The sequence below is a fragment of the Cylas formicarius genome, unplaced genomic scaffold (genome assembly GCF_029955315.1).
Source record: "Cylas formicarius isolate icCylForm1 unplaced genomic scaffold, icCylForm1.1 PGA_scaffold_4__25_contigs__length_36172078, whole genome shotgun sequence".
In the NCBI taxonomy this organism is placed as follows: domain Eukaryota; kingdom Metazoa; phylum Arthropoda; class Insecta; order Coleoptera; family Brentidae; genus Cylas; species Cylas formicarius.
The window spans coordinates 14,703,982-14,992,339 of record NW_026844334.1 but is presented as its reverse complement, the minus strand read 5'-3'; the positions used below and the strand labels follow the sequence as shown (position 1 = coordinate 14,992,339).

Sequence of the window (288,358 nt, the reverse complement as noted above, 5' to 3'; positions counted from 1 at the left end):
TATTTAATTTTTGGGCCCTAGCAACCAGATGCTGTCTTAATATATCTAAATACACATATTCGTTCATATTTATTTCAATGAAATGCATATTACCTACTCCTACAGATGACATACAGCCCCATAACATCACTCCACCTCCACCGGGCTTTACCGTAGCTTTTAAATTTTTCAATTTTATTTCTTTCGTAGGCTTTCTCCGTGCTGATCTTTTTCCATCGGATCGAAATAAGTTTATTTTCGTCTCATCAGCAAATATTACTGAATTTTAGAAGATCAAATCTTTTTTGATATGCTTTCTAGCGAATGCCAATTTCACGCTTCGGCTAATGAATGGCTTAGTTCTGGCAGTTCGTCCATGTAAATTATTTTTTCGAAGGATTCGTAGAATTGTTTCGGGGTTACACCTTTTTCCAAACTGTCTTTCCACTTCGACACACATCTTTGGAGCACATTTTTTGAATTATTCGATACCTCTCTTACAATCCATCTTCTCTCACGTTCATTGAACATCTTATTGGGAGCTAACCTTGAGTTATTCTCCACCGTATTTTCGTTACAGTAACCCTCAATGATGTGCTGAACAGTTATAGTACACTTATTTAATATTTTGGCTATGTCTCTTTGTCTGTATCTATTTCTGTGCTGAGTAATAATTAAATTTCGCTAAGAAATTGTAGTTTGACGACCCATTTAAAAAAAAATTCATTTTGCTGAAGGAAAACGTGTAAGACAAAAAGGAATTAGTTAGATTAAGCTGTGAGTCACTGTATTTCATGAAATTTGCTAGTATTTAAGTTTATGTTCGTCGCATTCTTAATGAAACAACCCGTGGAGTTTATATTGTGTTTCTAGGTATATCTAAATGCACAACTTTTGAGCAAATATCCATAATGTTTTCTTAACTGTAGTATGGCTAAGTTGGTAACCATTATTCTTACTTGTTCCTATTGATGACGTAGCGTGAACCATCACAATTTGACAATAGGCAATTGCCCGATTGTCAGATATCTCGTTATTCATCCACGTTTATTATGCCCGAAATATGTTTTGCGATAGTATGGATGGACGCAGTTTTCTGATAATACGGTCTTTTTTACACGCCGCTCGACCGAACAGTTGTCATTGACGTGCGGTGTACACTCGATGCGTCGGCGTCAATTCAGCAGAAATGATAAATCGGGGGACATCATTTATCTGGAGGACACTTAAGGAAGAATAGATTCGGTGGGCCTTGTTGCGACGTTTAAAACAGTATCGGGGGATGCGTGGATGGCAGGGGGAATCGGCTTTTGAGAATATTAATTATCAAACGCGGTAAGAAACTTTTTACCGAAGGATTGTCGTAGTAAAGTAGTTGCGGTTTTGTTTAACTTAGGAACCAGTAAAAATAACTTCTAATGCTTATTCTTTTCAAAGCGAGTTTTCACGTTTTCATGTAATCATTCTGAGTCCAAAAATATAGACGTATAGCTTGGCCCGTTGCGTTTACGGAGATCAACACTTGGTACCAGGTCAAAAACAAACACCGATAGTGCAAAAGCTGCACCAAAAATAATTTAGGTACCATATTTATCTGTAGATAGTCGGAGAACACGGATTCATAGATCACGAATTCATATTTATCAAGGGGTCCTTGTTTGCCGTTGTTTCCGACGGTTTAAAATAATTCGCCCGGAATTATTCTGTACCCAAAAGATTACAACGAAATTTTAACAATGGAAGAAAGAATTTACATGAAAAGAACAGTAACTGTGGCATAGATTAAGTTTTGAGTAGACGGCACACATTCTAGGCAGTTTCATCCAGACGGATTGTTTTCACGTTTTGTGAATTTGTTAGTCTTAGGATCTAATTGATACGAATCTTATACTGTGACGCTTTTATATAATACGTCAGATATTTGATTTTTAAGAAAACTAATAAATTACCTTTAATTAAAGCATAGAAAATAAAACTGATATGATAATTTTTATGTTTAATCACCTTGTTTTGCTGATTAAATATTTGGTGAAAATCCCGACTATCTAACTAACTAACCAAAACTTGATTTCAAAGTGACAACTTTTTAATTTTAGTTTCAGTTTGCGTAATCTCCCAGGGTAATATTAATATTACTTTTATTTAAAACAGAAAAAAAGGGGGGATTTTTAGTTTAATTTGATTCCCTGAATAACTTTATTATTTAAATAAATAGTTTTTTTGTATTTGCACGGTTCGTTATACAAATCTTGTCTTTCTCCCCTTGTTAACTCAACTGGGGCAAACTTCCTTTAGATTCAGATAAAGTACAGGCCTCTGCCTTGTTATCGCGGGCCCCCAAAACAAACCGAAACGTCTTTGGCATGATGAAACATGTAGATTAAGCACCGATAATTTGGACTCGTTTGCCAATAGTAATATCGCGTTAAATACCGTTTTTTTCTTTCGGAAAAACCGGCCCGAAATTAAAATGTAATGTCAGCCGTTTGAAAATTTTTAAATAACCGCTAGCAAATGTCAAGGCGATAACAAATTATTAATAAATTAGCGTCTACACTCTGTAACTAGAGTGCGTTTTTTTCATGCTTGCATCAGCCTCGAAAGCTACTTTAAACCAACTTTGCCATGCTTTTTAACTACATGTAAAAAATGTTTTGTAGATACCAACAAAACCTTTCTGAGACGTCAAGGAGGCCGCCAAAACTATTCCGAAGAGAATTCAAAGAGTATGTTACTGATGAAATGGAATGCCAGTTTAAGCAAGTTACTTGGGAGAGATCTAAACATCAATTGACAGTGATTTCCATTACCAAATGTAATGTTCGGGTTGTCAACAACATAAAAGTTTTATTTTGTAGTGGCAAATTTAAATATCTAATAAAATATTTAACGAAAAGCTTTCCTTTAATATATTTATGATCATATTGCCAAACGTATAGTTACATTATGAATAGGCTCCCTTCTTTGTAAAAAAAAATAATTTTAATGAAATTTAATTTTGAATGGATGTTGGGAAAACCCCTTCAAATATTTTAATTGTAAATAAACATTAATTAAGTACTTAAAAATATTCACAAATGGCAATCCCGTCGACTGACGCATTTGTTGGTGTGTGATTTGTTCCTTGTTTTAAATCTTACTAAATTGTGAATTGCTATTTCCATTACTGCATTAAGTAAAATTACGTAAAGTTTTGGGTTTTTCACGAAGCCTGAAATATTGTGTTTTGCACTTTGTACGTTTTGTGAAGTAAAACTTATTTAAAAAGAGTTGAATTAAACTGATTAAAACTGGCCCGACTACCTGCGTACTCCTGAACTAGCGACAACAAGCCGTCTCAAGTGTCGAAGTGTTTAGAGAGCTTCGATAGCTACGCTAGTATTTTTTATTGTTTCTAAAATTAGATATGCTAAATATTTAATAACTTTGTGTTCCTATTTTTGCACGCATGTGTTACAAACATTTTTTCGACATTTAACCGCAAAATACAGATTACATCATTACAGCAATAAAACGCCGTAGGTTAGCCATGTAGATGTTCCTCCCCGTGCACTCAAAACTTCATCGAGAGAGTCACTCCCTACGATGTAACACAATAAAAGTTCATAAAAAACTCTAACAATGCCTTTTTTGACCCCCCGTCACAATGGCGTGTGGTATATGTTGATGGCGCTTGCGATACTATCGCAATAATTTATTGCTTTGATACGCTTTACTGGACTGGACTGTATAAATGATTTAGTTCAGTTTTGATAATTTCGGTTGGCTATTTATTATTGGCCGTATTACCAAACCAACGAAGAAACTAGTTAAATTTTAGAACTATGAGGGCTGAAATGAAGTGTAATTGTTCCGTTCATTTCGAGGGTAAATAAATAAAAAATAACGTTAGTTTTGTTAATAAATAGGTGTCCTAATACTTCTTAATTTCAATTTGCTTTTTCAAAAAAAGTACAAATGAAATGACGTCAAAAACAGACCACGATTAATTAATATAATTAACCAAAATATTCGTCAAGTGTATATGGTTCTAAGCTTATAAACATTTCCCTAATACTTTTCTTAAAATTTCTAATAGTGCTTATACATTTCACCGAGTTCGGTAGATGGTCAAATATCTTCATGCACATATAATAAGGTCATCTTTCTGTTATTGACAGTCTATGATTAGGTACCATAATATTCTGGGTTCGAGTGTTATAATTGTGTATTATGTTTGCCTCAAATTCATTTCCATTTTTAAATATAAATATTAGACATTCGTAAATATAGATTCCACACACGGTCATTATTTGTAGGTGCTTAAAACATCCTCTGCAAGAGTCAGTGTACTGCATTTTTCTCATCGATCTTATGGATCTCTTTTTAATAATAAACACTTTTTTTAGTTCAGAGCTAACAACCCCAGAATATTATACCATACCTTACAATAGATTCAAAATAAACACAATAAACAGTTCTTAAGATGTCTGTTCTCATATACCTTCCGATAACTCTAATTGCGAAACCTATTTAATTTTGTACATATTGTCCGTATATGCGTTTCCCATTCTAAATGTTCGTTTATGTGAACACCTAAAAACTTTGTATTCTCCGTGAACTCTACATTTATGTTATTAATTTCTAGATAGTCAGGAATCTGGGCTATTTGATTTTGTTTTGTTCTAATAGGATTGACTATTAGTTTGTTTTGTATGAACCATGAATTGAATGCATTTTTCGTTTTATTTGTTACAGCCAATAGATTTTCTCCTGGTGCTAAAATATTTATATCGTCCGCATAATTGGTTATCAAAACTCGTTTATATAAAAAATAAAAAGAATTGGTCCTAGAATGCTACCCTATGGTATACCTGTACTATTTTGTAAGATTTCAGATTTTGTAATATTGTTTTTACTTTGGACGACGCCGTGCTGTTTTCTGTTTGAAAGGTATAATTCTATCCAATTGAGTGTTTTACCATCTCTCCATTTTGTCCAATAAAATGTTATGGTCTAGGCAATCGAATGCCTTACTGAGATCTAAGAATAAAACTCTGGCTAAGTTTTTTTCCTCAAACTGCACCAAGATGGTTTTTGTGAATTGAAAAATGGCGGAACTGGTTGATCTGTTTTTTAAGTAGGCATGTTGAGAGCTAGAAAACAATTGTCATTCATTCATAAATTCAACTAATCTGGCGCATATTACCATTTCAAACAGTTTAGAAAATTGGTCGATAGTTATCTAGATCTTTTAAGTCTCCTTTTTTGTATACTGGTTTAATTAGAGCTAATTTTAGTTGCACTGGAAAGACCGATTGCTTCCTTGAGTTATTTATTAAGTACCACAAAACTTGTGGTATTACTGGAATCGAAACTTTCACTATACTAGCCGGAATTTGGTCATAGCCGCTGCTATATTTGTTTTTTAATTTTACTGAAATTTCCAGTATTTCATTTTGTGTCACAGGAATTAGATGTACTGACTTCAGAATATACGACTCTGAAAGAGTCTAAAAATCCACTTTTTTATTTCGTAAACGATTTCAGGTGCTTAAGTGTGATTTTAGACCACGATTATATTTGATTTGGCCATAAAACAGTGAACTATACTCCAATGGGGCCGATAATGCACCGATCTCAATTTTGTGAGGCACATTTCATTTAGAGGAAGACCGGTAATGGATTTTCTTGTGATATGTATGTGGTTTTATGTATTTTGTGTATAGAATACGTATTAATATATAATAATACACTTTTAACAAACCAATTATCCGGTTGGCTTCTTGGCTTCTTCAGAACTTGACTGAAACTGACTCAGTGATAGTTAATTTTCACCACCTAAACTGTATAATAACCCATTGAGTTATATAAATTGTTATGTAAGTAAAATAAAATATTGCATTAATGCATATTAATCTAAAGTGTTGATTTGATTTATATATATATATATATATATATATATATATATATATATATATATATATATATATATATATATATATATATATATATATATATATATATATATATCAAAATCTCACTTGGCATCTTCAATGCTCGCGCTCCGAAAATTGTGTTCGAAGTGTTTATATATATATATATATATATATATACATATATATATATATATATATATATATATATATATATATATATATATATATATATATATATATATATATATATATATATATATATATATATATATATATATATATATATATATATATATATATATATATATATATATATATATATATATATATATATATATATATATATATATATATATATTTATTTATTTATTTATTGCTATTTTCAAACGAACTAATGACCTGTTAAAACCATAATTAGTTAGTGGAAATGGAATATAAAGTATATATTCAGTGTCCTTTGATTAATTCCAAAACTCAATTTTGAAAGAGCAAAACTATAACTCGCATGTAAACTTCGCGTTTCTAGAGAAATTCAATATAAAGAATAACTTTGTGCATATTACTTAGAAAGAAAACAATAAATAATTTCTTTCTTCTGTTGTCACAAACATGTCATGAAACATGAAATAAAAGGGGTTGGTTAAATGTATTGTTGAAATTGATATTCAGAAATAATAAAAAAAAGCAATTTTTTGGGGACCAGCATCTTCTGAACGAAACTGTTTTGTTTATACTATTTACCCTGGAAATCAGTGCAACTTTTTTTGAAATGCTTAGTATACGGTCCAAAAAAGTTTGTTTTATTTATTAAAACTTTTAATTAAAATAATTCTAATTAAAATATAAAATATTTTTAATAAATAATGAATTTTATAACTATAATTATTTCTAATAAATTTTTCTATCCTAAAAAATCGAGTGCTCCCATAACAACTTAATAAACACCCTGTAAAGCATATCGGTTGGAATGGTTGTAGCAAATTGCCTTCAACGGCCCACAAAACACGCAATCCTAGGAAATGCGAAATCAGTTCAAAAAATCGGCTACATCGACGACCATCAGCTATAAAGGAGAATGCCCTTAGGTCCCAATAAAAGGAACCGAACAAATAAGCCTCTAAGGTTGTACAAAAGCGGGCCGTTTTTCAATAAAAACACTGACCGTTTCCCCGATCGCTCCTCTTTTTGAATAATATATATAATCTATACAATCTTTCGGCAACAGTTTCGGACCTATTTTTAATCTCCTCGATTTTTTGTGACCGTCGTAGATGACCGGTGGCGCGCAAGCTGCCAACAATCAATCCGAGTATGTAGGCACCATTATTAAAAAACATACAAAAATATTTTTCACGGTTTGAAGGGCACGTTCCCTTTCGGCAACAACTGCGAAAAAAAATGACAGATGCTCTTGCACGCAGCACGTGACATGTATGTCTTGTCGGTCCACTGGAATGCATGTCAAAATCCTCTGAAGAGTTTGAAACTTTTGTTCCGCCAGATTATACTTGGTATTTGTAATCGCTATTTCTAATTCAAAAATGTCCTGCAGCGCGGTTGCAAAATAATTTAGTAAATATTAACAATAATAATTGTTATATTACCTTGAAATTACTGCCAAGTATCTTGCAGCAGATATTAATAAAAATATTTATTTATAATTTAGTGTATTAATTAAAACATTTGTGGTTACCTACTAGTTATGTTTATTTTTTTAAATAAAAAAATAATTTCAGTTTTAAATAAAACACGCTTCGTATATTGAGAGTCATATAAACTTATTTTTCTACTCCCGTCTGTAAAATACCTGATTACACACTGATCTAGAGTGCGGGAAGCGTCAGTTTATCACGTCAGTTTCATTTCCCATGAACCCGAGCCACTTCGGACATTTCCGGGATTTTACCGCACGGATTTCGAAGCAATCGGATTTTTTCGGAGATATTTCCCACGCTTTGAATTTTGACATTTGTCAATTCTGACGGTCATGTCAGTGAATGTATTCGTCTTTTGCGAAAATGTACCCAAAAATTAACGGTCGTAGAAAAAGTATAGTATGCAATACGTTTGGTAAACTCTTTAAGTCACTCGTTTATTAAACACTTGTTGCATAATATACTATTTGCTTGACAGTGCGTCATAAACAGAATAAATGTTGTCTTATTCATTTGTAATATCATACATTCAAAAATATAGTAAAAGATAAAATATTTACCAAAATTAGTTAATATTGACAACCTAATGAACAACGTATTCATACATGAATTATTTAAATATTTTTAAATTAGATTTTTTCGGAACTTGAATTTCACGCTTGCCTCATATTTGCGATGATCTGACGATATGTTGAACGTATAAATTACATTACATACCCTTAGTTATGTCTGTTAAATTTTCCTAGTTATATTGTTATCCTCGCTTGGGATTCTTTTAGAATATTTTTTTTTTCGCATAATTTCTATAGAAAATCATGTGTGGTGGTAGTCAGTAGTCGTGAGACAGGATTAGTCTGTAAATTCTACATTAAGGAGCTCAAATAAAATAATAATAAAATTCGATATCTTAGAAAAATTGTTTAAATTTTTGTTGTTCATTCTCGTACTTAACTCTAACGTTAATTTTCAAAAATTAATTAATTAATTCCACTGTTTTTTCTTCTGGCACATTTTTCAGTTCTTTCTGTTCTGAGATTTTTTTCTTCTCGATGCGCACCATCAAGAGGCTAGGGGGTTAGAAAAATAAATATTAAATTGTAATTATTAATAATAAATAATAATTGCAATAATACAACATTTTAATTTAATGGTGATTTTAAATTAAAATATTGTATCTTGAGAATTATTCCTTAAATCTCATTTGTTAACCTATTTAGTAGTTTAATTTTAACAAAGAGCTAGAGTCTCAATATTTTGTAATTCTGGTGACAACTGGCCAGAATATAGGTTCGTTAGTTTTTTCATATTTGGTTCTTGATTTTAAGATTTTAGACTCCCTTGCGATTTGTTTTTTTTTTTTCATTTAATTGTGCAATATACATATTAAATTTAAAAATATAGAACAAGCCAGAAAAACTCGCCTAGAACGGTAACCAAAAGCATCTAAATGATTTTGATTGGATTACATATCAAAGAGGCTTTTAAAGTTCAACACGTGATCGACCGTGAAACTTCATTCTGATATTTCTATAGATCTTTGCACTCACTTAATATCATATTCTGCAATTTCCATCATCCATGTGTTTCGTATCTTATCAACTTTTCTTTTAGTTTATTGATAAACTACGATTTATGGCTCTGGTATGGACAACGTTGCGCTCCAACAAATTTGGCGGGAAACAGCGACAGATAGGGCGCGAATAATTAACCAGGTCGATTTTTAATTAATGTTAAATAGCTGGTCGGATAAGATTCGGTTGCGATTTGGGTGCAATCGCCCATATTCGCCATAAACGTAATTTTATAAACAATATACGTATGCAAAACAACCCTTATCGCCATATTTGCATTACATTATTTAACCAGTGTTATGGAAGGACTTGGCGTAGTCTTCAGAGTGATTTTTTAAGAAATGGGTTGCGAAGCCATTTGGCCGATTCTCGGATACGTTGGCGTTACAGTAAGTCAACTAGCGTATAGCGACCAAATTGCGGTAAATTTTGGTAACACTTGAAGAGCACGTTTTGCGATGAAAATTGCTGACGCGTGACGCATTACCATATCGTTTTGTTCTGATATATATAAATCCCAAAAACCCCGCCGTTTTGCGACAATAAAAGTTTCGTTTGCGGCGGCGTTTGGAAAATAATTTTATCTAAAACCAGCAAATTGACAACGTACAATGCTGCTACCTTACCCAAGTAACATTTTAACAGCGTTTACTATTCTATCGAGTCTACAACTGGCTGTCGGTATAGTTTAATACCTCTTCATTATAGTTAACGATACCTCTTTTTAGCTCGCCGTACAAGTTACCATCAGCAACGGCCCAATCATTGGACGAGAGGCCGTTACTGTCAACCAAAACAAAACTTTCTATGCATTTCAAGGGATTCCTTATGCTTCTGCACCCGTGGGTTCTTTGAGATTTGCGGTAAGTCCTATAAATATATCGAATAATGACCGCTGAAGTAAGTCAGTTGTCGAATTTCAGGCACCCGTTCCACCCCAGGATTGGACGGAGCCCAGAAACGCAACAACGAACGGAAGCATATGTTTACAATTACAAAATAATGAAGTCCAAGGCAGTGAAGATTGCTTATTTATTAACGTATATACGCCAAAGGTATGTATTACATTCAACCCCTCATTGCTTTATCTGTACAAAGTTAAACTTTAAAACAATCGATGACAAAATGCTTCTACAAAGAAACAAAAAATTAACCAAAACAACAAAGATAGAGTTATTTCATAGGTGTATATCGTTTAAATATTTTTAATTTTCTCAAATGCATACTGAATTTGAGGAATTGAGGAAAAGCATTAATATTCTTTTTTTTTAGTTAGATTTTTCAATTTTTACATATTTGTCAAACTTAAATATAAATAAGTGTTATTTTGAGAACTTAATTTCCCTCCTTCCGGTCGTCCGCATGCATGAATCTTAGTATGTCTTGCTATTGCCTAATTGACAAATTAAAAATGTGCTGTGTCCTATTTGGTAGGTTATCAAATACACTATTAAAAATTAAATTGGATTTAAAAAAAAACGGGAGTGATATTCACGAATATGAAAATATTGTAATTGCTATACTAAATAAAATCGACAATCATCTTTTTGTTGGATACCAATTTCGGAATTGTAATAAGGCTCATTAAAAATGATGTTAGCACTCAAAAAATATCTATAATGTTAACTAAATTTCTACTGTTCCAAACAATATATGAAGCCCAAAATTGGAATTGTATTTCAAAGAGTATTCAGCTCATCCCCAGTACTTTTTTAGCAGCATAAAACCCAATTGAACGTATTTCATTCTATTTGTTAAAATGTAAAGATCTATTTATTCATCCATTTGAATTTATTCTAAAGACAAATACAATGAATCCAAGGTTAGAAGGACCATTATTGTGATATACGGTTTTCGGTTAAAGTAAAAACATTTTTCAAAAATAAATTGACATCGTAGATTAAAATGCAAATTTGTTTAAATGATTGGAAATGTGCGTGACCATTGGCACGATAATATTTTTTAATGCAATTTGATAATACTGAATTTTTGAATTTTACGTATTAGTTGTATTGTTAATTTTGCTCCCAAACTAACCCCGTCACTTCTCTACAGAAACGGATCATGCCTCTTATAGGCCGTTGATGTCTTTTTACTGCGGCGTTGCATTTTGCCGATCCCCAAACAATTCCATCATTCCACCATTAATACGACCGTAAGAGATAAGAGATTTTTAAATCCCTTTTTATTCTAAATTAAACGATTTTTAATCAAGACAAATACTGCCATTGACCTGTAGATATATATTTTTTTCAAAACAGATTTAATTTGTCTGAGAGTTGGTTTTTTTTTGAATGACTTAGTACCTACCTCAATTATTAATTAATCCACCAAATGTTTTATAAGTTGGTAAATTATATTTACTGTTGATTAGCAATGGTTTTTAGTTATTTAAATTATCTTTCTTTTGAGAGTATTTGTTTGTTTGCATTTAACCTACCTAATAAGATTTTTTCTATACCCTATACCACCTATTTTTCAATAGCTGGACTCGACTGCAAATTTACCCGTAATGGCCTGGATCCACGGAGGCTACTTCATGTTCGGTGACTCGAATTACGAAACCTATGGTCCAGATTATTTCATAGAGCAAGACGACGTCGTTATAGTTACTTTTAATTACAGATTAGGAATATTCGGTAATAAAATCTGAATAACTTTACTTCACACATATTCATGTTCATGTTTAGGATTTTTGAGTACCGAAGATGACGCAGCTTTAGGCAACTGGGCATTGAAGGACCAAATCATGGCCTTACAATGGGTTCAAACCAATATAAAATTATTCGGAGGCGACCCTGGGTCGATAACCCTCTTTGGACAAAGTGCTGGGTCAGCTTCAGTTTCCTATCTCTGTCAGACATCGAAAGCCACAGGTATATCCCGAATATCTATAGTGACTTTTACTCATATAGTTTTTCAACCTTTCAGGACTTTTTCACAGGGCTATTTTAGAAAGCGGGTCATCACTAGATTTGTGGTCTCTGGCCAGAAAACCCAAGGAAACGGCATTTGCCGTAGGCTCTTTGTTAGGGTTGACGGCATTTAGAACTTCTGATTTAATATCCCGACTCAGACAAGTAGATGCGGTGACGTTATTGACAAAATCCATTACTCAAAACTTAGGTGTATGTATTACGCAGGCAATTTGAATTCTTATTGCAACATTTTTTTTGCAGCAAACACTTTTTACTAACCCCAGAGATGGTTTGGTTTTCGCTCCTTCTACGGAACCTGATGTGGACGAAGCTGTAGTAGTGGGCAAGAGTCACGAAAAGCTTTCTGAAGGCTCTTTTCTTCAAATCCCTTACATGATGGGCTTTACTTCACAAGAGGCCATAGCTCTGGAGACGTGTACGTAAGAAATTTTCTAAGTTGCTCTATCTATGTTAATGGGTTTCCAGTCATCAACCAACTTAGAATTTATCTGTTGACGTATGACGCATTTCCCAGGCGGCTCATACCCATCGATATGAATATTATTCCTGTCGACGTCGTAACTCTAGCCATAGTTGCCACATCGGTAAAAGATCACTATTTGGGTTTTATTCCAGCCGTTCTATCCACTACTCAAATAACCCAAGTAAGTATGTTTGGATTCAAAAATAAATTGCAATATAGTTTGTCTTAGTACGTCACTGACGATCAATTTGTGCGAGGAATTTACGAAATGGCACGCCTCATGTCTGCAAGGGTTCCCGTATATCTATACAGGTTCTCTTACGAAGGGTTATTGGGTAACCCATCCAGAAATGGACCAGGTACAAATAGTATATTATTTGCTAACTAACTTTTATTAACATCATATACATATGCATAAACCACAGATGTCAATTAAGACAACTAAGAAACTTATGGACATGATTGGTTTTGCGATTTGCAACTTACTTAACATATTAAATAAGTTAAATACTTATTTCATGTGTCTCAAACTCTTGACTGGAACCTTCAGCACTGCACTAACACACATTAACGCGTTTTACCACAAACCGACACTCAATTTTACGTAGTCGACGCGCTTTTCGCCAACCAAGTTGGCATCTTCAGTTTTAATCTTCTCCTGAAGATGCCAAATTGAGTTTCGGTTTATGGTAAAACGCGTTATTGTGTCATGTGTCTTTCTCAATGAAAATGTTAATTTTGTTCGTTTTTATTCTTTTTTAAGAATATATTTCATTATTTACTATTTTAGTTTGAGTAACGATTGTGGCACTCTAAGGTTTGGGTTAAACAATATTGAAAAATACAATTTTTTTCCATCTTTTGTTAACGCCAGTCATTATTTTGAACTTATATATCTTGGACCACCTTCATACCAGTGCAATTATTCGAAGATTAAATTTAGTCTATGTTAGAAGCAAAGTATGTAAATAATTACTGGGCAAATAGATACGTAGCTTTTAGAGTCTCAAATTTCAAAAAGTACTGAAATAACGAAATCAATCTCTATTATTCTTTTAGGGGTGTCTCACGCGGAAGAGTTAAACTATTTATGGCGTCGAGAAGACTCCTTGCAGTCACCTCCAGAGGAGGACATAGTGATTAGAAATAAGCTAGTCAGATTGTGGATCAATTTCGCGAAATTCTCGTAAGAAAGCAGATTCGGGTAAAACCGTTATTGTGAAAACATTAATTATTATTTTCAGTAATCCGACACCAGAAGCCGACAGCCTTCTAGACAACGCAATATGGCCCGTGGCGTTATCGAATAACGTTAGTTATTTCGACATCGGGGCGAATTTTCAAATATCGAGCAATTTCAACAATTACAGCATACCATTCTGGACCTCACTTTACGACAGATATGGCAGACCGCCGTACGATACTTATTGAGTTATAAAATTGACATTTATTTAAAACGAAAATATAACGGTCAAAAACTGAAAATTCGATTTTTTTTAATTTCATGTCATGATCGAAAGGAAAAACTAAACAAATCTTTTTTCCTAGTTCAGTACACATTGTGCTTAAGACTAGAGCGGACATTACTCGTTTTGGTTTCACACTAAACTTGTCGAAAAAAATAAGTTTGCCCTACAGAAACTTCAGATTAAACATCCAGTGTGAAGAAAATAAAAAAATATTATAAATTCGCTAAAAAAAGTTCAATATTTCATAAATTTCGAGGATCAATTATATAAAATCTAAACTCTCTCCCAGTTCAAATGGATCATACGAGCATATAATGAAATCACATAACATTAAACTTATTTTTTTTTTTTAAATTGTACTTAGACATTATGTTCACTTACTGAAATTCAAATTTTAATATATTACTATTTCCAATGCGAATATTGCCTGGTTAGAAATTAAAATTTTTCAAAAATTGTCTGCTTCCGTTAGGCTCTAGTATACGAGGTGTGTTCAAAACGTAAGGTGATTTTTGTAATTGGGTGGGTTACGTACATCCGTCTTCCATACATATTTTTTAACATGTGTTCACAGTTTCAGCCAGTTTGGAATAAATGGAACAAAAAAATATCATAAATCATACTGTTTTATTTTGATTATTAAGAATATTACCTTGAAATTATCCGCCGTTTGCAATACGTCCGGAATTGTAGGAAAACAATTCATGGATTTTGCATCATGATAATGCACCTGCTCACTCATCGTTGCTTGTGTCTAACTTTTTGGCCAAAAACAAAACCACAATCAGCCTCAGCCACCATATTCCTCGGATATGGCCCCCTGCGACTCTTCCCTGTTCCCAAAACTCAAGAAACCCATGAAAGGTTTGGAACGATTGAGGAGCTAAAGAAAAAATCGCTGGAAGAACTCAAGGCTATATCAGAAAGTATTTACCAGAAGTGCTTCGAGGATTGGAAAAAACGTTGACGCAACTGGGCAAGTGGGGGATTACTTTGAAGGGCATAACATTACTTTTGATGAATAAATGAATACTTTTTGATAAAACCCAAACGGGTTTTTAGGTTTTATTTGAAAAGCAAACCTAGAATCTCAAATGTAATAATAAAAAAAGGAAAGAAAACTCGGAGCTGTACATTTCTTTTGTGCAAAAGTGTTTTTGACTTAAACATCCTGGAACTAAGACAAAGTTTGGCAACACACTTGGAAAAAATTGATCGTTCAGTTCCACATCCAGATTTGTTCATTATTAAAACATCGATTGCACAAATAACATTGCACTTAAATTCTGGGCTTGGGATCTTTGAAGAAAAATACGAGTGGTCCATTCTGCGCCGGACATATGGTGAATAAACAAGTTAATCGGATACCGAAATTGAAAAAACATCGAAAAGCGACCGGGGTTTTATTCATTGTCAATTGAAAAAATATGCCCGCGTGTGGGGTGGCGAATCGAAAGCTGTCAGAGACCATTGGTCTCTTGTCAATAATTCCTATGCGTTTGATATGTCGATTATGACGAAATGGTCTTTCGTATACTTTTACCTGAATGGCGGCAAAGCGACCCTAGTGGCCCGTTGGAAAAAAAGCGCCAAAGTAATGTTACGCAGTGGAGAGAGTTCTTAACAACAACCCATGTTATTTGGTTTGTTCTAAATATGTATATTTCGTATTAGTATTATTATTTAAGTATTATTAACATTATGCGATTTATTATTATTAATTATTATTATTATACAAAAAGTTTTATTATTTCGTTGAATTTATATTTTATCCTGAAATTCGCAATTTTAAATTTTATTTTCATTAACTTGCTTTGCCTCTTGTTTTTTTATGACAAAATTCTCATTTTTAGGGTTCTAAATTCAGAGACTTTTGACGTTGATGAGGTTCTTCCATTATTCATATTTTGGCACTTTTTTCCGGTACAACAAAATAAAAATTTTTAGTAAGAACCCGGCTTCTTCTTACTAATTTTATATTCGCAAAATCCTTGAAAAAAGTTTCTTGCTGACTAGAAAAAGGAATATAATCCTCCCTTAATAGAAAATTTGAGCATGAAAAGGAGATATTTAACCAAGGATAAAAAACGGATTCCATAAGTTTGATAAACGAAAAGTTATGCGTTTTGTTAAGTTATACTATATTTTTGATACGACCGCAACTTTTTCAGTACAATTGTCAATCGTCGAAATACGGTATTTTTGGATATTTTAGAGTAGGGGGTACAAAAATATCTTTAAAATAAAAATAATAAAAAATCGTGTTAATTTATCATAACTAAAAAGCAAAAAATTGAAAAATCTAAAACTGTGGGATAGGCAAAACCATTCATGCTCAAATTCACACTCAAATGATTATTTGATTTTGGCTAATGCTTCTGTCTTTCGCTTAGCTCTTTTTCAAGTTACAGATTTTAATAAGGAGTATCAATTCTAATGTAATAAAAAGGGAAATAATTAAAATTGAGGAATAATTAAAAATAGTAATTCCAGGTGGTGATGATGATCCTCTTCCTCGATTTTTTCATGTCAACCCCTAAATTCCATGAGAGGTCTTTGGATTACTAGAAATCCTATTCTATCTTACCTATAAACTTATCACAACGCATATTCACACTTATCGAAAGAAAAAAAAATTGATGGTCAGCGTCATATCGGCACCCAAGAAGAGGCGCCAACACCCAATTTCTTTCATTTCGCCACCTCCCGCGTTGAATTAAAATCGCCGCTTCTGGAACCAATCTGAAGACAACAAACTCGTCGAATTTGCGGTTTTTAAAGCGAAAATTCGAATTGTATGGTTTTGCGCGCCCCCCAGGTGACCGCAAAAAATGCGGAAGCTCTTGAAAATCCCACCCTCGCCGGGACGAAAAAAGAAACCATCAGCATAAGGACCCGACCGAACATGTGCAATCCATCAATAACCGAAAAAATCGAAAAGGCTCGTATTTGCACAAAACTAGGAAGGTCAACGTACGTACCTACTTCGAAGGAAAAAAAAAACATAATTTGATATCGGCATCTTTGTTCCTTTTTTCTCACAATGGCCGAATTTCATGCGAGAGGATACGATACTTTTTCAAAATCCGATTCATTATGCGAAATAAGGGTCTGGAAATGCCCTTTTGTTGGTCACCCACTACACGCTGTAACCGAAAGTGAAAAATGAATCCCTTTAATTTAGAAATTCTCGGAATGAGGTATGCACCCGAAGGGAATTAGGTAAAAAAAATATATCGTGAGTTTTGCAAAAATAGAGAATACATTATATTTACGTAAATGACTTTAATTAATCGGCTCTAAGAAACGGAGATGTTTAATTTTGAATTATTAATTTGCTATGTTAAAATACAATATAATTTCAAAATATGCCGATGAAACTGAGAATTGAGAATGTTATTATAAGTAAGCGAATAAAAACATTTGATTATGAATACAAAATTTTGTAAATACTTGATAAGCGACTATTAGTCACAAGTTAGTTTTGACACTAACAGAGTACTACAGAGCGAGTCACTGTAGAAGTTTTTGGCTATATTTTTGTAAAACAGCACATATATTTTCTAAGTGACGTGTGACATGAACGTCAGAATGTACAAATGTCTTATTACCATCCGAAAACATCCGATCGCACCTAAATCCGTGCCCAAAGTACAAGAAAACCCTGAAATGGTTACTTTTGGTTGGACGCTGACGTCTTAAATCAGAGCATAATTGGGTATTTTAGAATATATATAAGAATAACAATTAAACAACAGCCTCATGGCAAAATTTCATAGAAACAATTTATCTAGATGAATTAAAATTTGAACGTGTCTAGTTTTTACATACGTTTAAAAAATAGTTTCATTAATACAGGATGTTTATGTGCCAACGTATTTTAATTTGAATTGTGAACTTCTTGCGAAAAGATGAAAAATATTTTTTAAATAAGCATCTTTTCTAATGGTGTGATAATCTTCCAGTCCACACTCCTAAAAATAAATAGACAGGGTTTGGTGAAATGCCTAATCTTACACCCAATCTTCTAAAGTCTTGGCAAATTTTTAAAGTAATTGTCTGATTTTTTAAATGCTGGCTGGCTGGCCCTTTATTTTACAGCATAAAACATCAGGCCGTCCGTTTCTGATTCATTTTAAGTGCATATGTCAATAGCTATCGTTCATTATCCGTACTTTTGGCATATATCAGAAGATTAGCAATTTCTTAATATAATCAATCAGTGTGTAGAAATTATTAACAAATATTGATTGAATATTTTATATATTTATTTTGATATTTTAATAAATTAAATCAAATTATAGTTTTGTTGTTTTTGTGGAGATTTTTAATATATTTCTATTATGTGTCAGTTTCGTTTATTTGACTCGAGAGTACATCTTTATATTGACTTTTGCTTCGTTTGTGTAAGTGGAAAAAGGTGTAAAAAGAAATTACAGAAAACGATCTCATTGATGTTGCATTCTGTTTATTTTTAATTGATTTTTATTTATTCATTCATTTAAGTTAAGTAAGTAAGTTTGTAAATTAAACACAATATGTAGGCATTGTAGGCATCTATATTACATCCAGTGTACACAATCTGATGTCCGCTGAACGTCCGTTCAAATGTTCGCATTCATGAAGGTCCTTATGGACATCTGTATGTGCTGGTACGGATTCATGTAACACATACTATTCCTAACACAATTCCAAAATATAAGAGTTATTTAAAAAAACACTGTCGATTTTAAGTTGCAGTATTATTGCATTGTTCTTGCGAAGTTGTACTAATTAAATTAGAAGTGGACAATTTCTGTATTCTTTAAAAAACATTGAATTTATAACCGCCAAGTTAGGCATTATAAGCAGATGATGTAAAATTGCCTGTTAAAGTTTTCTCTCTGGACTGAATATGAACGGTAACAAACCTACGAATCCTCTCCCATTGCGACATTCAAATTACCTATTAAAGTTCAATCTATTTGCGCGTTTATCTCGCAGGAATTAAAGTTTCGCCAAAGCGGATAACCGTCCATTAGGAATGACGTCAGCAAATCTAACAAATCAATTATTGACGATCGCAAGGGGTTGAAGCAGCAGCGGCAACAGAATCGAACCGAGCGAGAGAGACACCCTTCCGAAATCCACCCCAGGCGGGGCATTAAAACAATGTGCAAAAACGAGTTCAGAAATTACACAATCCACCCCATTTTTGGAGCGGCTACGGCGGCGGCGGCGGCCCGATAAAAGCCCTCCATTCAGGTTTCCAATAAAGACGTATTAAAAGCGAACAGAGAGACGAACCCTTCGATTCCAAATTGTTGTCGAACTGGACCTACGGACTGCCTGCAATACAGGGGGATGTAAAACTCGATATTCCCCAAAATCTCGCAAAAATGAAGGGTGCTGCCGTAGCCGGAAAGGGAAGTCGTACAGTCTGATCTAATGTTGTATCATCGTCAGTGGCGGAGCGCATTCGCTTAACTTAACATAAAGTTTTCCTTAATTTAATATTCCCTCTGATAAATACGTTTGGCCAATAAAAAATGTTTCAAAAAACCTTTTTATGTTAGCGAACTAAAGACAAAGTGCTAATTGATATCAAGTGTATTTTTTTCAAACTGCAGTGTGTGAAAATCACTTACAGGCAAGAACCATTAATGTGAAAATTTTCAGTAAATTGTGGGCAAAAGTGAAATAATCGACTGTATCCCTGAAACCACGAATTGCAAATATTTTCGGTAAAAAAATTGTAACTAGCTTTAATTTCTCATAAAAAACTAATTCAATAGTACCAAAGTTACACATGTGTAATTTTAATGATTCTCAGCGCGACAACGAATATGGGATGGCTCTGTTCATATTTCAGTTTACTTGTAAATTTATAATTAGAAAATTGAATTCACAATTACTGTAACCAATTTTGCTTACGCTATATACAGTATTTAAATTTCACTTATATAAGCCTGGCTTTTATGAAATCTACTAATAATAATTAAGTTAACACTGAAATATTTAAAAATTGAATATGTATGGAAAATATTAAAAAATGAAACTAATTTGACAAAACCAATAGATGTTTAATACGTAAAATGTTTTTCTTCATCGTATATTTTAGAATGATCTCTGACTATATGCTTTAGTAAAATGTCATTCATTAATGAGATAGAGTGTATAAAAATTTAGTTTTTGAAATTGTTATTTTCTGTAGCTCCAGCTAAAATATCAACGTGGAAACTTGGATTTGGGTTCATTTCGAGGTGGGGATTAAGATTACGAGTGATGAAAAAAAAAAGATGAAAAAAGTATACCAGATTTTTTTCGATTTCCATTGTTGCATATTTTATTCAAACTCTAATCTCTGGCTTAAAAATAGTTCATTAAGAATGGGTAGGCTATGGATTAGAAATGAACACATTCACATTGACTTTAGCGTTGATATTATTAATCTAAATAAAATATTTTTCAATGTTATTTTAAAAATAACTTCAAGTACTAAATAGGTTAGGCATAATGAACATTCAAAGAATCAATCTTGCAATGCTCAAATCAAATTCTGAATAAAAGTTTGTGACAGCATTGTTGCCGACGAATTAATCAAAAAAAGATCACCAAAATCAAGAAGACGGTTTGCGAGGAAATTGGCACCAATTTTTTGTGATGTTGAATATGTATAAAAATCCAATTATCTCATAAACATAATATCAAAATCATAATCTTCAAAAAAAAGTAACGGAACGGTAGAAACAAAGTTATGGAATCAAATAAAGAGATTATAGGGTATAATTAGCGCCCTCTACTTATTATGTGAAAAAATTTAATAACATCATGAACAGCCTATAGGTCTAATTATTAATTTAATCAATTCAATCAATCATATCGACTTCTAGTGAGGCTAGAACGCATTTTTCTATGGGTCATAAAAACTGTGAATACAATATACAATACAAAACAAATGATTTATTGTTCGAAAATAGTACATAGTACACAAAAGAAAAAGATTAGACTATCTTACATCTTCCATATAGTTTCACAATTGTTGGTGGTTAGTTGACTTGATCCCTTAAACATTTTTTAAATCTACAAATAAAAAAGACAGATAAGGTAATATTTTATTCAATAGAGAAGGCGCTAAGTAAGATAATGATACCTTAAGTTAAATGTCGAGGTATTTCAAAAGTACTTAAAAATATTACACGCTATGATGCTTTTAAGCAGATTATTTGGAGTTATTATTTTTAATTATTTGATAAAGAAGCATCAAAGAGAAATATACCGTGCAATCATTAACCGTTTAAGCAGTCCCGGAATGGGGTTGGTGTTTGTTCTCTATATGGCACATTACAAATTGGAATTATTACGAGGATGCAGTAAATCGCCATCTGCGGCATCAATTAAACCAGTATTAAAAAGCAGCACAATAGAAAATAAATATAAAACAAAAATATAGCGCAAAATAAAGGCACCGTGTAAAAAGCAGCAACTAATGAACGAAACGAAGCTCTATATGTAGCATCATACATAAAAATTGTTTCCGGTATTTAGGGTAACATTTATGCACTCGCAGAAGCGAAAGTCGCTCATGCACTGAAAGTATTCGAACGGGAGGAGAAAAAGGCCATTGGCTGGTTTGATCTCCAGTAATATTATGATTAATCAGTAAGTGATTTTTTTTAAGGACAAAACGTAGTGCACGTGTGTCCATCCAACTATCAGTCGATTTAAGATGGATCGAATTTTTCTTTAACAACGGATTAAATCCTACACGAAAAAGGAATAATTGTGTAACCCGAACAACAAAAGTGTTTTTGAAATATTATTCGTGGATCCTTTCGAACGTTAGACTTGCAAATCGTCGGCCGTTCTCAGGTAAAATATCTCCTTTGACCGTCAGGTAAATACGTGAAAAGCGAATTTTTGCTTCTAGCTGTCTCTTTCTGGTGTGGGGGTTCAAGGGACGCAAGAAAAGGGCGAATAATGGTCATATTGGGACCTGCATTGAAAGCTCCAGATTTGTATAAGATTTGGGTACGCAATAATACGTGGGAACATAACACTCCAGGAAACGGATTGGTGGTGGCCCAAGAAATGTTTACGTCTAGAAAGGTAATTTGTGCAATTAAGGCGGGAAATAAAAAAAAACTAAATGGAACAACATTGAAGAACGTTTGTTTTTCTTTTCAATGAAGATACATATCCATGTTGTTATTTTATAAAGAATTCGAGGAAAAGCAAAAACCAGCGGAGTAGTTCTAGGAGAAACTAAATATTATAAATATATAAATTATAAAAAACCCGAATTTTTTATTCGAGCTTGTTCAACAATTTCATTAATCATATATTAATATATAAATAAATATTATATTCCCTCCTCTAACTGCCACATTTTGAATGTATACCAGAAACAAAAGCCTGCAGAAAATTGTTTGTGGATTTAAAATATTACTTTTAATTTTACCTATTTTAACAAATATTTTTATAAAAAATACAAAGTAGGGTTCAATAGGTTGCGACTTACTGAAAGCGAGAACCGCATCTAATAAGAATAATAATAGTCTTTATTAAAAATTGAGATACATGATATATAATACTAAATTCCCAAATGGCGTCTGACCAAGTCAGCTAGTCAACATTAACCCAACAATATTAATCTATATATGATACACAATTATGACAATACAATTTGTAACAAAAGAACCCGTAGCAAAGAAAAATATAAACAAAAGAAAAAAAAATTAAGTAATTATAGAAATAATTTTGTGATTTATTAAAAGACCAAAAACCAAATCACCACTTTATTTATCTAATAACACGCCTTTAATGTTGCTTTTTACAAAACTTCTGGATTCCTCCTGCGTCGGTTTTTGCTGAGTCGAAATTGCTGACGTTTCGCCAATCATACTGTTGAATAGGATAAAAGGTTAACGTTAAAAGTCAATGCGAGTCGCGTATAAATCGCATTTTGATCCCTACGGACGAAATTTTACGTTGCAAGGTTTTCTCGCCCTTCTAAATAAACTTTTTGGTAAATTCACGTCAAAACACTAAAGCAGTAAAGAAATGTATTAACTCAAAAATGTTGTTATCTACTTAATAACTAAATAAATAAATCAAAATATTACAAGCACTAATGTTTACTTATTAAATAGAAGGAAAGGAATAATATAACGAAAACAGTTAATTAGATTGAAAAATGAAGTACACATTACACATTACGAATTCTAATTGTCTCTCTGAATCTCGCGAGATTTGAAAGATGCAGCTATATTGACTGTTATAATAATTAATGAGCCCACAAAAGTTACTGCAACCACAGTGAATCTTCTGGATCCTATTTCCATAAGTGATATATTGTATGTGAAAGATCATGGCGTGTTGAATATGGATTTAATTTCTGATCACAATTTGGTGTTTTGTGAGCTCTCACTTACAGTTAAAAAACCAAAAATGATGTATACTTACAGATGCTACAAGCATTTCGACAACCCAGCTTTCTATTATGACATGAACAAAATTAAACGAGATGAACTCTAATTATATGAATGAGTGAATATGAATGTGAATTTGAATGAAAATTGAGTTTCTTACTATGAATTTGGTTCAAATATTCCATAGTCATGCCCCTGTACGTGAGACTGAGTAAGCTTCATGCCCCTTGGCTTACAGATACTCTTAGGGAAATATTTTAGAGTGGGATAGAGCACTTCAAAAGCATAAACTGATTAAATCAGTGTCCAATTGGAATACCTATAAGCACGTTGAGGTGTGAAAAAGCGGCGTATCTGCAGGATGCGTCAGTCAATCGCTTTCAGACTACGCGACATAACTCGTCTGAGTTTCATTTTCGCTTCCCTACAGCTAACGAAACAAAGTGAATTTTCACTTTTAATGTTAAAACACCTAGTAAATTCATGCCTCGAGAATGGTTACTTTCCAGCCTGCTGGAAGATGGCTGTTGTGTGTCCCATTCCTAAAATAAGTTCTCCTGAATCGTTTAATAATCTAAGGCCGATTAGCTTACTACCTGTGTTGAGCAAGGTTCTGGAGAGGGTTGTCTACTTACAGCTCTATGAATTGGTTATGAAACAGTTTCAGTCAAGTTCTGAAGAAACCGACAGGATGATTGGCGAAACGTCAGCAATTTCGACTAAGCAAAAGCCGACGCAGGAGGAATCCAGAAGTTTTGTAAAAAGCATTAAGTAACCTGTGGAAGTTTCTTTGAACAAGCCTTTAATGTTCTTCCGAAATAGTTTTAAAGATGATAAGCCAAAGAAGTGTCTATGCCGATTTATAGGTAAACCCCCGCTCGTAAAGAGCAGATCAGTATTGAGGCACAGTTGACGTATTCCACCTAATATTTACTTTATGGGTTTCACAGCGAAAAACTAGCTTATCTAGCTTAACTAGCTTAGCTAGAAGACTTTAAGATCTTGTATATTGACACAGCGAATATGTACACTGCAGCAGTTTAATTTTAGGGGACACGTAGTCATATTTCCTTAAGCCATATACAAACTTACAACAGTTGTTTAGTATGTTTTGAAGGGGTCGACGATCAAGTGGTGTTAAACAATTTACTTTAATTTGAAATGTGCTCACTAAATCGGAATGATACGTCCATCGTTACTCCCAAATTTTTGGCCTTGGAGTTTTAGCCGTATTTTACCTTAAAACATGTCTCTCACTATAAGTAAAAACCTGATCAAAATTAATATCTGCTTCGACCTCATCGTAATGAAACGGGTCAAAAAAAGTAAGCAAGCTGGGTATCGTCAGCATATGATTGAGATTGGCAAAACTGCGGCGCGGTACCCAAATATATACAGCAAAAATAATAGCACCCCTGATACCACTTCACGAACTTTCGACACACACCGTCGTCCTGACAACTTGCAAGTAGTTGCCAAAGAAGGCCAGTGGACCGTGAGATAGTCCAAAGTATTGCAATTTAGCGCATAAAAATGAATGATCCACACAATCCAAAGCTCAAGAAAAGTCGAGTAGAATTTGTATGGTCGCCAGTTTGTTATCTAAACTCTGAAAAATTTGATCTGTCGCATTTAACAAAACTATTGCAGTATTGTGTCCCGGACGGAAACCCGATTGATAAACAGATAGGTTGTCATTATTTTTAACCAATTCATAGAGCTGTAAGTAAATAACCGTAGAGAACCTTGCTCAACACAGGTAGTAAGCTAATCGGCCTTAGATTATTCAACGATTCAGGAGAACTTATTTTAGGAATGGGACACACAATAGCTATCTTCCAGCAGGCTGGAAAGTAACCATTCTCGAGGCATGAATTTACTAGGTGTTTTAACATTAAAAGTGAAAATTCACTTTGTTTCGTTAGCTGTAGGGAAGCGAAAATGAAACTCAGACGAGATATGTCGCGTAGTCTGAAAGCGATTGGCTGACGCATCCTGCAGATACGCCGCTTTTTCACACCTCAACGTGCTTATAGGTATTCCAATTGGACACTGATTTAATCAGTTTATGCTTTTGAAATGCTCTATCCCACTCTAAAATATTTCCCTAAGAGTATCTGTAAGCCAAGGGGCATGAAGCTTACTCAGTCTCACGTACAAGGGCATGGTTATCGAATATTTGAACCAAATTCGTAGTAAGAAACTCAATTTTGCGATCAATATCGTTCATATAATAGAGTTCGTCTCGTTTAATTTTGTTCATGTCATAATAGAAAGCTGGGTTGTCGAAATGATTGTAGCATCTGCAAGTATACATCATTTTTGGTTTTCGGCTTTTAACTGTAAGTGAGAGCTCACAAAACACCACCTTGTGATCAGAAATTAAATCCATATTCAACACGCCATGATCTTTCACATACAATATATCACTTATGGAAATAGGATCCAGAAGATTCACTGTGGTTGCAGTGACTCTCGTGGGCTCATTAATTATTATAACAGTCAATACAGCTGCATCTTTCAAATCTTGCGAGATTCAGAGAGACAATTAGAATTCGTAATGTGTAATGTGTACTTCATTTTTCTATCTAATTAACTGTTATCGTTATATTATTCCTTTTTTTCTATTTAATAAGTAAACATTAGTGCTCGTAATATTTTGATTAGTTATTAAGTGGATAACAACATTTTTGAGTTAATACATTTCTTTACTGCTTTAGTGTTTTGACGTGAATTTTCCAAAAAGTTTACTTAGAAGGACGAGAAAACCTTACAACATAAAATTTCGTCAGTAAGGATCAAAATGCGATTTATATGCGACTCGCATTGACTTTTAACGTTAACCTTTTATCCTATTCTATAATGAAAATAAGACCCGCGAAACTGAATAGAGAGCTGAAAACACAATTTCAAAGATTTCGTCTGCGTATACAAATCCGATTGCACGAAAATGTGCAACACTCCCACGAATTACGTGTTAATGTGCTGAGCGTGAGGGTTAGCTTTTTTAGAGGATTTTCGAACCTCCATTTACAATTATTGGATTTTTTTGAATATACGAAATGCTATTGATCGATACCGAACGCGGATACCTTTTTAAATCAATTAATAGGCTATTTTCTCATTCTTCCTCATGGATTACGGGGCCTTGCCACTAATTCGCAGAGAAACTTTTAGAAAATTAAACTTTTGTTTAGCTATCATCACATGACCTACCATTGATTAATCTTTGGCCAGTGCTTCTTGGCGATAATATAGCAGTCAATTTAGAAATCGTCAAAAAAACAAGACAGTAATAATAAAATCGAAAATAAATAAGTATTTCAGGCAAAAGTTTGAACATATTATAGGCAAATACATATTCCGACATGTACTTAGCCTCAATCGAGTAGCGTTCGTCTGTTTAACTGATTGGTAAATTGGTTCAATTATTAAGAGAAACTACTTAACCTCATATCGATGGGTGATTGATCTTCACGTCAAGAGCGAATAGTACCTACCTAACCATTTTTTATTTATCCAGTTGTGGCTAGTTGATGAAATGTTGTCCTGATTGGGGTCTAAAAGCCGTAGTCGGTTGGAATTGCTTCCTAACGTTTCGCTAGCACTAGTGGATTGACTTCTTCTCCAGTCTTTGGTTGAATGGCCAAATCTTGTTATTTAGGTGCCTATTTCTGACTTCACTAAAGAAAGATAACGGTTTTACGTCATTTTCAAATAAAGCTTTTTTATTTTTTTTTTCTCTCAAATTCATATAGGAATTAACGGTATCTTATGTTTCTTTTCCAAGCAGATTTTCATTTTACAGGTTTATAAAGTTTCCCACGAACGGTTAGCCACTTTTATCGAAACCCGTACAAAAGGCGACGCGTAAACTTTACATAACACATTCGATGTAATAACTCGAATTCTCACGGAACTGATTTTCGAAGGGTTCGTCCGAAAATACCGTCCCCTTGACAAAAGGTTAAAGGATCATCTGCATCAACCTGACGTAAAGTTACCTACGCAGATTTCTTCCCACGCATTAGCGTTACACAAATTTGGAAAACAACATCCCTCGAGAGACCGAAAATTCCCATACATTATATTTACTTTCGACGGCCCTCGAGGGGGCGAAAAGGGTTCGTATACGGTCCACGGTCAGTCGCAGATGTTTATCTCGTTATCTAAGGTTCGGTTACGAAATTTTTGCAAAATTTCACACTCATTTTGTCACTATCAAAAGTATTAGCTTCATAACTTACATGAACGCCAATTATTTAATTGCTATATAATACGGAAAATGTAAACATTCAGATTTTTACAAAAACATGTGTCCATAACTGACGTCTTTCTTGGACAGTTTTCATAAAATTAAATAAAAATAATAATCTTGAAAAATATTTAGCTTTCTTAGTTTACCACGATATTATTAAACTAAAAAAGCCATTTTTGCCATCAAATGGAAGTAACTAAGAAAAAAAATATTATTTATTATTTTATTTTTAACAAAAAGAACTATGAATGAAAGCAATTCAAACTACAGCATTTTCAATTGTTTAATCAGAAATCGGGTTTTCTCCAATTATTATACACTTTGTATATTATCATTAATTATCTCATGAGTGCATAAAGTGATTTCCCTCCTTTATTTCTTGAACTGTTGGAGACATCAAGTTGAAATTTTGTGAGTGACTGAGAACTGATCAACGTCTCGTGCTTTTTTTTATAGTCGTCTCGTAATGAATGGGTGGAATTAATTGGTAGCGATCATTGGGAGGTAATCGTTTCGTTGTGATGTTAACAACCCGTGCCGCTTTTTTTTATCGGCTAATGGAAATAGTATATTATGCAACAAGTGCGGTAAACGTCATTTGACTCACGAGTTTATTTGACACGAGCGGAGCGCAGCGGAGCGAATTTTTAATAAACGAGTAACTTAAGAAGTTTACCGAACCCATGAGTGCGTAAAGTGATTTCCCTCCTTTATTTCTTGAACTGTGTGAATCGAAATATCCCATCGCTCAAAAACCCGTGACCAAAGTATCAGAAACATTCTCAATTGCCGTTTACCAAGATTGTTGCATAATATACTATTAATTATTAAAATATAGTATAGTATGCAACAGGTGCGGTAAGCGGCATTTGACTCACGAGTTTATTTGACACGAGCGGAGCGAGTGTTTAATAAACGAGTCACTTAAAAAGTTTACCGAACGTGATGCATACTATACTTTTTCGACGACCGTTAGTTTTTGAGTACATTTTCGCAAAACAACACGAATACATTCACTGACATGACTGTCAGAATTGACAAACGTCACAATTCAAGGAGTGAGAAATATCTCGGAAAACATCCGATTGCTCCCAGACAAGTGTGGTAATGTCCGAAGCAGCTCGGATCCGTGGGAAACGAAACTGACGTGGTAAAGTGACGCTTTTCGCACGCTAGATTGGTGTGTAATAAGGCATTTTACAGACGGGAGTAAAGAAAAGTTTTTATATAAATCACAATTATTTTGTTTTAATGTTTTAAAAATTAAAACATATTTTATCTAATTTTTGAATTACAATAACCAAAAATATACTAAACAGAGACAGACGGAAAATAATGAAAAGTGAACCACTTGGACCATTAAAGTTAACACACACCATTGCCCAAGGGGGGCAAACCTGTAACCACGCAAGCATTACAGAGCCGTAACCCCTTTTCCGCTAAAAAGTACCGCAGGGTTGAACGACCAATGAAACTGCGCAGGTAGAAATTCCATTTTGAAAGAGAAAGGGTTGGCGTAATTTGGGAACGACAGCAGGTTGTATTGAGTGGATAAATGGCGTGAAAAGGGGTAAAGTGAAGGGGAAAAGCGCTGTGGAAGGGTTATTAGAGTTGGGGCGCCGACCTCCATCCAATCGCGGCCAATTAAAACGGACCGTGGCGTTAAATACGACGAATCCTATATCGGACCTGCGTTATTAAATAAATTAAACAGGTATCTCTATAGTAATGTACTAATAGTTGTAATCTAAGGTCTTTGCGTAGAGAAGATAAGAGTAAAACAGTAATTTAGTTTAATTTTTGCACTCTAAAATACCCAATTATCAAGCTTAACCATTGTGGCGAGCTACTTAGGATGGTATTTTGTCACCTGTCAGTTCTGATGTTCAAGTCACACGTCACTCAGTTACCGAAAAACGAATGGTAGTACAAAAAGTACACTTTTTAATAAACTTCTTCAGTAGCTAGTTTCAAATTTAATAATATCAAACGTTAAGGTAATTTTTCCTAAATAAACCAACAATATTTTGTAAATTTTCGATTCGGTGCTCTATGTTTTTAACAGTATTTTCAGCTTTTACTCCAACATCGACAACGAAACGGTGGTCGTAAATATTTATCTTGCTCCGCAAAATATCAAGGCAGCAGTTTTATTTTGTTCCGTAAGAATTTTATTGAAGAATTTTAGGTATTAAATAAAAATAGTTTTTGCATTTGACCTCTGGATAATGTTAGTTGTTATGTAATGTATTGGTATTACTAAAAATGGTATACCCACAACACTGCATAAAAATCTTCCATTGTATTAGTACCCAAATGGAACAGACTTATATCAGAATCCATTCCTTTCATATTGGTTCCTTCTGTTGAATGTCGAAGACAACATTCCCTAATTGTTTAACAATATTAACTTTTTATTCCATGTTCGAAGATATCGTCAACTTTTAAATGAAAATCCTTAAATTTGAGAGTCTAGAGTCTAGAGTTATTTCACAGTAAATACCAAACTTATAGGTAAAAAGCATAATATAATGTCTAAATGTTTTCGAAACTGAATTGAAATTACTAGTGGAATTTTAAAAACAAACGGATTTCAAACTGTTACGACAATTCTGCCACAAATTTGTATAACACCTTGAAGTTAGTGACGTCTGAGATTATAAGAGAACAAGAATTAGAACAACTATTAATAAGAGCTCATCTCCTGATTTTTTTCGCACATACACTTCTGAACAAAATACATATGCTTTTATTTAATATAATGGTGTTATAGAATATTATAGGAATCTCATACAAGGCTTGGAGATGACTTTGGATGTTTTTTTTAATTGCTATTTTTTTTTCATAATATAAACTATCATAAAATAAGGAGAATTTTAAACATTCTTAGCCATGCAAATGACGCACTATTTTCGTACATATTCGAATTCGTTTATCTATTTATTTACGCAAAATTTGCCTATAAATTCCCCTAGCAATATTCCGCTAACACTACAATTTTTATTCCATTAGCAACAACACTAATAAAACAGTAACACTGAATACCTTATAATATACGGTTTTTAATGTATAGTAAAATAGTGTCAGATCAAATGCCATCGTCTAGTATGAGAAAAATTGCTTAAAGATTTATCACCGCGTTATCGTTGTCGCGTCACACATCACCGCCAGCCGATCACGAGGCTGGATATTTTCCCAAAAAAAAACTCCCATTAATCAAACGAGACTAGTAACTATCGATTGCAACCGGATCCCTCATTGCAGCGACTCCAACATTATTGGTCAGTTTTTCGCAAACTTTTAGGGGAGAATTCAACCCCATTGTCCATGGGGACTGACCCTTCCATGTTCGGCGCGACGGTTTCTACTCTCTATTACGCCGTTGTCGCTGTTTTTCTTAGCGCGAGAATAGAACAGGACGGAAAACCTTTTATGTAAAACAGGCCCAGGCGGAAGAATGGCCGTAAATAAATATGGTTAAAAAAGATGGGGTGATCAAGGGTAACTCGGCATATATTATGTGAAAGAATGGACCCACACGCGGTATTCCGAAAAGTACCATATGCACATAATGGTCAGTTACAAAATACTAGAATTGGTTCACTATTACGCTTTATCGAATGCGATTGCGTTTCTTTTGTTCGGAGGCTGTAACAAAAATGGACCCCTAGACTTGACGTATTTATATTAATAACGATTCGTTTGTTGAGGAAGCAGTGGGAAATGTCGCACGTTCTGTGTTTAAAGTCGACTTTGATTATGACGCAACTGTGAATGACTTTTTAACACTCGCCTTTTATTCTACTGAGTATTAAAAAAATGTTTAATTAATTGCCTGCAAAGTTTTGATGACATTTAGTTAATAAGCAGCATTGCGACACCTATCAAGAAAAAACCAGAAGAAGAGGTAATTATTTAAACTTGTGGAGAGCATTTGATTTTGCTCCACTGGAGCTGCAAGTAGTAGATATTTTAAGATATTATTTAAATACAGTTTAAACAATCTACAGAGAAATCGAACATCATACTTAATCAAACTTTCTGTCAACAAAGTTGTAAATTCATTTAAGCAAGACCCTAACCCTGAAATTGAAAAGACACTTCATTGTGAATATATGTCATACACCCTATATACCAACTAGAAACAACAATTAACAGTTCACCTATTAATATAACAACTTCTGGAGAGATGTATGACCTTTAGGTAAGAGAAAAACTTAAACTATATAACACTTACAAACTAGCCGTATAATACAGTGTGTCCAAGATAAGGATGCACAGCATGGGGATCTCGGAAACTATAAGAGATACAGTGTCGGTTAAATTAGACAAAAGTTGCGCATTTTGATACCGAACAAGATCCCGTTTTACAAATTTGAAAATTCCAAGCCGTTTCGGAAATATCCGAGAAAAACCGAAATATTGCGATTTCGTTTTTATTATTTTTTAAAGCTATTTGAAAAGATATGAAAAAACGGAAAACACTTTTCCATTGGCACTTTTTAATCTCTCCAAATTGACGTTAACAAATTTTCATTACAGCGTTTCGATTCCATGGAACCACCATCAACTTTGATTTTTCCTATGGGACGGAAAAAAAGTACACACGGTATTAGGTTGTGCTTTTCATTGCGAATTCAACGATGTACGATACAATACGGTTACTTATGTTTTTATCCAGAAAAATGGCTTTTTAATACATTTCTAGTATTTTATTGTAGTAGGCCATGAGATCCGAACGATGAAAGGCAAAAGAAAATGGTTGACAAGTTCGAGTTAATGTGTTTATTTATTTACTAACTCTAACTGTTCATTTAACATGACAACTAAATCCAACAAGTTAATGAAAAACAAATTCTATAACAAATGTTCGAATAAATGACCTCCATTTTCTAGGCATAAGTACGCCCGTCTCACGGTAGACTCCAAAACACGACTTAACGTTTCAGGAGTAATTTTATTAAACGCTGCTCGTACTGATTGACGTAATTGTTCCTCGTTGTCAAAACATTCTTTGAATACCTCATTTTTTATGTAGCCCCATAAGAAAAAGTCCAAGGGAGTTAAGTCCGGGGACCTTGGAGGCCAAGGTGTTTCACTGTAAGTCCCAATGTATTTTCCATCAAACCGTTCAGTTAAATATTGGCGAACTTCTCTGGAGTTATGGGCTGGGGCACCATCTTGTTGGAACCAGCAGCCTTGCACAGCGCCTAGCGGTAAATCATCTAAGGCATCTTCTAAATCGTGCCTCAAGATGTCAAGGTACCGCTCGGAAGTTAAGGAATTATTATAGAAAATAGGGCCTATAATCTTGCTACCAAAAATCCCACACCAAATATTAAACCCAAAGCGAACTTGATGTCTGGATAGTCTATTAACACGTGGATTTTGTTGCGACCAATAGTGTGTATTGCGCCTGTTATAAATACCGTTATTGGTCACCATACTTTCATCAGACCAAATCACTTTATATGGAAAATTAAAACTCTCATCACACATCCTGGTATACCACTCACAAAAATGTCTACGTCGTTCGTCGTCACCCGGTTTTAATCCTTGACATATTCTGAATTTGTAAGGCTTAAATTCATTTTTCCTTAAAATAAACTGAGCTGTAGATTTAGCTACCCCATTCTGGTCTTCAATTTCTCTGGTAGAAGTTTGTGGATTTTCGATAACAGATTGTAGAACAATGTATTGGTTTTCTTCATTGCAAGGTTTTTGTCGGGATAATGCAGGCTTCTTAAATGATCCATATTCTTTCAGATTAAATAACAAACGCCGAAAAATACTCTTGTCAGGTTGTCTCCGCTCTGGGTATTTGTTAGAATACATACGCTCGGCTTCCACACAATTTCTTTGGCATCAGATGTAGCAAGACAGCATATCACATTTTTCTTCGTTTGTAAAATTACCTCCCTCCATTGTAGAACAAAATAAATTAGAAAAAGACAACAACAATAAAAATACAAAAACAATAACTAAAGGAATAAACTTATGATCGACTGATAACAAAGACAAATAACATTAATGTGTCATTGAAATTGACTGGATGTCATTTTGTCATGGCCTACTCCATTTAAATGCTGAAATGTATTAAAAATCCATTTTTCTGGATAAAAACATAAGTAACCATATTGTATCGTACATCGTTGAATTCGCAATGAAAAGTACAACCTAATACTGTGTGTACTTTTTTTCCGTCCCATAAGAAAAATCAAAGTTGATGGTGGTTCCATGGAATCGAAACGCTGTAATGAAAATTTGTTAACGTCAATTTGGAGAGATTAAAAAGTGCCAATGGAAAAGTGTTTTCCGTTTTTTCATATCTTTTCAAATAGCTTTAAAAAATAATAAAAACGAAATCGCAATATTTCGGTTTTTCTCGGATATTTCCGGAACGGCTTGGAATTTTCAAATTTGTAAAACGGGATCTTGTTCGGTATCAAAATGCGCAACTTTTGTCTAGTTTAACCGACACTGTATCTCTTATAGTTTCCGAGATCCCCATGCTGTGCATCCTTATCTTGGACACACTGTATAAGAACAAGAAACGTTTGATGTCTTCTTAATAGAACAAAAAAGATGATAACTTTTAAAAATGAAAATTTATATAAGAACAATAAACATTCGACATCTTTTTAAGCAAAAAAAAAAGAATTCATTACCTTTAAAAATGAAATCAAATTTTTTTAACCTGATGTAACACTTTCTCTCTCTGCATTGCCAAATTTTACATAAAAAATCGCCAATATGATATATTAAAAACAATATAAAATATCACTTGTAGAGACACGTACGAGTAACATGGACGCGCAGCCTCTGAAGATGCCAAATAAAATACTAGCAACCGATTCTACTCTGGGATTAAACAACTAACGGATAATACCCTGATCACCACCGGTACACATACTTCTATCCGTCAAGACCTACACACAAACAATAATAATATAATATATATCTAATAATAAAAACAATAAATTACTATTTAAGATTCCAAAGGCGAACTTGAGGTAAATAATATTTGGTCTCAGTTGGCTATAAAAAATCTAAACACCAAATTCATGCATCCTATATGCCAACTGGAAACAACAATTAACATTACAATCATTACTAATAACAACTTCAAGAAACAAATATGGATCATTCAGCAAAAGAAAAAAACCTAATTAGGTAATAATTTCAAACAAGCAATTTAATATAAAAGCAAAATTGTTCGATGCCTTTTTAAACAAAAAAAATAATATAAAAATAATATAATAGATATATACTATTAATAATAACAACAATAATTGACTTTATTATTAAAAATTGCAAAATAAAAGGATAATGAGGATTCGCGATAAAAAATCTAAACTCCAATATCATATTCCTAATATACCAACTGGAAACAACAATGAACATTTCAACTATTGCTATAACTTCAGAAGGTAACTATGAACTCTGAACCTTTCCATAAAGGAAAAAAAATATAACTACATTAGAAAAAAAATAAAACGATTATTCTTAAAAATATAAAAGGCGGATTTTTACTGAGATGAAAGTAGACACACTGCAGAAGCCGACTGATATCATTGTTCTAGCTCAACAGCGTTTTCAAACTAATGTAACACATTCATATCGTTGTGACAAACATTTTAGGTCGCCATTTGTAACGTTGTCGATAAACAAGTTTTTCTACTCCCGTCTATAAAATACCTAATACCTAAGCGTCACTTTACCACGTCAATTTCGTTTCCCATGAAGCCGAGCCACTTCGGATATTTCCGGAATTTTATAGCACGGATTTGGCAGCAATCGAATGTTTTCGGAGATATTTCCTACGCTGTGAATTTTGACGTTTGTCAATTCTGACGGTCATGTCAGTGAATGTATTCGTGTTTTGCGAAAACGTACCCAAAAACGAACGGTCGTAGAAAAAGTATAGTATGCAACGCGTTCGGTAAACTTTTTAAGTCACTCGTTTATTAGCTCCGCTCGTGCCAAATAAACTTGTGAGTCAAATGCCGTTTACCGCACTTGTGGCATAATATACTATATTTTAATAATTAATAGTATATTATGCAACAAGCTTGGTAAATGGCATTTCGGGACATTTCTGATACTTTGGTCACGGGTTTTTGAGCGGTGGGATATTTCGATTTTAGTCGCAGATGGTATTTAGACTTTTATCAATTCTCAGTGACTCACAAACACACAAACAGTTCAAGAAATAAAGGAGGGAAATCACTTTACGCACTCATGGGTGCAGTAAATTTCTTAACTCACTCGTTTATTAAAAATTCGCTCCGCTGCGCTCCGCTCGTGTCAAATAAACTCGTGAGTCAAATGACGTTTACCGCACTTGTTGCATAATATACTATTTCCACTCGCCGATAAAAAAAAAGCGGCACGGGTTGTTAACATCACAACGAAACGATTACCTCCCAATGATCGCTACCAATTAATTCCACCCATTCATTACGAGACGACTATAAAAAAAAGCACCAGGCGCACGGGCATAAAAAACCGTACCTCTTTTTATACCTGGTCGCGTGCCCGCCATTAAACAGTCATAATAAGCGGTTCACCTCTAATAACTTAATAAAAAAGACTACCTTCGACATATCTTCATGCCCGACTGTTACACCAGCCAACCCTTGCGGCCGTTTTTTGGGACTTTTTTACCTACCTGGCCACGCGCTACTTCTTCCTCGCGGCCCGGGGATTTATAACCAGCACTGTAAATAAAGGGTAAACGCCGTTTAGGGGTTAACCCTATAACGGTGCGGTTTCGAGTGTTTGTTATTTGTGGAAATTTGTTTGGGTGCTCTTCGGACATGTTTTGCAGAACACCCATCAATAAATAACACCCGGTTTACTTTCCTTGCTTATTTTTTTTTTGTTACTAGAGAGAATTATAAAAAGCAGAAAAACAAACAAACTTCGGTTGCTATCGACCTGCATTTAATTGTTTTTTGGCTAGAATGTACTTTCGTTCTTTAAAAATATGATATGGGCCCCCTTTTATAAATCTATTTTAATGTTTAAATAAAAAAATTGGGTTTTCAAAAAATCTCTTATACCAAAAAAGCAAAGAGGTATTTATTCAAAAGATCTAATAGTAATTGAATTTTGAATAATACTCTTAGACCAACATGCTCTAAGATTTAATCTTATAATAATATGATATGAGAAAACCTTATGTAAAAAAACTGCAAAAATTTTAAAATTAAAAGAATTTGTTTACCCCCCCCCCCCCAGTTTCCCACCCCAACTATCATTAGAGAAACAAGTATCTAAGAAACAGTGTCCCAATTCTGGCATTTATATTAAAAGATAAGGTCAGTGGAGCTTTCGTTATCTAAGATTCTGTCATTTCGTTAAACAACGAAGAAGAAGAGAAAGTAATTCCCAATTTTTCTTTTTTTGAATTGTATCTTTGATCACATTGATCTGCTAGTTCAGCTCTTCAAAGAACTTCTTCGTGTGTTACATCATCGACCCAGTTTATTTTAAGCATTCGGCGTAGGTTCCACATTTCAAAAGCCCACGCCGCCCCTGGTAATGATGATTTTAAAAAATGCCAAACCAAACATATTTATTTATTTTAATTAAATCTTTGATTGATTATATGTGAGACACAATATCTTGGAATTTTCATTTTTTTAGAGATATGTTCCACCAAAACCAAAATTAACATAGTAGACAAATCGAAAAGAATTTCACATGTCAAAAAATCTACCAAGATGGGATAGAACTACTTAATGACATATTTCATCACATTCATCAGCGTTTATGATGGTTGTAGATTTCTGAAATGATTTGATGAGTCTCTCTAAAATTACCGATTGAAGTTATGCGTCATCCGATAGGTCCATATTGCAGAAACAATTTGCTAAATACGACACAATCGTGTAAACGCTGCTGACGAGGATGGACTAGATAAATCATATTTCTGATACACCCTGGGTGCCGCTAAAGACAAACTCTGACATTTTTTGCACAATAAAGGGGTGACATAATCCCGACTTCACACATCATTATGTTTATACCACAAAATCATTTAGCTGCAATACCATAAAACGGCATTAAATGCATCGATCATTTTTGTCGGGGAACATTTAGGGTTAACAATAACCCTTTCAGGTAGTCGTATCCTTCCCGCACGTCCAACGAAAAAAACTGCAGCTATTCGCAGATTAACAGCAGGTTACATAATGGGATACGGATCGTTAAATTATTTTTCAGGTAAAAAAATATTTCGGCAAAAGTGCCTATAACAGAAAACTTTACATATTTTACCAGTTTTTTATGTTTACAGACGGGAAGAGAAAACACTATAGATCGGTTGCCGTTTAATGAACGGATCGAGCAAAGTACGCGCCTCTTAAGAGATATTAACGAACACTTTTAAGATCACTTTAAAAAATGTTCTCAAAAGGGATCATGAATAATTCGGGAACTTCGAAACGAGGGTTCGACGCTTTTTCGCGAACCAGGGAACGTAATTTAGCCCGTGCATCTTGTTTGGTAAATAATTTAGAGATTTTTACTTTTACTTTACTTCACCCGATTTTCGATGCCATATATTATTTACGCGAAACGTATTTAAAAATCAAAGAATCGTGTGTCGTTTGTCGAACGCGTCCACATAAAATAAAAAAAAAACTTAATTATTCCATTCGCAATTTGACTAAAATCTCCAAAACAAAATAAACCAAAATTTCGGACTCGATAATCCTCCAACCTATTCACCCTTTTCTTTAGAGAATACAGGTATAGCGAAAATAAACAAACATTGGCGAAAAAAAATTTCCTACAGTACCTACCACTGAATAAACCATGTTTTAAATAACTATCTATTCAATAATTTACAGGCAAATCACTTCACAAAACCAAAAATTCATAGTCGATCCAACGCTGCTTCATATCATAATTCCAAATCAACATAGAATATTAACACATTTCTCCAAGCCTCATATAATATGGATTTAGAATAATTTTGGCCTATAAAATATTGAGTTGTTATCGACTCGTCTTTAGATATAATTTGAGGAGGATGTATGAGTGTATGTACTTCTTTTTATCCGGCAAAGCAATAATTGTATTTTATGCAACAAGTTGACTAATGCCACTTTTGTTCGGTAAAATAAACAACAATATGTTATATCCAACAAGTTTGCTAAAAAAAATTTGTCACCAGTTTGATTTGACACGAGCGGAGCGGAGTGACTGAAGAAGTTTATAAACATGTTCCATGCTATACTTTTTTACGCGACGACGTGTGAACTAAGCATCAGAACTGACAAATGTCCAAATCCCATCAGTATTTTGATTAGGGAGTTAAAAGAAATGTTTTGCAAAACTCTTATATTAATATATTTTCACTGTGGAAATGGTATTCATATGCGTTTGGGATGTGATGGTGTTATCGGATATACATAGATAGATACCAGAGATCTAGAGGCCCTGCTTATGCCGATAATACAGTAACTTATGAAGCAACTATGAATTTTTTTTAAGAAGTCTATTCAACATGCGCATGCGCATCTCGCTTTTCATCATTCAACGACCAACATGGTCGCTGGCAGATCGTCAATAGGTTTAGATGCGGCGTTTTTGCGGCAGTGTTTTCTCAAAATATGCCTGGATCTCGTTAAATGTTCTTGGAAGACGAGTTAGATGTGTGGAAATCGCTGTTTAGAAATAAAATCAAGTAAAGTGCTGGGTTAGTGGGGTGAAATGCACGGAAAATCATTCTTTTCTCTATGAAATTATCATATCTATATGGACATACCTAATTACATTATCGCATTCACACGAAGTTGACATTTCTCTCCCTTGTCTAATTTCAGTCACTGAAACTTCGATATAATTCTTTTTCTATATGGTTACGCATTTGCGTTTGTGCATTCAATTCCACAAAATTGGAACGATATTTATTTTAAGAACGATTTACATTGGAATAATGACAATAATAAAGCCTATTAATGGGTGTCAGAAACTGATCTGGTTGATATTAGTATATAGTATAAAGTGACCACAAATAACCATTGCTATGTCTTGGTGTTTTCCAATGGCCGTGTTTTTTCTTGTTCGGTTTACCGCCGTCACCCAAATCAGCGAAAAATACCGACCACAAAATTGCATACCTCCTAGGAAGACATCAGAGTGTCCTTTATCCCCAGCCGCGTTCAGAATTCGCTTAAATTGCACCGACCACGCCCAGTTCCGGTAAAAAAAATTGCCGGTTTTATTTTACCTTCTCCCGAAGAAAAGCAAATAATAGACATTTACGTAAGCTATTAACTAAAAATATTCGATTTTCGTTATGCTTATGGGTATCTAGTTTCTTTTACCTATTGATTACGGAGCCAATCGACAGATGCTACTACCTCGATTTTTGGCTTTCTGCCGTCTCGATGATGGCCGGTTTCGCAATGAGTGATCCTTTAGTTTTAATAAGTAGTCAAATTTTGAATGGGTTTTCGGAAAATAAAGAAAAATGTCACCAGTGAGTTTTTGTGTTTTTTGATAAACTAGTTTAGTAAGTTCCCAACTTCGTTGAAATAGAAAACTCCCCAAAGAGAAGAGATTTTGAGATTTACAAAATAGATTTTCCGAGTTTCTAATGACGAATGTATTAAATAAATGGTCCTATAATCATCTGTCAGGCAACTAATCGAATGGACAATCGAAACGGGTAGATGAATAAAAAACTCAGATCTGCAATTAAAAAAGATATGTGGCTAGCGATTTCGATGTATTGAGGCTCGTTTTATTTGTTATTGATGGGTTTTTACAGGAGTTTTTTTGTTATATATAAACCTATGAACTTTTGACTTCAATTTCATTTTTTTTAGAAGCTACTGATCAGATTAAAAAAATGTGCTGTTTGAAAGACAATATGCCTTAATACGAGTTTAAATTGATTAAAATTTATATCTGCTTTTTGGGTTTAGCATAGTAAAATAACAGAACGAGTGAAATTAACATTTTTCGATTATTAAAAACAAATAGGGTTATTAACAATTAGCAACGCAACACTAATTTTTTAATAATGGGTATGACGCCCTCTTGCCCTAATAACGTATCTTACTCGATTAGGCATAATCTAATGTGTCGAATGTTAAGCCACTGTTCCTCTACTGCAACAATAAGCTCTGGGATCAAGGTTGGGGTACAAAGTCTAGCCCGAATTCTCCGCTTTAGCTCATCCCATAAATGTTTGATCGGATTGAGGTCGGGACTGCATGCTGACCACTCCATAACTCGAAAACCGACTTCTGTGATATAATCTTGCACGATCCTTGAGGTGCATAAAAACGAATTCTTCTGCAATGTAGTCGACTACGAGATCTGATAAAATATGCTCGATGTACCTATCACCTGTTAAACCTCATGACCCTTGACCACGGCCGTACGGATGAAAACCCCCTCCATAAGGGCTCAGCTCTTCATTGCAGCATTCTGCAAATCGCTCTCCTGGTCTTCGGTACCCTTTCTTTTGTTGGTCACTAACAAAAAGGCATATTCTGATTGCATCTGATAACAGCACAGACCCTCATTGGTCCAATGTCCATTTCAGATATTCAGATGATCCCGTGCAAAGCGTAGGTGTGCTTGTCGATGAGCTGGAGTAAGTTTTGGACCAATTGCAGTTGTTTTTGGGGTCAGATTATTTTGTTCCGGTCTTCTTCTCACTGTCCACTGACTAATAGCCACTCTTCGAACTTCGTGGAGCTGTTGTTGCACTTGAACTGCATGAAGCTCGCTGGCGAAATCAACTTTCGATTAAAGCGCTAACTTGACCGCCTTTTTGCAATGTAGTATGCATCAAGCTAACACAATTAAACGCTATCCGAATGATTAAAAACGAATAATGTGAAAATTCCAGTTGCAAAGGCGATTAATTTAAGTCTATAACAAGTTCGTTACTATAACTACTGAATGAACACGTTTCATTTGTTTAACGGTAGCTACGCATATAAAAGATCAGCACTCTCGTCAAATTTAAAGTCATACTAAAGCATATTAAATTGTCTTCCAGATAGCATATTTATTTTTTCCGTCAGATGAACAGTTTCCAGAAAAGCAATATACTAATACAGTGGGCCGATTTTTATGCACGCAAGTTTATATAGTTTATTATTATTATTAATTATTTGCTAGATGTTTATTATACAAACAATTTCTTTGTAAATTTCAACTAAATGGCAATTTGTTTATTATCCTCTACACTAAATTAAGCATTGATTAGGTTTCTGCAACGTGTCACTTCAAGATGTCAGCTTCATTAAACACTGTTGCGAATCACTTCGGGGATTTCCGGTACATTTTGTCGCGGAAGTGGTATATTTGAACCACTGATGGTATTTTGACATTTTCCACTTCCGACAGTTCCAAAATTGTACCCAAAAACTAATTATCGTAGAAAAAGTATAGTATGCCCGACTCGTTGATAAACTTTTGTCGTTCCCCTGCGCTCCACTCGTGCCTAAATAAATTCCTGACGAAAGTGTCGTATCTATAATATACTATTTTAAATTTAAATAGTTAAGCAGATTGTTTTCAATTGATGCTAAGTGGTTAAAAATTAGCTGTCATTTGTGAAAAATATCACAGCTCTCCCGTCGAGGTTTAAGATAAAAAAGAGAACATTTGGTTAAAGTTTAAAAAGTAAATGTAAAATTTATAAAACCAAATCCCAAGTAAATTCAGTACTTTTAGTCCATAGGCATTATCCCGGTAAGTGATAATGCATTGTCGCCATTTTTATTTCAACTTGAATAATTCAAGGTACTTTATTTCATATTGCATTTTGATTCTCTCCAACACGATATTGAGAATAAGCATTCCAAATCCGGACCATTTAGTTTTATGCACCCCATGCGATTTCGTCAGGGGTGGGAGTGGCCTGCGAATGTCCAGTGTCCTTTGAGAATTGAGCCGCCATCTGCGTTAATGTTTTTCCCCCGAATATAGGGGTTGCAATCGTGTTACTCACCGTTCCATTTTTTTTGGGAATTTTGCTCAAACGTTCTTGCACAAGTAGACTGGCTGTGAGTTTATGCATTTCGGAAAATTGACGAATGACTACTTCGTAAACGCTTGGGGTTTTAATTTCTTCTAGTTAAAATTTTGGTTTTGTCCTACTACCGCAAAGAAAAGCTTGAAAATTTGCATTATTATTTTCTAACACATAAAATGTATATTGCCGAATAAAATCCTTGACAAATTGAGGCTATTTGCTATTTCATTGTCGATGTTTGACTAATTCCGAACTTTCTGTGTCCGTTACCGACATCGCTTCTTAAAGATGTTTTTTAGATTGAAAACTAAGCGAAAAATTCTCCCGACTGTTGAAACGAGTAACTTCATACCCCTCCCTATACGTCGTGTTTGGTAAAAATAGTTCCAAACAAAAACGCTCCGCGCTGTTATTCACAAGCTGCGCTTCTATTGATAGGTATTCGATTACAGAATTTGCGGAAGCGTCTTGTGTTTTCTTGACTGCGCCGCTTGTCTCTTGCAGGGGTTTTCAGCGTGACATCATAAATGAACGATAGTAGATGAAGACGCTTTCGGTTCAAATAATATCAATTTACTCGCAAATTTTTAATAGCCGAAGAAAATCGTTTTTTCTGCCTGCCCGAAGTCACTTTATCCTATATTTACTTACTCCATTCAATATGTTCAAGTTGTCGAAAAAATTTACCTGTAACCGTACATTTTGGAAATTTTAAAATTCTAGTGATAATTTTGGGAACCAATACAAACGAAAAACTAATTTCTTTATCTGAGACTACAAAATATCTTACATTTTTTTATAGAATTAAAAATATGTATATATGTTTGTATCAACTGAAATATAACAAATAAATAATTCGCTTGTTTCATTTTTTTTTTTGAACAGCATGCATTCAAAAGGAAACAAATTTATTCTTAAATTTAAAAGGATATACAAATTAAATTTCAAGCTTCCCCAAGAGAAAAAACTTTGCTAACTTATTGGTAACCAGACCTAGAGAACTCAGATTCAAAAATAATGCAAATTTTTATGAACTTATAAATAAATGAACGTACTGTTTTTTTAATTTTACAACAGAAGAAACATTTTTAAATTAAAACACGGAATATCGATCACATGCGGATATTAAAAGTTGTTACGGACATAATTGAAAATGGCGGTCCCCTCTAATCTACTACAACAAGTTGGTTGTTATTTACCTCTCTCTTATTTTACCCAAATCATTTTTATAAAGATTTATTGCCTACTCGTCAGCAATACTAAAAAGCAACTGCAAAATGTCGGCAAAAGCTATCTAGAAGACAACTTTGTGAATTAATTGCTTGAGCACATTTTCGAAAAAATAAATTACAATTTTTTCCCTGATATTTTAGGAAAAATGTTTATTCAATTCCCTTAAAACATTGAACACGCAAGGTGTCCAAATAGCGTGTCAAAGTTATATCTCGTTTGCTATGTTATTATCATATATAAATTATTCTCAAATATACGGAGTGTCTATTATAACATTAATAGATACTCTCTTTTATTCTAAATCGCCCAATGTAGAGTTGTTATGGCCAATACTCAGTGAATTTATGGCCATTTTTTCGTAAAAAGGGCTGCAGTCATTTATCCCATACTTAATTCGACTTAATTCGAATCGTTTATATAGGGTGAGTCAAAATGAAAAATATTAATTTTCCTGAAAGAATTAAATGTAGATAATTGTATATTATATTATGCTTCTATTAATTACTCCTATTAATGCTAATTTTATTAAGCGTTCCCTATAATTAAACTTACTATCATTTGAGCTATACACATTTTTACGAACAAAAAGCTGAAAATTTTCAAAAAGTGCGAAAAATAAAAGATTGAGGACAAAACAAATATTACCTCAACGTGAAAATTCTTTCAGATAACAGCAGATTACATAAAAAAATGAATACAAAAATCATGAACTGCCCAACTTTGCCAAATCAATTTAAATAGTATTTTACGCTAGGGACAAAAAATTTGTTAATAATAATAAACACTTGCATGGCAAACTTATATTTACATAGCCAACTTAACATTTGCACTAAGAAAGGCAGATGTTCTAAATTAATGGAACGAATGGATTTTTTTTTTGATCAAATGAATAATTTGGCTCATTGACAAATCTTCAGAGTTTTTGGTCGTAAAAATGTGTATACCTCAAAAAAAAAGTGAGTTTAGGCAATGCTGATAAATTAAAAGAGCATTAATATTAGTAATTAATATTTTTCATTTTTAGTGACCCTGTATAAATGATTCGAACTAACTTCATAAATGGCTACCACAATAAAATTGTTGACATAATAAAATTAGAGCAGTCGGAAACGGCGTTAAAAATATTGGGCATTAAACACATTTTGATTGGCATTATTGCTGAAGAAATAGCCATAAATCCGAAAACCATACCCTACATTGGGCGATTGAGTATCTACCAAAAGGGAGTATCTACCAATTCAATAATATACAGGGTGTTCCATTTAAAAATATATATGTTTGGTTTCCCACATATTTTTGAACCGCCCTGTACATTCGAAAATAGTTTGGATTTGTTTCTTTTAGTTTTATGTATAACCTTAACAATAATAATATATAACTGTGACACAACTTTTTTGATTTCAATTCTCCTTAGTACCGTTCCTACCTATTTTTTTAAAAGGCACAGAATATTGTGTTTTGGCAGGAACAAAGATGCAATGTTCGATCCTTTCGTGTTCGGCACCAATGGTCGGTGTTAATAAATCATCCCGTTGACGTAGCTCTTATTAAATATTTTTCAAATTATTTAATATATCTCGCACTGGCCTTTGTCCAGTCCTTAAGTGAGAACCGTCGGAATGCCCCCTCATTTTGCCGAAAAGAGAATCCGAAATGAGGCGCCACCTCCTATAGCGCGGAAGAAGAACCGACAAATTTCACACCTTTTCTTATACCTCGGTCGATAATGACTTTTTACCGAAGGACGTTAATTGTTTTTTTTTGCAATAATAATAATAATTAGTATTATTATTATTTTCTTGCTATATTTACCTAGTACCCACTTCTAAACCATTAAAAGTTTTCCATTTAGATGCGCAAAAAGCTACTAAAGTTTTATGAAAGTTGTAGAGTTCAAAATGAGAGTCTTCGGGATTGACATAATAACTAAATGTCTCAAGGAAACCCACACCGAATTAAATATTGCCACAATGTGATATCGCTGCTGCATGTATGTGTTTAATAGTCCATAAAAAGCAATGAAAAGTATATACCGCATCTAAAACTTTTTCCAGAGTGATTGTCTATAATAATAAATTATAAATAAATAAACTTGATGTACTAATTATAAAATTATCTTAGTTCTATATAAAGAATCTAAAAGTGCACAAAATGTTCATAGTTGGAAACCCTTAACATGCGGCTGCTGCATGTGTTTGTCTATGATACGTTCAGATGAGTACATAAATTTAGACAATATGGAGACTCGCTTACGAATAACGGAAAAATCAATGTTTTCAACATTTTGATCTGATGAATGTGTCTCAAAAGTGAGATTACATAGGCCTGTTCAACTTACTGCAAAAGGAGGTTCGCGTGCGCTGTGTAATGCCAAAAAGTACGGATCCCAAGGGTACGCACGCGTACTCTTATGAACTTGTGCGTATACTCTTACAGTATTCGTTTTCATCTATGATTCTATTCCAGGTCAGTCCTCTAGTGTAATGCTTGCTGGAGAAGAACCATTGGCAGCCAGCACTGAAGACCTGTGTGATACTTAGAATGTCACACCACAGATGATCTTGCCTATGCCTAAAGCCACTCACGTTCCACAATGTAAAAAAGTGGACAAGGAAGACAGAATTGATTGGGTGTGAAATTTGTGGTGACTGGTGGCAGGAAGACTGTTCCAATTATCTTCACTTGTTTACGTGTCATCAATGCTCAGTGTCTATAGTTTCAGATTACTATAAAACACCATTCATTTCTTGACTTATAAGACAACATATGTTTATTTTATGTTTTTGGAAGGCTTTTTTATATTTATTGTTCACAATAAATTTATTTTTGTTGGCTCAAACTGTTAGTTGTCATAAAAATGTTACTACCTTTAAAAGTTTGCTCTAACCACTGCGTAAGTTCAAGATACAGATTATGCACTTTTAGGAACTAGGTAGGGTGAGAATACGCATGTACCGACATTTTTTAAAAATATTACACATTAGCGACTTCCAGACGCTCATTAGGTATACTGGCCTGTCCCTAAAAGAACACAAACATTATATGGGGTTGCTAAATTAAGACTCCGGCATCTTGAGGCATCGACTTCGGAGTTTTAATTGATTGACTATAGCTTCAAGAGTAATTTTTGGTAACCGTTTTCAGTATTTTGCACAAGCGTTATGAATATTCATATCATATAGGTCTAATATGCTGGATCGAGATGACAATATCAAATACAGTCTTCACATTTATAACCTGGAGCAGTTAATAACGAATCGTGGCCACAAAAAATATTTTTTTACTCCCTATCCTAAAATACCCAATCACTACTTTTCTGAGTCAAACTAGTAACTACTAATGGTATTTATAAAACTTATTTCATTTTGTATTAACGAATTGGTAGTATAACTAACAATCAAAACACGCTGAAGTGGTGTTCAAAAGATAAAAAAAAAACTTTTTGTTCCCACTTAAAAAATCTAATGTAAATAAGTCCAGTGATCGACATCAGCCACTTAATCTAGTCGTCCAATTACAAATTCAAACTCGATTAAAAAGATTGGACCTAATTAACATGAGTTGCCACCCCCTATTAACCAAGCTGTTGGCGTTTGAACTAAGCCATAACGTATTACTTTCAACCCTTAACCACCACTGAATACATCGGGAGTCGATTAAGGCATCATCGAGGGTGTCCGACGTATAAAAAACTTATTTACGGTCTACTTTAGTATGGGACACCCCTTCGTTTACCCCTTTTTTGGAAGTGTCATACCGGGCGCGATGAATCGATCACCTGCCTCGCGGAATTAACCTTAAATGGAAAATTGAGTCACCTGGCACGGGGGTTGAAACTCCGTTGCATTATAAAAAAATTAAGCGCCTTTGTTTTTGTGGATAAAATTTCTAAAGTCTAAAGTGATTTAAATTTCATTGTTTGAATCATATGCACCTTAAATATCCCACTAGAAGTATGCAACCCATTATACGCTTACGAATTTTTTGTATTTTTGCTCACTACTTTGAACTAAATTTTAATCAATTTCACTCACGATTGGGAACAAAACACATTCTTATATAATTATGCGTCCATTTTGTTTTACTAAAGAACATGAAAAATTGCTTATTATGATACCCTTTTTCCCTTCTAAAAAGCCAGAACCAGCACGTACTTAGACAAATTGATTTTTAATATACCATCCTAGCGTTTTTTTTAATAATATGAAAAAACGTCATAATTCAAATATGTAAATTCAAAACTTAAATTTACCTAAAATATTTTACCATTTGCTTTTTACTGAGATTTTGCATATGGAGGTTGTGAAGGTTTTTGGTTAAATTTGAAGCGTTGTCATATTTTATATATAAAAAAAAATCGCAGAGGCCTAGATGTGCATACGAATAATTATACTATAAAATAATATTATTATAAAGTTGCCAAATTTAGTTCTGACGACACGCAAATAAAAAAGAAATTTGCCGATTTTGTTTTTATTTTTTCTTGCTGTTATTTAAAAATATTTAAAAAAATAAAAAATTAAAAAAAGAATTTTTTATTACAATTTGAACGATGTACGACACTATTGTTTTAATTAGAAAAAATGGTCTTTATTAAATGCTTTATATTTTGCTGATATGATAAATAAAATAATAAATATAAATATAATAAAATAAATATAAAATCAAAAATAATACAAAAAAAGATAAAATGATAGGCAAATAGGTAGATCAGATCAAATGTTAATTATTAAGCAATTACTTAAAAAGAACTACTAGACTACAAAAAAAAACAAGTGAGAGTTATTTTCCAATGACAGATAACACCTTCGAACTGTCGAAATTAAAACATTTCTTAATATATCAGTTGAAATTATTTGAAAGACTCCAAAAACTAATCTTCTCAGTTGACCCCAAATCTCAAAAACTTACTGGAAAATATAAATTTTTGCAAAATTCCCATACAAAAAAATTGAGTGGAATGAAGTCCGGCGAACGAGGGGCCCAGAAACAAATCCATTTTTCCGGAAATCTGCCTGATAAGTACTCGCGCACGATTAGGGTATGGTGCGCGGGTGCACTGTTCTGATGCACAGTTTCTAACATTTCCAAGCAGTAAGTTGTCCAAAGTTTCTTCAACTTGTTACTCCAGGAGGCTGAGGCAACGCTCAGAGTTAAGAGAACCGTTATAAGAAATATTATACTATGCAACAAGTGCAGTAAACGGCATTTGACTCACGAGTTTATTTGACACGAGCGGAGCGAGTTTTTAATAAACGAGTGAGCTAAAAAGTTTACCGAACGTGTTGCATTCTATACTTTCTGTACGACCGTTAGTTTTTGGGTACATTTTCGCAAAACAACGCGAATACATTCACTGTCAGAATTGACAAACGTCAAAATTCAAAGCGTGGGAAATATCTCCGAAAATATCCGATTGCTCCCAAATCCGTGCGGTAAAATCTCGGAAATGTCCGAAGTGGCTCGGATTCATGGGAAACGAAACTGACGTGATAAAGTTGCTAGATCGGTGGGCAATTAGGTATTTTACAGACGGGAGTAGGAAAAAGATTATATTGAATGTTTTTCAAAAATCTCAGAACAATTTTTTTTTATTATTAACTCCAAAATAAGAATTAACCATCTGTTTTCAATATAAAGACAATAACTAAATGTTATTGTGCAAAAATCGTGACATGTAGAATATATTTCAATTGAAGTATCTCCTCTCAACCCACATATTAAACCCAAAATGATGTTGATGCCTGATATCCGGTATACTTTGCTCAATAATGAGCATTCCACCATAACGAAACGTCGTATTTATAATCTCTCAACTCTATCTTGTAGACCTCAAAAATTGGCAACGAGAAAGTGACTTTATTTACCATTTTCAAAACTTCTGAATGCCTCCTGTGTCGATTGTTGTTAAATCGAACTTGCTGAGGTTTATCGGGGCGGCGCTAGACGAGAAGCATGTTGTTCCATATCACAGATTCCCATATTGGTGACGGGTAAAGGTAAGATTGTTTGGTTGCTTATAGATTTCTATAGATTCTCAGATTTTTCGTTGGTAGAAGAATTGATTACAAGCAAAAATTTTAGTTTTATGCCATAAAATTTTATGTCCGGTTTCGTGAACATAAACACGTATGTTCTTTTAGCCTAGTTGATATTTTTCTTCCGATCCCTCCGATGTATTATTTGCCGCATATGCATGAAATGCTGTAAACTGCTGTTATCTCAAGTGGAGTTTTGTCTTTGACGGGTCGAAAATATTAAGAGTTTTTTGGACAAATGGTAAATCCAGTTTTGACGTTATATTTCTTGAGGACTTTTGAATGTAAGGAAGGACAACAGTGGCAAGTGTGGGGTTTCTTTCGGAATCTTTGTGTTTGGAAGGAAGTGTGCAAGTGTTTCTTGAGATGGAACGCTTAATATCTCAAATATGGAAATTATTAGAGAGAAGAGCAGATGTAAGATGGTTTAATTCTGTGTTCAGTGACTCAGGCTGAGATAGTTTTTCGACTCCATATCCATTTTACTGCTGATATCCGATGATTTTTGAACCGGATGGTGATGTGACCATGCATTAAGGTATGGGTCTGTGTGTGTAGCTTTTCTGTAAACAGAATGACCCAATGTTAGGTCTGATTTTCTAATGATAAGAATATCTAAGAATGCGAGGTTATTATTAGTTTCTAATTCAATGGTAAAATGTATGACTATGAAGTCAAATAACAAAGATATCAATAAAGCAGCGTTTCCATAATTTTGGTTTTAGATGGAAGGTCGAGGGCTTTCTTCTCAAAGGCTCCATAAATATATTCGCGATGACTGGTGAAAGGAATTAAGTACGAAACTATCAGTTTTCCCCCTAAAGCTAATTATTTTGCTAAAGAATATGTTGGAGAACAATAGCTCGAGGGGGTAATCCTGGTTTGTGAATCTTAGTTAGTCCGTAGAGTAGAGAAATTTTAGAGTCAAAAGGAATAACAGACCTTTATATGGATTCTGATAGAGAAGAAGCCTTAATAACAGATTTAAGGTTACCGTTCAAAGATGACGATTAGATTAGATATTAGAAATTTTAAAGCAATACCTTCAAGCTTTGGAAGTTTTGATTTTTTAAGGATTTTCGCAGTTTCAAATCGAATTTCATTAGACGCCTGAGATGGCAGTTTGTTTAGAATAGGCTCGACATTTGAAATGATTTCGCCTTTTGCAACTGATTTTTCCTTGTCAGAAAGTTGGTGCGATGATACATTTACCACATTGTTTGGTAGTTGATGGTTTTACTAATGTTGACGTTAGTTTTTCAAATTTTTGAATGTGATAAAATGTAAGCAATTTCAATATGTAGAGACATAAAAACCGACGCAGGAGGTATCCAGAAGTTTTGTAAATAGTGTTGCACAGTAGCCTGTGGAAGTCTCTTTGAAAAATTGAATATTGAATTGAATATATATATATATATATATATATATATATATATATATATATATATATATATATATATATATATATATATATATATATATATATATATATATATATATATATATATATATATATATATATATATATATATATATATATATATATATATATATATACATATATAAATATCACCAGAAAAAAAATAAAAACGAAATCGGCGTATCTTCAGAAGTGATGGGATTTTTTTTAGTTTCCTCAACAACACCAAATTTTGCAACTTTTTTATAAATTAAACATCTTCGTCTCTCTTATGGTTTTTCAAAAGTTTAACGTAATATACAATTAAAAAATTGCCATGCTGACAAAATTTAACAAAAACAACTAAACTTTCCCTGAAAGTAGAGTGTAAAAATATACGCTACGCACTAATCTCGAAATATAATTTCAAATTTTATCTTTCCAAGTCCTTTCTTGCAATTTCATAACTATTTTGATGAACTTAAAGAATGAAATGTTTCACTTTTTAAAAATATTATGAATGGGTGCCCCTATAGTTAGGGTAGAAAAATGAACCACGTACGATGGTATTAGCTGTCATTTTCTGGGTGGCTCGTGCCATTAATACCCCAAAAATCATTTAAAAAGCGTACGTTTCATCTGGGGGGCGCAAAGTATAGATACAAAAAAACCGCCAGGAATTTTTTTAGGGCCATGTGATTTGAATAAGTCCGGGAGGCCGTCATCAAAATATCCTCTTCTATAGAGCTCCCTTCTTTCGAAATCGATTTACAATAGATCTGTTAAACCTGGGGCCAATGTTATCATCTGTTTGGTTTTTTTATAATAATCGATAAATTTTCGAGTGGCACACGTCACACAAAATTGGCGTTTCGGCGTTGGCGAACGCGTTTCCGAGATTGATCTTGAACGAGGGATAAGCAGTAACCGAGATTTTTCAGATAATTCTGCCACGTTTATTAGTTTAAAATCACCGGTCTGCTTACGTAACGCACCACGTTGTATAAAAATAAGTTTGTGGAAAGTAAAAGCATTACAGTCATCTATTCATGTCGTGAAAGTAAAAGTATTAATACCGCATATTACATTATTAACCAAAAGTTTTAACATTAATACGACAAGAACTAGAAATCTCTAGACGGATATCAAATTTCATATTTTTCTTCGAAACTTTTACCAGTCTTCTTAGCAATATAATTTATGGAAATAATTATAATTAACCAAAACCATTTCCAAAATAAGTATTAATTAAATAATGAATATTGATGACTTAACCAATTGAAGCAAAGAAGAAGAAGCCATAGGTATAGAATTTGTTTATTTCACAAACGGATAAAAAATATGGTTACTATATCCATTTCCTTAAACAGAAATAAATAAACAACTGTTGCCAGGAATGTAGCTGAAAAATCTTTGGGATTTAAGAAAAATTGTTTTAAAATGGTGTACTATATGACAAATTATAGAGTTCTAACACAATTTTGCATTGGTTTCTAACTAGTGTGCAAATCACATAAGAAGATTCCAGGGCAATCATACTTGATATAATCCTCAAAAAATAATAAGAGCAGCAGACTTAGTTAAGCGTCAGTACGTCCTGAGATCGGATGTAGTAGATTATGAAACAAGGTTTATAAACATTTTAGTAACGAGTTGTTTCGGCAAAAGGAGCGCGCTCCCTTGGCAAGGACGATTCTTACGTTTCCAAGTTAAAAATGTTCGAATAAAATTTTTAAATTAATCACGATATCTAAGAAAATTTTGTAAGTAACCCACGATTTTCTCAGAAATCCAAAAATTTAATATTTATTGTATATGTATATTAACTCTTTTCGTTGCATGGATCATATTGCAACCTGCAACTTATGTATTTTAAATTTTTGGACAAAATAAATATAAAAGAATAACTCGACAGTGGGCACCCCTGTATAATTTTTTAACTACAATATTTGTGTATGGTTAATATTTCGGTATGGATATCCGTGTGTAACAAGGAATATTTAATAACCAATAAAGTCAAAATTAAATCATGATATAAAGGCCCCAAGTTTAAAAATCTTCTCTCTCGTTTCTCTCGTTGAATAAATTAAAAATTGGGGAAAAAAACTTTTCTTTGTTTTTTCCGTGTGGTTTTAGTTGCAACTTTTTCCTCTACTGTTTAATTTTTTACTCTAATAGAGAGCTTCTGGCGTATCCCTTCAGGATAAGTTTTACTAGCAAGTTTTAATATATTAACATCTACAGTTCGAATGATATAGGCACATTCTATTTACTAATTGATATTTTATGAATCCAGTGTGAGTTATTGAAATTGAATTTCCAATATTCCAATTTTTTTCAAAATTTTGGAGGTTTACTACTAGTTGGCCCCAACGGGCCCAACTGCCAGACCATGAAAATAAAAATAATGTCCTTACACAACGGTTGCCGACCAGGAAACAACTTTGTGCAACTTTATTGACGCTGAAATAAGTTTTTCGGGTTTTTAGGGTTCCTATAAACAACTGGGATATGCAAAATTTAAAATTTATTGCGAAATGGATCGGCTTCTTGGAATCGGTTCAATTTGGCAAAATGATGGTTCCTGAAAGAGGGTGAACTAAATTATATTGGGTAGAGGGCGACCTTCCGCAACCGGGCCTTTGAAAGTTACCGGTCTGACCGTTGATAATTACAGTCATTTATATTGTCGGATCAATTTTGGAAAATTGAAAGGATTTGCCCTTTATTTCGAGTCGTTCGAAAATCGCCACTCTGCGTGTATTTTACTAAATTACTGCGCTTTTTCGACTATAAGTAAAAATTTTTACGCCCATGTAAACGTAAAATAAGAGTGCTATACAGGATGTTACCTAAAACTAACCAAAACTAACAAAAAGAAGGAGAATTCTTACCTATTTTTAAGGCGAAAATGTGTAATAAAATATTTGGAAAGTCGCTTTGCTTTCGAAATGCAGGGTGTTGAAAAAATAAAATTCGTTGCGTTGACTAAAATTGAAAATTGATATTTCTTTACCACTGTAGCTTCGGTTACACCTTCCCAAAACAATAATTCGTGATTGAAATTATTTCTCAACGCTCTTACTTATCTCTTTAAAGGTTTAAACTTAATCAAGTGTTTTGTTTTGAAATTTGAGAAAAACACTGTACGAAGCTGCAATAAATCTTACTTATTGTAGAAACTTTTTGTTCGATTAATTAAACCTTAATGCCGTAATATCCTAATTAACCAAAACTGTTCCCTCAAATGTGAATTTTCGAATAGAACCGGGAGGGAACTTATTCAAAGTTGAAATCGGCAAAATAAATTAGTATATCACAACCCGGAATATTGTCTAAAGGACTACTCTTCCCTACTACATTATTCGCAAATCCTTGTCAGACTAACTAAAATTTTGATGAAAGTGGTAAATCTTTTTTAAATCGTTTTTTTGTTTTTATATCCTTTACTACTTCTAAATTGTTTAATCTAAATCTACTAATATTTGCAAAAACAAAAATTCGATAGGTGAGAGTACAAAAGAAGATTTGGTATTAAATGTTACTAATGGTGGTTTGAATAAATCCACCATTGCTGAGGAAGATGAAAGTAAAAGTTTCAATTCGGAGAGTGGAACTCCGAACTTCGAAGGTAGATTAAATACCGTACTTAACACTATCATCTGCTTCTAAACGCAATATTTAATAAATAAAATATGTTCTCAAAGTATTTTGATATTAATATTTTCTTCCTTCAATATTTGTTATAATGATATAATATCATACCATATTGTTTCTGCATATTCGCGGTGCAATCTAGATAGGAAGAAATTTATAACAGGCTTCAAGTGCCAAATTCTAAAACGTGATTCAAAACTGTAATAATATGGGCAAGATTGACTTTAATTTTCTTTAAAGCCTATCGGAGTCTACTTAAACCGTTTATGGACAACAAATGTTTGTAGGCAACGCAAATTGGAAATATGCCGTAAAAAGTAAAAGTGCGTGCAATAAAAAATCTTAGATATGCAAATCCTCTTTTGCGCAATTGTTGCACAATTTCTTTTTACAACCGTTGTAAATTTGTCAGTCATTCGTTTACAGTCAGTTTGTATTGTTTGCCGTTTTAAAATATTGACACAAGTCTATTTACATTTACCCGGCGGAGTTTTCGGGGTACAGATATTCGACCTTTTGTTACTGGAACCATTTGGCGAAATAAACGTAAATAGACCGCCCCCAAAATTGTTTTTCCCGGTTTTACCTGAGAATGTAATGTTGGCGTCGTCGCAGACCGAAATTTACAATAACTTCAACCAAGTATTTAGTAATTTTTGGCACCGCACTAACATCCAATAAACAAATAAATAGCCCCTCCACTTGTCGCCAGATAGGAAGGAACACATTAAAATGTTTAGAAAACATTGCCAAATTTATCGGTTCATATTTGCTTGTCAGAAAAATGGGAACCTCCACACTAAATTATGGGTTCCATTTCCTGGTGACGCAAATATATCGATGTCACACACACATGTGCATTTCCTGTCGAAGGGGTGTCCTTTAAGTAGCCTAACCTTTTCCCTTTTTACCTACTTCGCCAAAGTTAAAAAGATAACATGTGCCACATTTCTCGCGCAAGGTCAAATGTCACTAGGCGGCTGGCTGATGCTCTTCAGTTCATTCAGATAGAGTCAATGAATTTTTATCTGAAAGACAAGGCCTAATAAGATGACTAAAACTATTGTATTTGACTTAGAATAGAATAGAATATTATGAAGAAAATACGTCTAAAAAAAGCTTAAGCTTAAGGCTAAACTTTTGTTTGGTTTAACACTTGATGTAAGTGTTTTAGAAACAATTTTCACTAAATTTCGGTTCTCACAGAAAGTAGAACAAATATTGAAATAACGAAGACTGTGAGGAAAATTGTTCGGTATTCAGTATAGAATGTATAAACCTACGAATTATGCATACCCACAGAAATAAAAACAAAAAGACTTGTAGAAGTAAAATTAACCCGGTACCAGAATTGTATATGAGTCAAACATCGAGTCAAAAGAATAATATTTCTTATCAATTAAAATATTATTAATTTCAGTTTTAAAGACTTGTCAAATTTAGCAGAATTTTATTATTGGTTTTTATATTAGCCTAAGAATATGTCGAAATATTTCGAACATTTCTTGTGGGGTGGTGATTCCTAGTGAACGCTAGTTGCAAATATAAATATAAAAAATTATTCTATCTTTTGATGGTAGTATGCTAGCCATATTTAGAATTTGTTGTTGGTACGTATATATCAAAAGTACCTACTCCTTAGCGAAATAGTGTATTCAAATTTCCTTTTTTTACGTCTTATTTATCATTTTGCCATACATGAAAACTAATCATTATTTAAACGTATTAAATAGAACCAACGATATAATTATACATAACAAAATAATAAATAATAATATAATTCATTGAAGTAGATTTCATCCATTATTTGTTTTTTATGGCGGAGTTGACCATTTGTTCATATCGGTTTTCCTTTGAGTGTATCATTGGCTGTGAATATGACAAAATATTTTTCAACCTCCCCAACAAATATCACGTAAGATAAATAGCTGGCTCATCAACATTAAAACTCTCTGCGGAAAGTATAACCAAGCAGAAAATTGCAATAATACCCAATTTCTGAACGGCAAAATTGCGTTGAGGGTGCACGAGATATACACGAAACAACCAGTGAAAGACAAAGTAACTAAAAGGGGGAAAGCTATGTAAAGGATAAATAATTAATGTGCCGCGGCAGCCATCTTGGAAACATTGATCAACATTACCCCGGGGGAAAATAAGTTTCTTATCTTTCGGAGCTATCTGAGGGGCAAACGAAGTTTGAAATTAAAAATTTCCTCGTTTATTCGAAGCCACTTTAATCGATTTGAGAAAGTTGCCTCTGATGTTTTTGAATATCGGTGGCCCTTTTAATGGTAATTTAAATACATTTGCGTTACAAATAAAACGCAGCAAAAAGTGAAAATTATAACTACAACGAGCATTACCCAAAATTGATATAGATAAGAATTTGCAGATAATATATATTTAACTTTTTTATAGTTTTTAAACAGGAGAAAACAATATTTTTAATACAGAGAGAAGCAAATTAAGAATGTCATTTTGCATTTCATTTATCTACCTTACTCCCAAAATTAGAAATGGGTAATTCAGTACATTCAAAATCAAAATTCAATATTTACATTTGCATTAATCAAAAATTGAGATCAATTGGTTACTTACTTATTTATTCCTTGTCAAATGCAAACATCGCAAGTTAGGTTTTCCCTAAATATTACTGCAATTATAATTTAAATGCAAATTTTTGGCTGGTATTAGCTTGAACACAGTTCTCAATCACCTAATTGGGACGGCCATCAATAAACCGCCACCTATAAGATGTTGGCAAGTCACCTGCCGCAAAAAGAAACCGTTTTCTGCCCAAAATACATTCCGCTATCAATTCCACTTACAGGTGCCACCAATAAGGTAAAATAGGTGATGTCAGACTTTGCTTTCAATCCTAACGGAAAGTGCCAATCGTAGATGTTAATCTTCGCCAGAACACATATCGTCTATACCATTTTATGATAAATTTATTGGGCTGAAATAAAAAAAAAATACACACCTACAGCCAGACACCGGGCCTGCCTGTAAAAGCCAAAAATAAAAAATCGGAGAAGCGAAGATTTTCAATTCAATGTCGATAGGATAGCGGTCAAAAATTTCATAGTACCCAAAAGCAACCTCGTGTTTACGGACAATGGCGTTGCGTTTTGCCGCAATTTTAACCATGTAATGCGGAATAATAGAAAAAGGGGTAGAAGCCGCAAATTGCGACCCTACGGATGACCGTAATTATCAGACGAGGGAAAGGGCTGAGAGCAAAGGGTTCATACGCCATTATTTGTAAAGTTTAATAGGCGGAAAAATATTTAGGCGCGTTTGAATGGAGACCACCACTTGTCCCTACAATAATGAACATTTCGTGCTTGTTAAAATGAATGACGGCAAATTCTCTATAACAATGACGATTTATTCGATTATTTTCAGAGTTTTTTTTTAATCCGTCTCTGTACATTTTTGCATCTGATTAATTATTTTATCTCCTTTTGTATACAATATTTTTTTAAATTTATTTTTGTAAGTAAACTTCACATTTTATGGAGAGTTGCTATGATCGCAACTTAACGAAAAAAAAACACATTTGCAAAAATGCCATTGATGTTCATTTCACGTTGCTTCAAACTTGCGTCATTAATTGCCTTACCAATTTAATAAATCCAAATTCACAAATAGACTAAAATGACTGCAGTTAAAGAGCTGTTTTAGCAAAAGGACAATTATTTGATATGTAAGAAAAATATACGCCCCAATCCTCATAAAACGAACTTTAACAATCTGACATTAAATAATAAAAAATTTGACAAACTAACCAATCCGGATCATTGTTGAATACTGCTGAAGTTAATGCTTCTGTGCGTTTCTAACTCACTCAAAGTACGGGAATCCAGTCCATATGGATTTTGTGAGACAAATTTTGTTTAGAGAGAGTTATGGGTATTTTTTGAACTAAATGATAGTGACATATTTGAACTATTTTTGATTTGATTTGATTAATGATTTCATGCTTTTTCGTTGGCATTTGGTTGCGGGGAGGGTACATTCTGCAAAGGAAATTTTTTTGGCCAAGTAAGGCGTTTGCAGTTATAAACCGTATTATTCTATAAGTACAATATATTATGATTATTTATTATATCATTATTTATTATTTATATCATTTGTATAATATGATAACTTATATTCGTTATTTAGAAAATAGAAAATAAATCAGTATCTTGGTATTCTTTTCCTATTGATTTAGTGTTTCTTTTTCCAAGAAATAAATAATAATTTTTTACAGATTTGTAAAGAATATATCGCTTAATCATCAATATGTGAATATTTCCGATATCAGAACTATATATAAGTAGACAAGACAAAGAACAGGACTCCACACTGCAAGCTGTATTTTTCTTTTGCAAAATTTGCCTCACTTTTGTATCACGCCGGTGCTATTTCAATTTAGATCGAGTTCGCTTGTTCCTGAGGATTAAACTCCTCATTGAATTAGTTTTATGCACAGACGCCAATTTTGACCAGATTCTTTCGATTATTTCATAGACAATTTAGCAATCCTCTTGCAAAACTCGATCTACTCATGATAAAAAATATCAACTACTACCAAAGATGATTGATTACTTACTGACTCGCTTTAAATTCAAAACAATTTGTACAACATACGTCAAGAATATAATTAATTTTAAATTTAAATTTAATTGAAAATTAAACTGCTAACCACTCATATCAGAGTAGCACCCTTCCGAAACTGTTATAAGCATGGTTGGAGCAAACCTAAAATATGTTTTCAATGAAAACGATATGCATTTAGATAGGATATAAATTTGCAATTTAAATTACCTTAGGATATAAGGTATAATATAATATGATGTTTTATGAATTAGGAAACCTAACCAAAACTAACCAATTAAATAACGTAATGAAATTGAAGATTAGCAGGCTTGTTTTCTTTGATTTTTTATTAGATTCTGCAAACTTTAGGCCAGAAATAATACTTAAACCCTAATGAAATCCAATTAAATATTACCGTTATGTCAAAAAGGTCTTCTTCGGTGAAAGTGGTGGCCGAGGTGACGGGATATTTTTTTTCTACTACAGGCACGCTCGCAACTACGTCACTTCCCTTCGTGACCTGGGCCAACAAGTCTCCCTTCGCACCGCATCACATATCGGTTCCTATCCGTATAGCTTTTAAAACACCCGCACACATGTGTTCCGCATTCAATTGGCTTTTTGAGCCGTCTTCCTATTTTAACGTTCGGTGTCGTCATTTTTAAAGGGGCATGTGACGGAGATGACGCTCAAGCTTTGTCGCTGATGACGTATTGAATTAGTTAAAGAAACTCCTTATAAGTAATAATGACACTTTTGCGTTATTTGAAGATAAAGTTTTCCTAAGGCTCTTAAGATATAGGAGGGCCAAAGTAATTTTTTTTTATCATATTTTAGTTCAATCATACTTTTAATTGATTAATTTGAAGTGATATCATTAAACCTTAAAAATGAAAAATAAATTGCAACAAATACCGATGTAATAAAATCTTTCTTCATTTTTTTAGGCTAGGGATAAGATATCACTAGACTACATTTGATGAAAAAAAGAAAACTTGTTGCATTTAATTGTTTACCAAATTTTGTACAGAAAAGATGAGTTTGATGGAACAATAAATGCATTATCCAACGAGACCAACTTTGTTCAAGTCAGCACATTCTTTTAGGATCAACAACTGTTATTTAAAATTACCCTCCACTTTATTTTAATAAATAATTGTTAAATAAAACTCACTCGAATAAAGCTTAGCTATAAAACCATATATTTTCTTGGTATACTAGATGGATTTCAGAAAAAAATCACCTAAAACAGTTAAGATGGACGTTACGCCCCATGGTGACCATCTTGGAAATCTGAAAATATTTTCTACAGTCTCCTTTTGACCACTTTAGTAATAAAAATTGTTACTACAAGCCTCGGACTAATAATTTCCGAGATATAGTACTTTGCAAACTTACTAGGCCACCCTGTTTAAGACTTACATCCCGCATATTAATCGCAACCCCAAAAACATTCACAAAGTTCGAAAGGCACGCATAGTAGTGGACCCCATAAAATTCGAAAATCCATTATCTGCAAAAAAATATCATTGCGATTTTAACCCTCGGCAACCCTCTGGACAGCAGTTGCATCAGAGCAACGCACCCTCTTCTCTCGGGGTTGTCCACTCGTTCGTAATTTATTGCTATCGGCTGGACCAGGTCCATGCATAAAGGGTGACTGATGCGTGCAGCCGGCCCCATAAAAAATCGTCCCTTGCGCCGCGCAACGATCGCCATTTTCTGGGTAAAACTACCCTCGTGCATAATCACTAAGCTTTTGTTCGAAGTAATACAAGCGATGACCAGTTAGCAAAGAAACCCTTAACGCATGTACAAATCATATTGGGTGAAAGCCTTTTTTTGTCAAAGAAATGGGTCGGCGTGTTTGCGGTTTAGGTTTTAAGGAATTCATATTAAGGGCTGTTTTTTTTCGATGTATAGAACTTTAAGTTGCAATAAAACAACGATAGATTATTCGATTGACAGGAATTTTATTTATTTATAATATGATTTCTGGCATATGACCGCCACGGCTGGCGCAGATGTAGTCCAATCAGGACGTCCCATTTTCGATGACTTTTTCCAACATTTGTTGGCAGTATATAGACAATAACACGGCGAATGTTGTCTTCCAAATGGTCAAGCGCTTGTGACTTATTCGCATAGACCAATGACTTTACATAGCCCCACAGAAAGTAGTCTAGCGGTGTTAAATCACAAGATTTTGGAGGCCAATTCACAGGTCCAAAACGTGAAATTAAGCGGTCACCGAACGTTTCTTTCAATAAATCGATTGTGGCACGAGCTGTGTGACATGTTTGTTGAAACCACATCTCCTGGACATCATGGTTATTCAATTCAGGAATGACGTAGCCATTCAACCAGAAGTGCGCTTCATCGCTAAACAAAATTCGCTTATGAAAATCGGGAACAACGGCAATCTCGTTTTGGGCCCATTCGACGTAGCTACGCCTTACTTGATGATCGTTTGGCTTCAGTTCTTGCACGAGTTGGATTTTGTAAGCACGTAAACCAAGATCCTTCCGCAAAATCTTCCATAAAGTGGATGGACACAGATCCAATTCCTGTGCTCGATGGCGGATGGACTCATTCGGGTCTTCCTCAATGCTACGCTCTACAGCAGCAATAGCTTCTTCTGTACGCACCGTACGGCGTCTCTGGGGATGCGAGTTATCAATAAGACTAAACGTGGTGCGAAAACGTTTCATGGTTAATCGAATTAATTGCTCTGATGGACGATTTTGTCGAAGATAAAATGGACGGAGTGCGCGATACGTATTCCGCACAGAACCATTATTTTCGAAATAAAATTGCACTATTTGCAAGCGTTGTTAAGGCGTGAGTCTATTCATGATGAATGGCCAAATAAAACTGAAAATAAATCACTTGACAGCTGTTAAATCGGTCTCCATCTTGAACAGTAATGCCAACTTAAATTTCCATACATCGAAAAAAAACACCCATTATATACTAAAAAAAACTGACTTTTTGGCTCAGCATAAATGCATGCTGAAAATAGTGAATCATCTAAAAAAATTGATAAACGCCCCTTTGGTCGCGAGTTTTAAAGAATATTTGAGAAAGTTTATTGTGTTGCATGTTATATTTTTTTAGGTTCTACTTTTTTTTGGGTATATTTTTGCAAAACAGAACGAATCCATTCATTCAGCCATGTACCGGAGTACAGTACCGGAAACACTCGCCTGATCGGTACATAGGTATTTTAGAGTAGGGAGTACAAAAGAAATAAGTTCAGAAAGGTGGTTCCTGCAGGTGAAGAACATTAAATTTGTATTTTCAAAAATTATTGGTCAGTTGGTGCGAAGTGACCTTTATGTAGACTTCTTCAAAAATATGAGACTTATTGAGACTTGTTGCTACACCCGGGGTAATTAGAATTTGTGGAGCAAGTTATCATTTTTTCTATATTTTTATTAAATTATAAGATCATGTCTTATTTCGAGGTACCTATTACACAAATCCACTATCACAGTTTTCGTTTTCCACTGTTACCAATTTAGCCATATTAACTGCACAGAAAAATATGAGAGTGAAGTGAAGCGTCGTTCGATACAATACAAAATGGCACGAGTGGAGCGACTGTTTAATATACAAGTAACACGCGAAGTTACTACACTTTGATCATAGCCATAAGCAAAGCAATGTTTATCGAAGTTTATAAACATGTTGCATAATATACTTTTTCTACAACCATTAGTTTTTGAGTACATTTTGTACTGACAAACGTCAAAATACCAGAGTGGCTCTAAGTAGGTAATGTCCTAAAGTGACACTTTGCGCAGCATATAGCGTATGTTAGAAGATCTGTGAGCGAAAATACCTATATTAAAACAAAATCCTAAGCTGTATGGACTTATACGTTTTTTTCTATAGCCTTGCACTTTGATGATTTCCACATGCGCAGTATCCATTTCAAAGCAATAAATTCCCAAGGCGCATCTGCGGATAGTCCCAAAACAGTTCAAAAATGTATGTTTTAACCGATTAAAGATACGTGCGCACATATGATCGTTCTATTTTTATGTGACTTTGTGGAGTGAAAAGCACAAACTAGAACGATTTTTAAGTCTTTACTTTATTAAAATTTCCTTTTCATTTGCACCACAGTACTTTTAATAGCCCTCCAAAAATCATTAATAACCGCAGTCATTTAGGAGGCTTGTTCTATTTGTGCGACGTCCTTCATTGTACACGTTCTTTTGACGTTTACATCTCTTAACTCTAAGACCATCAATTCGCGTCAGTCTGGAAACACAGCGAACATCATTAACGAGATCTAAAATTGCATCTATTCAAGAAAATCCATGCAGATTTAACCAAGGGATCTTTAAATCGGTGCAAAACCAACATAGAGAACGGGTAAAGAGAGTGTCACTAGGAACGTTATTAATAGTGTCCGTTGGTACAGAAGTTCGTACCAGTGCCGTGCCAATGACACATGTTTTTCTGTTGATGTATGCGAATTGGAATTATGTAAGACAAATTTAAAATGTGTCAATTACAATATTTACCTAAAAAGACGTATTTGTTGCTTAGTCTCTATCGATCAGGTGAGATTGTACCCAAGATATAACAAATAAACATTTTTAATAGTTTTTGAACTAATTATTTAAAATAGTAATGTTTGGAACATGCATTTTCTTATGGTCCGTTTCAAATATTAGCGATTGTATTGTATTTTTATTTCCTGCTACTCGAAACAGCCCAGTAGTTGTTTAGGAGGAGAATTTTCTCAGTTTCTGAAGCCACGAGCGGCTCATTCATCCAGGATCCTGCTTTCCATGGGCTTCTCGTCACACATTTCGAAAACCGTTAGTTACCTCACGGATGCTTCAGACAGATTTCGTAAAGTATTGTGTACACGAATATTAGTCATCAGTTTTAGATCGTTCTTATTCAATATGGTCGACATTCTGATGAAGACCGATATTGGATTTCTCTATTATACGCTTTACCTCGATTGAGCTGTCTCATTGGTTATTAAGGTTGAGTTCCAGGTACACGTAATTGCCGACTTCTGGTTTATCTCTCACCATCAATTGACCGGAAGTGCTTATTGATCACCACATACTTTGTTTTCTTTGAGTTAAGGTTTAAACCGTGCTCTGGTCTGGTCTCTATTATTCGTGAAACCAAATATTGGAGGCCTTCCAAGCTGTAAGCAAAAACAATAGTATCACCTGCATTTCTTAATATGGAAGCCCTTGTCGAGGTCCTCCAATGCTTGAAAATATTGCAGATTCAAGCTTAGGTTGGAGAGCTTCACTTATACAATTATATGAAACTATATTAACTTCGGACTTCCATCTAATCAGTTTAATCTTACTTTATACTATCTGTTGTTGTGCACTGTGACTTTCGTTTTAGTTAATGTTGGAGTTCTAGATTCTTCATTTTATGGCAGAGAATGAGACATATACCTGATAAAGCGTGGTCCTGATGTAGACTGATGGCCAAAACCGTATTCAAAAATATCGATTTTGAACAATTTGACTGATTTAATGTAATGTATCTGCTATTTATTTTCTCTTAAAAACTTTGCTTATTCGACCTCTTGGTTCTAGTGCTTCCAAAAATTTTTTTAAGCTCGCTATTACCAAAGATAACAGCTACGCCGCTGGATCAAGAAGACATAAATTTTTACTGGTAGGTAAAAGGCAAAAGATGACAGTAGCGAAAGCGTTTTGCTGGACAATGGTCGGTAATAAATGTCTAGTATTATTTAACCTTTTGTAATGCGCAGTCCAGTTAAAGGAATTTCGTGCACATGTCTTTCGATTTTGTAGGCAATAGATTTATATTCCGGTTGGTGTAATTCTTCTTTTTTTCGCATCCCTTACCCCGTATGTGAGTTATTGCCTAGAACAGAAAGTTTGAGGTCTAAAGGGTAAAGCTAACGCGGTGATTTATATGGGTATTTGAAGTCCCTAGAGACGGTTCTCTCCATTTGTTTGGAATTTTTAATTGGCAGCGTTATTCTCCCAAAATGTTCATTAAATGTTCATGACTATGTGAGTTAAGACTATGTTTTAGTACCTGGAGTGCAGTATTGCAGAACTGAAGTTCCCCAATATTTCATTTTCATATTTGCCAATCCCACATAACGCGGGCGCTTATACGGAGTTTCTCAACAAAGTTGTCATACAGTGATAATTGGGAAATGATAACCAAACGGAAAATTTACTCCTCCATATTAGCTTTTTCTATAAATATCTCAATCCAATTTGATTAAAAATGTTATTTGTTAAAACAGTCATTTCATCTCGCGGCTTTGAGAAAAACATTTGCCATTACTTAGCTAACCAAGGTAATTCATATTCCTTTGGTTTTAGTATAATTTTTTTTTCGGTACTTAAAAAAAATGTTTCACACAGTTCTGTAAGGGGAGTCTCGTATTAAAGGATTGCAATTCTAAATTCCACAAGCCAAGGCCCAAAAAAGGTGGGCAGAGGCAAATATATCGCAATTGAACTGAAAAGTGCAGAATTTTTTTATTTGTTAAGATTTTTTTTTTCAATTCATGAGAGAAAATGGTATACTAGTTTTAAACTTAATTTGATTGTAAATTAACTGATGGGAATAAAAATTACAAAATCTATAAGGCAGTTGATGTATTTGCGGTTAACCTAAAAGTGAGAGGTTGAAAATATTTTTAATAGTTAACATTCGTCTAAGTCTAAATTTTTAATTAACAGTTTACATAAGAAACCTATACAGAGTGGTCCATAATAAATGTGCTAAAAACTAACTCTAACTCGAGCCTGTGAGTAAATAAAATTCTGGTTAATAATGAAAAACAGGATGTTAAAACTAGTTGAAAATGAAATCGTTATTCCTCTATAGCGCAAATCTGTTTTGAAATAATCGACAAGACGACTTCGGAATGGTGCTTTTTGGATATGGGGAAGACCTAGGGGGCGCTACTTACACTATAACGTCGATATTTCATGTCGTATTGATATTAGACAAATAACAATTTCAAGAACTGCTTCTTATTATTAAACGGTGTTACAATATTTCGTTATTAAAATTCCCCAAGATCAAAGCACTGCCATTTTGAAAGACGCAGCTCGAATACACACGTGTGACAAAATCTTGCCAGGTATTCTATTGACATCAAAACGTAGATAGTTTTGCACAAAACTAAACCAGCGTACGAATAAGTGACACGTAGAGGAACCGACACACAATGGAAAAGGATTTTTGACAGGGTTGTGACTGATATTTAGCCGCTTGACTTGCGACGAAAGGACGATGTGGCCCTGCGTTGTATTCAAAGGATTATTCCAGCCTTTGATAATGGTGTACAGGCCGAACATCAATAATTTTTTCATTGTGGCGGACTCTGTTGTAATCCGGTGTGTAAATATGTGCAACCCGATCCGTGAGGCCGATAAAGATAAATACTTTTTAACACATCTTTTGATGTGGATGGATGTAAGGAAGCAACAAAAACCGGTTTAAGGCTAGAGAGTTCGTCTTATTTAGTATTTAAAGTAATATTAATTTACGTATGTTCTATTTTATTAAACCAGTTTACTAATCCCTTAAAAGGGTGTTACGTACAATAGGTTCATATACAGGGTATTCATTTTTCGAAACTTTGTTAGTGCATTTTACTTATTTTAACTAAAGGGAGATACTGTTTTCACAAACCAGTGGTATACTTTTAGGAAAGATGGCTTAAACGAAAATTCCCCTTCCCTGTTGTTTATGAAAAATAATAAGTACATTTTAGTACACCTGCCGTATCTTTTCTACTTATTGCAAAGTAAACGAGTCAAGGTAAAAAAATAACATCTCGCACATTAGTTTTTTTTAAATACATGTTTGTATTTAACAGTAAAACAAATGCCATAAAATTGGAAAACTTGAATATTATAAAAAGATATCTAAGTAATTAATTTAACCCTCCGTTCAAAAAAGACCAATGATTTATTGGGTATTCTAGAAAATGCCAAATTTTTGACAATCACGAATCTCACGTCGCACTTGTCAATTTTTTTTTTTTGGTTTGCCAAATTTTAATATTATAAAATTAAAATACCTAATTTTTATTTGTTTTAAGCAAAGCAAAGCAAAGCAATTTTGATGCCCCCTATTCCAAACCATCGAAAAGAGATTTGGAACATTAATTTCACTATTTCGACTTTTAATGATTTTAACTCTTTTCCTACTGATTAATTAGCGAAAATATTCAATTATGCACTGGCCAGGCGAGGGCAAGTATCACTGTAAAATATCAGCTTCATTAAACATTATCGCATGCGATGCGAATCTTTTTATTTGTGACGATTTCTTTTTTTCAATTCATGAGAGATAATGGAATACTCCTTTCAAACTCAATTTTATTGTAACTTATGGGATTAAAAGGTAATCTAGAAGTAAGAGAATATCTTTAAGAATTTACAATTGTGCCTAAGTCTAAATTTTTAATAAACTGTTTACACCAGGAACGCTATACAGAGTGGCTCGTAATAAATGGGCTAAAAAGCAACCTAACTCAAGCTTGTGAATAAAATGAAAAAGAGGATGTTAAAATTCAGTAGTTGAAAATGAAATCGTTATTCCTCTATAGCTTAATTTGGTTATGAAATCATCATCATCACGCTGCCTATCCACTTAATGGATGTTGGCGACCACACGCTGAAATTGGTCTCTATCTCTTGGCGCGTTGACAAGTTCCCCAATTGTTTTTAGACCTGTCCATTGTCTAATGTTCCTTGCCCATGACATCTGTTTCCTTCCTATTCCTCTCTTGCCATCTATTTTACCCTCTAATATGAGTTGTAACACCTGATACCTATCATGTCTAAAAATGTGTCCGAGGTAGGCCGTTTTCCTGCGTTTTACGGCTGTAAGTAGTTCTCTGTTCTTATGAACTCTTCTTAGTACTTCGTCGTTAGTTACTCTGTCCGTCCACGGGACTCTCAGAAGACGTCGGTAGGTCCACATTTCGAAGGCTTCCACTCTGTTGATCATTTTTGCATTCACAGTCCATGCCTCCACTCCGTACAAAAGTACCGACCAAACATAGCATTTTGCATATCGGACTCGAAGAGACAGGTGCAGGTCTCGATTTCTAAGAATTTTTTCATATCTCATGAATGCCGCACGTGCCATCTCTGTTCTGCACCTAATCTCTTTTTCCGAGTTCCATCCTGCATGGAGCCAACATCCTAAGTATTGAAGTTATGAAATAATCGACAGGAAATCTTGGTATTGGTGTTTTTCGGTATATTTTAAAAATTTTAAATATTATTATGTGTTGTAAAAATGTACCCAAAAACGAATAGTCGTAGAAAAAATTTATAAAGTTCTTCAGACACTGGTGACTAAAGTGTATTTTTATAAAACTTGTTACGTAATATACTGTTATTGAAATCAAATTGTTGCGGTTTAATTGAAATCTAAAATATTAAAAATCTAATATAATGATTAGTAATGCTTAAGATAGTTCAAAAGTAGGTCATTCTATAGAAATAAAAAATTATATATTAATACAATATAATTATAATGCTTATTTACTGCAGAGAAAATAAAATAAAGTTTTTATATCAAGAAATAAGGTAAGATACCGCACAGAAACGCTTAATTGCTTAATTCAATTATGAATTATGAGGTATTAAATAAAAAAAATTCAAATTCGGAACCTGCTACGCAGATTTCAGACTTTTTTCGACTAAAGCGGCTTTTGCTGTTTCTGTCGCACATCACACTTAACCTAACTTAACGACTATGCTACGAGTTTGCAAACTCTGTAAAGTGAATTTCAAATAGGAAATCTAATTTGATCTAAAATTTCATTGAAAGTCTCACGCACCCTGTACATAAAAGCCAATGTAACCAGCATTGTTAAATGTCAAATGGAGCATCTAATATGACCACTATACCGCGACAATTCAAAATTAGTTTTAGGCACTGCTGGGGCGAACCTAGTGAATATCAAAATTATAACACCAACTACGACGTACACCACTATTGGAATGAAATTGCTTCGTTTACCAGGGTATTATGTTTTATATTTAAATGAAAATTTCCAACCGGTTTAAAAAAACACTCACTAATCCGGTATAAATGTGAATGCCATAAATACAAAAATCCGAGCCACTTCCGACAATTCCGGGATTTTACCGCATGGGTTTGGGATAATTAATGAATAATTAACATAAGGTTTTATAATTGCGTTTATTCTGTTGTTTACATGGCATATCCAATGAATACATCTCTCTCTCTCTCTCTCTCTCTCTCTCTCTCTCTCTCTCTGTCTAACGTACACAGTTAAAAAAAGAGAACAATAGCAAAACCGACCAGAAAGTTAACGAATAGGTTTAATGGCAACTAGTAAATATTTTGTTTGAATGGCACGAAATTTATTAATCCCATAATCGGTTATTATTTTTAATCTATTAAATTGTGATTTTTTCGTGATGGTGGTAGAAAAAGTATACTATGCAACACGTTTGGTAAACTCTTTATCCCACTCGTTTATTAAGCACTCGCTCCGCTCGTGCCAAATAAATTTGCGTGTCTAATGCCGTTTACCGCATTTGTTGCATAATATGCTATAATTTAATAATTAATAGTATATAGTATAACATACTATTGTGCACGTGTGAGACTTCACAGGATTGGAAATTTTACGCTCTTTCCAAAAATCAAAAAATGGTGAATATAAGAAAAATGAAAGTTAGAGCGGGTTGTGAGATAACAAAAAATGATTGAGACATGTCATACACGCTATCTCCCTCGTCTTAAACAAAGTGTCTTAACAATGTCACATTTTGGTAGCGGTTTTTCGTCGATATTTCCCAAACCATTTGACCGATCGTAAATCTGAAGCAGCCTATCAAATGCACTAAGTTTCCGTAAAAAAAAATCATTTAACATTTGCTGTAGGGATAATAAGAACGGAGATCTCTGTATAGAGAAACGAATCTGGGACACATTGTATATAATATACAAGACATTAGTCGTTCATAAAATTCTGTACTGTACTATAGAACGCAATTTTTTAGTTATTTTAGTTGATTGTTACCTAGTTAGTGTTGCGTTTCTTTACAGTTGGGTGCAACACCCAAAAATATTTATGTTGATTATTTACTTTATAATAATATAAGTACCAACTATTTGTAAACATGTAGGTTAAACCTGAAATAGATTTGCACTTTTAAATAACCTTCGTGCATCAGTTTTGAAAAGGAAAAACAAAAATGAAAAACTATATGGCCTTGCACGTTCACCATAAATTAGAAATTCTATTATAATTTTTTAAAATATTTATTTAGTATAGCCATGTGGTGAAACACCCACTATTCATCAAGTAGATTTATTTGAAGTATTTTCTTAAAATTTTTCTCCTTCACTAAAGTCTTAAAGACATTTTCCAATCAGATACGTTTTCCTAAATAGAGGACTGCTAGAAAAATTTACTCCAAAACAATAATTATTATTCAATGCAATAAAAAAATAAGTCACACCTAGTAATATTTCTCTCTAAAAGCAAAAATATAAATTGATTTTCATTTTAAACCTCGTGTGTATGTTTTTATTGAATTATTAGTTTAAATTTACACTGTCGAAATAAATTTCATGTTATTTGAGTTTTTATGAACAAAAAATTAAAAAAAAACGTCACCACTGCTGTTAAAAACTGGTGCCGACTCCTTTCGAGAACATTAAGAAATTTGGAAGTCACGCGTTAAGTTGTTGCCGATTTGGGTAAGTAGGTAGCCGGAAAAATTGGCAATTGAGAATTATTTAATTTTCTCTGTTACTTTAATTGTTTTGATATTTTGCATTGTTCAAACGATATGTAATTCTTTTTTTTTATGTAGATAGTAAATCAGACAAATTTTTATAGATATTATCGATTAAATTTATTCAACACCAACATGCCCCGTGGATGTGGACCTTCTGGCTCTTGCGGGCCATGTCGGCCTTCAAGAAAGTCCGTCCCGCCCAAAAAGAAAACTGCTAAAAAAACCTCCGACAAGAAGGCCGTTAAAGGAACGTCCAAAACTGCAAAAAGTACAAGAGGAAAGGTAAATGTTTTTCAATAATTATGTTTTTCTTTTGCGAACTATCGAAAATTATTTTATTATAGGTTTCAACAAAAAAAAATGTGTGTAAAAGTGGAGGTTGCGACTATTCCAGTTACAGTTCTGACTATTCGAGCGACTGCAGCGACTGTTGCGATTCGTACACAGACAGTACTAGCTACACCGATTCTAGCGACGATTGTTGCCCTCCTAAAAGGAATGTTAAATCCGGTGGCTGTTGCAGACGCTAAACAACCGCAAAATTCGATGGACCAACACTTGCTATGTTTATATTTTTTGTTTTTATATTGTGTTTATTCTGTATGGTTTCGCGCTAAGCTTTTTTAAAAATTTGTTTACATTGTCTTGAACATTAAATTAAATACATTTTTTAATACATTTTACGAGGGTAGATTTTTTATTGGTAAGGTATGCTTTGACGTATCTTCCATAGCTCCCTGCAAATCAAAGACGCAAAAGATATATAACTGACAAAAATTAGGAAAATTAAATAGTAGAACACCTTGAAACAAAATATTATTCAGTAAAAAAATAATTTTCATTTTTCACGTTTCGTATTGAGTCTGCAAGCATCTTCATTATGCTCTCTAGTATTCTGTGCTATGAAAGCAGGAACTATTTTAATCTTCTTTATTTCGTTTCAGGAAATGGTCAAACTCCATGCCATATTTTGAAGGTCTTTTTTTTTCTTTACGCTTTTTTTGGCTACTGTTTCATGAGGCAATTCGTCCACCTTATAACCAAGGCACCCGGTGGGAATCGAACCCACAACCTTTTGTCGAGTTCGTTATTCATCCTTACTTTTACGACGTTGATATAAACCTCCTCTGCACCTAACTAGTGTTGTGTCAATCGTTCATTTTACGAGAACCCAAACAAACAGTGAATGATTTCGAAAAGGACCGAACATTTCAATCAATCGTTCATTTCAATACATTTTGTTGCCAACATAAGCGGCAATAGTCACTAAATTCGAATAGTCCGAACGACCGATTCAGATTCATTTGAATTTCAATTATTGTTGTGTCTAGATGCTCTGTTTGCTGTTTTAGTTAGTATAATGTTTATTGTTCTGCTTTTTATTTCATCATGATTTTATTAAAATAGGTGCTACGTATTGGGTTGTACGAGTAATACATTAATTTGTTTGAATTAAATACCTTTGTGGAAATACATATTTCATTCAATATTCAAGTCAACACATAAGCAAATCTACCGAATAATTATAACAATACTCCCATTCCTTACTCCTTTTCCGTGGCCTGACTCATTCATGCATTTAAATCTTAAACTAGTCAAATAATCGTATTCCACAAGGCGAATTCGATTTGTTTTGGTACGGTCGGTCGATCGGTTATTCTGTAATCCGTCACTTCAAACTTTAGATCGGTCAGGGCGGCAGCGAGAGCGAACAAGGTGATCGAATCGTTACGAAAAAGCAGGATTCGTCGCTCGATGCTCTGAAGTCATTGAATCAAAGTTACCGAATCAATCGCGTTTGACACAACTCTGCTCCTAACCTTACCACATGCAAATAGCCAAACAGAACAAAAAGAAAAAGTTTTAAGTTATTCAAAAATACGCGGCTGAAAAATTTTTACACTGTTAATTCACAATGTCTAGACTCGGTAGAATTCTAAAACTTTCCGCCCAAAGTGTTCTTTTTAAAAGTGGACGAGATTGTATGGTCAGAAATAATCTTAAAATAATTCAAGCAGGTTAATTAACTGTTCCTTTGTCTTTACTGAAATCTGCAGATATTTTTGTAGGTAAAACATTTCCCGTACGGTTTCAGCATTCTGAAGCCACCAAAGAAGAAGATTATCATTCAATAATTAAAGATACAGAAAAGCCGATAGGTAGATAGGGATACTTTTGACATTGGTTAATTTGTTGCATTCCTAAATATTTTTAGGTGAAAGCACAAAGCACGAGTTTCAAGCGGAAACTCGAATGCTCCTAGATATTGTAGCGAGGTCTTTGTATTCAGAAAAAGAAGTTTTTATTAGGGAGTTAATTTCTAATGCAAGTGATGCATTAGAGAAATTTAGATATATATCATTGTCAGATACAGAGAGTGGAAACATAAAAGATAAAGATAGAGCTTTAGAAATTCACATATCAACTGACAAAAATAATAGAACATTTACAATTCAGGACACAGGTATTGGTATGACTAAAGATGAGCTTATCTCAAATTTGGGAGTGATAGCTAAATCTGGTTCTAAGGTATGCAATATCTACAAATGAATCAACAGATTTATAGCCTTTCTTTCTCAGGCATTTTTGGAGCAGCTTAAAGCCAAACAAACTGCTGAAGAAAGTATAATTGGGCAATTTGGAGTTGGTTTTTATAGTTCCTTTATGGTTGCTGATAAGGTTGAGGTTTACACTAGGTCACCTAATGAACCAAATGGTTGGAAATGGACATCAGATGGGTATCTTATTTTCAATTTTTTTTTATATGGCAACATGTTGATTAACTCAAACATTCTAATGTGTGTATTTTAGGATGGGAAATTATGAAATTCAAAATGCCGAAGGAGTACAACCTGGAACAAAAATAGTCCTGCACTTGAAAGCGGATTGTCGCGAATTTTCTGATGAAGACACCATCAAGCAAATCATCACAAAATATAGTAATTTTATTGGAAGCTCCATTTATTTAAATGGAAAAAAGGCGAATATAATACAGCCTGTGTGGCTAGCTGATCCCAAAAGTGTTACAACCCAGCAGCATATAGACTTTTACAAGTTTATCTCCGGAAGTTATGATGTACCAAGGTACACCTTGCATTACAAAACTGATGTTCCAATGTCCATAGCCGCACTGTTATATTTTCCTGAGGGAAAACCAGGTGTGATTTTGTGTATTCAACTAAAGTAGAATTTTCTGGATTTTTTTTAAGGTTTATTTGAAATGTCCAGAGAAACAGGCTCAGGGGTTGCCTTATATACAAAAAGAGTACTTATAAAAAGTCATACAGACAATATTCTACCCAAATGGCTTAGATTTGTTAAAGGTGTTGTGGATTCTGAAGATATTCCTTTAAATCTCAGCAGGGAATTATTGCAGGATAGTAATCTGATTAGGTAAAGGGCTCATTATAAATTTTTTGCCCAATTGATGTTTATAATATTTTCGAAATTTTTTGGTTTTCATTGATTTTTCTTTAAAAGTTTATTAAGTTATATAGTATTATAATTTGTTTATAGAAAGCTAAGAGATGTGTTAACTTCAAGAGTCATTAAATTTCTTCATGATCAGTTAAAGAAAAACCAAGAGCAATATGAAAAATTTTATCAGGATTATGGATTATTTATTAAGGAAGGCATAATCACTACCCCAATACAAGCGGAAAAGGTGGCTGTTATTCTTTATTAATATATTTATGTAAAAGTTATTTTGTAGGAAAATGCAGCGAAATTGTTGCTTTTTGAGTCATCCCACTTAGAATCTGATAAAAAGATTACTTTAACAGACTATATTTCACGTGCTAAAGATTCTAGGGACATATTTTATTTGGCGGCACCGAGGTGAGCAGTAATAAAAATATATAAGTGTGGTGGTGTTAAGTTTTCAATTTTCTTCTTAGTCGGACTTTAGCAGAAGCTTCTCCTTATTATGAGTCACTGAAAAAGAGATCGCAAGAAGTTTTGTTCTGCTATGAGCCTTACGACGAGCTAGTGTTAATGCAACTTCAACAGTTTCAAGGCCATAAGTTGATATCTGTAGAAAAAGACATGAGGGACGATAAAGCTGCCAGTGATTTAACAAATTTGAGTAATGTGGTAAGAATTTTGGAGATGTTTCCAATTCACCTTGTTTTTGAGCAGGCGATGACAGTTTGAAACGTAGCGAAATTAATGAGTTGTCCGACTGGTTAAAGAGCAAGTTGAGTGGAAAAGTAGTGACTGTAAACGCGACGACCAGATTAGAAAATCACCCTTGTGTGATTACAGTTGAAGAAATGGCGGCCGCCAGACATTTTATCAAGACCCAAAGTCATAGTTTGTCCGAAGACAGACGTTATGCTATTTTGCAGCCGCAACTCGAAATAAACCCAAGGTAATATTTATATTTACAGAGTGGTCCGCATTATAATGAAGAAGCTTTAACTGCATATTGAGCACATACAAATCAGTAAAAAACTTCAAATATCCTAAGCTGCTCCATTTTGAAGATACAAAAGATGTGTGGAAATATTGGAAAAAAAAGTTTTTTGCTTCGTGAGACTCGTTTAATTAATTGAAATAATAAAAAAAGTAGGTAGGTATGTCTACTTAATTAGACATGCAAACAAAAATAAATATTTTTTCTCAAAAAGGTTTTTTTTTAGCTAAATAACTGATGAGATCATTTTTATTGGATCAGAGTATCTAAAATAATTAATAAAATCGCGATAAACCATTGTGGCACCACTTTTTTAATTATTTAAATCGGTCTCATGAATGCCACTGGTTAAACAAAAACAAATTTATCTATGCTAAGTTTGAAAGGCAAATCCGTATCTCTGAAACGAAGCGTTCCAGGACATAGGTTTTTTATGAACTTTTTCACTTGCTTCATTTGCTGAATATGCTGTTTCTCGATTATAATTCGGTCTACCCTGTATTTATTCGTTGTTTTGTTTGGTAGGCACCCAATAATAAAAAAGTTACATAAATTGAAAAACAGCGATCCACAGTTGGCTGAGCTGCTTGCAAATCAGGTAAGCTCCATGGTATTTATTTAAATTCAAACGAAAGACTAACAAATTCGGATATAATTAAACTTAATTTTAATTTAATTCAATTAAACTTTTTTTTTAATTTTGTAATCATCAAATTACTACTACGTTCACAGGTGATGTTTCTTTTTTACAGCTGTTTGCCAATTCCATGGTAAGTGCAGGTTTAGTTGAAGATCCCAGGGTGTTGTTGACTAGTATGAACGATTTGCTTGTAAAGGCATTGGATAAACATTAAATTGTATTAAAAATTATATTGTTTTATATTAGTTTTATGTAAATAATTCCAAGTGTAAGTTTAAGACTACATTTATATTAAAATTTTTCTTGGTGTATTGTTTCTTTGGCAGTAAATAGTTTACTGCACCTCCTATGTTTTGCAGAACTAAAAGAAGGGAACTTTGCCAAAGGGTCATATAACATGATAAACTAACTATATGTCAGATCAACCCGAAGTTAATGGCAACCATAGATTTTGAAAGGAAATATTTTAAAAGATTTAATTAAATTTTTAATAAATGTAATTAAAAATTATTGTCGTGTAAGTTTGATTTCTTTATTCAGATAGACAATGTATGTGCCTACATGAATGTGAGGGGATTCTTAAAAAGGCGCACTTTTACGAATAATAAAATTTAATATAAAACCACTGTTTTTTGATTATAAGTGCACTATAAATAAATATTTCTCTATTTTCATAAATCATATCATATAAGTTGTCCAATAGTAAATTCCTTCCACTTATTTTCCAGTGATCTATTTTAATATTTTTGAATAACATTAAAATTTAAAATGGCTTCTTCCCAATAACTGATAAAGTGATCGGTTTCAATCAAGTGGTATTGTCACACGTTCGGTACAAGTACATAAGTTGAAACCGGCTCCAAAACTTTATATCAATATTTAAAATTCCCGCTCAAAAAGGGTGCCCGGATGTGAAGAAATTTGCTTGTCATGTGATTTAAAAGATGTAGAATAATTAACGAAAACCGCCCGCTTGAGCAAATACGTCAGAATCGCATTATGTAAGAAGTTTTATTACCGCATTTTGACCTAAAAATTGTTTGTTTAATCCCGTTTTTGACAATTACGTAGACGTCCCCAGCTCTGAAACGTCACGAACTCACGCTCATCACCGATACCATTGGCCCGCTGCCGTTGCTAATCTCGAAACCGGCCAATAGCAATCAAGCGATTGCCCGCACTCCACCTGAAATTTTCATACCGTCATATGACCCATTCTTGCTGGTGGCAGTCGTGTAGGCCATATTTGTCAGTGAGTTCGCTGGTTCCGTCGAGTGTTGTGCGCTTTACAGATTGTCCTGACCTGTAAATACTCTCTAAATACCTGCAACAATGGCTGAGCTTCCAGAAACTAACCCTGTATATGGACCCTTCTTTGGAGTCATGGGAGCAGCGTCGGCAATCATATTTAGTTGTAAGTAAAAATTCCGTGCTACTGGCGGTATCGATTAGTCGAGGACTCCTTGCTTTCGAAATTTTTGATTTACGTTTTCTCACTTCTATTTCAATCTAACTGCTTAATTACGCATTTTAATAATATAGGTTAATCCCTGGATGTGGAATTTTGGGGGTTTACGGTCGTTATAGGGTTATTATTTGTATCTTTCATGGGCGTAGCGCGGAGTCATATGCTAAGAGTTCACATTCACGAGTTCCTTTGACGGGAGCAAAATCAATGTTGTCTCTCATGATTTTGATGACTCCCATTTCATGAATTATGTTCCTGGCGTTTTGTTGATTAACAGAATTATCATTTTTAATTAGTTATGTGGTCGGTCACATGCTTTTTGTTTGACCCACCCGCATTTTGTTTTTCGTATTTCGATCTGATGATTACTGCCTATTTATTAAAAAAACCAATTATAAGTACTACGATTGGATATAATGCAGTTTTCTTTGTCTAAAACTTAGGCGATGTTCAATTCAAGTGCGTTTACTATTAGTATTTTTAATTGTATGGCAAATGTCCAAAATGCAATTTAGTATGGCTTTTGTATACATTTTTTTCCAAAGATATTCCGGAAATACTTATACCGAGAAACAGGTGGGTGTTTTCCTCTGTTGAGTACCTGTGCCGAATCATGTGACCAAGAATCCTTCGCCAGTCACATGAATTATTGTTGCCGGTTATAACATTTTCGCTTGTTAAACATTGCATAAGTGCCGAACGCTAATCTGTGAATTTGTCAGTTTTTAGCATTACAAGCTTTGCGGTTTAATTATTAAGAATTTTTAGCAAATCTCAACGTAATTAGTATAAATGGAGAAATTGCTGGAACTATTTTATCTCATTTTAATGAATTTCAAGATTATAACTGATAAGGCCAAGCATGTGATTTGTTGAATTTATCATGTGCTACGCGAGAAATTTTATTTGTCCCAAGTTAAACACGTAAATAAATAATTCTAATTCTTAAAATAGTAAAGTATACTTGCAGAAATATACTTCGCACACATTCCACGCCAGTCGTTCCGCCACTGGTAATATCTCGATGAGGTGAAACTATTTAGGGCGTTGAAAATAAAGGGTGTAATTTTTCATAGGAAACTTTCTTAAAAAAGTACTTATCAAGTCTTTGCAGCACTTCTCTTTGAGATTAAATGTGGTGGAGGTGCACTCAAATCTTATTAGAATTTACACACCTCAAAATAAGTAAGAAAAAAATAATGAAGAATATATATACTTATCAGAAGAATGTACATCAAAATATGCACTACATTTCCTATAATAATAATGAATCCGTATTTATAATGAAAATAAAGTAAAAGTGCGAAAAGTAGTAAAAAATCAAGTCAATGGCTTCTTAGTTAATAAAACAATTTTAAAAGTTGAAGTTCAAGGTAGTCACTTAGAGGAAATGTCAGATTGCAATAATTTGCCACTATTGCTTACAGGCCCAAAAAGTTACAATTATACAAAATTATAATCGTTTTTGAATAAAAACTGCAAAAAAAACGTTTCTCGTAAATTCCAGATATGTCCGGAAAAAACTGATAATTTAACTCGGTTTTAAATTTTATTATATTAAATTGTTGTAAATTTTAAAAGTTGTCTTTATTTATTATTTATGGTATTTTTTGCAACTATATATTTATCAAATTTCTTTAATTTTTAATTTAAGATAGTAATGTTTTGTAAATCGTCTAGCTTTTGAAATAACTTGTCATTGGTAAAAACGTTCCAAAAAGAGTCGTAGCTTTAGATGTTAACCTAAGTTTAAACGGTAAAATTAAACCATACAACATTCGTTTACCTTTTAATATTTTCAGGTAGATATTTACTTCAAAGCAACATTTGACGGCGAGGAGAACTTTATTTTTAACTTGTAACAACTGTTTGTTTATATATGAAACAGATAACTTACAGTTTCCAGGACCAATTAATTTGGCCAGAGTTTCTGAATTACTCGACTATCTATATACACGCACTGCTGTTGATTTCGCACTATTTTTTTCATAATCAATGTTCAATTGGGGAACTTTTAAATGGAATATCGAGTTGGGTAAAACTCATCCTTTATTTTTCAAGCGTTGGGAGCCGCTTATGGAACTGCCAAGTCGGGGACCGGTATTGCCGCCATGTCGGTAATGCGACCAGAGCTGATTATGAAATGCATCATTCCCGTCGTCATGGCGGGTATTATTGCCATTTACGGCCTGGTCATAGCTGTACTTATCGCCGGTAACATCGAAAATCCGACCAACTACAGTTTATTCAAGTAAGTAAAATGAAAATAAAATACACAGCAGAATATACTACAGAGAGGGAGATTTCTTATTTGTGGGCTTTAACGACACAGTTAAATTTTACCTACAAACTAAATGTGTTATGGTTTTGAGAAAAACGTTTAAATTAAAAAAATGGAACGTATACTAGCACCCACACCTTGGTTTTTAAAGGAAGATAGTGAACTAATGTTATTACCCTCAGTTGGTTAACATATATGTTCACTTACACAACAGACTGCCCATCATCTGACTAACCAGGGTTGTGTGAATACTCTAACTTTACACTCTTCCCATGGTACCACCATATTGGGTGTCTAATAAACTGTGTAAATAATTATATATAGCAAAAATAATAATCATTGTTAATTTGCCAATAGCATTGTGTAAAGCAAAAGAACATGGAAAAATCAACTCATGCCGATCCTAAATAGTATTAAAAAAATCTTAAAAATCTGTTTTTTTCGGTTTTTATTGAAATGCGGATTCTGTTTATCAATTGTTTTTCTTTTTTCAGAGGTTTTGTGCACTTAGGCGCAGGTCTGTCGGTAGGTTTCTCCGGTTTAGCGGCCGGTTTCGCCATCGGTATTGTGGGAGATGCAGGGGTACGGGGCACTGCGCAACAGCCCAGACTCTTCGTAGGAATGATCCTTATCCTCATTTTTGCCGAAGTACTAGGTCTTTATGGTCTCATCGTCGCCATTTTCCTCTACACCAAAAATTAAAATCGTCATTTGTGGTTATATTAAAAGTTTTTTCGAAATTCCTCAGTCCTCGTCCTGTATCTCTCCTTGTCGTTGGACCGTTGTCGTGCAACCGCCCTTGGTCATTTTAGTTATTAATGTTTCCATGTGTAAAAAAATTATGTAAAAATAAACCACAAACCGTAGCGAACATGGTGGCCGGTACCGAAACCAACGGTATCCATTCTATCTCCGTGTAAATACGTGTAACCACCAAGTAAAGTTTTGTCAGCTCGCGAAGGTCTACTTCTTAAATTACTGTATAGTTGTAGTCGTTAGGTTACTTTATTTCACTATAAAATATATTTAAGGTGGCTCTATTGAGTCACATGTTGATTAGATTTGAAAAGAGTAGCACAATTTATTTTTAATTTCATATCAAAGACATCTTGTTCATAAGATAAGTTGAATACCTAGGTGACTGTAAGGTTCAATTATTTTAATTTTTTCTTTGATTTCACACATCAATCTCAATTTTTTTGTTTTCAGATTGTGCTATGTTTTACACACAAACACGAGTAGAAATAAATTTAGACTTTGACAGTGTAGTATACCATCTTCTCCTTTTTTCTTTTTCAAGATTCGTGCCCCGCGCGACCCTAAACTATATTGCTTTAGATGGGGCTCTTTAATTTCTTATTGTATCCAGCCTATAAAGCATCCACAATATACTAAAATCATGTAAATAACAGCGTATCGATGTATCAGTGGTTTTGTGTCTGTGTTAGCCCGTCTTTTGCGGAAAACAGGGTTGCCGCATTGTCGATCAGTTACGTGCAAGTCGCAATCTTGTTGTCCCTATCAGTAAACCATGATGGTATATTCTTGGTTTGTTTTCGATCATCCGCAGTCATTGTAAAATTCAACGGTTAAAATAGCTTTGGCAATGTCTCTTGTCATACAATAGTATATTATTTGAGATCGATAGAAGTGTGTCATGTTTCTTGAGTGGTCATAGACGACAGGGGCATTTGAACCATTGTAGAGTATTATTATAACATAAAACGGTTTCTGTAATGAAGGGAACAGCAAAATTATTGTGTTGAAAATAAATAATTTGTACATTCCATTACAATTTTTGTTTTATCGATTTTTGTTTTTCATTTTGTCTCGCTTTCGTGCGTTTCGATTATGTACATACGATATAATACATTGTAGTAAGTATGAGAGAGGCTTTGTTGTTTTTGTTGAAAGGTTTTAGCTGAAAAAAAATTATGAGCTTGATTTCCCGCCATATAAGGATGTTGTAATTTTTCCAAACACAGTTAAGAAGAGAAACAACAGTTGTGATGTAACCGAAGTAATATTCTATCGCTAATATTACCCGCTAGCCTAGTATTACTTCGTATTTTTGTTTTTAATCAATACAACATATTTTGTTAATGTTACTCACCGTGTGTTTTAATCTACAACCTTGATTTGACTATAGGATTTCCCCGTATTTGATGTCATAGTCATTTTGCTTAACTGTTCTTTCCAGAATTATTTTAATCACATAGTTTAACCAAAGTTTTGTTTTTTGTTACATTTGACTGCCTTTAGGGACTACAGATTGAACAAATAGGCTACTTGACAAGTTTCTGGAAGTGATAGGAACTTCTAATTCTTTTAGGTATTGAAAAAGTGTCATGTGACATTTAAATTTGAGGAAAATAGTTCCTTGATATCTTAATGTATGATGAATAATTGATTTCTTCTAAAAATGTACGTTTACATCTTTTTAATTAGCTGTTTGAAAAGGTATAGGGTTACTTAAAACTCTTTATGTTAATATTCATGGTAAAAGTCCTAGTAATACCGAGTGAACTTACTTAAGATTGGAAGAAGTAGCTGCAGCTAAAGAAAAAATAAATTTTTGTTGAGTTCCTGGATAAATAGGTAATTATAGGATGATATTAATATTCAACGCAATATATGGAGAGCCTATTGTATGCTTTTAAGCCAAAATTTTGAAAAGCCTCACTTGTGAAAGCTGAAGGATGCTTCCGAATGGATCGTTCGTTATTTTGTTGCTTTATTTTTTTTAAATACTGTTATGCTGTGCTGTGAATTCTCTTGATTCAAAGTAACGGCAAAAACGCTAAAATGTTTTTAGAGTTATGAAAAGCGTGCGAAATACTACTAGCCAATATCATATAAATAATAAAAATAGTGCTAAGCGAATGAATAATTCTCTTATTTAAGTTTAATTGGCACAGAACGGTAGTTTGGGCTCAAGAATAGAGATGTCGCTATAGGATATCAACAAATTTATACAGCAACGGTGTTATTAACTCTGTGTAAATGCTTTCTCTAACCAGCAAAAAGCCTAATTGTAGACTAATATACCAATAAAATATAATATTGAGCAACCAAGGTGCGCCAAGGTCTATAGTTTCAACAGAACAAAGATAAGGACAGAGTCACATAGCTGACTAGCAACTTTGTCTCATTACTTTTTTTTCATGAAAAGTAGCATGGACATCGTTTTTTACTGTATAATAAAAGCGCGTAGGAAGTATAAATGTTTGATATGATGCTTCATCATTAATGATTTTTTTTTATTTTAGTCTTCATTTTCAGGTATTTCATTAGAACATGGAAATTGTTTAAGAGAATGATTCGCGAATTGCCCTCTTTAATCAAAAGTCTCAATATGGTTTGAAGGTTATGAGTGTACTTAGTGATTCTTCGAGTAATAAGCCAAATTTTATTTTATATTTCCATATTTTTACAAATACTTAAATCAATTTTTTGTTATCAATACCTAATCCGTCAGCAGACTTTTAACTTGACTTTTTTGTGTATCAACCGAAAAATTTAAAACTATCAAGAACTGGCAATGCTTGAAAAACTCTGTTCCCACACTTTTTTGTCAAAAAGACAACGCTTACCTTTATGAGGAAAAATATCTTTTTTATATCATTCCTGAGAGGAATTATTTACATGAATTTAATCTGTAATTGTTAAGCTATATTTTGATCTAATATGTGGGTGTAGGATGAAAATCAATACCCAAGTGACATGCGCTAACATGACATGCATTTACCCGCCGCTGTCTCGGGTTTCAGATATTGAACTACCGGTAAACCATATTTTACAAAAATGTAGGTAAAACTTGTTAATAAGCGTATGCCAAAAGCAATAAAAAATTGTTATTTTTTTACGATTTTTTTTAGAGCTATGAGTGGTTACTGGTTGTTTCCCGCTTGAGTATGCGTCAGGTAAGTAAAAACATATTCATTTTAAAGCTTTCACTAACTTTTAAAAAATAACTTAGCCATGGCAAGAATGTTAGTTAAAATTGACTTTAAACAATAAGCCACTGGGAATTACTGATGACTCAGTTTCTGATTATTGGGTCAAGTCGAACAGGTACACATATCTTTATCGCCAATTCAGCGAATTCTTAACGCCACAATTGTGAAATAGAGGTTATACCTATTGTTGTTAATGACGTATACATTATTGATTAACCTTAAATTCTAACTTAGCTGCAAATGGAATGGTGTTAGTGTGGTTATCCATACACTAAATGACTGTTTATTTACTAGAGGATATTTAGTATTATCTATCAGAGCGAATGAAGTTTTATCTCAAACCTGTTCAAGAATTGCTGTGTTGCTAATCATACATACAGGGTGTCTACTTTTATAAGTTAAGTTTTTTTTAAGTTACATCTTAAGATGCATTTTTTTTATATCCCTCACCTTCACCTTTCAAAATCTCCAAAAGGTGTGCTTGGAATTGGAATCTAAATAAATAATAATATAAATTTTTGCAAAAAGTGTAAGTTCTCGGAATACGTTATCATTGGGGGGACACGTACTTATATATGGCTTCAAGTTTCAACACGAGAAAAATCTGGCACTCGAGAGTCTGTCATAATATTATAATCTCACACATTTGCAAACTTCGATTAAAAAGTATCAATACTAATACGATATCAAAGTTGGTCAAAAAGGCAATTTCAAGGTTGCTCTGTGCGCCTTAGTATTGTGTCAATTAAATAAGTAAATTTGTAACCAAAAACCTGCACCAATTCGTTACCAAATAAAATATATACACAGTGCTCCGATCCCTCAGACGAGTCGCATTGTTTGCCATGCCATAGGTTTTAATATTTGCACTATAATGCAAAAATCTACTTTGATATTTCGTTTCAGTTACACGCTTGCAACTCTTGACGCTGACTACATAACAGTGGGAATTTCTTCATTTGGAAAAAAAATCAGTAAATTAAAGAAAATGTTTTTTTGGTAAATATGCATCGTATTTTAAACTGAGCTCTTTGATGTAAGAAAATCTTATATAGGGTGTCCGAAAATTCATATATGACAACCTCATCTACTATTTTTTTAAAAAGCAACCCAATTTTTTTTTATAACTATATATTTTTGAATAATATATTAAGTTACGTAAGCGTGCGAAAATAAAATTTTTTGTTTCTTTTCGTTTAAATGATTTTAATCAAATATATAATTCAGTGTAGTGCAGTGTGAAGTTATTCATTTATTCAGAGAGAAGATTTTCAGTTAAGGATATTGTCTATGAGAAAATGGACATTTTGAGCATTTGAGGAAATTCGGGACACGCTGTATATTTTTTTACCAAAAGAGGGTGCAGTTCAAAATATTAATCAACGAGCAAATTTCTGGAAAAAATTCTTCGATTTACCGAATTTACTTCACACTGTAGATAGTTTGTTATTATATATTAGATGCTCGAGCTCATTAGACGTTTAAGCAAAATATTACATCGTGTATTAAAGTACTGAAGCATAAATAAATATTATGAATTAAAAAAGAAAATAACTAATAATAATCAGTCACGTAATGGTGCTTCGCGTAACGCTTTAGTAAATAATTCATGTATTCTTGATAATAATCGACGTAAATTGCCAGAACACACAAACGGAACTGTAAAGGTCGTGAATATTTCGAATTAAATTCCATTAAATTCCGCTTCGTTTATCTCCGTTTGAAGATATCCATTTGTAAACAGTCTTGTTAGCGATGCTTTATTCTAATATAATATGATTATTTCAATTCCCCTGTGGTCATTCATATGAATGGTGTATTGAGTGCTGCATCGCGTACCGACCATCGTCTCGATATCATCTACGTTGGATTATTGTGATTGTGTTCTTAAATATTTACCTATAAACAGAGTCGAAGGGTATGGAACAAAACGCTTCGCGAGTGCCTCACATCGGTGTAACGGTCAAACAAACTGACGTTTACAGCGACTCATTAAAAGTACTGAAAGTGATACGTCCACAATGGAAGCCTGAGGCTATAAAATTTAAGGTAAGTTATTAACATTTGGGGTATAAATTGTTTTAAAATCCTTTTGATTGTTGCAATATAAATTTTATTTTATAAGAGTATAATGACATGGTTTACAATGTGATGCAATTATTACAAAAGAGCGACGCAGAAACTTCTTATACATTTATGTATCCGTGGTGGACGAGCTTTCCATGAGTGCGTCAATACCCTATGAGAATAATTTTTTAAATTTTTTCCGTTCATAAGACCCGCACAAACGAATGAGTAGACACAAGATTTTACAGTTTCAAAGATACATACCCATTTTTTAAACATTTTTTGTTTTTTGCAACTTTATTAAATAAATTAACTCAATAAACGATAATTAATAAATTGTAACCTATTTAATGAAGTTTTTTAAAAAATAAGATTTTTATTGTTATTGATGTTAACGCAATTTCATTATCGCCGCAGAGTAAATTCTAAATCTATAAGCAAATATAAATTAATCAGTAGACCTATTTTTACCAGCTTTCGTGCTTAATTTTACAGTTAAAATTAATTCGTAATAATATTTGATTTAAAAAAAACATGTAGTAGCCTACTTGTAAACTGCAAAGAAGGCTTTAACAATGTGTGAAAATAGAAATAATAGTTACGCCCAATTTACCCGTCATTGTTAATTTGAAAATATTACTTCTCCTTCTTCTTCTTGTTACGTTAGGGCTAAGGCCTGCGTTTCCATTAATATTTTTTCAGGAGGAGTTGGGATGCAGAAAACCAGCTTACCACCTGGACGACCACCTAGTCGTCCAGGTAGTCGAGGGATAAAGGGTTTTTCCTCTTCTAATTTTAACTAACCAATCATATGGCACGGCTACGTGGTCTCTATATTCCCTTCTGGTTTCTTACCCACCTTACTGCATCTTTCATACATCCCTTATTTGTTCACTTTCATAATGAATTTTGAACTTTCATATGAATGATTAAATTGTAAGAAGAAAATAAACTTTTTGATGGATACAAATTTCGAATTGATAATTGGATGAATGGATAATTGAAGCCTTAATTTTAATCTTTTATTTCAAACGTTCAGAATTTGCAATTTTTAAATATGATCTAATATAAGAGAACAAAGCAAATTAATACAATAAATTGAAAACTCTTAGAAATCATTTAAAATTGCCAGTATTTACTGTCATTATTATTGGCTAGGAAAATTTTATTAAATAAATAAATCTAAGTTTGCAAGATACAGGTAATGGTGTCAAAAATACTGTAGGCCCACTATATTACGTTCGGCAGAAAAGAATTTGTTCTGTTAAAGCGGTTGTCAAAATATATTTGTCCAAAGTTCTCAAGCTCTCAAAGGGTTACATTTTTGGATTCGGAATTAAAAACTCTGTTCAGGGTAATAATAAATAGGGGCTTCTTGTCAAGAGGGGTTGTTGAAGATGGCTACAACAAAAATAAACGGGATGCACGTGCAATTTTTCGTCTTTGCTAAAATCTCCAAGAGAGAAAACGGTTCTAAAACGGATTTCTCTTGAGGAGTAATATATCTTGATTAAACGTGTTTAATGTAGAAGGGATGAATGTGTGTAGCTGTTGACAGATGGAATTACGAACAACCTGGTGGCATGTCTTCCCGAGCTCTATGAAGAAGACGATACTGTGTTAATCAGAATTTACGGGAACAAGACTGACCTATTGATAGATCGGCAGGCTGAGAATAGGTAGTATAACTCCATTCGCAGTAGTATTGAACGAAAGGATTATATCAAATTTAAGGAACATATTGTTGCTCAACAAATATGGGTTGGCGCCGAGTCTGTATGCGACATTCGTCAACGGGTTGGCTTATCAATTCGTGCCTGGTTGTACTCTCAATACGGAAAACGTGAGGAGGCCAGAAATCTATCACTTGGTGGCTACGAATATGGCGAAATTGCACAAGGTCAAGGTGGACGGTGTAGAACATCCCAAGGCCAATATATGGAAAAAAGCCCGAAAGTTTCTGGATACTGTGCCGGACGCATTTTCTAAAGAAGAAACTCGAAAACGGTAAAAATCATTTGAAATAAGATTAATTTAACAAAAATTAGGAGTTCCAATTAAGACTAAAATGCATGGTTGTTACCACTTTCGTTCGAATTTTTCGTTTTGCATCGAACCATTTCTGAGTAAAAAAATAACTTCCACATATAAAATATTTAATTTGATTAATTCCGGATATATCCAGTTTCTTATGATTTGTGCCGTCAATTTTGGTGGAAAATTTTATAACTTTATTACTTGCTTTTCGATTAAATAAATAAGATTAACTATTTATAGCGGATATAAAATTAAATTCCTAGCTTTTTATTTAATAGAAATTAGTTAAAACAAAAATAATAACGTGACTGGTTGCCAGATACCTTTTCTTGCAATTTTGAAAAGATTGATTTTTTCAGAATATCGGATAAAATTTTAATGGATTAAAAAAATATTTATATAAATATTTAAAAATCTATAATTATATTTGCCAAATTTTATTAAAGAAAAACTTGGTGCAAAGCAAAAAGTTAATATTTAGAACATTAATTTTTTTCCACGACTACTGGACCAGAATTGTACTATGAATGCCCACCAAATGAAAGAAATGATTTTTAAGAAAGTTCTGGAAAGTTACGAATTTTTTTAAAAATTTTATAGCACCCTAATCCTGGAAACTGTTATAAATAAATGATTTGCGTCATGAACATTTCCAATTTTAGAAATAATGGACTAATTAGATTTAGACTTTTCACAAATCAACCTGTATTTTAAAAATTAAAAAGGAATTTGGCAACAATGTATAAATAAGGATTGAATAGTCGTCAAAAAAGGTAACTTTTTTCTAATTTAACTCGTAAAAGGGACACCTTGCTTTTTTTGATCAGATATAAAACTGTATAACTATCAAACTTGTAGAATGCTGTGATCCCATTGCAGATTTTTGGAGTTGCCTTCAAAGTCTCGAATTAACCAAGAACTCGAGCTGCTCAGAAGGGAATTGGACCGGTTTAACAATGACGTCGTATTTTGCCATAATGATTTGCTGTTGGGTAACATAATTTGGAATGAAAGTTCGAACCACGTGACGTTTATTGATTACGAATACGCTGGTTTCAATTACCAGGCTTTTGACATCGCAAATCACTTTGCCGAATTTGCGGGTGAGTAATTTGACAGCGCTAAAATATATACTTCTGATCGCAGCGTCAAATTTACGCCGCTCATAAAACACAGGCTTTTCGTTTGTTCTTTTCTGCGAATAGATCATAATATTTTTAACCCGTAAAATTTTTATTTTAAAAATTTAAATTCTAATCAAAAGCCTTTACAACCACACCATATCCAAACCATAAATATATAATAATAAATTATTTTAAAAAACTTTCTAGATTTCGGCTATTGCACATCACCTCATGCAGAATCCTATGGTTTTTGGATCAAATTTTTGCAGATCGGGGGTTTGCAGATTGCTAACTGCTAATAAATATAAAAAAAAATCGCAGTATACACAAATTTTTGTTCTCATTTAAAATTTAAAAAATCATACACTACAAGCTTCATTCGATTAAGACAAGGTTGTTTAGTTTATATTCCCAGTTTTTTAAATAGCGGCACCTCTGAACGCACGTGAACGGTCAAAAGCTTTCATCTTTGTTTTATTTTTCACGGTTTTAGATTTTTTAGAGAATTTGAGAAATTCGTTTATTAAATATGTAATGTTGCATTTGTCAACAAAATTGAATTTTACTATGTAATAATAAAAGAAGTGAAAGACCTTGAACCGTGAATGAAAATTTTAAATTAGAAATTACGAGAAACGCTGTCATTCCTTTAAGAGAACTTAAAAACAAAATTAGGAACATTTAAAATATCTGAAATTATTTTAGAATTAATACAAAGAAACATATTTGATTGAAACTTTTCTAAAATAATTTTCTGGTTTATGGTTGCATTGATTTTTTTCAATTTTGCTCTAAATTTTTGTTCATTTGGAAGAGGACAAATAAAACGTATTGAATAAACGGACGAATAAAAAAAGCACTTTGATATTTCTAGCATAATTTTCTTTCAATAAAACGCTCAGCGCACAAAAGAACTTAGAGAATATCGCTCTAATATTTTTCACTGCAAACTTTAGTTCTCATCGTTTCCTGTATTTCGTAACGGCAGGAGTCGACGAGGTCGATTATTCCAGATATCCGAGTAAAACTCTTCAAATGGACTGGCTCAGCACATATCTCGTGGAATTTACAGGCAACATCCCGACGAAGGCGGAGCTTGATTCGCTTTATGTCATAGTAAATAAATTCGTGCTTCTGACCCACTTGTTCTGGGGCATATGGGGTCTCATCCAAGCTGAACATTCCTACATCGATTTTGATTTCATTAAGTAAGTATTAACCTGTCCCAGAAATATGTACCATTCATTCTGGTAGGCTGCGAAGTTTTTATGGTTAGAAAACGAAAAAAAGGCAATTTTTAATTTTGTTTTCAGGTACGCTAAGACAAGGTTTGACGAGTACTTTAGCAGGAAGGAGCATCTGATTGCGACATGATAAAAATCGAATACTACTTTAATTTTATTAGAAACAAATAGACAATAATTTTTCAAATGTTTTTAAAATCGAATAATTTTGAAGGGGCTCTAAAAAGTACACGATTCCGCGATTCAGTCGATAAGTTTTATTTTGTTCTTGTATTCTTTTTGAGAACACGCACCAATAATGAATACACCTTAAAACTTTAGAAGAAAAGTGCGGATGCTCAAATATTTGCTTCTGTTGAGCAGATTTATCTGAAATGTGGTTTTTAAGCAGTTAAGCGGCAAGCTTTCAACAAATATTTTTAATTTTTTTATCTTCTCCTTGAAGTGTACAAGGGAAAAGTAAAGTATGTTAATTAAATGCAGAAAATATATAAGGCTTACTAAATATTCGGCGTGAACTTCAAAATTTATTAAAAACATATCGAACTTTTCAAAAGTTTGGCGAATGTTTTTTTCCCGTTACTATTCGACAACGTTTTAATTTTATGGCGAGTTGAATTTGATATTTTTTTAGAAGAAGAAATTGTTGGCATTTTGGATCAATATTTTATTTTATAGTTCCAATAAAGTTATTTTAAAACGGCTATATTTTTCGATTAATATCCTTGCCGGTGCTGGTTTTCGTTATGGTTGTAACAATTTTGTTACCCAATTTTTTCGACTTCATCTTCACTTTTCCCACGACCTTTCCTATTTTCTTTACACGCGGTGGTACATTTTCGGTATATACTGACGCCAGTTGTGCAATTTGGTCCGTCGTCAATTTGTTCGACATATTTTCGGACGTTGACTCGGACGGATCGTGTAGGAATAATTCAATTTCCTTAATTGAATCATCCGAGCTTTCTGTACTTTCGTCGCCGCTGGTGACACCATCTGACAACGTTTGGGCACTACTATCTGCCGTCTAGAACGTTTAATTTATTTTAACATTAAAAAGTTCCACATATTCCATGGTCCCAAATCTAAAGAGACAATGAAAATATATTCAGAAAGAAGTGGCAACGTCGATATTTTAAATCGTCTTTTCATCTTTGAATTTCGATTATGTTTAGGTGTTGCCTCCACTGATTTGTTGAATAAACTTCCACCAGTGAAATTTTTATTATTGCGTGTTTGAATTTGTACAGAGGCAGGTCATGGGTTTAAAAGTTATAATTTTATCCATTGATACAAAAATGACAAATACTTTTCAAAACTGGAAACCTTTATTTTATCCACTACCCCGCGAGGCAGATAAAAAATTCTTTCCTATGTTACGAGAATATGCTACTAACCGGTGACACCAAAGAATTAATAAGGAACTTAAAAATCTTCAAGAATAAGTAACTGAATAGGGAACATTTTTTATGTATAGAAATAACGCATACCAAATATCAAAACTCAAAATCCAATATTTAAGTTGCTATAAATAATTCAAGTTGTGACACCCGGCTATTCCCTTTAAACGACGGTCGTGTAAAGGTGTGTTTGGATTTAATCTACCCCAGTTTGTATTTGTGCTTAGTGTGCTTTACATGATCATAATGAAAGCAACATAAAACAATATAACAAATCGTGCCATCGTGTTTGAGTACAACCCGTAAAATACCAGATGGATAAACTTTTTTTATTCGTTTACCAGAAAATAAAAGCCGTTATTTTATGTTAACATTATGCTCAGGTGTAGCTTTAGCCTTAACCGTGCAAACATTGTTAACTCTTCGACCTTACACCCATCCTATTGCAGCCTCCATAGGAATGGCATCCTGATCTATATAAAACGAAATGTGTTTTCTTTTTTGATCTTTTGTTGAATGTCTAAATCGTATTAACTAATATATTAATCGAAAAGGACGGTAAAAATTGATGCGCCTCGGGAGATTGTGACAGGTTCATTCGGAACGACAAATCTTATTCAATGAAAACCAGATTTGAAGTGGCCGCGCATGCGTATATTGAATGGCACTTTTCAACATATTTTGTTGCATGGTGGCTTCAAAAGTTCCTGTAAAGGGCTTCTATAAATTTATACCCTATATGGTTGCTAGAGTATTTTTTGTTGTCCAAGCCAACATTTCTGCTATTATTTATACCGCAACTAAAATGTTATTCTTGAGACTCAACTCTGTGGGTAGAATTCTTTAAGTTATCAGTATTTAGGTTTCCACTAGTTTAAAAAAATCCTTTTTGTTTTTTCTTTGTTTAATGATTTACATTTTCTTTCATGTACCATTTGAATTTTAAAAACTAGAAAACTTTAAGGTGATTTCAATATTATATCGGCTTACAACTAGTGAACATACCTTTTAGCTTTAATACCGCGAGCCTCAGCAAAAGAAAAACTTTCGGTGTTTTGTATGTAATATGTCACCATAAACTAATACTAAAGACTAGATAACAAGAAGATAACAAAAGCAAGCGACAGAATCAAGACTAAAATTCAAATTGAAACCACCAAGACGAACGCGTTATCATTTTTTAATACCTTCTCTATGCTAGCGTCCAGCTGGCGCGAATCTTACGAGCGAATTGACGTCACAACCAATCACAGCGCTTTTCAAAGAGGATTTAAATTTTATAATTTTTAATTGCTTATATTTGTTATATGGAACTACAAAATTATTTTTTTGTGAACTGTGGTTCTTTTAATTGTATAAACTTACTTTTACAAGCAACATTTTTCAAATTTTGTTCAAGTTCTCTATTATATGTTTAAAACCCCTCGTATTACTTGCGGCGAAATTATCAAAGAGTTATTAAATACATTTAAAACAAACAGAAACGTTTTTAAATTTTTTATATTTTATAAATTTTTTATATGAAAATGCATTATTTCAGTTTTGACGAGCATTTAAAACAGTCAAAGATGATGCCAGTTTTTTGAAGTGTTGAGCGAAGACTTGAATCAATATACTTCTTTTTATATGAATATATAACGATGCGTTTAATTTGGAAGGATGTCACACCAGGCCAAGCCCTGAGTACGCATGACCTCGAACTGAATCAATCTTCCGCCATGTTGACCTTGAACATATGAAAACGGCCGAAATTGTTTACTTGTTTTATTCAATGAAAAAATCCGAAAACAAGCCTATACTACTCCGCCGCCGCAAAAATGAATGAAAACCATTTCTCTCCCCATTGGATAGAAATGTCTTATACAAGGTGGCCCCAGAATTATAAAAACGTAATTATTGGCGGATATAACAATATAAAAAAAAGACACTCTGTGGTCCAGTGCATTTCACCTTAGACACATATTTCATAATTGCATGTTCAAGTTACTAAAAAATAAAACAACATTTTTGGCGAAGTAATCTATTTTACTTAAAACAAAACGTAGTGTGGAAAATCGAGATCGACAACAGTCACCGGCACACGAATTTTCACACAGTTGTTTTCTCTGTTCAGTCTCAGCTTTGGAAAGACCGGAAACCGAGAAGCGTTATTCATTTCTAGAGCTATTTCGTCTACATTATTCGTGGGCACCACGAAGCTGTTCAGAATATTCTTTTGGGTCACTTGTCTGATTTTCTCCGACGACATAATCTTCTGTTTAACGAGGCACTTTTTGAGGTCCAAGATGTGACGGGTGGTCTCCAACCACCACCGTTTGTACCTCGATGATCGCAACTTGGTTTCTTCTTCCAAGTTACATCTGCGACATTCGTTAATCTCGTGTGTTCGCTTGGTGTGACACAGGAACGTGTGCGTGGGTGCAGTGATTCGATCGATCTAAAAGGAACAATTAGGATGTATCTACCAAGATGTATTATTCTATTAACTTTTATTCAATAGATTTCTGTTCATGGTCGTCAATGTTTAAGTAATGTGAGATGTGGAATTATGTGTACAGTGACGCGAACAAAACGGTCTTACATTTGACACTGAAAAAATTAACTTTATGGATGTTGAAATAGAGAATTGCTTTAACAAGCGAAAGGGTTAGGGAAGAGAGGAGAACATTGTGGCTGAATAATTTAAGAGGTTCGATGATGAAATTTAATGTTTTCAGAATATTGCTTAAGTTGATTTTATACAAGGTGAGTATGGATTATTTGGTTAATTATTTTTGTTTTAAATTTTTCAGATTTTTTAACTATATGGTTTTCTAATGTTAAAGGCGGATTACCAACTATAAACTGTGTTGTGTAATTGAAATTTGTCTGTTGCCTTTAATATTTTAATTATATATTGTTTATTTTAATATAGCAATATTTGGATATTTCCACTTAATAAACCTGACATTATCTTGCTGCAAAGAAATCTGATAATTAATTCAATAAATGCATAAAATACGAATTTATAAATACAAATTTATATACTTACGTTTGATATGCTCCGATACATCACATAAACAAAACAAGCTAATATCATGCACGTAAAAGAAGTCACTTAAACACTTAATAAATAAGACCATAGTTACCTCGATTTCGGTACGTTTCTTTGACGGTTTGGATTTGCTCTCCTTTTCTAGTTTCTTTCTCGAAACCCGACGTGTTTTTGATTTCGATGTGCTTGTCGTCGTGTTGCTACCGAAAAGTCCCCTGTTTTCCGCCATTTTTATCATGTATTTATTATCCAAGCGGATGACTTCCTGAAACCGCATATAGGGTTTTATCGTTTTTTTTAATCAATTTTCAAAGTCTACAGAGGAATATGTTAAAATTTTAAAATATATAATTCACAGACCTTTCTCTGGAGCAGAGCCAAGTAGCAGCCTTCCTTTTTGAAGTTGATGCACGAATTCTCGCCCGAGCATAAACTTGGAACTTCAGGTTGTTCAAATAGATCGGAATCCGGCATTTTGAGGCTGTCTAACAACTTTTGCTTTGTGTCCTGAGTTAATTGCGATTCTGGATTAACATGTTTAATTGTTTCATCGTCTCTGTCCGCCCCGTTCTTATTTGCCTTGTCGTTATTGTTAATTTCCTTACCCTAAAAATGGATGGTGTCTTTCACGCCAACAAAAATTACTATTATTATTACCGTAGGTTCATCGATTGTCGTCTCGCAACTTATCGCAGTGCCCTGTAAAGTCGCGTGCTGAACTCTTGCCAGCCTATTGACCTCTCGAATTGCTCTGTTGACCATTTCGCCATTTTCTGCGTCGATCTCTGAGTGGGTTTCGTAGAGCACAAACTGTATCTAAAAGCGACCAACATTCTGATAATTTTTTCGTCGCTATGTGGCGAGTTTTCAATATTAACGTAAATACCTGCGGTCTGGACATCGCAAATCGTAGAGTTTTTCTTTGCTCCTCTAGTATATTAATGACCCGCTCTTTGGCTTCTTTCGTTTCCTCGTATTCTGTTAGAATTTCTAGCATCGAAAGATCTCCACCCCTACTGCAAACCTGACAAAAATGAAAAGGAAAATGAATTAGTCATTGGTATTCGCTGAAATGATTGGTAACGAACACCTGTGTACTGCTAAACTTCGTAAAACGCAATTTCGGGTTATTCAAATTGAAAGATACGGAAATAACTTGCGTCGCTCCACGATAATGGCAAAAATGAATTTTTTAAAATAATACAAAACAATTAAAATCGAACTTATCTTTTGCAGTGGGGTCTAGTGGACATATTGTTTTTTCGATTGACAGTCGAACAAAATATCTATACGAGGTGTGTTCACAAAGTAAAAAGACTCTTAAGTTTCATCAAAAAGTACTTGTTTATTTATTAAAATTAATGTTGTTCCCTTCAAAGTATTCCCCCAAATATAATACACTTGTGCCAACGTTTTTTCCAATCCTCGAAGCACTTCAGGTAAGTTATTTTCTGGTATAGCTTTGAGTTCTACCAGCGATTTTTTGCAATCATTCCAAAGCTCCTTCCTCTCATGTGTTTCTTGAGTTTTGGGAATAGGTTAATCCGGTTAATATGTCGGCTGAAGCATGATTGTCGTTTTGTTTTTGGCCAAAAAGTTAGACACAAGCAACGATGAGTGAGCAGGTGCATTATCGTGATGCAAAATCCATGAATTCTGTTCCCACAATTCCGCACGTTTTCTTCGTATTGCTTCCCGCGAACGGTGTATAAATTCACTATTTCTTTAAGGTACGTAACCGTGGTAAGAACTCTTGACGTACAACTCCAAAGAAAACAGTAAGCAAAACTTTGATATTTGATCATTATTGACGTCGTGGTCGGGCATCCACAGCGACATTCGTCATCGGCTTCTTCTCGGCCCTCTTTGTACCGCTTATAAACATTTTTCTTGCTCAAAGTAGATTCACCATACGCCATTGTCAATATTTCAAGTGTTTTGCAGGACTGTATTCCATTGTTTACACAAAATTTTATGCAAATTGTTTGTTCCATTTTTTTTGACAGTAGAAAATCGACGAGCGCATAAAACACTCCTAACGCTTCTGTCTCACAAAAAAAAGAAACGTACAAACTGTTAAGGACATATGTACCAACATAATAACAACAATTACAAAAGTCACCTTACTTTTTCAACGCACCTCGTACACTAAATGTTGTTTGATAGCAGTCAATTTTAGTGAGTATTAATTAAAAATTAATAATAATAATAAATAATATTTATATTCAATAACTTATTCTATATTAAGTAAATATGCAGCATCTCCAACTTACAACAACATATTAGTTAATAATTGAAGAAAATTATATTAAAAAAAGTCTCTATATCATTATTTTAATAGTGTCACATTTAGTGGTTTATTAGTAGGTAGGCTTATTTTCCCTGTCAACCATTTTTACAAAACAAATGAAAATCTCCATTCGTCATTTTAATTTAAATCGTTGTTTGCGTAACGAATTTTCTTAAAAGTGAAAGAAATCGTGAAATTCTAGTTTTTCAAAGAAACTTCTACAAGCTACTGCAATACTATTTATAAATCTGCTAGATTTTCCCTTCGTCCGTTAATGTCGAATAAAACTAACGTTTCGCCATCATGTTGGCTTCTTCAAAGCTTAACTGCAACTGGTTTGCAATTTACAGGGTGTCCCGTTTAAAAGAGGCCTTATCTCTAAACCTACGGGGGTTACAAAAAAAATGAAATAAAAAAGTTGTTTCTAATAAAATTACCTTTTTTTTTATTTTCCTAATCGTCACTTTTTTATATACAGGGAAAACAGTTTCATTTTTTTAAATAGAACACCCTACATTTTATTGCATTTTTGGATAGTCCTTTCAAAGACAAATTCAACGATATATATGAGTATGGGTCTGTGATGCACTGTTTCGGACTTATTAGCGATCATCTTCAGAATTTTTTCAAATTTGATCATTGCCTAAAGAAAAGCATTATTTTCGTAAAAATATTAGATGGAAAAAAGTTTAAGAAGTTAATAAGCAACCCAACCATGATTGTTTAAACATAACCCGAATTCTGAAGATGATGTCTAATAAGTTCGAAACGATGCATTACAGAACCATACTCATAAATTTTACATATTTAAAAAAATGTAACTTTGTTTTACCACCCTGTATATAAAAACGTGACGATTAGGAAAAAAAAAATAAAGGTCATTTTAATAGGAACAACTTTTGTATTTATTTTTTTTTTTGTAACTCCGGTAGGTTTCAAGATAAGGTATAGGAAACTTTTTTTGTAGACCGCATTTACCAAATCTATGGGGTCAGTCACTGCAGAGTAACTATTCGGAGGAGTCGCGAATACTGCTATCACTTCTTCCATGTAATTCGCGTCTTGAGGCAAATCTATTAGACGGTCAGCGAAGATCGTAATATTGTTCACTCCCAAGTCCATAAAGTAAGCCTCGTACTCGTTTTTTCTGAAAACGATCCGTCACTTTGGTGTTGACAATCCCGGGCGGTAGGACTTGTAGTACCTCTTACCCGCGCTAAAAGCAATGAGCCTGTTAATTCTCTGGTTTTGTATCAGTAACGTTGCGAGGTAAGCGGTAGTTCTTGGCGAATTGACGTGAGTTTGAATAACACTGCCCGTCAATCCCAGATCCAGCAAAATTTTACCGAACGTTGCAGCCCCACGGCAAAACGACCTGTCCTGAAGCAAGAACCACCTGTGGATACAGCTCTCGCATTCGCATTCATTTCATTTCCAGTAGTAAATACAACAAAGTTTATTATGCTGTTAAATTTGCGTGAGACATGGCAAAATGCTCTAGGTCTTAAAATAATCCAATGAAAAATAAGTTTCGATCCTATTCTATATTCTATATTATTCGATCCTATTCTTGACTATAAATGTTTTTTGATCGGCCCTCGTATACGTCATTCTCGATCGAGAAATTTCGATATTGACATTTCTGGACTCTTCTAGACGTCATCATTTCGCCTATACAGAGTGACCTATTAATAATTGAAAATAAATACTTTACTGACTTTATATGATTTAGATAAAATATGATTACAGTCCAGTACATTAAAACTATTTGACGTCTCCTTGTCACACCGCGCGGAAGTCTAGGTATTGTACACCCTACGCCAATTTCTACGCTACTGGCGCAATATTTATTTGTGTACAAAGAATCCGTTCAACATTTTAGAACAATTGTAAAGACCATTTTGTAATAATTTGTTAAATGAACGAGCAATTCTTCAAACTGAGATACATCAAAAAAGATTTATATAGCTGCTTTTTAGCTCAGGATTCTAGAGTTAAAATATTTCACATTATTAATGAATCGCCCTGTATAGAGAACAGGAGTTAGCATTGTGAAAGTAATCGGAGTAACAAGACCGAACGAAGTAAAATGCGAATCTAAGTGATATAATAGTGTTCTCAAGTCCCACTTGAAAGTCGAAGCTAAGCTAATCATATTTAAACAAAAATAATGTACGCAGTGTATACAAACCTTCAAACACTCTTCACAATATACAAATTGTTTTTTGACGTCATTATACAGAGTGTTATTTTAAACAAACTTCAACTTCTGCTTAGTTTTTTCAATGGTGTCAAGCTTTTATATTTTTCTTTTTCATTGTTTTTTTTTGTTTATTAAAATAAAAATAATGTATAAATCCATTGGCGTTTCGAGAGTCACCTTATTCAATGTTGTTAACAAAAATTTAGTGCCATTTTGCAGGGTTTTTTTTATATTAAGCAAGAAAAAAAATGCTTTTCTGTAATGTTTTTTGTGATGCTGCCGCTTCGAGAAATTAAATAATTTGTCAGTTCAGTTGCAAGTGACCAAATCTACACAATGGAAAAAGCGAAAAGCTTATCGCTGTTATACTTGAACGATCAACAAATGATCCCGTATGAATCGACTTCTGGCCAATTCTCCTCTCATTGTAGCGTGAAAGGTGATTATCTGCGGGCAATGTTTGTCCCATTTAAAGTTGTTGGCGTTCAAATGTTCCACGCTGTCGACCATGGTCAAGTTGAGCGTCTGTGCGATATTTTCGCAGAGCGTTTTCCTGTCCCTGAAACGCCTTGTTGAACCTACAGAGATATTTGAAACGTTTCACATTCATATCATTACCCAACTTTTAAGCAGTTCACCCAACAACTGACTGGCTTTGAATTCGCGAGCTCTGTCACTTTTTCGTCTCTGAGATGATCGGGAAGAAGATCGCTCAGCGACAGAGCGTTGTGTTTAATCCTGATGGAGGTCGACATACCTAAGTCTTATGTGGTGAAGGCGAATCAATGACATATGCAAAGGAAGCCTTCTGTATTTAGCGGGACATCTATAAAGCTGTTGTCATTGTGACAAAATATTGGAATCGTCGAAATGTGTATCTTTTGATAAGGTCTAAAGATTTCCAAACATTGAATTACACCGGATGGCAGAGAAAGTTGTTTTTCAAAATACCCTATAGCAATTATTTGACTCTAACAGACAATTTACCATAGTCATCTTAAGCTAGGTGTTCATATTATAGTATACGGACATGTATATGTATGGAAAACTGGATTGTATAGGTCAAACGTTCAGTGACTAAAAGACACTCCAGTCAAATAAAGACCAGAAATTATATGCTATTGTCCTATTAATCAAAGATTTGTCTTACTTCAGATTTTTCTATGAACCAATACTGTACATGTACATGTACTTATTTGTGATCTATTCGAAGGTATAATAAAATACAGTAATTGAATTTTGTGGTTTCAAATTTCGTTAAAAATGAAATTTTACACAGGCGTATTGTCTAACCCAAGCCGAAATGTTTACATTTTGTTAAAATTACATATTGATTTTCAAAAATCGTACCAGATTATAGACAACAAAAGTTACTCAGAAATTTGACTTATATGGTATCGCTCGCCTGGTTATCTTGGAAAGGTTACCTTAGACGTGAGACAGCGGCGGCTAATTTAACTTTTTGCGACCATAATGCGTTTTCTGCGTGCGATAATCCAGCGGCCTCGAAAAGCTCCGTCGCCAGTGGCGCGATGGAGGTTTCCCGTTTCCTAAAGCTGCGATGGTACAGGTCGTAGAAAAGAAGCCACACGTGCGGAGCCGTGCAGTCCAACTAAATTGTTTACAATATTCGCACACTTAAAACTAGACGTCGTTAATACAACACTTTTCCAAATTTGGTATGCATCCATCAACGTTTTAGAAAATATTTGCTCAAATATATGCCGGAGATCGTAAGAAAATAATCGAAATAATAATAAAATAGAAATAATAAAATTGAAATAGAAACCCGGAGTGGCGGGTTATGATGGCGAGCGAGGCGACATAGGGTTAGACTTCTCAGACATATTAAAAGATTGCACATAATACAATGCTTAAAACAAACGAATAATCTAATGGATTGATTATTAAAGGGAATCCAACGGTCCGCGGCCCGCTAGAGAAACTAGGGAAAATCGTCAACCGCTCGTCGGCTATCGGAGCTACACTCGACTCGATTTATCCCGGATTTCGATAATTCAAGACTGTCTTGCCCCGGGCCGCGTTCCGCTCACCTCGGAAAGATACCTAAGTGGGTTGCTAGGGGTTTATAATATTTAGAATGACAGAATTATAACTGTTTAGTCTAGATCGATAAATAATACGAATCAAAAATAAACAATCCAAACACCCAAAACGAAATATGGGAAAATATTGAATAAGGGGGCTGAAATATATGACAATATCTATACTCGAAATCAAGGGCAATTTTGGATATTGAAAAGGGACATCCTAATGTTTATCTTTATTTATTTTTTGACAATTTCGCAGCATAATTTTAGGTGGGTCTTAAATAATGTTAAGTAAGTTTTCATAATTATTAAATTTATGCTTAGTGCAAGCCAAGAAAAGGTGTTTCTGGTTCACTTGTGGATTTGTGATATGACTTAAGTGTCGTGAAAGTTAAGAATGGATAGAAAAAAATATGATAAAGAAGTTATTTTTTTCTTAAAATATTGACGTTGTATATCTCAAAAATAACAAATTAACAGTATGTATTACGATATGCCAATCTGGCAACTTCCCTTAATTATATGACTTTTTACATTGTGCCAAATAATGTATTGTGCTTGCCATATTAAAGAACTTTAATATAATTTTTTTGAAATATTATGGAAACAGTAAGTAAATATTCGCAACAAAATACAGTGTTTCATTATAAAATGTATCAATGTGTTAGAATGTAATATTTTCAATATTTACATATCTACTTACCTCGCGGAAGATTTGGAAAAAACAAACGTCATTGAGGGCTTGGATCAGAATGTTTTTATCTAAAAACAAGAAGCTCAATAAAACAACAAAAATCTTAGTAGGTAATATGCATTTTTAAACCATTTCTGCATTTGACTGAAACTTAATCAATCTAACATTTAAATATAAATCGAACTTACAGCGAAACACGTCATAAATGAGAGTATACACCCTCCTCATTTCCTGTTCGTCTTCGAAAGTTACTGCCTGAGGCGGTGAGCTCAACAAACCCCCTGCCTTCGCTATGTCTCTGACGGTCCAAGTAATAGGCGCCAAATAGTTGCAAGGCCTCACTCTTTTCTCTCGAATTTCAACCTCAGCAGTGCAAGAAGTTTTGCGTTTTTGAAGGAGACTCCACTCTAGGAACGTCTTGCCTTGGTGTTCTTGCACCATTGAGCCGGCTATCATTCTTAAATAAAATTGTTCGAAAAAAGAACAGAATTAAAGTCTATTTTGACATTGACTAGAATTTATTTTGGAAAGCTATCAACGGAATGTCGTTCGTTTGATTAAAGACCTTTTTGCTGATGGTCTACAAATTAACAAAAATTAAATTAATTGCAAAGAAGGAGTAACTTAACTAAATAAAACGGTAAACGGTAAAAATATCTAAAAGTTTTATATGGACATAAATTGTCCTAGAGTCTCTCCTTCAGAGAAGTTAACATGCCTATAATACTCAATTTCAGACTACCAAAAACTGATAACAAACTTTGACTGACTAAACTAAGTTAACTTAGTATTTAATTAATTTAATTGGCATATAAATATGTTGAAACATTTGATTATAAAATTATTTTTTTGTTACAGACAAAGCTAGTTATTTGTAAAATTATATAACAGCGAACAAATTAAATAAACAATGAAAATGTATAGTAGTCATTCTGGTTTCCAATCTTGCTTTCCATTTCAACTTCTTTATGTTTAATTATAATTATCAAAGATTATAGTAGCTAGGCTAAAGGTTAATAAAAATGCGAATATGACACTATAGAAAAGGGGAGAAATGGGTCTTGTCGAAACTTTTAAAAATGAAGCCAAACTAATAAATTAAAAAGTATAGAAAACCTAAATAACAATAACAATAATAATACCCATTTTGAGCTGAATCCGCTAGCCGCTGTTTCTCGACCAGCTTGTAGTAAATTTTCGTTTGCCAAGCGTTGTCGCTAGGCAAAATGAGGTCGAAAAATTCGTTTTCCATTTCGTCTACCACTTCCAGCAAGTAAGTTTGTAGCAACTGTTAAGACGGAGATGAGAGATTTCATAGGTAAACTATTATATCAACGAGGCAACAATTTACCGATGGAAGCTGGGAGAACACGTTGATAGCCCCTGTTGAAGTCAGATTCACCCACAACTGGTGCTCGGGTGGAGATACCGCGGAGATGTAGTCGCAATGTGATTTTTCGTCGCTGTTTTCCATATCCATATTATTATCCTTACCGGCTGGAAAACGATTTAAGGGAGTCGGCCACCGAATAGTCCAAATAGTCGTGATATGAAAGCATGAATATTATTTCGTCATTAAAGTAAACTAAGACAAAAATTTATATCGAACCGAACAAAATCAAGCAAATATTTGATATTTCCCATATATGTCATGTTTCTTACTAAAATTCATCTATTAATACTTTTTTTTGTCGCAATAATTGATTTAAACTAATTACCTCATCAATTCTTATTTCTATGATGACACTTAAAAAAAATGATTTTTTTTGTTAATGTTTTTGGTTAACAATGAATCCCGGTTCAATAACTTTGGGCTTTAAAATTTAACGAATTTTTGAATTTGAATTTATATGACTCGAGGGCCATCTTCCTTTATGAAACGTCTAGTGACTCATATTGAACGTACGTACGAGTTTACAAATATGGAGTTAATGAAATAGTACAGAGAATTTATATGATTTCAAAACTCAAATTTATTTTGTCAGTAGCGTAGATAAGTGAGGCAGTACCGTGGAACGGAAAATTTGAAATTTGATACTCGTTTTTGACACTTCGAAGTTGTAGTAAAATCTTTTCAGCATTTATTTTCACAGTAAAATAGATGAATTTTATACATAAAAGAAAGTCTAGTTTTAAAATCTTAAAATTTAAATTTCTAGATAAAAAGCGCGGGGTCCCTTAAGGAGTTTCAGTTTTATCAATATAAATACAACTCAACACAATTGAGTCTAAACATTATTAAAATCGTTTTTGTATAAAAAAAAATATATTATTTGTGCGATCACGCAACGCTAATAAAAATATATAGAAAATGCCAAATTCGTTTCGATCAGAAGAAAACAATCAATACATGTTTTCCACGACGGTTTTGTGGAGCGTATTCCTATTCCATTTCATCTTTGAGATCAGCTAAAGAATTGAGTTTATACCATACCAGTAGGAAATTTGAGAAAATTAAGAAACGGCCACTGTTGTAATTTTAGCGGTGCCTTTTGAATACATGCAACGTGTGCGCAAATTTGCGTTTACAAATGTGTTTTTTTGTTCTATACCACTTACTAACCGGAAACCACTTTTTTTTTTCATTTATTTGTTTATTTTCAATAAAATTAAAAACAATCTAAAAATTCTCTCGTGTTTTATAACCTGAAGAATATGCGTGAGCACTTTAAAATGGCGCTGAAAATATTTTATTTGCTTTGTTTGTGAGTTTTGATTGTCCGCAACGTACCTTTATTTAAATAGTTAGGGAAAAAAATTATTGGAAAAAGTTGTTTAGAACTAAGGTTATGTTAAGATGTAAAATATTGGGTAGACATCAGTCGAGAATACATTGGCAATTTGTTTATTATGCAGAAAGCATTTTTAAAAATATCGGAAATTTTAAAAATGGACAAAGGAAGCTGGACATAAAACTTTTATCAGTATAATATTTTGGTTACATTTTTTTTACTTTTTACTCTTCTGCAAATATATTTTGTGTAAACAAGTTTTAGGACTTGCATTTTCAATTAATGTTAATGTTATTATGGTTATTAATTTTTCGAACGATCTTTGTCTAATGCAATATTTATTATTAATATTAAAATTCAAATAGACCTAATGACTCGTGTTCCTAAGAAAAAGAGCTCGGATATGTTAAAATCAATTCGCATTCCAAAAAATCCACAAATACCACATTTGCTTTACGTGTTAATAAAAGGTATTTATAGAAAAAAATCAAATATAAAACTATAACAACCTGTAAAGGTTAAACACAAGCATTTCCGAGTACATATTATGAAGTTTTGTCTTTGTCTGTCCTAATATGAAACAATAGTGGAATTTTTCTCGTCGCTCGTGATTACGTATATTTGTGGTGAATATTATTTTTTTTATTTTAGACTATTTAAAGAAATGTCATATTGATGCCGTGGTTCCAACATTGTCTGTTGCAAAAATAGGATTTTGACAACAAAAACCGTGATTTGATCTTTTGTCCAAAACACGTGTATATGAACTCTGAAGTAATTTATTTGTTAATAGCTCATTAAATTTGAAATATTAGAGCTGTATCGACGAAGCCGATTGTCTGATGAAATTACAATTAAGATTTTTACAACGCACTTAGAGCACGGCTGAGTTTTTTTTAAACAATATTTTTAAGTTATTATTGCAATACAATCGACCCCCCTGAAAGCGGCATCGTGCAGTGAAAACTAGTTCCAATAAACACCGCTATTAAAATAATTCTGTTCATTGTCCGCTTTAAGCGTTACGTACCAACTAACTTTTGCCGGGAAAACGAAATTTAATTCGAATTTCCAGGTAGGTAATAATTAAAATTCGATTTTAGTCTATTTAAACAATTTCCGTGCGAAAACGTAGCGTATTATTAAAGCCTGGAAATCGCAAAACTCGCGAACTAGAGTCACGAAACGTGTCAAAAGGTTCGCCATAAAAAATGAACAGCGCAGAATTTTTATACGAATTCGTTCGCTATTTTTAAAACGTTTAATAGGACAATGAAATCGAAAGCTCGCCTCATTTATTTGCTCTTTTCTGCGTCATAACTTTCATGTGTTTGAGTTCGAGCATTAATTTCTTCTAGCTTTGATAATTTAAACGACTTATAATCACAAAACCGTAACGAAATGTTGATGTAGAAAGTCTGTAAATAAGGACGACGACGGAAAGGATCAAATCGCGTGCAGAGATAAAATCTTTCGGGGATTATAAACCTTGACAACTTTATGCAGTTCAACAGATAAAAATAAGCTCTATCGATATTACAATTTTAGGAAACCGATTGTTCATCATTTAGGAATGGAGATATTTTATTTTGTTTACAATCCCGCAGTGCATAAAACAAGGTAGGACACCATCTGTTTTATAATCGATAGTCGTTGTTTTTTTCTATAACATTCTATTTACAAAAAAATCAAATGCAAATGCACACAAATGGGTAAGATTGATCTTTCATTTCTGTTTTTACTAAAATCGGATTTAATAAAGCTTAGAGATGCATCAAATGTTTGGTTTAGCTTCACTTTTAAGAATTCAGAATTGGAAAATGTGTTCAGTCAATACAACCCCTTAGGAGTGGAATCCTATCTAGATCTTTGAGATTTGGCAGATATAATGGGTTGAAGTATTTGATTCGGCTTGAAGATGTCCTTTCCAGTGAGGCACCTTAAATGTACTTTGCAGTTATTTTTATTGTTGTTGGAAGTAAGCACATTATGTCAACCCAATGTTCGTACTAATAGATACGATGCAAGTTTAAGCCAGAGAATTTGCCGCAGCAAACGTTGCCGATATAATGGAAGTTTTGCATGCTGATATCCACGATGTATGATTTTTGTCCTATAAATATTCAAAAACTTAAGAGTTTCTGTTAACGGGAATATTTGTGGTTTGAACTTTGACCGGTGTCAAAGATAAGAGAGTAATCCAGTGTAAACATTCAAGATGCACGAGCAGAATGAATATACAAATAAATGAAAAGAATGTAATTTATTTATGAAAATAGCAACATAGTGTGATAGGTGAAACGAGATACAATTTTTGTCGAATTTTGAGAAAAAAAACACTTATACAGTCGAGAATTGGTCTTAAAAAAATCCTATATAGAAATTATTAAAAAAATAATAAAATGGATTGATCAACGCTAATTACATCTGGTTGGAATTTTTTTACAAATTAAGTTTTTTTAAGTTAATAAATGGAAATGGAAGTATATTATTGTATGTCATGAGTTATTCATAATACAATAATACCAACTGTGAACAATATGAAAAAATAAAATAAAAAATATATATTAGTAAAATGATTTGTTCTGTTACTAGTGCCATATCCTGGATGTCCGGAAATGATTAAATGATGTTGAGTACATTTTCTTAAGTTCATGGGCAGTTAAGGTTCTTTGAGATTAAGGTTTACCTATGCACATAGATTATACAAGGAACTTTAGTAGTAAGTGCGCTAAATTTAAAAATAATTTGCAAGCTAGAAAAATCTAACCAAAATATCATTTAAATTTTATTTGACACCGTGTAATTCCGTTATTTTTGAGTTATTAAAAAAATACTATATGAATTCTTACATAGGGTGTTCCAAAAATAAACGGAGTTTTTTTGTTAAAAAAATCTGAAAAAATAAATATTTACTCGATTCAAGGCAATGTTATTCGTGTAGTAAGAGGCTAATTTAGCCCTAATAGGTAAAAATTATTAAGTCCAGTGACTTCCATAATACAAAGCACACTATAAAAAATTTTAGAACGGCCCACCAACGACGAAATCGAGCTAAAATTCGAGGTCTATTTCATATATATTTGTTTCTACTGGAGTAGTTTAAATCATCGTCTTAAGGTGTCTCCATAAAGAAAAATAAAATAAAACTGCTTAAAAAAAATTCGCAAAGAAAAAAGAAAATGTCTAACCTCATAAGAACATGATATGACGTGACATGCAAAGAAACTGGTTTAATGGGTTTTTGTTCCATAATGAAGTGATATAGGAGATGCAAGATGCAAAGAAGCAATTTTTTATGCTTAATCAAACAAAAAAATATTCAAGTTTGCTAATGTGTCTTTTAGGGCTAAGTTAGTTAGTAGTACGCCAAATAACATTTTGGAGAATATTTGTTTAAATATTAATAAAAGAATATATTATTTTAATTTATCACCCTGAGTCTTGAAAACTGCATTTTCGGGCCTATTTTTATAAACACTTTTTTCATATTTTTATTTAAATAAAATATCTCGATCTATTTTCTGATCAGCCTCTAACTTTTATATTAACTTCACGAGTCCTTAAAATTTAGCTTCTAATTTTCGGACAACCTATATTTATACAAATAATACTTAAGCCTGTATTTTTCATCAATAAACTAAAATAAGTAGATAAGATCGGAGAGGAAACAATAAATAAATATATATTTTTATAAAAATGTATTTGGTACTGTTTGTGGCCTTTTTTAAATAAATTTAAGTTCCAGTGACACTGGACACTGAGCGCAATTAAAAAAATGTTGAAATTTGACGTCACACTTTAAAATATTGTATTGTATATTGTATAAGTATTTTTGAATTGAACGATAACAGTACCTGGCAAGTAGGGATTTTTTTTCTTTAAACAGTTTTTGGGTCTTACGTTACTCACCTCGATTAATAAAGCAATCAACCGTTTGACGGGCGAATTGATAAGCGCAATTAGACACTTCTTGACAGACAACTCCTTTCCGCGACGCGCCACAAAAGTGTTACTTCGAGAATCGCACGAAACGATATTTATTCAAACGCAGGATCCCGTCGATCCCGACACCTGTTTGTTGTAAACGAGGTCTTCGAGTCACGCAAATTTATTTATTTCGGGTGCTATACATACGGTCGACCCTTTTGTTTTGCGTACTCGATATACATCCATATGCAAATTTATAGTCTTTATTTCTTAACTATGAATAATAGAACAAAATATAATAGAGTACAATAAATAAATAATGGGATTATTGAAACTTTACAGACTACATAATGTTTTAAATATCTACAATACAAATAATAGACATTTTATGATACAAACAAACATGCTTAGTTAAGTTTACAATTGATAATTTAAGGTATATTCGACAAGCATACGCATAACACACCGGGCGTCTCATGGTTGATGGAAAATTAGATGCTCTGACAATTTCCTGAAAATTTGGTCATATAGGTTTTTGACTTTTCTCGCTAGATATCTTCTGTGTCACCGTGTTGTCGCTTGTATCGAAACGTAGCGATAACTTTTTTTATAAAACGGGACAACCTGTAGATTTTTCCATTTTTCTCTCCGCTGCCACTTTCTATCAATTTTGTAAAACATTTTTGAGAGATACATCCCACGTATTTTTCATAACAAATAGGCGAAGTTCGTGACTGGGTCATCCGGTATAAATGGTTTCGGTTCATCGAAATTTTACCCAAAAAAAAAAACACGTGGGTCGCTATTTAATTTAAATAAAGCTAGGTGCTATAGAAACTGTTTGTTCTAGGACACAATTGGGTCGAACGGAAGCTTCATTATCTAAAGTTTTATTAGCGTCGAAACTGCGGACAATTGACTCTCATGATATTATGGCACGCAATAAGTTTCAGAAAAACTAGTGGGACACCAAAGATAATCAATATTTAGTTCTATTGTTCCTCACATCAAAATCTCCTTTATTTAATTGTTAAAAAATACTTTTGGCATACATATATACGTGGTGTGGTTAATTGACCGGTCAATTGACCACTTATTAATTAACTAGTTGAAAAATGTATTAAATAACATCTTGAAATTGTAGTGTTATCTATAATTATAATATGTATATATGTTTCCAGAAGGAAGCGACGGCGACGTAACGCACAATGTAAATAAATAAATATAAATTTCATAGTATTTAAAAAATCATTTCGGTCAATTGACACAAAAAAAATGACCGGTTAATTCCACTAACCTATACATACATAACCACCTTGAGGCGTCGACATGAGGGATTAGTTTATTTATTCTGAATGGTACAATTTTAGTTAATTGTTTCAAATTTTGAAAATCCTGTTTTGTTAATTTGACTTTGATCTCTTACTGGGATTACTGGTGAAGTGATTTCTGTTTTAACTCATTACGCGGTTGTGTAAAACACAATTTACACTGTTTAGTTTTTAGAATGAATAGATATTGTTGCTGAAACCAATTTTACCCCTTCCACATTATAAAATCCATTCTATCGTTCAAAGTTAGGGAATGCTTTTATTTATTTGGCTTTAATAATTCTTGTCACTGAAGTAAATGAAATACGACTTTGCAAACTGTATAAATATTTATTAAAAATATATCACAATTGGATTATAATACTTAACAATTGTTCAATGACCGTGTCTAAGGGTGTGTTTGTTTTCTAATCTACCTAAGATTTTTTCTTCGTTAAGGCAACCAAGGCTCTGGCCCAGCTTCACTCGACTCCCGGGAGAAATATCGAATTTGAATTTCTTCGGGGCTTCGAATATAACTACGACGGTCGAACCCATGCGGAATTCGCCGATTAAGTCTCCCTTTTTGAGATTTACCCAGCTTCCTAGACACACTTCCTTGAATTTGTGAGTCTTTCGCTTTTGATTCGTGTGAAGGGTTTTGTCAAAGACGACCCTGATTGACCCTACGTTGGTGGCACCTGTAAAACCAAACAAATCGGCCACCACATTAATCTGCCATGTTTATTTAATTGTTTTATGCAACACCGAAAATTTATCATTCCTGTTTTGCACACAATCGGTAATTTGGGCGCAATTTCAGACATGTCGCAATATGTTTTGGTTTACCTAGCAAAATTAAATATACAATATATAGAAAAAAAAGGAATATGCCGTTGTTATTTGAAAACAAATTTATATAGTCACTTTCTCCGCTTATAACATAGTTTTCCCCATTAAAAGATTTTTTTTGAAAATTTTGGGAGAAGATAATTTAGCAAACAGTGAAAAGGGAAAAAAATTGATTAAATGGGTAGGTCAAAGTTTAGAAAACCGGAACTTACCAACGGCTGTGTATGAAAAGAATCCGTGTTCCCATTGACCAAGGTAGACAGCCCGTTCGTTTAGAACGAACAAGCCAGGCAGCCATTTGGCGATGCGTGGGTTGACAGATAAAAGTTCGCCGGAAAAATGCCTCCGGTGCGTCGGTCTCCAATCAGTGGGCGAATGAAATCTGCAAAAGTCCCATTGGTCGATTACACCACCCCAAGATAAGCGAAACAGTATTATACAATCAAATGTGTCAATATACTTATTTCTAAGGATTTCTTAATGTCGTACCACCCTATTCGCCCACTCTCGGTTCGTGTGGAGTAATGGGGTATTAAGATAACTCGGCAATCCGAATTTATTTGCTTCTGGACATCTGAAAGCGGTAAATGTTACCTCGGCGGTCTGTAAAGACCCGTAGGTGCCAGTTTAGGCATCTGGTGAGAAAGAAGACAGCAGTACGAGATGAACACCATCACCGCTTGTCTTATTTCTCAGACTGAATATCGGTCGATAGTACGTTAAACAGAACCCAGTTCACGTAAGCACTTTAGGAAATTATAAACATAGTTTTACAAACGCAAACCCACCTGTGATAATCGCCGGGTGCCAAATAGATGACGCACTGGTACAGCGTATTGCCCTGATGCGGTTGATGCAAGAATCTATGATTAATATTATTTACATTTTCTACCTTTTCACCCAGGAAGTCCTGCACGTAATAGGTGACCCCTTTTACCTGAACCAGAGAGACAAATAAAAAAGAAACCTTTACCATAAAGGGAACATAAGTCTTACTTGTTCAATTTGCCCGTTATTCACCATACCGACGGTTAATACTGTTCCATCACATGGTGACACGAGGCAACTCTTTTCGTCTATGGTCCGGGCACCCTTTCGGAGGGGCCGGACGAAGAAGTCTGAGAGACTCGGATATGATTTTAAATCCTGAGTCTCAGCTTCAGATATGTTTACGCCAAAGGCATTAGCGTATGTCTTATAAACGAGAGGTCTTAACTTCTCTGGCACTTGTTTATCTGTAATGAACGATGACCAATAGGACATCTACAATAACGCTTGTCGAATATTGGATACATGTATGAATTTCTTAGTCAACCTACGTCATATTCTTTTACTGAGATATATGTTTTTAATGTTGATGTAAGCAATACATGAGCTTAAGTGAGACAAAATTTATAATAAAGGTATTTTGATACCTCCGCACATCAGTGTGCAACAAACGAAGTATCACATCTAAGTGATCCTCTATAATCACAACAGAAATGCATTTAACAATCACTATATACCAATTTATGGATATCCTCGTTAATACTTTTCAGTTTATTTTTTACAATTTCCTAAGTTAATCAATAACTCTTACTAGGTTGATGCACATGTAATTATATTTTCTAAATTACCTTAAAAAATCATATTCACTACAGAGTTTCTGTGAAACAGTGATAAACAGAGATAAAAGAAAATTCTTATCTTGAAGACCTTGACATTTCAATACCTAATGCCAAGATAAGTGATATTGTTCTTTGGATGTGCAACAAACAACCAGATGAAGGTCCGTCAATTTTAAGAATACTGACCATACAGCCCAATGATTGGCCGGTGGTTAATAAAAATTGGTAAGATATACACGAAAATATTTCGGAATTTATCTAACTTTAGAATTTAAATAATCTGTGTATTTGTTTACTTTATGATACTCGTAATTTATATTTTATGGCCATAAAACATAAAAAGTAATATACCAAGTCCCAAAAACTTATTGAAGCCCAAGCCTTATATTCTTATAATTTGGAGAATGAATTAATTAAATGAATTAAAAAATAGTTGGACTAGAAGTATGCCTCGACAGTCATTTCAAGAGCAGAGCAGATAAAAGTTTTCCTAATCATACTACAAAATGACGCTAAGTGAAAAGTGTTAGAAAACATCCAAAAGAAGAAAACTTTTTCTAATCGCATATAGCGAAATAAAAATATTAACGACCGAAACGCCCATACATATAGTAGAGTAGACCGTAGTTCGGCAGTTTCTTTTCAACAATTTGCTTACCTGCAATCGCACCCCAACATCTGCTAACTGTCCTCAGAGGCAGAAAGCAATAGAAGTTTATCTCCCACTGTTTTGCGATCGCCCCCTCTTTCACTCTCCTCCTCAGCGCCCGCCATTGCATAACTGCAATAAGGCACACCCCGATGGGTACGAATCTCTTCAGAACTCCTTCCCATTCCGCCCAACCTGCGTACATGGACAAAAAACACATTCATGTATTAGTAAGGGTTTTAATTTAACCTTGGTGCTAAACTAAATAACCGAGAGGATCTAAAACAAAACGATTATGACAGTCAATACTCGGAACAGATTGCGGCAGATTTTAGGTAACAAGTCCAGTCAGTGTCCAAATGCGCACAACCCTGGTGAAAGCTGTTTTTTTTTTCAAATGAAACTGATTGATGATGACCTTTCTATTTTTTTCTTTATTAAAATTCGACAGATTTTCGCAACATTTTTACATTTACATTTACATAATATACTTATTATTTAGTTTTTTAAAAAAGGGCACTTGTCACAAGTGCGGAACAAATTAAAAACTACTATAAAAATCAAAAGGTTGCTTTATTTAATTTGTTATTAAGTTTTTTTCAAATATCATTTTGTCTCGATGTAAGTAAATTCTAAGAATTGTTGGTATGAAGGCAATTTTTAAATTATTTGAAGTGTGAATGTGTTATCAAATTTTATAGTTTATTCAAAATTTTTAAATTATTGGAAAAGTTAAGTGAGACTAATGGTTTGCATTTTTTTTTTGAGCTTTTCATGTTGTTTTTCTGCTTTTCTTTTCAAAAATGTTTTATGCCGATTTCAACCGCAATAATATTTAATTAATGCTTACCGTGACAATTGATAAGTGATATTTTCTCGAAACTAAAACAAAATAAACGAATAAAACATATTTTCGATTCAAGAGGAGCAAATAGGGTTTTAATATTTATACTCTAATAATGAGATCCAATTATTAATAGAAAATCGCATTTGAGCACAAAGAAAAACTCACGTTCGCTTCGGGGGACAGGTTTGCTTCGCGAAAAAGCACTAAAGCACACTGACCGAAATTGCTTTCAAAATTGCATCTACCACAATCTGCTGATCGAAAGGGAGCCTCAGACCTTTTATCAATAGAAAGTACTCGACATAAAGCAAATCGTCTTCCTTGCCAAACTGATGTGCTGTCGCTATTTCTTCCATGTTAAGTTGCAGACCATACGAATGAAAAAGAATATTTTCATTGTGTCGAGCGGTTTTTATATGAAACGGGAGATAATCGCGGGTCCACAACCTGCCCCGGTTATCGGTCGGTTTTCCTCACGACACATACACATACTCACCAACAGTTTCGCTATTTTTTGTAGATAAGCGCCTGCTGAATACTACTGGAGGTCCGATGTAAAGCTTGCGGGAGAGCGATAACATATTCGGGAAACGAGACGGCCTTCGAAACCTGTGAAGATTACAAATATTTATTTACTGGAATACGCAATCACGGGATTATTATTACGCATTTAATTTCGTCACAGTGTTTGCTGCGGGGAAAAAAAATAAAAAAGCTCAACGCGAAAGGAATGTAATGCCATTTGAGAATCAAAAAGACATCGTGTTTAGAAAATTAGAAAGTATCACTCAGAGACGAAAGTCAGGTTATTTAAATTTTCACATTATTAAATGGAGAAAAAACAATTATTATATCGCAAATAAAGACAGGAAAACAATGTTTTTTAAAAGTGGCATCATAAACTATCCAAATTGACGAAAACAAAAAAAAAAGAAAATTTGTTACGCTATTAAATTATGCACCAAAAATCATTTATACCCTTTTAAAGCAAAGTAAGGACTGATTTTAGTGGAGATCACCCGCACGAGTTGCAATTTCTCTTCTACAAACGTAAAAATATGTAAGCATTTAAAATTGTTCTAAAATAAGCAATATGCTCAGTTACACATAAATTAACATTACCTACATAGTTAATAGTTAGTTATAATTAGTATAATCCTTAAATATTTAACAAAATCAATGATTTTTTAAATATATGTTTGTTGAAAAAATAAATATACAAAATAAGTACAGATAATATTTTCAAATAAGACCCCGTGTTAGTAAAAAAATAATATTTAATATTTGATAATACAAAAATACAAAGTTTTGACAAAAACGGAATGTCGGAAAATTTATGGTTATTTTCGTAAGTTGTTCCACAATAACCATGTTTCTGGAAATATGTTGATGTAAAATCGCACTAAAGAAGCTTAAAATTGAACCGTTAGAATCATCCATAGAAAATATTACGTGAACTTAAATATCGAAACAATTCAACTTTCATCAAGGCATTTTTTAAATCATCTATATTCCTAACCAATATCTGACTGTACCTGCTGCCTCATACCTAGAATATCTAGGTGAAATCGGGTCTTGGTTGATTTCATTCGAAAAAGTCGAATAGGAAGGCCGACAAAATAATTTGTACAGATTTTTATGCATTGTCAAATACACCAATTCTTGCTTCGGGAACATCATAATATAAAATGACGTCACGATTTATCCTACCGATCGATTTTATAGCGCTTCGTTAGCGATAGCAGGAACTAAAAAAAGAGCTTTCTACGGCGCAGTAGGGACAGTAGATATTCTGGAAAAGGGGGGTATTAATGTCCACTTTAAACGATAAAACCGTTGGAGGTACAAAAGTTGAAGAAAGAAGTTAACCAAAACTAACAAATTCCATAGCCAAAATTTTAGCAGCCGCCGATTATGCGAAAGGTTAAACTTTGTCAATTTTGATGGCCTCAAAAAATCGTGAAATTTGTTCGAACCGTCACGTCGGCGTCGATTAATTAATGCCGATGATTATATAAAAAAAATGCTAAAAAAAAACACATATCTACGTAGTTAATAAATTAATTTAATTTATTAAACTTAGTTTTGCGTTTTATCGCGAATTTTATCAGTTTCTTTCCCGCTTGGGTAAACTCGATCACGCGGTAAACTGATGCATAGATTTTTATTTAACGAAAACGACAAACTCTGCAACAAATGAGGTTTGGTGTAAATTCGGAAAAATTTCATATCATTCTACAGTACAGTACTGCCTGATTAAATCAATCAACGCGAGCAAAAAATTACTTTTATAAATAATTGATCTCTTTGGATCACGAAATACAACGACACCAAAAACAGACATTTTGATAAATATTTGGGATTAAGGAAGACAAAAAATAAAAGTTAGAAAACTATTTGCCGAAATTCAAGATATCACGGAAACGTTATTAACCGTTATCAGTCGTATCCTTGACCTAAAGGGAAAATACAAATATTATTAAATATGCATAAAGCAATAGCTAATTTAAAATTTCCTGGAATACTTTTGACAAAATAGGAAAATTGGGGATCTGAAAATGTAAATTGTATTATCAAACAATAATGGACTACATATTATTTACAAATACATATTTACTTCAGAACAAATGCATAGGTAGTAATTTTGGATTATAAACGATTAATTGCCTAACAACAATGTTGTAATTGACAGATAAATATAAGAATATTAAAAATAATGGAACTGGTTTTCTAAACATATATACTTACATCTGTAGAATTTACAAAGCATATATAAGTATCAATTCATAAAAAATAAATATCTAATTAGCAATTAATTAATCTGTAAGCACTTTAGTTTTGAAAATAAACGCGCACTATTTACTAATAATAAAAGTGAGGTTATATCATGGAACATATATCTCTTCCTCTTTCCGTGCACTTAAATACTTAAATTTACGTTTGAATCACAGAACATTATTTAATCACCAACACGGTGGCTGCCGGAAATTATTTGTTTCAAGTAAAATGGAGCTTTAAATTGATCCAAAATTCTGTAAAATACAGTTTGCAAAATTATTTCCACTGTTGTGTACGTTTAAACTTATCCTTATTTATGAAATCATCTAAATACAAAAAATGTCTTTTTTCGCCTTATTTAAAAATTAGTCGGACAAACACAACAATAGAACTAGATGAAAATAACATATAATTCTCCTTTTATCTTATATTTTTGCAATTTTAAAAGCAAATCAAACCCGAGCAACAACTCGGCTTAGAAAGTGGAGTTTGTATATAACCTCAATCGATGTTTTGTCACAGAAGAATATTATGTAGTCCTTTATGATATATTTTTTCATTATTTCTAAACAGTTTCTAAATGAAAACACTTTTCCCCTTTCCTTAACAAGACCCTACAACTCTTTGTGGTAAATTACAATGGATGATACTGTTGTTGAAGTGGAATACTGGTAAGAAGTACACATCAAAAATAATAAGCATTTATATTTTGTTTTTTTTTTATCTTTCACAGTAATAAGTGCGGTTATTACGCAAAATATGAAGAGCTAGAAAAACATATTAAAAGCAAACATCCGGAGGTAACAATTTGCGGACGTGAGGGAAGGAGAGGTATGAAAATATATAGTTATATAGTAATTGTGTTAGTAAAATGCACTTTGTAGCTTCCTTCGAAGTAAAGGTGAATGGAGCCCTAGTCCACTCAAAGCTACAAACATTGGCATATCCAGATTTCGATGATTTGGCTCAAATTGTAAATGATGCTTCCCATGGAAAGCCAGTAAGGAGTCCCTGCAAGCAGCAACCTATCACGTCGTGCAGTCTATCGTAGCTACCTTACATAAATTCTAATTATTTGAGTGTAAATAAATGTATTTAAAGCAGTAACATAATGTTAATTTATTTAATTCAATAGGAAGGTCAAGAAGCATGAAATGGTAACATGAAGCCAGAAAGTTTTTGAGAAAATTTTTTGGACTTTGACCAATTGACCAATTCATTACACCTAAAGTCTAACAATTTTAATATACACATTTTATAAATGACTAGCTCCAAAATCAACTGTGAACAAACTGTATAAAGTTCATTAATTTATCTTATATTTAAAGACTTACACTAATAATTTAATGAAATGGTGAACGCGCAGGGCAAGATCGTCGTTAAATTTATCCTTAATTTCTGAAATTAAAAATAGCGAAAACGAATGTGCTGTATAATTTTCGACTTCAATCAAACCAACTCTTGAACCTCAAATCTAATACCTTATAGCAATTTCGAACCAAGACGGATTTATTACTTGCAAACATTATAATTATTCCTGTGTATTATTGAAAACTTTGATAACACCGTACCGTCCAAAGTTATATTGAACGATAATTTCAAGTGGCACGCTGTCAATAATTGTAAACATCACAAAGTTAAAAAGTTCCTATAGTTGGTCTACTACTACAAACTTGAGTATATTCTACGTGGCACGTTTGGCCTATGACAGTGACGTGCAAGCCAAGCGTGAGCGAGCGGTAAAAGTTGGTTAGAAGAGAGTTGGCACAAAGTGAGTAAAAACGGGGCTTCATTTGACGCCAACCGGTGTAGTAAACGATAGTCGCGATGTTGAATGAATAGGGGGTGAGGAAGGGCTGAGGGGTGGTTAACTTTATTGATTTTTAGGGGTGACACTGTCAACTATCGCGCGATGGAAGACTTGGGAACGAAAAAAAAAAACAAAAAACGTCAATGTGAAAAAAATTGAAGACATATCAAATCAAGTGGCCTAGTTCGTGATTGTCGCGGGAATACGCTGTTGATTTTCGGGTTTTTCGGGAAGTTATTCCAGTGCGTTTTTTGTGGTTTGTTTTAGTTTTGAGCAGTGGAATGTGTCGGTCAAATAGGACGGTGCCGCGGAACGTTCATGCCTCTATCGCGGCGAGAAATAACGGGCCGACGCAATAAAAATGGCAGCACTACTGGGATGCTTTTCACAGGAGCACTTTTGTAGGAGGCCCAAGAAGAAAACTAGTTGACTCGCAATACTGCTGCCATTGCTCCTCTACTAGAAAAAGCCAGCGGCAAAGCCGACCAAGGTGGGCCAGGGAAAATAAATAATTCCCTAATTTATTCCCTCAGTGAAATCAAAACAAAGTTATGTCACATAACCAAAAACAATACATGCCAAATCGCACAACTATTTATATTTATATTTAAACGTATTGAGATTCGTCAAAAACTTTTGTAACTATTTAAGCAAAAAACATTTTTAATGAATTAATGAAATCAGCCGAAAATTCATTTATATTTTCGAGCGTTCACCGGCAAAACAGTTGCCTCTCTGACATTACAACAATGGCGGAATACAAAACATGCGCCATGATTTAATTCCACTTTGTGTTTACTGTGGTTAGTTTTAATTACGTCTTTGGAAAAACAAGAAACACAAAAATTTGAAAAAAACGTGACTTAAGTGTTTGTGAGTTTGTTTCGCTGTGATAATATCGTTTGATAATAAATGTCCGCCTGGGGACCCGGTTCCCAAACACTGCGGTGCTTCGTTTTGGGACGCTAATTTTGAAAACGGGGTTGCAAAAGATCGAAAATGTGATACGATAGGAGCGAAGTTATGAGACAAGGCCGTGCGAACTCGAGGAAGTCTAAATGTAATTGTTTTTGAACTGATTTCAGAAGTTAGGTTAGCTTTGCATGATTGCATGTCATAACCTTTGCAATTCGCCTGTTTTAAATAGACGAGCCTAAAAAAATGGATTACAATGCGTGTATATCTTAAAAAGGCTATGTTGTCTTAATTTATTTGATGGTTCCTTTTGTGTGGTAAGGAATTGTAATTATTCTTGTATTTTTCAATCAAATCTTCCGCTTCAACTTTGGGGCTTCAAAGTAAAAATTTCTTACTGTTATGTTGTGAAAAATATATTTAAAAATTGTTTTGAGTGTTAATATAAATTTAATAGTTCTTTTGATTCTAGATAATTTCAAAAATTTGCCAATGAGATATAATGAAGGAATATAAAAAATTAGGTAAAACCACTGCTTCCAATTCCAATAAGAGCATAAAGTTTAAAAATTGTGGATCCACAATTTGAAAGAAAAGGGTTTAAAAGAGTTGTAAATTAGAAATTTTGAATTAGGATAACTTTATAATTTTATTTAATTTATGTATATTTGTCTTATTCAATGTATCGATCACCAGAAGGACCTTTATGAAGAATTTAAAATACATACAAATATATAAATTTAATATTTTTTATAGTGAATTGTATAAAAACATTGACTTCTGGTCTGGTACTACTTATTCAAGCAGTTAATTTAAGACATCAAGATATGCCTAATTTACGCATACCAAATTTATAAAATATTCCAATTAACTCTTTTCAAAATATATATCTCTAATCTTGGTTGTATCTTAAATAATGTTTTTTTTTTTTAATCTTTAGCTTGTTATACCTTTTTCGAAACACTTTTGCAATTTTTCACGAAGTCGTTTCATGGCGAAGTTTGGGTAATATAAACTGGTTAAACTGCCAACCGTAGTTAAAAAATGGGATAATATAAAAGAATTCAACTTTGAAATAATAAATCCACAAACAAATTCACTAACAATTTCATAAGGCTAACATTTTTATTCCATAAAATAAAAAATGACGATCTTTTTTATTTCCATGCGATCACGCTTGTGTTGATGTTGATCTAATTTTTTTAGTAGAAATGTTTTATTTAAAAAATCATAATATGATATTATAATTACTTGCATAATATGTTATTGGCTTTCAGAAGAAGTTCTAAAAATTTGACTCAACAGTGGGTGATAGTCAAGACATTTTTTTAGACATATTAAAAATACTACAAAAATATTCTGACATTTGTAATTGACCGGGAGGACAAACTCCTAGCCCATTATTTTCTATGGTTAGTGAGTTCATTTGATTATGTATTTTTTTAAAGTTGGCGACGCAGACGTATTAAAATGTTTTACCAAATTGACTATAGAATACAATAATTTTCTAGACGATTATGTATGATTAGTTTTTCGGAGTTAATTTTGGAGTCCTTAAACTCATTCAAGCTTTTAAACAATACTCAGTTAATTGAAACTTAAAATATAGCAATGATCCGAACAGGTTTGGTTTCCTTATACTTTAAAACTGGTTTAACACTCATGCTTTAAAAAGTTACATTGAATTGCACGTAGGTTTTTTTTTGAAGATTTGAATCTCACAACTGCAAGAACCCAGTGCCTTACGCTTGTGTATATGCCTTTTGAAGTAAAATATGTAGAACATGCGCTCTTGCAAGCAAAGAATAGAACAAAGCTGTAATCCAAATGTTTTTACTAATCTCACCCTCAAAATAAGGTTTGATAACCAAAAATGTACCATCTTTCGCTCCTGTTTCTTTTTATAGATATTTTTTGTTTCCTATGAATTACTTATATCCGTATGAGAATTTAGAGAAAACGCATTTTTTTAGGAGGAACGAACCAGGCCCAAAAATACAAACTACCAGGAATTATCCTCAAAATTGTATTTTTTTTATTTAAACTGTTGTTAGAAGAGAGTGGTTTTTCATTGGATTAGGTTAATCATCGTCTGATGTTGTCACAGCTGAATTGAAAACTCGAAAATATTTTTCGCATGCGCATAACAGTTAGTTTGAAGTTTATGACGATTTTGTCGATCCGTGAGAAAAAACCTGTAGTCGTCCAATCCGTTCTAGGCCATAGCCGGCGCGTAACGACCCCCACCACGCTGCCAGTCACCCTGGAGGACCCCGGCACGACCTGGAAGGGTCCACCGCCCGGGTCGGAGCCTCAGAGCTTCGGGAACGCCGGCGCCAATTCCTTTTCCGGGCCTCCGGCGGGTTTTCAGGGACCATCGCCGTTCCAGCAGGGTCCACCGGGGGGCGCGGGGTCTCCAGCGGCGGCTGCAGGTCCGCCGTACCAGGGCGGCGGACCTCCGCCCGGTTCGACCACTCCGCAGTACACCGCGTCCCCGGCACCCAGCGGCTCATCCACCCCTGGACCGGTCCCACCACAAAACGCCGGTAATGAAATAAAAATAATTATTAACTTTAACAATATGATTTTGGGTTTCTATGCCTTTTTGACACCTTTTACAATGAAACAAACATTAAAAAGGAAGAAAAGATGCATATGAACTTATATAACAAAAATACTTGAAGAAAATAGAACTAGGAGGAAGCAAGAAATGTGCTATGCCCCAAGTAAAGTAGTGTAAAAAACGTAAATAAATAAGTTTCGATTTAAACCACTTTATTTTGCATTAATCTAATCCTGAAATATGTGGCAAAATGTTGATACAAACTGTTATTTGGAAGTGTCATATTCAAAAGTCTGCCTGGTGTGGATGAATTTACAAACAATTTTTTTAATTTTTTCACAGTGCCAAGAAGGATGTTTCCAATGTTCGGTAAAATTTACTCGCGGGGAAGCATCGTAAATGATGCAAAACATCCTTCATTTTTCGTGCGATATGTGGTCATATTGCAATAACAGGACAGAAAATAATCCCTTTGCATACAAACAATAAACAGACAAAACTGCCTTAATTGGGGGCCCTTTTTCAAGTTTGCGCCATTTTTTGAATTGACTTTTGGTCTCACGTCTAAGGAATGAAGGTTTCATTAGTGGTTATTATTCGTTGCCAAAATTCAATACCACAATGAGCTTTTGAACAGGACAACAAATATTAGACCTATTAGGTGTCTGTTCTGGTCTAACGTCCAATTAAGCAAGATGTTTTGAGTTTGTCGTGTGGCGATCCCCTAGGTGCAAACTGTTGTATGTTCTGCATGGATCGCCTTCATGTTATGTTCTACCGGTTTTATAACCATCGATTCATCGATAAACAGTACTTTTGGATTCTGCAGACTTACCAAATACTTCTTGCAGAGACGCTGATTCTTCTTCTTTCCACAAATAGAAGATTATTACTCTTGCCGATTTTGCTATGAAAACGCGTCTGTAGCAGTCGAACATCTAAATCGGACTGAACGATATAATTGTATAAACTTGTCTGCAAAAAATCTGCGTCCTTCGAGAATTTTGGAAATATTTCTCGTACTTGATAAAATTCGATTGGTCCTGGGGCAGAACCTCCTGTAGCATAGAATGGGATACCATGTCAAATCCAGAAAAAAGCTATTAGATATTTTTTATTGTCAGTTAAAATTATGAACCCAAGTTTTTGGTATCGATATAAATTTTTTATTTAATTTGCAGGGTTTCCGCCTCCGCCGAACAATGTCGGACCTCCCTACAATGGACCCGGCCCGGGTCCCTTCGGGTCGCCATCAGGTGGGGGACCGCCCTTTGGGCGACCCGGCTCGTCGGGTCCTCCGTTCGTGGGACCTGGCGGCAATCCCCATTTTCACAATTTCGGACCCGGACCGGGCGGGTTCGGCATGCACCCCGGCTCACCCTTCGGGCCCGGTCCTGGTCATCCCATGTCCGGTCCCATGGAGCCCGGACACGGAATGATGACCCGGGGCATGGGCGGGCCCATCCCCGTCGAACAAGGGTGAGTTGTGATTCTTTGCTTTGGTGTGTTTCTGCTTTCGTCTGGAAATCACGAAACTTCGAACTGTGATGGCATTACTTTCATTTTCGCTTAACAGAATAGTTTTGAAAAACATACATTTAATAAATTATGTATTTGGAAAGTAAGAAAAAAAACTTGTTTTTGTCGTTTTGTCGTAACTTAATATTTTTTTATTTTAGAATTATGTTTTTACTTTTTTACAGATTTTGAAAGAAACGACAATACGGCAAATACATTTTTGGATTTTCCGGCGAACTATTGTGAGAAATAATTTTGATATTAAATTTCCAATGGTGGGTTGAGAATTATTTCCACGATCTTTTAAATATGAAATAATACTTCAATTTGTCGATAAATGTTTTCCTAACTAACCTAACTCTAGGTATCATATATAAAGGGCATGAAGAATTTTTTCCCGCTTATTTTGCACGTCGGATAGATAATTTTGAGTTGTATTTTGGGGAATCGAGAATCGTATCGCAGATAAGTTTCAAAATAATTCGAAGGAACTGTGGTCGGAACGGATTTTTGAAAATTATTTTTAAAAAAATCGAAAAATTATTCAGTAATAATTAAGCAACTGGGCTTGCAAACTAAAATGCACTCGATTTTTCTCTAACAACGCGAAAATTCTTGTACTCAATAATCTAAGTCGCATTGTATAATTTTTAGGTGGAAACCCCTCTTTGGGTCATACCTTAATCGCGCCGTTGCCGGATTTAGGCCACTGAAAAATCTGCGTTTTACTGTTTTTTGGCGCCTAATAATGAAATCAATTTATCGCATTGGCGTGTTTAAGTTTTAATAATCATCGAGTTGGTGACGTGACGCCAATTAATTTTTTCCTCGTCACAAACATTTCGTTCCGGTATATCAACTAATTGATTATTATTGTTTGAAATATTTATTTAGTGCACATAAACTGTCGAGTTTTCGAAATCGGATTCGCGTTGCTCGTACTTTGCCTGTACCAATCGGTTAAAGTGATTTCGCGTTATTCGCGGAAATTCAACTGGAATCGGCAACGTCGCCGCGGGCCCGTGTTTTCCGCTCCCCGCCGCCGTCCGAGCCGCTGGCGCCCTGCCGGGCTATAACCATCCCCCTGCGATCTACACTCTGGTCGGCGCGTCGGGAGTCAGCTAAAGAGCACCTCACAATAGCCGGGGATAGGCTTGAGTTTCGGGTAAACTCGATTCGATACGGTTTAGTGAACCGTCGCATTCGTCGCATTATTATTATTATTTCGAAAAACTGTTGAAAATTTTCCAAATCATCGTTACCGGTCATCATCGATGGTTAATGTTGGCCAATTCTTCCTCTGCTTTTCATCCCTTCTTAACTCTCAGCTATTAGCAGGAAATGGCGTGTCCTGTCGAGAATGTGACTGGCCGAAATTACTTATTCGTAGTAGCGATTATATATTATTTTTATTATGATATTTTACTTTTGTTTTTCAATGCAGTTTTGTGCAATTTTTATATTTTAACCCCTTTTATTACCCCTAATTTTTCTTAAAAAGCAATAGTCACTCTCCGCTTGTTTCTGGTCTTTACATTTTGAATTTAAACGATTATCACTTCGTATTCAACAAGATTTATGCGTGTGCAGATGAGGTTTTGTTTTTTCGGTATATCTGAAAAAGGGTGGTTGTTAGTCGTTTTTTTTTTTGTTGAAAATAAACTGTGATATTGTAAAAGCTCATGGCCCTTATCCGGAAACCCAGAAATGCGATCCAAGAAAACGAGTTATGTTAACAATTTTTTTTTTTCACAAATCAAATCTATTTTGTAAGGGTTTTTGGTTAGTCGATCGTCACACCGACGTTTTGAATTTCTTGTATCGGATGTCGGAAAGTTCCGTCGTTTCCATCGCCTCGTTTTTGCGTCGACGACGACCGGTCTACAATGAACGCACGCAACTTAAAGTGCGATCTCTCCCGGCGTCGGACTCGTTCCTGCTGTCGAGGTCCTGCCACGGTTTGCCGCCTCGTTTTCGGGTAAACAGACCCGCGACGTACCGATGTCGGTATAGACACGTCGAGCCGGTATCAACGCCGCTTCGCCTATGTGTGCTGTGCTGTGCTGGGCTTTTGCTCTGCTGGCTCGGCTCTTTCGCTAGGTAAGCGGCGGTAGCAGCCCCGGCAACTTGGAAATACGGACCCGAATGCAGGAGTAATACAGGCGGGTTCGCGATTTATCGAAGTCAGACTGCGAAAAAAACGACAACTTGTGGTCGTTTACCGATTTAGGTCAATCGTTGAAAAAATGCGATTCCCCCAACGTCATTTTCATTTATTTTGGGCATTTAAATAGCACACAATAATAAGATAGCTTTCTTTAAAGTTTCAGTGAGAATATAGTGAAGTCCAGATATAGTGAACTCGAAAGTTGCATCAAAATTGGTTCGCTGTATCCGAGGTTTTTACTATAAGCAATAAATGAACTTTTGTACACACTTAATGCTATATGATATATAAAATTATATACCTTTTTTTTGTAAAAAAATGCCACGATATACTAGCATTTTTTTAGATATGTATATATATTACGTAATGTTGGAAAACTGAAAATTAAATATCATTCCGTACAAAACAAGTAAGAAGTGAACAAGAACAAGTAAACAATATCTAAAAAAAATGAACTAAAAAAATACATATATCCACCTACTCTTGGATGAACAAATCGGATATTTTGGTTTGTACGAGTCTGTTAGAAAAGTTAATATTAGTTATGTAGCTTTCAAGGTTACAAAATAAATTCCAAACTTTCTCAGGAACATCGCGTGACTCCAAAAACGTGCGAATCTATTATTTTTTCCGTCATGTCTTTTACTGAAGGAACACTCAATTCTGCATTTGTTTCTGAAAAAAATAACGTAAATCAGAAATTATTTTAATGTTACACTTCATGTTGAAGCTAACTGGATAATTTCGTCTTTTGTCAAAGAATCGGTCGGAATAACTTGATCGTCTATTAAAACGTAACTTTCGAAGTCGAAATGTTCAATCCTATTGATAATATCTGGTTCAATGGTTTTCTGCGTGTCGATATTTTCTTCGGTATTTTCGAGATCTCCTGAATGTGTTTTTAGCCATAGTGTTTTTGCTAACTTGCTGCCAAGCACGGTGAATAAAATTTAGAGCGTCCAATAAGCTCACTGAAAACTCTTGTCATCATCAATTGCTTCTATCATCTTTATCAGCAAAATCTTCCTATAGTGACACTTCAAGAAATGGATTATGTCTTGATCCATGGGCTGCAGTTTTGAACTGGTATCAGGTGGCCTAAAAAACCATTTTGATTTGGTTCAACGCAACATTGAGAGGTGCTGGACAATTATCTACTAAAAGAATACTTTTTCTGTTCTTCTTCTTCAATTCTATCTCCCATTGGAGCAGCTCCTCTGTAAATAAGTCAGATGTCATGAACGTTTTGCTGTTTGACCTGTACTTGACTGGTAGGGTCTTGTTTTTAAAACATCTCGGGTTTACTGATTTCTCGATAACAAAGAGCTTTCTCTTTTCTCTTCCCAGACATGTTTGCAGCAACCAGAACTGTTATCCGAACCTTGGACAATTTTCCACCTGCACAACTTTTTCCTTGGAATTTCAATGTCTCAGCAGGGGTTAGTTTGTAGAAAAGGCCTGTCTCAGCGGCGTTAAAAATATTGTCACTGTTATAATTTTTAATATTGTCACTGTTATAATTTTTGAAAAGATCAGGCCAAACCGTTGTGAGCCATTTATTAACAACATTTATATCAACTGATGCAGACTCACCAACAATTTTTCCTCCGGAGATACAATTTCTCTTTTTAAAACGTTCAATCCAACTTCTGAAACACAAAATCTCTTCCTTCTATTCTAGTTCCCATTTCACTTGCTTTTTGCTGAAGAACTGGACCACTTATGGGAATATTTTCTTTTCTTTTTGGGGTAAACCACTGTAAAAGTTCCTTATTGACGCCTTCATGAGCTGATCTTCTGAGCCTTTTGCAACTTGCATTCACTTGGCCATAGGAGAAAATCCTATCTTTTTTTCCAGGTAATGGAGACATTTGCTTTAGGCAAATTCATTTCACGAAAAATATCACTTTGTTTCATACCACTTCATTTTTTGTATAACATCGTATTTTTCTTTCAAAGTTAATGCTTTTTGTTTCTCCAATTGAAGGTCTGTCATATTCTTCACGAAATCTAAATCACAACTAAGATCAAAACAATAACAAAACAAATGTGCTATGTATTTTAACTTTTCTCCGTTAGGTTGATTTGAACCACCCAATGGTTAGTAATACATAAAAGGATTTAATGTAACCGCATAGTGTATTGTAAAAACAAAAGATTACGGAAAACTTGAAAAACCTGAATAAGACAGGTAATTTATAAATCCGCTTAGAAAAGTCAGTGAACAAACGTAAATTATCCCCAACTCAGAAAATTCAATTTCCCAACCTGTAATTTTTCTTTTTTCCTTTTTTCTGCCTGTCTGTGTTTGTTTAAATAAATATTTTTGATGTGGTTAGTTACTGACGAAACAATCCCAATTTAGATGGCCATTCCTAACAATTTCGAAAGACCGATCTGTAAATTTTTTCTTATGGAACGCAAAAACGCAAGAAAAGAGAGAAGTTCGGGTATAAGTGTGACCGGTCAAATAAAATGCGATGAAATTTATATTTATTTATTTATATGTTGCGTTACGTCGCCATCGCGTCATTCTGTGGACTAAATGGATATTTTTATTGGGATTCCTCGAAGCGCGAAGTATCGTATTCGCGTATTCGGGTATTGCTTGAAGACGGTTATAGGTAAATTGGACATCACAAACGCATAATAATTTATTATAAAACAAATATTATTAAATAATGATAGATAACACTCTACGATTGTTATTTAAAACATTTTGATCGAATTTGACTAGTCAGTGAAGAAATGGTCGATTGTCGGTCAATTGACCAGCCTTAGCACTAAGTATAAGATACTCGGAAAGTATTATATGTATAGTAAACTATATTTAAAATTAAAATTTGCCATTATAATATTTGTTTTTTCCACATTATTGACGCGTCTAGAATATTCTATATAATTCATGCAACAACACTTTAGCCACGACTTTGTTTAGGTATTAGCGGAGCGAATGTTGAATAAACAAGTATCTGAAGAACTTTATCAACGCGTTGCATACTATAAACTTTTTGTACGGCCACTGGTCTTTAGATTCATTAAAAAAAAAGCACGAATTCATTTGCTAAATGACAAACGTCATAATACTGAAAACCGAAAACACCCGATAGATCGATAGATTCTAACCCATGGCCAAAGTACCGTACTTAAATAAACAGTTAAACGGCGTTTCGAAAGTAATAATTATTGACTGATATGTACATGTATCTACCTACAGGGCAGATCTCTACATTAATTTATATAAAATAATATATCACTTCAGCATTTGAATAAATTTTTTAGTTAGCGTTGGGTGCTGGAACTGGAACTGATTTGATCTGATAGTCATTATTATTTATTTTTATATAGATAAACGTATGGTTAAGCGACCAAACCAAACTTGCCACGAATTATCTAAAGCAACCTGCTCAACGCAATTCGTTTAATTTAATTTGTCTATGCGAATGTATTATTAAAATTGTCAAACGAGCACCATTGCCTTGCAGAGAATTAAGCGTATCGCAATAAACAAAGAAAAGTACGAGAAATTCATTTAAATGATCGATCGGTGGACAAGACTGGCGACATCGCTTTCTGCTAATGTTTTTCAATTAGATACGCGGCTGTAATAAAATTTCTTGGTTTGTTTCAAGTGCGCGTTTAATTTCCCGCGAACGAAGCGATTTTGATGTATTCGCGTCAAGAGATCAACCTTCGCCGGTCCACCTGGCCGCGGATTAAAAAAAAAAGTTCTTTCGCGGAGAACAGGTTAGCGCGCGACGTTGCCGATACGAACGTATTGTCGGGAATATTTTTAACCGATTGCGTTTATATTGCGCTGCTATAATTTAACTTTTTTTTTTGGAAAAATTAAGACCGGCATCGAGGAAATGTTTCTGTTACGTTCGCAATTGTAGAAGAAAGATTAATTCCAAAATTTTAAACTTTTTAAAGCGACGGCGGAGCAAGCGATGAGAAACTGGAGATTGTATTTACGTAAGTCGAGCTAATATTTTTAGAAATCGCCTTTACGTTTTGATCGTTATAACCGTTGCGTAAAGTTGTGTTGTAGAAACGATCTATATACGATGGGATACATGTCAACTGCGCGGATAAAAAGAATATCATGACCTAAAGTTTGCAAGGCCGCCAGCGTGGCCAAACAAATATTATCTTAAAAAAAATTTACCAATGCCTTGTTTAATTCTATTAATATTTTCCAATTATAAGGATGCATGTCCCTATTTTGAAAAGCAACGCAAAAGATTCATTATCTTGATCTAAGCTAACAAAAAATACTGACCCAAATGGGCATCTTTTTAAACTTACATGTAATAGCTTACCTCAAAGGCATACAAATACAAATAAATAAATGTTGCGATAAGTGCATTTCAATGAAGGTTTAGTTCAATAAATAATTTCTTGACGGAAGTAAAAATACTTCTCCATCTGACTTTCGAACTTGTTATACAAATATCTACCTTCAAACGGAGCCGCAAACCACTTCACTTTATACTTCAGATACTTCACCAATGTATCGCGTACGATTCTGTGATATCTTTGGGATAAGTACCTTTGAGGCAAAAACCAATAGAATGAATAATTCTTACCGATGGTTGCATCGGAGCAAACACTCAATTCGTCAAGAAAATAAAATGCGAACAATATGGATTCTCTTTTGACAACAATGGATGAGATGCAACTAAATAAATGTCGAATAAATGTTGAAACTGATTTGTAATTCTGTGGGGAATGCAACGGATCCAATAATGATAATCGATTCAAATAACCGATGCAAATGTTGAAATTTGTTTTTTTTTGTCATTTTTTGTTGTTCCGAATATTCCAATGTTCGTGTGTCAAATAGGTTTCAAAATCTGAGAAAATAACTTTTTTACTTGCAAAGCGTACATTTTTTATGTTTTACGGATTTTTATTAATAAATGCAAAAAATGTTAACATATTGTCTGAAGAGGCAATCTGCAAAATTTCAACGGAAGTATTAGCATATTGTTCTCCCTTTTAAGCATTTTAGTAGAATCAATAATAATTGAAAATCCGCAACGCAAAGCTCATTAAAGGAATCACATACTTAAAAGAGCGTACGTTCTTGAACATCTTTATCACGTATCTAAGAACGCGTGTCATCATTATCGAAAACGATCGCACCGAACCAATATTTTAGCTTGTAATACGTATAGTATTATTTTTCAAAATATCGGACGACCGATCAGGAAATTGTTATGTAATCGTTTAATTGATGTCAACGCGAAACTTTCCACGTATGTAAAACTGGATTGCTTTTCAAGCTTAAATACATAAATAGCTACATACTTTGGAATCCGGTTATTCCGTTAATTAGACGTCTTTTTTGTCACAGCTTATATACGTCAGTTCACGACTTAAATTAATTACGGTAGTAAAGCTCCTAATTGATTAACGTTTATGAAAAATAGGCTGATGCCTGTCTACCTATCATATAGATGCTCATATTCACCATAATGTGCGTAAGTCATTCAGGAGAGGTCTATTCATTTTGCTTCGTTTATCAAAGTCAGTCTAAAAAATTTGCAAAAGTTGGGTTATGTATTTTGCTAATTTTTCAAAAGAACTTCCACAGGTTACCAGCGTCGGTTTTTGTTGAGTCGAATTAGTATGTATGTTGCTATTCATGGTTATTGCCAAATCGCTACAGCAATGTAAAAAATAAATAAATACGAAATAAAATAAAAATGCGTATTTTTTACAATTGGTGGTATAAGAACTAACCGATGTCAAGTAAAAAAACATTCTACGATTTGGGATCAAGCTACTTACTCACTTGTCACCAGGGAATAATTATTTTATATAAATAAGCATTAGTATTGATAGCGATAGGGTTTGTTTTTCAGTAAGATCTCGAAATTGAGGCGCCCGCGTTTTATAGTCGCATAAATGTCATTGTCATGGGTGCGATGAAAGGAAGAACTTAAAATACGACTCATAAGCTGTTCACAAGCAACACTGCTTATAATTGCAACTTCGAGTTCGTTAAAATGCCGTTTTGTTTCGAGAACGATCCACAACACTGGCCACGAGTCCACAAGCGTAACGTTCTACGAAATCTAGGGCTGGAGCAAAAAAAAAACAGTTGTTTCTTTCGACGAACAAAATAATGTCATTTGTATAAACGGTACGTGGAACTACCGCGGTTACTTTAGGGCGCCCTACGAGCAGCCATTTTAAATTTGAAATGTACCTCTAGAAATCTCCAAAAGAGCCTTCGGGTTCTCCTTTTTAAATGTTACTCGTTGAAATTTGAGATTTGAATTACGTATTTTAAAGTTGTTAACGATTTTGTGTTTTTTACGCTAAGCTATACTATACTATGCACTGTCCAATTGTGCACTGATTAAGCTTGCGTAAAGCGTCATTCTAAGATGTCAGCTTCGTTCACGCATGGGTTTTAGATTTAGATTCAAAGTAGAGCCTCACTTTTCTTATGCAAAATTGTTTTCAACAAATATGGAAAAGGGGGAATTTTAATAATATTCCTATAATTTTATTCTTAAACCTTACTTTTTTGACAAGATTAAAATGTGTTCAACAACTCTGATTAGACTCGACAGCTTTGATAGTAGCTCCTTGGTGTAGTTCGTTGTCTCTGGTTTGGTTACGTACAATAGATAAAAGACTCACTCTCGATAGGCCTTCACATTGGCATATTACCTGTGAAAGCATTTCCTCTTCTTCTGGGCAGAATCCGTATTTATTGTTTTCTTCCGCCCCCATTAGGCTAAGATGCATCTTAAGCCGACTGTAATCAGGTCAGTAGACTCGCCATAATTCTGACGATCTTTCTTTTTAAATTTGGCTCATGGACTTCTGAACGATTCCTTGGCATGCCTTCGAGCTGGCATTTTTCTACCCTATCAGCAATTGGGTTAAATTATCCAGTTGTTCTGTTTCCTTTGAATATAATAAGGTGTTATTGATTCATCAATGGATCACCAGTATATCGAAACGGAATCGAGCAGCGAGTACAAAACTTTGGTGTACAGTGCCGGAATCGTTGTCCTTTGTTATTATGTATGAGTCCCGGAAGTCCTGGTCTACGTTGAATAATTTACGAGGCGTTACAGAAATAGTTGCCGAAAATAAAATATCAACTATTCCGGCGACGCAGCGCGAACGTCAGGGTTGTCGCGAAAATGGCGACCTTAAAAACTATACAATTCGAACGGCTTCGGTATGAATGACTTTATTATTCTGGTGGACGCTCGTTACCCGTGGATACCTTTTTTGGCGCACGTTTTACATCGTTTCTTGCCTTATTAGTTTTATTAACTGGTCCCAGACGCATTAGTTATCCAGCAAGCATCAATGAACGAAATTCCCATTCATCGGTTCGGTTCGGGCGTACCGCCGTACTATTATTGGCGGGTGGTCAAAAGTTAATTATCCTTTTATTCCTCTCGGTCAGCAAATATGCATAATTCATATATATGGCTCGTATTATACTTATGTATGCTTGTACATCGAGAGTAATGTAGACGAAATACGGGTCGACCGTGAAGTTACAATGTTCTTCCAGCTGTAATGTGTTTGATTCAAGTGTGGGTTAAGAAAGGGTGGAATTATATCCAATCTAGGGGCGTCACACCACCCCAGGCGTTTCGGTACTTCTACTCATATATTTTTGCTGGGATTTACAGATAAATAACACTTGGCAAACTACACAATAATGTAAATACATTACTAGGGTGCTACTTGCCATAATAATATAAAAACCAAATAAGATTTTGCATTTCCAGCAAATAGTCTATTTGCTAGGAACTACCATCGAGTTCCAATATTAAATTTAATTTTTATAATTTTTGTGTTTCGTGGTTTTCTGGATTAAAATTGTTCGAAATTTGTAATCATCGACGTCCCCATTTTCTTTCGATACTGGACAAACGTGTGATTCAAAAATAATTTTCTGTTTCGATAACCAAGAAAAATTTAACTACAATATGCACAAACTCCTGACTGTTTTGAAGAGTTCCTATTCAAGCTGCTGAGTAAACTCTTATTTTTATTTATTATAATCATTCCACGTTTATTTCTTTTTATCGCATGACAAGATTAACCCTTGTCCTATGAATGCATTGGGTTTAGCGTTTATGGAGAGTAATCATATTAGGCTGGCGCAGTAAGGTAACGAAAGGAAACGAATAAGCCATCCTCCTTGGCAGGAAAGGGGCGGACCAATAGGTTCACAGCCGAATGCTATCAAAGCCTGGATTGCAGAGGAAACTCGTGCATATTGGGTGTGATTACCGGGCTTGGTCCAATCGAAGACAGTGATAGTCATCCTACCAAGAACCGAACGACCGATAGGGTAGCAATGAACAGAATAAATTTGAAAATTCCTTTGGGGGATGCGAACCCGACATATCAGCCAGATCGGCCTCGCCACTAATGACATGTGCATGGAAAATATCATGGGCCGAAAACTTCATACTTAAGTTAAGTTACCCCTCATAAAATAACGGACCGTGTACGAAGGCTCAGTCCAATGGGGGAAGTGAACACTTGGAAGTGTGCACCAATAGATCATCAGGTGGAAGCGAAAAACCTGATCCTAACCGATTCCACCATCTTCTTATTGCAAGAATCGGTCTCCTCACCCTTGGCACGATCTGTTCTTTCCATTCACGTGCCGCGACTTGCTTGAGGCATCCCTTGTAATCCCATTCCACACCCTTCTCGAATTGTGGCACGAACCGCTCATTGCGTTCCATAGCCTTCTAATCACGTGCCGCGACCTGGTTGAGGCATCTATTGTCATCCCATTCCACGGCCTTCTCTAACTGTGGCTCGAACCGTTCATTGTGTTCCACGGCCTTCTTGCGTACCATGGCCTTTTCCTCCCCTGGCACGGCCTAATCATCGTGTCATGACCGCGGCTTTCCTGTATCTTCCTACCGTTCGTTTTTCCGATCGGAACACTTGAGATACATGGTTTGACGTTAGTTGCATTTATTATTTAACATTATTTATTGTTTATGTTTGTTTTCTGAGAATATCAACTCGCGCTAGTGCAGCGGACTCCTTTAAATCTTCGGCGGTAGCGCAGCAACCTCGGTGCATAACGTTCGGTCGGTCCATCAACCGGACGGAATCCCGGTGGGCCCCCTCCCGCCGTACACGCGCACCGGCATCGGCCCCGCGTTCGCCGGTTGTCCACAGGTTCACGTGGATCTGACACGCGATTTAATACGGCAGTCGTGTTCCACGACGGTGGCGGTCGGTTCTTAAAAGCGACGATGACGACGCCAACGACGACGCCGTGCGTGCGTTTAGGCGGGATCGTTCAAAAGCAAACGTTTTTTTGATTTTGGCCCATTGAAAAAGCAGGTTTTCATCGGGAGGTTTTTGCTTTGAGAATTAAATGCGCTGGAGTATGTGGTCCGACATATTGACGGCAAATAAAACTACCTGCTTAAATAATATCATGTAAATAAGGTATTTTTCATCGCGACGGGAGTATCATAACGGGTAGCGACTGTAATAATGTTCATAACTTTATTCGTGTAGATGCCACAGTTATGGGTGGGTCGATTCCATATCGTGGTGTCGATTTAATGGGGCACATGAGAAATGTTGATGGTCTTTTGGTATTGTGTTGATTCGAATAATCGTGGGTGTTACTATGACGTCTGATCCGAAAAGTTAAGGAAATAAAACAAATTAAATAAATTGTCAGTTATTTGTACGCGGCGGTCACTTTTGAAGTGCCCTCATTGTTGGAATATCCCGGATGGTATAATAATTAAAAAAAATGCATTTTGTAATGCCTTTTAAGATTTTTTCTTTATTTTTACCTTTTCTCTCTTTATAAACACACTGTGGGTATTCGAACGGTTAACCACGTAGATGTCTTATTCACGTTATATTATAATAATTTCAAAAATTATTTTGTTAAATTTGGCCGTCCGATACGCATGAAATAGACCTTTGAAATCAGTGAAATTAAATTTCCGTATAAAAAAATTACATATTAAAGTATACTGAAGCATTTTTTAACAACATATTTTCGTCAGAAAACAATATTAATGTGCCATAGTTGGGTGAGTCGAATCAATTTCGTGGTGTCAGCTTAATATCAAAATGTTGAAATGTTGATGTTCCTTTTGGTTGATTCGAATAATAGTGGGTGTTACCGCGACGTCTAATCTGAAAAGATAAAGAAATAAAATAAAGTAAATAGATTAAATAAAAAATAAATAATAATTGCGTTTGGTCAGTGAATGTCGGTTTTCGAACGGTTTCCGTATAGCAAAAAATAACATATTCAGGTATTTTTTACTTTTTAACAGTTATTTTCGTCAGAAGTTTTTATTTATGGGGCAGGCTCTGTAGACTAGGACATACATTTCAAACTTTCTCGCATACTTACAGTTTGCAACTTTATAGTCTCGCGCTTGGCGTTAATAAGTTATTTTCAAATATCGTTTAATGTTTACTGCAGTTATTTTCTGGGTAAACAGATGAGTACTGTGGCGACCATTTTAGCACCCATCAATAAACCCGATCCTAATAAGTAGCGTACCGTTATTTCCTAACACGTCGTATCCCGGGTGAGCAAAATATTTCTAAGGAATTCGAAATATTCATTTTTTAGCATCGCTATGTCAATAAAAAAAGGAATACTGATGAAATAAATAAAAATAAATTTCAAAATCTTCACCATTTTTGTAAAATCATCTAGGATACTGACTGGCATTTTCCATGCTTTGTATTTAATACCGAGGCAGAGGTCCCTTCCCGTTTCAAAAATCTTTAAGTGGGGTTGTATAGTGTGTTTCACAGATCTTCGAAATGTGGCGCCTTTAAGTACTAATTTAGTATTTTGAAAAAGCGTGTGAAAAAACAAGCTTTTGGGCAGTAACCGAGGGTTCAGTATTGGATTTGCCACTAACTTTAGCGGTCTAAATGGATAATTACTTTTGAAAATTTAGCTGTTTACATACTCCTTCGATTAATTGCAAAGAATGTCTAAGCCGGTAACTTTCTGACACGTTTCCAAACTCAAAAATTTAAGTTTATGATTTAAAAAAATCCCATATGATTTCGAACTTAAAAATATATTTTTCTACTCCCTTCTGTAAAATACCCAATTATACATTTCACATAGAATAATATAATGTTTTATTCCTGCAAGTGTATTTTTTTTTAAATCGGTGGCTGGAAGTTTGAACAAAGACCCCTCCTAATTAATATCTCTTTATTCCAAAATATAAAACCCAACAAAAAGAAAAATAAAAGTGTCAAACAAAAATATAAAAGTGGAACTATATACCTATATACATAATGTTTTATAAATCACGAAATAGTTGAACCTCTATTTGTGCTTGGTTAGGGTTTTTTTTTTAAATATTTACAGGACGGAATTTGATCAAACCTAAAAAATAAATATTGATGCATTTATCTAAGTTATTTCAATATAAATTACGATATAAACTAAATAAATAGTAAAATTTCATTGAAGTATATTTAAGCATATAAGCTGTAAACAAGTGAAACAGATGCGCACATTATAAAACAAAATTATAATAAATGAAATTGGTATTTTGTTATAAAATATGATGGTTTTCTGGTTTCTGTATGAATCACGAATTCATTCTGATCCGATAAATACCTAACGTTCTATGTCTCCTCTCAACTATCTGATACAAATAAAGACGGGAACGCATACATTATAATTTGTTCAAATTTGGCACGCCCAGACGCGCACAGTACGCCGTTATTCTCTTTTTATCCGTCACTTTTGTGTTATTTTTCTCTACGATTATATTATTCATTTAACGAATTTGTTAACCAATCCGACAGATTCCACAGCTTCACTTTTAAAAGAAATCCGGCGATAACCCCGCAAATTTGTCTCCTGATAAATTCGAATATGTATAGTTTATATTTTTACATATATGAAAATTGATAGCCGATAGCGCATCGTGTGCCGGTAACGATACTGTTCGCCGTAATTATTTGGATACTCAAAATAAACTCCCATTGAAAACTAGCGGAAGGCCTGCGCAATGTACCAACCAAATAAAATCGAGAGCTCGAACCACCTACAGGGTGCGACCGAAAAATCGATGAAATATTAAACCCACCAGTAAAATTAAAGTCACGATTTGTAACGGCGCGCAGCCTCTGGTGGGGGCGCCGGCCCAAGGTGGCCCCCACCTTCATCACCCCCGGCTCGTCGGGCCTTGTTCGACTTCGGTGCCCCACGTCTACAACGATCCGTTTTATTGTTCGCCCTTCGGCAACCCTTATTACAGGTAATTACGCAAAAGATCGGTAATTTCTGGGTACAAGTAATATGTGCATCAGTATCCATTTTTTAAATATGTTTTAATTCAATTAGCGTTTGAGATAAATGTTATTAGTATCCAAAATGAATGATGACTCTGTCAGTGATGTGGGTTTTAAAGACAAATTTATCAGCATTTTGTGTATAATGTGTTACAAAAATTGTTAGCGCAACATTTTACGAATAATACTTTGTTTTTGCATATGGTTCCTATTGGTTGTTATGGATTTTTAAGGATACCCGTTTTTACTTTCACTTGGTAAAAAGAAAATCAATTTAGGACTAAAAAGGTTTAAAAACATTATTGTGTTTAAAATTTGGTAGCTTTTCAAAATAAAACAATACATGAACGTCATAGTGAATCCAGATGAAGATCCATATAACTATTAGAGGATATAGTGAACGTATTAAGCTACATTCAGTTTTTTTTCCTTGAACATGTAAGATATTTTGAGAAAATACTGCCGAAAAAAATTCCACTTTCAAATTGAAAACTGTCGAATTGATGAACTGTCAGCAGCCATGTTGGTTATTGAAAGCCGCTAGGTCTGGTTGGTTGAAACCGATTTATGAAATTACCGCGTATGCGCATACTGAATTTATCTTTGAAACATTTTTTTACGGTGGCCTTGAAGAAAATTCCTGTATAACCAGAATAGTAGCCGTTTGTGAATTAACGAATTCCAATTTGGACTGGATTTCGTGATCTCAAAATTGGTGGGTTATTTTAAAAGCAGAAATGTTAAAGACGACATTAAGTTGCTAACCAAAAGTTTCCTGATTTTACCGTTTTTCTCTCGGTTTTTCGTGCTCTGCCTATCCACACTAGAAGTTGTACTACGTCATCCATCGGTCTAGACCAAAATTATCAGGAAACTCAGAGTTTTAAGGATCATCACTTTTAAAAATAGGACTTTCCCTTTAAAAGTATCCTGCACAGTATCCTAAGGTGCCCATAACTTGTTTTGTCAAAAACTTCAGAAAAGAAACAACAAAAACTTCCTGTTCCTTTTTCCTTAAGGTCAAATGTTTTGTTCCAGATCTCTTCCCGTTCCTAGGCGGCACACACCATATTTCGGGCAACCTGATTACAGGATGTACGAACTCAATAAGAGGCTCCAACAGCGGACAGAGGTGCGTAGGCAATGGTTTTCAGCAGAATCTATCTTTTTCATTTCTTTTTCGGTTTCTTATATTTAGGACAGTGATAATCTATGGTGGGATGCTTTCGCCACGGAGTTTTTCGAAGACGACGCCTCCCTGACGTTAGCGTTTTGCTTAGAGGACGGCCCGAAACGATATAGTAAGTCCCTCACCATTGTGTAAACGTTGATATAAGACGCTCAAATCGTGTTTTTATTCAGCTATCGGCAGGACGCTAATTCCGCGATACTTTAGGAGTATATTCGAAGGTGGAGTGACCGAACTGTATTATAATATGAAGCATCCAAAAGAGTCCTTCCACAACACTAGTATTACGCTAGACTGTGATCAGTGCACTATGATTACGCATCATGGTAAACCGCTATTTACCAAGGTAAAAGCTAATTGCCGCTACAACTATGGACACTCTATATGTTTTTGGTTCGCCCTAGGTATGTACAGAAGGCCGCCTAATCCTAGAGTTCACGTTCGACGATCTGATGAGGATAAAGTCGTGGCATTTCGCGGTACGGACGCATCGGGAGCTGATACCTCGGTCGGTAGTCGGCATGCACGCCCAGCAAGATCCCAGCATGCTGGACCAGCTTTCGAAAAACATCACACGACAGGGCATCACCAATTCTACGTTAAATTATTTAAGGGTAGGTTTGTCTCAATTTTATATTCAAATCTTTAACGGCCGGCAAATTAATGATTTAATTTTGTATATTGGGATAATCGTTAAAAGACGATAATTACAATACATATTTGCAATTCGTTTTGTCGCCCTCATATCCTTTCTAAATGGAGAAATATATTTTCAAATTGCGTTATTTTTGCAAAAGTAAGCAAATGATGGCGTTTATTAACTGCTTCTTAGATATTTAAAAACCGTTTTGAGTTGTCAATATATTACCCGTAAATACATCAAGATTATCAAAGAGTATTAATTTCTTTAACTATTGGACTTTGTTTCACTCGCTAGCACATAAATGTTTTTTGTTTGTACACCGGCGTTAAATAAACTAAGTAAATTGTTTTGTTTGGGCAGGTGCGTTATGATTGTAATCCTACTGTAAATGGCGCCACTTTGGATAGTGCACTCCCTATCATGTTTCTTCCAAATTATTTTTTGAAATAACACCTTTTTATTTTAATTTGAGCTACTCTTTTCCAAACGTTTTGATCAAAATATATTGTTTAGTTTTTCTCACTTTTCTCAATTCGTACAAAACATAATCTAACACTTTTTGAAAAACTGCTATTTAAATAGTCTTTAGGTTTGAGAATCCACCTAGAAAATTGGTTTTCACAAACAAAATATGTTTTCTCAGTTACGCCACTCCGCCATATATATTATCATTTTTGCAAAATGGAAACAAAAATCTGTAAAGTAATAATAATAAGAATAAATAAGAATTGACGGTTAGTTAATGCATTATTGCGCTAAAATTTCCTATTGTTAATATTGGTTTATTAGTAATATTGACTTTATTCAGATTAACTTCATTGGTTCAATTGGTGGTTTTCCATTTATAGTTTATGAGGAAACTAAAAGTAAGCCATTGGTTATATTGACGGTTGCTTTAAAAAAAAATCTGAATTAATGATAATATAAATAAATTAGAATTGACAGTTAATTAATGCATTAATGTACTAAAATTTTCTATTTTTTTTAACATTCGTTTATTAGTAATATTAATTTCATTCAGATTCAGTTCATTGGTTCAATTGGTTTTTTTCTATTTATAGTTTTTGCGGAAACTGAAAGTAGGCCATTGGTTATATTAACTGTTGCTTGTTAAAAAAATTGTAAACGAATAATAATAAGAAAAAATAAGAATTGACGGTTAATTAATGCATTAATGCACTAAAATTTCCTATTTTTGTTAACATTCGTTCAATAGTAATATTGACTTGATTCAGATTGGATTCATTGGTTCAATTGGTGGTTTTTCCATTTGTAGTTTATGCAGAAACTAAAAGCAAGCCATTGGTTATATTTACTGTTGCTTTAAAAAAAAAATCTGTAAATTAATAATAATAAGAATAAATAAGAATTGACGGTTAATTAATGCGTTAATGCAGGGGTTCCCAATCTTTTTTATCCCGCGGCGCAGTTACAAATTTAGTACTTTATCACGGCGCCCTGCTCTTTAAAAAAGAAGAAATAGGCACCTATAATAATTGTTTATGATAGTAGTTAGGTTAGATAGGATTATAAATTAAAACACTTACAATCAAACAGACTTTTTAATATTATAAAATAATTAAAACTGGAAATAACTTGTGTATTTCTTAAGTCTTATGAAAAACAAAAATAAAATATGTACGATTGTCAGTCAAATCAATGTGATGGGTGAGCTTGGTGATATGCACACAGTTTTTCAAAGCGGGGAATAAGACTTGACACTGCTACTCTCATTTCTTTCTCCACATTGATTCTCGAGCGATATTTGTTCTTAATTACAGCTACAGCTGAAAAACCAGACTCGCATAAATATGACGTTGCAAACGGAATGAAAATTCTTAAAGCTTTTGAAGCTAAATTTGGATATTCATTTTGAATTGATAACCAAAACTCCAACAAGTCGGAAGTGATGAATCTAGTTTTAAGACTGCTGTCGCAAGAGAGCTCAATGAGACTCTCTTCATCTTGTGATGTGAACCCTGGTGGAGCTTGTGCGTGGAAAGGATCTTTGATCCATGCAAATTTTTCAACATCATCATCTTTAAAGTACGCCGAAAACCATTCGCTGAGCTTCAATAGGTGTTCCGTGAAGAGGGCAATCAGGTCTGGTGAGACAACCAATTCATTAGATGCCGCATATTTATACAGCTGCGGGAAGCAATCTTGACCGCCGCCTTCATTCATTTTATTTATCCACAACTGTAGTTTCTTTTTAAATGCCGCAATTCTCTCCGATAGTTTCAGAATGTGCGTGTTATTACCTTGCAAAGACAGATTCAAATTATTTAGTTTCTCAAATATATCGCACAAATATGCTAGTTTTAACAAAAAGTCTGGTTCAGTAAAATATTTGGCGCTTTCATGACGTTCTTGCTGTAAAAAAGTTCGAATTTCTTCGTGTAATTCGAACACACGAAATAAAACATTTCCACGTGATAGCCACCGTGAATTGCAATAATACAGCAGGGCCGTATGCTCAGCCCCCATATCCAAGCATAGTTTTTTAAAAAGTCTGGCCTTAAGAGGCCTAGTTTTTATGTAGTTTACTACGTTAATTACAGATTCCAGTACTTGGTTAAGTTCGGAGCTCATAGATTTTGATGCAAGAGCTTCTCTATGGATGATGCAATGGGTCCACAAAGCATTCGGTGCTTTTTTACGAATAAGCGCTTGTACTCCTCCATACCTGCCAGACATGGATCGAGCGCCATCAGTACAAATACCAATACACTTTTCCCAATTCAAACCATTTTCTACAAAAAAATTGTCAATAATTTCAAATAAGTCTTGGGCCTTCGCACTTTCGGTAATGGTTTTGCAGAATAACAGATCTTCGACAATAATATTGTCAGTCAGAAAGCGTACGTAGCAAATAAGATGCGCATCATTATTACTGTCAGTAGCCTCATCAAGTTGCAAACCAAAATAATTGTTTTTGATTTTTTCTATTAATTGGTAATTGAGATCCTCAGCTATGTCATGGATTCTTCGACCGATCGTGTTGTTAGATAAGGGTACCTTGGAAATTAATTTTCCTGCCGATTCTCCAACCATAATGTTTACCATGTCGAGAGCAGCCGGTAGAATAAGCTCTTCTGCAATAGTATGAGGTTTTTTGCATTTTGCCACCCTGTATGCTACCTTGAATGATGCTAACAGTGCGTTGTTAGGTACTGAGGCTTGCTGAGTGAATACGTTTTTTGTTTTATTTAAATTTTGTAATTTTCGGTGAAAAAAATCACGCGATTTTTCAACCATAGTTGGATGAATTGTCTCAAGATGTCGCTTTAACTTACTTGGAAGCATACTTTCGGATGACAATATTTTTAAACAAAGCACACACTGCGGTCTTTCTTCATTATTAACTTCTATTGAAGTAAAACCAAAGTCCAAATAGCTATCATCGTATTTACGATATTTCCGCTTCTTTGCTTCCTTGCCATTACTAGTTGATGCATTATCACTGTCATTTGGACTGCCAACTTGTTTATTTAATAAAAATCTGTCCATTTTGCGTGAGATATTTGACGAAAAACAAAGCGAAAGAAAACACTATGACACGTCCGTCCGTCGCAGCTCGCCCGATGCTACTAAAGACTTAGGAGGGGGGGTAGGGTATCAGGGCGGCGCGGGCGTAGGTTTTTTGGCGAGTGAGAAACGCCGCGACGCGATGGTTAGTAGGTAACTATGTTTTTATAGATGCGAGGGCTCAAATAAGGTACCCGCGTATATTTGTTTCGGACATGTTTCGGATAATGAATGATGATGGACTTACGGCGCCCCTCTTTACATTCTACGGCGCACCAGGGCGCCGCGGCGCACACTTTGGGAACCCCTGCGTTAATGCATTAAAATTTCCTATTTTTGTTAACATTCGTTCATTAGTAATATTGACTTTATTCAGATTGAGTTCATTGGTTGGTGGTTTTCCATTTATAGTTTATGCGGAAACTAAACATAAGCCATTGGTTATATTGACTGTTGCTTTTAAAAAAAGTCTGTAAATTAATAATAATAAGAATAAATAAGAATTCACTGTTAATTAATGCGTTAATGCAAAAAAAAATCCTATTTTTGTTCATTAGTAATATTGACTTCATTCAGATTGGGTTCATTGGTTCAATTGGTGATTTTCCATTTATAGTTTATGCAGAAACTAAAATTTTGCTATTGAGATGTTTTTTTTTTGCAGCTATGTGTGATCCTAGAGCCGATGCAGGAACTAATGTCGAGGAACAAAGCGTACGCGCTTAGTCCCCGCGATTGTCTAAAAACCACCCTATTTCAGAAGTGGCAGAGGATCATCGCCCCGCCTGGTACGAGAGGTATCTCTTTTATATCGCACGTCGGATTCGTTCATTTTTGCTCATGGGCAGTTTGTTTCGGTGTTGGCCAAATTTGTTGTTCACATTGGCAAACATCTCAACAAAAATGAAATAATCCACGCTCATTTCCAATCGCACTGTTCCCTCTTTCTCGCCCTACCCTTTAGGTTAAGCATTTGGCATGCCTACTAGCCTACTTATCGGTATATTGTTTATGTTTATATTTTTTGTTAAGTAGAATCCCAGAGGCCGGCGAATAAGCGGAGAAAACGCAAAGGCTCGAATTCTGGCGGGGCTGCCAACAACGCGACCCCAGCGCCCAACAAAAAACGGTCTCCAGGTCCGAATTTTTCCCTGGCGTCGCAGGTAATTTGCCCTTTTTAAATTTCCAGTGTTTTTTAAATATTTCAAAAGTCAACAGGCACAAAAAAAGAAGTTTTTAAATAATTCAAATCACGCAGCTCAACATGAAAAACGTGGGAGAGTTAAAAAAAAATTAGAATGTGGTATTTCAAAAAAAAAAGGTAAACAGTAGACCAATATCGTGGGGTATCTAAGACAAAAATAATAATATTGATTGAGCAATATGTGAATACATGCAAGTTGAAATTGCATTATATACTTTAATAATTAAATCTTATGCGCGGTACTTTTATCACAAAAATGTTTGGTGCTTGATGCTTGATTATTTTGTTTTCGAAAGTTGTGTTGTTTATTGTTTTATAATACTATTCAATTTTCATTTTTTAAATAGCTAAACTTATAGATTTTTTAAAAAATCTGGAATCACTAGACTTGCGATGAAGGAGTGAGCCTTGTGTTTAAAGTTTAAAATTTAATATTTAAACTAAATACATTATTTCCACATTTAATAGTCATCTTCGTGATTTCGACTTTACATTTTTCAGTTTCATAAAACCTATAAGTTTATGAAAACAAATGCTCTGCGGTTTTTGATGTCCTGGAGAAAAACAGGTTCATGGATCTGGCTTGAAACTGCATTTTTCTTTGTGAAATCATGACAGCATTAAGGGATTGCCATCGTGCTAAATTGACAATAACTGTTTACAAAATCAAAATCCATGAATTAGTAGTTTGATAATAAAGTCGCATTAATGAAAATAATGTCTCCTAAATTTTTTCATTTTTGGAAATTGTTCCGTTAAAGGATAAATAAAAAAAAATTGAAAACCGTCCCTCCAGACAGTGTTTTAAATTTTAAACCATAAATAACTTGGGGTAGTGATCTGTGATTTGACACTGTCTAGAGTTTCATCGTGTTTTTTTTTAACACCGTTTAAATATAAATATAGATTTAACTACAGATTTAGATATTATAATTACACAACTCAGACCTCGCTCATTGTTGGATGGAATGCGGTTTCGTTTGTTTAATTTTAGTTTGCTGAGACTACGTGTATATTAATTTCCAGGACGTGATGGTAGTGGGTGAACCCTCTCTGATGGGCGGCGAGTTCGGCGACGAGGATGAACGGCTGATCACCCGATTGGAGAACACACAGTACGACGCGGCCAACTCATTAGATCATGAGAACCACGGGGGGTTCCACACTGCCGACTCGCCCATGGCGGGTTCCAACTCGTGGGGCGCGCCCACCCCCGCCGCGAACGACAGAGGCGGCGTGGCTGGCCCGCCTCAGGGCTCGACCCCTTCTAATCAGGACTCTGATAAAAAATCTCCGGCAGTGAGTCAGTGATGACAAAGGACCAGCCATAGTCTCAACTTTTTCTTCTTTTCTACTAGGTAGAATGAAACGTGAAAGTTTTTTGTTTGTTTTTTTTTTGTTTGAAGGAATCTCCCCAGTCAGTATTTCAAGCCAGTGGACTTTTTAACTAAAAAGTATAAAAATCTCTATTGTTTTTTAAATACCGGTACTTACAAATAAACATTCGATAAACCAAGTGCAAGAGTAACGAGAGTGACGATGTTGGTGATGTTAAATTAGTTGGAAATTAGGTGAAACGAAGAGAGAGTGTTTTTTTTACAGTTTCGCAGTGCTTCAGTGCAGTCAGTGATAAAATGATAGATGGTTTATTTGCGGGTTCAGAAGATGGCTCCTATTCATGGGTTTTATTTGAAAAATATTAAATTTTGCCTGTAATTCTCAAACAAAATATGTGTTCATTACATTTTGGTAATTAATAAAGTTAATTTTCACTGGCATTTGTCAGTCTCTCCGATAAAATGGGCAAATTATTTATTAATTTTTATGGCTGAATTATGCGTTATGTAAATGGCGATGTTGCGTAACATATCTATCAAATGTATTGTTTAAAATGTGCTGGTTATCATTTTTGAACAGTTAAGGGGGGGTAAATAAAAATTGAACATGTATATTTTACACATTGTACATAATAATTGTTTAAAATAATTATGAAACTATTTCATAAGAAAAATTCACCAACTTGAGGTTATTATTATTATTATTATTATTATTATTTAATAATAACTCAGTATGTTGGTGCTAAAAGTCACCTAGGTTTCAATAAATTCTCGTGAAAACTATAACTGTAGGTCAATGAAGAAGAGAAACATTAATAATTATTAATTAATTATTAATTAATAGTATATTAATTGCTTTACTGACTTCATATTATTTTATTTTTATAGTAATTTTGTTGCAATGTGTTATTTGTTTGGGGATCTAATCAACAATTCTACTTCAGAAAAGTTAACCAGCCATTTAATATTTTTGAATCCGTGATATATTATGGTACTCCATTTTTATGCCTATCGGGTGTTTATTTTTACCAAAAATATAACGAAACCGTCATTATGTCGTCTTCTGGACCATAACTTGCACCGGAACAGTGCAATCCGACTTTTATTTATTCGATGATAATAGGACGTTTGCTTAGAAAACGAGTGGATTAAATATTATTTTATAAACGGATGATGGCAGCTCGATTTTTTGTATAGTAGCGTAAAATGAAAACAAAGCATCACAATTTTTGTCGTCGTTGTCGTCAGGTTTTTGGAACGTCGATCCTCCCCGGTAACTCGTATTGGGACTGTAACTATGACTACAAATATCTAATCATTTACAACCGGTATAGTTGATAGTGCAATATTACATATAAATTGTTTTAATGGGTAAAAATGAATTATAGACATTAAAAATTGCATCTGACCTGTTTCGTCTCATAATTCTATCACTTCCTTCCTTCCTGCAGTCAATTGACGCACAATACAATACACAATCAGTCCCATGAAGAACATTTTTGAGATAATCCCACAACCTGCAATTAGACTCGCTTGACTTTTGCTACTAATTAGTTAATCAAAATTTTGACAAATGAGGTAACAGAATGGTTGATACTTGTATTTTTTATTTTTTATCTTGGTTTAAATGTTACTATGTTCATAGTTTACTTAATATTACATTGCATCATGTATTAGGGTTGATAGGATTTTTTTTTTGGAAAATAATTTTGTTCAGTTGCAATTTCCTGTCAAAATTACAGTCCCGATGCGTCCAGAGATTGGGGAATCTCGGAAAATTTTCTGTTTGTATGGAACGTTTTGGGGAAACAATAATTTAAGTCCAAACTAATAATGTTCAGTATAATTATGTGGGTGTCAAAACTTTCGCACACACGTAGCTATGCTATGGCAACAAAAATTTTATACACAGGTGATATATATCCTTGGGTTTTATTGTATCATTAACAAATAACACATTTTTCCAAAATGTTCCCCCTAAAAATTTTGTAATTGGGTGTCACAGTATCTGTCAACGCTGGCACCTACGTCTTAGGATCAATTTTGTATAGTGAAAATAAAAACTTTAAAACATATAACATACATAATATAAATATTATGTCCACTACAAGGAGTATGTCGTGTTGATTTTACATACTATTCATGATGTATGTATTTTGTAAGTGCGAGAGGGTGAATGTGTTTCTTTTTTTTATTTTTTTTTAGAACTTTTTTAAGGTCACCTTACTTGGATTTTGGATAAAAGTGGTTGTATTTCAGTGTATAATTTATTACTTATAGTTTAAAAATAAAGTAATATCTCAGTAATGTGTTGTGTTTAAATGATTTTAACCCGTTATAACTCGAATGAATGATTATTTAAGCAAGCTAGCTAGTTCTATTAAGAATGAAAATGAAAATAAATGTTGAATTTAAGAAAAAAAAGGAGATATAGGTACTGTGTTTCATAAATATCCGTTCTCGTTTTGTTCTAAGTTTGTTCAACAAAAACTGTTTTCACTTTAATAATATTTATAAAGGAATTTTTACTCGTTTACATTAAGTACAGTGTTAAGTGTTATAAATTAAAAAAGTATATGTTTTAAAAAGATAATTATTTAGTTGAAAACTTTGATTCAGTAATACCCTTTTTATAAATGAAATGTGTTGGTTGTGTCAAATTTCTTTTATGATGAGATGTTCGAAGGTGTTTTATCTTCGAGTCTGTAATTTCAGAAACAGTGTAAAGTTGCGTATTTTGAAAAACCGGTGACCGATAAGTGTACTTCGGGAAATACTGCTGGCCTTTTGAGTTACACTTTTCTTCAGATGGATTACGATTTTAAAATAGGTTGCAAGTTCACCAAAATTTCCTATGAACACATTTTCATGATTCAATAGGAAAATTATAATTTGGTATGCATAAGTTGAATTTAAAAACTTATTATGAGACAAATGTTTATCCTAATTTAAGGACTTGTTTTGTTTATACTATCTTGGCATGTTCTCTTAATATTTACTTATGAAACTTTAAAAATGTGTGAATATGTTCCATTTACTGGTATCCGAAAAGCAATTCACTGTTCCATACTGGTTTCTTGGTTTGGATATGATATGATAGCCGAAGAGAGCTCAGTTTTTCGTGTGAATTCTTTGTTATTTACTTTATTTCATTATATTCATTTACAAATTTCATTATAATGATTATATCTCTCCTATTTTTGTAGAATAAACAAAATATGCTTAAGAGAAAGTATAAAAAGTTATAAATATATGAAATTAACTTTTAAAAAATAAATTAAGAAATTACAATTAATTTCCCCTTAAAATTGTAGTAAAAGTCGTCGCCAGGCAACGACCATTTCATAGGTCGATGACAAGCGACATATTCAGTGTGTGCTTTAATCATCGCCAAATAATTGAATAAGAACGTGTTTTCAATGATGGATTCGCTCTTGAACAAAATAGGCAATCTCTCTCAAGAAGAAAAAGACGATTTTTACAAAACTTTAGCTTGGTGGGAAATAGATGATGCGGAAATAGACCTTAATCAAGTGAAAGCGGCGTTTAAGGCTGCCCAACATCTGCTTCGGGAAAAAGAACAGCAAGTCGAGACTCTTTTACATGAATTGGACGAACTGGCTGTAAAAAAAGCTGAAGATGAGGGTGTCCTAACTACTGCCAAGTCCTTTATGGGTGGAGGTATTGAGTACGAAAGTGAGTGGGTTAGGTATTTTTCATAAGAATTTAACGTAAAACTAACACAAAGCAAAAGGAAAAAAATACTATATTAGTATATTAGTTTGAACATCCACTTGACTTTTGGCGGTCAAGGATAAAAATAATGGTAAAAGAAATGTGTTGCAATGATTATACTAATTCTATTTTACTATATGGTTTGCACATGGTAGTAAATAAATAAAAGTGCAAAGTCAATACTAAACAAACTATTCCTCGTCGAGAGCGGTAAAAAAAATTATTACTAAAGTGGCCAAAAGAAAACCATGACAATATTTTCAAATTTCTAAAATGGTCGCCAGGGGGCGTCACCGCCCACTTAAATTTTAAGATTTTTCTCGGAAATCCACCTGGTTGAAAGTACCAGGAAATATATGATTTTAAAGCTCAATTCGAGTGATTTGTGTTTATCACTTTTTGGTCTATCTATTAAAATAAAGTGGTGGGACATTGTTTTTTTTTTAAATTAATATTGCTACATCAAACGCAATTTACCTGCGTTTGATGTAGCCATCGGGCTAGAGCAAAAAATATAGTGAAACGACACCTAAATAGTCTAATAGCTTAAATTTTTTTAGCATTTAAACATATGTTAATATTATATTAATACTCTTATTTATTCTGATATATTTGTTTTATGGTAAAATTTCATATATTTATAACTTTATAATAATACTAATAAATTTACAATAAAAGTACTCTTGGTATGAATAATTTAAAAAAAAAAACGTGCAGCAGTTTAATGATCAATTGCAATTGAAGGAGAAAATATTTTCCATGGTTTTCGTTTGGCCGCGCAACATGTTAATCATTTTTAGATTTAGAACAAGAACATTCAGAGCTCCGAGCAAAGTTCAAGAAAGTTACACAGGAAAACGAAAAATACGTGGCAGAATTCAATCTCGTAAGTTGTTACATAACTTGCTGGTGCCTAAAATGTATTGAATTGAATTCGTATGACCAGTAATATCAAACGGCTGATAAATAAATAGCTAATATCACTTCGCTCTCTTTCCCCTTACTGTGATTCTCACTTTTTAATTTTTAAAATCGATATTACGCTAACTAACTTAATAAATGAAAGTGAAGGTGATATAACACTTCACAAAAAATACAATGTAAAGTATTAATTGCCCCTAATAACCAATGTTTGAGCTGCTCCTTACAAAAATTTTGTATGCACAAGTACATTATAAAGAAAAATATAAATAGACGGTGGTTTAATAACTTGTACGGATTTAAAAAAATAGGAAACAGGAAAATGAAGTGAGGTGTTCAGTGGTATCATTAGCAAAATGAAATGTTGATATTGCCCTTCTTGCATCTTAACTATGAAGTTAAAAGATAAACCTGGTGTTCCCAAAAGTCACCACAAGGATGAAATATTAATTAGCTAATATTGATGTAGCAAAAATAATTTTAGCTGAACAAAAAAATTAAAAGACTAGAAAAAGAAAACGAGCGACTGGAGAAAGAAGTACAGGCCCGAATACATGATGAAAGCGATTCGGATATATCAGAATCATATAAGCAACAGCAGCGCGAGCTGACTAGTCTAGTTCAGAGTAAAAACCAACAGCTTTCGGAAATTTTGCGAGATATTGAAGTAAGTTCTCTACGTAAGACAAACATATTTTTATCTTGGACTACTTTTAAGTTAAAACGCGTGGCGGTTAATTAATAATTAGAGTTTTAACATTTTGAGCAAACAATTATTAATGAATGACTCCGTATACTAACAGTATGGTATCGATTTTAAATTATTTTAGGACGTCGAAAATGAAAACACCGTACTTAGGGAAAAATTATCAACCCTCAAAGAAGAACTGTTCAATGCGACCAATGAAATAGTGTCATTGACTGAGTCTTTGAAAGCTAAGGATTTAATAGCTGAAGAAAATGCGGGTAAGGCGTGGATAGCAAGTAAAGATCGCTTCTGACTCGCCAAAGCATAATAAATTGTTTTTTGTGGATATAAAAATCGTTGGTTGTTTTAATTCTGATAAAATTAAATCGAATGGGAAACAAAAATTACAAATTACTAAACAAAAATAGATATAGGTTGATCTCTGATAATTACAGATAACTATCGCGTCATTATTGTCCACAATTTTTGTTGCATTATCCTATTCGAAAAAAAAAGTTATTTCACAGAATATCCAAGTGACAGAAACCGTTTGAAGGGCCGGATTTCAGTAAGTCCGTTCCTAAAAATGATTTATACTATTTTTCATTTTACCTTCACTTCTTGTTTTATATCTACCTACCATGGTTTTAAAAAATCTTGTATGACACTCGAGAAATATTATTATTAATGATGACATGACCTTAAAGCTGCACTAGTCAAGGCGTCGGCACTGGTGGAGACCTTAGAGTGTGAATTAGATGACGTGAAAAAGGAAAAATTGAAGCTGGAACGCGAAATAGCCGAATTTTCGACGGAGGTCGAATCAAAAGTCGATAAATGGAAGGTAAAAGTAGCCACCATATTTTTAAACTCTTGAAAAAATTGAAACAGCGCCTTGCAGGAAGTAATCGCCAGCAAAAACGCCGAGATCGAACAGCTTAAGAGATTTCGGAACAAAATAGTAGTCGACAGCGCTGAAAGTTCCGGTTCGGAAGGTGAAATCCCCTACCTCAGGGACCTCCAAAATGTCATCTCGCATCGAGACGCGCAACTGATGGAGTTGAAATGTCAGATGGCGAGGTCCACGAAAGATATGACGGAAAACGCAGAGATGTTAAAAGACCTAAGGCAGCAAAACGAGCTTAAAAGCGCCAAGTTGGAAGAACTGAACAAAACGGCGACTGAATTAAAAATGCAGTGCAAAAAAGCGCACGAAAGGTGCAGCAATTTGCAGGAGAGGGTGAAAAACGCGGAGGATATGGCGAACTTTAAAAGTAACGAGGTTAGCGACATATAGTTTTTTCTTTAATTTTGAATGCAAAAAGTGTTGAAAGAATTGTTTTCGTGCGATGAACAATGGTAAGGCAATCTTGGGCTGGTTAACTCTGTTGGCGGCATTCACGCTTCTAACCGCGTTGATGGGAGATCTTCAATTGTGAGTGTGACTGTTCAACTTGAATCGTACGTTAAAAAAGAATATTTTACCTAATAGCCTACATGCAGTTCTGAAATGTGATATTTTCTATTTTAAAAATATAACAGATTTTTTTTGGAAAATCACTACATAAAATTAAGTGTTGATATTTTATAAGGGTGTCCTAAATAATGGCGGTAAAAAATATCACTAACGCGGCCAAATGAAGACCGTCGAAAATATTTTCAGAATTCCAAGACGGTCGCCCGAGGGGATGGGGGTCACAATTATTTAAACTATAATTTTTGCCTGAAATCCAACTGGAAAATGTACCTAAAAAAAACATGATTTTAAAGCTAAACTCCATTCGAGGGATTTTTTTATAGATACACAGATTAGATAGTAATTGTTGTTTACATTATCAACGTTATTGAAAAAAAAAAGGTTTTTTTTGGAAAATCACTTCATAATTTTAAATGTTACCATTTCAATTTCAAATATTTTAGTAAGTTATCTACAATATCTCTATTTATGTCTCATCGCTGGCAAATTGATAACAAAGCAGATTATTCGCATGAAATGGTACCATAAAAACGAAAGAACGCAAGGCTATAGTTTAAATAGTTTTAAAACACGGTTTCTAAAAAGCAAAAACGAAAATGGGTTTATGAAAATTTGAGATAAAAATAAGTTATATCGATCTAATAAAGCGAGAATCACCTTCTCATCGGCGTAAATGCTTAATGGTAGTAATCAATACCGTTCAAAGATTTTCCGTTCATGTAAAAAATGTGTTTATATTTTTAAGAAAAACTCATGCCCAAAAAATTAAGTACTTGTCAGGTATTTCATCTCCATTTATAGGTAGGTTATGTACTTGATCGGCAATCAAAAATAGCTTACGAATTACATTATTTTGTCGAGACGACATACATAGTGATATGACATTAAAGCCCACCACCCGCAAAATTTAATTATTAGCACGCAATATCTTCGATTTGGCATCGTTTAAAGTTTTAATGATTTTAATTTTCAAATTCAAATTAATTGGAAGCTTCAATATTATTCAAAAGATTGATTTTCGATTATCTGACTTTGAGAGAACAAGTTCTACCATTTTTCAATTCACTTTTCAGTTAAAAAGAATTTTAAAAGAGCTAAAAGACAACGGCCAAGAGGATTTAGCTCAAAAATTAACCGAAATTCACGCGCTGAAGACCCAAAACATTTTGCAAGAGCAACAGATCGCCGGCCTGGTCGCTGCCGTCAATGATCTCCGACAATCAATAGACGAGTTGGAAAAAGAAAATGCGATATTAAGGTGGATGCGAACTTGCTTAAGGCGCGTGGATTAATATTTTCTTCCTTGTAGAAACGAGCTCGGTATCGACGACCTCGATGACATTTCACCGTCCCCTTGCAAGTACAATACAAAACGAACCAAGCACAGAAACGATATCGAAAAACTCAATCGCAAACTAAGCAGCATGCAAGAGGAGAAAGTCCAACTTAAAATGATCGTGAAAGATCTGAAGAGGAGAAACTCAGAACTGTCAGATCAGTTAATCGAGTTGGGTCACAAACCGATCGGAAAAGAGAACGATCAACCAAAATCTACAGCACGTAACAGTAAAGAACTCGGAGATCAGATCAGAGCTTTGAGCGAGGAGAACGAGGCGCTTAGGAAAGGCCTTCATGAAATTTTGAACAGCGTTAACGTCAAAAAAGGTAAGAAAAATATCAAATGATCTAGAAGTTGATTCGAGAGTGCAGCAGTTTACGCTATCCGTTTTTGTGTCAGAATCTTCCGCTAAGGAAATCAAGTCGGAGGTTTTGGAACGTCTCTTAAAAGCACTGGATGTTAAGCACATCTCAGGTTGGTACCACCCTGCTATGCGGCTTCAAGCGGAGCTACGTTCGGTGGAAGGCGCAAATAGGGAGCTTCGAGATCAGCTTCAACAAGTTAGGATGGAGCTCGCGGCTAACAAAGTTAACGAAGAAATATCAGTTGGTCGGAACTTGGAAGTTGATGTGCAGAACATCGATGATGTGGAAAAAGTCGATTCGCCCAGGAAAACTTCCATTTTTGCTTCAGTCATCGGCCAAAGTCATCCCGATATCGATAGTTTGAAGCTACACGTTCTGCAAATACTCGTGGTAATAACATAGCAACGATCGGCTTGAAGTTCGTTATCCAAAAAAGAAAAAAAATCTAGTTTCTACGACAATTTTTTTAAAAACGACTTTTTTGCTATATGTTAAATATCATCAGAAGTCATCTTGCGGTTTGGGAAATATGTATCAAACCACCTTTCCCTAAAATCCTTTTCAATAGCTCCATATTCGCGATAAAAACTTATGCCCCCCTTTACTGTTTGACCGATTTTTTTTTGAAATTTGGAAACGCAATAAATTAAAATCGTGAAATCCAATGTAATCTGGCATGTAGAGTATTGTCAAAAAGATACAATTTTTGACCCACTAGAAGTAGTTTTTGGTTGCTTTGTTTTCGAGAGAACAAATAAAAATTATGAAAAGTGGTTAGTTCTAAAAAATTAGTACTAAACAAAATAAAAATGGCCATCATCAGTTTCTTGTCAGCTATCCCAGGATTTTAAATATTTTCTGGATCTGCGTTTATATAAACCTTATTCCTGTTTTTTTTTGTGGACAAATCTCCGACATGTTTTTTGAAACACCCGGTATAAAGAATATCCCAACTACTTTTTATAAAACTGCTGGATTCCTCCTGCGTCGGTTTTTGTTGAGTCGAACTAGCTAACGTTTCGCAAATGTACAGAGCCGTAAAACTATCTCAGCCTGAGTCATTGAACCCAGAATTAAAACATCTTACCTTTGCTCTTTTCTCTAATAATTTCCACATTAAAGATATTAAGCGTTCCATCACAAAATACACATCAAGCAATCAATTCTTCTACTAACGAAAAATCCGAGAGTCTATACAAACTTATAAGCAACCTAACAATCTTAACCGCGACTCAGGTCTTTACCATGTCATCAATATGGGAATCAGTTATCCGAGGCGGTGTTTATGCCCCTCATTTAGCTCCGCCTCCTGAAACAATACAAAAGCAGGCACAGAGCAAAATGCGAGCTTGTTTCAGTCAAGCTCTGAAGAAGTCAACAGGATGACTGGCGAAACGTTAGCTAGTTCGACTTAACAAAAACCGACGCAGGAAGAATCCAGAAGTTTCATAAAAAGTATTACTTAACTATTACAAAATTAAAGAAATTATAAAAATAAAAGAAATGGAAACAAAAAAATATATATAAATTTGTTAAACTTTTTGCTTTAAAAATGCTTATTACTGAAACGGCTTTTAAATAACATTCAGGCATGAAGTTCGTATTAAAAAATAATCGATAATTGTATTCGGTAAAGTGTGCTTTTTCAGCTATTGAATGAAGATAACGTCGAATCGAAACTGGGCGAAGAATTTGCGACATTGAAGAAATCACTAGACTCTTTGCATAACGAATGTAATTCCCAAAGGAGAACACTGGAAGGAGAGCTCGAAGAGGCCCACCGAAAAATACAGACTCTTGTCGAAGAGACCGCACAAGGAAGCTGCAATTCAACAGACGATGCAGACTTGAAAGAGAAAGTGGTGGTGTTGCAGAGGAAAGCCACTTATCTTCAAAAACATGCAGATCAAGTCGTATCAGAGAGGGAGCATTTTATAAAAGAATGCTCTCGTACGCGCCTTGCCCTCTCGAAGAAAATTACTGAGCTGGCTAGTAAAATTCTACGATTGCAAACGCGCATCAAGATACTGCGCGAGGAAAATACGAATCTGGTACCTTTCGAGGATCACAAAAAACTCGAAAGTATTTTAGAAGAGACTTTGGGGAAGCACAGGAAACTGATCGCGGAAATTAAGGAGCAAAGCAAGCAAGAGTCGCTCGAAATGCAGCTGCTGAGAGCGTCTCAGAGTAATTTGGAGGGCGAAAAGGCGGAGCTTAAGGCGCGATTAAAGGAAGCCCTGGCGCAAGCCTACGCTGGAGCCGGCGAAGATACGAAAAACTTGGCGGAAAAACTGGCCGAAAGTCAAGTGAAAGAGATTTCCGAAAGCCAGAGGGCCGAACACACCAACAACTTGTACGAGTTAGTCAAGGAGCAGCTAAACAAATCGGAGGACAAGTTCAAGGAGTTCTCTAGATACGGTGAAAATCTTTTGCTGAAAAATCTAACTCTACAGGAACAACTGAAAGACGCTGAAAACAAACTGTTGTCGTGTGTGGATCGTCAAGCGTATAAAAAGCTTCAAGATATGTCGAACGAGTTGCTTAAAGAGAAGGATGAGCTCAGCGTCGAAGTTATGCGCCTGAACGAGGAATTGCACACTAAACGACAAGAATATGCTCTGGAAATGACGTGGAACGACTCGAAGGAACAGGAACTCCTCAATTTGAGGCACCAGATCGTGGATTTGGTTGCTGTATCGGAGGAGAGGATTCTGGTGGGTCAGCTTCACGCCGATCTTGCTAAGGAACGAAGAGAAAGGGAAGAGAAGGAGATGAAGATAGAGGCCGCTTTTGTGGAGACTAACGAGTGGAAAGACAAGTACGAGCGTTTGGTACAGCGTACAGAAACCGAAACATCTGAGTTTTTGGTGCAAAAACTCAATGCAGACAAAAAAAACAGGTAGATTTAGAATTATTAGTTTGGTTAATTGTGTTAATTAAGTTGGTGGGTTATTTAGGATAATTCGTGTCACAATGATTTTCTTTTTTCTTCTCCATCCTCACCTTCATGGTCTAATAAATAGATAATATTACCTTACCAATATTTTACATGTGTAGTTTTCACAAAACGCAGTTAAGCACTTTAGGTTCATTCAACTGGAAATTTAGCTAGGCAACTTACCATAACTTATTTTCAAATATATTATAATATACTAAAACATTTTACTACTGGTAATAGGACGCCATTTGGTGTTTCTTTAAGGATACTACAAGATCTGCTGCTCAAAAAGAAAGCTCAATATTTCGGTAGCACTCCTCTGTGCGTAGACGAAGCGTTTCTAGAAACGCTACGAACCGTCAACGCCCAGAAACACGAAACATTCTTGCGCTTACTGAAAGTCAAAGAACTAGAGTCGGAAAATGCCATCCTGAAGCACAAATTCGAAACTCGACTTGAAGGAAAAACGACGGAGAAAATTACTGACGAGAATATGGTAAGAGTGGTATAAGAGCGGCTACGTTAAAGGAGACAAAATAAAGATACCTTTGATCGTAGGAGTTCCAGCTGAGCCGCCAATGCGAATTCAAGGACGAACAGATCGGTTACCTGACGGAAAGGATCGGCATCCAAGATCGCCAAATCGCCAAACTGGAAGAGGAACTGCTGGTGTCGTACAAAAACTCTGACATTGCCTTCACCAGCGCTAAACGCCCCAGGTCGGTCAAGCTCACAAGGAGCATCGTTTGTCAAGAATCGGTCAACCCAACGCCTTGCGCGGTGAAGATAATGAGGAACGTGGAAAGCCAAGCGAGCTTCGACGTGGCGCCACGTAGCGAAGCCGATCAGATGCTCCTGGTGAACGATCTCAGAGCACAAATCGCGAATCTACAGTCGGGATGCGCGCAAAAGGAAATGATTATATCTCAGTTGAATAGGAGCATCGCGGATCGGGACTTGTCCAGAGCCTCTCTGGAGCGGCAAATCGAAGAGAAACAGATGCAGGTGTCCTCGATGGAGAAGCGTCTCCAAGAGTTCAGAGAGGGGGAAGTTAAGAGTCAAAGCGGCGCCGGGGATGGCGCTTCCATCGGATCGACGAATTACAAGGAAGAGACGGTAATGTTGAAGGTAACTAAACCATGTGGAGTACATTTGGAGAGACAGGTTAAAAGCACGCCACTTTTTTACAATGTTTTGATCAACTTTCCGAATATTTATAAAAATTCAAGTTCCCCATCTCTCCTTCTTTTGGGTGTCCTAACATATTTTATAAACCTTGAATGGTTTGGTTTGGATGGTCTAACTCAGTGGTTCCCAATCTGTTTTGTGTCGTAGACCCCTTGGCATGTTTTTTGTTAATTAGTAACTGTAGTAAAGTTTAGTATTAAAAACTTAAAGTAAAAACACATGTTAAGTTTTATACAAACAAGCAATGAGTAAATGTTTTTAGTGGGTTGGATGAACCTGACGCTTTAATGATAAATTATCACATTTGGCGTCAATTTGGTAAGGTTAGTCTTAAATCTCCTCAGCTAATTATGTCCAGTCTGTTTCTCTTTTTCGAGTTGGTAACACCGTTAAACCCCTTTTCCATTAGGTACGACGATGGAAAGGAAATTATAATTTTTTCCGCTATATTCCATAATACGGGACAAGTTTTTTTTGTAGCTAAAATTGCTGATATCCGTTTTTAAACTGAACTTTAAGTTCTTTGTTTGTACTTAATTCAATCACTGCTTCTTGGATTATGACATTCGTTTCTTCCATGTCATTATATGGGTTAATTCTCCACGGTGGTATTACCATAGTCAAAACATCCTCAAATCTAGGGCCTTTAAATGTTGAACGTAGGTTGAAACGTCGTTTTCCCGTCTGTGACTAATTGGCTAACTGGGAAAGTTCGCCTAGTCTAATATTTTGCATCATTAGTTTAACTCTGACAAGAAACGCTGATAAGATGGACTTTGCTTTAATTAGGATTAGACCTGTAACTGCTAATTGACAATATTAAATTTTGTAAATAAATTTCTTAAACACGTGATGTCTGTTTTCGACAGCCAGCGTACTTCATTGTGAAGAAGTAATTGATGGAAGTGATCGTCATTTTCTTCACACAATGGCGTAAATAATCGTTCGTCTCGCATTCGTACTTATAGAGTGACGAATTGAACAACTCGGTGCAAGTTCGCGAAGCTCGGAGACAAAAATTGACAAGAAGTTTTACTGCGCGTATGTTAGTAACAAGATGATACTGTTATATTATTTTTACAAGTACAATATTTATTACAACCACCATGTGAAGGCCTACATCCTACCACTTACACAATTTTATAAACACATATAATATTTTTTTTTACTTTATAGGTACTTGTATACATAAGGCCTTCATATTATAACATTGTATAATGCAAGTAAATAGATAATATCAGTGTATGTTGAGATTCGCTATCGTGTACCCCCATTTTAATTTCATGGACCTTCAAATTTTTTTTTTCGCTACACCCCTTTCGGGTTGTCATAAACCACTGGGGTTCGATATAGATCACTTTGGGAATCACTGGTCTGACTAAATTGTGCCAACTGACCGGTTTCTTAAAACTTGTCTCCCATGTATTAACCTAATTTTGCATTCTTAGTCGAGCTTAAGGTCATTGCAAGATAATGTGGCCCAGAAAGATATTGAAATAATGATGTACCAAACGCTTCTAAAAGAGGATAGGGACAAGCATAGTCTGGCCGCTGCCAATTTGCAACACGAGCTGCAGGTGTTGCAAAAAGCTCTTCTACAAGAAAAACAAAAATGCAAAGGGTAAGATCCACTAAAACCATTGAAATTTTGGCCTTCCTTCTTTGTTCTGTGGCATTTACTATATCCACTTTGTTATCACCAAAGGGCCTACCTCAATTTTAATAACTTTTCAGGAGAATGGTTTAAAGTAAACTAGAGTGCTTATTTTTGCTGTATCGCAGGTGCTATTAGCTTATTTTACTTTATTTCTTAAAAGCAATGTAGGTAGGTCAATGTAGAATAATTTTGGGTTCGACCTAACTTACGCTGATCCTTCTTAGATCTGTGCGTTTGGTTCCAAAATTAAGAAACATTTGATACCTTTTATTTATTGACAAGTCTGCGTACTCCTGGGAACTATTTTGTCGACAGTAATGGGATTCCATATGGGGAATATATGTTGCTAACAATGTTCCTTAAAATTTTATCATTGTCCGCCGCTGATTCATTACGACCACCTCGTTTTTCTTCGTCCAACACACCAGAATATTATTTACAAACATTTTACGACAAACTTGAACTCTTTTGCTCCCTAAAGAAAGATAAAAGAAGTTCGTATGAACACGGCTCGATTCACTTCCATTTTTTTGTTCTATAAAAAGCGTAATAAACTCTCGCTACAATATTTTGTATCTTAGTTCTTCACTAACGTATCGGAACTATTTTCTTGGTATCTCCAGAACAATATTTTTTGCCTCTATCCCCAAAGGATTTTGCAAGTTTCTTCTTATTTACCCAAGATTTCTTTTCATGATGTTCCATTGGTGATGCTTCAACTAAGAAGTCCTCCGGTTTTTTCTTCTCACATTGCAATTTTTTAAGTGTTTTGGTTTTCTGCAACTAGTTTTATTTGTCGTCGTCATTATCTATTTTTAAATGCGCATCACAATTCGGTGCAGTGCTTCATAAATTTGTCGGTATGTTGGATCGCAGTGGTGATTTACATTATGATGGGGTTCGTCCGATTCACTTACTCCTAAACTTGTTGAACAAACATTTTGGCACCGCGTATTACGTTAGTAAACTCCGCTAATTGAGTGTTACTAGTGGTTTAACTTTCAAGAACACTGTGGTCACGCAAACACTTTTCACCAAAATGCTTATCGGCTAGATTATCGTTATGCGATGCATCGGAAGAATACTCGATGGTTGGTGACGTTTCAACCATTGTTATTTTTCCGTAATACCATAGGTTTTCAAAAAACATTTTCACCCGAGCGCCAATCTTGAATTTTGCATTTCTAATAGTTTTTAAACTGTCTGTATCCACAACATTAATAGTTTTATCATCCCACTGAATAGGAACATCTATTTTAAATGAGGACATCCGAAGTGGCATAATGTTATAGCGCTACTAAATATCAATACAATATTCCTACTTACCGACTTGTATAGACAAGAGTTTTCCAGCTAATTTCACTAATCGACACGCTCCAGTATACAACCTTTAAACAATGAATGAATTTCTGTCCTTACATAAAATTATAACAATTAATAATTTCCAGTTCCTAAGTAAAATTTACTATCCACCTCATACAGAAATATTATAACATAAGGGCCTATGATGCGATTGGGCTAGCAAGACGCGCAATTTTGGTCTTTACGTAAAAATATTTTTATTAATTCAAGATAGACCTTATTGTTGTAGTATTATTGTAGTTCCATAGAATGGAATATGAATAATGGGTATGACTCATTTTCACCAAAATTCGTGATAAGCACCTACGGAATAACAGCGACGATATTATGGTTATATATTTAGGGTAATTTAAATCGCCTTTAATTTCCGAAATAAGGTATGCCAATAGACCAATAATGAGATACTCACCAAGTAGAGGATGGGCTAAAAAAGTTATTATTTAAAGAAATAAAAAAATTACGACTTCTGGGCATATCTGCAAACGTTTGCACGCTAATAGACGCTTGTAAAAATTCTGCAAATTAAACAATGCTGCGTAACTTTTATTTTATAAAATAGATGTGCCGTTTACAAGTTACTGATATCAAACGAAAATATTCGGAATATTTTTACACATTAAATTATTTCCAACAAGCTGTCGCACCACCGTACAAGCACGAATTGTTAGTTTTAGTTGAGATAATGAATTAACTCCCTTGAATTTCAGTCTATGGGAAAATCTTATAGACTAGATAATATACGAGTAGTTGCCCTACTACGGCAAAAATTGATACGCCTCAGGTGGCTATGATATTTTCGTAGAGATGGACCATTTTCATTCTAAACAGGGATACCCACATACGTAACTCCTTTTTGCCTGAAGATTTAGTGTGATCTGGAATATTTTCATATAATACTGCCGTGAAAATGACTCTTTCAAACTTATTGACGATCTGTCAGCTGTCATATTGGTTGTTTAAGCAGTAAGGTCATTGGTTAAAACGAGATCTTTAATCTCGTGCATGCTCACGTCGAATGGGCCTTTTTATTTTTTTATAGTAGCTTCATTATCGGCAGGACTTTTATATCTCTAGTACGTAGAAGCTGCAGTACAAAGTGCTTTCGAAATTTTAGATTGCGATATGAAGGTAATTTTTAAACCAACTTTATAACATTATTAGAGAAAATAGTACAGCATTAAATAATGTTGGCTTTTCCAGATGAAATATAAGAAAATTTTAATTTCATGCCTGACATTTTCCGTATAAAAAGTTATTTAGGCCATGTTTTTTTTGTTAAATAAAAAGTTACACATCATTTCATAAAATTTATCATAATATTTTTCATAAAATTCGAGCGCCAGAAGCGGTGGTCAAAAATTTTGTATCTCTTGACATAAGAAGATGTGTACTGTACTCTCTGTACACTCTGTTTTTTGATCGCTTCCAGTCTAGAGGAATCGTCCGCGCTTTCCAAGCAGAAAGCGACGATGATCGAGAAGTATGTGGCGCAGGTACACGCGTTGGAACAGCACCTTGCGGAATTACACACTGAGACGGCCGGCCTTGAAGCCAGGTTCCAGTCAAGCCAGCAGGAAGTGGCCCGCTGGAGGGTACTCGCAGCAGAACGATTGACCGCTATGGAAGAGCTTCGCAAAAAGTAATGTAACACGATGATCTTGAGTTTATTGGACAATTATTATTGATGTTCGGTTTTGATTGTCAGCCTTGACGATCAGCACAAGAAAGAGTTGCAAGCGTACATGGAAGATGGGGAGAAATTGAGGGAAATCGTGGACGAAAGTTCTGGCAGGCGGAGAGTAAGACTGCAGAAGGAGCAGGGGTCTTCGTCGGTGCTTATCGACCCTGATATTTTAAAACTCGTCAGGGAAAAAGAGGAGAAGATTGCTCAATTAACTGAGCAGGTTCGACAGCTGAAGGTGAGTTTTCTGAATTAACTGAGAAGAACGGTTTTTGTCATTATTTCACCAAGAGAGAAGAGCAAAACTGGATAAAAAATTTTGTTAATTGGTAATATATGTCAATATATTTTAAATATGACAACGGTTACCGTGGGCGTTTAACATGTCATTTCTTTGTTTATAAATGTAACCAAAATTTAATCTGTTTTTTATTTGATCGATCAAACCAAACTGATCAGACAAGCATTTTTAGAGTGACAAGGTTAAGTACTCTGATGGTTCGCTCTCGGAGCCGCCGAATTTAATTACCGATCCGGATAAAAAGGACACGCAGCTCTTGATAAAAGAAAACGAAATACTGAAAAGGAGAGCGGAACAGCAATTAAGCAAAGAACAAGTTTTAAAGAACGAAATAAGGGAGTTAAAAAATCAGTTGCTGAAAAGGTACGATAGTCGCTGGATCGCATATTCCAGAGTTTATTAACAACTTACAATTTTAGACCAAATTTTTTATCAAAAGGACGTCTGGAACGGTCGGTCAAGGAACAATTGCAGAAGAGAATATCTGGGCTGGAGGACGAAGTGGAAGGACTCAACCGGAAGCTGGAAGAGCAGGTTGCGATTAACGAGAAGCATAAGCTCATGGCGGGCGACGATTTCGAGAAATGGAAGAAGCAGAAATACTGGCAAGAGAACTGCGAGAAGCTTAAAATGAAGCTAAAAGAGCGCGAGGAAGAAATCGAAAAACTGAGACAGACTTGTAACGGATTTAGGTATATTATTTCTTGGACTTCATTAAAAAAACAAATTCCACCAATTTTTACGTCTTCTATATTTTAATAAGGCTACAACAATCAAAACACAAAAAACTAACAAAATTTAAATCCAGGATTTGTTGGTTTAATGGCTTTTTGATAGCCAATAAAAATTACAATTGGATCATTTGAACGCCAAAGGTTCAGTTAAATATGTTTGTGAAATAGATTGCTAATCGAACGTCTGGAAAGGGAAAAGATGAATCTGGAAAATAGAGTGAAAGCGCTAAAAAGCGCCAATGCACACGCGGCGGACTGTCAAGAGTTTGAAACGTTGAGACTGGAAAACGCCAGACTCTCCAACGAAGTGGAAATTCTGGTCACCAAGCTGGAGATGCAGCAGCATCATTCCGGAGGATTGGGCGCCGCCATGTTGCAGGAAAAGCTCGAGAGTCAAGAGCGGAAGATTGCCGTGTTAGAGCTCAGTGCTAAGGTAAGTTCAACGAGACAACACGGTATTATACGGGGTCCAATCAACAAATATTGAACTCCATGGTGAATAAAGGGAGGATTTGAAATGGACTTTGTAGTTAAAATAGAGCAATTTTGGAGGATTGTATAAAATTTCGCTAAAATATGTTTGTTTATAGCATAGCCAATGTTTATTACATCAAAATATCTTAAAAACTCTCAATAATCAAGATTTCGTTTAAATCAAGTTGGACGTTAAAAAACCAAACTCAGTTGAAACATTGATTGATAGAAAACTGTTTATCTTAATGAAGAGTTGATAAATGTCTAGAAGACTACGAAGCTAAAGAGAGTTACAGGAAAATTTTTAAAAATAATCAAAACAGTATAGCGAAGAGGAAAATTCTATAATATACAGTATCCCATTTGTAAATAAAGCTACTTCTTCGAAGAAGTTGCAGGATTGCTCCTATGAAAGTATCCAGATCCTGACTGTATAATAGAAAATATTTTTTTGAAAAATACTTAGAATTACTCCAGCAATAGCGGTTTGCAACCCCATATCTCACCAGGGACAATATAGGAAAATTTTAAATATAACTTTAAAAACCAACTTCTGATAAACGCAATTTTCAAGAACGTTCATACATTCTCAAGCTATGACGTTTCAAAAATCTTCTCCCCTCGCTACAGAGAACAGACCATCCATGAGATCGCATCTTATAGGGACATTCCCACACTTACGCCTGTGGTGGATTTAGAAAGTTTAAGTAAGGTTAAAGATTAGATCAGAATGGGAGGTAATACTGCTGAAAGGTGTCTGCATGCGTTTGCGTGCCACACATTGGTGAATATTTGTCTTGCCTTTCTAATTTTAATTAAATATAGTTTATTATATTAATACTTATTATAAATTTCATTTTTAATATTTTTTCCTTTATTTTGAATACAAAATTATCTTCTTCTGAGGCGCTTGATTCAATTTGACAACACTAGTGCTAAACTAGAATCTACGTGATAAGTTCAGCCAAAGGCCACCGATCGGTGCTAGAATGATGCCCTTCGTCTCCATTTTTAGCGGTAATTTTGTCCGCTCGCTAAGCGTAAAGTCAAAATGTCTCAAAGTCAGGGCTAGGGCGATCTTGGCTTGTATCATTGCAAAACGCATACCTGCAGGACGAACAGAACTGAATGACAGTTGAATGCATTGACGTAAACTTTTAGCACTTGCCTATACAGTTTCGAGGTCCAGCACCGAACGGAATGTAAGTTCCATCATAAATTTTGGACTTGTTCTCGTCACTAAATCGATCAGGGTCGAAAACCTCTGGATCCGGAAAATAAACGGGGTCCCTGTGTAGACCGTAGCAAGGTATGAGCACCGACTGGCCCTTTTCGATGAAAGCGCCATCGGACTTTGGGATCGGGTACCTCTCTGTACACTTTCGCAAAAAGACCGGAGCCGGTGGATATTTCCTCATCGTTTCTGTTCCCAAAATATAACCCGTTATTCAACCATATGTACCTTTCGTTTTTCGGAGATAATGATTTTCAAAATTGGCGGCTCGATTTTAATGGATAAAAAGGAGGTTCATCTCAATCAGATTCTTTAACGTTTAGTAACCGGAGAGTTGAGCCGATTCCACAATTATAATTACACTGCAACTTTTATAGAAAGTATTTGTTAATACTGTGCTGATCGTTAAGAATGTGCTGCCTTGATTTGATGATTTTAAGAAGAAAGTTTATATCAACATAGATCCACAATCGCTTTATTTTTATCTAATTTTCATTGAAACCGCTTTAGAATTTTTTGAAATTGTGTCTAGGTGTTCACAATACGAAAAAACACTTTTTTTCAGCAAATTAAATTAAATGCTTTACGGTAGATTTTAATCTAGTTAGAAAGTTCAAGAATTTTTTTGAAATTTCATAGGTGTCCACAATACGAAAAAACACTTTTTTGAGAAAATTAAATTAAATTCTTTAGGGCTATAGAAATCCAGAAGATATATAAATAAAAATTTTTTTATTTCAATCAGACTCTTTAATTTTTAGTAAGCGGAGCGGATCAACAATTATAGTGACACTGTACCTTCTATACTAATAATATGACAATCCTCAATTATGCGATTCTTTGAATGACTTAAAGAGAAAAAGTTGATATCAATGTAGGTCCGCAGTTGCTTTATTTTTTATATGTAGACAGTTGAAATATATATTTTTTGCAATTTGGTGTTCCCCACAGCACTTGTTTTCGGATGAACCACTTGAACCACGGTACGCCACTGTTTTTTTCAAAAATAAACATTGATCCTTGATATATATAGATATATATATATATATATATATATATATATATATATATATATATATATATATATATATATATATATATATATATATATATATATATATATATATATATATATATATATATATATATATATGATAACACTATATTCCGGGATATCATCCGTTCGCTCGTTGAACTCCGACTGGAATCCTGCATCCGACTGGAATCCTGCAAATCTTGCATCCGACTGGAATCCTGCAGACGTTTCGCCAAAATCTCACTTGGCATCTTCAATGCTCGCGCTCCGAAAACACTTCGAACACTCGTGTTCGAAGTGTTTTCGGAGCGCGAGCATTGAAGATGCCAAGTGAGATTTTGGCGAAACGTCTGCAGGATTCCAGTCGGATGCAAGATTTGCAGGATTCCAGTCGGATGCAGGATTCCAGTCGGAGTTCAACGAGCGAACGGATGATATCCCGGAATATAGTGTTATCACATTTTTCCATCCGTGAATCAATACGTGAGAATATATATATATATATATATATATATATATATATATATATATATATATATATATATTTTTTTTTTTTTTTGTTATTTTGAATTACTTTGTGTCAATCTAAAATCGATTGGATTATTTTGGCAGAGTGCACTTTATTGAATAAAAGTGTTATTTACAAGTTCATACAGACCATTTCAGATGTATTTGATGATTTTTGCGATTTGCACATGAATTATTTTTATTTTTTCCATTGGAAACCCCTCGCACGATAACACAAAATTAAACTGTCATTTTTACTAAATAATAAATCGCTATTTCCAATTTCAGTATCATGCGCATCTCGACGCAACTGGTGAGAGTAAAAAAATATTTTTTCTCAAAAAAATTATTTCTATGTATTGTTTCAATGAGGAAAACTTTTTTATTCATATTTTCTACACCTTCTATATAAAAATTAAAAAATAATATTACTCGTATTACCAATTCTGAATTAAAGAGGTTCGGACTAATGAAAATGTGTAAATAAGACTTTTTTGTACTATGAGTTAAATTCATAACAAATGATAAAACATGTTTATTAAAAATTAATTAATTAATAAAAACTGACGATGCAAGATTCTAACATAGTAAATCAGCAATTTGGCATTAAAAATTAAAAAATGAGGCCCACTTTTGAATTTCGAAAAATGGGCATTCGCACTTAAATTTATTTTCTTGTTGAGTATATTGTTTGCTCATGTCTAAGGGATCGAATTATTGACAGACTATATTTCACAATCACATAATTTATTAATATGACCTTATAAACATACTAGAAATTTCGATCCTGTATTCTAACATTTTATTTATGTGTTGGTCACATAATAATACCTACTGGAACCGCTTTTATCCCCTGCGCGCTATAAAATACATCCTATCGCGGGAATAGGTAATTGGTTCTCAATTTATACTTTTTGAGGTAGCGAAGTTAAAGCCTGAGCTGATCTGAACACATCCTTCCAAATTAGCTAACCTAACTTACCATACAAAATGGTATCCAAATATCGGAGTTCACTGACTGCCTCATAATCCAACGTCTGATCGTGTTCCTTCAGCACTCTGAATAGCTCTTTGCGCGCCTTTTTCTGTATCCGATCGTCACGTGCCATTTCGAACAGCGCAAAACTAGTCGTCGTAGAAGTTGTTTCGAAACCAGCCAGAAAGAATATAAAGGCCTGTGCGGCAGCTTCATCGACAGTCAGCTTATTTTCCGTTCCAGAATTTACCTAAACGACTGCTTTAAATAGTGCTTAACAAAATGTATTTGAAGTTGATTAACAACACAACTCAGAACTTAGGTGGAGGTTACAGTTATTAATATTCATCTTGCAATAGACGAAATTTTTTGTATATGAAATATCTTTGAAAAAGCAGACAGACAAGATGGAACTAGCCTAAGATTTTCTGACACTTTCAGGCTGAATACGCCAATGGTTGACAACTTACGCCTTGGCTTTCTCGTTGGCCGTCATCGTCGATTCTTCCGTTGTTTTTCAATTGGATCAATAATTGCATAAAATCTTTTCTTATGACGTTGTTCCTCTCGCGGTATTCTATTGTTTCTCGCACGACTCCCTGAAAGAATGACGTCACCGTTGCAGAGAACACGCCGATATGGAGCACCTTAGCCAAGGCCGGAAAGCTTCTGATAATTATCTAAAGAAAGAAAAAGACAAGTATACGAAATTCTCTGAATCCCTTAGCCCGACCGCACCATTTTGAGAAGATCTCCAACGGTCTGCGTAAATGCCCTTTTGCCCATAGCTCTAAACTCGGCGTCCTTGCTGCGCAAGCAGTTACATTCTAGTCCGAACGCGCAGCATCCTATGACGTCTGTACTGTAACGGGCCAAAATTTCCTTAGGAAGAAAAATATAAAAATTTTCATGTGCATGGCACACACAATGTTGCTTTTGTGAGTATCGTGAGAAAAGTTCATTTTACAAGCATTTCATATTTTGGCCTTTTGTTAAAAATCATTATAGGTATTTTGGTCCCTAGATTTAGTTTGTTAAGTAAAAATTGAATGTGAGCGTACTTCTATTTTTAATCCACGTCTTTATAGCTGTGAGCTTCATTTTAAGCAGATCAAAATCATGGTAAGGAGACGAATACATTTTTTAACCAAAAAAAAAAAAATTAACATCTGTTATCTTTATCTAGAACAAAATACAAAATTTTTAAAAATCTAAAATTAATGGCAAAATCCATAAAAAAGCGTAATCTTACTTTTTTGTGCAGATTTAGAGATAACACTAAATCTTAAAGTAAAATTTTGAGTAAAAATTTAGATTTATACGTTAAAATTGTGTGTGTGCCGTAACAAAAATCTGCATTTCTATTAAATATATTTTTTTTAATCCAAAGTAGCCGAATAACGTTATAAGGTGATATTAATAGACTATATATAACCTTATAAGGTGATATTAATAGATTATAACTAATAAAACAAACAAATTTGGGAAAAAGATTTCTGTTACGGCACACACACAATTTCGACTTATAAATCTAAATTCTTGCTAAACATTTTCCTTTAAGGTTTCGTCTTTTATCTATAAATAACTTATAACCACAATTTTTTTAAAAAACTGTCGTTTTTAGTGTAAAATTGTCTCGAGGGTTGCTATTTTTGAAACGGCTAACCATAGAAAAAAAGAATTAAATTACAAAAAAGTAAGGTTACGTTTTTTGTATCTGTTCTAGATAAAGCTAACAGATTATTGATAGTTGTTTTTTAGAACATATATATTATATGTTATGTGCGATTTAGCTTTTGGTGGTGTATTGTAACTTATGTCAAATATATTACTTATGCAATTACTTAGCTCGTTATAGAATCTACCAGTGCAAGTAAGTGGGAGGAAGTAAAAATTCTCTTAATTTTGTTAATGAAAATGGACCATTCCATATAAATAATTTGACAAATGACAATAATACAACTTTAAAATTTCAAGTTAAAGCAAAAAAATTGAAAATTTCCAGTTTATAAGTCCAAATTCACCTTAAAATTTGTAATTAAAACACGAAGCTTTGAGATTGCGTATTTATTTTTATAGGGTGTCCTTTCTTATGGCATCGTATATTCCTAATTCAGTGTCAGAAAAGTAAAATAGAACGTAGTCACGTATTTCGTTGATTGCTGATACGGTGATAACTCGTTTAATGAGCAGAATAAATAATGAAAACGCAGAAATTGCGGATTACATAATCCTAAAATTGGTTGTTGTTGGTGTTTCGCTGAAATCGGCAACCAACATAAAAGAAACTTCTTTCTTTCACCTTTATTTCAATTTCTCCGTCTCTGTTGGCGAATTCTTCCAATACGTCTTTCATTTCCAGGCCGCATTTAAGAATTGTGCCAAACATAAATTTCAGCTTTCCAGACGAATACGCAGGTGTCAGCTTAGCCCTTAGTGTTTTCCACTTGGGGCCAGCCAATGAAAACAAATGAGCGCTCAATGGGTCATTTTCTTCGTCATAATATATTCCTGGAAACATATCGGTCTAAGTAATAACGTTATATCTCCTAAGAAGACCAGACAACGCTTGATAGTTAGGTATCAATATCAATTCTAAACGCATTATTTAAAAAAAATATATCGCTATAGAGAGTTTAAATTTATAAGCTTCAGCCTAGCAGATGTGAATTTTTGAGCACATGGTTTGACATTTTGATGCCTCATTTTGATGTCAAGTAATATTTCCTTGAGGCTTAACAAATTTCGCCAAAGTATGTAGTTAATCTGACCGCCATTTAGACCCTTCATCAATGATGTGTCTGTCTCCTTCGCAGGTAATGCCATTGGGTTCACGCCTCTCCAATCCCAGATACCCACCTCTGTCGAAAAAATGTTGAAAATCCTTGCTTAAAATGTTTTTAATAAGCCCGGGATCCAGAGGTAGAAACGCTTTCCGACTGAAGAAGTACAGGCCGACGTAGTCGTGCCCTCTTGCTCTGCAATTATCGTAGATTTCTTTTATTTTGTCTCCCATGTTTTGCCTCCTGAAAATCACGGTTCCCATGTCGCCGAATGGAAAACACGGTTCCAACTGAGGGACTCCCCGTTTTTGCCAGTAGCGGTACGAACGACTAAAGTACGCATAGATTCCACCAAAGACGAAGACTAATATAAGTGTCATCAACATTTTCACTCCTGAAAAAAATAGTGCATAATCCGACTACGACCAAGATTAAACGTTTATAGCTGACATTTGCACGGGAGTGGACGGGGTTAAAATAATAAATAAAATATAAAAAAATAATAATATAAGAAAATAATATTTTGTTAAATGGTATCTATATCGTTACCGATTTCAATTGTTCCTTTAAAGATATTCTCTATTAACTTTTTTTAAATTACTTTCTAAGTAAATCGATAATAAAAATTTTGTAACTAATAAAAATTATTACATCAATTTAAGAAGGCATTTACTAGATATGTTTTTATCAACGGCTACTATATCCGAACCAGCGAGAGACGGTCTAACATATTTTACAGAAAGTATTCTTTCTGTTCCCTACTCTAAAATACTCATCAATTATATACTTGCACTTGCTATTTTGCCATAATGTATCCAAAAACTAATTATCGTAGAAAAAGTTTAGAATTTCTCCATTCCCTAATGTATTAAGCATGACTAAAACGGCGTTTATCAAACTCGTAAGTAACTTATTTCCAAAATCATGCACAGGAGGTTATATTTAAATGTGTAAAGCTGATTTGTGTCTATAGAAAAGTGGAAACCCTTCACACGGGGATAAAGGGGAACATGGATTCTTAGCTAAAGCACCCTGTAAGCGATTGATAGTCATAGGAAGCTGCATTGTAGAAATAAATAGATAATAAATTTGCAAAACGTAGAAGTTTCTACTCCAGTAATAATAATCAGTAAAGTAACAGGAATTTAATGCTTTAGACGTCAGCAAAGTTAACTTTAAACGAAATTAAATTTAAAAAAATGCGTCAGTAATAATATTAATAACAATACGTATTCAAACGTTTTGAGAAGCACTTTATTTTTGGTATTTTCTAAAATAAGTGAAAGTATTTGGTTGGAATTCGATGTCTTTCTGAATTTAGTTTCATAGATAAATGAAAATTGAATGAAGTGAAAATTATGGGAATCATCAAGAAAATTTGAAAAATATTCATTTTTTTCTCATAATTTAAGCTAGCATCAAGTATTAAAAAGTACTTTATTTTTAGTATATCAAACTCTAACAAGAACGTTTAAAATGTAAAGAAATGAAAACATTTTGGAAACAAGTAAGCACTCCAGTTCTGGGTACAATTACTAATATAGACGAATTTCTGAGCAAATATAAACGAGAATTAAAAATTACACTAAACAAGCTTACCGAGTACTTCTGAAAGTAATTTGTGATTGTTTGCTTTCTTCTCTATGTTATTAAGCACCATAAACTCACATAAATAAAACTTTGTTTGCCTTCTCGTTAAGAAAAATCGAAATACGAGTTTCTTTTACTAAACAGCTGAGTACCGGCGCTTATTTAGACGAAGAACTCGTTTTGACCCAAATATCACGAATTTCACTCTTATCCGAATACCGTTCTTCTAGCGACTATACAACTCCGTTAAAATCTTGTTTCTCCGTCGATGCGTGGTGCTCGATGTTATACAGGGTGATAGCCGCAAAAGCAGGAAAAATTTATTGACTTATCGAGGCAGGTTATTTATAAGGTGTCGAACTAGCCATTAAAAATTTTAATTAAATTTTATTTTTGACTTAGCTTCATTTTGATCTAAGGTATCCATTGAGAGAAGGAACTATTGTTTTTAGGGGTCCGTGCAAGTCAGAGACGAACTCGAACGTTTACAGAAGGCGCTGTCGAATATGCAGAAAAGTAATTTGTGTTTGGAAGCCGAAAACTTGGAACTGAAAATGGATTTGGAAAAATACAGTAAGGAAACCCCCCATTTGCAGGAACAAATACAGTATCTCGAGAGGTAAGAGGAGAAGAGGTACGAGAAGAAAGCACCACCGTCTTTTTTTTAAGCTACATCGAACTGTTGAAGTCGGAAAAATCGAAAACAGAATTGGAAGCGAAACGTGACGATCGGCAGAATGATTCCACGCCCAAAGAAAACAAAACCGTGTCGCAACTGGAAAGGACCGTTTTCATACTGAAGAGGGTCGTGGAGAAATTGCAAGCTGAAAATAAGCGATTGCTTAGCGGGAAAAGACCCCTTAACGACGTGAGTATCATAAGATTTTTTACAATAGTCCTGACCCCAGAAAAAGTCAAGAGCTTAAGATTTATACAGCTTTACATCGATGGCTCTTCTATAATTTTGGCCCCATACAGGGTTCTGATTTGACATTTCAATTCTATTAATTTTTATTGATTATATTAATTTATAATTCATAATTAGAGCTTAGAGCAAATTACTGTATTTTCAGAGCGGCTTACTACGAAACCCGTCAATGTGATGAAAAGTTGTATGTCGCTCTTTTTTGATAGTCAATTTAATGTAATACGTGAGGTCAGACGATGCACACGAACATTGTTCTGGCAGAAAAACGACAGTAAAGTGACTAAAGAAACCTTTGAATGTTTAATGGACACTGTAATTTTGATGTGAATCGTTGATCATCTTGTAATTAGCGAAAGTGAATTATATAATTTTTATTAGTCTTTATTCTTTAGTCTTCCCATAGACAAATTGTTTCTATGACAATTAGTCCAGCTATGGTATTTAAAAAAAAATCAAAGGCATAAAATCATAGATGTATCATCCAAATTTTAATATCTCTCTTTTTTGCAATTGTATCGAAATTAAAACGCCATTACTGTAATCAAAACGAGTACTTTGGAGAAACCCTTATTTTCGAAGGAAGAAGTTTGTGCGACACACTTAAGGATCAGAGTTACAAAACGCCTTCTGCCCAAAATTAAGAAAAAAAAAACATGAATGATTGCTGTAAGTGTGAAGAAAACTGCTGAACAGAAAACTCTATATGCTTGATGGTTACCAAACAAATTTTTGTATATAGTAATTTAAATAATAAAACGGAATAAATGGAGGTTTTATTTTTGTTTTATTATAAACTAAAATTAACTTCTCCACACTTACAGTTTTCGCAATTATGTACTGTTCTTAGATATGTTTCTCTTCTGTTTGATTACTTATCGACAACCTAATAACTCTTTTTCATTAAACTTTTTGAGTCTCTTTTATAAGACCATAGTTTTTTTAACGTACTCTTGATTATTTTTTATTTTGATTTATAAAAGTAAGCTTTTCGTAAATATATATAGTTGCGTACCGAAAACTTAACAAAAAACAATTTGCAATACTTTAAATTTATTTTATTAATTGCAATCTTGTCATTATGTAATTACTGTTTTATTATATTATTAATTATTCAATTAATTACAAGTTCAAATCAATTAAAAGCTTTTTTGAGAGTGCTGGCAGCATTGCATCGTCTGCCAAACTTTTAGATTTTTTTTGGGTGCTATATATGAATTCCAAAACTATTTCACTCAATATGTATCACAGTAATTTAGGGTAATTTAGTGAGTAAGTTTTTTTTTTAGTGTTATCCCGATAAGCTAAAGCGAGACCATCAAAGGCTGCGAGAGCAGTACAATCGGAGCCTTGAAACGATTAAATCGTTAGAATCTCAACTGGCATCTTGCAATGCGAAATTACAGGTTGATGACAAGCCTATAACGTCGAACAACGAAATCGAACGATTAAGGGCTGATCTGGACAGCAAAAACGAACTGCTGGAAAGAGTTAAGGGCCTGTTACAACGAGCGGCGGCCAAGGAGAAGCTGCTTGTGCAAGAGGTGAGTGATGTGAGCAAAAATGTTTTGCCCAATCTTATAACGCGATATTTCAGATAACCACTTTGAAAAACGAAAGGGAGCATAGAATCGGAGGCGGTTATCCCAGTCCCGTACAAGAGGAGTCTGAATTAAGTAGCGACACATAAATAAATGGCGTTTGCTTGATGAAATTGCAATGCCTTAATAAGTGAATTTGCATGCACAATAATTATGTAAGAATATTATTTTATAAATATATACATCATGAATATACCAATATAGTCATTTTAAATATTGCAATCAAAGGCGGTAGGTATATCTCTCACCACTCTAAATTGATATAGCGGGCCTTACGAGAATATATTTAATTTTTTGTTTAAAAAAAAAAAAGTTTAACGCGGCAGAAAGTTTTTTGAAACACCCTGTTAATTGATAACTTCAATCGTTTTGTATTCATATTCCTTATTCGTAATATTAATTGGAAACAGAAAAATTCATTGGTAAAATAAAAGGTGTCCTTCTTGGTGCACAGTCCTATTTTTGATGGTTTTAATAAAGCTAGCGTGTTGCTGATTGTGATGCTGGATTCCTCCTGCGTCGCTTTTTGTTGAGTCAACCTTGCTAACGTTTCGCCAATCATCCTGTTGGCTTCTTCAGAGCTTCACTGAAACTGGCTCTCATTTTACTGTGTACTGCTTTTATATTGATTGAGGGGGGCGAAGCTAAATGAGGAGCATAAATGCCGTCTCGGATGACTGATTCCCATATTGGTGACAGGTAAAGACCTCCGTCGCGGTTAAGATTGTTAGGTTGCTTATAGATTGTCACATCACCATCCGGTTTGACTCAACAAAAACCGACGCAGGAGGAATCCAGAAGTATTGTAAAAAGTATTACAGTAGTAGTAGAAAATCCATAAGAAAAACATATACTTAGTTCCAGTTTTAGGAGAAAACTGAACAGGTCACTGGTTCCTACGTAAAAAAAACCTATCCAACCCAGTTTTCACCTTTTCGATAAGTTAACGCCGAAAGTACCAAAGTACAAAGACCGTCTAAAAATGCAAAAATAGCTATGATATTTCTGTTTGTGCCACCTTTTATTTCATAAAAAAACAGCTTTGGGTTAAGGAAGCCGCATATACGTTAGCTTTTTTAATAAGGGAGATACGCCGTAAAGCCATCAAAAATGGGAGACCCTTTCCAGGTATTGCGACGAGCCGGCTAGGCTCGACCCTGTCAGCGATCGAAAACTCATACAGGTGAGCGTGAACTAACCTAACCATCGAGCCCATTTTTTGACCAAGAATTATTTGTTGTTATTGTATGTATTTTTGTTTTCAAAAAGTAACAATATAAAGAAGTCAAGAAGGAAATTCGATATTAACAAGAAAATGTTTAATCATTTTTTTTAACTTTAATTGATGCTTAATAACTCGACAAAAGTTTGCCAGGAAAACTTTTCTACAATTGTTATTAAATATAATTTTGAAAACGTCACTTTACTAATCGGATGTTTTCAGAGATTTTACCGCACGGCTTGAATTTTGACGTTTGTCAATTCTGACGGTCATGCCAGTGATTGTATTTTGTACATTTGCAAAAATGTACCCAAATACGTAGAAAAAGTCTTCGTTGTTTATTAAACTGGTGACTCAAAATGCCGTTTACCACACACAATATACTATACCTATGATATATCCTGAAAATAAGTCTAACTCAATGAGGCCGAGACGTATTGGGAAAATTAAAGTAAAATAGTATAATATTATGAAACAAGTGCGGCAAACGGCATTTGAGTCCGGAGTTTATTTGGCACGAACAGAACGAGTATTTAATAAACGAGTTTTACCAAATGTGTTGCATAATATACTTTTTTTAGGACCGTTAGATTTTGGGTACATTTTTTCAAAACAACAGGAATACATTCATTGATGTGATCGTCAGAATTGGCAAACGTTCTAATTCAAGCCGTCCAGTAAGAGGGAAGGAGAAATAGTTCCGAAAACATCCGATCGATCCCAAACCCGTGCGGTAAAATCGCGGAAATGTCCGAAATGGCTCGGATTCGTGGGAAACGAAACTGACGTGGTAAAGTGACGCTTCCCGCACGCTAGATCGGTGTGTAATTATGTATTTCACTGAAGGGAGTAGAAAATTTTAATTTCTTATTAAACAAACTTCATTTATCTACTTTACAGTGGAGCAAGGACGTCCTTTCTCCAAAATTTAAAAAAACTTGAAAAAATGTTCTGTGTACAAGAAATTTCTTCAAAGTTGACCCAGTATTGAGCTCATTTATGAATTCCACAAGTTATTTTAGTAGTATAATTAAAGCTATAAGAGTTAAAATTGGAAAACACAGAGATAATGCGAAAAATATTAACTAACCTAAAAGCAAAATGTTATCTTTTGGCAGTGAGAAATCAACATCCCAAAACATTCTACATTCTTTATATAGTGCTTAAAATAATTTAGACATTTGCTTCTTCAACAAACTGAGTTTGCTCAAACCCAGATCTCTAAAATTGCGTTTCTCCTGTAGTCTTTCCAATGGCGTCGACTTCTCCAACTGGTCCGCCACTTGGCGTACGATATTGCCTTCGTATTTTGGAGCTGGCTTGTAATCTCTGCTGATACCCTCGATCATCTTCCCGTACCGTTCGCAGTAACTTACGAAACCTTCGGCATTTAGGTGTGTCGTTTCGAGAACTCCAAGAAAGGCGTATCTCATTCCCAACCCGTCTGACATTACTTTGTCTATGTCGTGGACATCGAAAATGCCTTCCGATACCAAGTTTATGGCTTCGTTTAGCAAAGCGTACCTAAAATAGAATGAGAATCCGCATTTGTTAATTTGATATTTTTCCCAAAGACAACATAAGCAAACATTTAAAATGATTTGGTTCACATGCTTGTGGCGTTAGAGAGGATTTTCCATTATATTGTTCAGTCAATCCCGTCCTACGCTTCTACAATAGGTGTGAAAACCCATGTAACCGCAACTGAGGGATGATCGTAACTGTTTATCCCACACACTAAATAGCGCAAAAGCATTTGGAATAACTGTTTAATTAATATTTACAAACAAAACACTATAACCGGGAAAATCACCAACAGCAAGTAACCGAATTGAGCCCAAAAATCCCAAAATTTGTACGCATCGTAGTAAAATGGCATTTGCGTTTAGAATATGATGGATGTGTCGGAAATATCGACTTGTCCTGTCTCTTGGATAACTTTTCCCTACAAAATCACAACACTCTGTAGAGGGAAAACGCGCATGTTATGTGTACAATTACGGAAAATAGTAAACATAAGCAAGAGAATATTAAAGTTCTAAGTAAAAAAATTCTGAACGTTGCTATTAGAGCAACAATGACTGTGTCACACATTCTGCATTTTTGACAAACGTAAGATTCGTTTGTGCAAAAAAAGGATATGCTTCACAAGGCGTTGTACAAAAAACTCGGGATAAGGTAATCCGAGAGTGAACAATTCAATGAAAATTCAGGTCAATATCTTTCCAGCTACCTGATTTATTCGTCAGCAGCGGCAAAAATCACTAGAAGAGCATTGAAAAAAGAATTCTTAAAAGAGGCCTTCCAAAGAGAAATGAGCCTAATTCAAATTTTTCGGTTCGAAAATGGCAAAAAGGGGGACCAGGTTATTCCCTTGCAACCCTCAAAATCCGAGGACGTGAAATACGAAGGTCAAAATAATTAATAAACGCTATCGATAAACTCACTGAAGCCTGTTCACTCCAAATCCCACAATTTCTTTAGATAGAGATACGGGCGTTTGTCCGATATCTTCCATGATCCTGCGGGTTTGTTTAACGACATCTGGATCTGTCCACGGAGCGGGTACCAACTCAACCAGCGGCACGTAGTACGGGGGGTTCACGGGGTGGGACACTATGGCATTCTTTCTATGTTTTAAATGATCTGTGAATGTGGAGGGTAGCAAAGCGGAGGTGGAACTCGAGAGAATACTGTTAGGGTTAGCGATGTCGTCTATCCCTTTCCACACCTTCCTTTTTAATTCTAGATTTTCCGGAACGCATTCCTGTATTAAAACGGCATCTTCAACGGCTTCTTTTAACTGTGTCGTTCCTGCAACAACGGGCGTGTGGTTTCCACATTTTTGTCTCATAGTCCTTACCTTTTATTAGTGCATACTGGTCGTTGGCGTTTAACGAACCTCTCAAAAGTCCGTTACCTTCTAACAATTTCAATTGCTGACCGATATCCGCCAAAGCAACTTCGATTTGCTGCTCATCGATATCGTATAAATAAACGTTGTATTGGGCGCCTGCAAACAACATCGCCCAAGACCTGCCGATAAGGCCGCTAGAAGTATGAAAATTTCCAGTTGTGTTTGAATCTCATTATTATTAACATTACCTGCCGATTATGCCAACCTTCTTTTGCGAACACATCTTCGGGATCAAGCAAGGCAAAGCGTAACACACATCTGGGCTCTAACAAATACTGATAATTTTGTTACAATAGAATGTTATCTTTGGATTCTAAAAATATTGTTGAACCACTAAAGTGGTATGGCGATAGCCTTTCGAAAGGTTGCAGAATGTAAATTTTTGGTCGTGGACTTTTTTTTGGAAAACAAAACCGTTCATTTAAAAATATATTTCAGCTTGAACTGCAGATATACTCGCTGGGTTTTCATTTTAGAGTAGAAACATTTTGTTAATAATAAAAGTTTGGATTTTTTTTGTACAGGTTATTATTCAACTTTATAAAATTACAATTTATGTTTTTATCGTAGGTCATTTTATCCACAATCGCAACGAAATTTGGAATTTTAAGAAAGTTGATAACATCGATAATAATTTTGTGATGTAGCCCTTAACATTCTTATTCATCAATGAATTTCGTCTTCAAATGCCAATTGTCAGATTAGTAATTTACGGGATAAATTAATGGTCTGCTTTATATAATATACCTATGTTTATTTTACGCACCTAGGGGCTTTCTAAAATTTATGGCGGCAAATTAATTAACGTATGAAACGTACTATAGGTAAACAAGAATTTAAATAAGATTATGGGATTGGCGGAAATCTGCTGTACCACATACTTTCAACGAGAGGACGCTGCAAACGTTAGTCCTACGGCAGTGCCAAGTGTACAGAAAAGTAGGAAAAAACAAGAAATAGGGAACATGAAGAAGAAAACGGATTGAACGACTACACATATTTAATCAAACTGCTGTACTTAAATGTTTAACTATTCTTCAAGATTTCTTTTCAAATTAGTCCTCAACAAACTTGTTACGTATTTGTCAGTTATGGGTTTATGTTTACTTTTAAACTTTAATTAAATCGCGCGAGACGGCAACAGCGTCCGTTAAAAACGTTAGTGAGAGCAAACATGGCGATATGTTCGTGGCAGTAGTGAGTTTTGTTTTGGTATTTTTTGAAGACCCATTAGAGTGATTCGTCGCGAAATGAATGCTGGTGTTTTTCTTTTTATAGAAACGTCAAGCTTGTGCATTTTAAATTATACCTAGAACTGTTTTCGCAATTCGAAGTGTGCAGTGACGTTTATATCCTTGGGAGTGTTTATCCGACGCAAGGCAGCGAGTGTAATAGAAAGTAACTATTCTTTTACACAGTTCAAATAGAATATGCATTTCTAGCGGAGCCTACATGCCAGTCGAGTCAGTTTTGTGCGTTATTTTATAGAAAGTGCAGTTCTTGCAAGCAATGTCCATTTTCAATCTAAATTGGGCACACACTGTTGTCACACCCTAAACCCTATTATTTATTATGTAGGTACATTAATCGGTGTCAAGGGTGGGTAAAAAATAGAAACTTTTCGGGGTACGGCTAATTTTTAATTAATTTGGTTATTTGTATTGGACTAGTTTTGTTACAGAGATATTTGATTTGTTTACATTTTTGTTGACATAAAAAGAAATGGATGTCTGAAACTTTTGAGTAATTTCTAGTGCCCACGAAAAAGGATTACCTGTAATATTATCAATAAAGTTATCTACGTCCGTGGGTTATTACAGACGATTTTTACATTTTAGAGATTAAGATTGTTTGGGAAAAATATATTATTTAATCTACGTACTTACTTTCCTAATTAAGGTAGGTAATCGCTCTGTTTGCTTTTAAAAAATATGCAAAGCTGGTTGGAACCTCATTGTTTTTAGTAAAAGTGTGTCCTGAAAGATTTTTTTAGATACTATACATAACGACATACACTGTTAAATGCTTGTTAATTAAACCACAATAAAAGCTTTCAGAAACGATGGGAATTGCAGATGTGTTAATTGGTAGGTTTTGTTTGGTAATTGAATCAATTATTTGAGAGTTTTTAAATCAGCAGCACAATACAAAGTTACAAATGCGATCATTATCAAGGCAGGAAGTAAAAGTTTTTTTTTCTAGTCATTTATTAATACTAACAACCAAATCATTTATATAACTATTACGATCAAATAACATTATAACAAAGATATTAGATTCGCCGATTTGATGCCAAAAGAATTCGTTTTCGTTTGGGAAGAGGCCAGACATAATTGAACTTAATAAGCCATTGGTAACTCTGATGAGATGAGATATTTTTTACATTTAAATTGGTCTATGCAATTCAATATCTAGATTCACCATAAGCACAATATAAATATATACATTGCAATATTTCTGCGTATTTTTCAGCATTAAATTTGCAGAATCTTTCCCACACAATTCACGACCCAGTGAGCCATTCTCCGCGGAATTTGTTTTCCGAAGGCCGCCGGATTAAAATTGATAAGTCATGAATAAATTTAAATGATATGAAACACAAAAACTAGTTAAATTTTTTTGTTGAACTCGTCTACAAGCAATCAGTTTATTATCTTCTTATTTTAAATGATGAGATAAAGTTTACAGAATAATATAATATAAAGTTTTATTTGATTAACCAATCTTTTCTATAATTTTTGGACCTGCTTAAATATCCAGTTACTTGTTACAATTTGCAGATTCTGTTCTTATAAAATCCTTTTTTTGTCTTTCATGTTTATGTATTAATTCTTTATACTGCGATTCAAATTTTATCGCTGGTGTAATTGATACATCAACAAGCCTCAGTAAATCTCATGATGATCTCATTGCTGATCAGTAAGATATCTATAATCTTCCGTTACAGAGGTGTTCACTTGCAAATATTAATTACATTTATATATAAAACAAATATAAATAGTCGTTTTTAGAACAATTAGTGCTAAGATTTTTAATAAAAAACTTAGTGTATTCCATAAGGAAAAAACGAATTTGGATTTTTTTTTTATATTTTACAATGGCCATGTGGTTAATTTTACAGGCTTAAAATTTTTCAAAATTTGAATCAAACTGTGCTTATTTAATTCAATCAAATTTGTATCCTATAATTTAACTGCGTTGCTTTTGTTGTTCAAAGAAAAAACTCCAAAAAAAAAAATGGCGACGACAAATTTGACTTGTTTGTATTCCCCACCCATCTATGTATTCCCATTTCCATTTTTCAGAACAAACTCTGTATTCAGTCTAAAATGGCTGCAGAATGAGTAGTGGTTTAACAGTTTCACCCTCATCTGAAGTGAGGCCAATGGCTCACGTAAGAAAAACAAACTGCAGGGAAGTAGTACCTTCGGTTCATGGGCGCACGTCATCAGCCACCACGGGAGCCGGCAAGTCGCGGATAAGTAATCACCAGAGAAATTTGAGTCTAGACTTTCGGTAAAAGTGTCTTGAAGTTAACACCCACATAATAATTTGAGAATGCCAATTTTAGGTCAATGGGCATTCTCCTGCCACCTGTTAATCAGGTCACCACGGTAACTAATACTCATCTCACGTTGCACCACCGCAATCGATCTTTGGACTCCGCCCTTCAGCGGATTCCCGAGGTGGATGTGACTCCCAGTCCCGAATGTGAGGGTGTAATCGGTGCTGCTGTTATTAGCCCCGAGTCGTGTCCGATGCCGGTCAGGAATTTTTATTTACCTATTTGTCGTTCTCTTTGCAATTTTCTTCACTTAGGTGTCTTCTGCGAAACAAAGGGAGGAACTGACGTCCCTAGGTTCAGACGACAGCGGTATATTATGTGGATCTGATGTCGGTTCAAGTAGTGATACAACTAGAGAATCTAGTGTGGAGCATCTTTCCAATGAGAGTCGCGAAAGTCTAGATGAAATAACCAATAACCCGTCAGACCGAAAACAGTGCCAAAACAGTGATTTGGATAACAGGACTAATGTCGTTTGCAAAAGTGACAATAAAAAGACTATACCCAAAAGTACAGGCATGCTCCGCTTACTGGAAAGCAAGGTTTTTGATGTGGCGATGGCGATGCATTACCTCTTCAACAGCAAAGAGCCCGGCGTTTTGTGCTATATAGTCAACAAGATGTTTAGTTTTGAAGATGCGGAGGTGGATTTTTATTTGCCCCAGCTGGTTTGCATGTATATAGAGATGCCAGACGTTGCTGAGGTTATTCACCGGTACCTGATACATAGGTGCAGGCAATCAATCGATTTCTCTCTGAAATGCGCGTGGTTACTGGACGCCTACAGTACAGACCCGACAGTACCGTCTAAAAAGAAACCGCACGGGATCAAGCTGCGCCAATTAATACTATCGGATGAACTTAGACCTAAAATACAGAAAACTCTCCCCGTTATCTCTCCTACTACCGAGAAGTCTATAATAACGTTTCTGCGGAAGTCGCATCAGAGGTCTCAAAGCGATGCGTCGGCGTTGTTGAGTGTGGCATCCCCAGCGGTACCGCCAACTACAACATGCAAGAAAATCCCTTCCAGCAAACTGTGTTTTGGAGATCTGAGCTCTGGACATGCTTTTGACAATGGATGCCTGTGCTTTGAGAGCAGGCGGAGTATTGTCAACGATCTTAGGGGAAAAAAGACTGAATGTACCTGCCAAGTAAGTGATTGATTACTGCTGTAGCTATGCTGACTAATTTTGGTTTGTAATTGTAACTTCCAAATATATGCCAATACTAGAGATGTGTCTGTAAAAAACTGGCAGCCTTGCTTGTGAATTTATTTATTTATGTATTTAATCTTTCTTTAAAAAGACAGGAAGACAGATAAGACAGGAAGAATCACAGTTTTTGTATTTTCTGTTTGGTTTATTGGGACTAACACACTTTGCATCTTAAGCGACCTATACACATTCAGGCAAGTGTTAAGACTTGCCTGTATAAGTCTAGACACGCGAGTAAGTGCGAATATGTATAAGTCAAAACTCAAGGCGCGTTCAGTTCCAAGTGCTGCTCGAAGCGAATCAGATTGTGTCCGATTTTTAGCTAACTTCTTCTTGTTCTTCTTGTCAATATTTTGCAACTAGGCAGTCTGCCAGCTCGTTAGGGGAGTCCTCAGCTTGACGAGCAGAGCTCCTGGGAACTCCTGTCTACTTTTACCATTAGATGTTTTATTTTATTTACTTTGCTCAATAAAGAGTAAATTATTCGGTAATGGGGGTATCTTTTAGTAATACAAACATATGGGGGGAAGAGGGCATAGAGGTTGGATTTGTTGGAGATAATGGATTCTGAAAATATTACTGATAGATATTACGTTACAGTTTAATTTTATTAAAGTTTAAAAAGGAAATTATGATATCTGTAATCTTTTTATTGGGTTTAATTAGAACAGCAGATATGTTAAGAGGGGCTTTGATGCCCAGCTTTATAAAAGAGTATTTTTAAAAAAAGTATTTTTTGTTTTATGATATTAAGAATTTCATTTTTATCTAAGTCATCATGGAATATTTAGGCTTGTACCTATTTTTGCTAAAGAGTCAACAACTGAGTTACCTACTATGTCTGAATGTCCTGGGATCCAAGCTAAAATAATGTTATCATTATTATTTGCATCCACTATGAGTTGTTTGGTCGTAAGAGTTAGAAATTCTGAAGCGTATTTAATATTGTTGGTATTTAATTTTGTGATTGCACTGAGAGTCAGAAAATTTAAGATTTTTTTTCAAAATAACCGTAACCCCTTCATATATTGCTATTATTTGTGCTGAAGTTATACTTATTTCGTTTTGTAGTTTTGAAGAGAATTTGTAATCTATATCAGGAATGTAAACCCCAAGACCATTACTATTACTAATTTTAGATGCATCTGTATATACGAAGTGGAAAGTGTTTTTAAATTTTTCTGTGGCAAGATTGAATTTTTCTTTTATGTCAGGGTCAGATTTTTTTATACTTAAGTTTAATGTTTTTATAGGGGTTATTTGGTTAAAATAATCAAACTCAAAACAAGGCGGAATGACTTTTTTATAGATTTTATTCTGATACGGACTTAGATTTTCTAGAGCCTGGATGAGGTATGGGAGATTTTTCTGGTTGCCAAAACGGTCTTCGTGAATATAAAACGTTCTTAGCTTTTTAAGGAGGGTTACTAAGGGAAGATTCTTAATTGAAAAGGGACCCGCCAGAAATTTTGAGGCCAACCAGTTTCTTCTAAACTCGAGGTTAATTTCTCCCGCTGTCTCTGAGACTGTCGTATTGTATCTTATTGAGTTTGGTTTTGTTTTTTTTTGCTTGTATTTCCAACAATAAAGGATGAAAAATCTATATGGGATTTTATTAAAGCATTATATAAAATTAACGAGGTATGAGGATCAGACCCCCACCAAACTCTGTTAACACATTTAATTATGTTTATATTCTTTTTGGTTTTTATTACTTGCTGATTGATATAATTATCCCATCTAAGTTGATTGTTAAAAATGACCCCTAAATATTTTACTTCATTTTTAAATGGAAGGGGGTGATTTCCTATTTTTACAGGGAGAGGAGGAATTTCACGAGTACCCCTTGTGAACCAAACGCATTCGCATTTCTGAGGGGAGAGTTGAAGGTCGTTATTAAGTAACCATATGTTGATTGTGTTAAGAGACTGATTAATTTTAGAAGTCATAGATATGATATTGTTCCCTTTTAAGAGTAAAGCCATGTCATCCGCATAACCCAGTAATGTGAAACTTTCATCTAAGATATTCAAGAGATCTATAGTGTATATATTGAATAAAATTGTACTTAAAGGTGATCCTTGTGGTAATCCTGATGTGGAAAGGCCTGGACCAATATAAGAACCATCATTTCTTTTTGTATATAGGAGTCTGTCTTTCAGGATTCTAAAGATTAAATTGCTAAGCTCTTGTGGAATATGTAATGAGTTTAATTTGTTATATAGCTTATATATGTTAACAGAGTCATAGACCGATTTTATATCTAAGAATACTGCTAATACTGTTTCTTTTTGATTAAAAGCTAGATCGATGAAAGATGATATAAATGCAATGTTGATACTAATTCCCATTCCTTTTCTGAAGCCTGTCTGGGACCATTTAAATGATTATTTTTTCTAATTACCACTCTAATCTATTCTTAATCATAATTTCCAAGAGCTTGATATAGCATGGGTTTTAGAATATTTAAAAAGTTATATTTTTTCCAAGATTGCGGGAGAGATTGTCCTTCTAGGCATTGGTTATAGATTTTAAGCAGCCTTAATTTTATATTTAAGGGCAGATTAAGAATCATTTTATAAGTTACCTTGTCTAACCCAGGAGTAGATATATTTTTCTTAAATAGGGCATTTTCTAATTCTTGTAATATGAACGGGTTTAGGTCCTTTATAGGACTTAGAGTAAAGCCGGGAATCACATTATAAATTACCATTTTTTTTAAGATTTCATTACGAAGGTCGTCATCGAGGATAGGTCTATTGGAGTGTTGATTTATGCTTGAAATTTTTTTTATTTTTTTCCATACATATCTTGTGTCAGAATCTCTATTTAATGACGAACAGAATTTTATGAATTTATTGCGTTTTTTGAGTTTTAGTCTTCTTCTGGCAATTGCAATATATTTTTTTGCTTGTATATAGTTTTCAAGTGTAGGAGCAATTTCAAATTGTTTTAGCTTTTCCTTACGTTGTTTGACTATAACAGTACATTCCTCGTCCCACCATACATTCCCCGTTTTACCTTTTTTGTTTGTTTTCAAAGGGATAGCGATGTCTGCCGCCGAATTAATAAGGGTCTCTATCTCTTCGAAAGTCATATCAGTGTTGTATTGTAAAGAGTCTAATATAAGTTTGTCTCTATATAGTCCCCAATCTGCTTTTCTATAATTTCTGGCCGATGAAAAATTATGTACAAAAGAGTTTTTTGAGTAGGAGTCTCTATCTTTAATTACTGTCATAGTGGGAAAGTGGTTACTGTTGCCACAGTCCGGTAAGACTCTCCAGTTTGATGAATAAGCTATGTCACTACTGGCAATCGTTAGGTCTACCGCACTCATTTTCTGATTGGGAGGTTGAAGTAGGGTTGAAGAGCCATCATTTAGAATTACAAGCTCTTTGTCAAATAGGAAATCATTAATATGTTTGGCTCCATTGTTTGGAGTACAATAATCCCAAAGGGGATAATGTGAATTTAAGTCTCCCATCAATATAGAGGGACCCTGAACATTAGAATAAAGCTCCTGTAAAAATTGGGAGTTGATATTATTATTAGAGTTAGAATAAATGTTGAGATAAGATTAAGTTCATCAATTTTAACTATAATATATTGAACTTGGTTATGGTTAATTTTTTTTATTTCTCTGTATAAAAAATTGTTTTTTATGCAAGTTGCTATTCCCCCATATCCATCATCCCTGTCTTGTCTTATAATATCATACGATTTAACTGAAAAATTCGTTTCTTTATTTAACCAGGTTTCATTTAAAAAAATAATATTGGGATCCTGTTCCCTGATTAATGAGATTAGTTCCGATCTGTTTGAATTGATACTTTTTAGGTTCCACTGAAGTATTTTTAATTTTGAATTGAATTTTATTTGGTTATATTAAAATTTAATCAAAACAAGGATCGTCAAGATCCGTATAATTACTTAGGTTCATATAGTTAAGGATAAAGTTTTTAATTTCATGTTGTTTTTCTTCTGGTAAATTTAAGACTAGTTCCTTAATGGATCTATAAGTAGGGTTATCATCATATCGTTTTAAATTAGATGTACTGTAGAGCACTAACCTCTCTATCTGAACACCGAACCTGAACTGTTTAGCCAACTTCATTTTTCGCACAGCAGCAGGCCCCACCAACTGGTGAACCTCGAGGTTTACCTGAATAGTGTGTGGCCGCAATTCGTTTCGCACTTGCGCGCGGACTTGCCTGCATGTGTATAGCCCCCATTACACAAATAATATATGTTTGCTACCCATTGATTATACTCTTGATAGTCCTTAACTTCGTTATCTCACTGTTATGATAAGTGATGACAGACACAAATTACAGTAATTATGAATATAAAAAATTATAAATGCAATATGTACCATTGTAGCATTTATTTATTTTTTATTTATTAAGTTTATGCATTTTATTATTTTTCATTATAAATGTATACTGGGTTTCCTTAGCAGAAACATTCTTCATGAAATCGTGAATGAGAATAAATATTTTAAATATTTAAGGATAAATAATAATATAAGAGATTTCAATTACTATTATGCAGTAGACATGAATATGATAGCATATTTGAACTATTTATACATTACTCGTCATTGTTTGCTCACAGGCACCAAGACTGAAACCAGAACTAGAATTTATGCAAGCTCTAATCCTAATTGGTAAACTGCTGAGTTCAATTCCAACCAAGGAAGCCAAAACTACCAGGTTAATGGCCGAGCTTACTACACTAAACCTAAACTTGCCGGCGCGGGTCTGGCTACCCTTGAACAGCTCGAGTCCGCACCTAATTGTTAGGATACCGCCGCAAGTTGCCGCCGTACTCAATTCCAAAGACAAGGTGGAACATTCTAAAGTTGTCCTTTGCATTTGGAGGCTAACTATAGTGCTTTCAGGCCCCTTACATAATTTATATTGAAGTGGTTGAAGTGGAAGACATGTACAACACCCCAGTGCCCAGCAAAATAATGCCGACTTTGAGGCACACCAAGTCTGAAGAAAATTTGAAACACGAATCAATGTCATTGTCGTCCTTTAGTGTTTGTGGCACTTGTTATGATGATAACGATCCAGACTGGAGTCAAGAAGATGATGAAATATCTCAACAGGTAGCGCTATGTCCTCATTTTTTGGCACACGTCACATCCGTTTTTGTAGTATATACAGATGAAGAGGACAATAGACAGAGACACAATATCCCAAATGAGTCAAGATTCGAGCGATTCGGGGGTACCATCCATGTCTGTACCGGCAAGTGAGATCAGGAGAAGATTGTCGGACTTCTTTCATGAAGAAAAGAGCAGAAAATTCACCCACGATCCGGAAGATCCTTCTGCGGCTGTTTTAAAAGAGCCATGGCAGGTTAGCGCGCCACTCGAGTGTATTTATGATCCTAGTTAAAGATTTTATGTGTTACTATTCAAGGACAAGGAGCAAAGAATAAGAGAAACTTCTCCCTATGGTCATTTGCCGACATGGCAGTTGCTCTCTTGTATTGTCAAGTGCGGGGACGACCTAAGGCAGGAACTCATGGCTTTCCAACTGCTTCAGATGTTTAAGAAGATATGGGAGATTGAGCATGTTCCTTTATGCATACACCCATATAGGTATAACATGTTGTCAAAGTTTTAATTAAGATCCCTCAAGTTGCACCAAGCTTTAATCAAGAGTGTTTCTTAAATATCAACCTTATTTACAGAATATTAGTACTCTCTGATGATAGTGGCCTTATTGAGCCTATCCTCAACACAGTGTCCCTTCACCAAGTAAAAAAGCACTGTCAGCTTTCTCTCCTGCAGTACTTCAAAAGAGAGTATGGCTCAGAAACTTCAGAGGCCTTTCTCACAGCCCAGAAGAATTTTGTACAAAGCTGCGCGGCATACTGCCTCATCTGCTACCTGATCCAAGTCAAAGACAGGCACAACGGCAACATTTTACTGAAGAGCGACGGTCATTTGATCCACATCGATTTCGGGTTTATTCTGTCGACATCGCCGAAGAACTTGGGATTCGAAAAGTCTCCGTTCAAGCTTACTTCCGAGTTCGTGGAAGTGATGGGCGGAGAACATTCCGACATGTTTGAATATTTTAAGATTCTGATTCTGCAGGGGCTTGTCGCGGCCAGGAAGCATCACGGGATGATCATCGATTTGGTGGAGATTATGAGGCTGGGTAAGTTTAGCACAATATATAAAAAAGAAACTTTTGTTCATAGACGTTTGGCTGGTTTTGATTGAATTGAATTGTAAAAAAAAGTTCACAATTCACAAAGTTTTTTAAAAACTAGGTTAAATCATGCGCAAAACCTTGTCCAGCATTTTTAGTCCTTTGCGACTGAAAGTCCGGCAATGTTGTAGTGAGTCTTTTAAACAATTTATAAGATATCAATTCTATATCTTTTTATCAATTTTTGTTACGTTACGTTCAATGAAGATCGGCAACAATTATGGCAAATTCTTCTCTATTTTGAGCTTTTCTTAGTAATGTGTCCAATCCGGTCCAGTCTCTGATATTCTTCAGCCAAGAGCATTGTGGACGTCCAGGACCGCGTTTTCCCTCGATCTTACCTTCTATTATGAGTTGAAGAAAATTGTATTTATTATATCTCATATGTTTTTCTTTTCTATATTGTACCGAGAAGCATTCTTTGTTCGCTCGATGTAGAACTTCCAAATTTGAAACGTGATCAGTCTGCGATAGGCCCACATCTCAAATGCTGCCGGCTTATTCATTGTGCTTACTTTTTATGTCCATGACTCATCACCATAAAGAAGTGTGGCGTTCACCTAGCATTTGATGAGGTTATGTCTTGTGTAAATGCTTAGATTGTTGTCTCAACGAAGGTTTCGCATCTTTAGGAAATTTGTTCTTGCCATTTCGATATGTGCTCTTATTTCTACATCGACTCTTGCTATTGGTGTTCTATCTAAACTTATGAAGTTAAGGATGCTCAGTAGTTTCTTGTTTTTGATGCAGTCGAAGGCTTCTGCGTAATCTGTGAAACACATGTACACTTCCTCCCTCTGGTCTCTACACTTCTGCAGAAGTACTGATTGTGCAAACAAGACTAGATATATCTTAATCAAATCATTTTGACACGATGTCTAATCTATTCTTTACCGGACACACTGTATATTGTCAGAGCAACAAATATATAGCCATAGCATGAAAGCCATTTAGAAAGTTTTTAAAGAACTTGATAAAAACATACGCCGTTCAAAATAATGTTCTATTTACATTCATAAGTCTATCGCACATTTTTGTCGTTCTAAGCTGATCAGTTAGAATTAAAAATACCGAGTAAAACACAATTCTAGGTTCCCAGTTACCATGTTTTAAATCAGGCGCGCCTGCCGTCCAGCATTTAAAGAACCGGTTCCACATGAATATGACTGAGGAACAGCTTTGTTTAGAGGTTAATCGTATGGTTGAAGGGAGCATACATTCACTGTCCACGAAGCTCTATGACGGCTTCCAATACTTTACCAACGGAATTTTATAATCACCAAACTTAATGAAGTACATGTAACTTATAAACTAGAATATTAAATCATACTAGCCCGGGCGAAAGAGTTAAGTTTCTAATAAATAATTTTGAACTTTATACATATACTAGTAAATAATGTTATATAATGTGAGATTTAAATGAATGTTTAAAGTGACCTTCGTAATTGATTTCCATGTTTTTGCCTCGGAAAAGATGGAGAAGTGTCATGTAAAGTAATTTACATACGTAAATTAGTAAAAGTGAGTATATATGGACTGAACAATTGATCGCCTTATTTATGTTATCCGATGAATGATTGTAATATATATATTTATAATAAATGCTCAAAGTGTAATACTTAGAGAATGATACTGCTTTCCTTTTATCATAATTTGTGACGGGACATTAGGAGCACGTCCATTTTGCTTCTTTTGATAAAATTTTAGATTGTATACCTATGCTGTGTTTATAAAAAAATACTCAAAAAATTTTTAAACGCAATCAAAAATGATTTGTTGCTAAAGTTCCTACGAAAAAATTTATTGTAAAACTTTTGGCAAACCACTCAAACTTAACAAAATTATAAATAGTCTATACCTTTTTTTTATATGGTAACCATCATTTTTGATAAAAATTATTATTAGAAAAAGACGCGTGTACTCATCTTTGACATATCATGTTTACTAATTCGTTAATCGCCGTTACATTCCAAGTCCAAAACAAAATCATTCTGTTGATGGATTGGTATTCTTTTCTCCTCGTAATTAATTTGGTTTCAATAAAAATCTCAAGCCAAGTCTCATCTCTTTTATTAATAAAAATGCTATTGTTAATATACCATTGTGGAATATAATTCTGTTTAAAGTGTCAGATTAAATAAAATATTTTCAAACAATATTAAGTGTGTATTGTCCATCCAATAAATTGAAAAATAGATTTGTAAAATTGTAAATAGCAAAGTGACAAAAGTCTTCTTGTTAAGTAATATTAATTTAAACTTGATCCACTTTGTAAATAAATAATTTTAAAATTATATATGTTTGAAAACATGGCTTTGTTTTCCCTTTTTCCATTCAATATTTTTTATGAAAGACTAAAGAGCAACCAAAACCTAATGTGGTCATGGGGCCTTGCCTTTTAATTAAATTGAATGTAGGCAAATTATTTGAGGCTGTAGTGTTAAGAGAAAACTTCAACATAAACCAAAAATGTGTGTTTTTGTAAAGGAACTGTGTTAATAAAGTCATTGCACTAATTTGTTAAAACTACTTGTTATTTCTTAATGTTTCGGTTAATTGTGTTACTTGTGTATCTCCAACCATTATCTGAAACGTTAAGATGTAATTCAAACAAAGGTAATGAAATTTTTTCAAAATTTACTTCATTAATTAGTATATTAAAACAAATTTTAATGCTTTTAATAGCAACATTGAATATTATCCAATTACAATGATTAAAAACGGGTACTTGTATTTTAAGATGGGTTTATTTATTTATTAGGACAACATAATAGCCAATTGTGCGTATTTTGCATTTAAATTTAATAAATAAGTTTATTTTAGGGAAATCAGTTCTTGGCGTTTAAATATTATAAAAATATCACGTATAACAATTCTATAAAAAGTATAATAGACAATTAACACCCATAACAAAAGCCTTTAACACAGAATTTTTAATTTATAAAAATTTGAAAAATAACTTAACAAAAAATCCTACAGGATGCCTTCGTAAAGAAAGGGTCTGGACTAGTCCATTATCCTCCAGGTTTGTTAAAATATTCAAACAGTGGAACAATTTCCAAATAAATTGTCATAAAATGACGACTGATTCTTCTAACGGCTCCAGCAATTATCTTATACGGGATATCCGAGCCCATTCGGCCTGGTTACCAGCGTGAATATAAGACATCCGGAAACCGTGTTCACATACACATCATGGAATAACATCACAAATCCATATACATCCGCATAAGACGAACACTATTTCCCAAATTTATAAGCACTGCGCCTCTATCACTTCAGATAACAAATATACAAAACAGAATTTGGTACCGGGCAGGAGCAACGTCATGTGCAATGGTTCCGTCAGAATCCTCTCTCTCTCTCTTTGTTTTTCCTTAAAGTGGGCAAGTCAACTAAGGAAATTCGCCCATTACCGACTTCCGTCGGGGAATTTTTTCTTTTGATTGTAGACCAACACGTAAAAAATTTAACCAACATTTGTTGTTTGACCGATACCAAAAAAACTTGGTTTCCAGCCCGGACCAAACGGCCTCCATCCCGGGGTGAACGTTAAAACAGCAGGCCTAGCACAACTTAAACACATAAAAACGAACACCAAACACTACGGGAACAGAGTCACTGAAATAAGACCGATACCAAGGTTTTGGGACGAATACAACGAATTCTGCTAGGAGCGAACGGAGGTTAACGCAATCCACAGAATCCACAAAAATAGGTTCATTTTAAAGGTTATGTGACCGTTGTATGTTTTCGACTTTGAAAGCTAGGACGTTAATTATAGTTTCAGAATTAAGCCTGCGACGTATGTCGGTAATGGGTGATTGTCATCCGTAAAAACGAAGAAGACATTAGCACAGATCACTAAATAATATGGATTCTGTTATATTCGTCTGCTATAGGATTAACTCTTAAATTCCAAGCTACATAATGTTTTATACGATCAAACAACTTGAAGAGAAAAATGTTGCTAATGAAATAAACTGTATGGTTTGGAGTAATCGTATGGATTTAGTAGCATTTTCAAATGTGAAGGGTATAAAAGAGAAGTTTGAATTTTGGCTGATTCCCTATAGAATATTTCAGGTGAACTTGCATTGCACAGATTGACTTGGACCAGAGCTTGGAGCTTGAATCCTCCAAAAGATAATACCACAGTGAGCGGAATAGCATGGAGACCTGATGGTAAAGTGTTGGCCGTTGCATATAATCCTGGTGATGTAGTGTTAATAGATGTTGAAACTAAGTATACAATAACTTCTTTTGACATTTCCCAAGACATATCATTTATTTCTTGGATTCAGGAAAAGGCGCCCATAAAACAAAAGGATGTTTTAAAGGCAAATGATGAAGAATCCACAAACCCTCCTGTAAGTTCTTAATAAATACTAGTTTTATTTAAAATGTCAAAAAGTTTTAGGATTTGTCTAAGCCTTACCTGAGACATCCACCAATTTTCTCGCTTATTGAGGGTCCTCATATTGAAGAGGTGCGAATATTATCGAACTTCCTACAGGATCAAACTGAGTTTAATATTTTAATAGTTGGGACTAAGGAAGGGTTACTGTATCTGATTGTTTTTGGTAGTTGGACTTGTGTGGTTATAGATGTAAACAAATACATAGGTGAAAAATGTGAAATTCAAAATGCCCATTTTACTGAGGATTTAAGTAAAATTATTGTGACAGTTACAAGAGAAAATCAAGAAACGAACATAGTCATTTTCAATTCAGAAATATTTAAAACTCACACCAAAGAACTTTACAATGTTACTGCTAAATATATGAAGCTTCATGAACTTCTATTGTATCTCGAAAAAGTTTTGGTAACAATTACAGAAACATGGGAAAATATTTTACTAGAAATTGATAACAAGTTATCCAAGTATGCCAGAAAAATGCCAGAACAGGGAGTTACTGCTGAATTTTTGGAACTTTTAATGTTTGGGGTTTGCTCTGAGGAAATGGAAGAGTTCTTATTACATGATCTGACTAAAAAGGGCTTAGAAAAATTTGGCCAAAGCATGGAAATTAGCTATTCTAATATCCAATCTTACCTATTTCGCCATATAATAAAATTTGCCCCTAATATTACTTATCACCTTACAGATTTGAAGGGAATGGCTCAATTTAAAGATAGATATGGGGTAGGTAAAAATAGTTACGTAGGAGTTTTGTAATTGTGTACACCTGTTGATCGATTTCAGGGTTTAGGCTTAAATACTGAGGTAATCCAAGAAGCAATTAGAGCCAATGCTGCTTTTCTGATCAAAGCAGCCGAAATGCAGCAGATAATAAATCATTCCGTGATTAACTATAAGGCCTTCTTTAGGTGGTTATACTCTTCTATCATGCACTTAGTGGATGAGCCCATTCCCTCAGACATCCAAAAAATGACTCAGCAGGATCTCGCGTGCATTACGGAGTTTTTGCAAAATTTTGATGGATATGGTGGCACGGAGAAAAAAGATTCCAAATTTGTGATGGAACGCATTGGCCAGTATATCGTTGACGCGCCATTGACAATCAAACCAGACATGTCTGGCAATGATTGGACAGAATTTCTACAGGAAAATGAGTGTTTAGCGGATAATCCCCATATATTTCAACATTATACTGACAAATCCTTGGTGCAAGTTTTAAATCAATTAAAGGATAGTATAGACACGATTTTTAAAAGGCCCTTGAATCTTATTGAGAGTCAAATTAGTCACATTCATAATTTAAATTGTAAGAATGTACTGCAAGGAGGTGCCATAAAGATGTCTTCAATTAACATATCTAGTGATGTCCAGGTATTTTGTTTCCTAAAACCGAAAAAAAATATTTGCTTGCTCCAGATGCATATTGATAAAAATGGAAAGTGCCAGGCTAGAGCTGGCAAATTTTCTTTCATTAAAGAATCTCAGGATAGCTTTAATGTGGTAGACATCCAATTTTATTCCTCAAGTGTTCTATCAATTTTGCTTGAGGAAAGCTGCAGTCCAAATCATGGAGTGATGTTGCAATTTTCTCTACCTTGCGCATTAGACGAGCTTTTGGAATTAGATGTTGCTAATGTCTTAAATTTCGATCACTGTCCTGTCATAAATGGGTTTGATTTTACCACAAAGATAACTAAGAATGTAGACATGTCAGTTTCCAAGTTCGCCGTTTCTGGAAGTAGACGGGTAGGCATGGTACTGGCAGAAAATAAGAAAAAAATTAAACTGTATGAAATGGAATGTGAGGAAGAAGATGAAGAAGATACGGACATGACTAACATTTTGAAAGATATGAGTATGCAAGAAAGTTTAACAGAATAGTGTTCAAAAAACGGTAAAACAATAAAAGTATTTTTCAAAACTTTACTGTGATCTTTTTTGCATTTTTATTCGTTTCTCATGCAAAGCAAAACGTTTTCCTATCGTGTAGGCTTCAGATAATTAAATTCACTTCTGGAAGAATACAAGTTCAAAGGTATATCTTTAATGTCCATAGCAAATTCGCTTCCTCTTACGGGTCAATTACATTGTCTTGACTACATATTCACATACACATAATGGCTGAAAATAGTAAAAAGTAGTGAATGATTCCCGCCCCAAACTAGTTCTTCCGACATCTCTGCGGCTATTACCAAATTTGTCGAATTAGTGAACTGTCAGTGGCCATGTTGACTGTTGCGCTGATCTAAGTCTTATCTATCACAATATTTTTTTATCGTTGCACTATATATCTAGTAGCTATAGTGTGTGTGGGACTGGTCAATTGACCAGCTCTTAATTGACTAGTCAAATCCGATCAAAATGTTTTAAACAACAATTGTAGAGTGTTGTCTATTATTATTTAATAATATGTGTTTCATAATAAATTATTATGCGTTTGTGATCGCTAATTTACCTATAACCCTAATCAAAGAATCCGCGCGAAAACTTTGCAATTCCGAGAAACCTAATAAAAATATCCACTTCATTTAGTTTTTAGAACGATGCGATGGTGATGTAACGCACAATATAAATAAACAAATATAAATTTCATTCCATTTTTGAAATTATTTTGGTCAATTCACACAAAAAAAATTGGCGGGCAATTCCACAAGCCTAAATAGCTATATGATTTTACCAAAGAAATTCTATTACATACGACGATTGTACTTATAGTTGTTTGTAACGGAAGTTTTCATGATTGTTGAAGTTTAGATAACATGTATCTTATTTAATCTAGAATCTAGTTTGTATAATACATGTTCTGACTGAATCAATGTCTCCTTAGACGAAATATTTAGTAGCAAAAAAACGTTCAAACTGAAGCAAATTTAATTATTGTAGTTTCCATTTAACTTTCAAGTAATCCAGCACTTCATGAAATAACTGTTTAAAGAAATAGATTTACGATCGAAGCACCAATATTTCATAGTTATGATGGCCAATTTCCCTTCCACCAAATGGAATGTAACACACCCCATGGCTCGGATGAATCTGCAAAATCAGAACTTAAATTCAATAATTTAATAGTTAGGTTTCGTATTAACCTTTCCAATGGTTAAAGAACCATCGTGATGCGCCCTCCCTATATACAAGGTCTCGCCATCAGATGTTCTCCCACCTTCCACGGCACCTGGAGGGATGTGACCACCGGAGCTCGGTATCCAATCGAATCTTTGTTCGCAGAGAACCTAAGGTGCGCGCAGTAGAATCAATTGTTGAATAATTAAATAATTTTCCAACAGACCTGATAATGATCTTTCGCATGCTCGCCCCCGGCATAAGCCACATAAGCTACGTTCCTGCCTGGAATCACTTTGGCAGGGATCCAGTCACCTTCATGGAACGCTCTTCCCACGAAGATTTCCTCCCCATCTACGTCGTGGCCACCATGAAGCGCGGTAGATGGGACTGAACCTCGCGCAAAAGTATCAACCCAGTAGTAAGCTAAAACATTATTGCTCTATCCTTTGACTTGACAGTTAACATATACCGACACCAGTTTTGAAAGTACCAAGTAGAACTAAGCTGTTAGGACACAACAAATTAAATGTACAAACCACTAAACGAAATACTACCTTTAGTGCCGCCTCGGGGGGGCTGTACGCCGCTAGGGGCGGTCGGGTAGCCTACTCCAACAGCGTGACACTGTCTACAGTTACTTCCCGGACCACCATGCAAAACAGACTGACATATGGGACACTTGTGCCGAGGAGGGGAATAAGAAGGCGGGTAATGGGGTCTGCTAGGGGGAGACGGAGGGTATTGATGGGATGGCGGATAAGATGGAATGCCAGAGGGTGGCGGCGGGTAGTAAGGTGGGGGATATGAGGAACCTCCCGGTGGGGGTGGCCAAGAAGGGTAGCACTGGGGACAATGGCGGCTCCTTACGGAAGTGTGTTCGCATTTAATATGAAATGCTGGGTCCGTCGAAGCAAGAGGAGCAGTTGGCGGGTATCTTGGCTTGAAGCCATATTCATCTGGAAGGAAATGGGAACTGTGTATGTGGAGATTATGTTTTGGTTATAGTGTGCTGTGGTTCATCCGGGTGGGTGTGACTGAACGGGAAACTCGGTATGTGTAAAGCAGATAGACAAATCTGGACGATATATAAATAGCTTAATTTTCAAAATTATTACGTAAATAGCATGAAAGAGCTACCATTGTTTTTCCAGATTTTTCTATAAGCTAGAAGTGTAGGCGAACGAATAACAACATATCAACGTCAGTACATTAATTAGTACAGGGTGTTAGTTAAGCATTAAATATATGATTCGCTAATAAATTTATTATGACTACCTTTCTAAAAGATCAGATATCGCCACTACAAAGAAATTGAAACGTTTCTAACCAATGCAAATGGTCTTTACACAAACATAGAGGTTTAGACAATAGCTATATATTTCTTTAATAGTCTCAAACTTGAAAATTGCACTACTTTGTATATCCTATATCCCAAAAATGAAGCATTTTAGACCACAGGTGTGATGTAGCTTTTTCCCTTAAAAATTACGCTGAGAAATATTGGCATTTGAGAAAACTTTCAAATGTACCCTCTCTGACTACGAAACGATTTTGATTCCGCTTGTAGATAACATCTGATTTTATAGTTTGTATGTTTCCTTTGTATATTCGCATGTAAGTATACATGTATACATGACCTATATAGTTCTTAATAAGCAAAGGCGATAAACACCGTCCGTGTTATTAAGTTAAGTAGGGACAAATTTCATGATTGTTAATCACTCACCTGCCATATTTTCCTTTTTTGCTTGGAATGATTAAGAATATCGATAAAAGTGAATTATATGCGGGTCTTGACGAGAAATTATCTTATCAAAGATCTAATAATGTCGCATGACACCACATATTTATTTGTTTAACATATGAGGTGTTCCCGAACATTCACATAAAATGATTTATAGTATTATAGCCGCCGACTGCGATAATCCGGACAAAGATCATAAAAAAAAAAAAAAATGGTGTCTTAAACTTTTTATTAACAATCAGCCGATCTGTGAACACAAAAAATTGTTTACTGATATGTTATTTCATATAAAATTCTATATCTACCTCTTTATTGTAGGGTATTGATTTTTGAGAAATTCAAAATAAAATTGCCTTAGACTTTAAATAAAATTCATTCATTCCACCCGACAATAATTTTAATTAATTTAAGATTCAAGCTGTGCAGAAATATTTCTTAAGGATTTATCCCAGAGTAGTGTTGGGACTGGTCAATTGACCACTTCTTAATTGACTAGTCAAATCCGATCAAAATGTCTTAAATAACAATTGTAGAGTTTTATCTATCATTATTTAATAATATTTATTTTATAAATTATTATGCGTTTGTGATGTCCAATTGACCTATAACCCTCTTTAAGGAGTACCGGAATACCATACTTAGCAATTCTCAGAATCCCAATTAAAATATCTACTCATTTAGTCAGAACGACGTGATGGCGACGTAAAGCACAATATAAATCAATATAAATTTCATTGCATTTTTAAAATTATCCTAGAGTTTTAAAAATATAAGCGTTATTTAAGTTTGTTAAATATTTAATTAATTATATAGAATGCAGTAATTTAAAAGAAGTTCAAGATGTATAGTAATCTAAAATCCAAGATTTCAGCACTATGGAATTGATATGGAAAATCAATTTAAGAAATTTGTTTTTTTACTAAGACATCCTTTAAGTGTTTTAGGGGATTTGATCAAAATAACTTATTTTGGAAATTTATACTCTACAAATAAATAATACATTTGAAATTAGCATTTTATCTATTTTTCGCTTCCAGCTGACTAATCATATTGGAAAGTTTTTGATGAAGCTGCGACTGGGACGGGCATTTACACTGGATATAAATGAGACTTTGAACATCCTTCAGTTGGAAAGCGATATTTGCCGCTTCTTCAAAGTTCCTGTCACAAGCAACAAAAAATATACATTTCTAGAATTCATTTCAAAATCTGTCACTCTTACCCAATTTTAAGACAGTATTTGACTTTCAAATCGTTGCTGACCCTTGATAAATATTTCATAGCTTCATCTTTTCTGTCATGTTCAAGACACACATCAATAAATGGAGTGTAGCCTATAGGAGATTTCTTTAACTTTGAAAAATTGTCCAATTCCTCCCACTTCTGTTGACTCGCCAACGAGCTTATTTTCAACCACCAATACCGCCTGTCTGGTATCTTGAAGTCGTTCTTGACCTTTTCTGCCTGTTTTGGCTCTTTCAATTCCAGCAGCGTTTTGCAGGTCTCATGTACTGATTTCCCGACCAACCTATCACCCAATTTGAGCTTATCTTGCACATCTCTTTGGAACCGTAACAATTTTAAAGATTCCTCGCATAGAGTAGCGCACAATTCCTTCCGGCCTTTCTTGTAAGCTTCCGCGGCAGAATTCAACAAGGAGTCCTTCATATGCTCTCTCTAAAATCCACAGTAAAATATAAATATCATAAATTATTCACGAAGTGCTTTGAAGAGTATTTTCAAGATAAAAGTCTATAAAAGTCTCTAAAATGTTTCATTTCTGAGATACAGGATGTCAAGGTTTCTATTCTTGTTTTTTCTTAATAATTTCTGAAATAAAATAAAAGCTTTTTATATCCTGTATCCCAAAAATGAAGCATTTTAGACCACAGGTTTGATGTAGCTTTTTACGTTAAAAATCACGCTGAGAAATATTGGCACTTATAAAATAATACCGTTTAAGAAGCGCTCACCTTTGGATCGAGACTCTCCAAAATAAACATTTCGGCTTGCGCTGTGAAGTCATCCTCTTGTATAAAAATCTCGGTTAAAGCCTGAGCACTGTGCTCCTTGCAGTAGATGATGTACAAAGACTGGGCGATGGGATAATTCCTAATAGTCATCTGAAATAATCTTGATGTTTAATAGCATTAGCTGAATTAGAAAATTTAAGTGCCTTAAAATCGCCCAGCGGCATTTTTTCTCTCAATTTGAGTATCACCATGTATATCAGATCCGTGTCACCACTTTCTATCGCTTTTACCAGAGCAGGTGTATTTTCTCCTAATTTTAAGAGCAGTTCAACTTGCTCGCTTGGTTTTGATTCATAATCCAGTAACTGGAAATAAATATTTGTTATGACCGTTTTAAGAAAAAACATAAATGTAACCAACCTTGATAGCCAATTTTTTCTTACCATATTCGGAAGCTTTCTCTGCAATTTGCCTGTAGGAGATTCCGGGTGCAGAGCCCAGTTTTTCAGCTATTTCTCTGGCAACAACTTCTTCCTCCACATGATGCTGGCTTACCTAATCATTGAGTACATTACAATAATATAGAAATCCTAATCACGGTTGTTACCTTATATTTGGCCCAGTGCACAAGAATGTGGGTGCAACCATCTTTATCAGGCATTTTTAAATAACGAGCCACCTGAAGCGCCAAAAAATACATGTTGCGAGTTATCAGTCTATTTAACAGATTCTTTAAAGACTCGTTTTCTTCTTGTTCATCATTATCCCTTTGCTTCATATACTTTAACCTAAAGCTTGTATAGGAAATTAAAGAAGTTACATTCGGCTATGTTATTAAAAAAGGATACTGGGTAATAGTTAAGGGCAATCCAACTTTCGAATCACGTATAGCATTTAGAACTCTAAGAAGGCGACACATTTTGACATATCTATCAGAATTCATGTTGGCTATGAAACATTTACCAAATTGGGCGGCCTAGAGCAACAAGAAATTACTTTTGTTTTTGAAAATACCTTAACTCACCCTGATTAGTTTCTTTTGCACTGCAGTGTCAAATTCAAACCCCACAGCATCCAAACACTGATTAACTGCTTCTTCCAAATTTTGTTTAACTAAACATATGTATTCGTTAGCCTTATGACTTCCTTTCTGAAATATTACTTGATTGATTTTGAAAACCGGGAATGATGCATTCTTACCTGAAACTGTTTAGAAGCTTCCAATAAAAAACTGCCTGGCTCGGTACTATTAATACGGAATATTTTCTGCACTTCATCTGGTACTTTCTGCAGAAGCTCCTGCTGAGAATTAGTTACTATCCTCACTCCATCTATCTCAGGTATCAAATGAACTGCACTATCATAATTATATAACATTTTTTGACCATATTTTCCTACCACAAGGATTGTGTGATCCCTCTCCCAATACACAATGACTGCCTCATTCCCACACCTAATATTTTTCATTTTTTAATAAACAAAAAAATGTTTGGTATGTTCCAGGACAAGGGATGCGTCGTTTTAATTTGAACAGTCATTTAGAATCTAAAGTAACTTGAAGCAGTTTATTTTCAGTCATATAATATATTTCTATTGTTTCAGTTATTATTTTTTAATGAAAATAAAACTACTACAAATTACAAACAATGGGTAGATCCACCAGGCAACTAGTTTTTACTGGGTTAGATGGTGATTAAATGTTTTCTATGTGCAAATGCATACAAAATTCACATTACAGAACACACAAGAATGGCTATAGGAGCTTACCATGTCAGCTGTTTAGGTTTGGAAATAATTTCCGTGTCTATTTCTGAGTACTTTTTTCTTAAATCTGTTGAGCCCAGCCACAGATATCCTGAATCAGTATACAAGCAGAGGTGTCTGGCATTTAAAGATACAGCCATTTCCAAAATGCTGGTGTAACTGTTGGAAATGTCAGGCTGTAACTAGAAACCAATTTTTCACTTTTCACATAACAAAACAAATTTTACATTCGTACTATAGCACTCGTGTGGTGTTCATCTTGTTTTAACCTATACAAGTCTCTGTTCCTTGCTAATAACATTTCTGTTGTCGAATCTTCTGAAATTACTGCCAAACAAGTTGGTGGAATGTTTGATTCTAAAATAAAATCACATAATTCCCAATCAGTTAGATATAAATAAAAAACAATAGTAGGATGCGAAAAATTGCTATAAAAAATTAAAATGCTAATTAATTTATTTTAAAAAAGTCAGAAAGAAGCAAAATGATTATCAACACTATTTTTTTTGTGCTGTATCACAGGGCTTACTATGCCAAGAAACTAAAAATTTGGGCAGGTATGTGCAACTTTTGCTTGGATTAATCTTTAATTTACTAACAGTTCCTTGTGGACATTTTGGTAATTATAAAATTAATGGTTTAAACATACTTGTAATATCACTCAGTTGTCTAGTTTTAATATCTTTTATACTATTGATCAGGAAAACCTTAAAATTTGAGGTCAATACAGCAACTCCAGTCACATTCCGTGGGTTGGTAAAAATTGTTGCTGCAATGACTTTGGTATCTTGTAATTTCTGAAATATATTGAATTTGTGCTCAAGTTTTCCAAACATATCATAGATAACTATATTTCCATCTTCCTGGATACATATGAGTTTTTCATCATTTGACCATCCCATATGAACTATGGGCTTTAGACTCCACTACAGAAAACAAAATTATGAAAATATGAACATGCTATCATTATTAGTACCTTAAATGATGTAATGGTCTTTCCTGAGGCTGAAAATATATATATCACAGGCTGACCAACTCCGCCCTGAATTTTGACAAATTTTTGATCATCCCTTCGAATGGCCATCGGCCCCCCATAAGGGGCAGACGATACAATAAAATTTTCCAATTTGATTTCTTGAGGCCATTCCATAGAGTATATTTCAAATTTTCTGTTAATAGAGATAAGGTTAAATAAATAGAACCGAAATTTTATTTGATTACCTATAATACAAATCACGTCCAAGAAGAAACCAGTCAGCAGTTATCATAGCAGCCGACATGGTGCTGAAACTTCGTTAGTAGACAAACTAGCCCACAAATTACATACAAATTAAATATTTTAAATTTTACTTCTTTTTATTTATCTACTGTCAAAATAACACATAACCAAATTAACTTCTTCTTTCTTTCTTTCTGGAGGGCCAAGTTGCTGGGATCATTTAGCTAGTGTAAACAGACAGATTTGAAATTTTCCTTCTTTTTTCCATCATTGAGGCAAATGTGCAAGAACCTTTCAGGCAAGTAACAAAAAAATAAAAACTGACTTAATTTTCTTAATTCTGGGTTTAATCCTCATGTACCACAGTGTTCTATCAATTTGCGTTGAACACAGTCTATTTTTATCGAATGACAGGTGCCTTTCTACTTTTAACCATCCAATACCAATGTAAATGTTGGGTCATGTGCTGTGGAACATGCCGTCATCTTGAAATGACGTTTCTCTTATTTATCCGCAAATTTCCTTTTAAGGATATTCCATAAAGCTGGTCAGGGCGTTGTATGTTCTATTAATTTATTTGGCAAGCAGTACTAAACATTAGGTAAGGGGACGGATTATTGAAAATTTCCGTGCTATGTAAAATGCATCGATTTTTATAACCGTTGGTTTTGAAGAATCTTAATTTCCTTTATATTTTCTATAATTCAGAGCATCTTTTTCTTTTCGACAGTTATGTCGCCGACACCTATGCCTGGGTAAGCATGGAATGCCTAGCCTAAAAAACTAATTTATTATTAGTTTACCATTATATTGAAATTTGTTTATGGTACTAATAATTACTAACTTACCTCACAAGAATGTTCATTGATATCTTAACATATTTTACAGAATGCAATTGTTTGAAGGTTTTGTTTATCTCATATCATTGAATAAATACACTAAATATAATAGGTACACTGATAAGACTGATAACAAAATGGTTTCGATTGGTTTGCCATTATTTGAAAGCTAAATTCAGTACAACCTCGGTCTAAAACTCATTTCAAAATGCTTAAGAGCAAAGATTCATCCCCAACAATACCTATTTTGGGATCTATTGATAATAGTGGTTTAGCGCAAAGGAGGGCCTCTCGGGACTTACTTAAAACTACTTACCATAAATTTGAAGACTATGATAATGTCTCTTTGGACATTGTACAGAACACTAACAAGTCTATGAAGCAGATTTCATTGTGTGTGTTAGAAAAACTGTTTAAAATTTGTTTACTGGATGTTCTTTCTTAGGATTACCAATATGTCCCGCGAAAACATGGTGTGCTTTAAGTGTGGGGATGGTTTTGAATTGCAAGAGAAGATTGTCAATTGTACAGGTCAGCTGTTCCATCAACAGTGTTTTGTGTAAGTTTTTGAGAAAGTTTGTTGAAAGTATATAATATTAATATATTTAATAATAAAAGTTAGCTTTTTAAAACATAATGAAATAAATTATTTAGTCTAGACCACATTCATATACAACACATTCTATTACTAAAAGAATGAGGAGACAAGTTGATTTTCATTTAAAAATTCTATCTGAATGAAACTTTTATGCTGGCTATTTTGAGTACTTTGTGGCCTTTTTTCGTCGTCGTAGGTGTAAGATAATGCTAATATTTTCCCTATATAGATGCGCACAGTGCTTTAGAGAATTTGCAGACGGCGTGTTCTATGAATTTGATGGTAGAAAGTACTGTGAACACGACTTTCATGTATTGTTTGCTCCCTGCTGCCAAAAATGCGGCACATTTATTATCGGCCGAGTAATTAAAGCAATGAATGCGTCATGGCACGCAACTTGCTTTACATGCGAGATGTGCAATACGGAGCTGGCTGACAGAGGATTTATTAAAAACGGAGGTAGAGCGTTGTGTCATGATTGCAATGCAAAAGTAAAAGCTAGAGGGCTTGGAAAATACATTTGCCACAAATGCCAGTAAGGTCTTCGCTTTTACGAAGAGATATTTTATTAAATAATGTTCCGGTTTTAAGTGCAATGATAGATGGTCAGCCATTGAGATTCCGCGGGGAGGTTTACCATCCATACCATTTCAACTGTACCGCTTGTGGCATAGAATTAGATGAGAACGCTCGCGAAGTGCGCAATAGGCCGGGATTGGCAAAAAACGACACAAATGAGCTCTATTGTTTGCGCTGTCACGACAAAATGGGCGTGCCAATTTGCGGAGCTTGCAGACGTCCCATTGAGGAGAGAGTCGTAACAGCATTGGGCAAGCATTGGCATGTTGAGGTTAGTTAGCTCCTTGGAGTATAGCGGCCTTTACCTTTTCATATTTTGACAAAATATTGCCCAAAAATTCCACATCCAAACTGAAAACTGTCTAACTGACGAACTGTCAGTGGTCAAGTTTCATTTAACGTATGAGCGAGATTTAAAATCTCGTTTTTATATGAGACGTCGTCAACAATTTTTAATGCTGCATTTTTTGAGAAAATACTGCTGCAAACGCGTCCAAACTTATTGATGATCTGTTAGTGGCTATGTTGGTTATCGAATGCCGCAAGGTCATTGGTTAGATTTTAAATCTCGCGCGTGCGCATGTTAAATGGACATTCTCAAAAAAAAAATCATAGTTCATAAGTTCTTGTATCATTGGCATACGTAGGGCCTCTATATCTCTGGTAGCTATATGGGTTCAACTATACAATTGATTCAAACTATTTGCTCAATTGATCAGTCAGCGGCCATTATTAAAAGAGACTGATATAAGAATTTTGCTCTATTTATAGAACATTTAATATTCCTTTTAGCATTTTGTCTGTGCAAAATGCGAAAAACCATTTTTCGGTCATCGGCATTATGAAAAAAAAGGGTTGGCCTACTGCGAGACTCACTACCACCAACTCTTCGGCAATCTCTGTCATTTGTGCAATCAAGTTATTTCCAGTGACGGTATGTTTCTTACAATAACAAATATCAGAATCTAAAAATCTTCATTGCAGTTTTCACTGCTTTGAATAAGGCGTGGTGCGTCCATCATTTTGCCTGCTCGATTTGCGACCAGAAAATGAACCAAAAGACCAAATTCTATGAGTGCGATTTGAAGCCGGTTTGTAAGAAGTGTTATGAAAAGTTCCCAAACGAACTTCGTAGACGCTTGAGGAGACAACACGAGGCAACACCACGAAGAGCGCTTACTCCATCTGATAATAAATAAGAAAGTATTTATTACAGTTCTTGGAAGTTAACAAATTTTTGATTTTTTTTTTAAATTAAATTGTATTAAAATTTCTAATCGCCGCTGTTATTTTTAAAAATAATTATTAAAAACTATTTCTGGCTGGCTATGTATTTAATTAACGAATGTGTAATTGTCTATGTGTAACAAATTAAAAATTATTAATTTTTTGGAATTGAGGTTATTTGTTATTGAGTTTGTTAGGTATAGGAATCTCAAGTTAACATCTACTGAGATGATGAAATGGGCCAACATCTCAACACTCGCAATATGATTTACACAAAAAATAAATATTGGGTTGACCACCAATGTTTGAGCTCCAGAGACCAAGTTGTCTTGTACACATTTGGTCAACTAATTGGGCTTTTAAAAGAAATACAGGAATTTTTAAAAGCAATGCACTATACTGCATTTTTTTTTTAGATTATTCCAATAATTGCACATTTTGAACCATCATAAATATGTATGAAAATATGGGGACAGGTTTACTTTGGCAAATTTATACAATATATTGACAAAAAGCTTAAGAGAATGCCTAGAAATTCGACAAGGAATCAGTAGAACAGTCCAAATTAAATGAAGGATTTTCTACATCATCAAATTCATCCTTAAATTTATTTAGAAGTACTTCTCTAGGTAGTGCCCCTTTTGTTATGGTTTTGGGATACTCAAGATGACATTGTTTAGGAGTATCACCAGCCCTCTGCACTGGTACAATATTTTTGACAATGTCAGTGACGATGTCATCACAGTTCTCTAAAAAACTAGAGCATTTTTCAACATGCGTCGGAATAGCTTCCTTTTGTATTCTACAACTAGTGGCTGTTGTAGCTATAACAGAGTTCACATTGTTGCTGAGGTCGGTTAAGATTCCTTTGAGGTCATCAACTTGCTAAGAAGATAGCAATTAAAAACAAATAATGCACTTTCTGCACGTTATCTTTGTAAAATTTACCTCTACAACTTGGTGCTTTAAATATTGTATTTTTGGTAGCATCTGTTGTTGCAATTCATTTATACACAATTTACTATCTTCTAATTCCAGTTTTAGACAAGCGAGATTTTCCTCCAGAGCAGTAAATCTTTCCTGAAACTATATACTTAATTAAGAAAAATCAATTAAACTACATTACTACACAAGAGTTACATATCATTTCCTGAAGAAAGTGTATACCTACTTCCAATATATCCTGTTTAAATTGAGACGCTTTTTGATCCAATATGTCAACTGGCGATGTCTGTGTGATGCTGCAGTCAACTTTGTCCAACAGAGAATCTATGTCATTGATTTTACTCTGAATAATGTCAGTAATAATCTTTTGTATTCTTAATTCAGTAAGATGCTGGTCCCTTTCGTGTAGCAAAGAAGATTTTACAGTTTGCAACTGTTGAATCATGCTTTCAGATTCCTGTGATTCTTTCATTTCATAGGAATTAAACTAGAATGAAATCCATTAATCAATAAAGACTTATTGCCTAAGATAAACTCACTTGCTCTAGAAGTTTCTTAGATTTATCCTTAATTGATCCTATACTAAGAAGTACTTTTTCAACACTACTTTCTACTGTATCAGTTAAAAAATTTGATTGTTCTATAATTTGTTCACCAATATTGTCATACTCATCCAAATTTACCAACAGGGACGGCGCTGTATCATTTTCCCAACATATTTTTTGTGATATTGCATTTGCTGTAATTTCTTGCAAATGTTCCAGTTCTCTTAAAGTATTCGCAAAATCGGTCAACCTAAATTTCAAGTAATCTTCTTCCTCTTTAATTGCTGTCAAGTTAAGTGTTAGATTTTTAGTTTTTTGTTTCACTATCTGTTCATTACTGTAGTTATTATAATACTGTTTCTCAAGTTTCTGTTGTAAAGTGGTTTGATTATCTGACAAATGTTGGATGGTTTTCAAGAGATCGTTGGCTTGCGTTTCCCTTTCGATTGCAACCTTTTCATAATACTCTGACACATACTGTTTTTCCTTAAGGTCTTTATTCTTTTCCTTCAGCAGTTTTTTCGCTTTATCAATAATTTTTTGTCGTTTGCGGCACTCTTTCATGATCTTATCAAACTCTGCAGCTTTCATTGAACATGCACTTTGAAATTCAGAAATTCTATTTTTCAAGTCCTCAATTACTTGACATTTTAAAGTTATAGCATTTGATGCGCTTTCTCGTTCAAGATTTATTTGTTCCCAATTTTCTTTATCTATAAAAAAACCTTCTCCAGACCTGGCTGCTTCCAAGTCTTTTTTCAGTTTATCGATTTCATCAGTCATGTCTTTAATCATTCGGACCTTTGTAACCTTTTCATTTATGGTGGGTGTATTTTTAATATTTCTAACACGGCAAGCATATTCTAATGTGTTAGAAGTTTCATCATATGAGTTTTGAGATGGTGAAATTGTTGCAATAATACATGTTTTAGTGTGCCCCCCTAAACTATCTTGCAGAATACGAGTTAATTTTGACTCTCTATAGGGGATGTGTTTATGTTTTTCTGCCAACGACTGTATAACTCTTCCCAAAGTGAGAAGTGATTTATTTATGTTCCCCAATTCGACAGCTCTCTTGTCTTTGGCACCAGATTTTGCAATATTTTCACTTCCCGCCAGATCGACAAGATTAATTTTGCCTGTTTTTAACACTTCCTCTCCTGTTATGTTGGATTCTATTATATGAACTGCTATAGTGAAAACTGTATGTGACCTTGAGCTATGATTGTTTAATAAAGTACAAGCAGTTTGTCTTCTACTTGTACCTTTCACAAGTAATGCATAAATTTCACTACTGTTACGAACTGCAATATCACTTAATCCTTGAATGTAGACTGATCCTTTTGAATCGTTGAACATACTAAAACATTAAAAATATAAGACAATCATTTTCAAAATTGTTATTTAGTACTTTAAAGAAACCAAAGATTCATCATCATTAAGCAAATCCCTAACTTCTTCATTGTAAAGTTCTAAGAATGACACTCTAACACTATACTGAATAACATCCATTGAGGCTAGTTCCGTGAAGATATGAGCAGCTGCTCTGGGAATGCAACCTGCAAGTTCATCCTAAAATAGAAATATTTACAAAATAAATAATATATTCTTTATTACATCAAAAGTTACCACTACAACATAAATTAGTTTTAATTTGTGATACGATTTTTGACATATTCCATTCACATGTCCAATAGCAGATTCTTGACTTCATCCATACCATACAAGATTAATGTTATTTAGCACAATATTAAATAAGGACAGGCCAATACTAATTTTAAAAACAATACATTTTGACGGCATTTATTAGAAGATAATTTTTGGTAGCCCAGGCTGATATATTATGGAAATCTACATTTATTCAATTAATGGTGTCAGAAAAATTTGCGTTACAGCAATTCAGCCAAGAATCCCAGCCAATTTGACTGCTTGCCGCCTCTCTCAAAATTCACTTTCAAACCAGTCATCTGCATCAATCCTAAACACTTTCAATTGGTGATAAAGGAAGATCCATATCTAAACTTACAAAAATATTTACTCATATCTATTAAAACAGAAGGACAATGTAATTGAAAACATGGGCATTATCACTGGTAATCCTGAAGAGAACTCTAGCATAGTTGTAATTGCATATGCAGCCTGACTGCCATTTCGGTGTTATGTTGGCCAATGAGAGAAATTGCATAATTTGACATTTTAGCAACTTTTCAAGTATTTTTGAGGCAGCAGGAAAAGAATAGAAAGAACTTTGGGTAAGGGGTGGTTGGAAATGAACCAGATTGTAGAGATACATTTGTATATATTAATATTAACTAGTAGTTTTAAACAATCGGGTAAAAGTTTTAATATTCTTATAGTAATCTTGACCACTCCAACAATATCTTTAATAGTATTGATACATGCCAAAATTTCTTCCTCAGATACTAAGTAAAAGTGAAATGGCTCCCATGTAATTGAATCAAATTAAACTATGAGGCACAATCAAATGAAATACCTTCATAATAAACTTACTTCTTTCCAATGAACAGTTGAGCAGGGGTCTACACCAATCATTGTATGCGTTTTACCAGTACCTGTCTGTCCGTACGCAAAAACTGTACAGTTATAACCCGCAATAACATCAGTTATCATTGGAGAAACCACATAAGAATAAATGTCTATTTGAGCGCTATCTGGTGGGAATACTTTATCAAAATGGTATTTCTTTTCTTTTGTATGGATTTCCTTAGAAGACACGCAATTCACATTAGTTTTTGCCCCTGTTCCGTTTTCAATATGGCTTAAAGGTCTACAAATGATGCAAAGAAAGATTATATTTTAAAAATATATATAACTTTAATGTACCTCACTCGAACTACAACTTTTATATTTTGAGACGGACACACCTTTTTTTTTAAGGGAAGTGACATTTTACAATATGCAAAATGCAATACAATCTTTACTTTAAATGAATAACTTTTAACAACTAAACGGTTACAATTTAAAAACTTAGAACACAGTAAGCATAACAAAACCTCCAGCCATTGTTCAAATGATAATAACGCCACATCTTCTTCTTCTTCGTGATTACAGGATGCTGACAATACGGTGATCATTCGCCAATTGTAGACAATTTTGAATCTGATAATCATGATTATGTGATTATAGTGGTCAGTTTAAAAGCCCAGTGGATACGCTGCAATTCCTGTAAGTATTTTTAACAGATACGTTGTCTTGTCCTATGATATCACTTGTAGAAACTGGGAAGTATCGCTTCTGCCGAACTATGCTCAAGTGTTTTAAAGAAGAAAGAACAGGAGCTGGTGCCTCGGATTCTGTGGTGGAGCATTGCACGCGGCGGTTTAACCTCCGTTCGCTCCCGACAGAATCCCATGTATTCGTCCCAAAAAGTTTGATATCGGTTTCCACGGTGTGGATTTAGTGTTTTGAGTGTTCAGTGCACGTCTTAAAGTGATAATCGTCGCCGGCCCTGTCGTTTTTCTCCGTTCACGCCGGTATGGAGGCCGGATGGGCCCGGATGGTCCGTTTCTTTGTACGTGGTGGTCAATTGACCAGAAGCGAAAATCCTCGACGGAAGTCGGCAATGGGCAAATGATCCTAGCAGTCGCGCCCAACATTTTTTGTGAAACGCATAATTGACTTGACTTTAGCTGGTACCTCACTTCTGCTTCTAGAGCTAACTTCTCATTATTCGTTTCTCGCGCGTACGATTTACGTGTCTCAGGATAAACAATATTTTCTAAATATGGATCCTGTAACAGTTTCCTGTGCTTTGCTTTGTATTTTTTGGAGTCTTCGAGCACAGAATAATGCCATTAGCGCATCCATTTTTTGAACAAATTCAATAATGAAATTTGCCATTTATTTTATTCCCTAAAAAGTTGAAGATCAAATTCCTGTCCCGTTTAGGTGGTACTTTCTTTTTCCGAGTTTTGTTCTGAATATACCCTTTTAAAAACTTGAAATTTCAAAATTAATGACAAAGCTGAGCAGAAACTGCTAAAGAATCGATATTTAAATTTTTTACTTTATCGTGGAAAGACACGTAGATTTTATGCGCGAGAAACGAATAATGAGAAGTACCGCCACTAGAAGTAGAAGTGAGGCACAAGCTCCTCTTCTTTATTCTTTAATACAAAAGAGCATAGTTCGCCAGAAGCGATATAACTTATTTTCCATAAGTGATAAATTAAGACAAAATTAGTATTGTAATTAGGATGGAGCTTCACAGGTAAGTTCGTTTAATCTAGTAATAAAAATTGCCTGTTGTGTTGTATTTCAAGCTGTAATTTTTTGGTGGTTCAACTTCTGGACAATCTGTCAGAAACCAAGTAGCCCCTAGAAAGCTTGTTGAGGAATAGATATTATAAAATTTTCCTAGCGAGAAAAATTTTAGTTACTTACTAACAGTAACTCTAGTATTCTGTGGTATTGTTTAAGCAGAGAAAAAGCAGCTTTTCTCTGGTTCAAGGTGCATCAACAACTTTGAAAGATCAAGTTTGATTTTAGTTCTTCATATTATTATGTAATGCATAAAGCCATTGAAAACTAAGTGTATGCCAAAAATCAAATTAATGAAATGGCTGATGAAAACGATAACGACCGTATGGATAATGAGAATAATAAGCCCGAGAAAATGTTCACACTAAAGAAATGGAATGCAGTAGCGATGTGGAGCTGGGACGTCGAGTGCGACACTTGTGCGATTTGCAGAGTGCAGGTTATGGATGCTTGTCTTAGATGCCAAGCAGAAAGCAAGAAAGATTCCTATGGCAAGCAAGACTGTGTAGTGGTTTGGGGAGAATGCAATCATTCATTTCATTACTGCTGTATGTCTTTGTGGGTGAAACAAAATAACAGGTGTCCATTGTGTCAGCAGGAGTGGTCCATACAACGGATGGGAAAATAAACTTAAATTTCAATTGGAGTAACTGTTAAAATCTTTTAATTGATATGATCAGCTGTCCTGAAACTGAAGAGAATAACCATTTCAATGCGTCTTGTATATTCCATTTTAACAGATTTACAAAGCTTATTTATGTTCTTAAGCTTGATGTTTTACTAAGAGTGATGCCAGGACAGATGTTAGTTGTTCCAAATATGCTGTTTAAACTAATATTCGTACAGAATTTTTTTCCTATTTACTAGATTTAGACTGTAGAACTCAAAACATTACCTTAGGTGACTATGTCTTGGAGCATCATTTGTACGTTATAACTTGTTTGCAATATTTCGAACTTCTGTGACAGAAAATATTCACGAATTCTTGCAGTTGTTTCCAAAAATATGTATAAAACTCTTTATTTAGAATAAAAAGTGAAAATAGGATGTGGGGTAGACAAAAAAAGTACAGAAAGTTTTGTGTTTTGACATTTTTATATATACTCTTAATCGAGGCTTATGGAACAATAAAAATATACAGATCAAGCCCCTTTATAACATACATATACGTATTTCATTTAAAATATAGACATTTTAATCTTCATTTTAATGATTAATTTATATCATATATAACTTAGTGGTGAATCATACTAATATATAACATATATTTATTAGATTGCCCAAAAACACTCAAATTTGTCTGAACATCTGAGCAAGGTTGTAACAGACCTGTCATCGCATATAAGTATGTAAGTACTTCTAGGCATAATTCAGAGGTCACATAACCAGTCTGTACAATTACTTTATAAATATCCCTTAAATTTTGATTTGCTAGTGGTTTGATTATGTTATTCGTTTTTGGCCCTTATGACCTACATTCTAATCTAAATGATTAAAACTGTTTCATAGACTTAAGGACGAGTAGGTACCACTTGATATTAGCTATAAAAAAATAAATGTTCCAAGCTCAAACATTCAATATAAAGTACATGCTCATTTTGTTATTCAAAGCGCATATCTTATTGTATATGGCACTATGATTTTAGAATTATTACTGGTTAAGAAGTTGAATTGGCAAATGATTCTCAAATTTGAACTTGGAACTGTCTCGTTGGATGTCTAGACAATACTGAGGTGGATTACAAAACACCTGCAGTCGGTTCAACTGAAGTACCTAGAATCAAGATCAAATGTCTTGTCTCTAAAACATAGCTAAAATTTAATTGAACCACAGTCAATTTAATTGAAACAAAAACCACCCATTTTATGGAATTAAAATTTTCTTTCATTTTTGTTTCAATCAATTACACTTGCCAAATGTATCAAAATTGATGGCATTTGCGGAGAACTAAGTTTTGTGAGCTAAGTGACAGTTTGTTTTGTTGCATGTCGCTAGTGCTTTCTGGCCTGTGGGATTTTTTCCATATACTGGGTTAACCATTTGCTACGCTATTACTCAAAAACTACATTTCATTTTGGTCACTCTGCAAGATCGCGTCTGAAACCGTTAAAACTACTGTGGGTTGTTCAGTTGCGATGTAGTTTTAAGAAAATAAGGCTTACAGTTACACACAAATACTAGAAGTTAAACCATTTACACACACCGTACCTCTATCGTCCGCTCCCGGCACATAACGTAGAGCGAACATTATTACAATAGCAGATTAAAATCTCATAGTACACAACCAATTGGATTATCTGTGTTCACAGCCACACACCAATAAAAAATTTCCATTATGAAACATTAAGATAAAAAGGTCATTTTTGTTTTACATCAGCCTCATTATCAAGTTTATAAAAATACATGCGCGGTCATTCGCCGTCTGGTTTTCGAATAATGTACAAAACACGAAGTAAGGCTGCGACCATACGTCATAGAGAGCCTACTGTTATAGAATTGTTGCCTTTATATAGTTGGGCCTGTTCGACGACGGATCAAAAACAGCTTGATCGTTTGCGCACTCTCCCGCTGCAAGGAAGAGCTATCGAAATAATCAAACTGCACTTAACCACGTCAACGCCCGCCCAAAAACGTTATCAACAATTCCACCTGCTCCGGTATCATCTGAGGAATGAACCTTTTTTTTTAACTTATTAGGTCAGTCATTGAGTCATTGTCGTTTAGATTGATTGTAAAGCGGAATGTGATTCAATGTATAAATTAAAATGCGCTTCAAAACAAGATCCAAACAAAATTACTAAACACGCATCGCACTAAATACAGAATCATCGTTTCGAGTCGGTCGGACCGGCAAGAATTTTAAAAATATTCTTTTCCCCTCGCGTTTACCCTGATTTATTTATTTACTTATTTTTTTATTAACAGCGAAACCGGGTGCTGCTGCTGAGATCAACTTTTTTTTATCAGTTAATGTGACTATAACTACTTAGGTTGCGCCTGCAACATTGAGAGGGGTTTTCCAGTTAGCGTATATTCAAAACATCGATGAACGAAACTGCAAACATATTTTACATTTTATGTAGGTACAATTTTTTTTTATCGTTTTATATCAACCAACATCGACATTTACATACCCAACAGATGGAATTTACTTAAAGTCTATTCCGCACTAGAAATTCCACCGGTTTAGGTTATCGAATTGTTAAATCATCGAACCAATTTGAAAAATATTTTGACGATTTCAATTGGCGAAAAATTTTCAGTCATTTGACATTTTACATTTTAATTCCTGAAAATTTCGCATGTGTAAAACAGGTTTCCAAGTTAAATACCACCCCAACGTGAGGAATGGTTATTGTACGTACATCATATAGCAACTGGAACTATATACGCCCTGTATATGCTGACAGTACAGAAACTCATAAAGCAACTATGTAAAATTTTGTTGAGAAAGTCAATCCAACGTGCGCATGCGCGAGATTTAAAATTTCCTTTTTAACAAATGGCAGTTCTAATGACAAATTCTGACGTAGACCTTGCAGCTTTCAACAAACAACATCAGATCGTCGATGTTTGGATGCGGCATTTTTACGGCAGTATTTTTTCAAAATATGTAGAAATCTCAGTTCAGTTCAGTCAGCTGGGGAGTGACGCATGTGCAAAACATCCTTCTCTACGAAAATATCATAGCCACCTGCGACGCATCAATTTTTAACGCATTACGGCCACTACATTATCTTATAACTATATGACGTACGCCAACATCCATGTTAATTGATATACATATTAAAAAACACCTCACTATATTGATTAAAGATTATTATTATTATTATTATTATTATACGCCCACATTGCTGGAAAAACTACAAAGTCTAATCGGCGATTTTTTCTTCCGTTAAATGCAAAACGACTTGGTCACCCATAGCCAAATCTATTATCTGGAAAAAATTTTTAATCTGCTGAATTCCATTAAGCTTAGAGTCACGCGGATTTGCAAGACAAAAAACAGAAGGGCGGTACGCCCGACCGACTCAATTACACGCGCAAGTATGATCCAACTTTAGTCGTAGATGACTGTGTTATCGTAAAAATGATGGGACAGAGATGACGCGTCAAAAGTGACCACTTGCGGTCACGTGCTGCAACATTGCATCCATGTCGATGTGCACGTGCAATAGGTGCATCCGGGAGGTACGGCCGCCAACGGGGCGTACACTACCCCGTTGGCAATCACCAGCGGTGGGGCTGCAGTTGCTTGAGGTTGAGCCAGCATTCGTTGTTGCTGGTCTTGATAGAGTACCTGTAATATATAAGAAATGCGTTCTTAAACCATATTCAAATTTATACTTCGATATGTCCAAGTTTAAATATATTTTCTATGTGCTATTTCTTGATGCGAGAGTTATAAATCATTATAGAACTGTAAAACTGTAGTCTCAGCCGTATTGCATTGGCGCAGTATTGGAAGCTCAAAACAGAAAATCACTTTTAATAGAGAAAGGCAACGACGATATTTAAGAGCAGTTGGACAGTTTCGATGCAAAACCAGAAATATCTATTACCCGGATGCAACTTGGGCAAACTAGAAAACACCGTAGAGCCCCTAATTATTTTTCTCCACTCCAAGGCTATGGTTCCTACTACTCGGAACATGATAACAAAAAATTACAAACGAAGTTGTATTGTAAATTTATATTTGAATTATGTGCCAATTTGTATAATTATGTATGTAGCTAACCAAACTCGTCTTTCTATTGCATGCAATTTAGTATGGTCCTAATTTAGGAACGATTCGAGGTGTGTATCATTGCAATTTATCTGAATTTTACGATATAACCTTAAAGTTGTCCACCCTGCTCCACGATCGCTGTCATTGCAACATTTTATTTATTGTCTGAATCATCCTCGTAACAATGTGGGCATATCACATGTGAATCTATGAATGCATACTTGGGGATTTATTTGGAGATTCCTCTGAATGTGCTTATGGATCCTGAGCTTAAAAAACCTGAGAATGTTGATTTATAGAGTGAAATATTTTTGAATTGTTTATAAAATCTTAACAAAGTAAATAACACCATGGTATATTCTTTTCACGTAGATCCAGTAACATTTCTGTATCATTACCTAAATCGGTTCACGGAATCGATAATAGGATATTATGCAACAAGTGCGGCATTTGACACGAGCGGAGCGAGTGTTTAACAAACGAGTGAGAAAAAGTTTACCGAACGAACGTGTTGCATACTATACTTTTTCTACGACCGTTAGTTTTTGGGTACATTTTCGCAAAACACCAATACATTCACTGAAATGACTGTCAGAATTGACAAACGTCAAAATTCAAAGCGTGGGAAATATCTTCGAAAACATCCGATTGCTACCAAACCCGTGCGGTAAAATCCCGGAAATGTCCGAAGTGGCTCGAATTCGTGGGAAACGAAACTGACGTGGTAAAGCGACACTTCCCGCACGCTAGATCGGTGCGTAATTAGGTATATTAGGAAGTAGAAAAAAGAAGTTACTTGAAATTAAATAAAACAAGACCGTCGGATATAAATGGATGTGACGTTTCATTTCATAATCCGTCAGTAGTAAATTGAAAAATGGTTTCACTTTTAAGTGTTTATGATGAATTATTTTTTTACATTGTTAAAAATTGTGGAAATTGTGACGGTTTCATATTTCAATGGTAAAATTTAGCATTTTTAAAGTGAGAGTGCTGGCACATTTGCGAAGTAACGGGTTTATTTTATTAGTACCTTGTAGAATTAATTGTCCTGTCCATTTCCTTCACCTTTTGCTGTTTGGCGAGTGCTTCTTAACAATTAAAATTCTTGTTTATTAGGTTCATATCGATTTTGCAATTTGAACACACATTCTTTTGTAGACTCGGTTCCTTTAGTTTCGGACTTGTACTCCCCGGCCGATTGTGTTGCCGAACCATAAATATTTTATGCTGCAACGGCTGTGTGCGTGGCCCCTTGTTCGCTTGGTTTTCTCTTAAGTGACACCGGTTTACTGAGAGATACTAATGCAAAAAACAGAGTATTAGTTGCGCATTAGAAGGAGTCATAACCATTACCATCTGTCACTCTATGAGACTAGGGACCGCATTTGCTTTTCATTGCTTCGGTATTCCTTGGCGAGCCTAGTAAATATTGTTTTGTTTCTTAACCTATTCTTCCTCGATTTTCTGTGACTGGCCGTCCGGTCGCCACCATAGATAGCGTTCGGGTAATTCAATCTCGTTGACGCAACCTCGATTCTTTGGCACGGGCCATACGGCCATCACCACAGATATAGTTCAGTTGTTCTTTCTACTGGCGGCGTACCGTCGACTAGGTTGGCAAGAGTGGCGTTTTCCCTCTAATTTTTTGTGCCCGTTTAGCCTTTTAATAAAACTGGTTGTCTGAATCGTCCGGCATTTTGTACGCTAGCTTTTGAAGCTTGGGGTTGTGGCAGATTTTCTTTTGTGTGACCGATTTCTTTTTGAGCCGGTAGTGCTACCCCAATAAGAGGGGGATATGTAAATTGGTCACTAATTTATGATTTCCCATACTTTTGGATCTATTTGGAGTTTGGAATGGGAATCTTCCTCAACGAGGGATTTTGAAAAGAATTGTCATTGCCCCATATTTCCAGAAAACCCTCGAATCGAGGTAAGTTACCTTTTGGAACCATTTCGCCACCTAATCAGTGTTCCTCAATTTATGCCGATTTTATTTTAGGGTTTTTTTTTTTTCTAATTAGTATTGTACGTATTGTTGCTCCGTTTCCCGCAAACCTTCCACGTGGTTTCTTCTTTCACCGGAATACCAGACCAGACTTGGTGTCTTGCAGTGTATGCTGTCTCTTGGGTACATGTTTAGTTGTGGAGTTTCCCCTATCGAGCAGCCGGCTTTCCGGACGGACTTTGCTGGGTTAACTGAGACTGCCCACCTGCGGCTGTCTCATTGAGCCACCATTCCATCTTGGCTTGGTTCCCGGGATAGTGACAGACAGCTGTGTAACGTTCGGGACATCTTGAGGTTTGGGTAGCTTAAGTGGCCTGTTCTCTTCAAGAACGGTTTGCGGAACTTATAGCCTTAAATTATAGTGTCTTACATTCTTTTGCACCGCCAAAACTTGAAGGTGAGATTTGACACTCACACCTACCACCAGGTTCAAGGAAATAAATTATTGTTCGTGATTCACTTGTTTATTTCCTTTACGGGTTGGAACCTCGGGTTGATAAGTCTACCTTTTTCGAATCACGTGGCGCCTACCTACCACCTTCCGGGACTGACCGAGGTGCCCTTCACCGCCTTCCAACCTGGCTTTGGTTTAGTATATATATTTTTTTTCTTTTCTACTTTATTAATTTTTCTCGGTTGTTAATGAGCTAGCCTAGGCATTGTCTTACCTCACTATTAAATTACGAATTTAATTAATTAATGCGTTTCTTTTTCACGACCCTGAGATGGAGAGGTAAGAAAATACAGGTATAAATTCGAATCAAAGTGAATTTTTCCTGCGTCAGGTGGTATTACTGTTGAATTATGTTTACCGAATTTGTTGTATTATGAATTTGCATAAACTGTTCGACACGCTGCATTATCATGCACGTATATGAAGCAGTAGAGATAAAATAAAAATTTGTATATGTTTGCTATAAACATTACCGACCAATCCACCCATTTTCAAATTATATTATTTGCTTGGTTAATTGTGCTAAAGTTAATTATTTATTAAATTAGGACACGTGTTCGTCTTAATTGTTTAACCGTGTAAAATCTGGACCTAGCAACAAAAAATGTTAAAACGATGCGTCACGAACCATGCTCATGCTGCAATAGTTATTTAGTAAATTACTTTTCTTATGCAACTCTAAAATATCCGCTCTCGTCACTTTTAATTTCGCTTTAATATATTACGATCAACGAGCGATACTTCAATCTTTGCGTGGACCATTAAAAGAATTGAATACACATATGGCTCTGCTATTAGCTATATAATATATATTGCAATTTCACACATTTAAATTTTTCACATGTTGCCTTAATTGTCTGGTCTGTTGCGCAGTAATCTTGTACAATTGTGCTAAATAATTACCTAATTAAAACGACTTTTTACTAATAAAAGAATTTTTTTTCAACTACGCAAGAGAATTGCCCCAATTGGAAAGCCGCTCTAGGATAAGCGAATTATCTTGATAATTGAATCATTTTATGTGACGTAATTGCATGTCTACTTTAAGAGAAGAGAAGCGGTTCGGCGAAACAATATTCCATAAATATCGGCATCGAAAGAACTCTTTTCTTATATACAGCGATCAACTATCTCGCGCAAGCAAGGGAAAAGTTGCACATTTGGGTACCAAACAATTTTTGAAGCATTGAAAAATCAAATGCAGTATTTTTATTTCTGTGTAATAGCTATGGCGCACTTAGGCTGTTAATTATTGAGAAGCCAGAAACGTACCTGCCATGCCAAGCTCTGGATGAGGTGTAGGGTCTGCCGTCGTTCGTGGCCCATCAGGCACACCGTCGACTGTTCGACAACGTCGTGGAGGCGGAGCAGGAACTGGTGACGTAACGCCTCCTCTTCTGGTTCGACGAAGTGGTTCCAGAGGTACGTCTCCAGTTTGGTGCGCTGCTGCGATATGTCCGGAAAATCTATGAAGAATCGCGAGCACATGTACCTAGAACAAAATGAATAAAAAGTCTTACGTCAGTTTCTGACATCTATATATTGTATCAGTACTTTAACCCAGTCACAAAAAATTTACTCAATTATTCACTGAATGGTTGTGCGTAGTTATATTTTGGTATAAATCTCACTAACGCAGGTCAATATGTGAATATTTTTTTATTATAAACAATATCCACTAGATGAATACATGCGGTAACCGGCATTTGAGTCACGAGTTTATTTGACAAAAGCGAAGCGCAGTGGAGCAAGTTTTTAATAAACAGTTAGTCAAAAAGTTTACCGCACTTGTTGCATACCATACTTTTTCTACGACCGTTAGTTTTTGGGTACATTTTCGCAAAACAACATGAATTGACTAATGTCAAAATTCAAAGCGTGGGAAATATCTCCGAAAACATCCGATTGCTCAAAAATCCGTGCGGTAAAATCCCGGAAATGTCCGAAGTGGTTCGGATTCGTGCGAAACGAAACTGATGTGGCAAAGTGACGCTTCCCGCACGCCAGATCGGTGTGTAATTAAATATTTTATAGACGAGAGTGAAAAAAAAGTTTACCGAACTTGTTGTATACTATACTTTTTCTACGACCGTTAGTTTTCGGGTACATTTTTGCACAACAAAATACGTTCGGTAAACTTTTTAAATCACTTGTTTATTAAACACTCGCTCCGCTCGTGTCAAATAAACTCGTCAGTCAAATGCCGTTTACCGCACTTGCTGCATAATATACTATAAATCACTCGTTTATTAAACACTCGTGAGTCAAATGCCGTTTACCGCACTTTTTGCATAATATACTATTTTCTACTCCCTTCCGATCCACTTCGGACATTTGGGAGCAATCGGATGTTTTCGGAGATATTACCGCACGGCTTGAATTTTAACGTTTCAATTCTGATAGTCAGTCGTCAGTGAATGAATTCGTGTTGTTTTGAAAAAGTATAGTATGCAATTACGTTTGCTAAACTTTTTAAGTAACTCGTTTATTAAACACTGCTAAATAAACTCGTGACTCAAATGCCGTTTACACACTTGGTCCTTAATATACTAATAACATAATGTTAAAAAAGCTCTCAACGTTCTGCAAGAAGGCTCGAAGTGACGTTTTAGTTGTATCTAATACCATCTGCACTAACTACCTATATTCTACCCTATTTTACTGCACGAACTGAGTATTTATTAAATATATTCATATATTGCCAATATTTCTGTATTCATCACATTATTAATAATTCGGGGTGACACCACAGTTATATGGCCATATATGGGTTTACCGTTTATACTTATTTTCCATTCAATTTTTCTATGACTGGGTCGGGTGTCCTATGAACATAATGTTACTGGTGTCAGTATTATGATTTAGGAACGCCTTTTTATAACCAAGTTTTTAATGCATTGTATTGCGGAATTACTTGTCGTTATAATCAGTGAGTAACTGCCGAGTGAACGTCAGTATGCGAATAGGGCCGTAGTAAAGTCTTGGTTGTTGGAAGCCGGTATTTAGGCACCGCATCCATTACTTGTCTGGTCAACTTTCTCGATGTAAGCTTTAGCGCGTGACTTAACCTATAACGTTCGCGGAAAACCCGATACAAATATTTTCCATGACAACCTCGACGAGTATCGATGTCCACACGATCGGTGGCGAGGGAAGCGAGGATTGTGATTAAAGTCGGCGGTTTGGACGGAATTAATCATTCAAAAGATAAATACCGCTTGGGAACTTTGGGATCCGTAATAATTGGGTCCCGGTTTGGTGGGTCAAACTTACTAATAAATAATGACTGATAACGTTTTTCGACGATTAGGAGATTCTCGGAAAATTTGAGCTAGACCAAGAAATCGGACATTTTTTTACTGCGTTATTAATGGAATAATTAAATCGAAATGAGAGATACTGAATGCGTAATAGTATACAATGCAATCTTATTGATAAATGCTACTTTTGTCACGGACTGACCGCAGCACAGTGGCGAGTGCATACTATACATACGTCCACTGAGTGACGCGTGACTTGACCATCAGAACTGGCAAAGATCAAAATACAATCAGTGTTTCAAATACACCCAAAACATCGGATGTTTGCGAATTCATGAATAAAGTACCGCAGATATCAGAATGACTCGCGACCTTGGTTAACGAAGTTTACGCTTGATCGGTACATAATTGGATACGATACGAGTAGGGAGTAGAAAAAAACAAGTTTGGATATCTTTTTTACCAACAGATCGTCGAATTCGAAGTGGGACACTCTCTATATAGGTAAAACGCCTCACTATTTGCCAACTAAAATTGCGAATCTATTAAAGTACATTTTTAAGTTATTATTAATCGAAGATAGTTAAAAATCGATGATTAATAAATAATTATTGGCTCAATAGTGGTGCAAAATAACTATCAATTTTCTTTCAGAAGTCGTCAAGTTATAAAATACCATTTCATTCGATTCATAATCTAAAAGCATCTGTGTAGAGTACAGATTATATATGTATATGTAGTATTTGTCTAGTTTATATTGGTAAAGATGCGATTGAAAACTTTGTTATGACTATGACTACTTAGACAACGGAAACAACCTCCTTTGTTCAATTTTATATTTTTCATTTTTGAAATGAAGCGCTAACTTCATTCAATAACTCATTCAAATTTCCCACCTGAAAATTAGTCATTATCTTGTATCTTGCATATTGAATATGGTTTTGAAATTTATTACGGAATTGACAACTCTGTCGTATTAATTGTCTCTGTAGTGGCAACCAACGTACCTCAAAAGAAAGCAAAACAAACCATATATGAACTATATTGAGTTTGTTTGCACGGCACCAAATAGATTCAGGCATTCAACTCAAGTGAGCGCAAAAAGCTCGTAATGGGAGAGCGCACGATCCTTTATATTTTTTTATCGAGCTAAAACGAATTTGTCGTAAAAGTTGCTCGAGGTATACATGGTAGACGACGGGTCTCATTTAAATTTAAAGGTTATGTGAAAGGTTTAATGGCAGTTCTAAAGGTCAAGGTCAATCCCTGCCGATATTAAATATTTGCTGCTGGACAGCTTCACGCGCATCGTTCGAGCGATAAAAACCTGAAATATTTATTATATATGCCACTTTTACTCGTTTGATGCTATTGAAATTGTTTTCTTTGGTAACTATAGAATTGCTGTGGATCAGGTGTCCGAACGAGAAACACATTTTTAAGTTCATCAAATGACAGACAACTTCGTCGAGGAATAAAAGCACAGTGGCTTTTTATTCCTCCTTAATCTTTTTAAAGTACAACGTACGGACGTAACTGGGTATTTACATACTAGCAAAAAAATATTGACTTGCCTTTCCTTTATATTAGATTATGAATTTATTTTGCTAGATACCCTAACAAAACTAATCAAAATGCTATAATTTATCGTCAAATTAAAGTACTTTTGATTAGTTTGCCAATAATAAAGGTCTTCGGAAATTGTACAAAAGCAACGCAATACATTTAATACGAAATAATAGATGCCATCATGTTATTTGAAGCACGTAAGCGTAGGTAATGGTTTTCTGAAAAATATTTAATTTGACCGAAAAATGGGATCGAAACAATTACGAATTAATTACAGGATTTCCTTCAATTTTTAAAGCAATTATCAGGGTATTCCACAACTTTTTATGCTACGTGCACTTCTTGGAGCCTATTGCATTGTTTTGAATGGATTCTCTTTACACTAAATCACATGCTATCTCCAAATTATTGCTTAGTCAACAAATATATTGTTTGTTTATGTGTGTATTCTATCATTGGCATCATCTTCATAAAGAAAAAAGTTATCGGCAATTTTTAAAATGATACAAAATTGAAAAACGCCATAAATCTCGGTTGACCATTAAATAAATCTCCAGCCCATGAAAGGTCCGTCGATTTTGCTTTATCTAGTGTAGAAGTAGAGTTATTTTCATCGATTATTTTTATCTGATATTCGATTTAAAGAATTTGGGTCTTATAACCTGAGAATTAAACCACCAAATTGGACCGTTTAACTAGGGTGCTAAAACTTTATTTAGATGTTGGAGCACCAGGAAATATCAAAAAAATACTTCGTTTCAAGAGCTTTATGGAAGAGATTGAATATGAACAATGTTCAAGGAGAACAATAGAACACAGTACGTCATCCTGTAGTCCAGTTTTTTTTTCTATTGAGGTTTTATTCCTCCGTGCCACAAGAAAGCAAACTATAATTTATTTCGTAGTCTTTCAGAAAGATGACGGAAGCGAAACTTACCTCTCCAACGACCTGATGTAGTCTGGGTGGGCGGGCTTATAATTTTTGACTAGTAGATTGCAGTATTTGAGCAGGCCGCCGCCGCGAATCTCTTCGGGTTGCCTGGTCGAGATAAGCCTCTTCTGGAGGTGGTAGAGCGCTTCCTGAAAGTCACCGTAGACCGATTCGCCCACCACCGTGGGGTAGAAGTTCTCCGAGACGGGCGGTCCGTCGCACCTGTAGAATAGCAGTAGCGAATCGAGAACTATCTGGAACGAGTCTACTGAAAACTCGAACTGGCGTCGCATGCGATCGACGAATTTTAGTTCGACGCCCCTGCCACGGGCGTTGCCCAACGAGATGAGAGACCAGCGGTCGCCCGTACCAGACCCGCTATTTACCTGAAAAGGAGATGAAATTGTGTGTTTGTCTGAATCATTTGTCGGTATAAAATTTTTCAAGGTTCTGTCTATAAATATCGCAGACGGTGTAAGAAATGCGGTAGGCGGGAGTAAATCTAATCTATAGAAAATTGTTGTTATTTAAGCGACCTGGCGTCTTACTTCTCTTTTAAAGACTGTCTTAGCACCTTCTTGTATGATGACGTCTTTACCTTTTATTTTTGAGCCTTTTTGTTTCACGTTTGGTCTTGGTCAAACAGTTGACCAACCAATTTCGTTTGAAATTAATGACTTCAGTGATATGGCTTTTTTGGGATCTTAGGGGGTTTTCTAGAATTTTTTTAAAGAAAGGTCGAAGATGATTAAATTTAGATTTTATTTGCGATCCAAAATCAAGAATTAAACGAAAATCGTCTGTCAACATGTCTGATAAATGGGGGTATAGAGCTTGCGCCTTGCGAGTTACATCAAAGTAAGTCAAGAGATTCGAGACTTTTACGAAACTATGAATTTTGTGTATCTTTAATAGGGACGTTAAATTTCTTTGTAACGAGCATTCTGCGTTATCCGCAATTCAAGCCTCTATATCGGAACATCTTTTTAGAGAATTATTTACCTTTAATTTTGTTCTAGATTCTTTGAAATATAGCCATTTTACCACAATGATTGTCCAGAGAATATCAACACTGAGCTGCTATGCGATGTAAATTTAAAAATTGTACATGTTAATGCTCGGTTCCCAAGGAGCACTCACTCATAATAAATACATTTCGCAGAATTCAAATGTAGAAGGTGTTTTGTTTTGAGCTCTTAATTAACTGTTGGTTTTTCTTGTTTTCTGAGGTTTTGTTTTTATTCTGTGTTAAGTTTGAATAGTTTCTATTTTGCTTTTAATATTTAAACCTTAATTTGCTAAAATATACGTACAATTTATAATAGGGGAAGAAGATTTTGAAGGAAATTTGAAAACATGCGTAATTTTTATTAACAAGTAAGAATTCCTTTTATTTTGTGGCGATACATGGTAAGTTTCTACACTTCGCTTTTGATATTGAAAACTTTAATTTTCCAAAACTTATGATGAGTCCTTACGTTTTACAATTTTACAATAATATAATTATTATTAACAGATAAAGAAAAATAAAGAAAACGTATTATAATAATTTTAATTATTTTTGATCAAATCGCGATAATAGTTGTTTTTAAAGGCGCCGCATGAACCCATAACATAAAAATGATCAAGTTCAGTACTTACTTAATTTTATTACAGGTTTAGCATTGTTTTTCGAGTTATTCAAATTTTGGGGAAACGAGCTGGGGCTAATAAAGGAATAAAAAGTAGAGCATGATTTTCTCTTATTATTTAGAATGACCAAAGAGACTTATAATAAACTTATGGCAATAATTTATAGTGAATAATTATCCATTAAATGCTAATGATACAAAGCAAGGCTTTTGAAATTTAAATTGAAAAATCTTCAAAGTCTTATTACTATTTTTGGATTATCCATTTTTGGATAAAAATTTTGACAGTTACACTTATTTTCCTAAACTGCGTTTCTCCTATAGAGAATAAAAACCAGAAACGTTCTTCTTCCCAAGACTGCTTTTGATAATTTATTGAATGGAAACATTTTTTTGCAACAAAAATGAATTTTCTACCAGTTACGTCCACGCAGACATGATATTTGATACTTAATGTTTCGATAGAAAAAAAAAAGATAAATGATCCGACTCTTAAGTCTTTTCTTCACCGTCCTGAAGATGATTCCCACAACTTTTGATCCTTTTCCCTTTCTTACAAGCACGAAAGAAGTTACGGCCACTTACCTTGACCATCTTGCTGACGTACGCTTCTTTGAGACTACAGGTGGATATTCTTTTTCTGCTGACGCCATCGGGCAGCATGTCGTATAGCGAACTCAACACTGCCGATTTGACTTTCTCAAAGTTTCGTGGCGACGACAATTCCACGCCAAATATGAGATCGAGATCGTTGTAGGGTTGTTGGGATGCGAGCACATGGGACGCCGCGCCACCATTTAGTCGAATATCTCTCACGCGCATCCCAGCTCCTCCCGAGGATGGTTCCGCTTCGAGTTTGTCCCGTACCACCTCCACCAAGTCACGGAGACGGACCTCCAATGTGGGAAAGTTTCCTCTGCCATGTATGCTGACCTGAAACCAAATCAATAGCGAATTTTTTTGTCTATTGTTACATTGTTTGGATTATTAAAATAAAAATCAATAACAATTAAAAAACTTAGAAAGAAAGTACAAATGAGAACGCGAGGCGTGATTGTGTTAAGAACTGTGCGGGATGAACTGCTTAACTTAGAGAACGGTTTGGAACTAGTACAAGGACATCTATATTCAGAGAAAGGATGTCTAGTGCGCAACAAAACGGAGTTATTGTCAATCCAGAGCCGTTATTAGAGTCAACTTTAACAGCATTTAAAATTATTCTCGTTACAAAATAACGAAATTTTTATAGTAAAATTTGATATCACTTGTCTCTTTAAAGTTTATAAATACAATTTTCTTGTACGTACAAATGTGTCTCTCTTAAAGATTTAGGGGTATTAACTAATCAGCAACTTAACTTGTCTCCCAGGGAGTATATCAACTATTTTTGATGGAATTTACTACCAGAAACTATCGACAAAAGAAAATTGTCTTATTTTGGCTACCATCCATAATGGTTATAGCAGGCCCACAAATCACAAACATTCAAAAATGTCTAATAAGAAGAACGGTATAGAAAATACTCCAGACAATCAAAACGATAGCGGTCGATGGAATTGTTGAGACTGAGATGAAAGTGAATTTTAAAACCTTTGGTAGCGAGGTAAACTCTTTAAAGTTATGGTAATTTTTTTTCTAACGTCCCTAATTCCTCACAAAAGCAGATTTCAACATCTCGGGATAAAGTGCATTCGAAGATTTACAAGGCCGTTATTAAAATTCGAGGCTGCGAATAATAAGCCGGTCAATTTCGGTAACGATCCATTTAATTGCGTTCGATCGATCAAAATCCGTAGGTCGTCCGGTGCTCGCCGGAGAACCGTTGAAAACGTCGACCTTCGAATATCTCTCAGATGATAGAAGTTTAAAGGAAAAGTACTTTCCACTCACCGTCTCGTCCATGACATCGTTCAGTCGGCACACCTGCTCGTAGGACAGTACCGCCAGTCTCTGTTGCACATCGTCGCCGTCGCATAGCTTGATTCTGTGCAGCGACCTCTGATGGTCGTATTCATGTTCGGAACCGCCCAGACCCGCAACGTCCTCGTCGTCGGTATCGGTGCCGATGCCGCACTGTAATAAAAAAAATGCCTTCAGCAAGGATAAACATTTCCTGGTAAAAAATTTTTGGCAGAATTTCATTCCGAGGGACCTTAATTTCGTAGATTTTCGTTAAGAGTCGGGTAAGATTTGGATAGCAGGAGCTGGTTTTCGATTAATAGATCGGGTCTAGATTTGGTTCTAGCAAAGAAAGTGGACAAGACGCCATAGCCAGGGAGGGCTCCTCGCACAGGCACATGGGACCAGAGCCCCGATTGTGGATCGCCCTGTGCGTGAGGCGGGGAGCTCTCGAAGCTTGGATGAGAGAACGGGCAGTGGTGGGCTGAAGGGTTGCTCCGGGAATGAGGCAGGCGAGGCTTAAGATGAATGAGCCCGCCCTCCCTCCGATCAGGGAGCTGCTTGGTCTGCCCAGAAGGGAGTGTAGAGCACTAACAGCGGCCTACACAGGATACTGCAGACTGGAGGCATCGTTGCTTGCTAGGTATTAGAGACGACCCGGAGTGCAGGTGGTGCATGCAAGGGAAGGAGACCCTATATCATCTTCTCACCGAGTGACCTGTTTTGACATGGGCAAGATTTGGAGTCTTCGGAACGGCCCTGATCGATCTGGACTCAGTGCACGGTATCCCTTAAATACCGATACCGTAATACCTCTACCAGGGACATAATCATCATTTGTCAGTGGTGAAACGTAAGAGAACATATACCAACAATAACGACGAATCGCCTTAAAAAACCAAAAGAGAAATTTACCTAAATCATTCTTCACAACTTCACGAAAGAAGTACCACAAAAAAAGACCAATGAAAGAAGTATAAAAAACGAAAAAATGAATTACTCATTTTTACTTCCACATAAAATTCAGACACGCCATCGGCATTAGAAACTAAAGAAGACAATAGATATTAGGTTAAAATCTCAAAAGTTGTGGAACAATCTTTTTTTGCATTACCTTGTTTATATTTGAAGCAAGTGTACCTAATTTGAAACATTTTAATTAACATTTTGAAGGTTCATTAAATTCAATTTTATAAAATTGAACATCGGAATATTTTCCTTCAGACTGCATGTTGGTGGGTGTGTAACGGGGCCACTTATTACAATGTTTGATAGTGTGAAGAATCTCTAACGAAATACAACTGCCTATGTCAGAATCGATACTCGAGCTACACTACTTCAGCATTCCCGCTTTCTGTTTGCGTGGGCGGATCTGCAAACAACGTTGCCACACTGGCGACGAATTTCCCGCTTTGACGGTAATCTACTGCGGAAGGGGGGTGGCGGCACACGTTTTTAGTCCTAATTTTGAGACGGTGCGTGTGAAAGGGAATTACTTAATAATTCCGTTCACATTTCGAATTTTTGCAGTTGAGCGATTCGATACAAAAAAATACAGATCCTAAAATGTCAGCGGGCGTTCATGCAGAACCGGATTGACGCATATAGATTTTATCGGTCTACGTATACACTGGCAAAACCATCATTCGTTTCGTCAGGTGAAGCGTAAGCGTCCATTTATTACAAAGACACAAAATATATATATTTTTTAAAAAGATCCACTATTAACCAAATAAATATAAATAATCCGAGTTAGAGATTAGAGATTTATAGATTTCACTTCGAGATACAGAACCGAATCCAAAAACATTCTTCAAAGTGGTCTCATTCAAACACTTCATTTCACACATCTTAGGATACGGATAATTTTAAGAAAGCATATATAAGAAGACAATTTAATCACAATATGAAAACACGTCATTTTTTCATGATTAGATTTACTGGACCTTTGAAAGATTGTTTTATTATATAGTTAGGTATAGTTAGTTTCTTTGGTTCCATTTAATACGAAAGTGGTTTCATCGTAAAAGACAATAACAATAAGACTTAAAATTATGAATTAAAGGTTAAAATTCTCCGTCGCTTTATTGGGCATTTACCTGACACTATTTTGCTCAATGATGCAAATAAAGAACAAGGCTAGTTCAAAGAGTAAAGTAATCTCGGCGAGTTTTTTTAAAAAAAGCTCTTCTTATTACACTAGTAACAACGTAAACAATTTGGCAACAGCGTGGGCGCTAGCGCCCACGCTCCGTTCATTCATGCGGCTCCCGTCTGCCGCCGTGACGTCATCGTCCTCCGCCGCAACCGTGTAGCTTAGCCCAGCAGCCGCCCCCATAATCTCGTCCGGGACCAATCGAAAAAGGAAGATAAAGCACGTAGTGTGTTTATCGTTGTCTTGTTGCGTCAATCGCAGGATGCTGCGAAAATCGCCTGCATTCGCTGGCGTTTAGACAAATCAATCAAGTTGGTTTTTATTTTTCATATTTCTACGACGCTTATAGGATTGAGAAAAAATGTGATAGCATTGCTTATTCCTAATCGAATCGAATCAAATTTGTCAAAGTTACTTGCTTATTTTCGGGTATTTTCTTTTACGCAAAAATATTACAAAACCACTAGGTATATTGTAAACACACAATAAATTACCATTACTCTGATTAACTATAAAATACAATAAAAGATTCAATTAATTTCACGACAAAATTGTGCGAATAGATTTTGGCGTAAGGTTTTTTCAAGTTTTCAAATATGGTTTCAGCAAGAGCCGCAGCGTGACTTAGAATGTTGCCATCATCAAATTAACCCAAAACTGAGTTTGTAAACACTTTGTTTACTGTATTTCAACAATGTTAGGGATACACTTCATATAATTTTAAAGTTTTAAGTTTTTAAAGTTTTATAACCCAAACTTTAGTCACGAGTTTCTTTAGGCACGAGCGAAGCGAGTAAGTGCCTGAGGAAGTTTATAAACGAAAAAAAAAAAAAAAAAACGACTTGCCGTCAGTGTTTCAAACATCTATCGAACAGTAACTAAAGCTCCGGAAACTCTCAACTTGGCTAGCGAGAGCGTTTAATAAACCTGACGTTTTAAAGTGACACCTTGTGGACGGCTGGCCAGTGTATAATTGGGCATTTTAGAGTATTAGAAAGTAAAAGTTAAGTGCAAAAAGTTGGAAAAAAATCCTGCTTTATCCCTCCCTACTCATAATTGTCTGGCGGATTGATTTTACAATAACAATTATGAACGACGTAACTAAATTTTCTGCAAATTAAGCGCGATTAAAAAAGGAAATTAATTGCATTCGTCAGCGAACGAACAAAATCCTAAAGTTTACAACGAGCCTCCGCAACTCCATTATGAGCATAAACTCATGAACGAAAACATGTAGATAACAAAGAATGAAGGGCGTAGCAGCTACGTCTGGCAAATTTCCAGGGCGGCTATAAAGTGAATGGCAAAAAGCAACAGTGCCAATATCAATTATTCCCCGGGTGAGCAGCAACAAGTATGGCGGCTGTGGTGTTTTCGCCACGCAGAGTTTGCTGAATGAACTTTGGCGCCTGAGCCCTGTGACGCGAAAGTTTTATGCATGGGTTCTGAAACATGCGCGCCATTTACGTAGGGATGACTACGATTCATTTATTTTAGCTGGTATTTCTTTTCGATTTCTTTTTTTTTATTTTAACGATTGGTTAGTTTAGTTAGTTAGAAAGATGCACATTTTATTAAATTAAATGTTATGTATGTTTAATATTGTAGTCTGCATTTACGAAAAAAATAAAAACTCAATAAATACTTAAAAGAGATTCTATTAATTATGATGGAACTTTAAAGATGCAGATTTCTTGTGACACGGATACTATTTAGGCAATACTCGCAGTACTCGCTTTGAATTTCACTTTAATTACAATAAAAGTGATATGAGTGCGGTAACACAGAATTGAACATCAATTTATAGTTGTTGGAACAGTAGTCATTTATTTTTATATTTATTCTAAAATACATTTCTTTTCTTTGTAGTTGTAGTGTCTTATATCTATCTATAATATATATATATATATATATATATATATATATATATATATATATATATATATATATATATATATATATATATATATATATATATATATATATATATATATATAATCTTGGCGTTTGGTTGTTCGAAACCTGTTCCCCTTCTGTTTTTGACACGAGTAAATATATGCTTCGATTTGATATAACTTAAATGCACAGATTTATTTCAGTCGAAGTTGGTACCATTGTGTAGTCGGTTAAGAAGCATTTTCAGATTAGAAGCGTTGAAGCACTCTTGTAGTTTTTAAGCGCTCTTTTAGTTTAATAAATAAAGTTCTTATCGTATACCCTAGCTAGAAGGCCTTTAAAAACTTTCTGAATGATGTAATTCCTATGCCTTCGTATATATACATACTTATATTTGCTAGCTAGCAACAATTGGTTAGTGGTTTGTTGATTGATTGCTTGCATGACGTGAAATAAACAATAATTATTAAAAAGTTAATAATTTTAATTAATTAATTTTACTGCCTTAAGTAAATCTGAAAGAGGTAGGGTAGTAGAGCCTATACGAGAAGCTGGAATGTTCTTTTGGGAAATTGAAAACAAGATTGGCGGGAATGGTACAAATGTGATGCTATGTTGGACAAAGTTGTATGTACATCATCGCCATACACGTTTATCTTAGCACATCCAACGCAATCAGACATAAAGGGGTGGCAGATACTGGTCGATCGATATCCAAGAAATCGATTTATTGAACAACTAGAGCATAAGGGATATTGACAGTTACGCCTTTTATGGTGTAAATAATCACGTTTTTGTTTGTGGGTTAACGATGGCTCACGAAGAAGTGGAGAAAGGCGCATAACTTGAATTTTGTATGGCAAGTGAGAATGCGCGTTCTAGGGGCAGTATGGTTAGGGTTCTTCAAACTCTTCTCCAAATTCCTCCGACAAGCTAATATAACCCTTTCTCAACGGCCCGCAAGATTTATTGCTTGTTCTGAATATCCATGGGATATGATAGGTCGAACGCTAAGTACCCATCTTATCTTGGATGTGCAACACCTACGTCATGAGGTAAGATGAGAAAGGGGAACCTACCTATATCGATCACATGGACAGAATGTCGAAACTCACTTGTATGAGCAACTCGCTGTTAAGTTTTTAAGAATTCCGTGCAATAAATTTGCTTGAAAATGCCACCAAATGTATTATCCCAAGTACAATTATCAAAATTTGTCTTTAGTGTGAGTTGTGCGATTTTCATTATAGTTTAAGCCATTTAGGATTCATTTATGCAAGCCTAAATTACAGCTTAGTTGTCCAGGAATATCCTTGAATTGTTCAATATATCGGTTCGAAATCTAGAAACTTTGTTATTGAAAATCGAAAAAAAAAATAGCGTAAAATATTGACATTTACGAACACTGTAAACATTTCAAAATCAATGGTCAGACGCCATGCTGTGGCGGACTGCAGAGTATACGGAGAGTATTACGAATTATCTATCACAAACGTTTGTGTATTTTATTTATTTGTGCCAACACAATGCATCAAGGTTATCAAAGGGCTGATTAGCGAATTTACCCCATGTCAATGTGGAAACGGTGTATGAGTTTTTGGCAACTAACGCAAATTTAAATGAACCTCACAGCAGTGGCGTTACAGTAGTTCGGTAAGTAGATAATATGTACATATAATTCTGTTCTAAATCTACTTTTTTTTTGTTTGGCACTAATGAATAAAATTTAATTCTGCTTTATTTTAGTTCATTAGGAGTTTATGATATTAAAACATGGTACATATGCCGGGTCGTAATAATTATGAAAGCTAATATCTGTTTTCTTCTGCATTGAATATTGAATAGGGTAAAGAAAAAAAAACGGTCTGCCATACGCAAAAGTGTGTTTTATTCTCTTCTGCAATCTACAAAATACATTTTTTTTAATGTCTCTCTCATTCCGAAAACGTCAAAAATAAGCAAATTTCACCTTCATGAGAACGTAGTTTTTCTTTCACTGTTTTAAAGGAAATGAATATACAGGGTATTATTGCAAATATAGGCTTACCTATACTTCATATTAGGAACCTAGCCAATCAAAATTAATTTTGATTTGTTCGAGGATTACCGAGTAAAATTATTAGGTAAGTACAAAATAAAAAAATTGATTTTCGCCCCTGTATAACTTGCTTAGTCTTCTAAAAATCAAAATTACTATGTTTACTATGCTTTCAGAAGTTCTAAGAGAACGACTAGTCACATAGATATAATGTTATATTATATTTTTTTGGAGTCCACTTGGAAAACATATATTTGAATTCAGGGAAACTTTTCAGTTGAAGGACTTACCATCCGGCACTATAGAGATTAAATATCGGTACGGCTGACATGCATATTTTTGTGGTACAATCTCAGGTTTCATCCGGGCTTGAAGGTACTCAACTTATATTCCATTTTTCTATATTTCCATATCCATATCATTTTCCAGGTCGAAATGATCTTCGCAGCAGTACATAGTCGACTTGCATAAAACTGATTTCACATCTCGTCGAGCTCCATCAAACCACTTTTTATGTTGTAGAGGAGCTTGTGGAACATTCGCAGAATTTTTTTTTGGTGTTGTACTGGACGTATTTGTACATTTTGAAACAAAACATCACGTTCTGTTTGGCATTTTTAATTCCGATAAAGTGCACAGAATTTAACCATAAATCAGTACCCGCTCAAACCAGATACTCTAAACCGAAAACCGGTGACTGCAACATTATTATCATAGTATCGTAAAGCCAGCCGGCCAGCCAGTCGTCTGATGTCTGGATACCGAAGTGACGCGACCTAACCTCGCGCAAAGGTTTCGTGTTCTATCCTCGCTTAAATGTTTACAGCGGACGAAAATAGGATTATTTTGTCCTCAAATTTTATTTGCCGTTTTTTCAGCACACAATCTATCGCTTTCTGTTAAAATAAGAAAATGTCGAAGCTACCTATTCCACAAGCGAAGCGCGAAATTGAAAGCGATTTTTTAAGAGAGTGATTAGCATTAAAAAAGTGAAATTAAGTCGCCGAACTTGCCAGAAGTTGAGTCAAGTATAATAAAAAAATCGTCCGAGTTACAATGCAATAATAACTGCGCCGTTCATCTTCAATGAAATCTTCCCGGGAATGGGGTCGGCGGGCAAACAACAGCCGCTCCATGTAAATAAACATTAGTTATTCAAGAGTGCCGCTACGCGGCCGAAGGTCGTTTTATATAATATTGTAATATGACTTTCTCTCCTCTATCTATGGAACCCGTTTATTGCCTGGCAGACGTTGGTTTGCGTCGTTGTTGCGGAAGTACGTGTTTGGCGAATTCTTTCCGCGACGCGACGCATAGCGGGTAAAAGTAAGGTAATTTTGTTAAAAAAAAACTGCAATTCTTAAAAATTGCTTCATTGTTTTAGATTTGCCGACTTTTTGCGTGTATACCAAACAAACTTTTAATCAGTTTGTTGTCAGGTCACTTACTTTCATTTTATTAATTTATTAATCCTTATAGACTGTCTCAATCTTCATCCTGCTGACTTTTGCGTACAATTATGGCGGCAATAAAACTCGGGTCCGGTGGGTACAAGAATAAAACATTAGGGACTCCCAAACGTTTTGGTAATTTTTTTTTCTTTTGAATACAGTGTCGTGTATGAACCATGTTTCATCAAGATATATTATGGACATGTTTCATCAACATATATTACAGATATGTTGTCTATATCTTTAAATTTCTTTGCAATTGCGTAATTTGCGTAATTCTTTTACTACTTGTCTTTTTTCTATTTTTCATTTTTATGTTACAAACAACTCTATGGACGGTGGCACGGTTTATATTTATATTAGTTTTATTTTTTTCTAGCTTCCTTTTCAGTTTTTCCAACGTAGGAACAACTTCGCATTGATAAAGACAATATATTTTCCTTCTTATTCCTGATCACTATCGGTTAGATTGAAAATCACTACATTTATACATTTTCTTCAATTCTCCACTATTAATGATATCCCTTATCGACGATATTGGCGTTTATGTAAGTAGACAGGTTTCTTTTAAAGCTTCTTGTTTAATAAGTCCTCTACTAATTAAAGTGTGATACACATTATTTACAACCCGTTTTGCATCCAGCGACAAATGATTTCGACTTGACATTGTGATATTCTCGTAACTGCACACATGGTCAACAACAAAAAAGAATACATTTTTTGTTAATGTCTTTACCCAATAACAATAGGTAATAGCATCGTTAAAATTTTATTGGGGAGAGTCTGTCGAAAGTCAACACGATGATGATTGAGACAGACTATACTTACATATATGTACATATAAAGGATAACATTATTATCATCAAATTTTCACAGCTGGCAAATGTGTCGGTGTCAGTTAAGCCCTGCATTATATGTTGTACAATTGTAATTTTACACATTTACATTACCTACTATAGAGTAATATTACTTTTACGAAGATTATGGATTATTTTGTATAGTGGTTTATATTGTGTCGCTGTAAAAAAGTAGCTACCAAAATTCTCTTTTACATATAAATTTGGATCAGTTTAGATTACTTCAAACAATTATTATCGAATAGATAAAACCATTACCTAAATCTGTTTTCAATTCACATTTGATATAAAAAGTGGAGAGGTTGGATTTGAAGGAATAACACCTAATTTTCCGTTCGAAATAATTTTTAAAAAGCTTTTTCTACACATAACCAAATTCCAAATTTCTGTGGGATTTTTTTTTTATTTCAGCTGAAACGTAATTTACTTGTACTTTTTTAAATATAATGGTCAATGCTGGGTCAAAATAATTGCCGGAAAATTTCACTATCAAAATTAATCATCAAATAAATCTATTTGTAGTGACTTTCTAAATTCTAAATTTGTTAGGGGACGAAGACGCCTCAAAATTTCAAATACCCAATTGTATTGCATATCACTGTCTTATAAATACACTCTAATAACAAAAAAAACATTAAATCGCAAAAATATTACCAAAAACCAAAATCGAGTCTGACGCAAATTTAAAGAGAAACACGAATCGGCGAAGCCTAGAAAGAAAATACGGAAGTGTCGAAAGGTCAGACAAAGAAGCAAATTTTAATGTCGTTTCGCTCGTAATTAGCCGCGGTAAGTCAAAACAAATGTTTCTATCTCGTAACTTTTGGTTGGTATACTCGCTTGTTGTTCGAAGTTGTATGTACAATGAGCATACGTTAAATAATGTGTATCCAAAACGTTTTCTACAAATGGAGGAAGAGTATGTTTGACACTTTACAAAAAAAAAATGATCAGACGCTAGTGCTTCACTTTATGTGAAAAGTAAAAAGAGGAAGTAGTTTATTTTTGACTTTCTTTAACGTGCTGCGAAATTTATGTTATTCGAAAGAAGGAAATTATGCGAAAAATTGAATAAATTCTTCGGTAAGATCACGAATGCTTATCTTACCTTATGTTTAACCGATATCAGTTACTAACCAATAATTTATGTAGAATTTGTCGAACTCGCAGTCACATTAAGTGTGTGCAGATAATTTTTTATATGTACAATACTATACAATACCATATTTTTTCTACGACCATTTGGATACATTTTTGCAAAACAACACGAATATCTTTCTACCGATCCGATCGTTACCAAACCCGTGATTAAAATACAGGAGACGTCCGAAGTGGTTTTTAGAGTGACACTTTCCTTCACGCTTGATCAGTGCATTATTATATACTTTAGAGCAGGGAGTAGAAAAAATAACTTAAAGCGATTATGAATCAAATATGTAAAAGAAAATTAAAATAAGTTAATTAATTTTTGACTTGACCTAAAAAGTGTATTTTTTATTGTGCGGTATTAAATTCGGTGATAGGAACCAAAGTAAATTAGACGGCCAACAAAAGAAAAACGAAAAGAGGTGGTGTATAAAGTAAAAACGAAAAATGAACAATATCGGTAAATGGTTTCTTTATAAAAGCTTCTTTTTAATCGATTGTTTGGTTAACGAACTGGGTCCGCAGCTTCGACCAGGTTTCGTAAAAAAAAGCGATATTCCAAAACATAAAGCGTCGGCGCGCTGCGCTGCACCGCTTTAACAACTGTTTAATTACCGACTCGATTTGCGCAACGCTGAAATATTCTATTACGGCAACTCATTTTTTTTTGCCGCGATATTAACGAAACCGAAAAGTCGCGCGACCGTAAATTTTCGCAACTGACAGACGAGAAGGAATCCGTATCCAAAGTGGAACAAAATGAGTATTTAAAAAAAAGTGGCGAGTCGCTGACCAGCCTTGCGGAAACGCAAAGCCGCACGCGCAGGTCACGATTGCCAAGACTGTCGTGTGTAATACGAGCTTAGTGACAAACTTAGTGCCGAGGAGAAAAGTGACTTATTTATTTAAAAAATGTATAAAAACATACTCTACAAAAGTGATGAGACGATCTTACAAATCTCCTTATTAAATTTAAGACTACTGAAACCTTTCAAGCTAATTGGTATTCTATTATAACAGATATAGTTCTGGTATCTAAATAGTTTTTCACATTGTGACGTTCTGTGCAACAACGGTGGTGATATTTGCTGTACATACATGTCCTAAATTCACATTATAACCATCATGCTTAAATTTTATTTTTTGGTATAAATAGAATGGGCGTTTGGAGCGGATTGCTTTATTATAAAGTTTTAAAAAGTTTTCTTTTCTCTCATCAGGAACTACCTGATTTCTTTTATTTTTGTAGTCACGCCCCTCTTGTATTTTCATATCCCACCAATTAACCGAACACAGTGATTCTTAATGAGTTTCACATCAAGCTGGGTAACGTCATAACACATAAATTTGCATTATGACGCCATGAACAAGCTGAAAGTTTCGATAAGTACTGTCTTGTAAAATTACGATTACACCTACCGTCAAAATAAAGTAAATGAAAATAAAGCAAACAATTTTTTAGATTTGTATATTGTTCTTAATTTTTCTGCGGAGCTTAAATAACCTATAACCACTTTTGTGCTTATTTATTACTCATTTATAACACCATCGAAATGTTTTAATGTTGTACATATTAAATAAAACTAATCAATTGTCAAAATAGCCTGGAATATTATTCGTCAGTCATAGCAGGTATAATGCTAATACTAATCGCAAATATGTAATAAAATGAGTAGCAATCAAACAAAAGTAAAAGAAATACCGACAAAAACTCGGTTAGTAAAACTGAGTATGAACGTCTTCTAAACGCGAATACTCTTTAAGATGAGTAATTTGAACGTCGACGCAGTGTAAATTTTATTGAAGTTTTGGGACAAAAATATTTTTTTGTTAATATCTGTTTCCATAATTATTATTAAGTGTAGTTATTAATAAATTTTTCATTATTATTATTATACACACGTAGTTATAATCTGTCGTTTTTTCATTTACAATTTTTGCTGTTATTTGTAAAAGGGCCTTTCTAATAATAAAGTTTGTGTACCATTTCGTTGTTGGTACTTTTTACCAAAATGGTTTAATTTGCATCAGGTTATTGTGACATCAATTAATAAGATCGTTCTTGGAAAAATTAAATAATTTGAAAATAGAAATGTATTTTTCTACTCCCGTCTGTAAAATACCTAATTTACTTTCCCACGTCAGTTTCGTTTCCCACGGATCCGAGCCACTTCGGACATTTCCGGGATTTTACCGCACGGGTTTGGGAGCAATCGGATGTTTTCGGAGATATTTCCCACGCCTTGAATTTTGACGTTTGTCAATTCTGACGGCCATGTCAGTGAATGTATTCGTGTTGTTTTGCGAAAATGTACCCAACAATTAACAGTCGTAGAAAAAGTATACTAAGCAACACGTTCGGTGAATTTTTAAAATTACTCGTTCATTAAACACTCGCTCCGCTCATGCTAAATAAACTCACGAGTCAAATGCCGTTTACCGCACTTGTTCCATAATATACTCTGTTATTATTTGAACCACAGGATTTTGGATTTTTAAGTTTAGATAATGATATAAGTTATTATCACATAACTGAGTTTTTCTGTGGAACCTCAGAATATAAACTTAATTTTACCCCGCAAAGAAACGAAATTGGGTAAAAACATTCAAAGAAATTGCACAAGTTATTTGCAATCGGCTGGCGCTTGATTACACCCTTTCCCATTCGGTCGCAGACGTGAAAGAACGAATATGTCGGAGAATAATGAAAAAAAAAAACGCCATCCGACCTTCAATATAAATAAGCAATGCTCGTAATTATGTGTTTGCGTTGCCGGAACTGTAACCGTATAATTTCGCGGCACTGCACTTCGCCATCGGTCGATTTCATGCGAAATATTTTATTATTCACTGTTCGGGTTAGGAACTGTTTGGAATCGAGTTAAATCATATTTTATTTCGTATTTTTCACCGCGATCGATAGCCTCCTGCTATCTGTTCAGTCCGCTTCGCGTCCCCAGCTTTGAAATGTTGAAATTTTTATTCGAACCTTAATGGCGTCAAATTCTCGCGAACAAATCAATAATTCCTAGCTATCCGAAGAAAGTATCATAAATGATTTGTGTATGCTATGACTGACACTGAGGGCTATGGTTAACTAACAGTTTCGCAGTTGAATAAGCTGGGTTACGATTAACTCTATATGAGCTAACCTAACCCTCTAAATTAACTCAGTATTGATAAATTAGGCTTTAGTGATTGATATTTACGAGCACAATATCTGTAATTTGTGTCGACGTCATTGGATATTCCGGATAATTGGTACCTTCGTCTTTGGCGTTACACGTCAAGTAGTTATTAGAAAAAAATAAAATCTTACATTTGTTTCTTTTTTTTATTTTATTTATTTCATTGGAATAATTAAGTTGTTTACATGGAATCTATTGAAATGTTTATTCTCAGTAATTAATAATCCCAACATGAAGGTATGTATTATATACGCACATACATATTATGTATGGTACATTCCCGGTTATTCGATAGTTATTTCTTATACAGACGACCAAGAAATTTGGAATTGGAAAAACCGAATCGTCAATCTGGTAGGTGGTAAATTATTCATCCTATTATTTTGCCGGGACACAAAAAATGTCTATTGTAAACAAAGCCTAATTAGATTTTATTTGTAACTAAGGAAACGAATAACAACTAATAATATTGAGAAAACCTGAAAATTAATGTTGTTCCATTCCTGCATTAGCAACTCTCTCAGATTCAGGACGCTTCTTGGAGCTGGTGTATGTCTTCGAATACGTCGTCTCATATCATCCCACACATTGTTCGATGGGATTCATGTCTGGAATGAGTGCTGGCCAATCAAAGCACCTAGTTCCCGCCTCATGCAGATATTGACTGACAATTCTGGAGGCGTGGGGTCTAGAATTATCGGGCATAAAAATGCCATTTTCGCCTATAGTGATTATTAAAAGCATAGGCATGATTATCCAGGATTTACGTAATGTAACTATGACCTGTCAGAGAAATGATTACCGTCCAAACCATAACCGAACCACCACTATGTGGAAGTATTTCATCAATTCATATATATATATATATATATATATATATATATATATATATATATATATATATATATATATATATATATATATATATATATATATATATATGTCGGTCTAGAACGTTCTACGCCGTTTTCCGACACCTAACCTCCACTCTTCTCTATTTAACCATAGCTGGTCTGGTAATTCTCTTTCTATTAGTTCCTTTTCTATTCCCTCCTTCCAACTTTTTCTAGGCCTTCCCCTTTTATTTTTCCCTTGCGGTGTCCACAATAGTATTTGTTTCGGGATTCGGTTTTCGGGCATTCGCTGTACGTGTCCAAACCATATAAGTTGTTTTGTTTTTATGTCGTCTACTATTGTATGTTTTATTCCCATGATCTCTCTTATCTTTTTATTTGTTAATTTTTCTTTTTTTGATCTTCCAGCCGATCTCCTCCAGAAGTCCATTTCGGTTGCTAGTAACATATTTTCTGTTTTGTTCTTTAGCTGCCATACCTCACTTCCGTATGTGATGATACTTTTTATTATTGTATTATATATGGTTTTTTTATTAGTTTTGGATATACTTTGGTCCCACAAGATCCCATTCAGCATGGCTATTGCTTTTCTTCCTTGTATTATTCTTTCTTTTATTCCCTCATCTAGTCTTCCGTCCTGCGTTATTTTTAGTCCTAGATATTTATACTCCTGGCAGTCTTTTATTAGGCTTCCGTCTTCCAATGTTATATTTCCAGATGTTCCTCCTACAGTCATACTTTCAGTTTTTGTGATGTTAACTTCTAATCCCCATTTTCCATACTCTTCTACTAACTTTCGTGCCATATATTCTAGATCATCATGATCTTGTGCTAAGAGTATTTGATCATCCGCAAAGAAAAGGGTATATAATGTTGTTTCATTTAATAGTGGGATTCCCATTCCTCTGCATTTGTTCATCCATTTTTGTAAGGCTTGTTGTAGGTATATTTTGAATAATACAGGAGACAGGCAGCATCCTTGTTTGAGGCCCTTTGTAATTGGTATGGGCTCAGAAAAAGTGTCCTGTATTTTGACTTTAGCTGTTATATCTTTATATAGATTTTTGACCGCTTTTATCGCATTTGAATTAATGTTCGTTTTTTCTAAAGCCTCCCATAGTTTCTCTAGAGGTATGCTGTCATAAGCCTTTTGAAGGTCTATGTAGAGGAGATGTACCTCCTGATCTTTGGCTGTTTTTTTCTCTAAAACCTGTGTTACTGTATACAAATGGTCTACTGTTGATCTCCCAGCTCTAAATCCCGCTTGTTCCTCTATTTCTATCTCCTTATATTCAGCTTCAATTTCAATTTTAATTTTGCTTCAATTTTCAATTTCAATTTCAATTTTCTTTTTCAATATTCATCAATTCAACCTGGGGCATATCTTTCTCCAGGTCTATTCCATAATCTCCGACGTCCATCTGACCTTGCTCCATTCCATTCATAAATTTCTTGAGTGACCTAAATTTTTTGCTGGCCTGTGTAATATATAGCTAGGGAAATATAGAATGGGTACTATTGTACACTCAATTCGACTTTGTTTTATTTTGGTAACAACGGAACTCTTATATTTTTATTTTTTATCTTATATTTATATTTTATCCATTTAATTTTATCTCGGATTGAGGCAGACTATGAAACATCCACCTGGAGAAATTCTTGGTGTATATTTAAAAAAAAAATTCAATAATAATTTATCGTAAGGTCTTTCAAGGTGTGGTTCCAGCAATCATATCTAAACTATGGGACCGCCCCAGAAATCTTACACGGATTTTAAGACAGATCGAAACAAAAGAAATGACGAACAAATTCCATTTTAGACGGCGTTTAATTTTTGATGCGCTCGCAGCCGAATTAGACGGTGGGTAGATATTTATATTAAACGAATATTTAGATCGACCTACATAAAGGGAACCGGTTTTGGACGTAGAATTTATAAATTAGATCGATACGAAACATTCAAAACAAAAATAATAAGTTACGTAAGCGACCGCAACCTTGGGGAAGGAACTCTCGCAATTACGTTCGAAACAAATAAAAGTAGCGAAAAAATATAAAAAAAACAACCGGATGGACCAAATCCGGAAGCAGTTTATTGCTTCACGCTTAACGTTTTCATATGAGTAAATTGTCTAATGATTATTTGCAAGTATCACCGTGAAGTGTAATAATGTTTTGGTGTATAGAAACTAACAATACATACATAATGGTTCCTTTCGATTATTCAAATAGTCAATTTATTTCTAGCATATGACCAGTACTTATGAATTCATCAAACGAATTGTAACAAATAAATGGATGAAATTCATGTATCCTTTAAAATGACCTTAGAAAATGCAGGCTGTGAGAATTCTGTTAAGTCTACTGAGGAGTCACAGCCGCGTTAAGAGGCATCTAAGTCTGATAAGAGTGCAAGAAACTACTGAATGCAAATACTGCCCGGAAAAGGAGGAACCGGCCATGAAAACAGTGAAAAAGTGTTATGCCAAAGTCAAGGCCTATCGATAGTGCGTGGTCATTTGCTGGGCGTAACCAAACCAGAGACAAGGCACTCGAGAAGTCGCATGAAAGCTGTGGAGACCAATGAGAGAGAGCGAGTCATAAATTTGGGTCGTTGTGACGGATAGGCTAAATGCCAAACGTCTGGAACTATCAATCTGAATACCTGGTGGTCTAAACTCGTGAATAAATGAGAAATGCAATTTTCGACGACTTCATGAATTGAAACAAATGACTCCAAATCCTATTATATTATTGAAAAAGTTTGGCGATTCAAGTGTGCGTATGTAAATAAAGTTTCAGATCATCTCTCGAAATGTTGCCTCAAAATTGCTTTTAAAACTAATAACACCCTAGGAAAATTTGTTAAAAACAATTCTAAATCTAATAGATCCCAGAATTCTGGAGTCTATAGATTAAATTGCGTATCATGTTCTAAGATTTATATTGAACAAACAGGTAGATCATTCAAAAAACGTATCAACGAACATCGTCGATCATTTAAAAACAATACTTCAGATTCTAATTACGCTATACATTTAAATTTAGAAAAACACAATTTTGACGACAATTTCGATATTTTACACACTGTTTCAAAAAGTAGAAAATTAAATTTACTAGAAGCTATGGAGATTAATAAGAAGAGAGGTCGAAATAACCAACTGGATTTGAATGGATCCCCTTTGTTAAATCTCAATGTAATACCTCACATTAAGTAATTACTACCCGTTTTGTATTTATAAACATCGGTACCGTTTGATATTCGCATTTGATAAGGGCACGGTGTTGCCGAAACAGCTGTCATTTAAATATACTTATGTGAAAATCTGAACAAAGTTTGTTCTTATTTAACTAAGTAGTATCGATGTTTTATTTTAACAAACTATGTCTTAACAAGAACAATCTCAGTTTAAGTAACGCATTAGTATCCAAATGCACTCCGTATGGGCGTGTGTACTGCGAGCAATTAACGCAGATTATGTAGCGAGTCAATTAAGAGTGAACTAATTATAGACGCATGCAATTTACTGGCCCATTATTCTCTCGATTCACTCACCTACCATGCCTGGACAGTCCGTGTCCGTCGCAATGTGTATTATTGCGCTGGTTTACCGGCTGTTCATCGCGCAGACTATTAATACCACTCATATGAACTAAAAGGTTTCGGTTACATTGGCAACAGCGTTTATTTTTGGTGCGATAAAATTAAACGACTCGCGGGAGTTCAAATTGTCGTATAACGCCCGCCAAAGAGAGCGATAAAAAGTATTTTTATCGCGTTTTTTCAGTTAGCGGCATTAATTGGTTCTTTTAAAGCCAAATGTCAGACGAGCGCCTTTTAACTTGCGTGTTTACTTATCGGGCGAAGGACTATTAAAAAGAAAAACAATAAAACAATTATGCTTTCCGTTCGTTATATTTCGAGGTAACAAATTAGGCTGCAATCTCGTTTGTTAACTAGTAATTTTAAATATTTGATAAGATAGCGGGCGGCAGACATGTCATATAAAGCGAATTTGTTACAATTCTCTGGGCCGTCTCTTGCATCATTTTTTCCAGACCGCCCTATCCACCTAATATTGTTCTTCCATTCATCTACTCACTAGATATCTTTCCGAACTTGATGGGTGTATGTATACATAGATGCATTTTGAAGAAATTTTCTTAATTGTCCTGTATCTTAAACGTTACCGTTTTTTTTGTAATATCACAAGTAAATAATTCGGGAGTAATTGCGGCTTCATTAAAACAAAGAACATAATACTACATAAACAAGAAAAATTGTTTTACATATATTTATTCTCTGATGTTTACAGCTCTATTAATAATTTTTCTTGGACCTGTATGTACTCCTATCAAGTTTGCCAAACCGTAAATACGTAAGGTAAATACGTTTCAAATTTCATATTATTTATTTTTTTCAAGAATGACCTTATTAATTGATGTCACAATAATCTGACGCAAATTAAAGTATTTGGCTAAAAAGTAGCAACAACGATGTGGTAGTGATCCCTATGCAAAGTTTGATTTTATTATTGTAAAGACTCTTTTACAAATAAAATAAGAAAAAATATAACAGATTCTAACTATAATAATGATAAAATTTATTATTAACTACACTTATTAATAATTACGGAAACAGATATTAACAAAAAATATTTTTGTCCCAAAACGGCAATAAAATTTAAACTGTTGTTCAAATTACTGACCTCAAAGAATATAATTCGTGTATAGAAGACGTTCATACTCAGTTTTTACTAACCGAGTTATTGTCGGCACTTCTTTTATTTTTATTTAATTGCTACTCATTTCATTAGATATTTGTGCTATACTATATGCTATGAATGAAGAATATATTCCAGGCTAATTGGACAATTGATTCGTTTTCGATGGTAATATAAATCTCTAATAAATAGGCCCAAAAGTGGTTATCGCAGAAAAATTAAGAATAATATGCAAATCTAAAAAATTGGTTGCTTAATTTTCAATTATTTCATTTTGACGGTTTGTGCAATCGTAGTTTTACAAAACAGTACTTATCGAAATTTTTAGCTTGTTCATGGCATCATAATGCAAATTTATACATTATGACGTTACGCAGCTTGATTTGCTTTGGAGATTGCTTAAAAATGTTATCAAGTAATTTCTGCAACTTTATGAAATAATACTTAAATTTTGAGGGCGACCTATATACCATATTTCATTTAATAAAGCGACACCACGTTAAAACAACCTGAAAAGTATCTATAGATAAATAGATCTTCTGATATCGTTGGTTCTATCTACATTTATTTTGCGTTTTATTTCGTTGTTTGTTATTCGTTGCCGCCTTCTAGAATATCCATCTCTATAGGTTCCAGTCTTTGTTAGTTTCCAAGTCCCAGACCCATACAATAATATACTTTGTACAATACTTTTATATATTCTTAGTTTGATCTGTTTATTTATTTATTATTTGTTATTTAACCAGATCAATCATATCATCAGTAATAATCATATATATGATCATGATGTCGATGTCATATGAATCACTGGCCCTAAGGATTTCGTCATCAGCGAATAGAAGGGAGTGCAGAAAACTGCAATCTATATGCAGGCCCATGAACATTTATTCTATCAATCTTTATCTCATATATAAAAAGTAAACTAACCAAAACTAATGAAATCATGTAATAAATTAATAATCACTAATATTATTATTATATAATTAATATTTAATATTTTAAATATTGTTGTGACGCAAGTAGTAATTATGGCTTATCGTTAAGAGGGAAACAACGGCGTTTAGACAGTTTCAAATTTAGCGTATATCGCTTCGGATATATTCGTCCATATTGGGACCTTTTGTCCCACATTCAGAATCATAAAAGGTGTCGGAAAATATTTTACGGACCAAATAGAAACAAAATAAGAACTCGTTTCGAATAAAACAAAATTGGAACTTTAAGCTGACTTTTTGAAGTCCCACTCGGAAGCAGTAAAATCAAAAGGTTTCAACTGGTTTCGAAACTGACGTTTATTTCGTTTGTGTTACATTTGAATTTGTCAATTTGGATACGAATTTTTTACCATATCAGATAATTATTGAAAAAAAAAAACAAAAACAAAAATCGAACAAAAAGTAGTCCGGTTGCTGGAAATAAGAGTTATGGATTTGTTTAAGATTTGGTTTTGTCCTTTTAAGTTCCAAAACACACTAAAAAACATAAACTTAACTGTCCGTTTGGTGGAAGACCGGCTTCAAAACAATTTGTGTCAAATGCCGTTCATTCATTTTTGTTAAAAAATGGCCAAAACAATGGACAAACGCCGATAAAATTTGGGATACAGCGGACCTAAGTGAGCTAGGCACATAATGCCAACTTAATTTTGGTCGCCCAGTAGAACAACATTATTACCGTTTGAATTGAATTGAATATGTTAAGGTAATGTATAGAAATAATATAATATTTTGTAAATTGAAATATTTTAGGAAATTATGAGAAAAATTTAGTTCCGTAATTGTAATTTTTTGACAGTATACAAAAATGAGGGATTTTTTATTTTTAATTCAAAGAAATTATTCGAAATATGTGTTAGTTTTGATGTTGCACCAACTTGTAGGTAATTACGTTGGCCTGACGACTTATAATTTAAGGCCTGAAGCGCTGGCCCACAACTAAAGATGAGTTTCACTTCCAAAGTCTTTTACTGCACTTTACTATTTCAGAAACTGAGCAAATGTATTAAAATGATTGGATATTAATTAATATTAGTTTAATAAGAACGCAGATTTAAATATATAAGAAATTGCACTATAACACATGAATATATTACATATTATATTGATAAAACGAACGATCTTGTATTTACTGTTTATACAAAGGGAACTTTATTACCCGCAGTTAATATTTTATGACACGTTAATGTCTGGTCCGTGTGCCACATATTCTAAAAGTGTAACGGGTTGGGAATTTAACCGATATAGGCACCGAGACGTGACTGTCGTTCCCACGCACAAGGACGTCTTCCGTCGCGACGCTAATTCCGCCTCGGTGCTTTGGCGTCGAACTATTAATTACTTATAAATTAGACGTGATTAAAACGATGATGGCCGGCGTCGCTGACGGAAATTATGGCGCGCAAAATATGGGTTTGTATAAAATCGTCAAAGAGTTTTAATTAACAAGGAGCGAAAAGTCAGCGAAGCCACTGAAGAATTTACAATCAAGAGTCGATTCCGAATTGCTGAGCGTTAATTTTGGTATGTTAAAATCCTAAATGTAATATAAACTCCGTGCATCCCGTTTTATCTTCAATTTAATTAATACGTTTTTGTATTGATAATAATAACAATAATACTATATTTTAAATAATAAAATATGTTAATACACTCTTTTTCTCTAGTTATGGTATCGTTCGGAACAAGCAAATAGAGTAAGCATGTAAAATAAAAGTTAAATATCCAAGGACATATGTAAAAATATCTGCACTTATTTGGCAGTTAAACTTGTTAAAATTATCAAGTTTTTTCTTTTTTACGCTTTTTCGCCTTAAAAATAGTTCCAAAATAATCGAGAGATACAGTCCGGTCAGCATACGCCTCTTGCCACTACTCCATACTAGTCTATATACCTACGTATTACACGAAAGCACTGCAACATTACAAAAGTTGTATCGTTATACTTCAGTTTTGTTTAGTTTGATCAATTAAAATATTAAAGATATAAACAGGCTTATCGCATGATTGGAATGAATGATTTCTAAATATCTTTTCATTATACTGAGGATGAAAGTTTCTACTAATACATTTTATTCTGCTTATTATAATATTATTATGATAAACTATATTTGAAATTCGCTACAGAAATTTCATTGGACGCCAAAGAAAAAACAACTCCGTCTATACGTACATAATATATATTATTACAAAGTAAAATATAATTTACCCATAATAGAAAACAGTTATATTTTACTAATAATACTTTGGTAGGCTTCGAATGCATTAAATACGAGCTAATAAGATTACGAAAATATTTCGTATTGATTTTGGAATCCGTTGACGGCAATGTCTTCGCCCCACCCACTCTACTTTCCGCCAATATGCAAAACATAGTTTCATAAGTAGTAAAATTAATACCGTTCAGTAATCTTGTATATTATTAACCTATAAAAAATAAAAATTATTAAGCTATAACAAATATTAAAAGAAAATTCAAATCCGACAATTTCTACGAATAATAATTTTTAGAAAATAGTTCGTAGAAAACAATGTATGCGAGAGCTAACTAAACAACTATTATTATAAATAGCAACCATCCAAGGCTAATTTACCGCAATACATTGTAAACATGGATATTTTTCCGGTTACCTGAGTAAAAAAATTTTCGACGAAATTAGATCTGCAACAAATCGTTGTTCATATACGACATGATTTATGTTAAGGCAAGTAACATATACCTACTACACGTTGGACGATATACTTACGGAATTAAAACAAACTCCAATACTATGACATAAGAATTTATTTAGCATAAAATTTTTATAAGTACAGAAAACAATCGAATTGCTTCAGAAGAAAAAGCATTCAAAACTCTCAATTACAGTAATTTTTTAAACAATTGTGGCGTCACATTTTCACACAAATCTTGATTTTCGTTATATTTTATTTATATATGCCGTATTTCTTGAAGCAATTTTATATCTCGAACCGAGTTTCGGGCAACGTATCGTATTTCTAATCAAGCAGAATGTTTCTATAATCCAGAACTTTTATATCCGAGATAATTGTACCCCCGATAACGAAGCGTATTCCAACTCGTATTGATTCTATGGCCTTATAAATTAATGATTACCGCGACGCCACCAACAATATATTGTGCTTGTTGATATTAAATAAACAATTGGGAATTTAATTAAAACTTAATTTGAAATATGAAAATTTAAAGCGGATCGATAAGCGCATATAGTGTCGCATATATTACAAGGTGAATTCAGGTCGAAATGGATAATAATTTTTTTTAACGCAGCCACTTAAATCCCTCCGTGTATTTAGTGGCTTTGTAATTTAATAATCACGTTTTGTTCAATCATATTGATGGACCGCTTGTGCTGATTATTGGAATAATCGAAAATTCGCATTTGCCATTAAGATTTTAAATTCGCCGCAATGCCAACCTACCCTTACAAGGTGTGCCAGTGACAGTGAGCCACTTGGCAACCGAATCGCAATTTTATTGGCGCTTTAATAAACAATGAAGTAAAATTCCCGTTGAAGCGATAAAATATAATGAATGAATTTATCGTTTTTTTTATTATTACCGTTTGACGTCACACTATATTTATTCTGTCGAAAATGAAAAGTAGGTGTCGCTTTGGGTCATTTTATCAACGAAACGGAATTCACTAAAGGCCTTGGGCTCCTCAGTTTAAAAAATTTAAATAACAAGTATACGTTTGCGAAAATGCCTGACGTCCATTATACTAATCGAGAACAAAATAACCATAATCAGTCAGATAGTAATTGCAGCATGAATTCTGTGTTTTTACATAAAAATTTGGGAGACGAAAGTGGATATGAAATGGAAATAGATAAAAGTTCTGCCACATGATTTGTTGATAAAGCTAATACAAAATTAAAAATGATTATGTTTCTTTTCCAGTTTTCTGTTTTCTTCAATACCATAACATTTGTTAATTATCAATTGTAACAATACCTTTATGTTAATAAGCAAAAAAGTCATACTACGAAATACTCGAATAATGGGAAATTGTGAATATTCCTTACTATTCTTACAATTGATCATTGACGTTAATAGCATATTATGCAACAAAATGCCGTTTACTAAATGTGTTGCATACTATACTTTTTCTACTACCGTTAGTTTTTGGGTACATTTTTGCAAAACAACACGAGAATACATTCACGGACATTAGCGTCAGAATTGATTGATAAACGTCAAAATTCAAGCCGTGCGGTAAAAACCTCCGAAAACATCCGATCGCTCCCAAACCCGTGCGGTAATATCCCGGAAATGTCCGAAGTGGCTTGGATCCGTGGGACAAGAAGCTCACGTGGTAAAGTGACGCTTCCCGCACGCTAGATCGATTATGTATTTTACAGAACGGAGTAGAAAAACATTTCCGGGATATTACCGCACGGGTTTGGGAGCGATCGGATGTTTTCGGAGGTTTTTACCGCACGGCTTGAATTTTGACGTTTATCAATCAATTCTGACGCTAATGCCCGTGAATGTATTCTCGTGTTGTTTTGCAAAAATGTACCCAAAAACTAACGGTAGTAGAAAAAGTATAGTATGCAACACGTTTGGTAAACGTTTTAAGTCACTCGTTTATTAAACACTCGCTCCGCTCGTACCAAATAAACTCGTGACTCAAATGCGGCACCGCACTTATTGCATAATATACTATTAAAATTTATAATTCAATTCTAGTTTTTATCATTAATTAATCATTGATTACACAGTTTTGTGTCCGATCGAATAAACGTAATGACGAAACAAAACGAAATGAGATATTTCACTTAATATTTGCATTTATTATTTATTGAAGACGACTGAGTAGTTGAAACTTTGTGGAAGCAAACAATAAAGACGATGGAAATATCAAATTTTATCGACATTTATCATTGTCTACTACCTTCAAACAAACGTAATATTTAACATTTTTGACAATACGATTTATAGTTCAGTAGCAAAGTGATTATTTTAGCTGGGTGTTAGAAATTGCAGAAATTTTCAGCTAAATAAATATAAATATATCATAAGAAAATATAACCATGTAGTATCTTTTATGTATTGTGTATGAAACTCCACTATAGATGTACAAACATTAATTAATAATTCATCGGAAATAATTTATTTTTAATAGCATTACTTTAAAAGCTTCATTATGTTAAAATTGGGACTAGTTCTTTTTTACTTTTAACAATGGTCACCATCCCAGACAATTTTGTTAATGGCGGTAGAAGAAAGTAAATAGATAAGTCTCTTAATTATCTGCATGATCGAATCGTCAATCAATTTCAACGCAAGCCAATTCGAGATACTATATGTACGTTTCATATTCAATTTCAAGCTGGCGTACTGCAAGCGAAGTAAACTTTGGCACCCCCTTTAATTAACCTCGGCACGATAAAACTAAAAAAGACAAAACCAGACGCTCCGAGCTTTGAAAACGTCGTGCATTAATATTCCGACTCCATTCAAAATGTTCTGTTCTCCAGGACAATTTTCCAGCCACTTACGTGAACTTTGAGTTTCCATCTACACTTTCCGCTTTTAACGTACCTTTAGCGATTGAACGATTTCCCCGCATTACTGTTCGGATTTGATTTTATACAGTTTTTGGACCACACTATGATTGCCGCAGGGAAAACGTTTAACTCGTCCAAAATTTGTATAAATCCGTTTCGGAAATTGTGGGGATTCAGACAGTTTTCAAATCATTTGTATATTATTCAGGGGTCCCAATAACTTTCACTTGAGAATCCTGTGAATTTTCAAAATTTTTCTTACCTATACAATAAAATCACAAGTTTGTACAACAGTTTTTTTTATATATAAAAGAAAATTTTTCGCATTTTTTTTATTGGACTATTGACAAATTTGTAAAAATATGTGAGAAAATCTTGATTAAGCATTATTTTAGCTGAAAATCTGAAAAACATAAAATAAACGCGGTTGGCTGAATGCTTCCCTGTTTCCATTAATGATTTTTTGTCTTTAATCAATAAAAGACGAACTAACAAAATCCGTTAAATGTAGTTTTTTGCAAATTTTTTGAAAATAATTTTTTGCTGGTTGGTACGGGGCGGTAGCTCTTGTCACATTTTTTTTTATAAAAATTGCAACATAAAACCAAGGCAATAATATTTATTCCAAACAAAACAATGGTCATAATTTTAATTGGCAGAAGCAGTCATTGCACAAAAATGACGAATAGCTAATAACTGTTCCAGACTTTCCAAATATATGGCAAATTATTTCCAAAAATCTGACCCTCTATAACATATTTTGATGCTGTATTTTACAAAAAATTTCAGATTCGTGTTGTAAAACTCAAAATTGTTAGGTGTGCAAAAAAGTCCACGTAACAGTACCCCTACTAAAATAAATAACAACAGACATTCATAAATTTTGGCGGGAGACCACGACAAGCATTTGGCGAAATACAATTGTTCCGAAGTTTACTTCATCTCCATGTAGAAAACGTGAAGGTGATAAAAGTGGTTCTAGTCAAGGTACATTTTTTCAGTAACAGTCAACAACGATCATTCAGTTTCAGAACAATGTATACGCAATTGTACCACAGTTTAGATAATTTATTGTATTGATTTCAAAAACCAATCGGCAAAACTAATATGGAAATAATAATTACTGTATTAATTAATTAATATTTATGATATGTCAATATTTTATATTTTTGCTTGAGCAACAGCACCACATCTATTAATGCGCTGGTTGATTAAGACTTTCGTAGAAAGTTAAACATGAATCTTGAAACAACTACGTTTCAAGTTCTAAGAGAAACATCGCCGTCTCCATCTCATTTTAAATTATATTCATTTGCGCCCTTTCTACAAGCCAGTCAAAGACTTGGAACTCTATGAGAGTATTATTAGGTAGCAGCCAATTATATGAGGGTTGTCGTGAAGGGACATTATTTTACACGTATTACAAACAGAAAATGGGTGAAAACTTTGAACTAAAGAGCGAGACAACTTAATTTACCAAAGATAAGAGTACGTTACCGCATCAGAGTTCAACTGGACGATCGACACTTTACCTGAAACAAAAAAAAACTATTTTTAAAACGTACTGAGGTGCGGCTGACATTTTCAAAGCTAAAAATAGCGGGATGGAAACATCCAAGTTTCGAAAATAAAATGATTCAGGGCAAATTAATTTTGGATTCGCTCTGTCATTTCGTTACATCACATATTGCACACGTTTGTCGAGAATGAGAGTCGGGTTGGTGCGTGCATGTTAATTGGAATCGCCCGCATGAAACTGCAATAAAATCCAGCAGACGTCACGTTTTATCTAATTGGCAGCGTTTTTAGACGAATTGGGATTTTATTTTTGAGGAACGCGTCAAAATGCGTTAGCACTATCGAAATTCTATAGTAAATGTTTTTACATTTAATCATTACTTATTCATACTAAATAAAACATGATGAACTATGATTTGTTTATTTGTATCGCTACACTATTAACAGTGTTGTCAGTGTTGAGTAGACTGATATTTTGACGCTACATTAGTTTTATTATTATGAGCGTAAAACTCTTGCTATACAGTTAACATTACGGAAAAAATTACTAGTCCTGAAGTCAGAAGCATATGATCAAAGCATTTTATTATTTTGGGATTTATTGATTAGATGTACTAACCAATTATGACAAGCCCCAAAATATTTCAGGTCAAAAGTACTTTAGCAAATGCGAAAAGAAACTTTGAAGCTCTTAAATAAATAAAGAATAAATCAAAAACTGATAACGAAAGCAAGCACCTTTATTTATTATTCGGGAACACATCATCTTGCAGAACGAGATGACCTATTCGACAGTTTTATCGAGCTCCAAACACAAATGAAAATTTCACTGGCCAAAAGTGGAATTTTTATAAGTGCAACCAAGAAGGGTACATTAAGGTTAACAGTAATACTTGCATCCAGCTAATATTTGAGGATGGATTATATTGTCGAGAAGGTTCTTACAATTTGCTGTCTGTTAGAAAAATGGAGCAGACTGGAAATGATTATTATTTTTAACACCTGAGTTCCTGACCCTTCTCTTCCAAACAAAAACCAGTGGTTAGCATTAGCGATGTTGATTTTGTGCATATTATTCGATTTTCACATTGCCGTACCCGATATGATCTGTTCATCCCTAATGGAATCGCAATTTTGTAAATGAAGGTCCAGTTACAAAAAATCCCCAATCATCATCATCATGTGCGCATATGCTGCTGCTCGGACCCTTTTATACTGTAGCCGTTTTGAGTCAGAATCATATTGAACAACTCAGGATCCATCGACAGAAACGAATTTTTCTAGATCGTTTTCAGGACCCAACCTGACAGCAGGAGGCCTGCTCTGGCCTCTAATGGGGAACTTGGCGGAATATTGTTTTTATTTGTTTAATAAATTTGTTTATGTATAGAAATAACGCTTACCAAATATCAAAACTAAAAACCCAATATTTAAGTTGCAATAAATAGAGTTGTGACACCCGGCTATTCCTTTTAAACGATACTAAACGCGCGGGAATGATCGTGACGTCATACCGCTGCTTTTCGATCGATACGACGACATGTTATAGCGCTATTCTCATTTATTTTTGCCCCGTGTAAAGTGTGTTTGTGCTTTACAATATTACAAATCGTGCCATCGTGTTTGAGTACAACCCGTGAAACGCCAGATCGACTTTTTATTCGTCTACCAGAAAATAAAAGCAGTCGTTTTTTGTTAACATTATGTTCAGGTACTTTTTATTAAACTTCTGAATTCCTCCTGCGTCGGTTTTTGTTGACTCGAACTGGCTCGCATTTTACTCTGTACCTGCTTTTATATTGTTTCCCATATTGGTGACAGGTAGAGACCTGAGTCAAGGTTAAGATTGACTAGGTTGCTTATAGAATACTATAGACTCCCGGATTTTTCGTTGATAGAAGAATTGATTACATGCAAGAATTTTAGTTTTATCCGCTGTCTTTGAGCACTATTTTATACATCAGATTATTTTTATATGCAAACAGTTTTCAACCGCCCATGACCGGCATGTCTCTTCAGACAAATTTAAAATATTTTGCGCTCTGGTGCAGATCTACCGAGTGCTTGTATTAATTTCGGAAATTCGGGCAACATAATGCTTCCAAATCGGTTGTCGACCACCACTGCTAAAATTCTACTTATCGCAACAATATTAGCGAAGGTCTGTTACAATCAACGCCTACTATGTCGCGCACAACAACACCTGAACGGCTCTCGTATGTGAACTGGACCAGTTTTCCTCTACTCTCTTTCGCGGATAACTACAAAAAACTGAAAGTGCAAACAAAGAACCGGTTACTTAAATTGCCGTGGGCAAAAAAGCGGATACCCGAAACTGCGTCTGCGCCGTCAAGCATCGACGGTATATAAAAATAAAACGACAAAAGCGGTTGAGAGAAAAAAAAAACGCTAGATCCGCGAATAAACAGACCAAGCCACAGATAACGTATTTATATAAAAGTTGATCGCCTTGCTTTGTTAACTGCCGCGGATCGCTTCTCCTGAGTGCTTGTTTACTCGCTTGTTTATGTCTTACATAATTAAACTGGCGCGGAGTGAAGGGAGGGGGAAGGGATAAAAAGCCGGCCACTCCCAAGCGGCGACCAAGAAAACTGGTAAACTAATCCACTGACATTTCGTAAAAAAAGGCAGCCGCGGCGGCAACCGATCTGTGGAATGCTCTAAGGACGTTGCCGCTTACTTTTGCTGCGCGCAGAACGCGCGACGCGTTTTTTTGGTCGAACAATTTAAAACATAAAATTACGACGCCGCCGTTGAAAAATACGCTTAAACACAGTCATTTAGATAACGCGGCGATACGTTATTCTCGCGTTAATTGCATTGTTCGACAAATCTTTTAATCTCAAGGATAAAGGTTCGTTAAGAAAGTTTACCCGATGGTTGAGCGTTTTTTGTTTTTAATTTTTAGGGGGAAATATAGATAAATCGACCCGCTATTCATAAATCACCAGGGCTCCTTAAAGCTTGACCTATAAGAAGTTTATGCTGAATCAAAAAAACAGGCATTTAAAAACAGGGTTGGGCCAGTAGGAGAGTGTGATCTCTATTTTGAAATATGTTTTAACAATAGAGTAGCGTTCTTGGAAAATTGTAATCTTCTCTCAAAATCGCAGTTTGGATTTAAGAAAAAAAAGTCAACAAAAGTTTGCCGGATGCCTCAAGGGGCAGCCTTACCAATCATAGCGGGTGTCCCACAATGATCTACTTTAGGCCCGTTAATGTTTACTTTATATGTAAATGAAATTCCAGCCTTCTTTCCAAATATGAAAACAGTATAATGTGCGGACGATATCACCTTGCTCGATAGTTACACTGACTGTGCCTTAATTAAACAAAATTTGGACATAACATCACAAAAACTTCGTGAGTGGTTCTCAGATAACAACCTAAGCCTAAATCTCAATAAAACCGAGATATGTACCTTTTCTCTTAAGGAACATGAACAGAGTCCAGACGTGAAATTTTGAATCACATGAATGAGTTTACAAACAAATTAGCCTCAATACTATATCTCCTTCGCAGAGTAAAATATATTACACCCCTCAATTGGAGGAGCTCAGCTTATTTAAAATGTAAAAGACCGCAGTAAGCATTATCGGTAAACGCAAACCCTGGAATAGCAGTAGGGATCCATTCAGGAAATATAGGATTCTGACCTTGCAGGGTCTGTTTGTCTATCAGTGCCGAAATTCAATCTAGCTACCCAACTGTCAAAGATAGGCATTTCTATGATAAACGGCATGGTGGAGATTTATTTTTGCCTCAACATCGGTTGAGAACTGTATATTTTTACTGACCCTACACAGTGGACGAGTTTGTTGCTGGATTGGCAATGTTTAGTGATTATGTCTGTGTCAGTCACAAATTTTAAATGTAAACCTCATCCTTAGTTAAATTTGACCTATTTGGATTTCACTTTATTTTTTTGTCATGTTGAATTGATCACTATTATGTTCTATGGAACGATGCTGAACATTATGTAGTGTGGATTTTTAAAATTTTTAGAACACTGCAGCGTTGCTACATCAAGAAGATAACTTCGACTTCAGTTTTTAATAAAATCGAATAGAATATGAAACTTTTTGGTTCTATGTAGCTCCATTAAGGTGTTTTGGCGATAAAAAATATTTCGTCGAGAATTTTACCATTCAAGGTAAAAATTTGATTGAAATTTTGGTTAGTTTTGGCTAGTTTCGTTGTTTAGATGCAATACCATACCATACCTCTTTGGAACCGTTTTGGAGTTAAAAGCAAAAAACTAAAATAATGCAATTCTTAGTAGTACGCATGCCCTTTAATCCTTAGTTGCATTCAATGCCGACTCCCTGACCAGAAGGGCTGCCGGACTAAACTTTATGTCGGTCTGGCTACGTCAGTCATTAAAAAGCTGATAAACGAAAACTCCTGGATTTTTTCTAAAACAATAGGATGTTGGTTGGCTAGAAGGCTTCTGAGCTATCCAAACGAAACAACAGCCACACAATACCTGACTATGTCCAGGAAAAAGGTACGCTTCGCAACAGGTATTCTTACGAATTAATTACGAACGCCAATTCAAATTGGGTTTGAGTAGTACCCCCACGTGCAGGTGCGAACAGGAAGATGGAAATCAGTGAGACAGCTGTCAACGCCTACATGGAGTTGCTAGGCTTGATGGAAAGCTGAATGCTCTTTCCCGAAGGAAGAACAATGGACCTGCTAAGGCCTAAGTGCTGTAGTGTGAGCTACCCTCGTTCACTTAGAGATTTAGATAGTAAGCAAGTCATATTCAAACCATGATTTATTAAATTTATTATATTCGCGATCAACTGTAATAAGATTACAACAAGGATATGCAGTAAATTCAATTCAATTCGAAATTCAAATCCAAATTTGCCCCCGATAACCATAAATTTTATGAATATCTTAATGCGTTAATAAAGAGTGCTATACATGTTATTGTACAATAAATACACATCAATAAAGAGAATTTTAAAGACAAATAAAATGCGTAATTATAAGTTAAGTTATAAGTTAAATACATTACAATAAAATTAATTAAAATATCAGCATGATCCAAACTTTTTAAAATGAAATTATATGGACTGAAGAATAAAATAACAATGTTTAAAGGAAAAGGCTCACACTTTTACTACAGACAGTACAGAATATGAATTTAAAACACCATAAAAACATAAAATTTCTTCATAACATTCACATTTGCGTAAAGTTATATTATTCAAGATTTTTGCAACCCCAAAACGGTTCAAAATCGGTACCTTACATAGAATTCCATGTAATATTCATGTTTAATTTATATTTATACATTTTGCAAAATGAGGATAATTTTGTAAACACCCTGTTTGCGATAACTTAAATTTTATGTCATATGATACAGCAGCCTATTGACAAACCGTAAACAAATTCCAAGATTTTTATCAAAAACGGTGGAAAGATATGTAGATAATTATTTTTATGATAGTTGTTTTTCGCCAAATTTTATAAAAAATAATTGTTATCTCTAAAATAGCTCTTGAGAGCAGTATCGTAAATTGCAGCTGTACGAGTTTTAATTTTTTTTAAAGGATCTAAAAATACAACGTGTTCTATGGTGGCAACCCAATTTTCAAAGGCCTATCATTATCCATATACTTCTATTGAGCCCTCGTTTGTGCAACCCTGTATATATGTACGGCTTTGCAAAGTCATTTCCGCGACGCTTGTTTTCGCGAAACGCGAATCAATTTTACGCGAATCGAACCGCCTAAAACGCTGGTATCTTTTTATTGTCGCGTCGTGTTCAAACACAATCGACTCGTTTAACTCGTTAATTACGTGTGTTTCAATTATTGCGTCCCGTGTACGTAGGTATTTATTGGGTAACCAAGTGTTACCGGGAATTAATCCAAAAATCTGGTCTTTGACAGCTCCATTTTTATTTTTTAAAGGCAATGAAACTTGTAGGTACCAACATTAATTCTGAAATTTTCCTGCCTTGGACATTAAGTCCGTTTCGCTGTCGTTTCACGTTGGCTTCTACAAAGCGCTGTCTGGACAGACAAGAAAACACCAAAGGTCAGTAAGACGTTGACATATAAGAAGAAAGTACTAAACACTATCACGAGAAACCACACCAGATTTTATTCGATAAGACCTCTTGCATCTAGCACTTTCTTCTATCCGAGTCTTTCGAAACCACCAAACATCCTAATAACATACGAGGGCAGCGCCAAAATATGAAAGAAACAAAGTAGAGTAACAATTTTTTTTATTATTTTTCCATATAATCCCCCTTAACTGTAATAGAGTTGTTACATCTCTTTATTAACAACTCAATCCCTTTAAAAAAATATTCTTTTGGTTTGTCTGCAAAATGAGCAAAAGCCTCTTTTAAACTCTCGTTAAACCGCCGTCCACGTAAGTCCTTTTTCAAATATCCAAACAAATAATAATCGCTGGGGGTCATATCTCGACTATAGGGAGCATGATCTATCTGTTGGAATCCACACTTTAAAATTGCAGCTTGTGCAACACCAGCAGTATGGACGTTTTGCACGTATGCAGTCTCACAATTTTTGTAATAATGTTGCGTAATATTTACCATTGACAGTGATATTAGTTTCTTTAAAATCTATCACCATCACCTTTTTTGTTGACTGGCAGTCTCTGAATTTTCTTAGAGATGCTTCACCCTTACGACGCCACTCCATTGATTATTTTTTCGATAGAAGGTCATAATAGAGAAGAATAGTTTCATCTCCCGTCATAATAGTTTCTATCAGAGGGTTCGGTTCCGATCCACAGAGTTCCAAAAAAGACCGTGCACACTCTACACGGCGATGTTTTTGAATAACCGAAAGGTTTTTAGGAACCCATCTTGCAATAACGTTATGCATACCTAAATGATCATGCAGGATTCGACGAACAGTTGTATCAGAAAGCTTAGTAATTTCTGAAATTTCCTTGACCTTTAAAAGTCGATCTCTCAATACCACCTCTTCCACAATCTTCCGTTATGACCTGCACTGGTCGACCAGTTCTTGAATCATCTTCAAGGGACTCCTACCTCATTCGAAAACGTTGTGCCCATTCTTTCACTATAGAATACGAAGGAGAAATTTGGTCGTACACACCATCCAGAATTTCTTTAATAATTTTTGGGTGCTAACCCGTCTTTTTTCAAAAACTTTATGAGTGCTCTATACTCAATTTGCGTTATTTGCGACATTTCTTCGGATACGTCTTGTCAATAAAAAACTATTTGACGTAAGACTTCATTTTTTTTTCGCAGCCTACTAAGATATTTAAAAAAAGACAAAGTTTTATCGTCATACTGGAGCTGCATCTATGTCAGGCCGGGGAATTTTGGCGCTAAGCCACCTTTCACTGAAAAAATATATAATTAGAAACCAAAAGTCTTAACAACTAACTAAAAAAAATAAATCAGTTATAATTAAGATACTGCAAGCATTTAATGCCTTTTTGTGAAATATTAAACTTGCTTTGTCTATTTTTTTCTCTCATAATATTTTAATCCTTTCATTTTTATTAGTGAAAAAAATACACGCCTACAAAACCTTCAAAGAACAAACTAAAAGAATCTTGGCTTTTGCATTTACATTTATTTCCTGAAACTATTCAAAACAATGGTAGACCCACTGAAAAATGCCGGAATAAAGTGATAGCGCGAAACAAACTCGCGATCAATAGACAAAAGTTTAAGTCAGGGGCAATAAATTATGATGTTAAATAATTACACACCGTCAACCTTTTTCGTGACGTAAACAATCTTCGACTTTCATTGCTCACGTGTTTGGTTACCACGTGAATTTTAATTGTGTTAGGCGCGCTCAAGTGCAACATAACATACGAAAAGATCCTCGCCGATTTTACGTCATACACTATTTTTGAAACAGGTCAAGTTAAACAGATCATTTTATTATCAGATTAATTCTATTTACCTACATTCGTTGTCGTCGGGAATGGGGCTGAAAAAATTCAAAACGTTCGTTGATTTATCGGTTACGCTCACGTTTAAAATGTCAACACGTGATAGTAATGACTTACAATCCGCGACGTTGACAAAGAGTTACTTAGTTTGTGTGTTTATTAATAACTTTGTTTTGTATCGTAAATAAAGTTACAAAAAAAGAATTAAAAGTTGGTTACAACAAAGCTTATACCACTCTCCTCCCTACGTCTATTTTCCGTATCATTTCAAAGAATGCTAACTGTTTTTATAGCTGGAATTTGCAGTTTCAAACCGAGAGAGAGAGAAATTTGAAGACTTTGGTATGAGAGGGCTACTAAAACAAGGCTGAAAAATTACCAAGCCTGGTAAAAAATGGCTAGATTATAGCCTGCTGTCGCTTGATTTAGAGAAACCCCAATTCATTAATAATTCCATGACGAAAGCTGGTGCTCCAGATTTGCAAAGAATAAAAATTCATAATTTTGACTGTGGCTATGACAAGAATTTCACCACATAAAATACACCAAAAAGTTAAAATATTTAAGGGTAGTTAGAAGTTCCCTTACTAAGATATATAAATCTTTAGTGAATCAATTTTATCTTACGATATTTGTGTTTGGAGTGCTGCAGCGGTTTATCCGCAGCTCTTCAACCAATTGGCCAGAAGCATGTTTTGAAAATAATATTATTCAAAAATACTTCCTTCTAAAGAGTTGTTTACTGAAGCGAAAGTACTAAATATCAACAGAATCTACATTAAAACAGTCATCAGTTGTGAAAGTGAAAAGGTGTTTTTATTATTGCAAAAATGCCGCAGAACTCTGAAATTTGCGAAAAACTGGAAGGTTTGAATTTTGAAATGTCATTTTTTGCATATGTAAAAAAATTCAAGACATATTGCATTCTTATTTTGTGTATTTGTGCTTATTATTATCTATCTAAAAATGTCTCAAATTTGTTTAATTTAACCATGAAAATTTTAATTTAATTATGAAAATTTTTATATTGTTGATTATAATCTCACACGCCCATGATTTCTTGTTTCCTTTAGGAATTATTTACGTGGTTACTCTAGTAACCATTCATTTTTAGGGAATTTTATGAATGACTTATAAGGGCTCTTTTTGTTGGACGTCTATTATTATTATTATTAGCCTTGAATAATAGTCTTAGCCTAGGCTTCGGAATGTAAATACATTTTCTTGTACATTTACATTTTGTTCGTTACGAATAAAGTTGATTATTATTATTATTATTATTACTGCTGAGGCGGTTCGGATACGAGGCGTATACAATTAGTTTGAAAAATAAAGTGGAATAATTCGAATTTGTGACTATATTTAAGATTTGGTAATGCCGTCAACTAATTGTAATCAATAAAAAAGAATTAATGTAATAGTAGTAGTAGTATTAGACTCTTGACTTGTAGGGGACACTAATTGCAATAGTATTAATTAGCCGTCGGTCCTTTAAAATTCGCACATCAGAAGCGAGCTGCGGCTTAGATATAAGAATTTTCAGGCGGAGGCTTTTAAGGAAGGGTTGGAAGGGTAAGTTGTACATATACACTGGTTTAATTGCGAAAATCATTAAAAGTTGCCTGACCAGCTCTCTAGCTTATTTGGTTTGGTACAAAAACTGAAGGTGTGAGAGATTAACACGCGTTACATACGAACAGAAGCAAATAGCTTTTATTCAAAGAGAGATATGCGTCGCATAAAATACAGAAAAAGTCAACGTCTGATGGTCTGATGAACATGTTCGTCGAGTCAGCAAAGTTCATTGATAAATTTTAATTCGACACAATGTTGTTGTTCATATCCAGTTCCATTCATCGCAGTTGATGAAACTGTTACTATGCAACAGCTGATTACTATGCAGAATATCCTCGAAGAACGTGTTTTATTTTTAAAAACAATCGATATTATTATTGATATCAGTTTTTTTTTTTCGAATGATGATTTCTATGTTTCGCCTCGGGAATGGTATCTACGATGTTTTTAATCGCATCCGTGACGTATCTTTATACCGTGTGTCCCGAAGTGAAGCGACGTAGCGACACAAATTTTTCAGAGAAATGGCCTCTGTTATGAAAAATATTACGTTTTTAACAATAGTTGAGAGGAGGGGTTATTACTTTGAAAAATTCTAGGTTTTCGTTAATTTGACGGAGAAACTGTTTTAGCACAACATTAAATTAAATTAAATTAAACAAAATGCCTACAAATTGCAAAACATTTCCATTTACTTCAAAACATTGCAACATATTACAAGACATTGCAGTACAGATTTTTTTCTCCATCTCTTTTTAATTAGTTTATGAAAAAAGACTTTGCACTTTTACAAAATTAGTGTCGGTTTTTGAACTTCATAAAGAAAGTTGGGGTTGAAAGACAGAAAAGGCCAATTAATAAATACGCTGTAAATGTGCCAGCGAAGTTGACGACTAGAATATCTTATTCTTTAAAACTATCCTAAAATTCTTTCACCACTTCATAGCATTTGTACGTTGAAAACCAGATTTATTTTCTTACGGTTCTATAACCGAGAAAAATTTTTAGACAGTCATAAAAATAGCAACAATTATTTATTTCGATTTATTTTAATTTAAATTTTTAATTTAACAAATTACATATTGTTAACCCAATGTTGTGGACAACACGATGAGTGTCCTTAAAGTTCAAAGTTATATTAACAATAACTAAGTATAAAAGCTCTCAAATTTTTACTATTTTTATATATTACCTAATCTATTATTATCTAAGATCGGAATTTAAGTTAGCTGCGAAACTACGGGATCATATAAGAATAGTATATTATGCAACAAGTGCGGTAAAATCCCGGAAATGTTCGACGTGCCTCGGATCCGCGGGAAACGAAACTGACGTGGTAAAGTGACGCTTCCTGCACGCTGTTTTATTTACAATTTTTTTTTCTGAATCAAAATAAAGTTGTTGTGTCTGAGGTAAGTCCAATATATTATGTACTGGGGGTGTGGACACTAATTTCTAGGATAAATAGAATAGTGGTTTCGTTAATAAATATGTGACCGGAAATACCCTGTTTAGAAAATACGGCTCTGCAAAAGTTAGTGATTATTTTATGGAAAATTGTGAGCAGTGGAGTTCTCTTGAAGACGTCTTCCGTAATGACCGGAAGGATGATAATTAACCATGCCATTTCTAGTAGTAAGACAAGATAATTTTGCAACAGCCTGCGACGATGTGCGATATGGTAAAAAAAATTATTTAAAAAGGTTAATTGCCTTATTTGCGGAATACATATGGCCGTTTAGATTGTGGCTAATGATCCATTAGTAAGATTCGATATAGTGTGTCTTTAATATTTATCAAATTTGTTATAACAATGTCGTGTTTTTAAAGTGCGTATTTTTAGAACGCCGCGACCTTGACATTCACATTGACGCTGTGAAATGATTATTATACGTTTCGCTGCGAAGCCCTCAATCAGTATTTAAAAGATGTTTGCGTAGTTCTCGTCATGTGTATTGTTTGAGACGTTTAAGGCAGATCATTTATAAAATATATGACGGTGACATATTGAAACTATGTAAGCTGTCACTATTTGCAAATTTCCCAGCATAGCACTTACGTATTTTGATGTATACGAAGACGAAATAATGATGGAACGATTTCGATTAATTAGATTAAATCAAGAACGAGATAAACATTGCTGTATAAATTAAACCAACAAATCTCAGTATGTTTGTCAAACGATATCGCATTTTTTAAATAACACTTGCATTAATACTAACGCCTATTTTGGGCAAAGAGCATAAAATTCCTGAAAGTGGCGCAGTAGAAATAGTCCAACGGCCGAAAAAGCACCCGCATTTTTCAATACGGTACCTGCATAGTTACTCAACATTTTTTTAAATGGAAATCCTTGTCATCGTCTCCAGAAAAAAATGGAGGATCCTAAGACACACCAAGCAGGAGATAATAATATATATATCAAGTGAAGTTCATTTAAATCTAAAAAAATATACTTGACCCATTGGGTACCTACATATTCCATGTAGATCAAAATTATAATGGACTGCTTGTGTGCCTCTTGGTTTTAAATGGGGTTTGGTTCAAAAAAACATCGACAAACAAACGAATAAAACGGGTTTTCACAGGCGACGAAGAAACTTTCCCAGATTACGAGTTGTGTCATTCCGTTTTATGCGAAACGAAGCAATTATTGACGTGCGAATAGTAATTTTTTTCATGGGAATTTACACTAAAATTCAACAAATTATTCTACCATATCTACGCATTTACATATCTGCATATTTATGACGATGAAGTGTTTTGTTCGCGACTAAAAATGTTTCTACAAATCTCGACAAGAAATACACTTCCTTCAGGTTCCGACAAATTTCCATATAGTTGTTGGGCACAACAAACCCAACTCCAGATGCGTATTATTTCACTTGCTATTATTGCGGAAAGGTATGGGATTCAGAGACGAATAACGCCAATTATTTGCACAATAAGATCATCTAAGCTTGTTGATGTCTTTTCAAGGTCAAACGTCAAAACAATTTCGTTACTGGATCCTAAACCCCATAGAGCCAATTGCACACGTTGCTCGTATATTTTTTAACCGTATGTTTGTTGAACAATAAAGATACTTCTCGAAGTAAACGGTGTTAATTATTGTTCACTTAGTTAAAATATAAGACGCGTCGCTTTGACGTCATTTGCAAGTTGATTTTCCGTCGTTTTTCCTCGAAAATTAATCAATGACCGAGGATTATGAACGTGTTTTCAATATGTCGGCAGCAAATATGGGCGAGAGTAATTCGTCGTTGACGTAATGCATTTGTAGGTAATCGTTCCTAAATTAGTTCATAAATATGCAAATACTTTACGTTGATATGTAAATCCACGCGCTTTGTTGATAACAAGTTGATATTCCACTGACGAAATAGTACATGGTCCTATAACGGTAACAATCGACGTAAACGGTAATTTGTCAATAGGAGTTCGCGAGGCTTCTCCAGCCCATTCAAAGTGGAACTATAATGTCGATTTGCGGCTTTGGAAAGGTACTAGAGTTGAAAGAAAAATATAGTTTATCAAGACTACACATATTTTTATCAACACCCGTAGAGCGTCGCTTTTGACTTTTCTACCAAAAAGGGAAACCGAAAAATTTGATCCTTCGTTAAACCTAACAAAAATAAAAATTTATCTTTCAAGCCAGCATGAGTTTGCTTAAATCGGACACTTCGCTGCATTAAAACAAAACTTAAAACGGAGTTTTTTAGGCCTTCTAATTGTTCCAAGTTAAAGCTTACTGTGAGAATCTTCCGAGACATCAAGTTTATGATTGACCCATATAGCAATTAGATAGTGGCCATATTAATACGGTAAAAATTGGTGGGCCGCAGGAGGCATTCATATTCTCGTAGAGAAGGTAATGATTTTCCGCGCATCCAAACTCATTGACGATCTGTCAATGGCCAAGGTCACTGGTTAAAAACTAAATTTTTAGTCTAGTGCATGAACATGTTGAATGGACCTTCTCAAATTCCTGTATTATCAACATCGCCTCCTAGAGATAAAATGCGGAGCATAAAAATAATTTCCAGTAACAGCTATATTTATGAGAAATATCAATAATCAGAAATGTTTGAAAAGGACTCAACACGGCAATAATGACAATAATAATAATAATCATAATAATAGTTGCTATAAAAAATTAGAAAGTTGTATTAATTTGTGAGAAAAGGGGTAATAATAGAGAAAATCCGAGTAAACGCATTGACTGCATTTGACTCAAAAAGGTGCCGAGTGAAAATATCGCCATGTACTTTTTAATTGTCAAGAATGAAGCCCAATTCAGAACCGAATTTATTCTGTTAAAACACTCAATTTAGACCACGACTTAGGTATACGCAGAGATCTGCATCCGGTGGTGCGGAATGTGGTGGAACTTTTCCTTCTTGTCCATACGCGGATTGAAGACGATTTATTACGTTGCTTTATTTTTTAAAATTTGAATCTGGAACACGATAAAAGGAAATATTGCGCAGACAATGACGGCAAGCCGCATGTGTAACTGCAGCCGAATTAAATTTGTCCATAATTGGCGAATTTTTCAAGTTTTTCGGTAATTTAGAAAGTCCCGTTATCGCCTACATTTCGTTAGCCGATTTCTTATGAAACCGACGACTTCGAACGGAAAAAAATGCAAGCGATTGCTCAAAAGTGCCGAATAACACAAAACCAACGGTATGTAAAACCTGCCTCGATTTTTCCTATTCAAAAGCGGCGTTCTAACATTTGAAATTGTGTAATAATTAAAACAACTGGGGCATCGGGTTCAAGGCACGCGCAATTGTTCTCCGCCAGGTACTGAAAGTTGCGCAAATTATTTATTTACGCCTTGAAAATATTTTATATATTTACGTGCGAAAACGTTCGAGTCATTTACCAAGCCGCCGCGAAATAAATAAAACACCTACATCTTCGATCGGTTTCAATTTGTTCCTTTTTTTGCGCAATTTGTTCCGCGCGACATACTAAAGGTTTCATTAATTTTTCCACCTACGCGGTTTACGTGGCAATTCTGCCCGTCGCTTTTTCACTACGCGCTATGTTTTTGCAAAATCATATTTAACGTTTATGTTCCTTGGTCTACTATCTGAGATGTCGTCGCTTGAATGGAATAGAAGATAACATGTAGGAGAAAAACAATGCAATATGTGGGTAAGGAGTCAAATAAAGCCACATACATACTTATATGACATTTTTATGAACTACTTTAACTTTTGTAATACCCGAGGTAATACCTAAATCAATATCGCTTTGAAATGCCTAAAAACCGAGAGCCAACATAATCAATGACTTAAGTCTCCCTCCTCGAAAATATGAATGAAAATTCACTTGTCGTTTGGCAATAGAAGGGATATTACAATGTGGCGGCTCCAGACAATATATGTATCTAACATATCTCTTAATATTTCGATATCGATATAGGGGTTTTAATTTCAATGGAGGTCCAAGTTGTAAATGCAGAAGAAGACTCTCATTATCCGAGCGATGGTACGGTCCGGCTTAGTTCAGACAACGAAGATCCTAGTGTATTGTCAGTACAATAGAATCGAGCAAATATTGCATGATGCACATGAAATATGTGACGAAAACTCGATTCTAGTGATATAAATGATGAATTTCAAATACACTAACACTAATTAACGCTCTGGCTTTCGATGAGCTGAGTATTTGTGCTGCAACTGGTTCGATTATTAGAAGTGAAAGCAGTTATGCACTTGATGAATGGAACCGGTCCTCACATTGCCTAAGCGGTTAGTATGATATAAATAAAACTTGGAAAGCCCACCAATCTAAACGTTGGAAAGGTGAAAAGGAAAAAAAAAGAAGCTGCTATATTATTTACACACCTGGGCTGGAAGACCCACTACTATCATATGGTGACACGAATCATGGTCAACTGTGCGTTTTAGGGGGTGTTTTTTTTCGATGTATAGAACTTTAAGTTACAATAAAACAACGATGGATTATTCGATTGACATGAATTTTATTTATCCGAAAGATAATCTTGTGGCATTAAATTTTAAATATAATTTCTGGCATATGACCGCCACGGCTGGCGCGGATGTAGTCCAATCTGGACGTCCAATTTTCGGCCCAAAAATCATCGGTTATCAACCCTCTTGTTACACTGCACCCAGAAATACCTTACCTCTATTCTTCTCTCTAAAAATTTCGATATTATAGATATCAAGCGTTCCATCACAAAATACACTTCGCCAAAAACTTTCGAAAAAAATGAGTCCGACACAACTCTACACTTGCCACATCCTTCCTTATATTCAAAACATCACTGGCCACATATCAAAAGTACTATATAATGTTAAAACCAGATTTACCAATTGTCCAAAAATCTCCCAACATCTTCGATCCATCAAAGACAAAATTCCGTTTGAGATGTCAGGGGTTTACAACATTCCATGCGTATGGGGCAAAGAATACATTGGAGGGACCGGACGAAAAACATCAACCAAGAACACGAAAGAGCCGACAAATAAACTATAAGCAGTTGCCGAACACAATCACGAAACAGAACAAAATTTTATTCGATAAAACTAAACTGCATGTGATCAATTCTTCTACCAACGAAAAATCCGAGATTCTATAGAATCCATAAAAATCTTTAAGCAATCAAACCGCGACTCAGTTCTTTACTTATCACCAATATGGGAATCAGTCATCCGAGAAGATGTTTATACCCCACATGTAGCTCCGCCACCCTCAAACATCATAAGGGGTGTTTTTTTTTCGATGTATAGAACTTTAAGTTGCAATAAAACAACGATGGATTATTCATTGATATGAATTTTATTTATCCGAAAGAAAATCTTGTGGCATTACATTTTAAATATGATTTCTGGCATATGAACGCCACGGCTGGCGCGGATGTAGTCCAATCTGGACGTCAAATTTTCGTATATTGGCAATAACACGGCGAATGTTGTCTTCCAAATGGTCAATCGTTTGTGGCTTATCCGCATAGACCAATGACTTTACACAGCTCCACAGAAAGTAGTCTAGCGGTGTTAAATCACAAGATCTTGGAGGCCAATTCACAGGTCCAAAACGTGAAATTAGGCGGTCACCGAACGTGTCTTTCAATAAATCGATTGTGGCACGAGCTGTGTGACATGTTGCGCCGTCTTGTTGAAACCACATCTCCTGGATATCATGGTTATTCAATTCAGGAATGAAAGAGTTAGTAATCATAGCTCTTTACCGATAACCATTGACTGTAACGTTCTTAGCCATTATCGTTTTTGAAGAAGTATGGACCAATGATTCCACCAGCCCATAAAGCGCAGCAAACAGTCAGTTTTTCTGGATGTAACGGTGTTTCGACATACACACACGGTAGTTTTGTTTGTTGACGTAGCCAGTCAACTGTTGCCACAAATGCGCTTCATCGCTAAACAAAATTCGCTTATGAAAATCGGGAACAACGGCAATCGCGTTTTGGGCCCATTTGATGAACCTACGCCTTACTTGATGATCGTTTGGCTTCAATTCTTGCACGAGTTGGATTTTGTAAGCACGTAAACCAAGATCCTTCCGCAAAATCTTCCATAAAGTGGATAGACAGATCCAATTCCTGTGCTCGATGGCGGATGGACTCATTCGGGTCCTCCTCAATGCTAAGCTCTACAACAGCAATAGCTTCTTCTGTACGCACCGTACGGCATCTCTGGGGATGCGAGTCATCAATAAGAGTAAACGCGGTGCGAAAACGTTCCATGGTTAATTGAATTAACTGCTCTGATGGACGATTTTATCGACGATAAAATGGATGTAGTGCGCGATACGTATTCCGCACAGAACCATTATTTTCGAAATAAAATTGCACTATTTGCAAGCGTTGTTCAGGCGTGAGTCTATTCATGGTGAATTGCGAAACCAAACTGAGAATAAATCACTTGACAGCTGTTAAATCGGTAGCCATCTTGAACAGTAATGCCAACTTAAAGTTCTATACATCGAAAAAAAAACACCCATTACATCTGGGTTTCTATGTATGTATGCCGGAGGTGTCCGCAAATTTTTTTCGCTTAATCGGCTGTATTGAGAAATAATTTTAATTAAAGCTACAATTAAGTTGGCAAAGATTGTCGAATAGCCCAGAATTTCATCGCCGCACTAAACATCGGAGAGTCGGTGCTTGAAGATTCTCTCGCCCTAAAGAAAGTATCATCCGGAAAATAAACTAGCTGATCGTCACAAGAAACCGCTTTTTAGATATTTGACTATACAAACCAGGAGATCTATGGGTTTGGTAAAATGAAAAAAAGGGGTTACAATCTTTTAGAATTAGTCTAATGATTTTTAAGCAAGGCACCTACAGAGTAATATTTCTTGCTACAGGCAGAAGCTATGATTTGAAATTTTGAAATATTTTAAGAAGAAAAATTCAAAGTGTTTTTGCATTGTTTTATTAAGTGAGGTACCAAAATACCACAAATTATGTTCATACACATTTTCATCTCCTGTTTTATGCGTTAACATTTTTTATTTCCCTTCTGTATGTTGCCTTTCACGAATCGATCTCCTTCTTCTCCGCTTCTTTTGTTGCATCAACAGAGGGAACGCAGAATAAACTTCCTGCTAATCTGTCGAAGATCCTACATTTTGAAGCAAGATTCTTTACAAAAAGTCTAGGTTGGTATGCCACAAACAAAACCGTCATTTTTAAAAACTGTTCAGCACAAACACTGCAGGCTTCTATGCAGATACCAATACGTCATTTTTCTCTAGCAACTGTTTTGTTGCCGAAAGCAACGAACAAATTAAAACATGTCGCTATTTTGCCGGCGAGTCAACTGTTGCCGGCAGTTTCCAAGAAATATATAGCGCACTTATTAAAACCTGCCACAGCGCACGGGTGATTGTTTATCTGCCAACTCAGTTGATTTTTGCTCTTAACTGTTAAAACTCCCGATGCTCATTCGGAAGTAATTGAAGAATTTTACACACTTAAAAACGGATGAACCTGACACATCAGCAAAATTATGGCGAACTAGGAAGAGCTGGCAACAATTTTCATTCACAATTTTTAATTACCAGCAAACCAATTTGCTCTAGCTCCAGGTCCAGCACCGGTCCTTTAATTCAAACAAATACGACAGAAAATTAGGCTAAACAAGGTAATCTTCATCGATTTTGTACGACCGTGAAAACGACAATGATCCACTTCGGTTTTGGGTAGATTTTGTTTGACGAACAATGCAGAAACCAACAGCGTAGCTTGTGGGCCTCTTTAAAAACGCATTCTCCCACAATAAAAATCGATCGACTATCGAAACGTAAATGCGCTTAAGTAACAACCAGAGCTAGGCCGTTGCGTGGATATTTAAAATGTCCTTGGGAGTATTCCTCGCATTCGGTACCAGCCCATATATAAGTATGTATAAGTACTCCTTGGTAGAGACGAACATGTTCTCAGTGCGGCAAGTGAAAGGGAAATGATCAAGACGGCCCCGGTTGGAATTCGCCTTTACTAAAATGGCCGAACACCTTTTTCGATCTTTTATTTGATCGACGGCCTTTTGAACATATGTTATCTAACGCGCCCGTCTCCCTCCCCGTCGTCGTTCCGCTCGAATCGAAAGTAAACCTCAAATATATTGTTCGTCGCCTGCATTTTCGGATTACTTTGCGGCCCACGTATACGACGTTCTGACGTCGGATATGCGTAACACGATTGTAGTCAGGATTAAACACGGCGAACAATGGGACGTTTAAACTTCGGTACAACGTTTCCCAAATACATTGATGCTCGACCACACCGAACTTTGCGACCTCGTTTGCCACATACACAGGCGATAAAAGGTTGAATATACCGTCGGTTTATTTCTGAAAACCTCAAGAAGTTATTTTTTTTTATTTTGTGTGTAGAGAGGTGAACATCCATATGTTCCGAACGAACATATTAAGGTGTATTTACACTGTGTGAATATTTGTATCTTCCCACCATTAGATTTTACCAGTTGACTCGCCCGCTTTTTTATTTTGGATTTGATAATGATGCTACGAACTAAGAACAGAACCTATAACAGTTTTTTCTAAGAGTATGCGAAAGAACTTGACAATGTTTTATGGTTATGTTATGTTTTGTATTTTGTTTACTGCTGAACAGTTTGTAAAGTGCTAACCAAACACAAAATCATAAAGTGTGTTTAAAACAAAATGACAATTTAACTTAAATCTAGAAGAACATCTTACTAATATATGAATATTTTTGTAGATGTATAACTTAATGACGCAACAGCAAAAGTAGCAATAGAGCTAATAACATATTTTTTAATATTATGTTTTTTGTTAATTATAGTAAATGAGAAGTACTTTTTGATCTTGATATAATAAGCACATTAGACAATGTATAGAAGACTATCATCAGGGCGATTTTTTATTGTTTTGTCTGCAGCAAACAAATCTTAAAAGTCATAATTATATCCTTAATTCGTATGTATGTCCGATTTTGAATTAGGGGAAATTCTTTTTAATTTGTTCATTGTATGTTGAAATTTTAAAACTTCCTTGAAAATGTATCCAAATCAAAATTTATAAGACATTATAAAAACACGGTTGGGTAAAAAATAAAAGAAATAAAAACATGGAATAACCAAAAAATTCCAAAGTAAAGGAGAATGAACATATAAAGGCGGAAATCTTGTTGGGCTGTTTGATTCGATAACTGACAATCGAACAGAAAACGAGTATGTAGTAGTTGCAAAACATGTTTGCCGACTTGGGCGACAACCGGACTCGCTTTGATACGGGGGCTGCTGAACTCTGAGACCCCAGGTGCATATACTGACTATGGAAACCGGACAGGTCCTTAATGTTCACAGAGCCAGGTGTGCATAGATCACATTTTAGTATATAATTCTTATCTTCGGTTTTGAAATTGAAAAGGTTTTTTCTAATTTAAAAGTAGCAAATAGAGAAACTTCTATTTCTAAGACACTAAAAAAAGTAAATTTGTAACCCTTATTATGCATTTACTTAAAAAAAAAAATGGATTAGTAACTACGTCAAACTGCCAAACTTCCTGTCAACGTTGTTTTGCATTTAATAGGATACGTAAAAATGGCGACCTATATTTATTATGGAATAATACCTAAACGGTTGGAAAAACTTCGTCACGGGTAAAACATAATCTAACGCTAAAAAGTGGGAAGGCTTTATTTATTGGTTAGTAGGGGAGAGTCGGGAGGTTTGGGTCAATAGCAAAATTACTTTCCAAACACATTTTATATTTTATGTGCGCCTTCACATACGCCTATACAATATCAAAACTGATTTCTGTTGCAACCGCTGTGCAGCTGTGAGCGGTCGATATCTACGGTGATAAAATCGATTTTTTGACCAGGTAAGTTATTTAAGAAAAAAAATTATCTTTCATCACTTTTTCATTTTATCATTCGATATGGCACGAGAGGTACTTTTGCACTCCTAATTTGGTTTTTTTTTTTAGTAAATAATACAAGAGCAACACATAACCTAACATCATTTTGAGCGGGAAATTCGAGCACATTTTTGTATGAGTCAGAAAAGTGCGGGTTGTTTGAATCATGACCCAAATCTCCCGCATGATACGGAGATTTGGATCATGCATTTATCCAAATAAAATCACTAGTTGTATAGCGATATAACAGTCGTTTACCAATTCTTTCTTATTACATTGTAGGCTGAATACGATGCCGCGGAAATACACTCACTAAAAGGATTGAAGGCCTCGAAAAACCAAGGAGCAAATTAAATTTGCGGTCAGTTGTGTTCTTAAAAATGGAATAAAAGTTACCCGAGTGGTTGACGATTTTGGCTTCAGTTTTTCATCACTACAGAGACATGTAAGTAAAGCCAAAGTTCTTTCCGAAGAGGAGCAGGACAATTACGAATATGAAGCCAATGTTTCATTTAGACAAATTTTCACTCCAAAACGCGAGTACAGTAAAATACATTACGGTCTAGATATTAAACAAACGAGACAGTTTGCATACGAATTGGCTAAGCGATTGGGCTTACCCACCGGAATGGGATGAACACAAATCTGCAGGACCGCAATAAAAACCTGTCGTTGAGGCATCCAGAAGCTTTATATTGGATAAGCATAAATTTTTGGCCGGAAATATTTTCAATCTCGACGAGACGGGATCCAGCACTGTTTATGAACGTTCAAGAGTTATTGCTAAGAAAGGACAGAATAACAAGTGCAAAAAGAGGCCAATTAATTATCGTATGTTGCATGGTCAATGCTGCAGGAAACACTTTGCCTCCTGTCATAGTCCCCTAAAAAGATTAAAAGATCATATCATACCAAAGGTTTTGACCCCTCTGTCAATGGATTGACAACTGGTGACTACATTGTAGTGAAAGCAATCGAAAAGTGTCGCCTGATATTCATGTTCTGTCAATTTTATGAGAGGAAGAGGAAACTCTCTGAAGATAAATTGGATGACATTCTGTATATATGTAAATATTGACCTGCGACTACCACCTCCAGTTCCAATCGGAGGTACTGGCCGGTCTGTGCAACATAAAGCCTTTGAAGTTGATTTAAGTTGTATTATAAATTTACGTTAATGTATGCATTTATTACCATAACTTTTATGTTCGTTATGTTAGTTAGTTACTTACAAATGTTTCTCCCTACTTTTGATAGTACCATTATTACCTAAAAATAAATTTTTCATATGAGTGACTACACACCCAAACATCCCACACTACCTACCCAAATGTCCCGCATGCAGGACGTATGTGTTCTATTTCAAATTTTTTCCATAGGTTCTATAATATATGCTCTACACGATAGTGCTTAATTTACTGATTAATTTGATTACTAAAATGAAGTGAAAATTGACACAAACCTCCCGACCTTCCCTTGCACCTTAACAAAATGGCCAAAGCAATTATCAAAACAAAAAAAAATGCTCTGCTCGACTCCATGCTTAATTTACTACAACATTCAATAGAGCTTTACGTCAATGAAACAATAACCTTTTTAAAAGCCGTCAATTATTTCAAATGTACGGGAGCATTTATGATGTGGTAGTTACATATAGGATAATTATAGGACTGTAAAGTCATTAACCTATTGATATTCATCTGATAACATTATGCGGAGAGTGTTGCCGAATTAATCTGAATGATCCTTTCGGCAGGTTTTGAGTAATAATTACGGTGACTTTTGCACAGCGGTCGCCACAAAGGCAGATCGCAGCAAGAATTTTTTCCAGTTGTTTATTGTACTGTACGACGCTACGGACAATTAAACAATAATCGTATCGATTACTCTGCAAAATATGTGAAGTATAACTAATACATATAATTAAACTACCTACCCATTCACATGAATAATTTGTCAAAGGAAATGACTAGTCGTACGGAAATTTGCTACTTGATTTAACGCTTTTTTCAATCCTCTTTGAGGAAAAGAGAAAACGCGACAATTTCGTAACAGCTTTTTATTTAAGCTCGTTACCGGTTAGACAGCCATCTTCCTATAACGTATTAACGTACGTTTTCCAAGGGGTACGCAAAGATATAAATGCGACGACAGCGTGGGGTTGACAATCGATTTTTCGAGAGATTTTTTTTTATTATTATGAGGAGGAGAAGGGGTCCCTTTACTCCAAAGCTGCCGATAAATGCGCGCCATTTATCAAACTGTTATCCGTACCTTTACCGAATACACAAAAATTAAAAAATATGGAAATGGAAAACTTTCTTATGAGCTTGAATTTACTTACCTCTATTGATGACATTTTAACGAATACAATTTATGACGAGCAAACGGGGACAAAGCCTAAAAAAAAGAGGGCCCACGGCTTGTATGCTTTGATTGATTTTTTCATAGGTTTGTTTTCTTTCTTTCTCGCTCTTTTTTATCCCAAATGAGACATACAAAACGAGGATTTACTACCAGGGGAGACTCGAAATTTTGTGTGGCTCGAGACGGTCCTCGGGTTTCTCTCCACAAAATGATAAACGAAATTAATAATACAAATTAAAAATTAAAAGAAGCAAACCAGGTTTTACATAGTCGAGTAGAAGAGTTTTAAGATTAATTTAAAAAATACCTATTTTTGAAATTTTGCTTTTTCGTCAATTTATCGGCTGATATGTGCGAAAAACAGGAAAAACGATTTTAACAAAGTATATCACGAGTACGTAATGCATATCTAATTTTAAAATCAAAATGGTTTATTTAATTTATTTCCCCAAAATGTGCGGTCAAAGTAGGTCATTATATGTCCCAACTTTAAATGTCCTTTGCTGATGATGATTGTTTTACCAAAACGTGCGTTCAGTTAGGCACATGGATTACTTATTTACAGAGGATTCAGGGATGCAGGCTTCATATGATAGAGTAATTATTTGATTGTCATCTCCAAGGTTGGTATCGGTAAAGGTTTTGTTCTGTGGAAACAATAAAAGCACAAACTTACCAAGAGTAATATACTCGGTAGTAAAAGTTTAATGAGACCGTTATGATAGGGGAAATTTACAAAACTGAGATAACACTTGTCTCCGATTTAAAAACTACTGTGAATATGTTATTATATCGTTATTTTTTATCTTTGGCCAAAGCCGCTAAAATGAAACTCGCCCTGCAAACTACGAGGAAACAATTATAAATTATTAAACTATATATACCACTGATACTAACTTATTTGAAGCCCACATTACCGGCGATTGTTTTCAATAAAAAATATCTAAGCTTGTACTTCGGTGAAAAAGAGATGGTGGGATATATCAAAATGACAAATATTCAATAGCCGAGCTTTGAATTTTTTGCGTCATCTTCATATCTTACTGTTTCCTTAAATCAATTCGCTGCTCGGGAATAAAATTTAAAAAAAAAGTGCCGTCGAAACGATGCTTGCGAACGTTAGTCGCCAGAGATACACTTCGATACCACCGCAACAAATACGCGCACGCGATGACCTGAAAAAAAAAACCGGGAAGCATATGGCTACCAACCTGTAGGACTTCGGACGTTCCGTCGATATCGGTATCCAAGTCGGACACCTGAAGGCCGCAATCGTCTTCGGACGGTGCCGAAAAATCGGAAAACACACTGCTGCCGCAACTGTTGCCGGAATCGTCCGCGTTAAACGGTTCCACCACGACAGCCAAATTGGCGGCCCGGCTAGTTGACTTCATGCCGCCAGAAGAAAAACGCACTCCGCGCGTCTGCTGCAAAATTGGAGATAACACTTTTTTTTTTCTTCGGAACACACTACTTGATGAAGCAGAGAGTAGATAGAGAGAGCGAGCGACCGACACCGACCACACCGATCAAGTATTCGCGGCGCACTGTGGTTGCGCGCGTTTCTGGAAAACTCTTCTGCCACTGCCTGGCCGACGCGACGCTGATCCGCGCACCCGACGTTTCACAAACGACGTGTTGCGTCGTAGCGCGAGACCCGCGGGAAACGTGATGGAAGAGGCGACGGGATTGTTATCAGCGTTGCCAACGTCACCAAGTTACTAGCAAGATTGCTTTCGAAAAATCTTAGCTGGGCGGAGCAAGCTCGTAGAGCGTAGCGCCAAGTAGCTTTTTATTTTAAAATGAAAGAGTTTCACGGTTTCTCGTCGGCATTGTTTTTCTATCGTGCTCCCGCGGACCACTATGGAACTTTCGCAAAATCGATGCAATTATATTGTGTGCACACCTTGTAATTCACTTAGATAGACGAAACCTGGAACTCTCTCTCCTCACAATTTAAGATATTATTTGGACCAAATTTTTAAAATTTTTATAGTTTTTCATTAACGGCTAATAATGGACAAACGAAAACGGCAATTTTCAGGGTCTTTTAGATTTGTTGTTGTACATAATTGGAAAAATGCCGGAAATTGAGGTTATAGGTCGGGATCTCCCACGTTTCCAGGTCCAACAATTTTTCCAAAATAGTAAATGGTTTACGAGAAAATATGTTTTTGCTGACTTGTTCAAATATCTCGATAAGCGCGTGTGATAGACGAAAACCGTAAATACAAAAATTGTAGGCCTCGATGCGGCCTTCATTATTGTGAGAACCAAATAGCCATGTTTTTCACGAATTTTGATTCACGGTTAACAATTTAATGCCGAAAAGTACAATTTTCAGGGTCTTTTAGTTTTTGTCTATAATTGAAAAATCGTGTATATAATCGAAAAAATACTTGAAATAAGGGTTATGGTCCCGGATCTCCCGCATTACCTGGTTCGCAAATTTTGCCAATTGGTTGAATAGCTTTGAAAAAATCACATTTTTATGGAAGCTAAAATAATCAATTAAAAAAAAAATTTGGTGATCTTTGATTACGCCCAAATTCTACTGTTTAGATGTGGCTACGAAGTTTTACTTCCTTGCCATATTTAAAGTCGATAGCTACATATTTGAGTTACGTATGACGTTTTTGAATATAGCACAGAATATCTCGACCACCATGTACAATATATGAAAACCGTAAATGCAAAATTTTTAGATGTCCATACGGGCTATATAGTCATGTGAAACAAACTGACAAAAGAATCAAAACCTTCTCGTTATCGTCAATTATCGTTATAAGGAGAACCGCATTTTCAGTTTTTTGCAAATTGCCGACACACCCTGTATATTATTTAAAAATCAACAAGAATAAAGTTTTTTTCATTCGCATCTCGCGCGTCTCTTGTTTCAAGAATTCAAGAATAATTTTTTTCTCGAAACCCTGCAAATGGGGTTTTAAAATTTTTAAAAGTACTTCCAGGCCTCCAGCCAATTGGTTCTGTTATGGAGCTAAACTCTATGTTTGTGCCAATTTTGAAATTGATAGCTTCAAATTTCGGACACTTATCGTGTTTCATAGCGATGTACATAAAACAGACACACAGACTTATGTGTCCAAGGTGCCAAATTTCGGGATCCTAGCTCATACCGTTCGGAAGTTATTTGTTTTCTTATGGAGCGTCGACAGCGATCAGAGAACAGATAAAGAAATAAATACTTTTTTCTACTCCCATCTGTAAAATACCTAATTACTCACCAATCTAGCGTGCGGGAAGCGTCACTTTACCACGTCAGTTTCGTTTCCCATGAATTTGAGCCACTTCGGACATTTCGGGGATTTTACCGCACAGATTTGGAAGCGACCGGATGTTTTCGGAGATATTTCCCACGCTTTGAATTTTGACGTTTGTCAATTCTGACAATCATGGCAGTGAATGTATTCGTGTCGTTTTGCGAAAATATAACCAAAAACTAACGGTCGTAGAAAAAGTATAGTATGCAACACGATCGGTAAACTTTTTAACTCACTCGTTTATTAAACGCTCGCTCCGCTCGTGTCAAATAAACTCGTAAGTAGATTATTCAAACCAAACTTATATTTTTTAAAATGGAACCCTATATATTATTGCAGCGGTCGGGGAACCGGGGCAATTTGCCCCAAATGGGGTAAAAATGAAATTTTTGGGGGTAAAAATGAAACTTTTGTGAGCAAAAAGTTTTTTTTTTTCAACTTAAACAATTTAGCGACATATGCAGGCCACGCCATCTCACGCCCCACCATTAGAGTGTTCTCGAGTTGTATCTTTGCGCAGTAAATTACAGCCCCGGCTACCTGCTAAGTCCATGCCATGCCGTCAAGATACAAATACATTGACGAGTCAGAGAGTGAGTTTTTACTAGTTAGTAACTGACAAGACCACCATTTTATCATTTATGATATATCGATCAAGCTAGGCCGCAATTTGAAAATTTAATTCCAATATTTTACAACTATTATTTTCTGTCTCCCTTCAGATCGCAGGAAAAAGAACATACCAAGACGAATTCCCTAATTACGGTTTTACACAAATAGAAGACAATGAATAAAACCACAGTGTGTTGTATATATGGAGGTACTGACTTCAGAATCTTTCAAAAAAAGTCAATTGAAGAAACATTTAGATACTTTGCATTCACACCTGTCTTCTAAACCGCGAGAATACTTTGCAAATTTAGAAATATTTTAAAAGACAAAGATTGAATAGAACTTTTTTGGTACATTTGATCAGCATTCAGCATCAAGGGCTAGCTTTGAAGTAGCCTGGTTGATTGCTCAAAATAAGAAACCATATACTATTGGTGAAGATTTGGTTAAACCACCTGCTATAAAATGGCAGAGATTATGTGTGGTCAAAAAGAAGCGAAGAAACTGAATTCAGTCCCCTTGCCAGCTAGAATTGGGATAGGGCGAATTTCTATATTAGCAGAAAATGTGAAGGAACAGGTTATTGTCGCATTAAAACAAGCTAAATATTTTGCCATTCAGCTTGATAAAACAACTGATTGTAATAGGAATTCACAGCTAATGGTATATGTTTGCTACAAAGGTGCAGATAATTTTCAAGATGAATTGCTGTTTTGTTCTCCTCTCGAGATCTCGTAGAATTGATGTCTACAATAAAGTAAATGAATCTTTCAATGCGCAAAGTTTAAAATGGGAAAAATGTATTTCTGAATCTTTGGATGGAGCTCCAGCTACGCTGGGTCATATTAATGGTTCTTCGGCTTTCGTAAAAAAAAATAACCCAAATATTGAAGTTACTCACTGTATGATCCATCGCCAGGCCCTTATGCTCAAATATTTAGAACATACACAGGAAGCCATCATGCATGATGTCGTCAAGATTTTAAATTTTATCAAGGAATATGCACTAAACACGCGGCTATTTCGTGAATTATGTCAGGACGGTGAAGCTGAATATACGGACCTACTTTATACAAGTCGAAATTTTTATGGTTGATCAAAAAAATATTCTCGCAGGTAAGCTTAGAAACTTCCTGGGTTGCATATCTCGCATATTTAGCGGACGTTTTTGAAAGTATAAATATATTAAACAAAGAATTGCAAGGAAAGAATATTAATGTCAGTTCAGCGAGGGAAATAGTGTCAGCCTTTGGATTAAAGCTGCAATATTGGAGACAGAAAGTAGAACAGAACAAGGTTAGCTTTGTTTTTGCAAGATTGCGAAAATATTACTTTTGCTGATTTCAAGGATACAATTATAAGACATCTTATCAAACTCCGAAAATGGTTACTTTCCAGATCTTGATACACGTACTGTCAGTTGGATTGCAGATCCTTTTATATGTGAAATTGCTTTGATATCAGAAGAACCTTCAGGTTTGGCAGAAGCAATTCTTGAACTTCTATCTAATACTGAAGCACGTATTCAATTTGATAGTAAACCAAATCTGTCGTCTTTTTGGATGTCAAAAGACTTTCAAAATTGCACATGAAGAGGCGGTTAAAAATTGTTGCCATTTGGAACAACATGTTTGTGCGAACAAGGTTTTTCCACTCTAATGAACATAAAAACGAAGAACACAAATTGATTAAATGTCGAAGACTGTATTAAATGGCTCTTACATCAGAAAGTCCCCATTTTGAAGCAATTGTATCGAACATGAAACAACATCTGTTCTCCAAAACGTGAAGAAAGAATGTTTTCAATTATTCTTTTTTTTTTCAATTCTAATTTTCGCTTGTACCACCATTATTACTATAATTTGTTACAGTACCCCAAATTGTCAACCCTCAATTGTACCCCTCAATTTGTTATATACAGTTGAGGAAAAAAAATTCGCCCTCACAGAAAATATAAGTAAATGATAATTGCATGTTATTTTGTAATTCATATGATATTTCTCGTGTATTATTATACGACAAAACTATATACAGCCCCCATAAAAAATATGTCTTAATTTAAATGATTTTTTTCGGGAAAAAAATGTTCGAGTATTGATTTAAAAAGTTCACCGACCGCTGTATTATTGCATTATAAATATTGCATTTTATACTTAATCCCACTACAGAGTTGTTATGGTCTATAATGAATGTTTTATTTATTTAGGGAAAAATTTTCGTCAAAAATACCCTGTGTCTAATACTCCGTATTTTTGACGCAGCTTCCGACAGCTGTAATTTTATTTTGCCAATAATTTTATAAATTGATACAGTTATTTATCCTGTACTTGTCTTGAAGTTCGATTCGTTTTTACAGGGTGAGTCAAAAGGAAATATATTAGTTTTCGTGAAAAAATCAAATAGAACACCCTGTATATTATACTTTTATTAATAACTCCCAATTATATTCACTTTTATTGATATAGGGAATGTCTAAAATAAGTAATTTTTGAGGTATACAAGTTTTTAGGAACAAAATATTAAAAATTTTAAAACCGTGCGAAAATATCACAAAATATTGAGAACAAAATTAATATTACCTGAACGTGAAAAGTCTTCGAATTAAGTCTAATTCTTTCAGATAATAGCATTCGTTATATGTTAATACAAAATGTAATGCGGAAATAATTTTCCATAAATCCGAAAACGCTCATTATATACCATAAGTATTTATTAATTTCATAATATACAGGAAGCTCTATTTAAAATAATATAACTTTGATTTCCCACCTATTTATGATTCACGCTGTATATTTCAAAATAATAATAAAACACATATATTACTTTGGCACATTATAACGCCCCCTGTTTGAGATATTTTCATAAAACGCTCTCTATATATTCTCCAACAATTGGACTATATCCAATTGAAGTAAGGGTTAGTCTGTGGATCTATTTGGTAAAATAACAGGGTCTATTAACGTACCTATTGTTAGAAAACCCATATTGATAGTTGCTTCTTCGAACAATCTTCCGATTCTCATTACCCCAGAAATGCGTGTTGTGAGTTTTAAAAGCTTTATCTCTTGAAAATGTTGGCTCACTGGACCATAAAATTTTGTCCAAAATATCTTGACAATTGAGAATTCACTGAAAGTCTTCAGGCCTGAAATTCTTTATTTTCAGATAATAATATGGATGTTGGATGTCATATAGCTATTAGATAAAACAGTGCTAATACGGTACAGATTTCAAATAACCGCGCATCGTCGCTTATCAGCATAGGCAAGGCCCTTGTATATTCAGTAGTTATATGGTACATGTACTCCACAAACATAATAAAATTCTAATTATAAGAAAAGAAATATTAAGAGTTAAGCATTTTATTTAACTATACAACTATACCTTTTGACTTTTACTTAAATCTTTTTTTTTTTCGAGCTTTGGTTCAGTTTTTCTTAATATGATATAAACTAAACACAAAAAACAGTATAAGACAAAACTATAATAAATAAAATGGGTGTTATTGTTGTTTAATGTTGTTTTAATATTGAACACGCCTAAGTCATAACACAATTTATTCATAGTTGGAAGTATAATGGTAACCCGATTATTCTCATTTAATTCATCATTCTCTTTTTAATAGTTTTCTCTATAGCAATTGCTGATGAAGTTAAAATTTCGTATTTATGCTCTAGCGGGGTTTTAAACTTTTCATAAAAGTTTTACCGCATTTAATTATTACCTAGAATTTATTTGCTTTTAGATGGAGTTTTTGTTTTTTTTTTTTTCGAGGAACAATGAACTAAAATGCGGAGAATTTTAATAAGATAAGATGTCATACAGACGTAAAATTTGTAACCAAATTTGGTAGATATTTATTACTAATTTAAAAGGTTATTGAATAACGAAGTGAATACAGATAAAACTCGTTTTGATCCGGGTTATAAAACCAGTTATTCCGAGGATAAAAAACCAAGAAACCGACAGGTGCAATCAATCTGTTAAAGCAAATAAGACTCTCAATAATCTCAGATAACAATGCATAGAGATAAATCGAATAGGACCTGGCTTAGTACTCTTTGGCATCGAAATTCTGAGATGACATTTGCTGAACATGGAAAAAGTACATTTAGGGATTTCAGATTTCCAGAAGCGAAGATCGGTTATTATCAAGTTTAATATGCTAAAGATACAAACTTTTTAAATCAATTTAATGGGAAATTGATATTGGGTTGTTCGGAAAGTCATTTCGTTTTTTTTTGGGGAACATGAAAGACAGTTTTCGT

The 288,358-nt window shown here is 34.5% G+C and overlaps 18 protein-coding genes and 2 long non-coding RNA genes across 45 annotated transcripts; 12 read left to right on the top strand and 8 right to left on the bottom strand.

Moving 5' to 3' along the window:
* Window positions 1–9,671: 9,671 nt before the first annotated feature.
* Window positions 9,672–13,992, top strand: LOC132700844 (juvenile hormone esterase-like). Its single transcript, XM_060668415.1, has 11 exons — window positions 9,672–9,800; window positions 9,852–9,986; window positions 10,047–10,178; window positions 11,609–11,762; window positions 11,814–11,999; window positions 12,055–12,251; window positions 12,303–12,477; window positions 12,528–12,706; window positions 12,755–12,884; window positions 13,585–13,711; window positions 13,770–13,992. Exons 1-11 carry the CDS (start codon window positions 9,735–9,737, stop codon window positions 13,954–13,956), a joined length of 1,668 nt encoding a protein of 555 aa, XP_060524398.1. The 5' UTR covers window positions 9,672–9,734; the 3' UTR covers window positions 13,957–13,992.
* Window positions 13,993–71,286: 57,294 nt separating this feature from the next.
* LOC132701088 (uncharacterized) lies at window positions 71,287–72,494 on the top strand. The gene is made up of 3 exons (XR_009618713.1): window positions 71,287–71,337; window positions 71,480–71,660; window positions 71,723–72,494. It is a non-coding gene; the product is annotated as an uncharacterized LOC132701088 (long non-coding RNA).
* Window positions 72,495–73,147: 653 nt separating this feature from the next.
* Window positions 73,148–76,738, top strand: LOC132701508 (heat shock protein 75 kDa, mitochondrial). 2 transcript variants are annotated; one of them, XR_009618784.1, is made up of 12 exons: window positions 73,148–73,396; window positions 73,448–73,537; window positions 73,594–73,907; window positions 73,959–74,116; window positions 74,190–74,536; window positions 74,588–74,771; window positions 74,895–75,042; window positions 75,091–75,215; window positions 75,275–75,470; window positions 75,642–75,747; window positions 76,318–76,390; window positions 76,545–76,610. XR_009618784.1 is itself a non-coding variant. In XM_060669478.1 (12 exons), exons 1-12 carry the CDS (start codon window positions 73,294–73,296, stop codon window positions 76,644–76,646), a joined length of 2,064 nt encoding a protein of 687 aa, XP_060525461.1. In that variant the 5' UTR covers window positions 73,150–73,293; the 3' UTR covers window positions 76,647–76,738. The 2 variants fall into 2 exon arrangements, 1 of the variants encoding a protein (XP_060525461.1); XM_060669478.1 differs by having other exon boundaries at window positions 73,150–73,396; window positions 75,275–75,462; window positions 75,516–75,747; window positions 76,545–76,738.
* A 908-nt stretch (window positions 76,739–77,646) lies between these two features.
* Window positions 77,647–82,293, top strand: LOC132701510 (V-type proton ATPase 16 kDa proteolipid subunit c). The gene is made up of 3 exons (XM_060669484.1): window positions 77,647–77,846; window positions 79,962–80,151; window positions 80,676–82,293. Exons 1-3 carry the CDS (start codon window positions 77,765–77,767, stop codon window positions 80,881–80,883), a joined length of 480 nt encoding a protein of 159 aa, XP_060525467.1. The 5' UTR covers window positions 77,647–77,764; the 3' UTR covers window positions 80,884–82,293.
* A 153-nt stretch (window positions 82,294–82,446) lies between these two features.
* Window positions 82,447–93,447, top strand: LOC132701509 (ethanolamine kinase 2). Of its 5 annotated transcripts, none has more exons than XM_060669481.1 (9): window positions 82,447–83,987; window positions 84,060–84,104; window positions 85,047–85,139; window positions 86,050–86,189; window positions 87,756–87,886; window positions 87,942–88,214; window positions 89,124–89,347; window positions 90,357–90,576; window positions 90,682–93,447. In XM_060669481.1, the coding sequence occupies exons 4-9, from the start codon at window positions 86,061–86,063 to the stop codon at window positions 90,740–90,742; spliced, it is 1,038 nt and encodes a 345-aa protein (XP_060525464.1). In that variant the 5' UTR covers window positions 82,447–83,987; window positions 84,060–84,104; window positions 85,047–85,139; window positions 86,050–86,060; the 3' UTR covers window positions 90,743–93,447. The 5 variants fall into 5 exon arrangements, 4 of the variants coding, with proteins under 4 accessions (XP_060525464.1, XP_060525465.1, XP_060525466.1 ...); XM_060669482.1 differs by having other exon boundaries at window positions 85,965–86,189; XR_009618785.1 differs by having other exon boundaries at window positions 85,047–86,189; window positions 90,382–90,576.
* A 552-nt stretch (window positions 93,448–93,999) lies between these two features.
* LOC132700728 (uncharacterized) lies at window positions 94,000–109,084 on the bottom strand. Of its 2 annotated transcripts, none has more exons than XM_060668233.1 (15): window positions 108,929–109,084; window positions 103,636–103,781; window positions 103,427–103,572; window positions 102,473–102,741; window positions 102,294–102,352; window positions 100,967–101,151; window positions 100,158–100,277; window positions 99,909–100,107; window positions 98,541–98,716; window positions 98,315–98,483; window positions 95,933–96,070; window positions 95,704–95,862; window positions 95,407–95,652; window positions 95,141–95,311; window positions 94,000–94,449 (listed from the first exon to the last, which is right to left on the bottom strand). In XM_060668233.1, exons 2-15 carry the CDS (start codon window positions 103,762–103,764, stop codon window positions 94,042–94,044), a joined length of 2,574 nt encoding a protein of 857 aa, XP_060524216.1. In that variant the 5' UTR covers window positions 103,765–103,781; window positions 108,929–109,084; the 3' UTR covers window positions 94,000–94,041. The 2 variants fall into 2 exon arrangements, with proteins under 2 accessions (XP_060524216.1, XP_060524217.1); XM_060668234.1 differs by having other exon boundaries at window positions 99,909–100,098; window positions 108,929–109,083.
* Window positions 109,085–110,595: 1,511 nt separating this feature from the next.
* On the bottom strand, window positions 110,596–117,099 carry LOC132701601 (phosphatidylserine decarboxylase proenzyme, mitochondrial). Of its 8 annotated transcripts, none has more exons than XM_060669676.1 (7): window positions 115,761–115,917; window positions 114,708–114,820; window positions 113,374–113,559; window positions 112,105–112,343; window positions 111,897–112,045; window positions 111,321–111,490; window positions 110,596–110,957 (listed from the first exon to the last, which is right to left on the bottom strand). In XM_060669676.1, exons 1-7 carry the CDS (start codon window positions 115,889–115,891, stop codon window positions 110,653–110,655), a joined length of 1,293 nt encoding a protein of 430 aa, XP_060525659.1. In that variant the 5' UTR covers window positions 115,892–115,917; the 3' UTR covers window positions 110,596–110,652. The 8 variants fall into 8 exon arrangements, with proteins under 8 accessions (XP_060525659.1, XP_060525662.1, XP_060525661.1 ...); XM_060669678.1 differs by having other exon boundaries at window positions 110,597–110,957; window positions 115,747–115,886; XM_060669677.1 differs by lacking the exon at window positions 115,761–115,917 and adding an exon at window positions 116,960–117,099 and having other exon boundaries at window positions 110,598–110,957.
* Window positions 117,100–117,479: 380 nt separating this feature from the next.
* On the top strand, window positions 117,480–118,122 carry LOC132701602 (migration and invasion enhancer 1). The gene is made up of 3 exons (XM_060669685.1): window positions 117,480–117,660; window positions 117,723–117,820; window positions 117,874–118,122. The coding sequence occupies exons 1-3, from the start codon at window positions 117,629–117,631 to the stop codon at window positions 118,038–118,040; spliced, it is 297 nt and encodes a 98-aa protein (XP_060525668.1). The 5' UTR covers window positions 117,480–117,628; the 3' UTR covers window positions 118,041–118,122.
* Window positions 117,880–118,755, bottom strand: LOC132701603 (uncharacterized). The gene is made up of 3 exons (XR_009618794.1): window positions 118,471–118,755; window positions 118,324–118,387; window positions 117,880–118,000 (listed from the first exon to the last, which is right to left on the bottom strand). It is a non-coding gene; the product is annotated as an uncharacterized LOC132701603 (long non-coding RNA).
* Window positions 118,756–119,395: 640 nt separating this feature from the next.
* LOC132701600 (LIM domain-binding protein 2) lies at window positions 119,396–148,488 on the top strand. 2 transcript variants are annotated; one of them, XM_060669674.1, is made up of 10 exons: window positions 119,396–119,859; window positions 121,934–122,260; window positions 123,459–123,756; window positions 139,325–139,418; window positions 139,485–139,587; window positions 139,649–139,821; window positions 139,880–140,089; window positions 144,311–144,443; window positions 144,679–144,809; window positions 145,877–148,488. In XM_060669674.1, the coding sequence occupies exons 1-10, from the start codon at window positions 119,823–119,825 to the stop codon at window positions 146,159–146,161; spliced, it is 1,791 nt and encodes a 596-aa protein (XP_060525657.1). In that variant the 5' UTR covers window positions 119,396–119,822; the 3' UTR covers window positions 146,162–148,488. The 2 variants fall into 2 exon arrangements, with proteins under 2 accessions (XP_060525657.1, XP_060525658.1); XM_060669675.1 differs by having other exon boundaries at window positions 119,401–119,859; window positions 144,311–144,434; window positions 144,682–144,809.
* A 1,058-nt stretch (window positions 148,489–149,546) lies between these two features.
* LOC132701466 (centrosomal protein of 290 kDa-like) lies at window positions 149,547–176,072 on the top strand. Of its 2 annotated transcripts, none has more exons than XM_060669404.1 (22): window positions 149,547–149,883; window positions 150,723–150,808; window positions 151,328–151,510; window positions 151,674–151,809; window positions 152,239–152,375; window positions 152,433–152,813; window positions 154,082–154,266; window positions 154,318–154,673; window positions 154,747–155,102; window positions 156,362–157,611; window positions 157,915–158,146; window positions 158,209–158,766; window positions 160,287–160,459; window positions 163,287–163,496; window positions 163,563–163,776; window positions 164,012–164,202; window positions 164,259–164,531; window positions 164,742–165,006; window positions 173,626–173,792; window positions 173,843–174,041; window positions 175,388–175,642; window positions 175,696–176,072. In XM_060669404.1, exons 1-22 carry the CDS (start codon window positions 149,607–149,609, stop codon window positions 175,786–175,788), a joined length of 6,177 nt encoding a protein of 2,058 aa, XP_060525387.1. In that variant the 5' UTR covers window positions 149,547–149,606; the 3' UTR covers window positions 175,789–176,072. The 2 variants fall into 2 exon arrangements, with proteins under 2 accessions (XP_060525387.1, XP_060525386.1); XM_060669403.1 differs by having other exon boundaries at window positions 158,209–158,778; window positions 175,696–176,071.
* On the bottom strand, window positions 165,015–181,916 carry LOC132701472 (lambda-crystallin homolog). 5 transcript variants are annotated; one of them, XM_060669411.1, is made up of 8 exons: window positions 173,183–173,618; window positions 171,660–171,977; window positions 171,103–171,311; window positions 169,539–169,682; window positions 169,271–169,480; window positions 168,807–169,050; window positions 166,216–166,470; window positions 165,015–166,154 (listed from the first exon to the last, which is right to left on the bottom strand). In XM_060669411.1, exons 1-8 carry the CDS (start codon window positions 173,241–173,243, stop codon window positions 165,988–165,990), a joined length of 1,608 nt encoding a protein of 535 aa, XP_060525394.1. In that variant the 5' UTR covers window positions 173,244–173,618; the 3' UTR covers window positions 165,015–165,987. The 5 variants fall into 5 exon arrangements, 4 of the variants coding, with proteins under 4 accessions (XP_060525394.1, XP_060525395.1, XP_060525398.1 ...); XM_060669412.1 differs by lacking the exons at window positions 165,015–166,154; window positions 166,216–166,470 and having other exon boundaries at window positions 168,913–169,058; XR_009618778.1 differs by lacking the exons at window positions 165,015–166,154; window positions 166,216–166,470; window positions 168,807–169,050; ... (2 more) ...; window positions 171,103–171,311; window positions 173,183–173,618 and adding exons at window positions 178,012–178,445; window positions 179,369–179,735; window positions 179,785–179,972; window positions 180,027–180,151; window positions 181,725–181,916 and having other exon boundaries at window positions 171,964–171,977.
* LOC132701467 (phosphatidylinositol 4-kinase beta) lies at window positions 181,003–194,205 on the top strand. Its single transcript, XM_060669405.1, has 10 exons — window positions 181,003–181,236; window positions 183,144–183,354; window positions 183,410–183,602; window positions 183,658–184,557; window positions 189,235–189,465; window positions 189,521–189,733; window positions 189,783–189,986; window positions 190,050–190,231; window positions 190,324–190,796; window positions 191,942–194,205. Exons 2-10 carry the CDS (start codon window positions 183,179–183,181, stop codon window positions 192,124–192,126), a joined length of 2,757 nt encoding a protein of 918 aa, XP_060525388.1. The 5' UTR covers window positions 181,003–181,236; window positions 183,144–183,178; the 3' UTR covers window positions 192,127–194,205.
* A 387-nt stretch (window positions 194,206–194,592) lies between these two features.
* Window positions 194,593–197,174, top strand: LOC132701471 (anaphase-promoting complex subunit 4). Its single transcript, XM_060669410.1, has 4 exons — window positions 194,593–194,879; window positions 194,927–195,220; window positions 195,271–195,996; window positions 196,057–197,174. Exons 1-4 carry the CDS (start codon window positions 194,781–194,783, stop codon window positions 197,152–197,154), a joined length of 2,217 nt encoding a protein of 738 aa, XP_060525393.1. The 5' UTR covers window positions 194,593–194,780; the 3' UTR covers window positions 197,155–197,174.
* Window positions 197,175–198,170: 996 nt separating this feature from the next.
* Window positions 198,171–200,203, bottom strand: LOC132701474 (adhesive plaque matrix protein-like). The gene is made up of 5 exons (XM_060669420.1): window positions 200,063–200,203; window positions 198,891–199,292; window positions 198,560–198,759; window positions 198,360–198,503; window positions 198,171–198,306 (listed from the first exon to the last, which is right to left on the bottom strand). Exons 1-5 carry the CDS (start codon window positions 200,067–200,069, stop codon window positions 198,217–198,219), a joined length of 843 nt encoding a protein of 280 aa, XP_060525403.1. The 5' UTR covers window positions 200,070–200,203; the 3' UTR covers window positions 198,171–198,216.
* An 893-nt stretch (window positions 200,204–201,096) lies between these two features.
* Window positions 201,097–205,177, bottom strand: LOC132701469 (vacuolar protein sorting-associated protein 16 homolog). 2 transcript variants are annotated; one of them, XM_060669408.1, is made up of 14 exons: window positions 205,039–205,177; window positions 204,794–204,986; window positions 204,467–204,743; window positions 204,053–204,174; window positions 203,821–203,999; window positions 203,254–203,506; window positions 203,078–203,203; window positions 202,902–203,029; window positions 202,661–202,841; window positions 202,474–202,608; window positions 202,257–202,418; window positions 202,054–202,203; window positions 201,303–201,757; window positions 201,097–201,241 (listed from the first exon to the last, which is right to left on the bottom strand). In XM_060669408.1, exons 1-14 carry the CDS (start codon window positions 205,095–205,097, stop codon window positions 201,097–201,099), a joined length of 2,565 nt encoding a protein of 854 aa, XP_060525391.1. In that variant the 5' UTR covers window positions 205,098–205,177. The 2 variants fall into 2 exon arrangements, with proteins under 2 accessions (XP_060525391.1, XP_060525392.1); XM_060669409.1 differs by having other exon boundaries at window positions 203,254–203,410.
* Window positions 205,178–205,500: 323 nt separating this feature from the next.
* On the top strand, window positions 205,501–208,447 carry LOC132701473 (LIM and senescent cell antigen-like-containing domain protein 1). 4 transcript variants are annotated; one of them, XM_060669418.1, is made up of 7 exons: window positions 205,507–205,637; window positions 205,745–205,791; window positions 206,321–206,434; window positions 206,703–207,008; window positions 207,065–207,323; window positions 207,845–207,986; window positions 208,037–208,447. In XM_060669418.1, the coding sequence occupies exons 2-7, from the start codon at window positions 205,769–205,771 to the stop codon at window positions 208,249–208,251; spliced, it is 1,059 nt and encodes a 352-aa protein (XP_060525401.1). In that variant the 5' UTR covers window positions 205,507–205,637; window positions 205,745–205,768; the 3' UTR covers window positions 208,252–208,447. The 4 variants fall into 4 exon arrangements, with proteins under 4 accessions (XP_060525402.1, XP_060525401.1, XP_060525400.1 ...); XM_060669417.1 differs by having other exon boundaries at window positions 205,514–205,637; window positions 205,767–205,791; XM_060669419.1 differs by lacking the exon at window positions 205,745–205,791 and having other exon boundaries at window positions 205,501–205,637.
* A 133-nt stretch (window positions 208,448–208,580) lies between these two features.
* On the bottom strand, window positions 208,581–212,779 carry LOC132701468 (kinesin-like protein Klp61F). Of its 2 annotated transcripts, XM_060669406.1 has the most exons (7): window positions 212,614–212,779; window positions 212,281–212,557; window positions 211,181–211,341; window positions 209,764–211,129; window positions 209,451–209,711; window positions 209,228–209,365; window positions 208,581–209,164 (listed from the first exon to the last, which is right to left on the bottom strand). In XM_060669406.1, exons 1-7 carry the CDS (start codon window positions 212,676–212,678, stop codon window positions 208,808–208,810), a joined length of 2,625 nt encoding a protein of 874 aa, XP_060525389.1. In that variant the 5' UTR covers window positions 212,679–212,779; the 3' UTR covers window positions 208,581–208,807. The 2 variants fall into 2 exon arrangements, with proteins under 2 accessions (XP_060525389.1, XP_060525390.1); XM_060669407.1 differs by lacking the exon at window positions 212,614–212,779 and having other exon boundaries at window positions 211,181–211,328; window positions 212,281–212,417.
* Window positions 212,780–214,230: 1,451 nt separating this feature from the next.
* Window positions 214,231–215,127, top strand: LOC132701519 (RING-box protein 2). Its single transcript, XM_060669502.1, has one exon. The coding sequence runs from the start codon at window positions 214,349–214,351 to the stop codon at window positions 214,676–214,678; it is 330 nt and encodes a 109-aa protein (XP_060525485.1). The 5' UTR covers window positions 214,231–214,348; the 3' UTR covers window positions 214,679–215,127.
* A 1-nt stretch (window position 215,128) lies between these two features.
* LOC132701518 (terminal nucleotidyltransferase 5C) lies at window positions 215,129–281,812 on the bottom strand. Of its 2 annotated transcripts, none has more exons than XM_060669500.1 (6): window positions 281,500–281,812; window positions 230,524–230,656; window positions 229,219–229,566; window positions 227,009–227,388; window positions 222,515–222,734; window positions 215,129–218,351 (listed from the first exon to the last, which is right to left on the bottom strand). In XM_060669500.1, exons 1-6 carry the CDS (start codon window positions 281,589–281,591, stop codon window positions 218,184–218,186), a joined length of 1,341 nt encoding a protein of 446 aa, XP_060525483.1. In that variant the 5' UTR covers window positions 281,592–281,812; the 3' UTR covers window positions 215,129–218,183. The 2 variants fall into 2 exon arrangements, with proteins under 2 accessions (XP_060525483.1, XP_060525482.1); XM_060669499.1 differs by having other exon boundaries at window positions 230,524–230,706; window positions 281,409–281,811.
* Between the last annotated feature and the right edge of the window lie 6,546 nt (window positions 281,813–288,358).

Excerpts from the sequence above, each read along its gene's own strand:
- LOC132701469 (XM_060669408.1), bottom strand. The coding sequence starts at position 205,097 with ATGTCGGCTGCTATGATAACTGCTGACTGGTTTCTTCTTGGACGTGAT. Across the intron at positions 204,175-204,466 it reads ACAACTGAGTGATATTACAA|AATCAAACATTCCACCAACT; the intron begins GTATGTTTAAAC and ends ATTTTATTTTAG. Across the intron at positions 203,204-203,253 it reads AAGCTTCTAAACAGTTTCAG|AAAGGAAGTCATAAGGCTAA; the intron begins GTAAGAATGCAT and ends GTAATATTTCAG.
- LOC132701466 (XM_060669403.1), top strand. The coding sequence starts at position 149,607 with ATGATGGATTCGCTCTTGAACAAAATAGGCAATCTCTCTCAAGAAGAA. Across the intron at positions 150,809-151,327 it reads ACGTGGCAGAATTCAATCTC|CTGAACAAAAAAATTAAAAG; the intron begins GTAAGTTGTTAC and ends AAATAATTTTAG. Across the intron at positions 157,612-157,914 it reads AATGCAGACAAAAAAAACAG|GATACTACAAGATCTGCTGC; the intron begins GTAGATTTAGAA and ends TGTTTCTTTAAG.
- LOC132701602 (XM_060669685.1), top strand. The coding sequence starts at position 117,629 with ATGGATGATACTGTTGTTGAAGTGGAATACTG. Across the intron at positions 117,661-117,722 it reads GTTGTTGAAGTGGAATACTG|TAATAAGTGCGGTTATTACG; the intron begins GTAAGAAGTACA and ends TATCTTTCACAG. Across the intron at positions 117,821-117,873 it reads CGGACGTGAGGGAAGGAGAG|CTTCCTTCGAAGTAAAGGTG; the intron begins GTATGAAAATAT and ends TGCACTTTGTAG.
- LOC132701471 (XM_060669410.1), top strand. The coding sequence starts at position 194,781 with ATGTTTTATACGATCAAACAACTTGAAGAGAAAAATGTTGCTAATGAA. Across the intron at positions 194,880-194,926 it reads ATTTAGTAGCATTTTCAAAT|AATATTTCAGGTGAACTTGC; the intron begins GTGAAGGGTATA and ends GATTCCCTATAG. Across the intron at positions 195,221-195,270 it reads AAGAATCCACAAACCCTCCT|GATTTGTCTAAGCCTTACCT; the intron begins GTAAGTTCTTAA and ends AAAAAGTTTTAG.
- LOC132701509 (XM_060669483.1), top strand. The coding sequence starts at position 86,061 with ATGGAACAAAACGCTTCGCGAGTGCCTCACATCGGTGTAACGGTCAAA. Across the intron at positions 88,215-89,123 it reads AAAGAAGAAACTCGAAAACG|ATTTTTGGAGTTGCCTTCAA; the intron begins GTAAAAATCATT and ends ATCCCATTGCAG. Across the intron at positions 90,577-90,681 it reads ATCGATTTTGATTTCATTAA|GTACGCTAAGACAAGGTTTG; the intron begins GTAAGTATTAAC and ends TTTTGTTTTCAG.
- LOC132701473 (XM_060669416.1), top strand. The coding sequence starts at position 206,084 with ATGCTTAAGAGCAAAGATTCATCCCCAACAATACCTATTTTGGGATCT. Across the intron at positions 206,435-206,702 it reads TTCCATCAACAGTGTTTTGT|ATGCGCACAGTGCTTTAGAG; the intron begins GTAAGTTTTTGA and ends TTCCCTATATAG. Across the intron at positions 207,324-207,844 it reads GCAAGCATTGGCATGTTGAG|CATTTTGTCTGTGCAAAATG; the intron begins GTTAGTTAGCTC and ends TATTCCTTTTAG.
- LOC132701518 (XM_060669499.1), bottom strand. The coding sequence starts at position 281,591 with ATGAAGTCAACTAGCCGGGCCGCCAATTTGGCTGTCGTGGTGGAACCG. Across the intron at positions 222,735-227,008 it reads TACATCAGGTCGTTGGAGAG|GTACATGTGCTCGCGATTCT; the intron begins GTAAGTTTCGCT and ends ATTTTGTTCTAG. Across the intron at positions 218,352-222,514 it reads TCCAGAGCTTGGCATGGCAG|GTACTCTATCAAGACCAGCA; the intron begins GTACGTTTCTGG and ends TATATATTACAG.
- LOC132701519 (XM_060669502.1), top strand. The coding sequence starts at position 214,349 with ATGGCTGATGAAAACGATAACGACCGTATGGATAATGAGAATAATAAG.
- LOC132701600 (XM_060669674.1), top strand. The coding sequence starts at position 119,823 with ATGAGACAAGGCCGTGCGAACTCGAGGAAGTCTAAAT. Across the intron at positions 140,090-144,310 it reads CTACGTTAAATTATTTAAGG|CTATGTGTGATCCTAGAGCC; the intron begins GTAGGTTTGTCT and ends TTTTTTTTGCAG. Across the intron at positions 144,810-145,876 it reads ATTTTTCCCTGGCGTCGCAG|GACGTGATGGTAGTGGGTGA; the intron begins GTAATTTGCCCT and ends ATTAATTTCCAG.
- LOC132701468 (XM_060669406.1), bottom strand. The coding sequence starts at position 212,678 with ATGTCACTTCCCTTAAAAAAAAAGGTGTGTCCGTCTCAAAATATAAAA. Across the intron at positions 212,558-212,613 it reads AAAGTTGTAGTTCGAGTGAG|ACCTTTAAGCCATATTGAAA; the intron begins GTACATTAAAGT and ends CATCATTTGTAG. Across the intron at positions 211,130-211,180 it reads GAATCTTTGGTTTCTTTAAA|TATGTTCAACGATTCAAAAG; the intron begins GTACTAAATAAC and ends TTAATGTTTTAG.
- LOC132701601 (XM_060669676.1), bottom strand. The coding sequence starts at position 115,891 with ATGATGTTCCCGAAGCAAGAATTGGTGTATTTGACAATGCATAAAAAT. Across the intron at positions 114,821-115,760 it reads ATTTCACCTAGATATTCTAG|GTTTCGAAGGCCGTCTCGTT; the intron begins GTATGAGGCAGC and ends TAATCTTCACAG. Across the intron at positions 113,560-114,707 it reads AAAAAATAGCGAAACTGTTG|GTTGGGCGGAATGGGAAGGA; the intron begins GTGAGTATGTGT and ends CCATGTACGCAG.
- LOC132701467 (XM_060669405.1), top strand. The coding sequence starts at position 183,179 with ATGAGTAGTGGTTTAACAGTTTCACCCTCATCTGAAGTGAGGCCAATG. Across the intron at positions 184,558-189,234 it reads AGACTGAATGTACCTGCCAA|GCACCAAGACTGAAACCAGA; the intron begins GTAAGTGATTGA and ends GTTTGCTCACAG. Across the intron at positions 189,734-189,782 it reads ATGATGAAATATCTCAACAG|TATATACAGATGAAGAGGAC; the intron begins GTAGCGCTATGT and ends CCGTTTTTGTAG.
- LOC132700844 (XM_060668415.1), top strand. The coding sequence starts at position 9,735 with ATGCTGCTACCTTACCCAAGTAACATTTTAACAGCGTTTACTATTCTA. Across the intron at positions 10,179-11,608 it reads TTAACGTATATACGCCAAAG|CTGGACTCGACTGCAAATTT; the intron begins GTATGTATTACA and ends ATTTTTCAATAG. Across the intron at positions 12,478-12,527 it reads GGCCATAGCTCTGGAGACGT|TCATCAACCAACTTAGAATT; the intron begins GTACGTAAGAAA and ends ATGGGTTTCCAG.
- LOC132701508 (XM_060669478.1), top strand. The coding sequence starts at position 73,294 with ATGTCTAGACTCGGTAGAATTCTAAAACTTTCCGCCCAAAGTGTTCTT. Across the intron at positions 74,117-74,189 it reads TGGAAATGGACATCAGATGG|GATGGGAAATTATGAAATTC; the intron begins GTATCTTATTTT and ends TGTGTATTTTAG. Across the intron at positions 76,391-76,544 it reads CTGAGCTGCTTGCAAATCAG|CTGTTTGCCAATTCCATGGT; the intron begins GTAAGCTCCATG and ends TCTTTTTTACAG.
- LOC132701474 (XM_060669420.1), bottom strand. Across the intron at positions 198,760-198,890 it reads CCCCCGAGGCGGCACTAAAG|CTTACTACTGGGTTGATACT; the intron begins GTAGTATTTCGT and ends ATAATGTTTTAG. Across the intron at positions 198,307-198,359 it reads GTTCTTTAACCATTGGAAAG|ATTCATCCGAGCCATGGGGT; the intron begins GTTAATACGAAA and ends CTGATTTTGCAG.
- LOC132701510 (XM_060669484.1), top strand. The coding sequence starts at position 77,765 with ATGGCTGAGCTTCCAGAAACTAACCCTGTATATGGACCCTTCTTTGGA. Across the intron at positions 77,847-79,961 it reads GTCGGCAATCATATTTAGTT|CGTTGGGAGCCGCTTATGGA; the intron begins GTAAGTAAAAAT and ends TTATTTTTCAAG. Across the intron at positions 80,152-80,675 it reads ACCAACTACAGTTTATTCAA|AGGTTTTGTGCACTTAGGCG; the intron begins GTAAGTAAAATG and ends TTCTTTTTTCAG.
- LOC132701472 (XM_060669411.1), bottom strand. The coding sequence starts at position 173,243 with ATGGTGCTTAATAACATAGAGAAGAAAGCAAACAATCACAAATTACTT. Across the intron at positions 171,312-171,659 it reads TCAACATTTTTTCGACAGAG|GAATATATTATGACGAAGAA; the intron begins GTGGGTATCTGG and ends ATATGTTTCCAG. Across the intron at positions 169,481-169,538 it reads TTGGAGATCTTCTCAAAATG|ATAATTATCAGAAGCTTTCC; the intron begins GTGCGGTCGGGC and ends TTCTTTCTTTAG.
- LOC132700728 (XM_060668233.1), bottom strand. The coding sequence starts at position 103,764 with ATGGATATGGAAAACAGCGACGAAAAATCACATTGCGACTACATCTCC. Across the intron at positions 102,353-102,472 it reads CATTTATGACGTGTTTCGCT|ATAAAAACATTCTGATCCAA; the intron begins GTAAGTTCGATT and ends TCTTGTTTTTAG. Across the intron at positions 101,152-102,293 it reads TTTTCCAAATCTTCCGCGAG|TTGGACTGCACGGCTCCGCA; the intron begins GTAAGTAGATAT and ends TAAACAATTTAG.